At 39.9% G+C, this 242,632-nt stretch overlaps 2 protein-coding genes, 1 long non-coding RNA gene and 1 pseudogene across 9 annotated transcripts; 3 read left to right on the forward strand and 1 right to left on the reverse strand.

Annotated features, from left to right (window-relative positions):
- Nucleotides 1–18,637: 18,637 nt before the first annotated feature.
- Nucleotides 18,638–21,352, forward strand: LOC136306722 (uncharacterized). Its single transcript, XR_010725664.1, has 3 exons — nucleotides 18,638–18,679; nucleotides 19,858–19,905; nucleotides 21,326–21,352. It is a non-coding gene; the product is annotated as an uncharacterized lncRNA (long non-coding RNA).
- A 29,435-nt stretch (nucleotides 21,353–50,787) lies between these two features.
- Nucleotides 50,788–53,468, forward strand: LOC136306628 (melanoma inhibitory activity protein 2-like; annotated as a pseudogene).
- A 17,255-nt stretch (nucleotides 53,469–70,723) lies between these two features.
- On the reverse strand, nucleotides 70,724–151,886 carry USO1 (USO1 vesicle transport factor). Of its 4 annotated transcripts, none has more exons than XM_066232906.1 (25): nucleotides 151,633–151,886; nucleotides 134,046–134,132; nucleotides 133,895–133,959; nucleotides 130,221–130,297; nucleotides 115,146–115,246; nucleotides 114,685–114,787; nucleotides 114,478–114,533; nucleotides 110,278–110,398; nucleotides 103,488–103,666; nucleotides 98,468–98,608; nucleotides 96,559–96,647; nucleotides 96,041–96,195; nucleotides 95,409–95,620; nucleotides 93,958–93,978; nucleotides 86,939–87,049; nucleotides 86,216–86,334; nucleotides 85,904–86,085; nucleotides 85,250–85,371; nucleotides 81,187–81,325; nucleotides 79,624–79,787; nucleotides 75,940–76,020; nucleotides 75,311–75,409; nucleotides 73,449–73,556; nucleotides 72,274–72,489; nucleotides 70,724–71,738 (listed from the first exon to the last, which is right to left on the reverse strand). In XM_066232906.1, exons 1-25 carry the CDS (start codon nucleotides 151,696–151,698, stop codon nucleotides 71,649–71,651), a joined length of 2,904 nt encoding a protein of 967 aa, XP_066089003.1. In that variant the 5' UTR covers nucleotides 151,699–151,886; the 3' UTR covers nucleotides 70,724–71,648. The 4 variants fall into 4 exon arrangements, with proteins under 4 accessions (XP_066089003.1, XP_066089002.1, XP_066089005.1 ...); XM_066232905.1 differs by having other exon boundaries at nucleotides 151,621–151,886; XM_066232908.1 differs by lacking the exon at nucleotides 93,958–93,978 and having other exon boundaries at nucleotides 151,621–151,886.
- Nucleotides 151,887–152,013: 127 nt separating this feature from the next.
- G3BP2 (G3BP stress granule assembly factor 2) lies at nucleotides 152,014–235,944 on the forward strand. 4 transcript variants are annotated; one of them, XM_066232911.1, is made up of 12 exons: nucleotides 152,014–152,230; nucleotides 219,318–219,436; nucleotides 223,442–223,523; nucleotides 224,302–224,475; nucleotides 224,812–224,902; nucleotides 225,913–226,015; nucleotides 226,506–226,683; nucleotides 227,691–227,789; nucleotides 231,742–231,844; nucleotides 233,064–233,192; nucleotides 233,717–233,835; nucleotides 234,125–235,944. In XM_066232911.1, the coding sequence occupies exons 2-12, from the start codon at nucleotides 219,342–219,344 to the stop codon at nucleotides 234,395–234,397; spliced, it is 1,446 nt and encodes a 481-aa protein (XP_066089008.1). In that variant the 5' UTR covers nucleotides 152,014–152,230; nucleotides 219,318–219,341; the 3' UTR covers nucleotides 234,398–235,944. The 4 variants fall into 4 exon arrangements, with proteins under 4 accessions (XP_066089008.1, XP_066089007.1, XP_066089010.1 ...); XM_066232910.1 differs by lacking the exon at nucleotides 152,014–152,230 and adding an exon at nucleotides 207,254–207,487; XM_066232912.1 differs by lacking the exon at nucleotides 152,014–152,230 and adding an exon at nucleotides 217,964–218,026.
- The last annotated feature ends 6,688 nt before the right edge of the window (nucleotides 235,945–242,632 follow it).

The raw sequence follows: 242,632 nt of genomic DNA on the forward strand, positions 1-242,632 counted from the left end.
ATACTAATAGTCATGAAAGTCTTTCTGTTTTGGGATTTTTGATGTAAATTAGTATTTGTGTGTGTGTGTTTGTGTGTGTGTGTGTGTGTGTGTGTATTTTAAACAATTACTGCTGCTGCTGGATATAGAACTCACATACAGGCATAACTAGGGTCCCGTGAATCTCTTAAGAGCTAATGCTTTAAATTTGAATGTTTATTTCTGTAGAACTCAAAACCTCCCTTTGTCAATATTTTAACGATTAAAAGAAAGACATAAACTTAAAAATTTTTTTTTCATTGATTTGAGAGGAAGGAAGAGAGAGGGAAAGAGAGAGAGAGAAAAAAAAAGCATCAACTCATTGTTCCACTTAGTTCCATTTAGTAGTGCACTCATTGATCGCTTCCTACACATCGAACCCTTGACCTCAGTGCGCCAGACAATGCTCTATAAGCTGCCAACACCAGTCATAAACTTTTTACTCTCTGCGTTTGTATCTTGAAATATTTCTGAGAGACTAGTAAGATTTATAAGGGACTTTAGACATTAAGTACAACCTCAAAACCACTCCCCTTGCGGGTATCTGCTGAAATGCTCCAGGGAGAAAGAACATCACTACTTCTAAGACAGCCTAATTATGATTTGGGAGAGTTCCATGTGTTAGGAAGTGTCCCTTTTTATCAAGCATCAGCCTGGTATGAGAATCTGGAGTCAGGGATTTGGGTTTCAATTCCGGCTCTGGGATCTGGGAGATGTCTGAGCGATGGCAGCCACACTGAACCCCCTGTACCCCTGCCCTTCAGGATGCAGGGAGAAGCCTCGGTTACCTACACGGGTGTGCTAAGATTCTGGGGACTAATTAACACTAAAACAAAGACAGAACTGTTTTAACATAGCTCTCATCTTAAACTAAATGATACAGAGATAAATTTATTCTTTATTGATCATATTTTGCCCCAGATGAAGATAATTTTAGGCATGTATTTTTAATAAATAGATTAAATTCATTATTATATTTAATTTAATTTTAATTTAAGCTGTTTCAAGTGTACTCAGTCAGTTTCTTTCTTTTTTAAAAATTACATCTATTTTATTTTCAGGCATCTTATAGCAAATGAAATTGATTTTTCAGTTACAGTACTGTGTGGGGATGTTTTGTTTTAAAATAAAAGGGCCCAGACTTTGAGAAACATCATCCTTGCAGATTAAGTCCAAACCTTATGATGTCACCTGTGCCCATCTCTACAGTTTCAAATCTGAGCTGCTTGCCAAACCCTTTCTAGACACTTGGATCTTTCTATGGTCCCCCAATTATACCATACCTTTCACACTCTGGTTCCCTGTCCTCCAATTACCCTCCTCCTGTTTGGGTTGCTTTTATTCTTATGACTCAGCTCAGATGCCTTCTCCTCTGTGAAACCTTTCCTGACCCATCCGCTCCTCACTTCCATCCCTCGGCCACCAGCTTGCCTTGGGATCCTTCCAGAGAACCTGACGGCAGTGATTGGCTTCCGTGCCAGTCTCCCCCACCAGTCTGTGAGCTCCCTAATGATGGGCGGATGGCAGGTCTCATGTCTTTCGCTGTTGTCTCTTAAACTGGCCACACACACGTTTGGCACTCCATAAAAATCACTGGAGTATGATGAATAGCCAATGAATATTAATAAGGGTAAAAAGTATCCTTGTTCCCAAGTTGGAATCTACCACCAGGTTACAAATTCAGTATAAAATATCTCTAGAAAGATTAATGGTAAGAAAAAAACTGTATCACACAGAATCCAACCTAGGCGTGGCAACAAAAAGTTCTTTTCTTTTTTTAACAGAAAGATTTTTTTTTAAAAAGAAGCAGAACAAAGATTTTTAATTGAGTGATAATATTCTAGAGTGGTGAGCAGGTGAGAAATAAGCACCTTCATGCATTATTGAGTGGTAAACTGGTACAAAAAATGCTCATTTTCTTTAACCCTATAATTCCACTTTTAGATGACTCTCTTCAGAAAAATTCTCAAGAGTGCAAAACTCCCATGAACAATGATGTTCTTGGCAGAATTGTTTGTAATAGAAAACAAACAAACAAAAAACAAAAAAAGAATCTACTCTGAAGACCACGGATGAGGGGTGGGATAAATAAATTATGACCTCCCCTAATTCTATGAAATAATATGTACATATTAAAAAGAATAATTTTCCATTAGCTGTGCTTAGTGTACATATGGGATTTGCACTTTCTCTTTACATGGTGCATCAGGAAGGTTTTGAGTGAAATTTTGGAAACAAATCTAATTTTCAAGGCTATTATTCAGTATCTTTTGAGGGTTTTCTTATGATTATAAGATAGTTTTGTAATTAAGAACACAATAAAATGCATATTTAAAAACCAAACTACAATTTGATTACCCTTTTAAAAATGGCCACTACACCCTGGCAAGCTGCTCAGTGGGTTAAGAGCATTGTCTCAAAACGACAAGGTTGTGGGTTTGATCCCCAGTCAGGGCACACATGGGAAGCAACCAAAGAATGAACAACTGAGTAGAACAACAAATGAATGGTTCCCCTCCCCCGCTCTTCTCTCCCTCTCTCTGTCTCTCAAAAAATCAATAAATATCAATATTAATAGCTTGGATGGTTGGAGCGTCATCCTGGAGTGTGGAGGTTGTAGGTTCGATTCCTCTGTCAGGACACATACAGGAGCAGCTCAATGTTCCTGTCTGTCTCTTTCTCAAAAAAAAGGGGGCCATTACACTTCAAGACATTATTTTTTGTAGAGCCACTAGGTGTCACTCTGAGCAAATGATCTGTGGAATAACTAGCTGCTAGAAAATGCTGATTTTCCTCTTACCAGCCAGCTAGAAAAAACGACATTATCTGGAAAGGAGGAGCAGCCCAGACGCAGAGAGGTGGAGGCGGCATGTCTGAGGGGGCAGCAAAGGGATCCTCCAGCAGAAGCCTGGCGCATATGGCCAAACTCAAGCTCTTTGATTCTGAGCCCTCTATTCATGTGTGTTAGCAGTCTAGCCTTGACAATTGCTTTTGTTTCTAAAATCTCTATTTTCTCACAAAACCTTTCTAGCATCTAGGAAGGATTTTGAAAAAAAGAAAGAAAGAAAGAAAGAAAGAAAGAAAGAAAGAAAGAAAGAAAGAAAGAAAAGAAAAAAAGAAAGAAAGAAAGAAAAAATAATCCAACCCAAATCTAATCAAGTTTCTGGATCTACCCAACTAAATGATAGGCACCAGAGGGCCCAGAGGAATGTGTTAAATGTCAGTAAGCATTTGTAATCAGCAAAATTTAGACCAGAGATTCTACAGAACAAATGACCTGGTTTCTTCAACAAGTAAATTACAAGCAGACAAAAAAAGATAAAGAAGAAATCTACAGGTTAAAAGAGGCTTAAGAGCCATATCAAGCAACTGCAATGTATAGAAATTATTTAGATCCCTAATTAAAGAAATGATTTTTTTTAAAGACCATCAGAGGCCCTGGCCAGTGGGTTCAGTGGATAGAGCATCAGCCAGGTGTATGGATGTCCTGGGTTTATCCCCTGTCAGGGCACACAGGAGAAGCAGCCATCTGCTTCTTCTCTCCCTCTCCCCCTTCTCTCCCACTTCGCCTCCTAGAGCTGAGGAGCCACTGAGCCATTTCACCTGCAGGTGTTGTAAAGTACCAAAGGCTATAAAATTAATATTAATATTTTAGGAGGCTTGGAGAACATTTTATTAATTTGGGTTAAGGTGTGCAGAGAAATTGTGAGAAATAGTCTCTGTGCTGTGTGATTGGCATAGTCAGGATGGCCCTTGGCATTGTATTGTAAATGCAAGGGGAGGAAAACATGGATTCCCAGACATTCCACCACACCTGTGGGGAAAAGGGTGAATGGCTATCCAGGTACAGGGAGAGAAAAGCCAAAATAAACCTTTTCTTATAGCAATGAGCCATTTGCAGGCATTTGTCCCCACCGAAACTATCTCTCCTATGTAAATGCGTGTGTGACTCTGGACAGAGAGATAGCAGATAAACACTAGATAATATAGGAATGCCTTTAATATGTAAAGAGACATCTTTCTACCATTGTGTTGGCTTGTAAATTTGTTTTCTCCAAAATGATGTATGGTTTGCAAATTGAATGTGGTCCTATCATGTTAAAGGACATATGACTATAACCAATAGCGGTAAGGGGCTCCTAATTGCAATTTTTGCTTCTGTACTTCCCACTTACAAAACTATAAAAACTAAGTAGAACAAAGGGCGGCGCGCTCTCCGTCAGATTTCTGTTGGAGTTCCCGCCGCTTGGCCAAGCTAGACAATAAAGCTTTAATGTGTAAACGACGGACCTTGCTCCTGTCTTCCATATTTCGGGTCCCTCCGAATTTGGATTAACAGAGCCAGTGGCTCGACTGGTTCGAGTGTGACTCTGGGCACTGAGGATAGCTGCATTGGAGCACATCAGCTTCAGGTGCTAAAATTAGCTTGGTCTTCAGCATTGGCCCTAGACAGGGTTGCCAGGTGTATCCCAGTCAGGGCACATGTGGAAGTCTGCCTCACTATCTCCCCTCCTCTCACCTAAAAAAAAAAAAAAAAAGAAGAAGAAGACCATCAGAGACATGTGATTATTGACTGGATATTTGATAATATTAAGGAATTATTCTCAATTTTTAAGGTATGATAACGATATTGAAGTTATTTTGTTTTTAAGTCCTTAGAGAAAAACTGAAACATCACTGGGATTTGTTCCAAAATAAAGGCTGTGTGTGGGGGTATGGATTCTATTACACTGGCCCTAAATTGATCATTGTTGAAAGTGGGTGATGATTACAGAAGGGTTAATTATACTATTCTCTTTACAGTTTCGGTTTCAATTTTTTAAATAATAAGCATTGTTTAAAATTAGATGTTGGTGATAAGGTGGGAGGAGTAACTGACATACTTGACAAAGCAAACAATCAAACTTCCTCAGGCACGACTGGAGCCAGATGAGAACCACTGCAGTCTTTAAACTTCTGAGTGGGCAAGAATTAAAAAAAAACACAGTTCATGCATTCGTTTTTTGGAATTTGGTAGTGGGGGAGAAATCACCTACCATAACCTCATTAAGCCTCAGTGTCCTCATCTGTAAAATGTCCATCACACACCATATTTTCAAGGGAGTCATGAGACCTAAGTGGGAGAAGCATGTAAGAGAGTATTTTGAACACTACCGAAGTGCTAATAGTTGTTTATGTGATAACACTTGTTTATTTATTCACACATAGTCAGAGTCTCTAGGTGTGGTTCTTGGAACAGGGGTTTTGTTAAAAGATTCACAAGATATTGATTCCGCTGTATAGCCAGGGTTGACAACCATTTGTCAAATTGATCTTTATTCAATGAGTAGTTCTGAGCAATCATTAAGAAGACAGTGTCTTGGTTGATGTAGTTCTCAAGCAACTTTTAATGACCAGAGGCACACTGTAGGTGTTTGCCCCTTAGAAGCATAGGCCTTGTCCAGCTGTCCACCCATTGTGGCCATTTGGCCACGTATGACCCCCCAGTTGCTGACACAGGAAGAGTTAGGCAATTTCAGATATTTCTTGTGGAATTTTCCCTTGTGTTTTCCTTCCTTGTGGGAGGTTTATCTTTTCTGATTATAAAAGGTTTTGAGTTTGGTAAATTTCCCAGTTTCAGATAGGAGCCAGAGAGACAGGTTGGAGTTCCTGAGTCATGGTGCAAGCCAGACCTTCCGGAGTGTGTACCCCTGAGTCACGCTGAGCCCTGAAACCATGGGATTTGAGGCAGTAATCCTGCCACACCATTATACCCAGAGGAATTCTCTGGCAATAACTTCCTGTTTGAGCTTCCTGTCTGTTCCTGAAGGTTCTGTAAAAAAAGAAATAGGATCAGTTGAACTTCTTAAGAAAGGAAAAAACATCTGGGCTAAGAGAGTCACGTTTCTGGAGAGATACACTAAAACAGCGCTGTGAAAGGGGCGCTCAGCTTCTCCACATCTCTTCAGGAGATGCATGAGCTGTGTCAGGCCGTGGAAATAAAGGTGTCCTTGCAGTGGGACCTCATTTAGTTCTTCCCTCTACATAGCTAGGCTTCTTTCTTCCTCAACACACGTGCTCAAATGCAAGCACCTGGATAGGCTCTTTCTGGGTCCAGCAGAAGTCAGCGCCAGGAAAACATGTGCCGTATTTCCCCATGCGTAAGACACACCATTTTCTGAAAAATTTGGGTGTGTCTTATATACAGTGGATGTAGATTTTTTTATTTGCATTTCCTGCTTTTCTGTGCTTGTTTTTGTGTTCATTGTTGAAGACAGTGATTCATCATCAGACACAGATGAGGATAAGCTAATGGATGGGAGTTTTGACAGTGATGAGGAGTTGTGTGAATTTTATGATGAATAAAACTTGAGTTCAATAATTTTATTGAACTCAATAAAGTTAATACATTATTTTTCAAAATTTGGGCCCCAAAATTAAGGTGCATCTTACACATGGGAGAGTCTTATACATGGGGAAATATGGTACTCTGGAATCAGAGATGCCAAGTGACATCACAGCTTCGCCCCCACCTGACACACAATCTTGAGTGAAGCACTGAAACGTTTCCCTGTTTGTAAAGTGGGGTTCATGATTGTTTCTACTTCAGAAGATTGCTGGGAGGATTAAATAAGATAAAACTTAAGTGAGATAAAAAAAATGCTTAGCACAGAGTCTGCCACATGGTAAACTATGATTACCTTTGCTACAAGGTCTGCAGCCAGAAGCCCCCTCGACCGGTGCTCCTTGAGCACCGTGCATGTAAATCACCTGGAGACCTCGTCTAAAAGCCCATTCAGGCTGCAGAGTTTCTGTCTGAGAAGATGAAAAAGTTCTGGAGATGGACTGATGAGGTTGCATGTTGGGAAAACAGCTGTGTTAGGCTTGCCCGATTGTGCTTTGCTTGATTAGTGCACGAGCACGTGGCAGTGCCACGTGTATATAGACGATGTAAGGTTATGTATGGCTGTTTGCCCTCAGGGCGGATGGCTTTTTTTTTTTTTTTTTTTTTTTTCAGATGGCTTATTGTGGATTGCCTACCAGCAACTGTGAGGGGCCATTTTGCTGTTCACTTGCCTGAGAAGTGGTTTCCCCTGCCTATTTGCTCATCCACCATTGGGAGACTCTATTAAATGGAATGTTCCAACACTTTCTGGCTCTGAAGTTTCCTTACCGTCTGCCTAAGTCCAATGTGATCTGCCTGGCCTCGGCCACCGGCATTATGTCGTACAACAATGTGAATGTACTTGATGCCACTGAATTGTACATTTAAAAATGGGTAACCTGACCTGTGGTGGCGCAGTGGATAAAGCGTCAACCTGGAAATGCTGAGGTCGCCGGTTCGAAACCCTGGGCTTACCTGGTCAAGGCACATATGGGAGTTGATGCTTCCTGTTTCTCCTCTCTCTCTCTCTCTCTCTCTCTCTCTCTCTCTCTCTCTCCTCTAAAATGAATAAATAAAAAAAAATTTTTTTTAAATGGGTAAAATGGCAAATTTTGTTATGGACATTTTATCACAATGATTCTGTTTTATTTTGTTTTTAAAAAGCACATTCTGCCTGACCTGTGGTGGCGCAGTGGGTAAAGCGTCAACCTGGAACACTGAGGTTGCTGGTTCGAAACACTGGGCTTGCCTGGTCAAGGCACATATGGGGGTTGATGCTTCCTGCTCCTCTTGCCTTCTCTCACTCACTCTCTCTTTCTCCTCTCTAAAATGAATAAATAAAAAAATATTAAAAAAAAAAAAAAAAAGCACATTCAGTAGTATTTTTAGCAAACTGTTAGATGAGCCTGATGATACTGGTTTGAAGACCACACTTGGAATAGCAAGGCCATGAACCACCACCATCAAGTTCATATTTTACTTTACAGTTGGCACAAGGCATTTCTATGCCCCTGGGGTCTGTGCCCCCTCAGGAGCAGCACGTGGTACCGTAACTAGAACAAACACAATTGTCGCACACCTGCACATACCGTGTCTTGGGTAGTTGACAGGTAGGTAGTTTACAGGGCCGTCTCTCTATAAGCAAATAGGACCTTACCTGAGCGCTTCTTTGCTATTTTTGTTTTGACTGCTTTTTTTTAGGCCAATCTCTCAAGCAAATACTTCCCACATCAGCTTAGGCTGTGCCTTCCGCAATCATCCTCATGGTTCTGGCTGGAGATGAGCCCCCAGCCTCACTAGGGAGCATTTGCTTCGCCCATTGGATGCTGCCCTTCCTCCCAGCCTGGTCGGGAACATTTCAAACATCTCCTCTGTATTTACGTTTTTACCAACAGGACCCATGGAAACTGCTCTGTCGTGTGTGTTGGGTGTGGGACACGACAGCGTTTGTTGGAATTCTAGCCTCTGCTTAGTTGTCACTGCTGCCTATGGACAAGTGAGAACAGAGCTGGGAGCTCCCAATTGCACGCGTGAGCTGCACAGTGAACAGCACCCCAAACCACAGCTCTCCACATGTGTCCGATGTAAGCTAGTGAGAAACTGTTCTTCCCAGAGCGCTGCACTTACGGCCCTTATTGGTGTAAGGTATTTTTCCCCGCCGAGAAGGAAGGAAGGGGCCAGAGCCACCAAGTGTGGAATAACAAAAGGCTTTATTGAGTAGAGAGCGCGCATCCCGCCCGGCAAGGTTCCCTGGCCCCGAAGAAAGCTGGAGGAGATGGAGGCCAGGGAAGTCGCAAGGATTAAACCGCGTGGGAGATATTTAAAGGGTCCCTCTAGGGAAGTCGGACTAATATGACGTGGTGAAATCTCACTGGCTGGCAGATGGTCGCTTTTTGCCAAAGGGTTCCTGTGAAGCCTCTTTTGGCGCACTTGGTTGTGGGAAGTCCTAGCCAAAATTCGCGGGTCTGACCTTTCCCATTATCCACCGACCTTACAATTGGTGCACTTGCCAACAGCTGATGCCTGTTCTAGAAGTTCATGCAAGTTTAAACTTTGGACTGCCATTATTGTACATCTTTCCTGGGAGTATTCTGCAGTAATCCTGTGGTAACTGTCCATTTCCCAAGTCACTGGGAACAGGTACAAGGTCACTCACTGGTCCATCCTTAACTCTACTCAAGAGTTTAAAAAAAAAAGTCCCAACAGCTTTTCAGAAGGAACCTTATTGCTGAGGTCAAGGGGCCTGCTGCGGGCCCCTCCAATAGTGGGATATCCCAGAAGCCACGAGCAGCAGGAATTCCCAGGGGTCTTGAGTCTCAAAAGGAAGTAGGCAGAACAGGCATCCCAGGGTTCAAGTCCGTAGGACAGGGGTTCTCCACATTAGAATCATCTGGTGAAGTGAATGTCTTCAAAAATACTGATGCCCGGATCCATCCTAGATGAATTGAATTGAAATGTCTGGGGGTGGGACCAGGGCATCAACAATTATTTTTAAAAAGTAAGTCTAGTGTGTTTGAAAACTTGTACATTAGAGGGTTTCTGTTTTATTTTGGTTTTACCTTAACCAGAACAAAAAGTATAGTTGGAGACAAGGAGGCCGGAGCTATGATCATCACAAAACGAAGGGCTCCAAGGTTTTTATAACAAAACATGAATGCTTATGTCTGAACTAAGCAGCAGTTTTAACCACCGAAATCATACTGCAAGTGTGTTTACCCCAAGAATGAGGATAATTGGCTCTTGGTGAGGGCACAGAAGCCACGGCCACCTTGGGAGCCCCTGGGCTGCTGCCATGTCCCTGGGGGGCAGGAGCTGGAGGGAAGGGAAGTCTGGTGTGTGTCATTCACAAAAATGCTCACCAGATACCCACTGGATGTATTAAATTTTAAAATGAAAAGAGTTTTAACTATAAAAGAGAATTTCAAAAATTATCTCTACCTGAGCGGTGTTTGGAATGAACTATTCCATGAAATAGACAGCAAACATAATAGGATTTAGCAAAGAGATGACACACTTACCAAACTCACTTACAAAGAATTAAAATCTTACTTTTGTATTTCCTGCTCACTTGTCACACTCACACTCCCTTCTACCAGGAGAAATATTTGTTTAAATATCCTTTAGAAAAATGAGATCTCTAAAGACAGTAAGTTTTACCTACATGACTTAACATTCTTTAAATCCATTAAGGAGCATGGATTTAAAGATATATTCTAAGCAGGGTTGAAAAAACTTGTACAAATACCAGCTTTTTAAAAAATGCTGAATCAGACGCTGGTTGGTTAGCTCAGCCAGTTAAGAGCATTGGACCGAAATGGCAAGATTGAGTGATTGATCCCTCGTCATGGCACACATGGGAAGCAACCAAAGAATGCATGACTAAATGGAACAACAAATAAATGCTTCCCTTCCCCCTCTCCTCTCTCTCCTTTGCTCTCTCTGTCTCTCTAAAAAATCAATAAATATTAAGCTCTGGCAGATAGCTCTGTTAGTAGTGGTCCCCAACCCCCGGACTGCGGACCGGCACTGGTCCGCAGAGAAAGAATAAATAACTTACATTATTTCCATTTTATTTATATTTAAGTCTGAACGATGTTTTATTTTTAAAAAATGACCAGATTCCCTCTGTTACATCCGTCTAAGACTCACTCTTGACGCTTGTCTCGGTCACGTGATACATTTATCCGTCCCACCCTAAAGGCCGGTCCATGAAAATATTTTCTGACATTAAACTGGTCTGTGGCCCAAAAAAGGTTGAGGACCACTGGTTAGAGCATCATTCTGGAGCATGGAGGTTGTTGGTTCGATTCTCTGGTCAGGGCACACACAGTAAGCAGTTTGATGTTCCTGTCTCTCTCTCCCTATCTCAAAAAAAATAAAAATAAAAATAAAAATAATTTTTTTAAATTGCCAAATCATAATGACCTGGGATGGGGTTTCAGAACTTGCAGATGGTGACTTTATCCTATTGCTGCTATAACAAATAAACCAATGTGAATTTATTATCTTACCAGTCTGCAGGTTCAAACTCCAACACAGGTCTTGGCTAAAACCAAGGTCCCGGCAGACTACCTTCCACAGAGGCTCCAGGGGAGAATCCGTGGCCTTGCCTTTCTAGCTTCTGGAGGCCACCCCTAGTCCTCCACTCACGGTCTCTCTCCCCTCTTGATAGCCAGCAACGGCAGGTGTGCTCACATCACTTCCCTCAGACCTCCTCTTCTGCCTCCCTCCTCTGCTTTTAAGGGTCTTTGTCATTACACTGAGCCCATTTGGGTAATGCAGGATAATCTTAAGGTCTCAAGGCCCTTAATTTAACCATATCTGTGAAGTCCCTTTTGCCATGTAAAGTAACATATTCACAGGTTCTAGGAATTAGGGCCTGGCCATCTTGGGGGAGGGCCACTATTCTGCCCCAGACAGATAGTTAAAGCTCCCCAGATAAATCTGAGGCAGCCTGTCCATGCACTGTCACTTGGGAACCACTGCTGGCTGTCAACGGCTCTCTCCGACCTGTATCTCTCATTCCCAGTCTAGATTTCCTTCTAATGAAGTTCTCATGGTTCTGTCCCTATCTGTGTTGTCATTCCTCCCCCCACCCTCCACTTCAGTGGAGAGTAAGACCCCCAGATAATTTTCATTTATTCAATTTATTATAGTTATTGAGTGTCTCTGTTTTTCACTTTTCTCATTTTACTTGGGTCTATTTAATACAACTATTAACTAGTATATTTCTTATAGTCTTGGTCAATAAACGTCAGTAGTCTCTATGTGAACCTAAAAAGTTTATCAATTTTTAAAAATAACTTTTTTACTTGGTTTTTCATTGAAAGAAACTAACTCTCGCTAACTCAAGTGTAAGGAAGAATTTCTTATAAAGGTAGAGCAATAAGAGTGGAACTGAAGAGCAGAAATGTCTGGCATCGTTTATCTTAGAGTTGGGAAGATGGGGGAAACTTTCAGGAACCAAAGTCATCCTTGGAATATCAGCAGTAGTCATTCTTGGAATATCAAAATCATCCTTGGAATATCAGTCTCTTGAATATTACTCAGCAAATGATCTTCGCTTTTGGGATAAACACAGTCCTTTAAAACCCACTAAACACATTGAAATTACTGACATACCTTAATTTTTTTTTCATGAAGGTAATATATAGGGTAAAAATTTTAACAATAAGAAAAGGTATAAAATAAAAAAAGGTCCCTATTCTTCTAGAAAGAAACCACTGTTAATCTTTCAGGACCTGTTTCAAGATACACATAAGTATATCAGTATCTATCTTTCTTTTTTTTTTTTTTTTTTGAGAGGAGAGGGAGAGAGAAGGTGGGGAGGAGCTGGAAAGCATCAACTCCCATATGTGCCTTGACCAGGCAAGCCCAGGGTTTCGAACCGGCGACCTCAGCATTTCCAGGTCGATGCTTTATCCACTGCGCCACCACAGGTCAGGCAGTATCTATCTTTCTTAAAAGCACATGTGTATCTATATGACTTGTTCTTTACTTTTTTTCACCAAACACTATGTTTTGGTGATTTTTTTTAATATTTATATTTCATTCTATTTTTAATAACTTGTTTATATTTCATTATATGGATCATCATCATTTATTTAACTAGTCCTCAACTGATGAACATTTAGATGACCAAACTTTTTGCACTTATAAATAATAATTCAATAAACATCCCTGTCCATATTTTTTCTCCCTTGCATTGGCAAGGTAAATTCCTAGAAATGGAATAGCTGAGTCAAAGTGTATGTGTATTTTAAATGTCAATTTGCCATCATTTTGTATTTTTTCTTTTGTAAATTGCTTACTCACATTATTAGTCTATTTTTCTATGGAGTCATTTTTTTAAAGGAAAGATAAAGTAAACTTTGAATATATATATGTGGATTGGTATATATTTATATTAAAGGATAAAACTATGAAAGGATACACACCTCTGTATCTGGAAGGGATGTTTGGAAATGCAGAGATATTAAATAGTTTTTGTATGTAGCTTGTTCTGTTCTAAAAAGAGGAATAGAGATCTTTGAGCCATTCTTTCTTTTTTAATTTAATTTTTTTATTTTTTTACAGGAACAGAGAGTCAGAGAGAGGAATAGACAGGGACAGAGAGACAGGAACGGAGAGATGAGAAGCATCAATCATCAGTTTTTTGTTGCGAGACTTGAGTTGTTCATTGATTGTTTTCTCATATGTGCCTTGACCATGGGCCTTCAGCAGACTGAGTAACCCCTTGCTCGAGCCAGCGACCTTGGGTCCAAGGTGAGCTTTGCTCAAACCAGATAAGCCTACACTCAAGCTGGTGACCTCGGGGTCTCGAACTTGGGTCCTCTGCATCCCAGTCTGATGCTCTATCCCCTGCACCACCTCCCGGTCAGGCTATGGAGTCATTAATTTTAAGAGCTCTTTCTATATGAAGAAAATTAATCATTTGACATATAAGTTGAGATTCCCATCCCCCACTTTCAACTTTTTTTTTTTTACTTTATTAACTATTAAATGATCTCTTCCCTAAGGGAGAAGTGAGAACTTGAATATTTTTGCTCACCTGTCCTGGTTTCAGGATCATCCAACTAGCCAGGATTCCCAGAACATCATGTATATGCAGACGTTTCTGCCACTTCCTGCCTCATCATCCTTCATAAGAATGAACCATTTGTGGTTCCATGAATCCACCGTATTGTTTCTCACTTCTGTGTTTTTGCTCATATTAACCTCTTTTGCCTGGAATGTCTTTTCTGTCCTTCCCATTAATCCCGGGTAAATACTGCTTATCACTTATGATTCAGTGGAGTCGTCTTCCCCTCCAAGAAGCCTTCTTCTGAGCTAGCTTTTCCTTTTCTGTATCCCACTGCACCCTGCGCCCACCTATATCATTGCACCGACCACACTGTGTTTTCATTATTTATGAATCTGTCATTTGTGTTAGCCTTATTTCACAATGGGAAGGAAATATATCTTATCTATCATTTCGTATTCCCAGGCTCATAAGAAACTTTTTTTTTAAAGGAAGGAGGGTAGGAAAGAAAGGAAGGTAAGAAGGAAGAAAGAAAGTCAAGCCTAGGCAAGCCCCCTGCGCCACGCCCTTGTTAGGGTCTCTACCTTCTGTTTCCGCACCTCTATGGCTTATCCTTCTCTTACAGGAAAGGCATTTGAAAGTTATCACCTTATGTCCTCACATCGTCCTCTGAAAGGTTCTAGGACTGTGCAATACAAAGAAAGAATTTGTCCTTCAATCCTTACTTCTCTTTTTTAAAACCTCATATTACAGCATTTACTAAAGTATTCCTTTAGCGCATAATTTGGAGCAGACATTATATTATTTATTATATTCTCTACTCTTCTATAGCATTTAACAATTTTGAAGTCACTTGCATATAAATTTTAGTTGACCTTCACACAACCCTAAGAGGTAACTAGAAAAGGTGCTAGAAACCCCATTTCATAAATGGAGAAACTGGGGCTCAGAGAAATTTTATTAATTGCTATAGGTCACATAACTATTTACCTGTGGAGCCAGGACTGAAACCCAGTCCTTCTGACTCTAAATCTAGTGCTAGTGCTTCATTTTGCCTCTTCATAGCCAAGTAAAAGTTTGATTTTGGTTATATGACTATTTTAATAATGTATATCAACATGTCAATACAATTACATTTGTATCTATTACATACTTAAAACTCGGGGAATGACCCAATATAAGAATAGGTTCTGTTTGTTCTTTATGTGCAGGAGCAACTAATTCCTTCTTGTCTAAGATCTACATATTTCTTTACAGTAAGAATCTTGCCAGGTGGGAAAAATGTGGAGCTGAATAGCAGGCAAGATAGTTAGTTGTTCCTTCTTTGGTCTGCCATATTTCATCACACCCTTTTTTTCTTCTCTCACTCTCACCTTTCAGCCAGTAAACTATTAAGCATCTATTAAAGTTAGTGTTCACAAAGAGTATGTACTTACATAGTTGCCATGTTACATAAAAAAGAGAGGCAAGACTTCATTAAGATTTTAGCTACATAAATAATATGCTAAAGAAAAGATTAGAAGGAAATGCATCAAAAAGTTACTAGAAGCCATCCTTAGTGTTAGGGTCATGAGTGGTTCTTATTTTTTGTGTATACATCATTTGGAATTGTGTACCTTAAAGGGTACAGTGGCTCACTATATTCAGATCATCATCACTACCTAATTCCAGAACGTTTTCGCCACCCCAAAAAAGAAACTTTCTATATTCATTAGCAGTCACTCCTATTTTCCCCTCTCTCCAGCTCCTGGCAACTATTAATCCACTTTTTGTATCTATGGATTTGCCTATTGCTGATATCTCATGTAAATGAAATACAATATGTGGCCATTTGTGTCTGGTTCCTTTTATCCTTTGTGTGACGTTTACAAAGTGGCTCCATGTTATAGCACTTCTTTTTGTTGCTGAATAGTATCCCACTGTGTGGATATACCACATTTTGTTTACCCACTCAGCGGTTGATGGAGATTTGAATTGTTTCTACTTTTTGTCTAATATGAATAATGCCTCTATACACTCTTTCACCAGTTTTTATGTAGATATATTTTTCAGTTATTTTTCATATACATCAGAGTGAAATTACTGAATTGTAATTTTTCTTAAATGGTTCGAATTTACCAAGGGGCATGTGTTAGTTTATAAGATGAAATAAATTTTATTTAAGAATTAAATACACTTCTTTTTTTAAGAGAATGTAGATTAGCAATATAGACCAACTTCTTGACCTAGTTATACTTAGTAACTTCAAGAAAACCAACCTTTGTGCCAGTTTCATCAGGTATGCATCCAGTGAGTGGCTCATAACACCATCTAAACCCGCTCAGAATCTAGCAAAGACAGAAAACACATCAAAGAACTGAGTACTCTATATCTCCCTTAATGGATTTTTCCAAGTGTTGACAGAGCAAAAATTCAACCATCCAAGATCTTTTTAAGTTACATTGATGATATACCTGTCTTTCTGAGAGGATAGAGAGAGTCTCCTCATGGCTGGTTGTCCTAACAAACTAGTCAGGACTCCCATTCCTGCCCCCTGCTTTGGTCTGCTTCCTCTCTGCTAAGGCCGTAACCAGACATTTTCTCTTTTGCTCAAACCTCTCTTCCCACTTAACTATCCAAGTCTCGGTGTCCTCTAATGCAGTGGTCCCCAACCTTTTTTGGGCCACGGACCGATTTAATGTCAGAAAATATTTTCACAGACCGGCCTTTAGGGTGGGACGGATAAATATATGATGTGACTAAGACAAGCATCAAGAGTGAGTCTTAGACGGATGTAACAGAAGGAATCTGGTCATTTTTTAAAAATAAAACATCATTCAGACTTAAATATAAATAAAACAGAAATAATGTAAGCTATCTATTCTTTCTCTGAGGACCAGTACCAAATGGCCCACGAACCAGTACCAGTCTGCAGCCTGAGGGTTGGGGACCAATGGATTAATCAGATCCTTGTTGCTCAAATGCCCCCGTACTATGTTTTGTTCTATTTAAACATGTTTCTCTGCACACTGGGGGCTGACTCTCAGGCTACTGTACTCTCCCTTTATTCAGATCAAAATGCTGTTTTCCCACCGAATGAGATAGGGGGAACAAGACTTCCTCTGGAAATGCATGATTCATAAATTTCAAGGGGATTATTTTTAAGTCTTTTAGGTTGAAATCCTTGAGGTGTAGATCCTAGCCAGACTATGAATTCATTATGGTACTTTTCTAGTTGTTGCAAATATTTGTCCTCATTGCTCATTAGCAAAACCCTAGAATCTCCTGAAAGAATTATTCATGTCTCATGAATAACCACAAAAATGTGTTATGATGAAAGACAAGGGTCTTAGCTCCACAAAGAATGAGGTGTTGATAGGAAATCCCTGTCTCATCCCTATGTAAATCAGGGTGACCCAAACCCACTTTTTTAATGTGTTGATATTACACGTCATTAATATCTACATACATAAATACCTTTTAATTATCCAGATCATTTGGAAACAAGACTTCAAAGGAAATCTTAATCATACTGAACATTTTACTCTTTCTGGCATACAAGGTAATATCCTTCTAATTATAAATTATATTATCTTGTAAAAGACATGGGCAACTAGAAAGGTTGCAAATGAAAGAATTTACTTTAATATAGTGACTACCTTTTTAGTTTGCTTTTATAGTCACAGTGTATGTTTTAATTTGATTCTTTATTGTTTTATATGCTCACATGTATTTTTATTTTAAATTGTTACTATGATGTTTTCTCTGGGTTATATTAGGGCTTTAAAATAGTTAATGACTGAAAAATTATAGAAAAAGAAGAGTGACAAAAACTCCACATAAATGGAATTTGAAAAGGTTTCTGCAAATGTACGTCCTTGTCTCCTCCGTATTTTTAACAATGTCAGGAAAAATGAGGGGAACATCAGCACTTATAAGAGATGACCATGAAAGATACAGGCCTTCCTGAGAGGCAATATTTACATAAACTTGGTCTATCATTCTTTTGAAGTCTCTCTTCCCATTTCAAATATTGTTTAACCTTGACAATGGGGTTTTAATCAGCTATTGGCAATTTGGTTCAGAATATGTCCTCTTAAGGTATTTGGCAGATCTAAGATACTGGACATGTGTTGTTATTTTCTGTGTTGATTTGTTTTAATATTACATTTATAGCTCTCTTTGTAAAAGTATTTCAAATGAAAGAATATTTATAATAAAGTTATCATAAATGATACATCTTACAAAAATGAATCAATTAGCCAAACCGATAGTGGTGCAGTGGATAGAGCATCGACTTAGGATGCTGAAGTCCCAGGTTTGAAACCCTGAGGTCATCAGCTTGAGCAGTGGGATCATGAGTGATCCCATGGTCACTAGCTTGAGTCCAAAGTTACTGACTTGAGCAAGGGGTCACTGGTTTAGCTGGAGTCCCCTGGTAAAGGCATGATTGAGAAGAAATCAATGAACAACTAAAGTGCCGCAATTATGAGTTGATGCTTCTCATCTCTCCCTTCCTGTCTGTCTGTCTTTCTCACAAAAAGAAAAAGAAATAGTACTTATATTTATCTTTAGAATGCCTCATCTCTCTTCCCTCAAAACAACAAAAATGACATTTTATATAACATTTAAAAGGTATATTAAAACTAGAATTTTTCTTGTTTCCATGAAAAAAAAAATGACCGAAATAAAATAAAAGTCAGCATAATACAATAGGAAACAGAAAACTATGTACCTATGAGAATTTACTGATATATCAAATAAATAATTTACATCATAATAGAGGTGTGTAAATAGAAAAAAATACCCACTTCTAAATGGCTATTATACTAATCATATCTACCTATCAAACTCATTGTAAGAATCAAATAAAATAATAAATTTTTTAAAGCTGTGTTTTTATAAACAGTTAATAGAATATAGACCAATATTCTTTATAATTTACTGAGAAAGTATTTCTAATAGGCATTAAATGTTTTATACTGCACTTGAATATGAGTGTGTGTGTATGAGAGAGATGTACATCCTGAATTAAGGCACACACCATTTTAAAGAATTTGCATTATAATCGATATTATAATTTGTTATGTCTATATACCCTTTGGTTCCCAACAGCATGACCTTCACCCATGCTCCCTAGTAACATGCCTAACCCAGTGTCACACTACATAAGTAGGAAAGGGCTCCATATTTTCTAAGTTAAGAAATAATACTTTCTTTTTACTTGTAGACAGAGTGAAAAGATGAAAGCGGTGCTTCTGATCACTTTCCTTTTGGTCACAGCTCACTCTACACCAGTAAGTAACCTCTTGATGTCTACTTCTACAAATCAGCCTTGGTCCATGCATTCTGAACTTTAAGTTATACTCGATCCTCAAATAAAATCTTTCCTTGGAATCTACTATAATCGGCAAAGTTTCGTTGGAGCTGAAAACAGCTCTTCTAACCTGTCTTAAAAGATGCTATTAGAAAAGCAAGAGATATAGTGGGAAAGTTCTCTTAGCCTCAGAACAAGCCTATGGTTCTCATCCTTGGTTGCACTTTGGAATTGCTTGGGAAACTTTAAAAAGTCCTGATATCAGGGTCCCACCACACAAAATCTGACTTAACTGGCCTGGGCTGTGACCCAGGCATCACGACTTTTTTTTTCTTTTCTTTTCTTTTTTTTTGTATTTTTCTGAAGCTGGAAACGGGGAGAGACAGACAGACTCCCACATGCGCCCGACCGGGATCCACCCGGCACGCCCACCAGGGGTGACGCTCTGCCCATCAGGGGGCAATGCTCTGCCGCAACCAGAGCCACTCCAGCACCTGGGGCAGAGGCCAAGGAGCCATCCCCAGCGCCTGGGCCATCTTTGCTCCAATGGAGCCCCGGCTGCGGGAGGGGAAGAGAGAGACAGAGAGGAAGGAGGGGGGAGGGTGGAGAAGCAAATGAGCGCCTCTCCTATGTGCCCTGGCCGGGAATCGAACCCGGGTCCCCCGCACGCCAGGCCGACGCTCCACCGCCTAGCCAACCGGCCAGGGCCGGCATCAGGACTTTTATAAGCTCTCCAGGCAGCCAAGGCTGAGCATCACTGTGGGGGCATTCAGGGGAGCGGTGACCACTCTGGAGAAGCCCTTGATAAACTCTAAGACAGGCAGTAGCCTGGGGGTAGTAGGTTAAGGAAGACTACAGTTCAAGTTGTTATTGTGAACAGAGAAGAGAGTGAATAGGCTGAGAGAACTACCTGAGATATACTTCTGGTATTAAAAAGGATTAGTGACTGGTGTTAACAAATGTAAGTTCATTCATTCATTTTATAAACCAATTTTTCTTGAATATCTATCTATAAGAGATGGACAACCACACTAGTGGACAGGATTACACAGATGACAAAACACAGCTCCTGCCTTCAAGGAATGCAGTGTCTACATTTCCTAATTCATTTCTCTTATGTACTGTCGATTTCCATAATCTGTCTCTAAATTTTCACAGGTACGTCAATTTCATTCTGGAATTCGATCTCATTTCTTAATCTGTAAGGTAATTGTTCCCCTTTTATTAAAAAAGCATAAATTAAGAATGTTTGCTGTCTTCTAGAAAGATCTGATTGAGGGAGAAAATATTCGACATTTTCAAGAAGTAATATTTTCAGAAACAAAGTATAATGATAAGACTCACTCTGAGGTAGAAACTAAAAATCTAAGGTAGAAAGCATAGGAAATAGTGTGGCTGGCACGGCTAGGATTCTGTAGGCAGTCCCTACAGTTGGGAGAATCATCTCCAGAGGAGCAGACCCTCTCCAGGCCTGTGGAAGTGAGCAGCACCAGCCCTGAGTTACCTCTTGTTTGGGTGAACAGCAAGTTCTCAATAGACAACCAGTTTAGATACTTCTCTTGTGCAAGTAAACGGGAAAACATAAGTCATGAAATTTCTTTTACAAGTTTAGCATAATTTGACTTAGATACAGAAGCCAATTAACTAGAACCCAGAACTCACCAGAATATTTTGGTTTTTGCAACTTAATATTTTGTCTTTACATTTTAGAGTCCATTGATGAATGATCCCATGTAGACTATTAATTTATCACATTGTAAACTTGTTAAATATACCTATTATAATAGTTAAAACTCCTCATAAAAAGTTCTGTGTAGCCTGACCTGTGGTGGTGCAGTGGATAAAGCATCAACCTGGAAATGCTGAGGTCGCCGGTTCAAAACCCTGGGCTTGCCTGGTCAAGGCACATATGGGAGTTGATGCTTCCAGCTCCTCCCACCCTTCTCTCTCTCTGTCTCTCCTCTCTTTCTCTCTCTCTCTCTCTCTCTCTCTCTCTCTCTCTCTCTCTCTGTCTCTCCCTCTCCTCTGTAAAATGAATAAATAAATAATTAAAAAAAAAAGTTCTGTGTATTAATTTCTTTTAGAAGACATTATCACAACTGACAAATTTCTACTTCTTTATCCAAGCAAGCTCTGAGAAAATTTTATACTTGTTTCCAGTAATTGTCTTTAGCATAGATTTTGATCTATAGATTGTAGCCTCCTGGAATATTGCTTGCTGCTTTGCATCTTCCTAAAGGTGGTTGGGGTATCTTTGCAAGCTCGGGTTTCTGCTTAGAAAGATTGCCAAAGCACACAACTCTCTGCTCCCCACCTTGGTTCTCAACAGAAAGGCAGAGATAAATCACTCTGTTTCCAGGGCTTTTGGTTGTTTTTCCACCGAAGTTACTATCTGGGAAATTATTGTATCTGGGAAAGTATTCCTCTCAGCTAACTCCTGACTCCCTTCTCTTCAATCTAATTGCCCAATTCACTTTACAACAAACTTCTTTACTAATAACAGATCTTAAAGCAATTTTTGCAAGTTTGTCTTTGAATATCTTATTTTCTTCAGAACATTTAAAAATGTGTTTGAAACAAAGTTTCCTAATTATCAAATGTCGTGTAACTGTTTTTATTTTTCTAGCATCACTTTCAGAGGTTAATTGAATTCTTCAACGCCTGTGTAAGTTTTTTATTCTTGATTTTTCTATCATTAACAAGACTTGAAAGAGGAGTGAGGGTTCAGGAATATAGGGGAAGATATTGGAGATGTGAGAGTTTTATTTGAGTTTTATTATTATTATACTGGCTACTTTTGCCTTTTATATGTTTTTAGAAAAAATTTAAATCATTATTTATGAATTACAAATATTTCACAGACTAATAAAATTGCTAAAAATGGAAAAGCAAGAACTTGTGACTCTGAAATGTTTCAATTTCTTTTCTTTTTTAGCAAGAGAGACAGAAAGAGAGAAGGACAGATAGGAACAGACAGGAAGGGAGAGAAATGAGAATCATCAATTCTTCATGTGGCACCTTAGTTGTTCATTGATTGCTTTCTCATATGTGCCTTGATTGGGTGGGTTCCAGCCGAGCCAGTGATCCATTGCTCAAGCCAGCGACTTTGGGCTCAAATCAGCGACCATGGGGTCATGTCTATGATCTCACACTTGGACCAGTGACCTCGTGCTCAAGCTAGTGAGCTTGTGCTCATGCTGGTGACCTCAGGGTTTTGAACCCGGCTCCTCTGTGTTCCAGGCTGATGTTCTATATACTGCACCACCGCCTAGTCAGGCCAATTTCTTGAAGACAGTTATTAACCAATAGTCCCCTTAAATTTTTTTTTTTTAAACAGTCTTTTTTTTAATTTTTATTTATTTATTCATTTTAGAGAGGAGAGGGAGAGACAGAGAGAGAGAGGAGAGACAGAGAGAGAGAAGGGGGGAGGAGCTGGAAGCATCAACTCCCATATGTGCCTTGACCGGGCAAGCCCAGGGTTTTGAACCGGCAACCTCAGCATTTCCAGGTTGACGCTTTATCCACTGCGCCACCACAGGTCAGGCCAGTCCCCTTAAATTTCAATTATGTGTTTCCTAATAAAAATATCTGAGAAGGAACTTTTATAAAGGAAAAAAATCTATTTTAAATTTACTTTTTACTTTGAAAATATCTCTAAAATTATTTTTTTAATTTCTGTTTTTCAGAAGTTATTGTAATGTGTAGTTGCTCTATTTATCTTCGTTGAGAATCACAGTGCTCCTTGAATTTTTCATCATTTTTGAAAATTTTCAATGATCTGATTAAAGATTATGTCTATTTTCCTTTTGTGTTCTTATTAAACTACAAATTCACTCACAATCAACTTTTACATTGATTCTCATAATTCTTACGTGCTTTTTTCTATTTTCCATCCTTTTTTCTCTGCTTCAGTCTATCTTCTGTGTACTAATTCTATCTCGAGTTGTATTCAATCTGCTGTTAAACTGATCTATTCAATTCTTAATTTCAGTTATTATATTTTTCAGCTCAAAGGTGTCCATTTGATGCCAAAGTCATTATCTATCTTAATTTCTTGAGCCTTTTAAGCATAGTTCTTTTTTTTTTTTTTTTTCATTTTTTCATTTTTCTGAAGCTGAAAACAGGGAGAGACAGTCAGACTCCCGCATGCGCCCGACCGGGATCCACCCGGCATGCCCACCAGGGGCCACACTCTGCCCACCAGGGGGCGATGCTCTGCCCATCCTGGGCGTCGCCATGTTGCGACCAGAGCCACTCCAGCGCCTGAGGCAGAGGCCACAGAGCCATCCCCAGCGCCTGGGCCATCTTTGCTCCAATGGAGCCTTGGCTGCGGGAGGGGAAGAGAGAGACAGAGAGGAAAGCGCAGCGGAGGGGTGGAGAAGCAAATGGGCGCTTCTCCTGTGTGCCCTGGCCGGGAATCGAACCCGGGTCCTCCGCACGCTAGGCCGATGCTCTACCGCTGAGCCAACCGGCCAGGGCAGCATAGTTCTTTTAAAGTTAGTGTCTGATAGGTCCATTTTGTGCATTTTGTGAATCTCTTGAGCATCTGCTTTTATTATCTCCTTTTTCCTTTTATTTTTCAGTTGAGTCTTATTTCCCTATCCTTATACCTTTGGTTCTCCCCCTGCCCCCCCTTTTTTTTTAGCTTGGTTATTTTTGATTGAATGGTGAACATCGTTTTTGAAAACTATAGAGACAACTTAAGTTCTAGATAAAATTGTTTTCCTCTAGAGAGGATTTATTCTGGTTTCTCATGAGCATGTAGGGTGTGAGCAAAACATTCACAGACCACCTTAACTCAATCAGAGACTGAGATGATTAGAACAAGTTACCCTGGTTCATTCTTATCCCAGGCTGAGGTCCTTTGGATTCCAACCATAAGCCTGGTTATTTTCCAGGTCTCCTTTTTCTCTGGGAGCACCTGAACTTGGACTTTTACACCCCAGCCCTATGAATTTGCCTAGAGCTCTTCTTAGCTTCTCAACCTTTTAGCCACTATTTTTGGAATTGCCAACTGCCTTGAGAAAAGTGGTCACATGCTTCCCTGGGAGGCTTGCCTCTTTGCAATCTTCAGTCCTTAAAGCCACACTTTTCTGCCTACCAGGTGGTGGCACAGTACGTAGAGTGTCAACCTGGGATGGCTGAGGACCCAGGTTCAAAGCCCAGAGGTCACGGTCTTGAGCGCGGGCTCATCAAGCTTGATCATAGGGTTGCTGGCTTGAGTGTGGGATCATCAACGTGACCCCATGGTTTCTGGCTTGAACCCAAAGGTCATTGGCTTGAAGCCCAAGGTCACTGGTTTGAGCAAGGAGTCATTGGCTCAGCTGGAACCACCCCACCCATCAAGGCACATGTGAGAAAGCAATCAATGAACAACTAAAGTGCTGCAACAAGTTGATGCTTCTCATCTGTCTCCCTTCCTATCTGTCTGTCCCTGTCTCTCTCTCTCACTAAAAGAAAAGCCTCACTTTTCTTGGAACTCTATTACCTTCAAACAGGTGCTGTAAAAGAATTTTTTTTTTCTTGTCCAATTCTTTTAGTTCTTGTCAGGAGGACTGGCTGGAACAATAAGGTTGGAAGGAGAAAACTTGATTATATTTTTAAAGATCAAGTAAAAACATTTGAATTTTTTTTAATTTTTTTTATTTGTTTATTCATTTTAGAGAGGAGAGAGATTTAGAGTGAGAGAGAGAGAGAAAGGGGGGAAGAGCAGGAAGCATCAACTCCCATATGTGCCTTGACCAGGCAAGCCCAGGGTTTCGAACCGGTGACCTCAGCATTCCAGGTCAACGCTTTATCCACTGCGCCACCACAGGTCAGGCAAAAAACATTTGAAATTTTATTGATTAACTATCATGCACTTACAAAGAGGTAGAGAAAGTTGGTAAGAAGTCAATAAAAATTTGTAAAGAGCCCTGGCCGGTTGGCTCAGCGGTAGAGCGTCGGCCTAGCGTGCGGAGGACCCGGGTTCGATTCCCGGCCAGGGCACACAGGAGAAGCGCCCATTTGCTTCTCCACCCCTCCGCCGCGCTTTCCTCTCTGTCTCTCTCTTCCCCTCCCGCAGCCAAGGCTCCATTGGAGCAAAGATGGCCCGGGCGCTGGGGATGGCTCTGTGGCCTCTGCCCCAGGCGCTAGAGTGGCTCTGGTCGCAACATGGCGACGCCCAGGATGGGCAGATTATCGCCCCCTGGTGGGCAGAGCGTCGCCCCTGGTGGGCGTGCCGGGTGGATCCCGGTCGGGCGCATGCGGGAGTCTGTCTGACTGTCTCTCCCCATTTCCAGCTTCAGAAAAAATGAAAAAGAAAAAAAAAAAAAAAAAAAAAAAAAAAAAAAAAATTTGTAAAGAATATGGTATTCATGGAAAATTCTTTCCTTTCTACCTATTTACACTTAAAAAGTATTTCTGCAAACAATAATAGCTATGTTATATTTATGTATTGACTATCAATGCATTTTTGTCTTGAATTTTGTTCTCAGAGATATGCACCAATGAACAGAAGAACTACCATGATACCTATGACACCATTTTCACCAAAAATAGTCAGCACTCCTTTGATCCCTACCCCACCAGCCCCTCCTACCACCAACCAACGGGGAGATTCATGATTCTTGTGGAACTTCACAGCCAGATGCATCTTCTTCCTTTAGGCACTCATACCACAGCTGACGATCAAAGATAGTGCCTCACTGCTCCTCATATCACAGCGCGCCCTTTCAATATCCTGAATAAAATGACAATGTTTACTGAAAGTGTTTGTATCGCCGTATTATTTCCAAGTAGAATGTGATTTTCTCTCATTATTAACACTTTAAAAAAGGATCAGGAAGATAAGCAAAGTAATCTAGGAAACAGGGTCTTCTGAGGGAGGCGGGGAAGCGTATGTCTCGAAAGAAAGAAGAAAAGAAAGAGAGAGAGAGAGAGAAAGAAAGAAAGAAAGAAAGAAAGAAAGAAAGAAAGAAAGAAAGAAAGAAAGAAAGAAAGAAAGAAAGAAAGAAAGAAAGAAAGAAAGAAAGAAAGAAAGAGAAAAAACAATATTGGGGAAGGGCACATAGCTTGCAGTCTCTGCCAAACGTGGGGAGGTGGTGGGTGACAGGAAGATTCTGTGCCCAGCCTACATTTAAACCCTACAAGAGACTCCTGGGATGTTTCCAGAAAGTGAAGTGGGTGTTCTGACCCTTTTAATTAGGACAGAAATTGATGAAGCCCTGGATTCTAAAGGACCACACCTAGAAGTCAAAGGGAATGGAGTTTGTGTAGGAGAGAAAAAGGAGCTTAAAGGCCATAGAATCAAATCACCTGGGAGCTTGTTAGACTAGCAGACAAAATCAGGCTCCATTCTAGGCCTATAAAAGTGTTAAATGCATCTAAACAAGATCCCCAGTGATTCTCACAACATCTAGACATCTGCTTCATATATAGCCATCTGCCTGAATACCTCGGGCAACAAGAACTCACTCTGTGCAAGATAGCCCATTCCATAATCCTTCTTTGGGTAGCTTTGTTATTGGAAAAGTATTCTCTGTATGGAATTAAAATTTAATCATACTCTAACTCTTTGGCATCACATTGAATAAATAAATGCACTAAAATTTCCTTTTGTCATATTTTGGGGTTTTTTTGTTTATTCATTTTTATTAGAGAGAGAGGAGGGGGAGAGAGAGAGAGAAAGAGAGAACAGGGAGAGGAGCTGGAAGCATCAACTCCCATATGTGCCTTGACCAGGCAAGCCCAGGGTTTGGAACCAGCGACCTCAGCATTTCCAGGTCGACGCTTTATCCACTGCGCCACCACAGGTCAGGCTTTTTGTCATATTTTGGAGGTAAAGTGGTAAGTTTTTTCCTAATCCATCTATCCAGATGTACAAAGCAAAAAGAACAAGAAAGATTTTACAGATGTTACTCATTCTCCATCTCTATAAATATGTGTTTTGTTTTTCAGAATAGAGAATGGTAATCTTTGCACCTCTTAGTTAAGAACAATGATTATATATCGCTTCTCAGCCTTTTGGCTAAGATCAAGTGAAGAACAATGATTACAATCTATTACTCCTTTCTGTTTCTCTGTGGTGGAAGAATCACTACATGTTGTTCATATGGAATTTTGGCTTCATTTGAAAACCCAAAGCTCTCCTCTTTGTTTTTTTTTTAAGCGAGTAACAGAGAGGCAGACAGAGAGAGGGACAGACAGACAGGAAGGGCGACAGATGAGAAGCATCAACTAATAGTTTCAGTACCTTAGTTGTTCATTGGCTGTGCCCTGACCAGAGGGCTCCAGCCAAACCAGTGATCCTTTGCTCGAGCTGGATGAACCTGCGCTCAAGTTGGCAGGTTCGGGGTTTTGAACATGGGTCCTCAGCATCCCAGCCTGACGCTCTATCCACTGTGCCACCATCTGCTCAGGCCCAAAGCTCTCTTCTTATAACTAGTTTCTAAAGGACCACACCTAGAAGTCAAAGGGAATGAAGTTTGTGTAGGAGAGAAAAAGGAGCTTAAAGGCCATAGAATCAAATCACCTGGGAGCTTGTTAGAAAAGCAGACAAAATCAGGCTCCATTCTAGGCCTATAAAAGTGTTAAATGCATCTAAACAAGATCCCCAGTGATTCTCACAACATCTAGACATCTGCTTCATATATAGCCATCTGCCTGAATACCTCTGGCAACAAGAACCCACTCTGTGCAAGACAGCCCATTCCATAATCCTTCTTTGGGTAGCTTTGTTATTGGAAAAGTATTCTCTGTATGGAATTAAAATTTAATCATACTCTAACTCTTTGGCATCACATTGAATAAATTTAATTTGTCTTCTCAATGATAACCTTCAAAGCCCCGGGTTTTGAACCGATGACCTCAGCGTGCCACCACAGGTCACGCTGTTTCTCTATGCCAGGGGTCTCAAACTCGCGGCCGTGCAGCCCGCCCACCAATTTTGTGCGGCCCACAGACTAATCAAACTTTGTGGATTAATCTGCGGGCCGCACAAAATTGGTGGGCGGGCCGCATGCGGCCCGCGGGCCGTGAGTTTGAGACCCCTGCTCTATGCTAAACTCTTCGTTGTTTCACTGTTCCCAGCTTTAATGAATGTACTCTCAAAATCACCTGGCCTTATGTTGTGAAATTTTTCCTGCACAAAGAACCCACACACTAACAGCTGGCCCTCGACAGACTCGAAGGGTTAGGCTCCCTTTCCAGTAACACTATATCTATTCATATGATCTAGTACTATAACTACCTTTCCACATATTGCTGAGAATAGTTGATATGCTCTGTCCCTGTCCCGTGGACTGAAGAACTGGACCTGACACTTCCCTCTGTTATCACTTACCCGACTAGACTCCGCTCAGCATACTCACACACAGAGATATTTTTGATCTAGATTCTATCATTCGATATATTTGAGTTCAATAGTCCAATATATGGTCTTAACTTTCTCTGTTCATTCATCTACCCATTCAACAGATAACTTTCATGTATCTTTTTGGTTCTAGGCACTAAGGAAACAGGAGAGTACAGAGCCTGGGCCTCTGTCCTCCTGGCTTCTCACTGCTGCTTTGAAGCAGTATTTGCTACACCTGGGAGGCTGCTCTGAAAAATAATAAAATAGATCTGAATGTACAGCAGATACCTTAGGAGCTAGGGATTACATTTTCATGACCAAAGCACTGAGAACAAATAGAGTACTTAGTACAACAAATATTTCCATGGCTAATAAGGGATACAGTTCTGTTCATCCTCACAGCTGGGGCCTGGAGGGAAATGCGCCCCAGACTTCCCAGCCCTGGCTGCACTTTAAAATCAGCTGGGACCTTTTAAAAAGTATACCCCTAGCCCCATCCCAGACCAACTGAATTGAAATTTCTGCTGTGTGGGGGGGGGACCGACCAGAGCATCAGCATTTTAAAAATGCCTGGGTCGGCCTGCCTGACCAGGTGGTAGCTCAATAGATAGAGTGTTGTCCTGGGATGCTAAGGTCCCAGGTTTGAAATCCCGAGGTTGCCAGCTTGAACATGGGCTTACTGGCTTTTGTGCAGAGTCATCAGCTTGCGTGTGGGATCATAGACATGACCCCATGGTCGCTGGCTTGAGCCCAAGGTCGCTGGCTTGAGCCCAAGGTCGCTGGATTGAGCAGGAGGTCACTGGCTTGAGCAGGTCACTGGTTCAGCTGGAAGCCCACCCAGTCAAGGTACATATGAGAAGCAATCATTGAACAACGAAGGTGCTGCAACTATGAGTTGATGCTTCTCATCTCTCTCCCTTCCTGTCTGTCTGTTTTTCTCTCTAAATAAATAAATAAATAAATAAAAAGCAAGCTTGGTCTGTTCAAATGAGCAGCCAGGTTTGAGAATAGCTGCCCTACAGGAATTCTTGGAAGTTCGGCCCTGGGCCCTCCTTACTGCCGCAGAGCCTGGCCAGGCCAACAGAAATCGCTGAGCACAGCTGCGTGAGAGGTTTCCTGGCTGTGGGGGTTGGGGGTAAGCAACCATTATAAGACTCGCTGACAGTTACAGCCCACTGCAGCTCCAGGTGTTGGAGTGTGCTGGGAAGTCTGCTAAGGTAGGGCTGGCTACAGGTTGCCTCAGCTTCCTCTGCTAGCCAAGTACTTCTCACACATCTGTGCGGGATAACAGGTTTGCTCCCGAGGAAGCTCTGTTGAAAGGACTTGCAGAAAGTAAGTGTACACTTGCTGGTACACTTCTATGTACCCACCATGGGTAACATTGGAGCTTTGTGTTTTCCTGGCATTTGTTGGAAGGAACACAGGAAATGAAAAACAAGTGCTGTTTACCTCCTGAAGTGGAAGAATTTTTACAATTAACATCATCCAGATTTTAAACGCTGACAAATAAAATACTGTCTGAGACAAAGGCCAGCACAGAAGAAGATGTGAGCCTGATGAGGCAGTTGTGCAGTGGATAGAGCATTGGCCTGGGATGCAGAGGACCCAGGTTCAAAACCCCGAGTTTGCAGGCTTGAGTGCAGGCTCATCAGGCTTGAGTGTGGGCTCACCAGCTTGAGTGTGAGGTCATAGACATGACCCTATGGTTGCTGGCTTGAGCCCAAAGGTTGTTGGCTTGAAGCCCAAGATCACTAACTTGTGCAAGGGGTCACTCGCTCTGCTATAGCCCCCTGGTCAAGGCATGTATGAGAAAGCAATCAATGAACAAGTAAGGTACCACAACAAAGAATTGATGCTTCTCATCTCTCTTCCTTCCTGTATATCTGTCCCTCCCTCTGTCACTCTCTCTCGCAAAAAACAAACAAACAACAGCAAAAAACCAACAACAATAAGATGTTGACATGATATAGCTTAAGTTCATTTAATTGGAATTTGCTGTCTGCCTTCTGTGTTTTTCTGACAGTTCTAAGTTCTGACTCAGTTGCCCTGGCCGGGTGCCTCAGTCGGTCAGAGCATCATCCTGACACGCCAAGGTTGGGGCTTGATCCCTGGTCAGGGTACATACAAGAGTCAACCAATAAATATTTATAAATAAGTAGAACAATAAATCGATGTTTCTCTTCCTGTCTCCCTTTTTCTTTCTAAATATCAATCAATAAATAAAATTAAAAAAATAAAACTGATACAAAATTTCAAATGTTACATGTCTATAGTATTTGGTTCTGTTTGTCTGAGAGAAATAGGGAAATGCCTATTTCTCTGTTGGTAGGAATTCACGAATATGTAGACCAGTGGTAGTCAACCTGGTCCCTACCGCCCACTAGTGGGCATTCCAGCTTTCATGGTGGCGGTAGCGGAGCAACCAAAGTATAAATAAAACGATAAATTTAACTATAGTAAGTTGTTTTATAAAGATTTATTCTGCCAAACTTAGCGAAAATCTGACATAAAATACTTGGTAAGTAATTATTATTATATGCTTTAACTTGCTGTAACTGTGCTTTATAAATTTTATAAAGTAAAGTTACTTCCGTACTTTATAAATCACCATTACTGTGGAACCAGTGGGCGGTTAGAAAATTTTACTACTAACAGAGATACAAAAGTGGGCGGTAGGTATAAAAAGGTTGACTACCCCTGATGTAGACGAAGGCGCTGGTCTCACCTACCTGCTGAAATAAGTACCTCTGTGTAATTATGTGCCGGGGAGGGGTGTGTGGTTGGCTGCAAAGCCAGGAGTAAGCAATTCTCCCAAAACCAAATCCTGAAAACAGACTGTTGTTCCCATCTGACATCATATTCTGTAAGGCCTCCTGTCTAGAAAACACACAAAACCACAGAATTCTTTACCAGGGGCATTTTGTAGGGTTCAGAGAATGCCTTGTTGCTCCCTTATGGAATCTCCTGCTTGTCTTACAGCACTCCAGCGGCAGCGGGTAAGTCTCAAAGGGTCTGGAGGGAAATGCCTACTTTCTGATTTATTGGTTGATTCAGGGTTTAGTGAACCTTCGGACATCAGATGGAGCTGGAGTTATTTCTGGTGGATGTGGCCACGTGAGATGGTCACTAGAGTAGAAGGTTGTTTGTATCCTGCTGATGGGCAACAGACCCACTGGATAGAAAAAGATTTTAGGGTTTTTGTATTTTGAAATTTCATACCTTTAATGAGTTCTATAATGTACATAATACATATATAGTAGAACATGCTGAAAACAGATAAATGATAAGTAAATAATATATAGAAGGGGTACATGTTCAATGTTGTTTATTGATGATAAACATGGTAACAACAATAACAACAAGCAAACGGAGCCCGTGGTGTGGAGGTCTGCGAGGTGGCGATCCTGCGGATGAGCTGAGGTTTCCAGGCCACCCTCTCTCGAGGTCGGCGATCCTGCGGACGAGCTGAGGTTCCCAGGCCACCCTCTCTCGAGGTCGGCGATCCTGCGGACGAGCTGAGGTTCCCAGGCCACCCTCTCTCGAGGTCGGCGATCCTGCGGACGAGCTGAGGTTTCCAGGCCACCCTCTCTCGAGGTCGGCGATCCTGCGGACGAGCTGAGGTTTCCAGGCCACCCTCTCTCGAGGTCGGCGATCCTGCGGACGAGCTGAGGTTTCCAGGCCACCCTCTCTCGAGATCGCGGATGAGCTGAGGTTTCCAGGCCACCCTCTCTCGCAGTCTCCCCGAGCAGCTCCAGTGAAGGGAAGCAGCAGCGACAGGCAGCAACGCTGGTGGCTGGGAAAGTCTTTCCTTTTATTTCTTTGTTATTTTGCACTTGAAATGATGAGGCTGTAATCATAATATATGTCTTCCTTCTGCTGGACCTCTGAAGGAGTGCGTGGTTGAATAGAAGAGCTATAGTAAGGACAAAAACAACCCCACGCCTATGAGATGTGTTTAAAAATTAGATCTCTCAGGTAAAGGGACAGATTACGCACATTGTACGCTGTGTCTTTTCTAAAGTCATTCAGCCAAGTTAAAAAAAAAAATTAACGTTGCAGGTAATTTAAACATGTACTGGTTCCTTATTTAAACATTTACTGGTTATTAAAACCTATTTTGTAGCTCCGTGAAGATCAAATGAGGTAGTGTACTGCCTTGCCCATAATGGGGGCTAAGTAAGGATTAGTTTTATTGTCATTATCCTATTATTATTCTTTCAAAATTATATTATGATGACATAGCTCCCCGCTTGACCTAACTTTCTTAAGGTGGTTCTCTACATAGATAGCAGTTATTTGGGACCCTGGGAAATTTGTCTTCTTTGACCTGCTCTCCAGGTAGGCCTGATTTCACTTCCCATTGTCTCTGACCAAATTTGGGTGTTTAATTTTCCTCTACTATGGAGCATTCTTACTGAGCATGTCCCTGGTGATGTGGCTGTGCTGGCCAGGTTGCTTCTCCATCAGAGAAGGCCGGGATAACTAGCAGATCTGACAAGCCTTCATTTTCAAAGATAATACCTTTCTTCTTTTTGTCCCTGCCACTTCTCATGGTGCTCAATAAATGTTTATTGAATTGAATTTAATATCATGAAAGGCAGTAATTTAATTCAAAAGAATGACTTCTTAAAGGTAAAATATCAGACAATATCACAGGGAGGGATGGAGAGGAAATCTATGAAGTTTACTATTCTTCAGACAATACTATGGAGTATCAGTTTAATCTGTCACATAAAGTGTGTCTAGGCGCTGGCTGGTTTGATTAATTGGTTAGAGCGTCGTCCTGATACACCAAGGTTGCAGGTTTGATCCCTGGTCAAGGCACATACAGGAGTCAACCAATGAATGCATAAATAAGTGGAACAGCATATCTATGTTTCTCTCTCTCCCCCTCCTTTCCTCTGTCTCCAAAATCAATAAATAAATTTTTAAAAAAGTTTTAGGTCTATCTAGCTGTCCTCCTTCTTCAATATAGGCGTCTGAGTGGTAGGCAGGGAAAGGCCCAGCATTGGGAGTGGGGGAGCTCTGGACAGGAATATGCCAGAGCCCCCGCCGCACTTCCAGAAGGAGCACCTCTTTCATTGGTGGTCAGTGAGAGGAGCATAGATCCCATTGAAATACTGGTCAGTTTGTTGATTTAAATTTACTTGTTCTTGGCCCTGGCCAGTTGGCTCAGCGGTAGAGCGTCGGCCTGGTGTGCGGGGGACCCGGGTTCGATTCCCGGCCAGGGCACATAGGAGAAGCGCTCATTTGCTTCTCCACCCCCCTCCCTTCCTTCCTCTCTGTCTCTCTCTTCCCCTCCCGCAGCCAAGGCTCCATTGGAGCAAAGATGGCCCGGGCGCTGGGGATGGCTCCTTGGCCTCTGCCCCAGGCGCTAGTGTGGCTCTGGTCACGGCTGAGCGACGCCCGGGAGGGGCAGACCATCGCCCCCTGGTGGGCAGAGCTTCGCCCCTGGTGGGCGTGCCGGGCGGGTCCCGGTCGGGCACATGCGGGAGTCTGTCTGACTGTCTCTCCCCGTTTTCAGCTTCAGAAAAATACAAAAAAAAAAAAAAAATTACTTGTTTTTTATTTTAAATAGTGTATTTGTTCCCGTTTTGTTTTTTTTACTTTAAAATAAGATATGTGCTGTGCTCTCTTCAGCAGCACATATACTAAAATAAGATATGTGCAGTATGCATAGGGGTTTGTTCATAGCTTTTTTATAGTCCGGCCCTCCAACAGTCTGAGGGACAGTGAACTGGCCCCCTGTGTAAAAAGTTTGGGGACCCTTGCTCTAGACCTCATGGGAAAATGAAAGTAGACGATGTCATTGTACATGACAGGAAGTCAGCTCTCAGGGGCAGAGGTGTCCTGAAGCCTGAAACTGTACCCCGTACAGAACTAAGGGGCCTGAAGCTCAGCTCTTAGGGGACAGGACAGTGGGCCACCTGTGTCTTAGCTTGGGCTCCTACAACAAAATCCCACGGACTGGGCATCTGTTTCTAGAAAAGCACTGTGTAAATGGTAAAGTATCCACACGTGACCATTATACTGTCTAACCCCAAAGGGCCATGGAGGAAACAGGCCTGGGGAACTGGGGCACTTGGAAAGAATCAACTGGAGTCAGACAGACATTCAAAGCCCGATTCTACCACCTACTTGGGGAAGTTATTAACCTTTCTAAACCTTGACTCCCTCATCTATAAAATAGGCACAAACTACCCACCTGATGTACTCACTGCAAGGATCGAATGAAATAATGTGCTTAAAGCACTCTACACAGGACTATGGAAAGTTCTCAATAAAGGGTTTGGGGTGATGGGTAGGCAGGAAATAGTGCAGGGACAAAATTTTCCTTCTGCCTATCATAAAGTCCCCAGCAGGGACGCTGTAAATTAGACTGGTAACAGATTAACAGGAGAAAAGCAAACAAAGGTTTATGGATTCTCTCAGCAAATAGGAGTAACCACTGTAAGGACTATAGCAGTGGATGCAGAAATCTACTCCTTTATTTAACCTTTTAAAATAGACTATGAGGTAGGTCCTTGACAGCTAGCCCTTTGTTGTTGTTTTTTCTTTTTTTCTTTTTTTTTTCCTTTTTTTTTCATTTTTCCGAAGCTGGAAACGGGGAGGCAGTCAGACAGACTCCCGCATGCGCCCGACCGGGATCCACCTGGCATGCCCACCAGGGGGCAATGTTCTGCCCCTCTGGGGCGTCGCTCTGTTGCAACCAGAGCCATTCCAGCACCTGAGGCAGAGGCCACAGAGCCATCCCCAGCGCCCGGGCCATCTTTGCTCCAATGGAGCCTCGGCTGCAGGAGGGGAAGAGAGAGACAGAGAGGAAGAAGAGGGGGAGGGGTGGAGAAGCAAATGGGCGCTTCTCCTGTGTGCCCTGGCCGGGAATCGAACCCTGGACTCCTGCATGCCAGGCCGACGCTCTACCACTGAGCCAACCAGCCAGGGCCTGTTTTATTTTTCTTTATATGTATTTTGTGCCCAACTCAGAGCATGACAGTAGCAATAAAAGCTAAAAACAGCCTGACCAGGCAGTGGCATAGTGGATAGAGCATTGGACTGGGATGCCAAAGACCCAGGTTTGAGATCCCGAGGTCGCCAGCTTGAGCACGGGCTCATCTGGTTTGAACAAAAGCTCACCAGCTTGGACCCAAGGTCGCTGGCTCGAGCAAGGGGTTACTCAGTCTGCTGAGGCCCACGGTCAAGGCACATATGAGAAAGCAATCAATGAACAACTAAGGTGTTGCAATGCGCAACGAAAAACTAATGATTGATGCTTCTCATCTCTCTGTTTCTGTCTGTCTGTCCCTGTCTATCTCTCTCTGTGACTCTCTCTCTGTCTCTGTAAAAATAATAATAATAATAATAATAAATTTTAAAAAAGAGAAAAAAAGCTAAAAACATGGAGGGCTACCTGTGTTCTGTGCACTATTTTAAATGCTTCATACATACTACCTCAGTCAATTTCATAATCTTTCATAATGAAGATAAGTGGTTATGAAATATTACCCCCATTTTCTAGATGAGGAAAATGAGGCACACAAAGGTTAAATAATTTGCCCCAGGTCACACAGCGAGCAAGTGGCAACATCAGGATTTCAAACTCAGCCTGCTCTAGAAACCTCTGCTCCCTGCTGCTTCCATGTACGCGGTTGGTGTGAAATAAGTGAAGAGTGAATGACCAAGGCATCATGGACGTAGATACATACACGTCTATTTATATGAATAAAATAAAAACTGTCACCTGTGCTTTCAGCACCTCAGCATGGCCCGGTGTGTGAGTCTGCTGGTCTTTCTCCACGGAGCGCTAGCGTTTCAGACGGTGAGTAACGCCGCTGCCCTCCCACTTCTTGCCTTGCAGGGCTTCTAGATTGATCGAGAAGAACAGTCATGTGCTGCTGGGCCTACTGGACAAGCAGAGTCCTGATACAGTGCTCTGGAGATAAGATTAACTATGTCAATCTTCCATTCTTGCCCTTTTTTATAGCCATTCTCTTTTTCAATATAGGATCTAAATTCATTTTTGGTGAAATGAGGCTGACTAAAAGTTACTTAGGAGTCAGTAAATTTTCAGAAATAATATTTCTTTAACTTCCTGACTACTTCTTCTAAGGCAGGGAGAGAGGGAGTCTAAATTGGATAAGGGGACCCTTCTGCTCAATAATATCTTCACAGCACATTCTTCCTAGGAGAATATTTAGGTTGAAGTGTTTGTTTTAGGATGCAGCTAGAAGAGCTGTATGGTCAAGGCATCGAGAGAGATTGAAGAGGAGGTTAGAGAGCTGAATAACTGACTCAGAGGCTTCCACCCACCGCTGTTCTCTCTGCCTGTGAGATCTTTCCCTTCTACCCCTCCCCCACAGCAGCGCTCCTCCTCTCCCAACAACCTGTTAGTATCTGGTCATCCCCGAGAGTGCAATTTAAGCAGCACTTGCGTGACCCTCTTCCCCACCCTCACCTGAACTCAGACCATCCCAGATATGCTCATGCCGCCTCCTGCGGTTCTGTGTGGCACTTCTAACAGTCCTGAGTAATTCATGATGTGGTCAGTTGTTTGATGTGTGTGTTTCTTATTAGAATGGAAGTCCTTAAGGACAGGGACTCTGCCTTATTCAATACTATGACCTCAGTGCCTGGCGCAAGGTAGGTGCTCAATGCATGTGTGAGGCATGAATGTTGCATGAACTTCAACAATAGTGTGCAAGGGACTTTGTGAGCAAGAGTGAACCTCTTCTGCCTCTGTCTGCCTGAATGGAACCTCTCCCAGAAGCACTGGCTTTCTAAGGCCAGTGAGCATGGCCGGTAGGGAGCATCTTCTGAAACCAGAAGAACTGGGTGAAGTTCCCACGACAGCACTCACTAGGTCTGTGTCACCTCAGGCAAGCCTCCAAGTCTCATGATTTCTAAAATGAGATAATCTCTTATGAGAATCAAATGTGCTAATAAACATGAAAGTACTTTGTGCACTTGAAGGCACCTTACCAGTGTTGCTGCTTAGGGGAGTTCTGAGTGGCATAGTCAAGGCCCACTCAAAGACTGAAACTTCCAGTGTAGAAATTCAGGTACCTTGCAAGCAGATAAGTAAGAATTGAGTGATAACAAAGAGTCTTCTCAACGTGCCCAAATCACACTGAATTGGTGGCCTGTCTCAAAGAAAACATCCTAAGAACAAAGACACCGTAAGAAAAAATTGTGGAAGATTGCAATTCAGTGATGCTCTGGCTGGTGCAATTATACCCGTTATCTCCTTTGTCTTTGACAAGTTTAGAGCTCTGGAGAGATAGAAGTTAGCTTGTACAAAGGTGATGGTACAGTAATAAAATTCTGTGCATAGAAATGCAGACTATCTGGTAGGGGGCAATCAATTATCACCTTGTGGATATGACAGTTTTGTACTATTTATAATTTCATTTGGACAGTCTATACCTGAATATAAATGTGTGGTACTTTGAGTTTTCTTTCTAAACGATTGTAACATCTTGCCAGTTCCCTCAATAATTAATGAGTTAAATACAATCCTTGACACTTATTCCCTTTATGTTTGTATAGAAACACAATTTTGTTCTCTTTTGAAGAGTATCCTTCAATGTCACAGAGTGAATAAAGCACAGATGACTCTCCTCTTTCTGCTAGATAAGGAAATAAGGGTTCTGCGGTGAAACTGGGCAGCTCAGCACCTCCTAGTTCACGGGTTCACTCACTCACTGAGCCCTCGCTCTTCATTCTAGTCATCGTGGGAAGAATTGGCAGGAAGCGCTTTGGGGGCACCACATAGGGTCTGAGGACATGGTGAGGGCCAGAGCTATCTGACGTGCTCCCGGCCATTCTCTCCACCTCTGTCAGAGTCACCACACCCCTCTGGGGCTCTATATGGCTCTTCCACACCCACATGTACACTTGGCATAAAATTTTAAGCAGACCTTCCAAAAGTCCATGGACTTCTAAGATTCAGGACTGCTGCCCTATGGAAAGGCCAACTGCTGTCCACTTCCCTACAGGTGAAACATGGGGAAAATCTGGTCATGTCCACACCTCTCTCTCTGTCACAAGTGACCAGCCAGGCACTCTCTTCCTAGCCTCCAGCCAGCTTTCTGAGTGGCCACACAAAGTCAGCTTCTTTGCTGTCTCTAAATGTCAAAAGTGGGGGATCTTAGAGTAGCCTGGCAGGTTGAGATTTTGCATGAGATGTTTCTCATTCAGATTTGTGAGGAAGAGTAAGGGAGGGAGGGAAAAACAAGAGAGACAGCAGTGTGGATGAGACTTAGGTTGATTTATCTTCCTTATGATGCTGGGATATCACAGCAATGCCAATATATTAACTACTGATACCTTCCCCCACTCCTGGAATCCCAATAACCTGAAAAAGAGCAGTTTTCAATGTAACTTGTAATTAAAATATCTTTCCAATTTCTAGTTCTTCACACAAACCACCTGCCATATCTATATCCTTTTGTCATTTATATATAACGAGCATTTTGTCTTTATTATGTAAAAGATAAATTATATACAGTGTGTCCGTAAAGTCATGGTGCACTTTTGACTGGTCACAGGAAAGCAACAAAAGATAATAGAAATGTGAAATCTGCACCAAATAAAAGGAAAACCTTTTACTGTAGGATGATGTGGCAGCATGTGCGCATGCGCAGATGATGACATAACACCGTGTATACAACGGAGCAGCCCACGGCCATGCCAGTTGAGATGTGGACAGTACAGAGGAAAGTTCAGTGTGTTCTGTGGCTCGCTAAATTCAAATTCGTGACCAAAGTGCAACGTGAATATCGGCGCGTTTATAACAAAGCGCCACCACATAGGAATAACATTACTTGGTAGGATAAGCAGTTGAAGGAAACTGGCAGTTTGGTGGAGAAACCCCATTCTGGTAGGCCATCAGTCAGTGACGAGTCTGTAGAGGCTATATGGGATAGCTACCTAAGGAGCCCTAAAAAATCTGTGCGTGAGTCCACATCGAACTGCACTGAATAGGTATAAAACTGGGAGAGTTTTCCTTTTATTTGGTGCAGATTTCACATTTCTATCATCTTTTGTTGCTTTCCTGTGGCCGGTCAAAAGTGCACCATGACTTTACTGTATATAGTATGCATGTCCTGTGCCATTTTCTTTCACTAAATTTTTTTCCCCCATTGATTTGAGAGAGGAGGGGGTAGGGAAGGGAGAGCTAGAGATAAAAGCATCCACTCGTTGGTTCACTTGTGCACTCATTGGTTGCCTGTCCTACGTGCCCTGCCTGGGATTGAACCTATGACCTCAGTGCACCGGGATGTCGCTCTATACACTAGCAACCCAGCCACTATAACTGAAATTATAAATGCTACACAGTGCCATAGATTAAAAGAGAATAAGATATCATTCTAAATAGTTACAATTTTTCAAGTTACATATTTCCTCTAGGAAAAAGAGCTGTAGTTAATAGTGTGCTTTCTGCTTGATTGTGGTTCCGCTTCATTTTCTTCTCCCCCACGTACACCGACATATACTTTTCCGCTTTTAAATTGCTTCTAGGCGCCACTATATCCTTAGAAAAACAGCTTTTTGGATCTTGATTGCCTGTGGTTGAAGCTGGAACTCCTCAGTGAAAATACAGTGACAGCCTCATAGAATATTAGTGTCAGAAAGGAACTTGGAAATAATCTTTTCAATCTTTCTGCTAACAAGGATTCTTTTTTTTTTTTTTTTTTTTTGCCTTTTAGCTGCAATCAACTGTCCCTCACCCAGAAGCTTGATGTTTTAAGAATCTTGTCTACCAACTGCATTTTGCATCTAATTAATTCATTCATTTTCTTCACTCTTTGTAATCCAATAATCTTTTACTAAACATAGTTCAGTTAGGTTACTGGGACTGGTCTTAAAAGATTCATCAATTATGTCTCACAAATATCTATGTCAATCCATAGCCAGAGCTTCCGATTGTTAGCAGACCAAATACCCACACACAGAACACAGAACAAAATCCCTCTTCCCCTCCTTCCTCCCACTGTCACAAACCAAAACTCTGTTTGATTTTGACCTTCAGCTTAGGATCACTTAGAGAAGGGGCAAATAAACTTAACCCTGAACATCTTCTTGGGGCTGCCACGGTGTTGCAGTACATAGATTGTGTTTACAGAGACCCTAAATGATCAATAAAATGCAAATTGTGTTTAGTACACTGTAGTTAAGATAGCCTGGAACTGTGCAACACTTACAGATATCAATATTTCCAAACAATTAAAAAAATATCTAAGTATCAGGGCAGATAAGAGTCTGTAATCTAAATGAATAATTTATGATCACTTTACTTCCTAAGTGCAGAGACAGACTATAAAAAACTGAAATTTATTGGAGTGACACTGGTTAATAGGGTCATATAGGATTCAAGTGCACATTTCTATGATACATGATCTGTATATTGCATTGTGTGCCCACCACCCATCACCTTCCATCCCCATATATTTGGTCCCTTTTCATCCTTCACTACTCCCTTACCCCCTTCCCTCTGGTAACCACCATACTGTTGCCTGTATGTATAAGTTTCAGTTTTATATCTCACATATAAATGAGATCAGACAGTTCTCAGCTTTTTCTGACTGACATTTTGCTTAGCATAATATCCTCAAGGTCCATTCAAGCTGTGGCAAATGGCAGTATTTCATCTTTCCTTATGGCTGAGTGGTATTCCATAGTATATATCTACCATATCATCTTTGTTCAACCCTCTATTGAAAAATAGTTTGGATGTCCACACATCTTTGCCACCATGAATAATGCTGCATTAAATATAGGGGTTCAGCCTGACCTGTGGTGGCACAGTGGATAAAGCGTCGACCTAGAAATGCTGAGGTCTCCGGTTCGAAACCCTGAGCTTGCCAGGTCAAGGCACATATGGGAGTTGATGCTTTCAGCTCCTCCCCCCCTTCTCTCTCTCTGTCTCTCTGTCTCTTTTCTCTCTCTCTCTCTATCTCTCCCTCTCCTCTCTAAAATGAATAAATTAAAAATATATATATAGGGGTTCAAATATCTTTGTGAATAAAAGTTTTCAAGTGTTTTAGGTCGATACCCAATGAGGGGATTGCTGGGTCATATGGTAACTCTATTCTTAATATTTTGAGGAATCACCGTTCTGAGACGGCTGTTTTTATACCTTACTTTGAAAGCATGGATAGAGTATTCCAACCCTTGTTTTTGGAAAGGAAGCAACAGACTGAAAGTAATTGGGGTTCTCAGACAACTTCATTCTTCTTTTATAGAAAGGGGTGCTTGGTTTGTCGGATGAGAGCAGTGACAGCAGTCCTGGGTACAGAAAAAGCTACTACTTACTTCAGCTGTTGGTAAGTCAATAGCATATTGCCTTTCCTGAAAAAGTAAATCCCGTGAATTGGGATTTCTCAACAGTGGCACTATTACTTTTGGGGCTGGATACTTCTTTGTCATTGGGTTGTCCTGCACATTGTAAGATATTTAGTAACATCCCTAAACTGTCCCCTATACAGGCCCTAAATGCCACATAGGATAACCAATAATGTCTTTAGATATTGCCAAAAGCCCCCTGGGGTGTATTGCTCTTGGTTTGGAAGACTTACTTTAGATAATTTATAAAATAAGTCCATATTTGAATGGTAGAAACTCAGTACAGTAGTCATATCTGAAGAACCAGTAAAATTTGAGTGTGTCTGAATTCTTCCAACCCTTGAGTACTGAACCCAAATAGAAATGTTTTGGATTTGGTGGAAAAAAAATTTTTTTTTCATAAGAGATACCACTGTCATACTGGAAGAGTTCAATATTAAAAGTTAAAAGAATTGAAACTAACCACTTGAATTATAATACCATCCTAAATAAAAATCCTAAGACTAAAATAGCACCCACCACCCACAAAAAAGTCAGTCATTTAGGGCTTAATGACTGGTATCTAGGTTCTAATTCCTGCCTCAAGAGCTCAGTGGTCCCTCAGCACAGCTTGTAAGATGTGGGCTCAAAAAAAGCTCTGACTTTACTCATACTTGCTTGTGGCCCTTAACTAGTCTAGCAAGCATGTGACCTATGACGATAAATAGGTCAACAGAGACAAGAAGAATATAAAACTACTAGGCCAAGCTGATTGGTCTTGGGGTATGTGTAAAAAGATTTTTTGTTGTTGAAAATGTCCCAGCATTGTGTCACATTGATAATTAAAGGGGAAAATAAAACAAAAGGACTGGAACTATCTAGCCCATCTCATTTGTTTAGCCAAAGCACCAGCATGGAAAGGACTCAGGTGGAGTGTGGCAGTGACCAGTACACGGCAGGGTCTAGGGAGACTTCAGGACCTTTGTGCTTGGCTACACTGATACGGACCCATCTCCATGGCTTGTTTCCCTGTGCTCTTAAGTTTGCATCTGAGGGGACAGATGCCATTCAAAATGTAGGCAAATCAAGCAAAAGTGAAACCAGTCTTCTGGTTCAGCCCAACTTCAACCACACCTACCTGTTGCATTTCACCCCAGCCGTAGGACCCACCTTATTTTATCTTCTGTAGGTGTTACATGTGCATGGTCCCCACACACACCCAGACCCCCACACCCTCCCCAAGTGCTGTCGGATCAGAACTGTCAGTTAGCATGGTGCCTCCTGTGTACTCTAGCAGGAAGCGCTTTCTCTGACTTGGTCTCTGTCCTTTTACTTACAGCCGCTTCAGAGATTGAAAGGGAAACCAGAGAATGCCTTGGACGTAAAGGCAGCCGCCCTGCTAGCTATGCGGACTTCCAGTGTTTTTGGAGTGCCCGATAGAATTAGACCCACTGTCAACACAGTGGCAGGCTTCCCGCTCTGGCCAGCGCCTGTCATTCCTAGACAAAGCCCATCCACTCCGACTCCTCCCGTCTGGGGCAGCACAGCTCTGAGAGGCCCTATCCTCACACTCTCCACCCAGTCCAAGATACTGGAGAATAATGGGGAGACTTCTGCACCTGGGAACCCGGGGACCCACGTCGGCATGTCAGCCAGGTCTTCCCAGACACATCAAGTTCTGACTACTGCAGGCGTCCCCACAAAGGGGGTACATCACGTCACCGCCCTCCCCGTCTCACCCACTACTAAGCAGCCCCGAGGAGACGTGTAAGCTGGAGCGCTTAGTGCCCTGTTCTCTTGGGAGGAGGCCCGGACCCACACTGCCAGCCCTGGTCTATCCCCCCTGGTAATGCATCCTGTGAACCTGACTGTTTTTATTGTGGGATTCACCGCAGTCACCAACTCCCCTAGGAATGAAATTCATCCATAAAGAAGCTTCACAGACCCAGGAAGGGGATATTGGCACGTGCCCATCAACTTTGAGGCGATTTCTCACTGTTACCTAAAAATAAAACAGCCTGACTTCTAGATTGTTTCTGAACTGTCTTCAGATTTTTTAAAAAGCCAATTTTAGGCAAAATTGGGAAGCCATAGGAATCTGCCAACTGTTGCCTTATCTTGTCTGTTTATTTTTGTATTTTCTTCCTGCCCTAGGGATTGGAATCTACTATTCTCACATTGTTTCTACCGAATCTGGAGAGATTCTGATGTTGGTCATATACACTTTGAATTCCTACAGTGCCCCAGACTATTGCACTAATCCTGATGTCATTCATTGGTTTCCATCACCTGAGCTGTGGACTCCGCAGTGACAGAGGTCACCCTGACTGAAACAAATAGAATAATTCTCAACTGGAAAATTCTTAAAGGAAAAATTTTGCTCAAAAAGGACTTTTTTTTTAGCAGAAAAAAATTTAAATACACCAATTTCATCAGTGTTAAATCAAACAGATTGTCCTCCAAGTGGAAATAACTCATTGATAAAGTTATAATCAGAGAGCGAAGAGCTGATACTCAGAAGGGTGAGCACAGAGGCGGATTAAGGTCAGTTGAGGCCCGAGATGCAGAAGAAAATATTGAGCATCTTACATTATAATAAGTGTAAAGTTTGGCTTTTGCAGGGCCTTTCAAAAGGTGGGGCCCGGGGCCAAGAGTTTGCTTAAAGGCTTTTAATCACTGTAAAAAAAATAGAGGACTAGATGAAGAAGATGGGGCACATATACACCATGGTATATTATTCAGCTAGGAGAAATGGTGACATTGGATCACTTATAGCGGAATGGTGGAGTCTTGGTAGCATTGTGCGGGGTGAAATAAGCGAATCAGAAAAAAAAACAGGAACTGCAGGATTCCATACATTAGTGGGACATAAAAGCGAGACTGAGAGGCATGAACAGGAGTGTGGTGGCTATGGGGGGTGGGGGGAGGGAAGGAGGGAGAGGGAGAGGGGAGGGGGAGGGGTATAGAGAGAACTGGATGGAGGGTGGCAGAGGACGATCTCTCTTTGGGTGATGGGTATGCAACATAACTAAATGACAAGATAACCTGGAAATGTTTTCTTTGAATGTATGTACCCTGATTTATTGATGTCACCCCATTAAAATAAAAATTTATTTATATATAATAAAAAATAAAAAAAAAAAAAAAAAGGTGGGGCCCGGGGCATGCTCCCGGTGTGCCTGCCGTTAAATCCGCCTCAGGGTGAGCAGGTTAGAAACTAAAACTACAGCCAACTAGACAGACAACTGTTATTAAAAAGCTTCAGCAACTATTCAATTTGATATGCAATGACTGACAGGGACTCACTCAAAGATTTTAACGGAGTCTTGTGTGCAATAAATGAAACAAAGAAGTTAGAGCTGACTCAAGAGGAAGAGGTTTAGCTAACAATAAAAAGGATGTTAATCTACCCTTAAAATTAAAACTACTCTGGGCCCTGACTGGGTAGCTCAGGTGGTTAGAGCATCATCCCGATAGGCCAGTTGGAACCCTGGTCAGGGCACATACGAGAACGAACCAATGAATGCATGAGTAAGTGGAACAACAAATTGACGTTTCTCTCTCTCTCTCTCTCTCTCTCTCTCTCTCTCTCCTTTCTTTCTTAAAAAGAGTATCAATCAAATTAAAACCACAAAACAAACCTATTCTGCTTAGACAAGGTTGAAAGGACAAAGTGTATGACTGGATAGAAACCTGTCTATGAACTGGCTGCACAAATCTTAACAGTAAGAGAAACAAGAATAAGGTTAGCCAAGGAACAGCGTGAACCGAGGAACGAAATTAAACCTGAAGGGAAGGGGGGAGGGAGCTATTGGGAGGGGGCAAAGAAGATGTTGAGGGGAATAGGGGGGGATGCAATCTGGGCAACACTAGAATCTATGTAAACACAACAAATTAAATTAAAAAAAAAGAATAAGGCTAAGAACAGCAAAAATTAAGGATTTGGTTATTCAAGCTTAACTTATGATCTGGCAGCATTTTGTGGGCTTAGAGCAGTGGTGTGCTAGCTAGTGTTCAACAAGTTCTTTGGGAAATATAAAATCCTGATTTGTAGTTTTTACTATGATATCACTAAACACAGAGTTGGGAAGTGCAGCGGCTCACTATTATATAGAGTTTCCCCCGCACAGATAGATATAATGGACATAAATATTCTTAAGAACACAGATAGTAAGATAAATTAAAATTAGAAAGTGTTGTGTTTAATATCATTTATTTAACTGTAATTTTATGTAATTTAGTTATTTATAATGGTCATGTTTAGAAACCAGCCCCCAGAATCCCTAAAAGATTAGCAGTCAGCTCCAGCCCACCAGTAAGCACGAAGATGAAATCAGAAGACAGAGGCACACACAGGAATGTGCAGCAAGCATGGGTGTATTGTAGTTCTAGACATAGCACGGAAACATTAAGAAAAGTTGTAAAATAAAAGGAGAAATAGAAATCACGGTGATTACAGTTGTTAAGTACCACAGGGACTTTTCCACACTGCACTGCATGTGGGAAAGCATGAATGTTTATAAAGAATCCAGAAGGAAAACGTAAAAGGAAATTCTCAGGCAGACGGGCTGTCTTCACCAGAGCACGCGCTGGAATGGGATGGTACCTGGGAGGTAAGGGAGAGAAAGGGCAGCTGGGCAAACAGCAGCCCTGGAGGTTTCACGGGGCCCTTTCCTGGTTGGAATGACCCTTAGTCCTTCAGAGACTTAAACATCACAAAAACTCCTGCAGTGAGACAGGAAACTTAGAAATGCAAGTTAATCCATTTGCTCTATAAACTTGCTGACTTTCCAGGGCTATCTTAGAAAAGATTTTTAAAATCAAAGTAAAAAAACTGGGGAAACAATTACTTTTACTTGTTTTCTGCAACCTTCTACTCTGAAAAAGGGGTTAGCATTCAACAGGGATCAGAATGTCAGAATGTGCCTCCCAAAACATGCCCCTTTGCTGTGAGGATTATGCTGAGCTGAAGGCAACTGAGCATCAACAGCTACAGAGAGTTCTCTGCCTTCCCCTTACCTGCCTGAAGGCAGGGCATAGCTTCCCCTTTGAGAAGCTGTTCCCACACTGCACTGCGCCAAGAAGAGAAGAGCGCCCCTGTCACCAGGGACCCAGAGTTGACAGAGAGGTGAGTTTGCATACACAGACTTAACTGAAGTAACCCTTATCTTTCATTCATTCTTCCATAAATTTCCCAGTCACTTCACACTTTACTGTCTTTTGAACCCTAAGTCCCTTTTTCTTTAAGATGGTATATAAACCCCAACCTTAGTCTAGTCACTTTGTTTCATTTTTCTGTGAATGTCTGTGCACATAAAAAAATTAATAAATTTGTAGTCCTTTCTTTCTGTTAATCTGTCTTTTGTCAGTTAAATTCACAGACCAGATTCACTGAGCCTAAGAGGGAGAGGAGTTTTCCTTCTGGACACATTAAGGGTAGGTAGGTAGCTCAGTGGCTTTTCAAAGTTGCCTAAAGGCTTTACTGTGCTTTCTTGATGGCAGATGCACATCCCATCACTGGTACCCATTCTTTTCCATGGCAGACATCACTAATTGAGCAAGATACTGTTTTCCACTGAGCAAAAAGTGATCTCACGATCTCAACCCAGTATACCAAGTTGTCTACAAGGTGAAACCTGACAGCCAATTCTGGCTGAGGCAAGTTATCAAGAAAAACTTGAATAAATGAAGATCTACAAAAAAATAAAATTTGAACAAAAATTTCATGTGGTTATAAGAAATACAAAGAAATAATCTAACCTACTAGTACAGAAAGTAACCAGCTGCTTCAAGTCAAATGTATGGCTGCAGTGACTTCAAAACCAAAAGCTACTGTTGCACTAATTGCAAAAAAATGTATTTGATATTCAAGGGCTTGGAAATGTTCCTAATGGTTATGTTATCTCCATTAAAGGCAGTTGGATGAGCAGGCCAGGAGGCTTAGCGTCAGAGCTTGTGCCCAACAGGAAACATTCATATTTCAAGCCTTAAAAATAACCGTCATTGAGAAATAGTCAATAGATCATTGGTGAGGCTAATGCAGTAATACAGGGATTGGCAAAAGTGGGTTTACAGTTGTGAGTACGCAAAACAGATTTTATTCTTGTATATTATTAGTAATTATTATATTAATTTCCATACCAACAACTGTGAACCTGGCTTTGCCCACCCTGTAAATGCTGAATAGCTAAGCCTTCCCCATCTGTAACTCCTCAATAACAGGTATAGAGTTCAGTGTGAAGACATTTATAACACAATGATCTTCAAAGGCCATTCAATATTCTGATATCCTTCTGAAAATGAATTTAACTCTATTCATGTAGACTTATTCTTCCTTCAAAATTTGATTGTATTTTAATCTAATCGGTTTGGGCAATTTAAATTATACATGTAGGAAGGATAGAAAATAGAGACCAAAGCCCATGCCTGACCTGTGGTGGTGCACTGGGTGAGGTGTCAATTGGAATGCTGAGGTCTCCAGTTCAAAACTGCGGGCTTGATGGGTCAACAAGACACATACAAGAAGCAGCTACTAGGTGTTGATGTTTCCTGCTCTTCCCACCCCCTTTCTCTCTCTCCTCTCTCTAAAATAAATAAATAAAATCTTTAATAAAAGAGAGAGAGAAGCAACTACTATGAGACCAAAGCTCAAAACTATCAAGGTTTTAAAAAATGTCATGAATGATAATCAAAGTTGCCTGAGATCTCACTTGTTATGTAATATAGTAAAACTTTCAAAGACAGTGGCTGTCAATGGATCTATTTCCATTAAAAGAGGTCCTGCAAATCACATCTAAGAATGCTTTCAAAACAATTTGAACAAAAGAAAACTTTTTTAAAAAAGGAAAGAGATATATAAATTATCATAGGATACTGCTAGGCATTATCACAGTAACATAAAGCAAATGTAAGGAAGAGTGAAGAAAAAGCATGGACAGCTCAACTCAGCAGAGCATTCATTCTTAAAAGAAGAGAAAATAAATGTGCCTTTGCCCAAATAAAATGTAAATATAGTGAAGCAATCAAACCAAAAATCCTTGGTTTTGTAGTGAAACCATGGTCCCAAACTCTGTGCTTTAAGGGTGCATCATTATAAATAAATCCTCTCTTAAGTAACACCTCGGTTTTCGTTGACTTCCGTTATCGAAATTTTTGGTTTTTGTCGATTTTCCGCGAAAACATTGTCTCGGTTTTCATTGGTGGCCTGATTTTGTTGGTGTGCCCACGTGACCTCGCTGCTAATGTTGCTAAAACAAAGGTGTTCTCCTGCTCAGTGTGGGGTTGTTTCTCATTGTGTGAGCATCTCCCTGTGCGTCTAGCCAAACAATCCATTGCTTGCCAGTGTTTTTGTGCTCTTTTTAAATTGATTGCAAGTACTAATACAGTAATTGGATTGACATTGATTCATATGGAAATAATTGCCTTGGTTTTCATCGGTTTTGGATTTCGCCAATTGTTTTGAGACAGATTACCTATGAAAACCGAGGCATCACTGTATAGCAGTGGTCCCCAACCCCAGGCCGTGGACCGGTAGAAACGTCAGAATAACAAATTTAAATACAGCCTGAATAATGAGGACATGCTCGTTTCTCCTTTAACTTAGCCCAATAAATATCGTATGTTCGACAATTATATTTAAAAATATCACAGTTTTTACGCCAGTCACATAATTTTATTTTGTGCATTTATCCGTCCCACCCTAAAGGCCAGTCTGTGAAAATATTTTCTGACATTAAACCGGTCTGTGGCCCAAAAAAGATTGGGGACCACTGCTGTATAGGACAGAAAGGCTTATAAAATGTCGAAGTCCTACCACATCGTTTGAAAATGACTTTTCTATAAAGCGTCGACCTGGAAATGATGAGGTTGCCAATTCGAAACCCTGGGCTTGCCTGGTCAAGGCACATATGGGAGTTGATGCTTCCAGCTCCTCCCCCCTTCTCTCTCTCTCTCTCTGTCTCTCCTCTCTCTCTCTCTCTCTGTCTCTCCTCTCTCTCTCTCTCTCTGTCTCTCCCTCTCCTCTCTAAAATGAATTTAAAAAAAGTTAAAAAAAAGAAAATGACTTTTCTAAAAGCAATAGTTCTCACCCAAATGGTTTATTGTACTTAATGTGCACATGTGTGCACACATACACTTGCTGGAGAGAAATCTTAAATATTCAATGTTAGGCTCATCCAAAGGAGGGATTCACAAGGCCTTATGAGGTTTACAAGAAGTTTATTTATGCATCTGCAAAAAGAAGGGCTGAGGCCCTAGTGGCATCAGCAGAGAGCTCCAGGAAGGGGTGTCTGATATAGGGATTGCTGCAGGCACTTGCTGAGGTGAGGTCTGGTGCACCTAGATAGACATGCCCAGATTAGCATATCCTGGTTGTGGCCTTGGTCACAGACTGTCTCCCTTTCCCCAACCCGCAGGCCCCTCCGGAAGGACTTGTCCAAGGCTGCTTCCCAGAAACTTTCCAAGGTGAGAGGGGTTGCTTAAGGGGTGGAGGAGGTGGGGTGAGGGAGATGCTTAATGGGGAAGCTGCCCCAGTGGGGGGTGAGGGCAATTTGAGTTTAAAGGGGCCTTGAGTTTAAAGAAGCCCGTGCCTGTGTGTCCTGCCCGAATTTTTATTTTATTATTATTACTTTTTTTTGAGAGAGAGAGAGACAGACAGACAGACAGAAACATCAAGCTGCTCCCGTATGATTCCTAACGGGGGAACTGAACCCGCTACCTCCACACTCTGGGACATTTTTTGCCTCTTTCTCTCAAAATAATAATAATAATAATAATAATAATAATAATAACAACGACAACAACAAACATTCGGGCAGGACACATAGGCGCGGGCCCTGCAGGCCATTTTCTAACTGGCATAAAGGCTGCTGCGGGTTTTCCTGGACCGGCGGGGTCCCCGGGCACAACGCTGTCGGCGCTCCCGTGGGTTCCTACAGGCTCCGGCGGGGCTGCGGGAGGAAAGCGCCGCGGGCTGGGGGGGTCCGGAGCCGGGGAGGCGCCGGCTCAACCGCCCGGCTGCGCCCAGGGCCCCAAGCCTCACTGCCCCAGCCGCCACCGATGGAGGTTGGGGGACAAAGCCCTGTCGTCGGTGCTGAGCGGCCGGCACCACCGCGCAGAGCCTGAGGCCAAACCCTACTTCCACAGCCCCAGAGGCGCGGCTTCGCCAGGTGGAACGCCCGCCCCTTGAAGAGCCGGGCAGGGGACGCGCCTACGGGCCCCGGGAAAGGGGTGGGGGCGGGGGCGGGGCGGGGACATTGACCCCGCCCCGGCGAGCCCCGCCCCCGCCTCTCAGCTGCGGCTAGGCCAAAAGCAAACCAAGGGGTTGGGCACCCAGCAACCTGCCCCGCAGTGGTTAGGTCCTGTTGCTCTTGAGATCTAGGGTTCTGGGCCGGAACTTGCCTGTTCTCTGCCCTTGATTGTGGCCCAGGCAGACCATGGCCGCGCCTGTGTCCCCAAGGCGTATTGGTGCGGTACAGGAACCCAGGAGTGCCCCTCAGCCATCCTGGGCTAGTCCAGGGAAAGCTATGTAGGGTTGTGGCAGCACTGCCTTGAGGACCTTATGAGAAAAGGTCCTACCTAATCCCTATGGTTTTCCATGAGAATTGCTGGTGTGTGCATCTGTTGTTGGATTTTTTGCTGTTTTCTTTTGTGTGTGTGTGTGTGTAAAAGTTTTTTATCGATTAGAAGCTGATTTTTGTGGAAGAACAAAAAGCTTGCTGTAGAACTTTCTACACTAATCAAAGAAAAATGTAAACTACTTGAAAAATTTAGCCTCGTACAGAAAGAATATGAAAGCTGAGGAGTATTAAAGGGTTCCAGCTTTGAGAAGGAGTCCTACAGAAGCTTCTTTTTGGAGCAGTCTGTGAAAAGCTGGAGAGTTCCAAATCTGAATTTGAGGATGAAATGCTCTTTTTAGAAAAACAGGTAAAGGAAGAGAAATCTGAACATTCTGAATAAGATGAATTGATGGTAGATATTTTTTTAAAAGTATGCAGTCTATAGAAGATGAATCAAAATCATTCAAACCACAAGTAGCTGAAGCCAAAACTACCTTCAAAATATGTCGAATGAATGGAAAACAACTTAAGATAGCTTGAGTGAAAATTCCCAACTTCAGGAAAGACAGAAACAGCTTTTACAAGAAGCAGAATAATGGAAAGAACAAGTGAACTTTAGCCGAAAATAACAGTTGAAGATTTCAAAGTATATGCAAAACAAGTTCTATGTGATAAAGAAAATCAGATCAAGTTGCTGGCTGAATATTTGCTAAAGATGCAAGATTGGGCTGCTTTGCTTGGAGAAGAGGTAATGGATGATAACTTGCAGATGAAGAGTGATTCAGAAAATGGTGCACTCTTAGATAATCAAACAAAAAGAACTTTAAAGAAGCTGATTTATGCTGCTAAGTTAAAGGCTTCTTTTAAAACCCTGGAAGGAGAAAGAGACCAATATATACTCAAGTAACTGAAGTAGATAAAACAAAGGAAGAGCTGTACAGTGTACTAAAAATCTCAAGAATGCTCTGGCTGCATAGCTCAGTTGGATAGAGTGTCCCAGATTCGCCAAGGTTGCAGGTTCCATCCTGGGTCAGGGCACATAGAAGAATCACCCCATGAGTGCATAAATGAGTGGAACAACAAATTAATGTCTCTCTCTCTCTCACTCTCTCTCTTTCTCTCCCTCCCTCTCCCCCTCTCTCCCTTCTTCTCTTTCTAAAATCAATAAATTGAAAAAAAAATAATCTTCAGACTGAATAAGCATCTCTACAGTCAGAAAATGAACATCCTGAAAACGAGAATCAAAAGCTTCAGCACAAAGTTAAAGTAATGTCTGAACTGTATCAAGAAAATGAAATGATAATTCACAGGAAATTAACAGTTGAAGAAAATTGCCAGTTATAGAAAGAAGGAAAACAGTCTAAAGCAGATGAAAAGATCAGCCATGCAGCAGAAGTGCTAGAGACCTATAAGTGAGCCAAAGATCTTGAGTAATTGGAGAGAACCATAGATTGTTATCAAGAGCATATTATTTTATTTCCCATGAGAAACAAAGAATATGACAATTGGTTGGTAGCATGGATGGCTAAAAGAAAACTCAATGATTTAAAGAGAGAAACTTCTTACCTTAGACAAAAATTAACTGCAACAGAGTTTAAATTTGAACTTTTAGAAAAAGATCCTTATGCACTTGGTGTTCCAGATACAGCATTTGGCAGAGACTGTTTCCCATATGGTCCCTTACCATTGGGTTGACTTTCATCTGAAAAAAGAGCTTTTCTTTTCTCTGTAAAGGGTCCACTCACACTCTCGCCTTTGTTTCCAGGGGGAAGAGGGAGAGGCTCAAAAGGCGCAGGGAATCCTCAGGACCATGGGATTACTAATGAAAGAGGAGAATCAAATCAAACTGGGATATGTTCACTGATTCTCACAGGGCACCTTCTCATACCGGATCCCTTTCAACTTCATTGGAACAGGATCATTGGATGATGATTTCCCCCATTAAGACAAACATCCTCAAAGGCTAGACAGATTTTATTCTAATACTGGTAGACTGTCTGGACCAGCAGAACAAAGAAGTGTTAATATACCATCACCAGATAAAGTAGATGGGCCAAAGTCTATGGAAATGGAATCCAGTAGAAATGACAGTGAAGATGTGCTGGATAATTTAAATGTGCCAGTGTCTCTCTCCCCACCAAGAGTGAGAAAACTGCTCCTGGCTTTGTTCCTCCAATCAAAGGTCCGTTTTTTCCAATGGATGCAAGGGGCCCATACACGAGCAGAGGTCCACCTTTTCCTTCACCCCCAGGAAGCAGGTGTTAAGCTTTCTGTGATTACGTTCCTCCACGGGACTTTCCTGGTCCATCACCTCCTTCATCTGCAAAGAAAAACGGCTGTTGGCAGAGAGCCTTTTCTCATTCTCTTGCCTCAAGAGCTGGATTCTTTCCTCTGCCTTCACCCCACAGCCTGAAAGTAGAAGTGAGTTCCCATCACTGTTGACTCTGACTTCAAGTGAATCTACTACTAAATCAACAACCAGAACCACAAGAAACTTGACATATTTTTGGTCTTTTTTCAAAAGTCATTTTGATTTCTCTTATTTTCAGATCAAGTAATGGCTGTTACTTAAGTGATTGTACTTACACTCAGTTTGGAGCTAGATGGAATTACATTCTCAGAATAGTATTTTGTAAATAAAGATGATTTATATATGAAAAAATAAATTCAGGGAGTGCTTAAGTGTATGAAATGGCATTTTAGCCCATAGAAAAAAATTTTAACTTGGGAAAGGTCACGTTAGTGGACAACAAACAAAAATGAACCATATAGACCTATATTATTTCTTAACTAAGATGGGAAATTATTTATTTTCATATTAACAAAGAGTAAATATCTAACCAGAGAAGTATACTCATGATCAAAACAGATTTATCATGATTAAGCAGTTGGTGGATGAGAAAAATTTTTGTCCGTTACCATATATTGCACAAAATGCCATGTTAATTGGCTCTTTATAAAGGTCATTCATTCTTTTGAACATTGTAGAAGACAAGGCAATTGGAAGGAAACTTCCTTTGCATAATTAATATTCTGTATAAGTTGTACAGAAAACCAAGCAATTATAGGCACTTGGATTTTGCAGTGAAGACATGGTTGTCCCCTGGCCTTTTCTTAAGGGCTCAGCATTATAACCCCAATTATAGCTGGGAGAAATCACCCCAGTCCATTCTACATGATGATTTGTGAAGCCTGGCCTTCTCAAAGGGATGTTTAGTTTCAGGCTTCAAAATTAATCCCATCAGATTATTTGGTCACTATCCCTAAAACTGTTAAAGTTGTAATAACTCAAAGCAGATAACAAGATTTTTGAAATCATAGGACACAAGTTCTCAGATTTTTAATTTGATTATGAACAAGTAAATAGAATTCATTTCTCCAGTCAATATTTATGGAATTTCTACTATATGCCAAGCTTTGATCTGGGCACTGAGAGCCAATGATGGGCAAGACACGAGTTCTGCCCTCAGAGCACTTAGTTCACTCTTGTAGGAACAAAGACACAAAATAACAAACGTGTGATTAGTGTTACGAAAGGAACAAAGCAGTATGAGAGGATGGAGGCTGTTGGGGTGTTGGGTGACAGCGCTGTCTCCTCAGCCCTATCTCATTCCCACACACTAGTCTCTGCTTTCTCCCACTCTGCAGGGGGAACTTCCTCCGCCTCTCCGTCCCACAGCCCGTGAAGAGGGTTACTCCTCTACTGCACATCTTCCTGATTTAAGAAGCTGAAAAAGAAACATATACAAATTCTTGGACGGAGAAATTGGACCATTTTGGATCAGGGGATGCAACCCCTAGTGCAATCAACTATAGGCAAGACAGAGACATTTAGAAAAGGAAAAATAAAGTTTACTTACAGAGAGTACAAGGGAACAGACTTCCCAAATTAAAACAAAAAGCATGTATTTTTTTTAAAAAAGGAACTCAAGTTACCAAGACTGTGACAGTTCCATTAGTCTGCTTATGGTGGGAAAACAGGAACTTTCCCACATGTTATGTTTCATAAAGGTCATGATGTGTCTCTAGATACCCACATAGCAAAAATCAGGGATAAAATTGTTTTAGTTAGTGAGTCCAGGTTTAGAGGAAATAGTCAAGCCTTCGTTATTTTGGAGATCAGAACCAGTCGGATTGACTTCAGTCTTTTTGGTTTATCTCCGGCTGCAGAGCTTTGCTTGTTCTCGATGTGATGTGGAAGTCCTCAGTCACAGGAAGCAGGGCCAGCTACAGACATAGCAGCCAGGGACCCTCTTCACCTAAAGGAGGTGTTGAAGGGAGTCTCTCCGAACTGAATAGATTTTCAAAAGAAATTGTTTACTGCTGCCTAGACATGCTAAACCTGATTAAGCTTAATTATATAGCCATTATTAAGTTTTCACACTTGACCAGTGCATTATATAAAGCACTTTTATGCCTATCTACACATTCAATCCTCAAAGCCCTGTGAGAAAAGAATACAAGTTAAAACTTACTAAGCACTTCCTATATGTTCCCTCCAGTTATTGGTCACATCCCAAGAGCCATCCACTGTTCTAACACATTCACATGTATTACCTATTCATTCATTTAAGTCTCATAATGTTCCTATGAACATAATGTGTGATTATTATCCTTATTTTACAGGTAATAAGATCAAGGCACGCAGAGGGTTAGTCATTTGCCCCAAGTCACACAGCTGGAAAGTGGAGCAGTTGGAATCTGATCCCAAGTAGTCCAGCTCTGGAGTCCATGTCCTATAGGCCTCACTAGAAATGAGTGTTATTCCAATTTAAAGATGACAAAATAGTCAGTACACGGAGATTAAGTGACTTGCACAAGGTCATAACAGAATGTGAAGCTGAAATTTTAAATCAAGTCTTTTGACTTCAAGCCAAGTTTCTTTCAGTTATAATAGCAGCAGTAACAACAGTTAACTATATAAGGCTTCCTTTATGCCATGCACTGTTCTAAACACTTTACATATGCTAACTAGTCTAATCTGCACCACTATGGCATGGGTACAGTTATTATTCCTATTATACAGAGGAAGAAATTGAGGCACTGTAGTTAAATCACTTGCCCGGGGGCACACAGCTGGAAAAGGGCAGAGTCTGGATTCAGACTCGGGCAGTTTATCTCCAGAATCTAGACTCCTCACTAGGACTTCACACTTCTTTCGTGTGCTCTACAACCATCCTCTCAGTAGGTTCAGCAAGGGGAAAGAGGGAAGGCAAAGACACCAGTGCTGACTGGTTATACTGTGATAGATCATGCAATTGCTAAAATATTGATATTTATCGCCCTTCTCACTCAGGCCTGTCCTTATGGGACAATTATACTTCGCATTAGCTTGCCCATGACTTGCTTTGGCCATTGAAATGTGAATGGAAGTGATGTCATTTCTAAGCAGTTCTAAGAGTCGCTGGGAAGCTCTACCATCTTTTCCCTTCGCCACGAGACCTGCCTGAACTAGACAGAGGTTGCTTCTTCAGTACTGCTCCTGGAATACAGTTTTGGAGCAGAGCACAGCTGGCATGCTGAGGATATAAACATGACCAAGAAGTACCCCGTGGATGTTGTAAGCTATTGAAATTTGGGAGTCATTTGTTTCCATAACATAACTCAGTCTAGGAAGACTTACATTTTAAAAATTGTTTCACTCTTCACAAAAACCCTATTAGGTAGGTAGATATAATTAGTTCCAGAAAGAAACTGAAATTCAGTTTCAATAATTTTCTCAGTGGTATGAACTCAATATTCTAATTTTCCCAAATTTATATATTGAAGCCCTACCCACAAATGTGATGGTTTTTGGAGGTGGGGTGGGCTTTGAAAAGTAATTAGGGTTAGATGCAGTTATGAGGGTGGGGCCCATGATGGGATTAGTGCTGTATAAGAGATACCAGAGAGCTTTTCTCTCTCTCTCTCTCTCTCTCTCTCTCTATATATATATATATATATATATATACACACACACACACACACACACACACATACAGCAAGAAGAAGTCATTATAAGCACACAAGATGTCAGCAGTCTACAAACCAAGAGAAAAAGCCTTAGAAGGAAATCTACCTTTCTAGCACCTTGATCTTTGACTTCCTAACTTCCAGAATTGAGAAATAAAATTCTGTTTTTTAAGTCATCCAGTCTATGGTTTTTTTTTTTTATTTTTTTGGTTGTCTGAGCTGACTGAAATTCTCAGAAATTTAGATATGTAGGAGCAAGGGTTTGGACTTAGGTGTGCCTACTCTACTACTTCAAGTATCACAACTATTTGCTCATCTATATTAAATGTTCATATAGGGTAAATGGGAAGTTGACATCAGTGCTCACCAGCTGTGGAACAAAATGTTTCTAATGAACTTAGTCTGCAAGTGAATCACTACTTGCTAAGAAAAAAAATCAATGGGTTAAGTAGCTGCTTAGAAAGACACTGATGTAATGTAATAAATTTTGTACCAACTGTCTGATATTGGTAATTTGATAGCACTTTATACATGGCAGGCAATTACAAAAATAAATTAACTGCATATTATTTCATGGAACATAGCATTCAAAATATTTTTAAGGCCCTGGTCAATTAGTTCAGTGATAGAGCATCAGCCCCACATGTGGAAGTCCTGGGTTCAATTCCCAGTTAGGGCACACAAGAGAAGTGACCATCTGCTTCTCCAACCCTTCCCCTTTTCTCTCTCTATTTCTCTCCCCCAGTCATGGCTTGATTGGTTCGATTGATTCAAGTGCATTGGCTCCAGGCACTGAGGATGGCTCTGTGGAGCCTCCACCTCAGGTGCTAAAAATAGCTTGGTTTGCCTGAGCTGTGGTGGTGCAGTGGATAAAGCGTCAACCTGGAAATGCTGAGGTCGCCGGTTCGAAACCCTGGGCTTGCCTGGTCAAGGCACATATGAGAGTTGATGCTTCCAGCTCCTCCCCCCCTTCTCTCTCTCTCTGTCTCTCTTTCTCCCTCTCCTCTCTAAAATGAAAAAAAAAAAATAGCTTGGTTTGCGAGCATGGCCCCAGATGGGCAGAGCATTTGCCCCAGACGAGGGTTTCCAGGTAGATCTCAGTCGGGGAGTATGTGGGAGTCTATCTCTCCTTCTTTCACTTGAAAAAGAAGAAAAAAAAAATTTAAACCATAAAGACGTGAAATAAGAAAACAATATTAGAAAATGGGAAGATTGAGTTTGGAGACATATCTGGTCTGTCATATTCATATCTTAATATGAAATAGTCAACTTTTAAATAGGACTTTTTGACCAGCCCTTCTGTCACAGTAAGCAGCTAGAGACCTGAGGGAATGTTCTGTTTTAACCTGTGTGTATGTGTTATATATATATATGCACAACAGAGGCAACTGATTGCCTTCCCAGTGTCCTTTCCCTGCCAGACCCTTGCCTCAGTCTTTCCTTCTTCTTAACATAATCTTAATTTTGTTCAAGTATTGCCCACCCCCACTAAGCTGTGTGCTTTAAGAGGAGCTGCCAGGAAATGAGTCTGTGAGCCAGTTCTGGCCATGAGACAGGAAGATACAAATTGAGTTAATGGTTCTTTCTTTTCTTTTTTTTAAGATTTTTATTTTTTTCATTTTAGAGAGAGGGAGAGAAAGAGAGAGAGAAACAGAAGTGGGAGAGGAGCAGAAAGCATTAACTCCCATATGTGCCTTGACTGGGCAAGCCCAGGGTTTCGAATCAGCGACCTTAGAATTCCAGGTTGCTGCTTTATCCACTGTGCCACCACAGGCCAGGCCGAGGTAAGGGTTTCAATGCCAATCCTGCCTTAAATGCCATTCTGCCCACATTGTCAGTAGTTACAGGTTTGATTATCAACTGAACGCATACGATACAATAGACGTTATTCTAATGCTTCATTTATTAATCTTACAGAGGGATCCAAGGCAGGAATACTGCGTGTCCACGTTCATCACGTTATCGGGAGGCTCAGGGGATACCCATGTATACCAGCTTCTTGGCTCCTGTGACCCACCGGGTCATGAACAGCTGCTGAGGAAGATCGGGGTGCGTGGGATTCTCACCAGCGTCTATCTGGGAGCCAGCTTACAGCTCTCTGTGCAGGTGCAGTTCCGCAGATGGGGGATCTCACAGCGGACAGGCAGATAGCTTCCAGCACAAAGCATTCCTCTCTAGCTTCACTGTTGCCAAGGAAACAGTGCTGTGAGAAGGCAGGAGGCCCAAGGTCACCTTCCCAGAGAGGTGTAAATCTGGAGATCCAGGCCTGGTGTTACTCCTTTTTCATAGGAAAAAAAAAAGAAGAAAAAAAAAGAGCAAGCCAGAGGCTTTAAAGAAAGATTTCCAGGTTCTTAAGAAGGGAAACAGAAGATAAAGCCTTGTTCCCTCAGACATTTTAGTGTCTAAAGTGGATGCTTGGACTACATCTTTCTGGTGCATTTACTTTCCCAAGCTCTGCTGCACGATATCTCCTTTCCCAATTTCTCTCCTTTCCTCAAACCTCTTCCCCAGTTCTTACTGTCAATTGATCTCTTGCTTCTTACTCACCTGAGAAAATAAAAGCAATGAGAGAACTACTGCATTTTCTCACCACCACATGCCAAATGATTTCCTTTCCTACCATATTCTCCACCCCCTCCCTTACTATGGGCATATTGTCCGCCCTCCACTCTAAGGCCACACCCTCCACCTATGCTAAATTTAGCTGCTATGTCCACTAATCTATTCAAGGCATCATTTCAGCAACTGTAAACCCTCCTCTTTTCTGTCTGATTATCCACCAGCATGTAGCCGTTAGTATTTTCTGTTATGAAATCTCTCACTCGACCCCACACCCTACTCCAGCTATGCCCTACTCTCTACTTCCCATTACAGCAACAGGTCTCAAAGGACTTTTCCATATCTGTTGTCTCCAATTATTCTAGTCTTCTTTTTCTGAATTGAGTTTTCAATTACTTGAAACCCAAGTTATCTTAAATATTATAATTTCATAAACTAAACATTTTTTTCCCTATTGAATACTGGTTGTTATTATGACTCAAGACCATTAAACTAGGAGCAAGAGTGTTTCAATATGAGAAACCCTGCACCAGAACACCAGCATATTGGAATTGGAATACCTTTCTAATATGACCTGATTAAAGAAATGCTCTTATCTAAATGCAAATAAGGAAGTTACTTCTTTGAATTTAATATCTGCATATCCTTTGCATAACTGATTTACTTGTTCTAATCTGGAATGATATTAGAGGCTATAATTCAAGACAAATGAAAACATAATCTTTGTGCCTGACCAGGCGATGGCGCAGTGGATAGAACGTCGGACTGGGACGAGGAGGACCCAGGTTAGAAACCCCGAGGTCCCTGGCTTGAGCGTGGGCTCATCTGGCTTGAGTGCGGGCTCACCAGCTTGAGCATGGGGGTTGCTGGCTTGAGTGTGGGATCATAGACATGACCCCATGGTCGCTGGCTTAAAGCCCAAGATTGCTGGCTTGAATCTAAGGTCGCTGGCTTGAGCAAGGGGTCACTTGCTCTGCTGTGGCACCCCTACCATCCAGTCAAGGCACATATGAGAAGGCATTCAATGAATAACTAAAGTGCTGCAATGAAGAATTGATGCTTCTCATCTCTCTCTCTTCCTGTCTGTCTGTCTCTCTCTCTGTCTCTGTCAAAAAAGAAACAAAAAAAATATCTTTGCAATCCAAGTATGTGCTTTGTCGTTACTTTGAACACTAAATGCTTTTTAAGTATTTATCAATAAGAAAAATATTAATTATACAAGATTAGAAAGTTTGAGTTATTTGTGGTGTATTAAATGAGATAGTTTAAAATGAGGTTTGCCCTGGCTGGTTGGCTCAGCTGTAGAGCATTGAGCCGGCATGTGAAGTCTTGGGTTTGATTCCCGGCCAGGGCACACAGGAGAAGCACCCATCTGCTTCTCCACCCTTCCCCCTCTACTTCCTCTCTGTCTCTCTCTTCCCCTCCCGCAGCCAAGGCTCCATTGGAGCAAAGTTGGCCCGGGCGCTGGGGATGGCTCTGTGGCCTCTGCCTCAGGCGCTAGAATGGCTCCGGTTGCATCAGAGCAACGGCCCAGATGGACAGAGCATCGCCCCCTGGTGGGCATGCCGGGTGGATCCCAGTTGGGCGCATGTGTGAGTCTGTCTGTTTTCCTCCCCGCTTCTCACTTCAGAAAAAAAAAAAAATGAGGTTCAACATACTATTATCTTTATTATATATCTTTTTATATACATTTATTATATATCTAATAGCTGCTTTAATTCATAAACAATATCAACTGCATAGTGTTATTTCTCTTAAAAAATAAACTTGAAATTTTATGATGTTTCCTATGTACGAGAATATTGAACTGTGGCAATAACTTGCTGAGGTTAGTAGGGCAAAAACAATTCTTCCATTTTTTTAAACAGATGTGAAAAGTAATGTGCTTATGATAAATTTGGGTTATGTAAAAGATCCTAAAAGGCTGCAGCAATGCACGTGAACCTCACAAGTTTAAATTTAAACAGATATAGAAGATCCAAAGAACACAGAATGGCTTCACAATAGCACTTGTAGAAAACAAGCAAGACAATGAATCGGCAATGTTATTTTGTCTCCTAAAAAGACACTAAAATTTTAGACTGAATTGAAAACATGATTTTTGTGCGTGGCCAACACTTACTGAGCGCTATACCTGCCTTGCTTTGCATGAGGGAAGCAGCTGTCACATGCGAAAAGTACTCAGAACATGGAGATGATTGTTCTTTCCCCTCACTTTGGGCACCAAGTTATATAGAGTTTGTCTGGGAACCCATGAGCGAACACAGGGAAGATTACCTGGCGAGCAGACTTAGGAGATACAGGTTTGCTGTTTAAGACTGCAGGACCCTACAGACTCAAACCATAGTCAATGAACAGAACCATAGGAAAACAGATTGTATCCTAATATATAGGCAGAAATTTGTAATGGTAAAAATTACCAAAATTGGAAAGACATGAGAAAGGAAGGGAACTAAGTACTATGTATCATACATAACATGTGTATGAGTTATTTATTGCTACATAAATTATCCCAGAACTCAGTGGCTTAAAACAGTACACACTGATATCCCAGTGTCCACGGGGCAGGGATCCAGGCTCAGCTTTGCTGAGCTCTCTGCCTCAAGGGTCTATCACGAGGCTGCAATCAAAGGCTGCAGTCATCTCGGGGTTCAACTAGGGCAGGAACCGCTTCCAAGATCACTTATTTGCTGGGCAGGACTGAGTTCTTTCTGGACGGTTGGACTGAGGCCCCCAGTTCCTAGATGGCTTTTGTGTGAAGGCTGCATGGAGGTGACCAGGTGTTCCTCTTTCCACCAGAGCAAGTACTTGAGAAGACCCCAGAAAGAATATCAGCGACATGAAAGAAAATGGACAGCTATGAGAACTTTTTTGGATCAAAACTAAAATTGAAAGATAGGTACTGAGAATGACTCCAAGATTTCTTTTTATTTTTGTGAGAGAGTAGGGGAGATACAGAGTACCACATGAGCCCTGACCAGGACCCACCTGGCAACCACCATCTGGGGCTAATGCTCTGCCCATTTGGGGCCTCTCACAATGAGCTATTTTTAGCACCTGATGCAGAGACTTGGAGCCATCCTCAGCACCCGGGCCAAGATACTTGAATCAATCGAGCCATGGCTGCGGGAGAGGAAGAGAGATGAAGTTGGGGGTGGGGTGGGGGAGTGGGTAGAGAAGCAGATGGGCGCTTCTCCTGTGTGCCCTGACTGGGAATCAAACCCAGGATATCCACACACTGGGTCAATGCTCTACCACCAAATCAACCTGACAAGGCCCAAGATTTCTTATTTGTACAATTGGATAAGAGGATGGTGCCAATTCACCTGAGATAAGCATACAAGAGGACCAGGGTTAGGGAGGGGAGGAACTTGAATTGGGTTTTTTTGTTTGTTTGTTTGTTTGTTTTACAGGGACAGAGAGAGAAAGTCAGAGAGAGGAGAGGGATAGATAGGGACAGACAGGAACGGAGAGAGATGAGAAGCATCAATCATCAGTTTCTCATTGCGACACCTTAGTTGTTCATTGATTGCTTTCTCATATGTGCCTTGACCAAGGGCCTTCAGCAGACCGAGTGACCCCTTGCTCGAACTAGTGACATTGGTTCCAAGCTGGTGAGCTTTTTTTGCTCAAGCCAGATGAGCTCGCGCTCAAGTTGATGACCTCAGGGTCTCGAACCTGGGTCCCGCATCCCAGTCCGATGCTCTATCCACTGCGCCACCGCCTGGTCAGGCTGAATTGGGTTTTTAACATGTATTGAAGTGCCTTTGTGATACCAATTGGTAGAAAATGAAGTGAATATGAAGCTCAGAGAACTGGCTTGGACATATAAATCCGTGATACTAATGTCTAGGTTGTGGTTCAATGTGACAGTCTGACCTATTTGTCCATTTGCAAGGATCTCAGCCTAGAATTAAATAAGGTGGAATTTAATACAAATATTTGCTGTTAAGCTTACTTTTGCCTTCCAATTGCACCACCCATACACATTTCAAAACCATCTGACAGCCTGACTAGGTGGTGGTGCAGTGGATAGAGCGTTGGACTGGGAAGCAGAAGGACCCAGGTTCGAGATTCCGAAGTTGCCAGCTTGAGTGCGGGCTCATCTGGTTTGAGCAAAGCTCACCAGCTTGGACCCAAGGTCACTGGCTCAAGCAAGGGGTTACTCGGTCTGCTGTAGACCCACGGTCAAGGCACAGATGAGAAAGCAATCGATGAACAACTAAGGTGTCACAACAAAAAACTGATGATTGATGCTTCTCATCTCTCTCCGTTCCTGTCTGTCTGTCCCTATCTGTCCCTCTCTCTGACTCTGTAAAATATAAATAAAATCAATAAAATCTTTAAAAAAACCCTATCTGACAGATTAAGAATTAGGGTTCAAAAATAGGATGTGGCATCCCATGATCTCCACCTCCTCTCATGTCTTTGTGTTCTTCCTTCCCAAGTGTAGGCAGGACCTGACTTGCTTTTTACCCAATTGAATATGGCAAAGTCATGCATGTCATTTTTGTGATTATATTACTTTATATGAGACTCAGTCTGGCAGGCTGACTGGGCTCAAGATTCCCTTTACTGGCTTGATGAAGTTAAGTGATCCTGCTGAGGGAGCCCATCTGGCAAGGAAGTAAGGGTGACACTAGATGCTGAGGCCAGGCTTCCGCCACCTGCCAGCAAGAGACGGAACCCGTCAGTTCCACAGCTATAAGGAAATGATTCTACCAACACCCTGGGTAAGCTTTGGAAGCTGATTTGACTCCAGTTGAGCCTGCAGATGGACACATCACCTGGCTTGAACACATAATATAGTGTACCAGTGATGTGTTGTGAAATTGTGCGCCTGAAACTGGTTTAATTTCGTTAACCAGTGTCACCTCAATAAATTCAGTAAAAAGGAAAATACATGACTTCATGTAACATTTGCTGAACTTCTCATATAATTGGGCTGGTCAGATGAATTGTTTCTTGGGGACCGGAAATTGATTCTAGGTGAGCTTACATATGTGAAAGACCGGGAATCAAGGTGTGCAGAGGGTGAGAATGAAAAAACAAAGCAAAAAACATCACCTGGCTGATACCTTAATTGCAGGCTTGTGACAAGAGCAGAGAGCCTGGCTAAGCTGTTCCCTGACTCCTGACCCACAACTGTGATGTAATAAATGTGTGTTGTTTTAAGACTCTAAATTTGAGGTAATTTTTAAGGCAATATAAAAACCTAAGTAAAATTTAAGCTTTTATTTATCTCATTAAAATTTTTTTTTCTAATTTTATATATTTATTTTTTAAGTGAGAGTAAGGGAGATACAGAGACAGACTCCCACATGTGCCCTAATCTGGATCCTCCTGGCAACCCCCATCTGGGGCAGATGCTGTGCCCCCGTGGCCATGCTCCCAACTGGGCTATTTTTAACACCTGAGGCAGAGGCTCCATGGAGCATCATTAGCGCCTGGGGCCAAGGCAAACCAGTTGAGTCATGGCTATGGGAGGGGATGAGAGAGAGAGAGAGAGAGGGAGGGAGAGAGAGAGAGAGAGAGAGAGAAGGGAGAAGGGAGAAGAAGTAGATGGACACCTCCCCTGTGTGCTGACTGGGAATCAAACCCAGGACATCTACATGCCAGGCTGATGCTTTACCACTGAACCAACCAGCCAGGGCCAGCCAGCTCATCTTTTTTTAAAAAATATGCTAACCGCCTGACCAGGCGGTGGCGCAGTGGATAGAGCGTCGTTGGACTGGAACGTGAAGAACCCAGGTTTGAGACCCCGAGGTTGCCGGCTTGAGCGTGGGCTCATCTGGTTTGAGCACAGCTCACCAGCTTGGACCCAAGGTCACTGGCTTGAGCAAGGGGTCACTCGGTCTGCTGTAGCCCCCCGGTCAAGGCACATATGAGAAAGCAATCAATGAACAACTAAAGTGCCACAATGAAGAATTGATGCTTCTCATCTCTCTCCCTTCCTGTCTGTCCCTATCTGTCCCTCTCTCTGTCTCTGTCACCAAAAAAAAAAAAAAAAAAAGCTAACCTTTTTGTGTTGCAAGAGTTGCCAACTTTTCTTCTTACATAGGCTTTATTTATACAACCTCATTTTGGATCAAGAGCAAGTTTTTGTACAGGGGTATAAGGAGCATGAAATGTCACAGAGAGGTGAGAAACTTGAGGGCCACAAAACAGCAAGCTTTATTACTATGGATATCCCACTAAGAGAATACATTAACAGTATTTAGGTAAATCTAGAATTAAAAGACAGAGCTGGAAAAAAAACTAGCAAACCAGGTATTAGAGGCCCATGTGTTTACATTCTTTTTTTTTTTATTTATTTTTATTTATTTATTTATTTTTTTATTTTTTCTGAAGCTGGAAACAGGGAGAGACAGTCAGACAGACTCTTTCATGTGCCCGACCGGAATCCACCCGGCATGCCCACCAGGGGCGACGCTCTGCCCACCAGGGGGCGATGCTCTGCCCATCCTGGGCGTCGCCATGTTGCAACCAGAGCCACTCTAGCGCCTGGGGCAGAGGCCACAGAGCCATCCCCAGCGCCCGGGCCATCTTTGCTCCAATGGAGCCTTGGCTGCAGGAGGGGAAGAGAGAGACAGAGAGGAAAGTGCGGCAGAGGGGTGGAGAAGCAAATGGGCGCTTCTCCTGTGTGCCCTGGCTGGGAATCGAACCCGGGTCCTCCGCACGCTAGGCCGACGCTCTACCGCTGAGCCAACCGGCCAGGGCTGTTTACATTCTTATAGGTGGAAAAATATAATTACAAAATGGTCTCATGTTTTTGTAATGAGCAAAACCAAAAGTAATGTATAATTGTAGCAAGGTCAATGTATACAGCTTTTTGAAACTAAAACAACTATTCACAATTGCTTACCGTGGATATGGAAAAAAACTTGTCTAGACAAAATGAGTTAATATGCAGGAAGGGAAACCGCATTTTAAAATAGGTATGTGTCACACCTTAATGTTTTCCCTTTGGCTTTTCATTTTGAAAGGTTATAGAAAATCTTAAAAGTTTCTGAGTTGTAGACATAAAAAATTGCATGAATAACTTCTCTTTAGAGTTTGTACCAAAGCTGCAAAGCCACTAATCCACAAAATGGGCAATTTGATAAAATAACTGGCATTGAAAAACATATCAAATGATATGTAATTGTAAACAACATTTTCTTCAAATACTTATCTTCTATTTGGTTAGCAGGGTAGATTTCTGAAAAAGCAGGTTTCATTAGATTCACTAGTAAAGAACTCATCTGCATCAACAGAATGTTTCAAGTTTTGAAAAAAATTAAGTTTTCATTTTCCAAAACTGCAGTAGCAAACTATTCAAAGCTCATTGCTTTCTGTTGTCCACTTAATTCCAAGGCTCACATTTGCTCTGGTTATTTCACTGTCCCATTAATATTACTTAAGATTCCTTTCCCACCACAAACAGCTGAGTCGCCCAAAGGCTCTGTCCTCGGCGGGCTTCTCTGCACACTCACTCCCTGCTGGATGGACTTAATACCATCTATATACTATTTTTTCCAGCCCCAAGGATCTCCAAACTTCTAGAATACAGCTGCCTGCTGAACATATCCGTGTGCATAAATATATCTACTGGGTTTCAGATTTAGCAAGCCTAAAAACACAACTCTAGATCACCATCCCAAAGCTGCTCCCGTCTTCACCTCAGCAAAATGGTACCAGCTTTCCCCAGGAGTTACTCTCTCTCTATATTTTTTTTCCCATTAATTAAGAGAGGAAGAGAAAGATTTGAGCCAGAGGTGAGAGGGGAATGGGGAAGGGAGAGAGAAGCATCAACTCATTGTTCCATTTTGTTCTATCTAGTTGTGTTCTCAGATTGCCTTTTTTTTTTTTTTTTTTTTTTACAGAGACAGAGAGAGAGTCAGAGAGAGGGACAGATAGGAACAGACAGGAACAAAGAGAGATGAGAAGCATCAGTCATTAGTTTTTCGTTGTGACACCTTAGTTGTTCATTGATTGTTTTCTCATATGTGCCTTGACTGTGGGGCTACAGCAGACTGAGTAACCCCTTGCTTGAGCCAGCAACCTTGGGTCCAAGCTGGTGAGCTTTTGCTCAAACCAGATGAGCCCACGCTCAAGCTGATGACCTCGGGGTCTCGAACCTGGGTCCTCTGCATCCCAGTCCGACACTCTATCCACTGTGCCACCACCTGGTCAGGCATTGATTGCTTCTTGTATGTGCCCTGACCAGGGATTGAGCCAGCAACCTCAGTGTGACAGGACTTGACACTTTATCACTGATCAACCCAGCCAAGACTCCAGGAGGGTGTTGTTGTTTTTTTGGGGTTTTTTTGTGATACAGAGACAGAGAGAGGAACAGATAGGAACAGACAGGAAGGGAGAGAGATGAAAAGCATCCAATCTTAGTGTTCATTGATTGCTTTCTCATGCGCCTTGACTGTGGTGAGGGGCTACAGCAGAGTGAGTGACCCCTTGCTCAAGCCAGCGATCTTGGGCTCAAGCCAGCGATCATGGGGTCATGTTTGTGATCACATGCTCAAGCTGGCAACCTTGGGGTTTCGAACCTGGGTCCTCTGTGTCCCAGTCTGATGCCCTATCCACTGCGCCACTGCCTGGTCAGGCCCAGGACTTGCTCCCCTACTCCCCAGACACATGTGCATCATCAAGTCCTCAGCTGTACCTGTAAAGTCTATCCCAAATCCCATCACTTTACAGAAACCTCTACCAGGGGGTCTCAAACTCGCGGCCCGCGGGCCGCATGCGGCCCGCCCACCAATTTTGTGCGGCCGCAGACTGGCCCACAGATTAATCCATGAAGTTTGATTAGTCTGCGGGCCGCACAAAACTGGTGGGCGGGCCGCACGGCCGCGAGTTTGAGACCCCTGCATAGCCTCTCACCTGACTTTCTTTCTTAGCTTTCTCCCAGGACCAGAAATTTTCAACCTATTTCATTTCATGGCACACATAAACTAATTACTAAAAATCTTCAGCACATGAAAAATATATTTTCTGCTAGGCTGTCACAAACAAAAATTAGGAATAATTCTGATTCATACTGGATGGCTAGTGTGTTGGCTGTCATTTTTTTTTTTTTTGACGATCTAAGAGGAGAGGTTAGTGCCTCTGACTAGTTAAATCGGATCTAATCACTCCCCTGGCTTCCAATCAAACAGGGGAGGCAGAGACAGACTCCCGCATGCACCCTGACTGGGATCCACCCGGCAAGCCCACTAGGGGCCCTTGCTCTGCTGTAACTGGAGCCATTTTTTAGCATCTGAGGTGGAGGCCATGGAGCCATACCCCAGAGCTCAGGCCAACTCTTTCTAATTGAGCTATGGCTGCAGGAGGGGAGGAGAAGCCGAGAGAGGGGAGGAGAAGCCAAGAAAGAGAGAGAGAGAGAGAGAGAGAGAGAGAGAGGAAGAAAGAAGCGAGATGGAGAGGGTTGGAGAAGCCGATGGGCGCTTCTCCTGTGTGCCCTGGTCGGGAATTAAACCTGGGACTTCCACATGGCAGGCCAACACTCTACCACTGAGCCAATCGGCTAGGACCTGACTTATTCTTATCTTATTTCACTGCTATATCCCCAGTGTCCACAGCAGTACCCAGCACATTTATACACTCAGTATTCATGGGATGAACTAACTTTTCTGTTACAGTACAGATGAGCATTATGAGGCCCTTACCTAGCTGCAATAAAACTTCTAAACTTAAGGGTTTTTTTTTAATCAGCATAATTTCAGATTAGTAACCTTTGAAGCATGAGCTGTTATTTTACCTTTTATAGTAACTCTGTGGTGATGATTCTAGAGGTGCTAGAGGTGTACTACTCTTGAATAAAACTTCAAATCATAAAGATGTTTTATGCTTGACGATGACTGCTTCACTCTTGTAGCTCTCAAAATACATGGAAAACAGCCTTTAATGAGAGGGCAGGCAAATGGGCAGAAGAGACATGCAAAAGCAAAGTGAGGGTTGAGAAAAGACAGGTGATGATGAAGTGGATAGTGTCGACCTGGGATGCTGAGGTTCTAGGTTCAAAACCCCAAGGTTGCCAGCTTCAGTGTGGGGTCAGTGGCTTAAGTAAGGAAGGGGTCATTGGCTCAGCTGGAGCCCTCCGATAAAGGCACATATGAGAAACAATCAATGAACAACTAAGGTGCCACAAGTTGATGCTTCTTATCTCTCTCCCTTCCTGTATCTCTCTCTCACACACATTAAAAAAAGTAAGAAGCAGGATGTATGCCATGACATACATCCCAAGGACTTGGGATGGTTCTAAAACATACTTGAAGGGAGATAAAGCTAGAGCAGCAGAGCACAAAGGGCCTTAGTCCATCTGGCTGACGACTCTAATAAACAGCAGGCAACTGCAACTCCTTCCCAAGTGCATTTTAGAGCTTCCTGTGGTGTATAGGAAGGATGGGAGGGTGCTGCAGAGGGGCAGCCACCAGACTGGAGACACAGTCCAGTTCGGGAGCCTCCCTAGCAAACCGGGCATAAAACTAAGGCTGTGGTTAGAAAGACGTTCCTTTGGGCTCCCAGCTGGACAGTACAACTTTGACGACTACTCCGGTCTTCTTTACTCCAGGCCAGCCCGAGTGGCTGAGCTTTGGCAAACTATCACTGATTTTGCAGATGTTTCTTTCTGAAGATCACTGGTACCCTACTATCTGTGGAAGTCTCATTCTTACTCTTGACCCATTTTTCTTTATCCTTATAATATTAACCAGAAATGAAGCCATTAACCAGCTGTTTATTATGTGGTGTCAACTTTAGCAAGACATCACATGATGTCTTGAGCTGGTCCAGTACAGTCAGGTGGTTCTCTGATGACAAGGGCCTCAGGATGCTGGTGGCAGCGGTGGAGGGGACAGGGCGTGGTGCTGCTTCCACAGGGCTCTGTAACACTTAGCCATCTCCTTTGTCCAGACATGTAGAGACTTCTCTTTCAGAGTTTGTGTCCCTCAGCAGACTGCTCAAATGATCCCTGAAGCCAGGCAGCAGATGATATCTATTGTTCTCCAACTTTTGCTGTCTTGCCTTTAAGTAAACCTACCTGTTCAAAGGAAAATCGCTGCAAAGAACTTCAATGCTCAATTTTGAAGCATCTAAACGCTTCTTCAACCTCTTCTGCTTCTGCTCCAATTAGCCCCCGCCAACCTCATGGAACCCTAGACATCAGTTCTGAATCAGACTGCTTTTAACACTCAGATACAGTAATGCACTTTTAGTAAGAGAAGAATTCCACTTCCACTTGCCTTATCTTTTATTAAGAATAAAATACTTCTCTCAAGATCTAAAGAAAGGAAATCATGACAAGGGATTAAGTGAACATAATATCTATTTTTATTATGAAAACATTTTGACACATTGCTTCATTTGTTTCTTAAAAATCTATTATCTGACTTAAACCTATTCAGCAAAAATGCCAATAAATTATGTAAATCATAGTTTGGGTCTTTTTTAAAACTAGGAACATAATCAAAGAACAATACTAAATCTGAGCTGAGTGGTTAACTTGTAATTTGCTTGAACTTTTAACTTAAAACCAAAACCAATCACATGCGATTACACAGTTGCAAAAGTTTCTCAGAAACGCTCTCCCTACCACTGTCAGCCTCCTGCAGTGCTGAGGTACAGAATGCAGCCCTATCAGGTGTCAAGGCACTCATTCTAAACAGTCCTGTCCTGCTCATCTCAGCAGTAGCACTGGATGGAGGGCTGATAATACATATTACGCCCCCCTTGCTGCCCCATGCTATCTGCCTTTAAGTAACTTCATTTCTTTAAAAAGAAATCATTAGCTAAGAACTCCAATACTGAATTTAGAAACAATTATTCCAATATACATTAAATCAAATATGTTAGTACTTAAAGCCACAAATTCTGAAGAGTGAAAATAATAGACAAATACAGAACCTACGTAAACAACCAATAAACTAAGGCAAATAGCACTGCCACCACATGCCTTAAAATGATTATATTTTTGGTGTCTGAAGCTTTTAAAAATTATATTTTGGGACAGTTCAGATGACTTTCAATAAAAGATGTGTGTTCTGCATTAAGTTAGAGTTCTCAGGGTTTTCAACATGGGTGGCATTGTTTAAAAAATACATCAAAAATTTTATCAGTGAACATTTTCCACTTGGTTTAAATTTTTTTTTCATTGGAGGCAAACCAAAGCACTGTCCTAAGACTCCATGTTCAAAGTTACAATATGATCTCTCTCCTTCTTAGAGATTTTAAAGCTAGACATCACCCTGGCCCCTGTCATGATCTTCATCTTCATCATCCTCATCATCTTGGTCTACAGATTCAAGTTCATCCTCTTCTTCATCCTACAGGGGAAATACACATTTAACATTATGAAGATTGTTCTCTTCACCTACAACACATAGTGATATATCTATAGATAAATTCTTTATTCCAGTAATTACACTAGATGACATGCTATCTGAGTTCCTTGATCTAATGCTCAAGGCTCGCTGTCATTTTTAATATGAGATAAGATACACAGGTTAACTTGCTGACAGATGGCTATAACTCTCACCTGAACCAAACATGGCAATACAGAACGGCACATTTGGGTGGCGAGTTTTGTTATCATAGGAGCAATCAAATCAATTAACTTTCTGGGCTCAAAGCCCAATAAAGCACAGTTAACGAATGCTGGAGACTGTGCCTAATCTGTGTTTTAGTCAATTTGGTGAACACCGTGTAAGCAGTGTAGACGATACCTAATTCATGTACCCAACATATGTACGCCTGTAATACAGATATATATAGGCACATTTCCATGGCACAGTATAATTAAAAAAAATACATTAGAAAGAAATACGATATATATCATTTTTGAAAACATTTCAATCTTACTGAATGGCCAAGTTCCTTGAGTTTATTCTTTAATGACAGTATTTTCTGATCCTGGTCAGCCAACAGCACCAAGAGATCATCTTGTTCTTTTTTAGAATCTGTAATGTTCACCTCAAGCTGGTTTTTCTCATTTTGTAAAATGACAATGGTACTGTTAGATGAGTCCAGCTGCTCTTTAATAGTAGTTCTTTCCTCAGACAGAGCTTTAATTTCATTCTAGGAAAAGAAAGGTTGAGAATCACTAATCTAAAATTAGTCTTCACTCTCCTAAGGTTTTCAACAAGTAGGTTCTTTCTGTGACAAATCCCTGTTCTTATCCAGTTTAAGGGTACGGGTTGGGAGGACAGGATGTATAAACATGCATACATTTACCCAGTAACATGAGAATTTATGTTAGGCTACACATCAAAGATAGTTATCGTGAAAAATAAAGCTTAATATCCAAATAATAGTTTTAATCAGTTACTCCTCAAAAAGCCCTAAAAGATATATACAATTTCAGGTAATCAGAGGAATAAATAAAGATACAAAATATTTTCTAAAAGAAGCCTAGTTAGCATCAGAATTAGAACTCAAGTTTTTTTAAAAAAACTTTCATCCCAAATTCGTCATAAAGTTAAATGAGGGAAAAATAGCTTCACATAAAATCAATGGCTTAAAAATAATTTGACCACAATCCAAAAGGCATAATCACATATTATCTTCCTTTTTCCATTTTTCCCTTCAGGCCTTTTATTTTTATTACTAGTACCTCATTCCTTTTCATGTTGTTTATTCTGATTTCTCTATCACACAAAAAGCTGGCAGGACTTAATGTGCCTGTGTCCCTTTGCCTTCTGAGAAGCCCACATGTGGCTTGTATTAGTCAGACTTGTATTCCTGATTCTTATTGCAATTAGATTGATAGGAAAACTATTTTCAATGACTTTTACTTTCAAAGTACATTCTAATACACTCTTATTTAACATTCTGATACATTTGAAATGGCATGGAAAAAACTTCTTCATTTGTGCCACCTTGAGTAACAGAATAGAAAGGTTATAAGATAATATTATATATACCCCATTAGCTTTCTTCGTAAATCTAGGAATTTGAGAAATTAAATGAAATAAATTCTAATTCCATGAAGTTCATTTATATAATATGCAATAAGTAAAAGTTTCACCAAAACTAACTTTTAATTCTTTAGTCTCTTGTAATAATGCTGACAGTCTTCCTTCTAAATCAGTAGTTTTTGCAGCTAGTACAGTTTCACTCTCTCCTGGTACAGGAACTGATTGTGCCTGAAAATAAAAATTAGGAAAAAAAAGTTTACCTTTCAAGTTACGCTCAATATACCCTGGCCGGGTAGCTCAACTGATTAGTGTTGCCCTGATAAGCCAAGATTGAGGGTTTGATTCCTGGTCAGGGCACATACAAGAGTCAACCAATGAATACATAAATAAGTGGAACAAAAACTGATCATTCTCTCTCTCAAATCAATCAATAAAAAAATTTAAAAAATAGTTATGATTAATATGAAATCCCAAAGGCAATTTTATTTTCTTGCTATTTTGGAATTTTATTTCCAGTAACAGAAAATCTAACTCCTTACGTATTTACACGAGTGAAGTGCTCTCCCTCTAAAAGAGTTGTCGTCACTACAGTATGTGATAAGAGTGGGGGGCATCCAACCTCATCAGAGGATGAGGAGGCCAGGCTAAGCTGCCTTAGGTCAGACCAGGAGAGCAATCACGGAGACGACTCTAACATCGCTATCACATAGCATTTAATAAGCAGAGAATCTTTTTCAAAGCCTTCCCTCATAAAATTTCTGTAAGTTTAATTGACTCTATCATATTAGAGAGACAGGTGAGGACACTGAGCTGAATGCCATTAACTGGTGAAAAGCAAGTGTTTTCTCAAGTGCTAGTGGAATTGTTCTTCAATTGGCTTTTCAGCCTTTCTATACCTTTTTTCTACAAAACACTGGGAAGTAAGGTGCTGATGTAACAAATATCTAAGTGTACAGGGTGTCAGGATTGGTAGAGGCTGGAAGAGTGCTGAGGTACAGTCAGATAAAGCCTAAATTGCCTTGAAGAGACTCTTGGAAGAAATATGGTCGTTAAGGGCAATTCTGGTCAGGGCTCAGAAAGAAAAAAGGAGAGTTGTAGAGAAAGCTCCCATGGTCTTAGAGAAAATGAAGAGCATCCTGAACAGAACGTTGGTACAAATGTGGATGTTAAAGGTGGTTTTGGCTGAGGTCTCAGATGGAAATGAGGAAACTAGAGGAAAGGTGATTCTTGTCATAAAGTGGCAAAGAACTTGGCTGGATTGAGTTCCAGTGTTTCATGGAAAGCAGAACCAGTGATAAACTTGGATATTTTGCTCAAGAGATTTCTAAGCAAAGTGTTAGAGGTGGGGCCTGGTTTCGCCTGGCTGCTTACAGTAAAATGTGGGAGCAGAGAGATACACTGAAGAAGGAATTGTTAAGTGAAAGGGAATCACAATTTGAAGATTTAGAAAATTCTCAGCCTATCTCTACTCTATTGCAACGAATGACAAGGCATGTTCTGTGAAACATCAAGAACCATCCAGGGTGGGGCTGGACAACCATTTGTAAAGAGGCTGCTTGCGTGGTCGCGACCCAATCAACCACCTCAGCAGAGGCTGGAACTGAGATGTGGTTATCCAGGGAGGATCCAGAGCAGCCTTCTCATCTGACGCTTGGACCCCTGTGAATTGCACGGGTTGTCAACAAAGTTTTTGACAATTTGATACCAGCAGTAAACCTGCTAACTGGGACTGAATGATACGGAGATAGGACAATATACAAAATACCAGCAAAATGAACTAGTAACTGATTAAAGTCACCTGGTGATTCTGACTACCTTATGGCTGCCACCATGGACAAGAAGCTGATAGTACTAAAACTCTGGCTCGTGAGTAACCTAAAGGGAAGGTACTTTTTTGACAAATTTGCTTCTTTTCCACAGTGGCTGAGAACATCTCAATTCTGTGTTTTCTACTTTTAAGGAGAAAAAAAAAATTAACTTACAAATGCTTCCATTTTCTGTACCAGCTCCTGCTTTTCTGTCTGTAGTTTGGTGATCTCCACAGATTGTGACTTTAACTGAGACTTTAATGTTGCCAGTTCCTAAGAGAGAAGAAACAGTTGAGTTGTAACATTAAATGGCATTAACTTAATCAAGAATTGTCTATTTACAGGATATACACACTAGTTTATCTGGTTTTTTTTTCAATTCTAAAAACAACATTTTTCTGGATGGAAAGGTTTAAATATTCAATACACGTAACCAAGCAATTATCATAGTCAATAGTGTATAAATATTAACCATAAGGTTTTATATCTTCATATTTTCAGCTTACAAACATATTTATATTTGCCTTCATTGTTAGTTCACTGATAATCTACAATTAATCAGAATGAGATGCTGAGATCTGTCATAAAGAACATTAAAAATAAAAAAACAAACACAAAACACAATATAAAGCAAATACCATTACCGTATAATTAAAACAGCTTCTGGATTTTCAAATGGCTGTCGTCACTACCAATTTTGGCTTACACCTAACAAAGTAGTTCTAGATTAATGAAACTGAAAGGTGGTTACTCTTACAATTAAAACAAGTTAAAACAGAACCTGAATCAAGCTGGAAAATTACCTGTTTTAATTCTGCAACTTGTTCAGAATCTCTAGCTGAAGCTGTTGTTTCATTTGTGTCTGGGGATGTTTGGGAAGATTTCTATAAATAGCACAGAAATAAACTATGAAATAAATTTAGTTTAAAGAGATAGAAAAAAAAAACCAGAACAGAACTGTACACATACATATAAGCTATGTCGTATACATGTTTACCAAAAAATTTCATTCCATTTTTGTTTTTGTGACTGGTTATTAAGATTATATGTTTCAAGTAAAGATTTCTATAAACATGATCTGTGTACTACACTGTGTGCCCACCACCCAATGTCAAATCCTCTTCCATCATCATATATTTGGCTTCCTTTACTAACCCTCCAAACCCTTTTCTCTTGTAACCACCATACTGTAGTCTGCGTTTATGGGTTTCAGTTTTATAACCCACATGAGTGAAATCATATGGTTCTTAGTTTTTCCTAACTTATTTTGCTTAGCATAATATTTTCAAAGTCCATCCATGTTGTCACAAATGGCAGTATTTCATCTTTTCTTATGGCTTGTGGTACATTATATACATGTACCACATCTTCATTATCTAATCCTCTATTGAAGGACACTATTTACACTTGGCCACTATGAATAGTGCTGCAGTGAACACAGGGGTGCATATATCTTTGCAAATAAATGTTTTCAAGTTTTTCTGGTAGATACACAGAAGAGAGATTGCTGGGGCATATGTAACTCTATTCCTAATTTTTGGGGAACCACCATACTGTTTTCCATAGTGGCTGTACCAGTTTACATTCCTACCAGCAGTGAATGAGGGTTGTTTTTTTCTCCACAGCCTCCAGCACTTGTTACTGCTTGTCTTGTTGATAATAGCTAATCTAACAGGTGTGCAGTGGCATCTCATTGTAGTTTTGATTTGCATTTCCTTAACAGCTAGTGAAGTTGAGCATTTTTTCCATATATGTGTTGGCCACTTGTATGTCTTCTTGAGAAAAGTGTCTGTTCAGGTCCCCTGTCCATTTTCAAATTAGACTGTTTGTTTGTGCTGAGTTGTATGAGTTCTTTATATATTTTGGATATTAACCCCTTGTTGGAGCTATTGTTGGCAAACATCTTCTCTCTTTTGGGTGGTTCCTTTTTGTTTTGTTGCTGGTTTCTTTTTGCTGTGCAGAAACTGTTTAGTTTGACATTGACCTATTCATTTATTTTTGCCTTTACTTCCTTTGCCTTTGGGGTCAAATTTATAAAATCTCCCCTAAGACCAAAGTCCATGAGTTTAGTACCTATGTTTCCTTCTATGTAATTTATTGTTTCAGATCTTATATTTAGGTCTTTAATCCATTTTGAACTAATTTTCATACATGGGGATGAACTGTGTTCAGGTTTCATTCTTTGTCATTGGCTTTCCAATTTACCCAGCACCATTTATTGAAAAGGCTTTCTTTTTTCCATTGTATGATTTTGGTTCCCTGTTAAAAAATTATTTGCCCACATACATGTCAGTTTATTTCTGGTCTCTCAGTTCTGTTCAATTTGTTTGTATGTCTGTTTTTATGCCAATACCATGTTGTTTTGATTATTGTAGCTCTGTAGTATAACTTGAACTCTGGTAGTGTGACACTTCTGGCTTTGTTCTTTTTTCTCATGATGTTTTGGCTATTCAGGGACTTTTGTGGTTCCATACAAATCTGATTTTTTTGTTCTAGTTCTTTAAAAATAACATTGGAATTTTGATGGAAATTGCATTAAATCTGTATATTGCTTTGGATAATATGAACATTTTAACTGTGTTGATTCTTCCAATTCATGAACATGGGATATCTTTCCATTTCATTGTGTCTTTTCCAATTTCTTTTAATAATGCTTTATAGTTTTCAGTATATAGGTCCTTCATATCCATTGTTAAGTTTACGCCTAAGTATTTTATTCTTTTGGTTACAACTGCAAGCCAAATTTATTTTTCTGAAATTTTATTGTTAGTATATAGGAATGCAGTGGATTTTTTGTACATTGATTTTGTATCCTGCAACTTTACTGTATTTGTTTACTTCTTCATTACCAATTTCGATGTCTTTTATTTCTTTCTCTCGCTTGACTGCTCTGGCTGGGACTTCCAGAACTTTGTTGAATGAGAGAGTGAACATCCTTGTTTTGTTTCTGATTATAGCGGAAAAGCTTTCAGGTTTTTTACCACTGAGCATATTAGCTGAGTGTTTGTCATATATGGCCTTTATTATGTTGAGATGCTTTCCTTCTATACCCATTTTATTGAGTGTTTGAATCATAAATGGGTGTTGTGTCTTATCAAATGCTCTTTCTGCATCTATTGATTAGATCATATTAATTTTTATACTTTATTAATGTGGGTTATTGTGTTGATCAATTTGTATGTTGAACCATCTTTGTGCCCTGGAATGAATCCCACTTGATCATGATATATTTTTAAAAATATATTGTTATATTCAATCTGATAGTCTTTTGTTTAGGATTTTTGCAACTGTATTCATCAGAGATATTGGTCTATAGTTTTTTTGTGTGTGTTATCCTTATCAAATTTTGGTATCGCCCTGGCTGGTTGGCTCAGCGGTAGAGCGTCGGCCTAGCGTGCGGAGGACCTGGGTTCGATTCCCGGCCAGGGCACACAGGAGAAGCGCACATTTGCTTCTCCACCCCTCCACCGTGCTTTTCTCTCTGTCTCTCTCTTCCCCTCCCGCAGCCAAGGCTCCATTGGAGCAAAGATGGCCTGGGCGCTGGGGATGGCTCTGTGGCCTCTGCCCCAGGCGCTAGAGTGGCTCTGGTCGCAACATGGTGAGGCCCAGGATGGGCAGAGCATCGCCCCCTGGTGGGCAGAGCGTCGCCCCTGGTGGGCGTGCCGGGTGGATCCCGGTCGGGCTCATGCGGGGAGTCTGTCTGACTGTCTCTCCCTGTTTCCAGCTTCAGAAAAATGAAAAAAAAAAAAAAAAATTTTGGTATCAGGGTTATGTTAGCCTCATAAAATATTTTAGGAAGTATTGCTTCATGTTCAGTTTTTTGGAAGAGTTTGAGAAAGACAGATATCAAATCTCCTTTGAATGTTTCATAGAATTAACTTGTGAGGCAATCTGGTTCTGAACTTTTTATTTTTGGGGAGATTTTTATGGTCGTTTCAATTTCCTCATTGTTGAACAGTTGATTTAGATTTTCTAGTTTTTCATGGTTCAATTTTAGGAAGGTTGAACAGTTTTAGGAACTTATCCACTTCTTCTAGGTTACTGAATTTGGTGACACATACCAATATTTTAAGTTTGATAACATTTCAAGATAGCATATATTGACTACAAATTTTCTATATACTTATACCAAATAATTCATTAAATCTAAGCATTTATCTGGGTCATATAGAGAAATAACATAAAATCAAGTATTTTTTTTAACGATTTCCATGTATTAAAAGAGCTTTTACATAGAGTACCTCATTTAATGCTCACAACAATGAAATAGATATTACCATCACCATTTTATAAATCAGGAAATAAGTTTAAAGAGATTAAGTGCTTAAATTTAATTAGCTGGGAAGTAGTGAAACTTCAGACAGTCTGACACAGCTCTTATTTTAAAATCTTAATATGATATTTTGGCTTAAGAGATCAAGAAAAATAAGCAGGATAACAAGAATTATTCTTAACTTCTTATTTGAAAATTTTTAACATTTACTTACCAAATTTTCTATCAAAGAGTCCTTTTCGGCCAGTTGGCTTCGTAAAAGGTCCTGATTACTTTTTAGTTCTTCTATCTCTTCTCGCAACCTACCGATTTCTTCTGGTTGAATGCCATTCATTTGAGCCCCATTACTGTGAGAACCTTGATGCTGATTGTCTTTTCCTGTTAGGCACAAAATGGGAAAAGCTAGCATAAACTCAAAAATTTTCATTTTTTGAATTAGAAGTTTCAAATACAAATATTTAATTTGCTTAATTTAATTACTTTGGCAGCACTTTTATAAGCACATTTCATCTTTGCAAAATAGTGTACTGATAAAAATGGTGAACTGATGACATTTTCAGGGTGGGGTAAAACAGCACAGTCTTATTAATGCTAAGCTGCATGATGGTGATCTAAAATAACGAATTAGAGTGATTTCAACCCCAATTCTGTCAATATAAGAGAAAATAAAATCCCTTATAAATCTCCCCTAAGGAATAGCTCTCTATATGGACTAAAATGAATTACTGTTGTAAAGAAAGTAAAAAATATTTTTTCTCAAAATTTTAAGTCACTTTGATACAAATAAAACTATATTTTTAAGTAGCTAGCTTTCCAATCATAAGCACTATGGGATGATATAATTTATAAGAATTTGAGCTCTTACTACACTGCTCACAAAAATAAGGGATATTTGTAGCTTCATATTCATTTTGAAATATTTTTGTGAGCAGCATATTATGTGACAGGCACTGAACTAGAATTTTACTAATATTATTTCATTTAATTCCCAGGTGACATGGATACTATATTGGCTAAACTTTGTAGATGAGGAAATGGAAAGGTTAGATCAGTCACTCTCAACTGGCTATACGTAAGGATCACTCAGGGAGGAGCTTGTAATAATTACCTAGTACCCACTTGACAAGTATTGGTGCTATTAAAAAAAATCTCAGGAGATTCTTTTTTTTTTTTTTTAATCTCAGGAGATTCTAATGTGCAGACAAGTTGAAAAATCAGTGGATCAGGCCTGACCAGGCAGTGGCGCAGTGGATAGAGTCAGACAGGGACACAGAGGACCCAGGTTCAAAATCCTGAGGTCGCTGGCTTGAGCATGGGCTCATCCGGCTTGAGCACAGGGCTTGCCAGCTTGAGTGTGGGATCATAGACGTGACTACATGGTCGCTGGCTTGAGCCCAAAGGTCTCTGGCTTGAGCAAGGGGTCACTCACTCTGCTGGAATCCCCCCCCATCAAGGCACATATGAGAAAGCAATCAATGAACAACTAAGGTGCTGCAACGAAGAATTCATGCTTCTCATCTCTCTCTCTTTCTGTCTGCCTGTCCCTATCTGTCCCTCTCACTGTCTGTCACAAAAAAAAAAAAAAAAAAAGAAAGAAAATCAGTGGATCAGATAATCAAACAGGGTAGCAAGAAGATTGAACTTCAAAATCTGATTATACATTTGTTACAGTGATTAGTTTAAGATTTAAGATTAGAGAAAGACTAGTTTTACAAGAATAATCTGGCTTTGTCCAGCTCTTGGGGACATTGTAACAGTGATGGCCAGCTACACTTACCCAGCTGTACTTTAAGAAGATTATACTGATCCTTGTGTTGCTGAATCTGAGATGCCTGCTGTGTGACTGCAGTTTGGAGCTGTTCGTTTTGACATTTTAATGTAGAAATCTGCTGCTTTAATTCCTCAAGTTGTAGATCCTGTGAAACAAAACGTAATTCAAGTCTTGTAAATTCATACCAAGTAGCATTAAGAAGATGAACAAATTAAAAATTAAAGATTACTGCCTGACCAGGCAGTGATGTAATAGAGCATTGGGCCTGGAACACTGAGGACCCAGGTTCAAAACCCTGAGGTCAACAACTTGAGCACAGGGTCACCAGCTTGAGTGTGGGATCATAGACATGACCCCAGCATTGCTGACACGAGCCCAAAGGTCACTGGCTTGAAGCCTAAGGTCACTGATTTGAAGCCTAAGGTCGCTGCCTTGAGACCAAGGTAGCTGGCTTGAGCAAGGGGTCACTGGCTTGGCTGGAACCCCCCAGTCAGGCACATAAGAGAAAGCAATCAATGAACAACTAAGGTGCCACAACTATGAGTTGATGCTTCTCATCTCTCTCCATTCCTGTCTGCCTGTCCATGTCTATCCCCCGCCCCCACAACCTCACACACACACAAATAAATCAGAGATTACTTTGGGTCAGGAAGCTAAAGTACTCAATATTGCCAAAATCATTCAATAATTAGGCAGTATATCAATATATGTACCAAGGTCAATTAACATGCAGCAGACCTAAGATTTTAAGTAAAACCCCACTAACAAGTACTATGGTACATCCTCCAACCTAACTGTGATTATTGGAAGTGGCGAAAATCAATTTGAAAAACTCCATTTTATGGTCCATCCAACAATTTAAGAAATTTATACTAAACTATTCAAGAAAGGTGGTATATAAATGTATACATATGCATCTGTATAACTTTTAACATTAAAAGACAATCATGTAACAGAAAATTAAGAAGACTGAAAAGAGAGCTTCCAACTCTTGCCACCCTAATAATATAACTAGTTGGAATTTGAACTATTTCTTTACATTCTAATTTTTCCAATACAAGTTCTTAAACTTGTCATAATCAGTCCATATATCATTTTGTAATCTTTAATTTTGTTACTATTCAATTATAATTTCCCCACATTACTAATATAGTTTCACAATCGCAATTTTTAATACTCACTGAATATCTAATCAGTAGAGGCAACATAATTTATATTTAAAAGCAACACTGAGTTGCTTTCCACTTTCTTAAATAAATGGCAATATTATTACAATATTAAAATATTATTACAATAAATATGTTATACATGTACAATTGTCCTGAATTTTGGAGAATTTCCTTAGGATGAATTCTCAAATGTCAAAGTATATATAAATATTTTCTAGCTCTCTGTACATACCGCCTCATTGTCAAATAGCATTTTAAATGATAAGATTATTTAAAAATAGCATTTCTAAAGAACAGTCATTTTAGTAATTTTGTCAAATCACTCTTTTCCTCTTCAAAATCAACTGTATTTATCAGCTCTAAGTGTAGCTATAACATCATATTCCACGTATTTATTTTCTAGTTCTCTTAAGACACTGCATTTTACCATCTGGAAATGATTCCATATTTGTACTAAATTATAGATGAAAAATCCTAGTAACCATGGGTAGTAGTTTAATCAAATTTGGATCATTCAAAGCTGATTCTAATTTAATGATTTGCTTAAAAACTGAAATGCTCAGGCTGAATGCTAAATATTTTTATTCTTTTATTTATTTATTTTTTATTTTTTTTATTTTTCTGAAGCCGGAAATGGGGAAAGACAGTCAGACAGACTCCCGCATGCGCCCGACCAGGATCCACCCGGCACGCCCACCAGGGGCAACGCTCTGCCCACCAGGCGGCGATGCTCTGCCCATCTGGGGTGTCGCTCTGCCGCGACCAGAGTCACTCTAGCGCCTGAGGTAGAGGCCAAGGAGCCATCCCCAGCGCCCGGGCCATCTCTGCTCCAATGGAGCCCTGGCTGCGGGAGGGGAAGAGAGAGACAAGAGAGGAAGGAGAGGGGGAGGGGTGGAGAAGCAAATGGGCACCTCTCCTATGTGCCCTGGCCGGGAATCAAACCCAGGTCCCACGCACACCAGGCCGACGCTCTACCGCTGAGCCAACCGGCCAGGGCCTATTTTTATTCTTTTTTACAATTTCAACCTCAACAGTATCTATGGGGAAGAAAAGAACACAAAGGCAGTTTTCACTTACAGGGCTCCACGCAACCTCTTCCTAGCCACCTGCCCAAGGCTGTGCACAATCAGCAGGGGGTGGAAGGTTGCTCAGATAGGCTGCTTTTATGACACTGGAATTTTAACATCAACAATCTCATTTTCCAGATAATACTACTGCAGTTTCTAGGATTCCAATCAAGGTACCACAATGAGAAATTAAATAAAGAGAAAAAAACTAAGAAACATTTATTTTCCTTTTTTAAGTGATAGGAAGGGAGATAGAGAGACCTGCATGTGCCCTGACCAGGATCCACCTGGCACCCCCTCCCCCCATTTTGGGCTGATGCTCAAATCAATCAAGCTATCCTCAGTGCCTAAGGCTGATGCTCAGACCAACCAAGCTATCCTCAGTGCCTGGGACTGATGCTCAAATCAACCGAGCTATCCTTAGTGCCTAAGGCTGATGCTCAGACCAACCAAGCTATCCTCAGTGCCTGGGACTGATACTCAAATCAACCGAGCTATTCTCAGTGCCTAAGGCTGATACTCAGACCAACCAAGCTATCCTCAGTGCCTGGGACTGCCGCTCCAACCAACTGAGCCACCAGCTGTGGGAGGGGAAGAGGGAGAGAAGTGGGAGAGAAGCAGATGGTGGCTTCTCATGTGCGCCCTCACCAGGAATCATGCCCGGACAGGCCTATGCTCTATACACTGTGCCAGCCGACCAGTGCCTTAAGAAACATTTTAAAGGAACTTAATGGAAGGTTTAAGGTGCTCAATATAATACAAAATAGTATCCTGTAAAGAAAATGTCAATTGATGATTTTGAAAATGTAGGTACAACTTAATTCATAATTATCCACTCCAATAAATCAACCCCCTTTCTTATTCTAACTCAATATTAGATATTCAGTTATGTAAGGCAGTGATCTAAGTATTATATATTTGATCATTTCTGTTCCCTCTCACCTGCATCCAATCATTACCAAGTCCTATCACTTTTATTTTCTTTAGTTTCCACATTTTTTAGGTCACCTCTGTATCACAAAGTATGAGCTTTACAATCCCAGTAACACATGTATCTGTGTGCTGTTACACCAGTCTGAGTGATCCTGGACAAGGTTAAATTCTCTGTCTCAGATTCCTCATGTATTCTAACTGAAGATGTTCACTACTATACATTGTAGGGATGATGTGAACATTAAATGAGATAGTGTTTAAAATGTGTTTAGTGATCACCTAGAACACACCAAAAAACCCAAACTGGCAGCCATTATCATTACTGTCATCACCAGTGCTCCAATTTCCTCTCCCAGTTCACCACAACTACCTCCTTCCTGGGCTCCCTCCCTCTAGCCTGGCCTCTCAAACTTCTTAATATAGCCACCAACCGTTCTACGTATCACATTTTATTTTAAACATTTCAAATACTATTTTAATGCTTCTCCTTTTGCTCTCTCCTTTTGCTAGCTTCCTACTGGTCATTCTTTCATGTATTGTTTTCTATGTTTTCTCCAAGCCTTTAGTCCTACTTAGCTCAATTAGGTGTCTTTCCATGCTGCTACAGTTTTGATTACCTCTATCCCTAGACTTAATATGTTATAATCCATTTATACGTTTGTCTCCCCATGAGACTGTGATACAGAAACATGTTTGATTCCTGCCTTTATCCAAAACATCCTGCATAATGCTTAACACATATGAAGCTCTCAGTTTGTTGACTATTCAGATACTTCTGGATTATTTAGGAAAATAGTAAGTTACTTTCTGGATCCTCTTGCCTTTGAAATGCCAGGAAAAATTCTTCCCTAAAGTTGGAAAGTATCAGTTATAAAGTGCATACAATGTATCAGCACATACTTGCTCTCGAATCACATTTTTGTAGTGAGTCACAATACTGTCATGCTGTTCTAATGTTTTCTTCTCCTCTTCTTCTTTTTTATCTTCTTCACTGGACTTATAAATAGCCTTAGTTATCGCACCTATAAAAGACAACTTATTTAAAATTTATTTTATTTTAAACATTTCAAATACTATTTTAATAAGACTTAGTCAGTAAAAACACATGGCTTAACTTGCATGAGAGATAAATAATCTTTCCAATCTTATTCAAGCCCAAAAGTTCTTTTTTTTTTTTTTTTAATATTTTACCCATTTTTAAAATTTTTTTATTTATTTATTCATTTTAGAAAGGAGAGAGAGGGAAAGAGAGAGAGGAGAGAGACAGAGAGAGAAGGGACGGAGGAGCAGGAAGCATCAACTCCCCTTTGTGCCTTGACCAGGCAAGCCCAGGGTTTCGAACCGGCGACCTCAGCATTTCCAGGTCGACGCTTTATCCACTGCGCCACCACAGGTCAGGCCCCAAAAGTTCTTTAATGGGCTACTAGCATCAAGAGCTAGGGGAAAACTCTATTTTTAGATTTATTATAAAATTGGCATTTGTCCAGAACATACATATACAATATAATCATAGGTACTTTCTAATGAATACCAATATAAACATTTTTATCTTACCTTCAAGTTCTTTTACAAGCTTTGTAAACTCATGATCAAATATCATGTATTCTGGACTGGGGAAGTTGGGCTGGGGTTTTTGAGATGCTCTGGAATACAACTCATGCTTGCTAATAAATCCTAGTTTCTCTATGAAATTCTCTTTGCCAATCCTCTTCTCTATCAGTTGTTTTAGTTTCTCTCTACAGAGATAAGCATATTGAGATGCTTTAAAAAAGTCAAAACAAAACATAAAAACTTTGGCAGAAAAAAATTTTATCATTTTCTCTTGATAACATTATCATTTCAGCCCTGTATTTTCCCCTTACTTACTTCATGTAATTCTCAAGTGAGTTATCATTAAAATAAATCGAAATGCCCAGCAGAAGGGCACATAAGCCTTGGACCAACTGTTCTTCCTCTCCAAGATTTTCTGCAATTTGTCCCGTAAGCTGAAATCTTTGTTAAGGAGACTATTTGAAGTACTTTATTTTATAAAGTGAACTTGATACGTATTTCATATAAGAGTTTCTATAAGAAATTCTATATACAGTCCTAGCAAGTATAACACAAAGAATGGTATGGTATACACACAGCTTAAGCAAGCACCAATACCATCATAACAGTTGTTTTTTTTACAGAGACTGAGAGAGAGTCAGAGAGAGGGATAGATAGGGACAGACAGACAGGAATGGAGAGAGATGAGAAGCATCAATCATCCGTTTTTCGTTGCGACACCTTAGTTGTTCACTGATTGCTTTCTCATATGTGCCTTGACCGTGGGCCTTCAGCAGACCGAGTAATCCCTTGCTCAAGCTAGCGACCTTGGGTCCAAGCTGGCGACCTCGGGGTCTCAAACTTCTGTCCTCCGTATCCCAGTCTGACACTCTATCCACTGCGCCACCGCCTGGTCAGGCACCACCATAACAGTTTAAAAAGTTAAAACACATGAAAAAAATTCAAATATTTGGAACACAGAGCTACCTCTAACAGAGAGGAAGAAATAAAAAAATAATAAATACTTACACGTATCTTACTACAATATATAAAGGATACAAATGGAACATTGGCTGAATTGTGAAGAAAATGTGTTACTGCAATGGGACAGTTACTTAGCCAGGTACACAGCAATATTAGTAATCCAACTCTTGTCTGTATTTTGCTTCCCTGAAATAGATAAGTTGGCAGAAATTTCATTTGTTTTTTTTTTAATTTAAATTTGCCCTATGATCCCTCCCTGTTTGCATAAAATGATATTTAACATCTTATAAAAGATGAGTCAGGAACCCAGACTAAAATACTGAACAAGAGTGCATTCTTGTGTCCTCTTATGGGCTGTACTTCCCAAAATGAACAGTAAAGAAGCAATCAGAATTGATTCATGTTCATCAGTATATACTGGGTTATGTAAAATCCCAGTGTGCTAAGGAAGAAGTGTATGATGTAGATGCTTAAAAAAATATATCAATCCTAAATCACTTTACACAAAAATATTAATTTGTCAGGCAAATTTGTTTCAATTAAAATTTTAAAAATAATTTTCCAATAAAGAAACAAATTCTACCTCATTCAAAAAACATTGAGAAAAATGCAAAGAAATAATCTGTTGAATTATTTAATTTCCATTAGAGAATATAGTCCCTAATAGGAAACTAAACAAACCATGTTACAAATTCACTGACAACATGCCAGATGAGAAACCACAAACATAATGAAGTGGAAAAAGATTTAAGTTAGCTAAGTGCCCCAAATCCTCACTACCCTATGGCCAACTACATTAAACAATACTGAACACTAACCAGCATGCCCATCAAAATTAGTTTCCTAAAATTTGATACAACACATTTATACCTCCTTTGTGAGATACTGTAAGCTGATAATACTGTCACAGCCCATATTATATTATATAACCTATATTTTTTAAGATAAACAAAACTTGTTTGAAACAGTATAATGAACATTAGCATAGTTATACATCACTTTGGGAGTAATTTCAGAAAATATCCAAAATAAAATTATTCAAAGATCTTGAGAGGAATGAATTTAACCATCACTGTGTTTTGAAAAATTTCTAGCACCTAGACTGTTCCAGTTTAACAAATCTTGATGTCAACAGCTTGCCTTTCTATAATTAATCATTTTCAAATACATTTACTATTTAAACAAATTCGATTAGACCTCTTTGAATGATTTGCCAAGTAAGCATTAATAAGCATGAATTTAGTTTTAACATAATGTATTATTTTTCCTTGCTTCAATGTCATTACTGTTTCTACGATATGTCTTGTTACCCAAGTAAATCAAAAAGTTAAAATATATACATTTGTTGTCAATTGACTATGTGCCCTAGAGAATTTACAACTAATTACAGGGGGTCCTCAGGTTATTACAGTCTTGATATATTACAGTCTCAAAACTTACAGTTTTGAGTTTACGATGCTTACTCCCATAAAAACTTTAAAAAATTGAGATGTGTTTCGGCTTACGCTGTGTCATATTTACGGACTACACGGGCGAACTAGTTTGGCTGCGCGTGGCGGAAGAGTGCGCAGTAACATGGCTATGAGTGAGGGAGGTGGCTCCCCCCCCCCCCATGCTTGCTACGCCATTTTAGACTGCTAAAAGTGCAAGTGTTCCACTTGTGTTACTTTGGTGACTTTTGGCCCTTATCATGGCTCCTATATTTATTTCCTTTTCTTTTTTCTGTGGCTTAGTTGTGTTTTTATGTTCTAGATTATGATTTACAACTGTTAGGATAGGTAAGTGAGTTAGGTTACGGTGTGTTTCAACTTACACCAAAATTCGGGTTATATCACTGTCATAGGAACAGAACTGTTTTGTAACCCAAGTACCCCCTGTACTCAAGTCATAAATGCAAATGTTTCCTTGATTTCTCCTGGTTATATATAAAAAGTTTATTATTACTTGGAATGGCATTTATAGATGTCAAATTTGCCTACATTATATATACAAGGCATCCTATGAAATCACTGGCTGATGTCTGAGTAAACAAATGTGGGATTCGATTCAAATTTGAATCTTCTAGAAGTATGCGCTTAGGGGTCTAACCGAAGGATAAGTGCAAAGGGAAACATGACTGGTTAGAATGAGATAGAAGAGAGAATGGAACATTTCCTTTAATACAGGAACAGAAGAATATAAAGTACAAGAGAATAAGCCTAATGAAAGCTGTATAACAGCCGGACCTGTGGCGGGTGCAGTAGATAAAGCATCGGCCTGAAATGCTGAGGTTGCTGGTTTGAAACCACGGGCTTGCCTAGTCATGGCACATATGAGAAGCAACTACAAGTTGATGCTTCCTATTCTTCCTCAACCCCCCCCCTTTTTTTTTTTTTTCATTTTTCTGAAGCTGGAAACAGGGAGAGACAGTCAGACAGACTCCCGCATGCGCCCGACCGGGATCCACCCGGCACGCCCACCATGGGGCGACGCTCTGCCCATCCTGGGCATCGCCATGTTGCGACCAGAGCCACTCTAGCGCCTGAGGCAGAGGCCACAGAGCCATCCCCAGCGCCTGGGCCATCTTTGCTCCAATGAAGCCTTGGCTGCGGGAGGGGAAGAGAGAGACAGAGAGGAAAGCGTGGCGGAGGGGTGGAGAAGCAAATGGGCGCTTCTCCTGTGTGCCCTGGCCAGGAATCGAACCTGGGTCCTCCGCACGCTAGGCCGACGCTCTACCGCTGAGCCAACCGGCCAGGGCCTCAACCCCTTCTAAAATAAAACTTTTAAAAAGGTATGTATGAAAACCTAAATGAGGAAAATTGAAAAACATCCCAAAAGAGCACAAAAGAAGACATAAATTAATGGAAAGAAAACATGTTTAGATAGAAAAACTCAAGACCATGAATATATTAATTCTATATTAATTTATAAAATTAATAAAAAATTAAAATTGTGACCCAAATAAAAATACCAAATAATTATTTTTTCTCTGGCACTAAACAACCCAGTTCTCAAGTTCATATAGAAACATAAACAAGCGAGAATAACTAGAGAAACTGTAAAAAATAAAAAGGAGCAATCAGGTGATACTAATTCATGAATATAATCAGCATCAATCATCAGAGGGTTACAGATGGACTTAAAAAATATTGAGACAATTAGAGAGCTATCTAAAAGATTTGAAGATCCATATCTAATTTATTGAGGAAAATGGAACAAAGATTTAAATGCAAAAAATTAAACCATAAGTTATAAGATGGAAATATGAAAAAATTCCTTAAAATCTTGAAGTGGGAAAGGCCTTTTTAAGTATGACATAAAATGTAGAGATAGTAAAAGTGATACAAAAAAAAAAAATCCAGAACAAAACTCCAAATTCAAAAGACAAATCACATCTCAGGAAAACTGTATTTGTAAGTTATCACAAATAAGGGTTCACTTACTTAATAAAATGAGTTCCTATAAACCAGCGGTTCTCAACCTGTGGGTCGCGACCCTGGCGGGGGTCGAACGACCAAAACACAGGGGTCGCCTAAAGCCATCAGAAAATACATATTTATTATACAATACATTTTTAAATAAAATATGTATTTCGGAAAATACATATTTATTATACAATACGTTTTTAAATAAAATATGTATTTCAGAAAATACATATTTATTATACAATACGTTTTTAAATAAAATATGTATTTCCGATGGCTTTAGGCGACCCCTGTGTTTTGGTCGTTCGACCCCCGCCAGGGTCGCAACCCACAGGTTGAGAACCGCTGCTATAAACAATAAATGATTAACAATCCAATGGAAAAATGGGTAGATGAAATATAAAAAAGATTTGACAAAAAAAACTTCTACTTGTGTACAAACATACAGAAATCAATTCAACCTTTCAATAAGAGAAATGCAACTTAGAACTTAATGACATAACATTTTTCACCGCTTGTCATATTGGCAAAAATACAAGTCTGACTGTGGGGAAACAGATAATCTAGTGCACTGCAGTCTTATTTCACTTAGCTAATGAAAGTGTAAAATGGCACTAAGAGATAAAAAAACAATCACCACCAAGGTGCAGGATAGTGGATGTGCATAAAAAGCACTTGAAAAGAATAGAAGAAATGTCCTTTTCCTGGCAAATCATTTGAATAATGAGAGGTGGGGAACTAGGACAGGGGTGGGGCCAAGACTTCTTACTGTAAACCTTTTCATATCATTTTAATTACTAAACCATGTATTACTCATTTCAAAAGGACATACACATATTTTTAAAGGACTGAAGTGTTTTGTCTAGTTTTTTAAGAAAGAGAGATAGACAGGAAGGGAAAGAATGAGAATCATCAACTCATAGTTGTGTCATTTTAGTTTTTCACTGATTGCTAATTCTCATAAATTCCTTGATGGAGGAGTGGCCAGCTGAGCCAGTGGCCTCTTGCTAAAGCCACCAGTGACCCCGTGCTCAAGCTGGATGAGCCCGCTTTCAAGCCAGTGACTTTGGGGTTTTGAATCTGGGTCCTCACCATTCCAGGTTGACACTCTTTCCACTGTGCCATCATCAGTCAGGCGAAAAAACTGAAGTTTTAGTTTTAAGTGGCAGTAAGGTATTAGTGAAAAGGACATTTGGTTGGGAATTGGAAGAACCAAATCTTCTACTGTCCTATCTTGTACCTGTTCAATATGCTATGTGGGCCCCAATTTTCTCATTGGATTAAATGATCTCACTAAGAGGATACCAGGATTTATAGCGATTCTAAAACTCAACAGCCATAAAACCTTACTTTTCTTCCACATCCTTAAATAAGGCTAATAGTTAATACCTATCTCATAGAGTTGTGGAGAGGATTAAACACACGGAAAAGACTTAAAACAGTGCATGGAACACAGTAACAGCTCCTCAAATGCTATAAAATATTATCACCCTTTCTAGCTCTGCAATTCTATGGCTCTCTACCTATAAGCATATTAAAAGCAGAACTAATACTCCAAATTTAAAATAGATGCCAAAATAAAGTTTTAACTGAGAAAATAAAAAATAATATTAATTGCTGGGATAGTTTTTTTTCTTTACCTCCATGAAATAAATACAGGCAGTCCTGCTTTGTGGAGTTAATAGAAACCCATGCATATTGAAAACATGCAAAGTAAAGACTATGTAATAATGCTATTATGTGCAGACTACATTATTCTGATGTTCATCAAACCATGACATAAAATAGAGAAAAATGGGAGATAATTAAATGTCCAAAACTAAGGAGATGGTTACCTAACCTATGGTGTATCTATTTGGTGAAGTATTATACAATCACATAAAGTGATGTTGACTTAGTGTTCAACATGACAAATGCCTGTAAGAAAAAATGCAGAACATAAAGTGGAGTAATGTATGATCACTGCTCTATAATTAACAGTACAAAAAAAATTTTACCATTAGTTATCTTTGGGTAGAATGAAGAATATTATTTTCTTTCCACTATTTCCCAAAATGAAAAGAAAAATTAACCATTAATGAGTACAAAAATATTAAAGTATTTGTCCAGTGTATCACTATAAAATGTTAAAAATAAGATCAACATAAAAAAATCCTATTCAAGCCGCTCTATTCCTTCAAAATAAAATCAGAAATTGGGCATTAAAAGCTATCATAACCTTCTGTGTCATTGCTCTCTGATCATCTGATTGATTCTTTACAAGATAAACACCTAGAACAGCTAAAAGCCACATCACACTCTCTGACTAAAACTATTCATTTTATTTATGTTTACATATTTGTCTATTTGTTTAAGTCAAGGAAAAGTATATATCTCTTCCTAGGCCCCTATAGTGTATGAACGATTGAAGATACCTGGAAAAACAAATGGATGCTGAAATTTTAATTTCAGAGCATCCTGAGGGTTTAGTTACTAGAAATCACAAATTTTATTGAATGGAAGAAAACTACAAATTAAATAAGTGAAGCTGAATTATCTTTACATAAGCTATTGTTTCTCCTATTATAGTTTCAAAATAAAAGTATCTCTTATTTCTATTTTGTGGATTTCAAATTTAGTATTTTTTCATACTTTATAAAACACGAGAAGCCAACATTTTAATCTTCTAGTGTTAAAGTATTAAAATGGGATTCTAGAGTATTATGATGAGATTCACTTTCTAGTGGTAGCCTCTGGGGATAGAGAATAGGAAAGGGACTTGATGGCACTTTCTAGTTCAATGAATATGTTATACATTGTGTTCTGGGTGGTGGTTACAGAGATACATTCAATCACCAAAAATCATCAGATTGAACACTAAGGTCTGCATTTTACTGTGTGTAAATTATACATATAGGATACTCCCCTCCCTTCTTAAATGACTGACATGTATAATTATAAAATTCTGGAGGCCAAATATATCTGTGTGAGTCACTTACATGTGTTAATCATGCTCATACACAAAGCTACAACTCCTAACAGAATCTCAGTTATTATTACCCACACCAAAACTGAACACATGCCCAAATATGGACTTTAAGGTACACTCCTTTTTATAAACACTCCAAAAAACAAAACAATCCAATCTAACAAATAACATTCCCCTCACCCCACACACGTACCCCAATGGTAGTTACAGTATATAGGTTAGATCCAAAATAACCCATATCTTTAATTTAAAATCTTTCAAATTACAAAATTATACTTACTATTGTACATTTTCAAAATCTTGATTAATATAAAAACATCACATTCTTTCATATACTAATTAACTAAAGGCAAAAATCTTAATCTTAAATTTTACTAACTTTGAAATGGTTTTAAGGGAAATGAAGCAAGCTTGGGTGAAAAAAACACAAAACACCACCGAAAAGCCCAAACCAAAGAATTCCTTAAAGTGTAAGCATACTCCCAGAGGAAGCACAGCATAGCTTCAGACTGTTATTCCCACAGTTCTGAGAAAAACCACTACAATGTCCCAAGGAGAAAAACTGGAGATCCACTATGACAGAGGTCAACTTACTGGCACATAGAAGTGTGAGTAGAATAAACTTCAAACAAGCAGTTAAAAAAAACCAATCAGCAAACCCAAGACAAAGAGAAGCCTTGTTGTAAGAGGAAAACGCCTGCGTTTACACAAGTGATACATACCCGTCTGTCGATCTTATCACCCTGCAAATTATACATTAAAAATTATTCATAAATATGACTGCTTCAGAAAAATTTAAATCTAGAAAAATTCCTCACATACAGTCTACAAACTCTAGCCAATAATTTGGGACAGGACAGTTCTAATCTTTTACTACACAACAATGCATATATATTAGAGGAGAAAGAATCGTTTTATAGCACTTTGATTACTAAGAATAGGCAGACACCACTATCTTGAGTATTTATTGTGCATTAATTATGATTACAGTGTTAGAGGAAAGTCTGCAGTGATGGTGGTTAGAAGCTAATTACTGTTTGGTTTAAGAAAAGCTGTTTTCAACAAACATCAATATGAAAATGCCAAGTATTCAGTAAGTAAAAATGTGAATATTTTTGTATAGTTTTTTAAAGAACACTAAGAGATAAATGAGAAATAAAAGATATATGGATACTTTATCTAAAGCCATACCACCCTGAAAAGATTAACTTTAATTGAAGTAACCCAATTTTAAATAATAAAGGGAGTTTTCAGATCTCTTTTCATTTAGTTAAGTTTAAAGCTTTCATTTATCACTTCCTATGAATGGCAGTGATATTTCTTTAAAGCTAAGAATAAAATAATTCCAAAAATGTAGCAAATTTATAAGTGGAGGAGGACACAGAGCATTATCATGGGGAGGGGGTCAGACAATTCCAGTGGATATAGCAATTTAGACTTAGCCACATTCTTACTTCCCCCGAGTGACTCTGAAATTGATGCCTTTTATGCTGTTGCTAAAACATGAACTTAAATTGTTCAACGGCAAGGCTGCCTCATAAGGGCAAATCATCTAACAGTCAGTGATATTCCTAAATGCTTTAGCATCCATACATCCAGACTATTGTTCTTACCAGTAACCTAAATGAATGCAAATATTTTTAGTTATGCTTTTCTCTGTCTTACTAGGTAAATTATATGCCTTTGAGAGCTCACAAACACAAAGGGGTATACAGTTTAACTATATAAGCAATCGACTGGTATTCTTTGTTTTCTGAGAGGAAGATCAATTACTCTGGAATTTGAAAAGGGAAGGCCACAGCTATGAACCACTTTATTCTATTTCCTCTCTTAAAATAACCTAAATTAAGCTACTGAGCAGAGAGAGAGAGAATGACATGCAAGAACACTGTGGATGATTTAAAAAGAAAAAAACAATAAACACCTCTGCCTAGAATATGTATTTCCATAAGGATGCAGACCTTGTTAACTATTTGGCAAAACTATTCTTGTAAAAATATGTATGGCTTTTTCTCCACAAAAAGGAGAAAAAGGAGCTAGTAAGCAGGTAATCCTTGCCTCTTTCCTTTTTTATCTGCATCTACTAAGAACACTGTTAAATTTTTATATCACTGGATTCAAAATGTATAGCAAACCTTTTCCCACCATTAGAGAGGTTCACTGGCTACTTTACCTGTGAAAGGATGTTGGTGCACTGTTGCAATAAAGACACTGGAGGGTTTCCAATACTTGTAGCCAGTTGAACCCTGAGCAGCTGTTCTTTCTGGATGGCATTTTCTTGCAAAGCATGGGCAAGGGCCACAGCAGCACACCAGTTTGAAAGTGAATCAGTAGAAAACAAACCTCCGCATAATAACTGACCAGCCGAGACTGAATTACCTGTTGCTACAAAGATGGTAGGCAGATGAATTAATAACAGAAAAATTTATGTTATCCACACAGAGAAAAAGAATATAAAATGCTATCTAAAAATCTGCTGATTAGTAGTATTAAGTAACATTTTTCAAAGTCTGCTTTTTAAAACAAAATGAAAGATGCCAAAAACGACCTTGGAAGAAAAGCAGCAGAATAAAGAAACAGAACACTTTAGGCATCGTTGATAATGGTAATATTTCAGAATATTTTAATCTTAATTAAACACTACATTTCTAAAGCAAATTCAAGGACATGTCATATTTTAAATTTTTACTACATCCAGGGTCTTCTTTTTTCTTTTTATTTAATCATTTATGACCTATTTTACCATTAAAAGCTGCAAATACAATTATTTACTTTTTAAACAGGAATTAGAACTAAATCATTTACCATCAATGGTGGAAGGTAGAAGTGTTGACACAATTTCTCCTTGTCCTTTTTGGTTTTTATATAAGAAACACTGGAAGCAGTAGAGAACAGCACAGCGCAATACAAATGGCTGCCTTTCATTAACCATAGACATGAGAAGTACTACAATTGCCGGTCTGTTCATTTAAAAAGAAAAGAAGAAAAAGAAACATTGCAACCCAAGTGCACAAATCAACATTTTGTTGACTGAAAAGACCATAACCAGAACACCAGCAAGTTAAGTATTTCCATCTCCATTTCACAGAAAGGGCAACGCAGCTTAGCTTTGCTTACAGCACACTGCCAGGAAGGGGAGGAAGGGACACGTAAGCCCAAATACATACGTGCCAAAGACACTAACTTCTAAATACCAACATATTTACCTGGTCAGGTAATTTCTAGTGTCAAAACACAACTGAACTTAATAAGATGTACATGTGAGATACCCCAAAATAACTCTTTACTTCCTCAGTAGAATCTCAATATTTCCCTTTTCGTACCTTGGAGGGTTTGAAGGTGCATTTACAGAAGCAAAGTAGTCTTGGTTTACTTGGCAGCCTCGAATAACTTCTGATACTGTATTAATGGTCTATTAAATGGGAAAAACAATTTCGAGAAAGTAAGTTAAGGAAGGAAGCCTGTTTTCAAAAGAAGAAACTGTTAACTCTCTGCATTTGGCTTTTCAATGCCAAATTTCAGACACCAAAAAAAAATGAGTGACCTCATATAATTTTGTAATATTTTCTTGAGATAACATTTAAAAAAAATTAAGTGTAGGCCTCTAATTAAAAATTAACACTTGACCATACAATTTAAAATCTCAAAAAACAAATATTAACATCCTTGAGAGAATTTATTTCTACAGAACAAAAAAGGATGCTGTAAAATAAAATCAGAAAACAAATTTAAAAGGTAACAAAGATTTAATTTAGGAATGAAGTTGAAAAACCTCTAAGAAAGTAGAATAAAAAAACAAACTGGGTCCAGAAAGTCCAATAACCTATCCATAGAGTTGCAAATATAGAAGAGAAAAAAGGAAAGTATCAAGAAATACAAAAAACATCCTCAAAACTGAAAGAAATATATCTCCAGCTTCCAAGAGTCGGTACAGTGAGTGTCCTTTCAAATAATTGGAGGAAAAAAGATCTGTAGAAGAGTACATCATCAGTAAAGTTCAGAAATAAAGATTCCAAAAGTTTGAGAGAGAAAGAGCAGGTTATATAAAAAGAATTAAGATTTAAAATGGCTTCAGACTTCAGCAACTCTGAATTAATGTTCTTAACGTTGAGTGTTAGTAATTCCCAACTCTGAATTTTATACCTAGCCAAGCTTTAAATTAATTCTGAAGGCAGAGGAATAACTGAGAGCTAAAAACACATTCTCTAGCTATTTACCCCTTTTCAGGAAGTTCAGTAAAATAAGATAATAAAACGAGGGGGAGGGAAAAGGACATGGACTCTGTAACTAAAGAATCCAAGTCCAGGGAGAGGTCAGAGACAATCCTAGGGGGAGAGGTGAACGTCCAGGACAAGAGCTGTGCGACAGAAGCAGAGAATGACCAGTCACACTGGAGCAGGATGACGGAAGGCGTCCCAAAAAAGGTCTGGGATGGGAAATGGTATGTTAAGCATATCACAATATTAATACACATAGAAACACAGAAAATCACTACAATGAAAAAAAGGACACTATTATAACACAGACAAAAAAAAGTAATATTAAAAAAAGACATAGGTCTCTCTGTCTGGCTTAACAGGGAACAGTATTAATATATTTGTAAAACTATAAACCAGAGTATTAATTTAAATTTAAATTACTGAGTGACAGGAGGAAGTCAAGTGGGAGGGTTATACAGGGTAGTGGGACTGAATGTAGGAAGGAGTGAGGCTGAAGACATCTGTTTTTGTTATAAAACTTTTATTACAAGTACTTTTAATGTGCATGTGTTAATTTGAGAAAAGTAAAAAGATAATTTAAATATACCAAACATTTCTTTTCTTCAAATTAACTACTATTTCTTAAAAGGCAAGAAATAGAAATTGCCATATGTCAGGAAAAAGAATTTACTTTTCTATGAATAAGACTACTTAAGATTTAAGTTTTGACTAAGTCATATTGTTCTCAAAATTAAAAACATAAATCATATTGTTCACGTCTGCTGAAAAGAATAAAATTAATGAGAAATCTTTGATGCTTTAACATTATTTATATATTAAACTTGAGGAATGAGTCTACCTTTCAGAATTGACACTGTTATCATTATGCTTATTATATTTTAGTAGGATCAATAAGAAATTTAATATAAAAAGTTAACTTTTCTGGTTTTTCCTTCAGCTAATATAAAATTCTTTCTAATGATCCCCTGGATTTAAACTGCCACAGTGCTGTCCCCATCTTTGTTCAGTTTACCTCAGTCAGGATATCAGCAGGAACGCCAGTGGCCATTAGGATGGTGCAGAGCTGCTGCAGTAAGCCACACTGGAACATGGCTTTCTGGCAGCTACTGGTAGCACCAGGGGGGTTGGTGGGAGATACCAGGACACGAACAAGCTGCAAAAGAAAGACAAAAATTGTCTTTTAAAGATCAAAAAGACTTTCAAAAAGTGTTGAGGCAACTTTGACTTAGAGGAGTAAAAAATCTATGAAAGATTCCTTCACCGGCTCAGCCAGAGCTGGCTGCTCTTCCTTTCTGTCCTCATGGCAATATTCTGTTATAGAGTATACTACATTATGCTGTGTGCTTAAGTTTGTCTCCTTTACGTGACTGTGAACTCCTGGAGTAGAAACTACCTGTCATTTTTGTATCCCAAGTGACAAGCAGAGTTCTGTAACCTAGTGCATATTCAACAAATGAATGAATGAATGAATAAGTAACAAGGTGATAATCTACCAAAGTAAGGTTTCTTAGTGAAGTAAGAATGAACAGCCTAATTATACAGCAGATCTGAAAATACAATGGGCCAAGGTGTGATAAATTCCTCTTAAATTGGAAAGATTTAAAGAAAGGAGAAAACTAACAAATGGAGAACATGGTAGGAGATTCATGCATTAGGCAAGGGGTTGGCTGTATTGCTTGTTAATGCTAATTAAGTCCCCAATTCTGATCTTTTTTTTTTTTTTTTTTTTTTTCTTTTTTTTTTTTTTTTTCATTTTTCTGAAGCTGGAAACAGGGAGAGACAGTCAGACAGACTCCCGCATGCGCCCGACCGGGATCCACCCGGCACGCCCACCATGGGGCGAGGCTCTGCCCACCAGGGGGCGATGCTCTGCCCATCCTGGGCGTCGCCATGTTGCGACTAGAGCCACTCTAGCGCCTGAGGCAGAGGCCACAGAGCCATCCCCAGCGCCCGGGCCATCTTTGCTCCAGTGGAGCCTTGGCTGCGGGAGGGGAAGAGAGAGACAGAGAGGAAAGTGCGGCGGAGGGGTGGAGAAGCAAATGGGCGCTTCTCCTGTGTGCCCTGGCCGGGAATCGAACCCGGGTCCTCCGCACGCTAGGCCGATGCTCTACCGCTGAGCCAACCGGCCAGGGCCCCCAATTCTGATCTTATGATTAGTCTGAACTTAAATATAAATATGAAATTTCAGAAACATGTAAAATGTCATCCCAAACAAATGCTCAGCAGTTAAATCTTCAAAATAATTATATGATATATATTGCATTTTAAAACGTTATATATATATATATAATATTATACATCAAGATCAAATGGGATATTTATAATAATTATTATATAAATTAATAAATTGCTGTCACTAAAGAGAGGCTGTAGGATTATACATTGGTTCCTGACCTTGGGTCTTTCTTAAGATTTCTGTGTATTTTTTTGTTGTTCTATTTTTTTAATTTATTCATTTTTAGAGAGTGGTGGGATTGAGAGAAAGAGAGAGAGACAAAGAGAGAGATAAAGGGGGAGGAGCAGGAAGCATCAACTTCCATATATGCCTTAACCGGGTAAGCCAGAGGTTTCAAACCTGAGACCTCAGCGTTCCAGGTCGATGCTTTACCCACTGCACCACAACTGGTCAGGCTGCTGTTGTTCTATTTTAAACTTATTCTTCTCCTATCCCTACTTAAAAAAAAATTTTTTTTAAAGCAAACACCAAGCTATTATTTCTCCCACAAATATTTCTTTATGTATCTATGATATAGATTTTAAAACAGTCATAAAGCCATTATTACATCTAACAAAATCAGTATTTTTTATTATAACCTAAGTGCAGTTGGATATCTTTACTAATGAAGTAAATACAGAAAAAAAGTTAATTATCAAATCTCTAGATGACAGAGAAGTAGGAAGAATGTTTGAAAAAAGAGGAAGTACTTATAAGAAAGCAGATTTTGATTCTTTGTGTGGATTAAGTTTTTAATAATTAAAACTACCCAACAGTGAAAAAAATGCTCTCTTAAGGTAATGAGCTTTCTGAGAGTCACTGGCAGCATCTATCCAAAAAAAGCACAGAACAGATTCCTGTAAGGACAGGAGGCAGAACTAGACAGTAAACTATTATTAAAAAAAAAAATTAAATGTTTTATGACTAAAAAGCTTTTCAAAAAGATGTTTCCCCAATATGCAAAATCTGAATGAAATATCCTTAATCAGATCAATTTCAATTTTTACTGGCTTGGAATTCAATCATAATTTTAACCACAATGATGAATAATTCCAGTTAGGGTGTATCTATCTAAATAGGATAATTTATGACGCATTTTCATTTGCTGCATAACAGAACTTCAAATGCAATCAATCCTGAATATAGCTATAAAGAAAGAACATTCTTATGTATTAAAAAGCAGAAGATACCTGTGGCCTGTGAAGTCATGAGTGAGTCCATCAACTACTCAATCTCTGAGGTGGAGAATATAGTATTGAATTAAATTCAGTTTATTTTGAAGTTTGTTCTTTATGATTAATATCTAGCTGGTTTATATACTTAAAAAGTTTAATTTATTGAGTTTTGAGAGAGAGAGAGAAAGATTGATTTGTTGTTCCATTTATTACACATTTAATTCACTGGCTGATTCTTGCATGTGCCCTGACCGGGATTGAGGCTGAAACCTTGGCCTATCGGGACAATGCTCTAACTGAGCTACTCGGCCAGGGCTTTAGTTTACTCACTTTTTAAAAGTAAAGGATGCTTAACCAACTTACTACATAGCTAGAATATTGTATTTTTCTGTTTACATACAACACTTTATGCTAAAATTTTTCTTGGTTTTATATATATGTTACTATTATTTATTTTTAAAGAGAAAGGCAGGGAGAGTGACAGAGAGACAAGAACATCGAGCTGTTCCTACAAGTGCCCTGACCAGGGATCAAATTGGCAACCTCTGTGCTTCGGGACAATGCTACAACCAACCAAGCCATCCATCCAGGGCTTAATTTTTATTCATTCATTGTTGAGAGACAGACAGAGAAAGAGAGAGGAGTGGAGAAAGGAAGCCCTCATCTATCGTTCCACACAGTCATGCATTCACTGGTTGCTTCCCATGTATGCCATGACCAGGATCAAACCTGCAACCTTATTTTGGGATGATGCTCTAACCGACTGAGCTACCCAGCCAGGACAGTATATACTAGTTTATACTAACTATACTTTTTAAACAGTGACATTGTATTAAAAAATAATCCTTTTAAAAAAAATTTATGGCCCTGGACGGTTGGCTCAGTGGACAGGGCGTGGGCCTGGTGTGCAGACCATTCTGGGTTCAATTCCCAGTCAAGACACACATGAGAAGTGACCATCTGCTTCTCTCCCCTACCTGTACCCCTTTTCTCTCTCTTTCTCTCACGTAGCCAGTGGCTTGACTGATTCCAGTGTTGGCCTGGGCACTGAGAATAGCCCACCTGATTCAAGCATTGGCCCAAGACAGGGCTTGCTGGGTGAACCCTGCTTGGGGCTCATGCAGGAGTCTATCTCCTCTCACTTAAAACAAAAAACTGTTGATTTTTAGAGAGAGAGAGAGAGAGATAGAAACATAGTTCTGTTAATGTAAGTGTCCTGACCAGAAATTGAACCCACAACTTTTGTACAACAGGACGATGCTCTAACCAACTGAGTCATCTAGCCAGAGCTCAAAATAATTCTTTACATAGTATACTAAACTATAAAACATGAATAGACTCCTCAAGCAGTTTAAATTTTCACTGTTTGACAGGAAATATATAAGTTTTTTGCACATAATCAGATCCCTTCACTCTTTCTAATCATATTTTGAAAATTACTTTTCTATAGGAATTTCCCTTATCAAGAAAGCAGTGTTGAATAAAAGTATCAAGCTTACCTTTTGGGATGTTATTTCTAAAATAAAAAAAAACGAATAAAGTCTTGAAATGTGTAATACTGACATGTGAAAATAGAAATGAAGTTGAGAGTATAAATAGAAAGATTCTGCCCATGTTCTCCTGCAAAATATTTCCTAACAGTGTTTAGGCATATTCTAAGTAGGGTAACTATACCATTTATTATGCAAATTGGGACACTTCAAGTGAAGGAGGACACTATGAGTAATTATAAAATGAATATTGTCCTGGCAAACTGGGGCATATGATGACTCTAAATATCAATCAAACCTATGTAGGCAACTCCAGGCATGCAACAATTTTCAGATTCTAGTTACTAGAGAGATTAACAATCTATTCAATAGTTCTGTGGAACACAGCTTCAGAGATGCAGGCATGCTCAGAGAAATGCGAAGACCTGTCAGAATCACCAGAGCCAGTAAGTTAGAAGGCTGGTCTAAACTTAAGTGTTTGGAGTAGGGGAATTCAATAAAGGAATAAATAAGTAAAATGCCTCAAAGAACTTCATAATTTTTTCTGATGCAGAAATAATCTGGGCTCTTATTGTCTGCACTTTTACTATCTATCACCATAAATCTTAAATAAAATGACAGGTGATGTGTCAATTTAACTTGCATTGGACTTAAAACTCAGACTATCAATATTTGGGGGGAGGGACATTATCATTTAGTGCCTAGCTCTCAGTAAATGTTTACTGAATGAAGGTATTTGTTAATCTTAATATTCTGAATATTAAAATTTATACCGGAGCCTTAATAGAAAAAAGCACATTTAAAAAATTCAAATCAACACCATAACAGACTATCATCTGTTATAAAACTCATCAGGAAACTTGTGTTTGGATTTGCTTTAAAATAATCCTGCTGGGCAAGAGAAGGGAATAAAAAATGAAACAAAATTGCCTGATATAATAATTATTGAAGCTGAGTGGTGTGTTTATGTATGTGTAGAAGGGTGAGGTAGTTCTTGATTTCTGGAGTATAACTGGAAATTTCCATAGAAAAGAAAAAAAATTTTAAAGTCCACCTGAAACCTTCTGAATTTATTGAACACGAGCAGTTGACTTTTCCTTGAAAGGATTACTGTCAAAATTCTTAACACATTTATGTCTAAGTTCAGTATACCTGTAGCATTAGGTGCAGGTTTGTTACTTTCTGTGCAGACCAGCCAGAATTTTCATCTCCAACCTCAAACCAAGGTTTCATACGTTGAATATATGAGCCTTCTTTAAAAAAATTTTGATTGGAATTGTTGTTTTTTAACAAGTTTTGAAGCAAAATCAGACAATCTTCCACTACTATACCTGAGGAAAGAATGTAAAATGGAAGCATTAAGGCTTATAAAACCTGAAGGAAAAATCAATCTCTAAACATTAAAAAAAGAAAGAAAAATCTCCGTGGTCAACATCTCTTTCAGCATGGCAAGGCGGACAGCTTGCCCTGGCTGGTGACAGCTACAGTCTGTGTGCTCTTTCTCAGGTCCTCCAGTGATCCTGTATGTCTATGTTCAACTACGCACATTTGAGTTACCTAGATGATTCATATTATTTTCTTCAAATCCCAGATTAAACACAATTTCCTCAGAAATAATTATCAAAACCCAGTAACTAGGTTAGTTAGCACCACTAGCTACATGCTTTCACATTAGCCTACTCCTTTTATTACGATGCAGTATGTGTCTTCTCCACTAGCTTATAATTCATGAAGACAGGAATCTGTGAATACCCTACGATAGTGGTTGGCAAACTCATTAGTCACCAGAGCCAAATATCAACAGAACAATGATTGAAGTTTCTTCTGAGAGCCAAATTTTTTCAACTTAAACTATATAGGAAGTGCATTCCTTATCGAGGTAGCGCCCGCACTGTGTCCCTACGAGGACAGTGACCTACTCCGTATCTTTAGCAGAGCCAGAGACAAGATATCAGCTGTTCACCTAGTATGCCAGTATTAAATTTTTGTTGAATGAATTAATCATACCTTAATTTTTAAGAAGCACTTGACATTGTTGTCTCCATCTCCTCCTTGAAATCTCCTCTTCCCTTGGTTTCTAAAACACTCTGTCCTGTTTTCCTTAGGGATCTCTGGGCATTCCTCAGGCTCCCTTCCTATCATTCATGGTTCTGTTCTCCATTTCCAGATGTTAGTTGACTGTCATAAAGTATGTAACCTTTCAGATGGGCTTATTTCACTTAGTAATATGCATTTAAGGTTCCTTCATGTCTTTTCATGGCTTTTTATTATGGAATAATATTATACAGTATGAATGTACCATAATTGGTTTATCCATTCCCCTACTGAGGGATATTTTGGTTGCTTCCAAATTTTGGCAATGATGAATAAAAGCTGCTATAAACATGTACGTGTATGATTTTGTGTGAACATAAGTTTTCCACTCATTTGGGTAAATACCAAGGAGTGGGACTGTTGGGTCGAATGGTAAGAATATGTTTAGCTTGGAAAGAAACTGCCAAACTGTCTTCCAATGTGATTGGGTCATTCTGCATCCCCACCAGCAATGAATGAGTTTCTGTAGTCCCATATCCTTGCCTGATTTTTTTGTTGTCAGTATTCTGGATTTCTGCCATCTTAGTAAGTGACATCTTATTGTTTTATTATTTTATTTATTTATTTATTTATTTCTGAAGTTGGAAACGGGGAGGCAGTCAGACAGACTCCCGCATGCGCCCGACTGGGATCCACCCGGCACGCCCACCACGGGGCGATGCTCTGCCCATCTGGGGTGTTGTTGCTCTGTTGCAACCAGAGCCATTCTAGCGCCTGAGGCAGAGGCCAACTTTGCTCCAATGGCATTTTGGCTGTGGGAGGGGAAGAAAGAGACAGAGAAGAAGGCGAGGGGGAGGGGTGGAGAAGCAGATAGGCGCTTCTCCTGTGTGCCCTGGCCGGGAATCGAACCCGGGACTCCTGCACACCAGGCCAACGCTCTACCACTGAGCCATCTGGCCAGGGCCGACATATTATTGCGTTAATGTGCATTCTCCTAATGGCATATAATTTTGAGCATCTCTTTATATGCTATTTGCTGCCTATCTCTCTTCTTTGGTAATATATCTGTTTACTTTTGCCCATTTTTTAATTGGGTTATTTGTTTACTGTTGAATTTTAAGAGTTCATTGTACAATATATTTTGAATATAAGTCCTTTTTCAGATATGTCTTTTAAAAATATTTCCTTTTAGTCTGTGGCTTATTTTTTATTCTCTTAACTGTGTTTTGCAGAGAACATTTTCAATTTGAATAAAGTCCCACTCATAATTTTTCTTTTTCATAGATCATGCATTTGGTATAGTACTTAAGAATAAATTACTTTCATTCACAAATGTATCCTATTTGTGTACTGCTTATTAATTAGCTATTATGTAAACTACCAAAATATAAGTATGACAACAGAGCTATTTTTATAATAATTAAGTTTGGGGCAAAACTCAGTGAAAGTCATTAAAAATGATGGTTGTTATGTTTGAGTAATGCAAGTCTAGAATGGAAGTATAAAATCTATAAAGAACCTGCACTCCATTTTAAAGAAATCAAAATGGAAATTCTACATGATATATTCTAGGTGTGATATATGCAAGAGAGATTATGAAAAATGCCAATCAGCAGACCCACATTAAAAAAAAAGTTCTAGCTCTAACTCAAAAGATGAGTACAAAAATGCATATTAAAAATTACTATATTTAACTTAAAATGTTTAAGGTGCACACTTTACTCTTAAAGAATCTTGAATTTAACCAGTCCTGATCTCTCCAGGTTGGAGGCTTCCTTACCTCATGTTGCTGGACCATGTGACTGATCCTCCCCTCATGAAGAGAAACCACTATATCTGCCTCTTATGTAGGACCATTAATCTCCATTAAATAAGATCTGCCATTAGGACCATCTGAAGGCTCTGGAGGAAACAGAACACCAAAGCCCTCACTATAACTGGCAGGCCTTCCTTCCAGTGTGCAAAATGAATTCTAGACTTGAGGGCCAGGACCAGTTATAAGGAGCCACTGAAACATGTCTCAGCAAACCTGAGGACTAGGTAATTCCACCTCGCCTTAAAATCCAGTTTTCCTCTGAAAATATGCACCTTTCAGATCATCTGCCCTCTCCCATCTTCTCATCTTAGATTGCTTTGGGCTTCTTCTTCCCAGTTAATCTCCTTTCAAACTCTTTCATGATGTTATCTCAAGCTCCCAAATATTGGTTCAAACCTACTACAGCCTCAATTACTTCATGAAATGCTCCTGTTCTTTAAAGAATCTGCCTTACCCTGTAATGTTAAGTGAAGGCAATTTGTGTTCTGTGTCACGTATCTTAAGAGTTGGGATGTAGAATCCATGATCCTCCCAGCACCATGTACTTTCTAGAGATCTTAGTTCTTTATTCTCCTACAAAAATCTCCTGTTCCCTTGAGGCTCAAGCCCTCTGGCTGTCCCATCTCTTATAATTATAACAAAACTGGTGGTCACTACTCTTTCTTCCCTGAAAACATCACGGCATCTTGCTCAAAGTCTTCTTTCTCCAAATTGCTGTCACTCTTGATTTCAATTTCAGTGACAACCTATCTAATACCTAGACCTCTCAGCTCCCTGGTGTCATCTTCCTTACTTCTTTTTCAGGTATTATGTACCACTGACTGTTCATCCTCTCTCCTTTATCTCCCCCTTCTCTCCTTGTTCATGTTGATCGGAATTGCTCCATTTTAAAGAAAAAGCTCCCATAGATTAAAGGAGAAAAATAATCTGATAATCCCCATAGATGTAGAAAAAAATAATAAAATTTGAGATTCATTCATGATAAAAACACTTAACAAAAAAAAAAATCACACCATGGTAAAGCATCAACATTCTCATTCAAGTCAAGAACATTCAACACTGTAAAGATTCTAATTAGTGCAATAAAATGAAAAGAATTCTTACATTTGAATTGAAAAGGAAGAAAAAAATTACTTTTATTTGTAGAAAACATGATTATCTACACAAAAAGCCCATTAGAACTAATAGTTTAATAAGGTGATTGGATATAAAATCAATATACAAAAATCAAGTAGTAACCACCAATTTGAGAATGTAATAGAAAAACATTCCATTCAAGTGGTAAGAAAAGATGTCTAAGAAGTAATCTAATATAAAAGATACCTGACTCTTTCACTCAAAATAATAAAACGACTAAAAGACACAAAACTGAATAAATTAATAGATATACCAAGGTTTATGAATGGAAAAGTCAATACAGGAAAGATGACAATTCTCCTTAGTCTAGAAATTCAATATATTTCCAATAAAAATTTCAACAGACACTTGACTAGTAAAAAAGTTTCATTCAGTGGAAGGACAAAAAGGAAAAGGCATGTTAAGATAATTCTGAAAAGAGCCAGTATTGGAGATTTTTTACTCTATTTTAATAGATAGGAAATTATTATGAGGCTTCAGTAATTAAGAGTGTTGTTTTAGTACAGAACTAGATAAATAGACTAATGGAGAGAACTCAGACCTTCACACATATGAAAAAATTTTTTTCTTTTTCTTTTTCCAAGTGAAAGAAAGAGACAGATTTCCACATGTGCCCCAACCAGGATCCACCCAGCAACCCCAATCTGGGGCTGATGCTCTGCCCATCTGGGACCATGCTTGCAACTGAGCTATTTTTAGTGCCCGAGGAAGAGGCTCCACAAATCCACCCTCAGTGCCAGGGGCAAGTGTGCTCAAACCAAATAAGCCATGGCTGCGGGAGAGGAAGAGAAAAAGAGAAAAAGAGGAGGGGAGGGGTGGAAAAGCAGATGGGTTGCCTTGCCTGTGAGCCCTGACCAGGAATCAAATCCAGGACTTTCACATGCCAGGTTGACACTCTACCACTGAGCCAACCAGCCAGGGCCACATATGAAAATTTAATTACAAACCTAATACCATTGTTCAAATGCAAAATCCATATTAATTAAATGTAAAAGATAAAATTTTAAAGTCTTTAGGAAAGAAAATGATGGAAATTCTCTTTACAACCTTAAGTTAGAAATAAATGTCTTAAAACAAAAACATCAACTATAAAAAGTGATTATATTGAAATTTTAGAATTTAACAGAAACACTACAGACTAGAAGATGTATAATCAATAAAGGATTAGTATCCAGAATACATAAAGAACTTCTAGTAACTAACCAGAAAAGGAAAAATGGTCATATTAAAATGGGCAAGAAGGTAATTCAGAGGTGTAAAAGAAAAACAAGTAAAAAAAAAACAGATGGTAAATATACCCAAGAAAATATGCTTAATTTCATTAGTTTAAGAAATAAAATAAAGTCTCAATGTGATATAATCCCACATCTATCAAATTTGCAAGCAAAACTCGGCAAGGATATGAAAAAATAGAAACTTGGAAACATTGCTGATGGATACAGAGATTGATAAAACCATTTAAAAAGCCATGTGGCGATACTGGTAAAGGAAAAGAAAGTGTAATTCTATTTGTAGGTACAGTACTCCCTCGTCTGTCACGGGAGTTATAAAGCTTACTGGACGGGTGTTAAACTTTCTGTGGTAATCATTTCACAGTATATGTAAATCAAATCATTATGCTGTAGACCTTAAACCAGTGGTTCTCAAAGTGTGCACCAGGGCACACTGGTGTGCCCTAAAAAATTTCCAGGTGCACCCTATGGTATTCCAGAGAAATATGTGCCTGCTGGGGACCAAAAAACCAACAGGGTTTTTGGAGTTTAGATTTCTGGGGGACAGAGGTGTGGGGAATTGGCTATAAGCTGACAGTCTGCTCAACCCCCCACCTCACTTGCCTGATTAGGTTGCAAAAGCTGTTAAGCTGTGGTGCTGGATTGTTTACACTACCCCCCCCCCATGTTCCCAGGAAAGACTGGAGGCAAGTTTCTTCTATCCTTTGTTTGGTGTAAAGTTAAGATGATATATATGGTGGGGCTTTCTGCACTCAACACAAGATTAAAAAGAGAGGAATTCTTCAATGTATTGACAAGGAAATGAGTTTGCCTTTCAAATATATGCCCAAACATTGAAGAAATCCCTAGGACACATCAGGCTCATGTTTCTCATAAACACAAGAATGAAAAACTTAACAAATCTGCACCGGGACCTGCCAAATTTACTAAATCTTACTAAGAATGTATCTGTATATATAAAAAGATAACTTTTTTGTCATTTTTTAAATTTTTTAACCTTTTAAAAATGAATTCTAAAAAGCATAACTCAAAAAATGTAACATAAAAATGTTTTTTAATGTCAGAATAAATTTAATTTTGTTGTATTTATTTCATTTAATTACCATAAAAGGATGCTTGGACTTTATTTTTTTTCTTTAACACTTGACTTAATTATTATAACATATTTCTCAGAAATTTTTCTATAGTGCACCTACAATTATTTGTAGGATTTTAAATGCACCCCGACTTCAAAAAGTTTGAGAACCACTGCCTTAAACTAATACAGTGCTGTATGTCAACTATATATCAATATAATGCCTCAATGAACTATTTATTAGTAAATTAAATATAGGCAAAGAGAAAACTATTGAAATAGAAAAAAAGTCAGAAATAATCTAGAATAAAGCCTAGAAAAACAATACAGAAGAAAAAGTAAGATGATAGATGAGAGTTAAATCAAATGACACAAAATTGAATCAATTTAGAAAAAGAAAATGTGGCAGAGTGGTATCTGAAGAGCTACAGCCAAGATTTTCCAGAAATGATGACAGACATCAGCCTAGATACCAGAAGCCTAACAAATATTAAACAGAACAAACAACAAGAAATCAATACTCAACACACCATGGTGAACGAAAGAATATAAAGAGCCCTCATTTATCTCTCCAAGTGTATTCTGTAGAAGTTAACAATTTAGTGAGTACAGAAGGAATCTCTTCAAATCAATCTTTTTATACCATACCTCCATCACTGTTGCCCTCCTCTGTAATAATATCTAGTAGTCTCTCAAAAGCATTTTCGAAAGCAACAATTTTCTGGATTGCTCCATTGCTTCTTGTCAGTGCCTGTAGCAGTAAGACACCCTGATGGAGAAGAAAGATAATGTTTAAAGTGGAGCACAATTTTTATACAACATTTTAAAATTACTTTTAAAAAAATCTGCAATTTTAGAAGTGGTAATTTCAAATGTCCAACTCCTTTAATTTATAGATAAGGAAAACAAGGATAGAGAAAGTGAGCCATTTGCCTCTGTAAGGTTAACCTCAAAGGGAAAAGCCTAGACTAGGATCCATGTCTGCCAATTCCTAATTCAGTTCTCTTTACACCATACAACAGAAATGTACAACAATTTTTGCATATTCATCAATCATTATACAATACTCATGGAGTTTAAGAGTTGAGCACTACTATATCTATCTCAGGAATGCCTCTGCACATGCTTCACAATACTAATTACATAAAATCATGAATCAATATAATCTATAAACATCATCATATTCTAGCAGAGAAAGTTCAAATAATCATAAAATTTCCAAAACACAATTCTTAGTTGATAGGGAAAAAATGAGAATTCACACCTCATGAATGGCATATCCAGCATGAGAAAATTCACAGTAGTTTTGGGTTTTGACTTTTAGCTTTCCTCAGCTCCTGTTATTCTGGATTTTGTTGACATATTCTGCAAACTATTATCATCCAAGAAAAACTCACTGATACCCATTTCTGCTTCTTTCACAAACAACAAATATTTTATGAGTCCCTAAAAGCCCAACAATACAATGATGTTCAAAGACATAAATATTTTATGAAAAAAGCAATATTATTCAAAGGGAAAAACATAGCAAATAGGTAGTTCCGAAGTCCTAAGGAGGTAAAGTAGCTGTTGGCTCTCAGTACTGGTCAGATAAGTAGTCGTATAGACAAACAGCCCATGGCCTCTTCGGGCTTGTTCTACTCACTTTCCTGTCAAGTCTCAACCTTAAGATGAGAAAGGCAGAAGTGATTCTTTTTAGATGTAAAATTCTCCTTTTTAATGCTACCAACTTTGTTTAACTGCTAACCAAGAGAGAAAGGAATGCAGTAAAAAGCATACTGAGGCTCTGAGTTAAGATAAAGTGGGTTTTAAAAATGGTTGTTCTACTTACTAGTTGTGCTGAGGTTGCAGGTTCAAAACCCTAGGCTTGCCCAGTCAAGGCACATACAACAAGCAATCACTGAACAACTAAAGTGAAGAAACTATGAGATGATACTTCTTGCTCCCCACACCCCGCACCTCTCTATAAAATCAGTAACTAAAACCTTAAAAAGAAACATAGATATCTGGAGAGGTAAGCAAGTATAAAGTACTTTCTGGCTGGGAGTACATTTCTCAATCTTGAAAAAAATTTTAATTTTCATTTAGACAAGCTCATGGAGCAGAGGAAAAATAAATCAAAATCACAAGCATTCACAGTGTAGAAAGGAAATCTAATAGAAAACTCTCCATCTAGTAAGTTGGTACTTCAAAGGGTGAGAATACCTGTGATAAATGACAACTAACTTTCTAAACAGAGATCAAAAATCAATGTTTTAAATATAAAACAAACTGGGGCTAAAAATCTTTACTAATATGCTCACAGAGAGGGTCATGAGTGTTGACAATTGTCATTGAGTACACTTAGAAAGTTGATAAAAAAAAAAGAAAGAAGGAAAAGAAAAAAGAATTTTTAAAGAAGGCTAAAGAAAAGACACAGAAGAGGGAAAAAAAAGTAGTATATTGTTCCAGGGAGTCACAGAATGACAGTAATAACTGCCAGAGGTTTCAGTTCATTACCTCTGGCTGCTGGTGTCAATTGTGCTATATTATGACTTACATAACATTATATAATGTAATGTATATAACATTATATAATACTACAGTGAATATTCACAAAAATATTCAAATAAATAGGTTCACTGAAATCAAAGAAAAGATGAACGTAAAACATGTAAAAACCAAGACCTTGAATGCTACCACAAAAATGTAAATTAATCCCTAATCTAAACTTAATGAAAAACAACATAAGCATGGTTAGGAGCAGATAAAACAAAGAGTAGAGAGTTAAAGGAAATGGTATATTTTAAGAGCCAGGATAATGCAGTTACATGAAACAATAAAATTATATTTGAAAATGAAAATAAATGGTAATGATACTAATAGCAATCCAGAAAGACTTTATTAAATGGTTTGCATGGTATTATCTTATTTAAACTGAAGGCCAAGAGAAGAGCAGGAAAATAAATTCAGGTTTAAGATTATACAGTAATACTTTAGTCAAGAAAAGATACTCAAAATTCCTACTATATAGGTATTTATTTGAGAAAGTTAATTCTTTAAAAAAAGGATTAAAAACTAAACCGTGTCGCCTGATCAGGCAGTGGCACAGTGGATAGAGCTTCGGACTGGGATGTGGAGGACCCAGGTTTGAAACTCCTAGGTCTCAGGCTTGAATGCAGGCTCCTCTGGTTTGAGCAAGGCTTGCTACCTTGAGCCCAAGGTCGCTGGCTTGAGCAAGGGGTCACAGACATGACCTCACAGTCACTGGCTTAAGCCCAAAGGTTGCTGGCTTGAGCCTAAGGTAGCTGGCTTGAGCAAGGGGTCACTCACTTGGCTGTAGCACCCTGGTCAAGGCACATATGAGAAAGTAATCAATGAACAACTAAGGTGCTGCAATGGAGAACTGATGCTCCTCATCTCTCTCCCTTCCTGTCTGTCCCTATCCGTTCCTCTCTCTGTCTCTGTCTAAATAAACAAACAAACAAACAAACAAACAAACAAAAACACAGAAACCAAAATAGGAAACAGATTTAAAAATAAAATAAAATAAACCATGTCTTCATGAATTACATTACTATGTTCTTTCATCATTTATGATACTGTGTTGACATACAAACCACAAAATTTTAAATACAAAGCTTAAAAACTGTCTTATGGACTGGAAGTCAAGAGCATTTCAGTTTTCCTCTGCTTTGCCACTAACCAGTTGTGAGACTAAGATCAATCCAGGTGATATTTACTAGCATTTAGGATGAGAAAGGCACGGGGGTAGGGACTACAAATAGAAAGATGAGTAAGACATCGCTAACAAAGATGTCACTTGGTTTCTGTGAGCTTTGGGCATCTCAGTGTAAATCTGGAGACTGAATTAGTTTGATTTGATCTCCTAGCTCTAGAATTTAATTTAATTTTTTGGTTTTTATATTTTGTATTTTTCTGAAGTGAGAAGCAGGGAGGCAGAGAGACAGACTCCTGCATGTGCCCGACTGGGATCCACCTGGCATGCCCACCAGGGAGTGATGCTCTGCCCATCTGGGCCGCTGCTCCATTGCAACTGGAGCCATTCTAGCGCCTGGGCCAACTTTGCTCCAATGGAGCCTTGGCTGCAGGAGGGGAAGAGAGAGACAGAGAGTAAGGAGAGGAGGGAAGGGGGAGAAGCAGGTGGGCGCTTCTCCTGTGTACCCTGGCTGGGAATCGAACCCAAGACTTCCACACGCTGGGCTGACGCTGAGTCAACCGGCCAGGGCCTAGAATTTAATTTTAAAAAGATTTTTCCAATTGCTGTCTAAAGTATTACAGTTTAATCAAGTTGTAGATAGTAACAGAGGAAAATGTTCAAATAACAAAAAAAAACCCATATCAATACAAAGTATTCAACTTATATGCAAATATTAAAATAAATGAGACTAGAAAACAACTCCAGAGCAAATCATGCTCTCTAGTTAAACAGAGATTACAAGGAAAATCCATTGAAATACATATGCAAACAAATGAAGGTGAAGATTCCAGATGCAATGCTGTAAGTTTACACAGTTTAATGTGCAAACTTTACACTCTGGGGATGTTTCCTCTACCTTTCTGGAGGTCAACTTTTAGAAGAGAATGGAAGAAACTCTAAACTTGTGGAAGGCATAAATTTGAATAGCAAAATCATCTACTTAAGTCAAAATACTGGGTAGGCAGAAAACAAAGAAATAATGTAGTATTGTATATAACTTAAAAATGTCTAAAAGATTGGTATTACTTCAGTTTTCCAAATCTACCTTCTTGTGACTCTGAATAAGGGTCAACAGATGTTTCATTTGCAAAGAGAGGAAAATTTTCGAGCTGCATATTCTTAGGTTTTGTTCCCCCAACTGAACTTACATCATTACGTATAACCTCCCTGGAATCCGCTAGTAAGTCCATCAATCTTGAAACACCTAGAACACACAATCATGTAAAAATACTGGCAGTTAAATACAAACAGCAATTCAAATTATAAACTATTCATTAGCACATCATTTCAGTCCCCCTTTTTAGGAATGATTTTCACTTTTAAATCAAAATGATATAAGGAAAATGATCACTTACCCATGGGACTGACTAAAATAATTTGCTGCACCTGTGGCCCTAGGTGTTTTAAAAGAGAAGTAAGTAGCTTCACACCAGGCCAGCGGACATGGAAATCAAACTCCTGTAATATAAGAATTTAAAATATTTAACATCTGTAATTTACATTAAGAAAACATTTTTCAACTCATTAGTGGTACCAAAAACGGGAAACAAAAATTTAGCAAACTTAATAAAAAGAGTTAATATAAATTGACCACACTTATTCACTGTTACTAAGTAAATAAAACAGTATTTTGTCAAATTGAAAATAAGCTGACAGCATTTTAACAGATTATACAGTTCTTAAAATATGCATGTGAATCTCTTGCAATGATACAAATTTCACTGTCTTAAAAAGGTATGTATATGATGCTTCATTCAAAAGAGTAAAAAAAAAAAAGTTTATTAAGATGATATAAAGTAGCAGGCTCTTTATTTACCTCCAATAAAGATAACAGGAGAGTGACATTTTCTTGCTGCTTAATGAAAATTTCTGTAAACTGACTTCCCAAATCCTCACTCTGTCTTGCGGAATTTTCTTCTGTAATATTCAAAGATAAAGCACTTCAATATGATGCTATGTTATGTTAAAGTTTCCTCTTTTTTCTGAGGTAGCTAAGCAGAAATGATAATTTCCTTGGAACAGTGTGGCTGGTAGTGATATCACACACAATCATGCTGAAAAAACATATTTGTGAAATAATTTTCAATGCCATTAAATAAATTTTTATTCTTTTTATATTATTAAATTTACTGAGGTAACATTAATTATATAAACTTTAGAATACATCTGTATACTCTATTGTGTGCCTACCAACTGAATTCTAGTCTTCTATCACCATGTAACTGACCCCTCTCATCTTCTTTCTCTTTCTCCCTCGTCCTCTCTGGTAAGCATTATTCAGTTGTCTACATTTATGAATTTGTTTTGTTCATTTACTGCTTTTTATTTTATATCCCATATATGAGTGAAATGGTAGGGTTCTTGTACTCGTCCATTTGACTTTTTTTTTTTTTTTTTTTTCATTTTTCTGAAGCTGGAAACAGGGAGAGACAGTCTGACAGACTCCCGCATGCGCCCGACCGGGATCCACCCGGCACGCCCACCAGGGGCGACGCTCTGCCCACCAGGGGGCGATGCTCTGCCCATCCTGGGCGTCGCCATGTTGCGACCAGAGCCACTCTAGCGCCTGAGGCAGAGGCCACAGAGCCATCCCCAGCGCCCGGGCCATCTTTGCTCCAATGGAGCCTTGGCTGCGGGAGGGGAAGAGAGAGACAGAGAGGAAAGCGCGGCGGAGGGGTGGAGAAGCAAATGGGTGCTTCTCCTGTGTGCCCTGGCCGGGAATCAAACCCGGGTCCTCCGCACGCTAGGCCGACGCTCTACCGCTGAGCCAACCAGCCAGGGCCCATTTGACTTATTTTATTTAGCATAATACTCTCAAGATTCATCCATGTTGCTGCAAATGGCAATGTTTTAAATTTTTATTCTTTAAATATTTAAAAATGATGAACAAAAGATACTTCTCAAGGATATTTTTAGGTTAAACTTCTAATTAGGGTACAAGGTAACTTACTGGGGTAATAGAAATATTCTGTCTCTAACGTGATAGTGGTTACCCTACTGTATACATTTGCCCAAACACACAGGACTATCAAACCTCAAGAAGTAAATTTAAATGTATGTAAATTATAGCTCAAAACCTCCTGCCCAAAAAACACTATTGAATATACAGTCCTTACTGATGGTGTTACTGCAACAATTTGATTATAAAATTAACCAGTTATTTGTAGATTCTTCAGTATCTTTTTTAAAAAAGTTAATGTATATAAACTGCTCATAGACATTAGGGGTTATTTCAAAATGAATATGAAGCAATAAAATATCCCCTAATGTTTGTGAGCAGTGTACCTTATAACGTTATTTGGCAATAAAATCAGAACTTTACTTCTATTTTCTCATTTATTCTTTAAAGGATTTTATATCTGTCTTTAAAACATAAGTCTTTAGATGATGCTATTTGTTGTTTCAGTGTACTTTGTCAAAAAATATAAATGATCACTAAAAATTAATGAAGCAACAACTGCAAAAGCAATTATCATTTAAAATCTGCGTATGCTCTAAACACAATTTAGAGATGGCAAATATACTATTCACCATTCCCTAACCCATGCCAGACACAGCCAGTTGATCACCGCATCTGTGGCACATCAGAATCCTGTTCCACAAGTCTCTCCAGGCAGTGGCTCTAAACCAATGAAGCTGGCAGTTGAGATCAAACCTATTTATTATCCCTCAAACAGTTCTTTTTAAAATGTGAGATTTTAATATTAATATACCTTAGAAATAAAAAAAACCCAGCAGATGACAAGAAAAGAAAAGCAATCCAACAGTGAGTGATAACTGGATCTAATTATTTGTAGAGGAAAGAGAAACAACAAGAGACCACAAATAGAAAGAAAATGTTTCCCAATATTAAGCATCCAAATATGCTGGGTTTATCCTTCAGAAACTAAAAAAATATTTCTCTTATCTCATATCGATAAAAGAATTCTCTGTTTCAGAATCCTTTCTTTTTTTCTTTTTGTATTTTTCCGAAGTTAGAAGCGGGGAGGCAGTCAGACAGACTCCCACATGAGCCCAACAGGGATCCACGGGGCATGCCCGCCAGGGGGTGATGCTCTGCCCATTTGGGATATTGCTCCGTTGTGGCTGGATCCATTCTAGCGCCTGAGGTGGAGGCCACGGAGCGGTCCTCAGCGCCCAGGCCAACTTTGCTCCAATGGAGCCTTGGCTGCGGGAGGGGAAGAGAGTGATAGAGAGAAAGGAGAGGGGAAAGGGTGGAGATGGGTGCTTCTCCTGTGTGCCTTGAGAATTGAACCCAGGATTTCCACATGCCAGGCTGACGCTCTACCTCTGAGCCAACTGGCCAGGGCCCATTGTTTCTGAATCTTAAAACTACATTACTTAAAACAAAAATTTAAAAGAATTACTCTGGCAGCTTGCTGAGCATAGAATGTCTGAGAACAAGGGAAAAAGGGAGATAGAATAGGGGGCAAAAATCAAGGTTAAGAGGGTTTAGACTATAAAGGTCCTAATTTTATAAAAATGGAACAGGATTTGCTGACATATTGGATAGAGGGTATGAGAAAACAAAAACAAAAATAAATAAGGGTGATTTCAAAATTTTGGTTTGAGAAACTGGAAGTATGGAGTTGCTATTTACTGAGACAGTAAACCCTGCTGGGGAAGCACTTCAAGAGCATAGAAAAAATAAGTTTAGTTTTGGTGTTAAGCTTGAGACCTTATAAAAATCTGAGAAGAGAAATCAAGTAAGTAGTTGGATAAATACAAGTGTAATAGTAAACAGAAATGATTCTTAGAGTCACAAGACAGGATGATAAAGGGCATCTATAACTTACAGCGAACATCACACTTAATGGTGAAAGACTGAATGCTTTCCACTTAAGATCAGGAAAGCGGCAAGGATATCCGCTTTTACCACTTCTCGTCAACAGTGTACTGGAATCTTAGTGCCACTGGCAAGGTAAAGAAATAAGTCTTGCAAATTGAAAAAGGAAGAAGTAAAACTCTCTTAATTTCCAGGTGACATGTTTGCCCATGTAGAAAATTCTACAGAATCTACAATAAAGCTATTGGAACTAATAAGAGAGTTTAGCAAAGTTATGGGGAATAAAAGGTCAATATACAAAATTAATTGCATTTTTATATACTGGCAATGAACAATTAAGAGGCTGAAATATAATAAAAATACCACTTGAAACAGCACTAAAAAGTATTAGACTTAGGGATATATTTGATTAAAGATCTAGATGACCTATACTTTAAAAACTCCAAAATGCTGCTGAGAAAAAATAAGACCTAAATAAATATATATACCCTAGGTACAATATTGGTAAGACATTAGTTTTCCTTAATTCAATCTACAGAGTCAACAGAACCCCAAACAAAATCTCAAGTCTGTATTGTTAAACAGAAACTGACAAATTGTTTCTAAAATTGACATGGGAATGCAAAGAACCTAAAAGAACCAAAATGATTTTGAAAAAGAACAAAGGGCTGAAAAAACTGGAGGTCTTAACACTACACGATTTCCGAGTTTATTATAAAGCTACAGTAATTAAGACAGTGTCACATAAGCAAAAGTACAGAAATATAGACCAACAGAATAGAAAGTCCAGAAACATATCCATTAGCTCAAAATGGATCACAGACCTAACTGTAAAAGTAGAAGTGGACCACAGCTCTAACCTTAAGAATTAAAACTATGAAGAACGGAATAGAGGCAGAGGCGGGATCAAAGGGACCAGAGGGAAAGAGGACAGAGGGAAAGGGGATGAGAGGATGACATCAGAGAAGGGAAAGAGATTGGTGAAATTATATACACATAACACAGCGTTATAGAGAGCAGAAAAGCAAATCCTGGAGGGAAGGGGGGAGGGCATGGTGGGGAGGAGGGCAAAGGGGGTTTTGAGGGGAACATGGGGGGGATGCATTTGAGGACACTAGAATCTATGTAAACACAGTAAGTTAAAATCAATAAAAAAAATTAAAACTATAAAAACTACAAAAAAAAATTAAAACTATAAAAACGACAAAAAAATCATAGGGAAAAATCTAGTGATTTTCGTTTTGGCAAAGATTTCATAAATAGGAAACAAAAAGCCTATATTACAAAAGAAAAATATTGATAAGCTGCACTTAATCTAAACTTAAAATTTTTGCTCTTCAAAATACAATGTCAGGAAAATAAAAAGGCAAATCACAGAAAGAGTGAAAATATTCTTGTGAAATATATATATACACATATCTCAAAGGACTTGAATCTAGAATATATAAACAACTCTTACAATTGAAGTATAAGACAAACAACCTAATAAAAAAGACAAAAGCTTTGAATGAACACTTCACCAAAGAAGAAAGATAGCTTGACAAGGCGGTGGCACAGTGGATACAGCATCGGACTGGGACACAGAGGACCCAGGTTCAAAACCCGGAGGTTGTCAGCTTGAGCATGAGCTCATCTGCTCTGAGCAAGGCTCACCAGCTTGAGCCCATGGTCGTTGGCTTGAGCAAGGGGTCACTTGGTCTGCTGTAGTCCCTGCCCCCCCCCCCACCGGTTAAGACACATATGAGAAAGCAATCAATGAACAACTAGGATACAGCAATGAAGAACTGATGCTTCTCATCTCATCTCCCTTCCTGTCTGTCCCTATCTGTCCCTCTCTCTGTCACAAAAAAAGGAAGAAAGATATATAAGTAGATGGCAAATAAGCACATGGAAATTTGTTTAATATTAATCATCATGAAAATAAAAATTAAGGCCCTGGCTGACTGGCTCAGTGGTAGTGCATCGGCCCAGCATGTGAATGTCCCGAGTTCAATTCCCAGTCAGGGTACACAGGCACACAGGAGAGGTGACCATCTGCTTCTCTACTCCTCCCCACTTCTCTCTCCCTCTCTCTCATCCCCTCTTGCAGCCATGGCTCGATTGGTTCGAGCTCATTGGTCTGCGTACTGAGGATGGCTCCATGGAGCCTCTGCCTCAGGCCCTAAAAATAAACTCATTTGCAAGCATGGCCCCAGATGGAGGTTGCTGGGTGGATCCTGGTTGGGGCACATGTGGGAGTCTGTCTCTATCTCCCCTCTCCTCACTTGAAAAATAAAAAAAGAAAAGAAAAATTAAAATGACCATGAGATACTATTTCATACCCCTGAGAAGAGCTAAAATTTAAAGACTGACCTTTATCATACACTACCAGTGGGAATGTAAAATGGTACAACTACTTTGAAAAATGGTTTGGTATTTTCTTATAGAGTTAAACACACACCTACTATTATCACATAGCCATTCTATTTCTAAGCATTTACACAAGAGAAATGAAAATATATGTTTACCCAAAGACTTGTACATGAGTGTTTATAGAAGCTTTACTTGAAACAGTTAAAACCTGGAAACAATCCAAATGCCTACAAGAGGGGAATTGATTAACAAATTGTTGTATATTCATACAACAGAATACTACTCAATGATAAAAAAGAATGAACTATTGATATACAACGTGGATAAAAATAAAAATAATTATGCTGAATAAAGCCAGACACTACCTGCCCCAAAAAAGCCCCAAAGAGAGTATATACTGTATAATCTTGTTTATATAAAATTCTAGAGCCTGATCAGGTGGTGGTACAGCAGACAGAGTATTACCCTGGGATACTGAGGACCCAGGTTTGAAATCCTGAGGTTGCCGGCTTGAGCATGGGTTTGCCTGCTTGAGCATGGCATCACAGACATGACCCTATGGTTGTTGGCTTGAGCAAAGGGTCATTGGCTCAGCCGGAGGCCCCCCCCCCCCATCAAGGCACATATGAGAAAGCAATCAATGAATAACTAAGGTGCTGCAACAAAGAATTGATGCTTTTCATCTCTCCCTTCCTTGTTGTCTCTCCCTCTTTCTTCTCTCTCTCTAAAAAAAATAAAATTCTAGAAAAATGCAAAGTAATCTACAGTCATATAAGCAGGTCTGTGATTGAATGGGGACTAGAAGAAGGGGTGAAAAGTTACAATTTTTTAAGTACAAGGGAACTTTTAAATATCTATTATTTTGGTTGTAGTGCTAATGGTTTCATGGGTTTATAAATATGTCAAAAGTCATAAAATTGCACATGCATATATTTTTTATTTCAATTATACTTCAATAAAGCTATGGGGTGGTAGACATCCAACTGGAGATATCAAGTAAGAATTTGAATATACAGTTATGAACTTTAGTAGAGGTCTAAATTGGATATATACATTTGAAAGTGACAAGCATATGAATTATATTTGAATTCACAAGCCTAGATGAGATAACCAAATGAAAGAATGGAGGAGAAAGAATTTCCCTGGGACATTCTAATGTGAAGAGGTTGGGAAATGAGAAAGTAAACAACAAGGAGACAAAGATATAGTTGCTCCGTGAGACAAAAAAAATCAGGGTACTGTGGAGACCGAGAAACAAACGAAGGTAGTGTTTCAAGGAGAAAGGAAAGATTAACTATCAAATAAACTGACAGGTCAAGTATTACCACTGAACCTAGTGTAGTCAATAAATGAAGGAGCATCCTTAACACAGGTAGAAGAAATTTCTGTGTATAGAATGGCTAGGGTGTGTAGCAGTCAAATACTTTCCTGAGAGACAATACAGCCTATATAATGAGAGAAGATCAAAGAGGTTTTTAAGTCAGACCAATAAACCGTTATTCAACGCCTTTAATAGCCTCACTGCTTTGGACAGATAGCCTAACTATGGCAAGTGTTGGTTTCCTATTTGTAAAACGGGGACAATGTCTTTCACACAGGGTTTTCTTTGAGGATTCAAAATAAGTAAAATGTCTAACATTGTGCTAAGGCAAATAATAAGGCTCAATAAATAGTAATATCTTAATCAACATTGTTATCATCATTCCTAGGACAGGATTTCTTAACCATGGCCCTGTTGACATTAATATTGTTGTGGGAGGGTCTCTATGCATTTCAGGATGTTTAGCAGCATCGCTGGCCTTTACCCACAAAATGCCAGTTGCATTCCCTTACTTCCCCTCAGCTGTGACAACCAAAAATGTGTCCAGACATAGCTAAATGCCCTCTAGGTGGTGGAAGAGGCCCAAATGCCCTCAGTTGAGAACCACAATCCTAAGATTTAAGAAATAGCTATATATGTATGTATATGCATTATCAAGTTTTAAAATTAAAGAGAACAATCTTCTTTTGATGATTCAGAAAAAAATCTCACTTTCCTGTAAAGTTACCATTAATGACTCTTATCACCAAGATGCAAAAGATGTAAAAAAAAACGTATAGCCTATGATATTACGAAAAACACAACTGTCTGTAAAAAAGTCCTGACATTGATTTATCTCTTTTTCATTAAAGTTACATGCAACCTATCAAGAAAAGTAGTTATTTGAGTTTATGACTGTTTGGGTACTAAATAAAAATAAATTTGCTGCAAATATTTTTAAAAATATTAGTAAACTATTCATTTTCACCCTTCAAGTTTGATGTCTTAGATTAGTGGTGCCTTTGAGTAATTGTTGAGGGAAGCAGTCACTATTTCCACTTCAGAAGAAAACAGGTAGAGGAGGGGAATGATGAGATGAAAGATATACACTTAAAAGCAATCATCATGTTCCTGGCACAATCACTGGTAGATTAATGGTATTAAGTTAAGGTGGCAGAGGTTTGATGCTATAAGGGCCTAATATTAATCATAAGGAAGTCTAATATTCAAACATAACTAAAGTGGACTCAGGGGACGGTCTCTGTCATGGGTCCACATAAAGGATGTCCTGTTGTTCCCCTGAAAGTAAAAATTTGTACAGTAAATTGTGATTTTCAAAGTCAAAGGTGAATTTATCAGTGGAACTAAGAAAAAAGTAAAACCAGGTAAGTAGCAAGAACTACACACACTTCCCATTTTATTTAAAAGGTGATGTGATGATGAAAAGGACGATTATAAAAAAACTAGAAAAGATATAGGAATCTGGGAGCTTATAAACTTTTTGAGAATCTGCCTCTTTGGAATTAGCTATGAATAGGAGCCCTGATTCTCATGAAATGGTAAACGTTATGTATCCAATATTCACAAGATTCAGTAGGCTAATAAGTCTATTTTGTTTTAAGTCACCCAGAAAGCTAACAAACAATGGGTATGTGTGAGATGGCACCAGGAACAAATATCTAGCCAAATTCTAATGAAATCGTATAGATAAAAAATTGTATAAAAAGTGGTCTAGATCTACGGGGAACACATATCAAGTGAATAGCTCTCCAAATATATGCATGAGAAATCTATCTATGTAACTCACTGTCTTCCCTTCCCCTTAGCATTATCTTTTTTTTTTTTTTTTACATGGACAGAGAGAGTCAGAGAGAGGGATAGACAGGGACAGACAGACAGGAACAAGAGAGATGAGAAGCATCAATCATCAGTTTTTTTGCTGTGACACCTTAGTTGTTCATTGATTGCATTCTCATATGTGCCTTGACCATGGGCCTTCAGCAGATCGAGTAACCTCTTGCTCAAGCCAGTGACCTTGGGTTCAAGCTGGTGAGCTTTTGCTCAAACCAGATGAGCCTGCGCTCAAGCTAGCGACCTCGAGGTCTCGAACCTGGGTCCTCTGCATCCCAGTCCGATGCTCTATCCACTGAGCCACCGCCTGGTAAGGTAGCATTATCTTCTTGAAGTTAAGATCACAGCAATGTGATGGCCCAACGTAGATACTTTGTAGGGCTACCTTCCATTAACATACAATCATATCTGTTGCATGAGACAACACTTGCATATATAATTAATAAAATAATGCTTCTGAAATATAAGCTATGATATAATTATTTTTATTTGAGGCTGTGAATATAGTAGAGAATATAAACTCAGCTCTGGGGCGGGACAGTAATGTACGTGAGGGAAGCAAGCAGGTATAAGACATCGGGTCATGGAGAGAAGATGCCCCGGCTAAGGGAAGCATCAGTGACTCAGCTCTGGCTGACGGCTGCCACATGGGAATGCAGGCCCAGGTGTCATCAGTCTTCAGATTTTTTAAAAAAGAGAAGTCTAAAATCCAAAACCTGATGTGAAAGCTTCCAATCTGTAATACTTGCAACTTGCTTAAATTATTTTAAATACTAAGTAGGTCAAACAATTCTGCTTATAAGACAGACAATGCCTGTGGGCCAAAAGACTGTGGCCTCCAGAGAAAAGCTAAAAATAAAAGTCACTGCATTTAGGAGAATATTAAAACTTGTAAACTAGGCTAAAAGGGAAATAAAAAAAGTCATATGCAGATTTGACGAATTCTTCCTATGAAATGTTTTTTTAAATGCTGAAATATTTACGTGGATAAATACAAACAACTGAAGTGGGGGTTTAAGCCTTTGTTAGTATTTCATAAAATGCAGTGTAGTGAGGCATGTAAATATGTGACTGAGGAAGGCAAGCGCCTGCGCACACACATGTACTGGGATTAAACACAGAGGAAGAGGTTTCTTCATATCAGGGTTCTCAGCACTTCTGATATTTATGTAAATTCTGTGACAGAGATATAGTATGTTTTATTAACTATGAATGCTTTTTAATACAAAGTATTTTGGGACATGTGGTACACTTTGAGGAATGCGTGTTCACCCAAGAAAAAGTTTAATTCATGTTTGCATTGAGCACAAACTATTGATTTAGCAAGAAGCGGAGTTAACATACTTGACTTATTCTGTAACTATACTGTATAAAATATTGTAGTTTAAAAGTATATAACTAAGACCTATGTTTTGAAATGGACTAGTAAAATATAATCCTATTCCAAGGATCTATGGTTCCTTCTGGTTTAATATTGTCAATTTTAAAAAGTTGTTAGTGACATGAACTCTACTTCCTGTAACTATAAGACAGCATTTCTGAACTTTAATGTAGAGTCTCACAAAAGTGAGCTAAGCATTTAAAGTAACATACAAAGCTATTCTGGTGTAGCAGTAAATTAAGCTACAACTACTATAAACTATATCAATGATATCTAAAAGTTGTAAACCAAACTTAGACCCGTGAAAAATTTTATTTTTATCTCTTTTACATGTAACCAAAGATTTGCGACAAGTAAATCATTCTCTGTCATTCAATATATACTTTTAAGTGAGAGATACACACAGAGAGAGAGAGAGACAGACAGACAGATAGACAGGAAGGGAGAGAGATGAGAAGCATCAACTCTTTCATGAGGCACCTTAGTTGTTCATTGAATGCTTTCTCATATGTGCCTTGACTGGGGGAGCTACAGCTGAACCAGTGACCCTTTGCTCAAGCCAGCGACAATAGGGTCATGTCTGTGATGCCACCTCAAGCCGATGACCCTGTGCTCAAGCTGGATGAGCCTGTGCTCAAGTTGGCGACCTCGGGGTTTCCAATCTGGGTCCTCTGCATCCCTGGGCAACATTCTATCCACTGCACCATTACATGGTCAGGCTCAATACTCTTTAAAACTCCTAAAACTAGGCCTACTTTTAGATCCTATTTTTTATATACTATATGCTATACTTACTATAACCTATAAAAGTGAAGGACCTTTATTGTAAGATAATGAAAAATAAAATGGTCCTGGCCACTTTGCTCAGTGGTAGAGTGTTGGCCCGGCATGTGGATGTCCCGGGTTCAATTCCTGGTCAGGGCATGTAGAAGAAGCAACCATCTGCCTATCTACCCCTCCCGCTACCCTCTCTCTCTTCTTCTCCTGAAGCCATGGCTCAGTTGGAGAAAGTTGGCCTCAGGTGCTGAAGATGGCTCCATTGCCTCACCTCAGGCACTAAAATAGCTCGCTTGCAGAGCAATGGAGCAACAGTCCCAGATGGGAAGAGAGAGCATCACCTGGTAGAGGGCTTGCCAGGTGGATCCTAGTCAGGCACATGCAGGAGTCTATCTGCCTCTCTGATTCTCACTTAAGAAAAATAAAATGAAGTAAAAAGAAAGAAAAAAAAATTAAACAAGAACTAAATGGCCCTTTGTTACTACAGTGAAAATAAACCCAAGACAGGTATACAGAATTAAAGAGTGCTTTTAAAAAAGTTCTTATATATCCCCTAAAACATTTCAAGCCTATTTATATGATTGGCTTTTAACTAAATATGTATAAATATATATACAAATTTTTTTTCAAGCATATTTACAGTTGTATATTTTCCAGAGGTATAAACAATATTCAAAAATATTTGTGAACTTTCTTTTTGGAATTCCACTCCATTCTTGTTCATAACCCATATTATGCAGGACAAAACTATTTTATAGAAAGAGATATTTTAATAATATGATAGTAGTCCTAACACACAGTGAGGGAATATCAAGTATATTCTTTTACACTGTGGTTAATTAACCAAATATACCTATATTAAAAAATTTTTTTGTCTGTATCCTCTATAAACTAGTTATGTAAATTATGAGGTTTAATAAATAATCCAGTTAGAAAAAAATGGTCTCGGTTTATTAAATTAGAAATCTATGGAATAAAAAAAAGGGAAAAAATAAATAACGTATCCAAAAAAATAGTGTTATCCTACTTAGTAAATGATACCATATAGGGTACATTGTCTCTGGGTTTCTGGTTTTAGAGAACAGAAAAATACCAACTGCCTCAAGGCTGCTACGAGGATCAAATAAGATAATGGACATAAAAGCACTGTAAATTTCAATGTCTTATACAAGTACACTGAAACAATAATAGAAACAACAACTACTGATCTGTACTACCCAACAGGGAACAACTTATTGTCACAAGAGTCAAGGCATAATTCTTTGCTCTGGTATTTTCTGCTTTCAAACAAGGGGTTCAAATGTCACAAAAGGTAATGCTATACACCTTAATGTTAGTTTTCTTTTTTGTTAGAAATAGGCAACTTTGCTATGTACCATTTTAAACCTCCTTTAATAAGAAAATTCCCTTCCTTATTTTAAAAAGTTAAGGATCTCAGAAAAAATGGTAAAACAAAATCAATTAAAACTTGGTAATTTAAATTATGAGTTAAAGAAATATCAATGTTAAAAATAAATGGAACTTGAGATAAATCACCAAAAAAAAAAAAAAAAAAAGACAGACAACATTGGTGAGTTCGATGAATTAATATAAAAAATGTCAGTAACCAGACATTATTGTACATGCATTATTTTAAAGGGACAATATCAATATTTAAGTATTCTCTGTATTAAAATACTTTCCAGTTCTTATTGAATATATATATACATATTTAAATATTATTTTTATTTTTAAATAAATAGCCTCAAAATTTTCCAGGAAGTACACAAAACATAATTCAAATAAATTGTCCTACCAGAGAAATAGCTTTAATTGTTAAAAAATGTATCAGACTATTTTGTTTCCAGTCAAGACAGATTTAGCGTCATAAAATAAAAAATAGCAATATAAGATTATTAGATATTCCTTTTTTAGATATTCCTTTTTAATTAAAAAGTTCTTATATAGTAAAACAAGTCTTAATTTACCATCACTTGACAGTGTCCTTTTATATTACCAGAAATTACACCTAAAAGCATGATGCATATGTAAATGCAATTTTTTACCTTCAACATCATCTGAAAAAGTAAACAAAAATAAATAAAAAGTGGATGATAAAGAAAATAGTTTCTTATGCAGTAGAATTCACAATAAAATAAATAAGAGCTTAAGAAGGTCAAATAAACAACATAATCTGACAGAAAAAATTCATATTCATTTTACTCAAATAGCAAAAAAGATACAGCATATGCTACATATTCAGGATGATGACACAGATTATTCAATGAATTAAAGGGTTATAAAATATCTTCAAATTAAAGAATTCTAAAATGAAGTTCAGTATGCCAGGTAAGAATTACCTTTTGATTAAAGTTTAAGTTCCCATTTTAATCTTCCCTAAAAAAAGTGATTCCAGTACTGTTTCTCCACAGAATTGTTTATCTTGTTTTAGCCTCAGGATCATTTTTAGATGTTGAATTAAAAATAAGGAGCCCAAATATATAGAGAAACAAAAAAATTGGACTCTGAACATGATTATACTTTAAATTTTTTAACAAAGGAAAATCACCTAAAAATTACTGCTGCTACATGATTTTTTAAAACAGAAAAATCACCCATTATAAAGTAGAAAGGAAATAAATTTCTAATCTAATACAGTGAAGAGTCTTTTAACATATTATAACAAGTATGTTGCACTCCATTTTCTTAGAGAAATAACTAGACAAAATAAGTATCTTTTTCTTCAAAGCATAATCTTGATGTATTGTATTTAAGTAGTAATGTGACTGGCAGCTTCCTTTCCCATGGATGCCAAATTATATTTACTAAAGATTTTTTACCCCTGAGAAATTAATAAAGTTAGCTGTAAGCTAGATATCACAAAGACATAAAAATGTTTAAAAAAAGGATATTTAAGTCTTAGAAATTTAAACTATACAACACAACTCAGTTTTAGATGTTCCCATTACTCATACTCTGAAGTTACTATCTACATATTTTTCTGCTTTTATTTTTTAAAAATTGCAAACTCAGTATCATCTACATTTCTTTGAATTTACTCAGAATTTTGAAAGATCCTATTATTTCAGTGTAAATTAGACTTATAAAATGCACGCATCATGTCCATCTTTCTGATTGCCTAGATCCTGGCTGGCAAATTGTGGCTTGTGAGCCACTTGCGGCTCTTTGGCCCCTTGAGTGTGGCTCTTCCACAAAATACCACGTGTGGGCACTACCTCGATAAGGAATGTACCTACCTAGATAGCTTAAGCTTAAAAAATTTGGCTCTCAAAAAAAAAATTTCTATCGTTGTACTGTTGATATTTGGCTCTGTTGACTAATGAGTTCGCTGACCACTGGCCTAGAATAATGGAAAAACCCACTATGTTTTACTGCAACAACCAACATAGGAATGCAATCTTCAAAAGCATTGTGAAATGTTATTCAATATATGCTTTTTACAAACTATAAACAGAATGTATACAGATTCCCAGTCAATTCACATAGTGACAATAAAATAAATTAAGCAAATGACAGACTACTTTAAGTATGCAAGAAACTCGAAGAAAAATGGAAAGGAAGTATGAAAGAAATGTGTGGATTTCAAACTGATTCATATTATGTCACCAAACAAATTAAACGTAAAAAAATTTTTCTAGGCCCTGGCCGGTTGGCTCAGTGGTAGAGCAGAGGCCTGGCGTGCGGAAGTCCCGGGTTCGATTCCTGGCCAGGGCACACAGGAGAAGCGCCCATCTACTTCTCCACCCCCCCTCCTCTCCTTCCTCTCTGTCTCCCTCTTCCCCTCCCGCAGCTAAGGCTCCACTGGAGCAAAGATGGCCCGGGCACTGAGGATGGCTCCATGGCCTCTGCCTCAGGTACTAGAGTGGCTCTGGTTGCAACAGTGACGCCCCAGATGGGCAGAGCATCGCCCCCTGGTGGGCATGCCGAGTGGATCCCAGTCGGGTGCATGCAGGAGTCTGTCTGACTGCCACCCTGTTTCCAGCTTCAGAAAAATACAAAAAAAAAAAAAAAAATCTAAATTTAACAAATTATTGCTCTTTATAAATTAACATGAGTCCTATGTTAAAAGCTTAGTATTTATTAGGATAAAACCCTTTATACTGCTAACCAGATAACATATAAATAAAATAGTTTGATTTTTAATCAATAGCCAAAAATGATTATTTAATCTAGAAATTACCAATATTCATATTGTTTAACTAAAACCAAATACAAAGAGAGGGAAAAATATTTTTAAAAAGAGAAGAATCTAATTTTATCTCCAAATTCCATACAAGGCAATCATTTTAAAGATACTTTCCTGGAACTAAGCACATGTCTTTCTTTTACTGACAAAAAACACACAAATAAATAAATCTGTAAAATAAACTCAATTTTTAAAACCATCAAAATTGGTACAATTCAGTTAATTATATATACAAAAAACACAGTAAAAGAAACTTACCTACTTCTTCTTCTTCATCATTAGATATTATGTTATATAGTGTATCCAAAGCATAACCTATTATTTCTGAATCCGAACTGAAAGAAAGAAATGATTACATTTATACACTGCTAGAGTGTGAATTGTTATGACCATTTTTAGACAGTTATTTAGCAAGATTGTATAAATTATTAATTTTATTTCTAAAATTTTATTCTAAGAAAATATCAGAGTACAGTTGACAAGGTGGTGGCACAGTGGATAGTGTCAACCTGTGACACTGAGGACCCAGGTTAGAAACCCTGAGGTCTCCAGCTTGAGCAAGGCTCATCCAGCTTGAGTGCAGGCTCACCAGCTTGAGTGCAGTTCGTTGACTTGAGCAAGGGATCACTGGCTGGGTTGGAGTCCCCTGGTCAAGGCACATATGACAAGCAATCAACGAACTAAAGTGCTGAAACTACAAGAAGATTCTCATCTCTCTCCCTTCCTTTTTCTTTCTTGCAAAAAACAAAACAACCCATCTCCAAAACTCAAATAAGTGAAAAGACATTCTGAGTTCAGAAGATGTAAGATTGTTAAGATGGTAATATATCCTGGCTTGATTTACATATTTACATATCCCTATAAAAATCCTAGCTGTCATTTGTGCAGAAATTGACCAGCTGACCATAAAATATGTATTGGAATGCAAGGGACCCAGAATAGCTAAAACAAACTTGAAAAAGAAAAAGTTGAAGAATTTGAATTTCCCAACTTCAAAACTTACTACAAAATTACAATAAAATATTACAATAAAAAAATAGTTTGCCTGACCAGGCGGTGGCACAGTGGATAGAGTGTCGGACTGAGACCCAGGTTCGAGAACTCGAGGTCGCCAGCTTGAGTGCGGGCTCATCTGGTTTGAGCAAAAAGCTCAGCAGGTTGCTGGCTTGAGCAAGGGGTTACTCGGTCTGCTGAAGGCCCGCGGTCAAGGCACATATGAGAAAGCAATCAGTAACAACTAAGGTCTCGCAACGAAAAACTGATGATTGATGCTTCGCATCTCTCTCCGTTCCTGTCTGTCTGTCCCTGTCTATCCCTCTCTCTGACTCTCTCTGTCCCTGTAAAAGAAAAAAAGAAAAGAAAAAAAATAGTTCAATAGAACAGAGACTCTAAAAAATAAGGTCTAAATTTTATTTCAAATGATTTTTGGCAAAGATGTAAAGATCATTCAATGGGGGATGAATGGTGCTGGGACAACTGCATATCTCCATGCCAAATAATGAAGTTAGACTCCACAACAACTTCAAGTTAACTCAAAATGGATATAGGACCTAAATATAAGGAGCTAAAGCTGTAAAAAGAAGAAAACAGGTATAAATCTTCAAAACCTGGAATTAGGCAATCATTTCTTAGAAAAGGGTCTAAGTGCTATGAACAATCAGCTGGGCAATGTTGAAAGAATTGAAAAAGAGGCTATCAGGTTAGACAGGCAGTACTGAAATCTTTAAAAAGCTTTTATGCTTTGCTTTGAGGAATTTGGATTCCACAGTGCACTGGGCTGGTGAAATGCATTAAACAGGTGAGTGGTAGAAGATTAACATTTCAGATGGCTAATTCTTACAATATCTAGGATGAATGAAAGGTTAAAGAGATCAGAAGCAAAGAATACCATTTGAAGGTGGTGCTGGTTTTAAACTATTTCCAAAAATTATTTGATTTACCTCTTTTGTAGAATTGAGGTAATCTGCTATGTAGCAAAAGATAATGAATACAGAGGCTATGAAAATGATTTAAGTGATTGTTACTGAGAGCTAGAACTAAGGCCAAAATAGGAAAATAAGAGAAATTCACGAATTCTGCTGTGTTTTTGCCTAGATGGGTATAATGGGTTAAGAAAATGGATGAGTTCAGAACAAATCCTCCAGTTTCTTTCTTGAATGTTAGATGTTATCAACTGGAATGAACTTGGGTCAAAAGGCAGTTGAAAGGGATGTAAGGGGTAGAAAGAAGAAAGGCAATTACTTATACATATATATACATAGAGAGAGAGAGGTGGGGGAGAACATCAACTTGCTTGCATTCATTGTTATTTCTTCTATGTGCCCTGACCAGGGGTTGAATCCGCAACCTTAGCCTAATAGGATGACACTCTAACCAATTGGGCTACCTGGCCAGGGTAATAAATTAAATTTTGAACATTTTGAGTTTGAAATACTTGTGAGAGATCTCTTTTCTTTTAGGTGAGATAGTGAGGCAGATTCCCGGCATGTGCCCTACCAGGATCCTGGCAAACCCATCTGGGACTATGCTGGAATACCGAGCTATTTTTAGTGCCTAAGGCTGATGGCTCCAACAGAGCTATCCTCAGTGCCCAGGGCCACACGAACCAATAGAGCCACTGGCTATGGGACAGGAAGTGGGAGAGAAGGGGTAGCTCTAGAGGGGAGAAGCAGATGGTCACTTTTCCTGTGTGTCCTGACTGGGAACTGACTCTGGGATGTTGATACACCGGGCCCATGCTCTATCCACTGAGCCCCAAGCCAGGGCCAAAAGAGACTCTTGATATGGTAGAAATGTCCACTTAGCAGCTAAAGCTTATAAGATATATTTAACTAGCAGTAAGACTTGAAAGGTATCTATGCACAGTTATTAATTAAAACCAAAGATGCAGATATAATATCTTAAAGAGAAATTGAAAAAGCTAAACATAGGCTGAGTAATCTTTCTGTTAAGACATGTTCAGATTTAGCATTTTTTTAAATTTTTTTTTATTTTCATTTTTCTGAAGCTGGAAACAGGGAGAGACAGACTCCCGCATGCGCCCGACCGGGATCCACCCGGCACGCCCACCAGGGGCGACGCTCTGCCCACCAGGGGGCGATGCTCTGCCCATCCTGGGCGTCGCCATGTTGCGACCAGAGCCACTCTAGCGCCTGAGGCAGAGGCCACAGAGCCATCCCCAGCGCCCGGGCCATCTTTGCTCCAATGGAGCCTTGGCTGCAGGAGGGGAAGAGAGAGACAAAGAGGAAAGCGCGGCGGAGGGGTGGAGAAGCAAATGGGCGCTTCTCCTGTGTGCCCTGGCCGGGAATCGAACCCGGGTCCTCCGCACGCTAGGCCGACGCTCTACTGCTGAGCCAACCAGCCAGGGCAAGACATGTTCAGATTTAACACCACTTTAATAACATAGTTTATTTCTCCAACTAAAGCAAATCTGGATACCAATATAGATATATTATTATATATATAACTATATATATACACCTATATATATTACTATATATAACTATATATATATACCTATATATAACTCTACATATATACACCAATACGTATTATATATATATAACTGATATACCAATATATATATATTATCCATAAAAGAAAAACATAACATATATATGATAGAATAGTACATTATAGTATATCTAAGTGAATATCAAAACATCCATTTGACCATTCAAAACCAAGATCTTAATCCTTTAACTAGCAGTTAGTTACTTCATTGTTATATAAGGAAAAATTTTCAACCCGAGAGTTGTTTATCCTAATACTTATTTATTAGCACAGTGGTTTGCAAATATTTACTGAACTGACAACTTAAAGTAAAACCTTAATAGCTTTAACATGTTCATCATTACTTCAAAAGAGATTCTAAAACAAATTAATTAAAATTTCAAGAAAAATTAGAGAGAAAAATCATTGGAGAGACTTACCGATCTGTTTGCAAAACACGGATAAGATGTTCCATAGCTTGACTACCCACTTCCAAGCGATATTTCTGCACACACACACACACATCAAAAAAATGTTAAAAAACCTAATACCCAACTTAATAAACTTAATGACTAATAAAGTGTTACAGACCTTAGATAATGATTTCAGAGCACGGACAGCATTTCTTCGATCATCCAGTAAAGTAGATGAAGCTACTCTGTCACAAAGCTTTTGAATCTGTCATGGAAAAATGAAATAACATTAACAGAATAGAAAGAACAAGAAACATGAAGTTTCCCCAAATTTATACCATCTAATTTTGGAAAACAACAACCAATGGGATGTTATAAAAATAGTCTTTCACAAACCTAAGTAACTATTTAGATAATACATATTATAATCTTATTACAGAGACCAAACGTTTTTCACAGGGACTTAAAAAATAAAAGTGGTAGAGGAGAAGTCAAATACAATGTCACATAGATTGAGAAATTAAGAGAAATCATTAGTTGAATCCGAGTTTCCTAAACACTCCTATTATGACTGTTGAACCAAGAGGGATGTATAATCCATCTGGATTATGGTAGAAGATGGGAAGTTATTTAAAAAATTTTTAAACAATAATTGTTGAATAATAACCTCATCCAATATTTGAACAAAAAGGGGCAGAACTGTATGTAAAAATTTTAAATTTTTGAGTATCCTTTATCTACAAGGATGAAAGATTTCTATTATAAAAACTTTAGGCCCTGGCTGGTTGGGTCAGTGGTAGAGCGTCGGCTGAGTGGAAGTCTTGGGTTTCATTCCCGGTCAGGGCACACAGGAGAAACAACCATCTCCTTCTCCACCCCTCCCCTTACCTCCCATCTCTCTTTCTCTTTTTCCCTTCCATAGCCATGGCTCAAATGGTTCCAACAAAGTGGACCTGGGTGCTAAGGATGGCTCTATGGCCTCACCTCAGGCACTAAAATAGCTCAGTTGCTGAGCAATGGAGCAGTGGCCCAGACAGGCAGAGCACTGCCTCGTAGGGGGCTTGCCGGTGGACTCCAGTTGGGGCGCATGTGGCAGTCTGTCTCTGCCTCCCTACCTCTCACTTAATAATAATTTTTTAAAAAGCTTTTTTAAACTGAATTTTAAAATGAACCTTAAAGCATTATTTACAATAGAAAAAGACTGGAAACAACCATCTAGCAAGAAAAAACACTATATATCCACACCATAAATTACAGTACATTCTTTGGTAGAATACTATGCAGCTACTCAAAAGAATGAACTGTACTGACATGAAAGTACAATGACTTAATAAATAATGAAAGAAAAAGCAAATTGTAAAACTATATGTAAATTGAGCCTACTCTAGGCTCAATTTGTTTGGAAGCAAAAGTACCAAACTCTGTGGGTATGTAAACTTTCATTAAAAAAGAATTTAGAAACTTAATACTATAAAACTTATAAAAGGAAGCACAGTAGAAAATCTTCATGACCTTTAATTAGACAAAATTTCTCAAGTATATATTAAGAGCACAATCCATAAAAGAAAAACATAATAAATTGGTCTTCTTCTGCTCTTCAAAAAAATACTGTTAAGAGAATGAAAAGATAAGCCACAGACTGGATGAAAATATTTGGAAAACATCTGATAAAGAACAGTTTTTAAAAGCACTATACTCTCAGGTCCTTTATAGTGCTAACAATCAGTTACTATTTTATTGTTATTCACTCTTTAAAGACAGTTCTTATTTAGATTCTATAAATAAGAACTTGGCATATCACTCAAACTTTTGGACCCTATGTATCTGAGTTGTATTTAAATACATAGTGTTTGCCAAATTATGTTCTGCAGACTTCTAGTGTCCCAGAAGATATTAATAGATATCCTATGATCACAGAACCACTGGGAAACACCAAGTTATACAAAATTAAATAGGTTTCTGCACTGCAGGGTTTCTAAGTCTTTACTATGCTGATCTGCATTCCTTCATATGGCAGATACAGTACGATAAGCAAGCCTAGCTCTATTTTTGATCTTATTCATTTTAACTGCTCACATTGAGCAATTATTCCTGGCTTAAATTGTATTTACTTTCATAATAATTATATTGAGTTTCCAAAATGGAAATAATACAACTTTCTCTTTATTAAATAACTGGTTATATTCCCCACTATAATTTTTTTTAATCATTAGAAAAACTACATAATTATCTTTTTAAACATGAACCTCATTAGTCAGCTTAAAAATTTCTTGGGCCAGCCTGACCTGTGGTGGTGCAGTGGATACAGCGTCAACCTGGAATGCTGAGGTCACTGGTTCGAAACCCTGGGCTTGCCTGGTCAAGGCACATAAAGCAACTACTGTAAGTTGATGCTCCTCCTCCCCACCCCTCCTCTCTCTAAAATCAATAAATAAAATCTTTTTTAGGCCAAAAACAGTTTTCCTAATAAGCATGATTGTAATTTCCTTTATTTGGGTCTTGTACCAAGACCCAAATTAAATTTTTCTCTAGGTAGTTTTAGCTGATATTATGGCTGAAAAATCTTTTGTAGGCATTTTTCCTTTTCCCCAACCCTAGACCTCAAGCACAGACTGGTTTCAGATCTACGAACTCCATCTGGGGTTTGCATCTTCCTTGCACTCCTTAGTCCTAGTACCAGGCAGGGCTTGAACTGCAGCCTCAGCCCCATCTTTGACTGATATATATATATATATATATATATATATATATATATATATATATATAATATATATATATATATAAATTATGTCAAAATATGAACTTCTATGTTTGGAAGCTCCTTGATCATTCTTTGCTGAATGTGAAAATGTGAAAGCTATGTGATGGTGGTGGAGATAGTGTTAAGAATAATGGAGGGAGATGAATATAACCCTTGAGTTTAGGGTTTTGGTTTGTTTTTATTTTCAGTCATTTATTTTGTGTTCTAACATGCTAACATACCAGCATTGATAGGTTTTTTAAAGCTTTGAGATATACACAAAGAGAGTAATCTCCATTATGAGGATAAATAAAATAGCAGTTTACTTTTACCTAACAGACTCACACAATTAAAATGAAAACTGATTACTCACGGGGGTGGGAGTGACTGAATGAAACACAGGGGTCTTCACGGGTGCTGGCTATCTGGGAATGTTCACACTGAGGTTTAGAAAAATGACGTGTACTTTTCTATACACTTCAATAAAATTTTTGAAATAGAATGAGCCAGGAAAGACAAAGATATAAATTAGTGAGTTTGCTTATATTCTCTCAAAGGGAAGGCAACCTAAAAATGTGGCATTTGGGCAAAACTATCATATTATAACTTTAAATGTTCATACTCTTTCAGCCAGGCCCTACTTCTAGAAATTTATCCTTTAAAAATATGCCACAGGTCCTGACCGGTTGGCTCAGCAGTAGAGCACTGGCCTGGCATATGGAAGTCCCAGGTTCAATTCCCAGTCAGGGCATACAGGAGAAGTGCCCATCTGCTTTTCCACCCCTCCCCCTCTCCTTCCTCTCTGTCTCTCTCTTCCCCTCCTGCAGCCAAGGCTCCATTGGAGCAAAGTTGGCCCGGGCGTTGAGGATGGCTCCATGGCCTCTGCCCCAGGTGCTAGAGTGGCTCTAGTTGTGATGGAACAGCAGCCCAGATGAGCAGAGCATTGCCCCCTAGCGGGCATGCCAGCTGGATCCCAGTAGGGCGCATGCGGGAGCCTGTCTCTGCCTCCCCACTTCTCACTTCAGAAAAATAAAAAAAATAATAAATAAAAATATGCCACAACTAAACAATATTATATATAAGAATGTTCTTGTAGCACTATTTTTAACAGCTAAAAAGAAAGTCCACTTTCTAGCCTATAAGGATATAACAAGAAGTCTGCTATACGAAAGAGGGTCCTGACTTGTACTGGCACCCCAATTTCAGTTTTCTAGCCTCCAGCACTGTGAGCAATAAATTTTTGCTGTTTACTTATTTACTCTTTTAAAAAGAAAATGTAAAGGTTAATTTATCAGAGAACAAGGAACTAACACATGGTACACACACAGGGTGGGGCAAAGGTAGTTTTACAGTTGTTCGCATAGAAAATAATGAAATCATTAATAAACAATAATACAAGAATAAACTCCATTTTGTGTACTCGCAACTGTAAACCTACTATTGCCTCAACCTGTATATTATGCAGCTGATCAAGTTCAATGAAGCAGATCCACATATCCTAACAAAAGATGTTCAAGATATATAATAGTAACTGAAAAAACAAACAAACCCCAAACTACAAATAGTATGCTTAACACGAGCTCATTTGGGTTTAAAACTGTATTAATAACAAACCAGTTGAATATATATTGAAAAAATTAAGACTGTACCATCTCTTGGTGGGTTGCTGGAAATATTCATTTTCTACATCTGATTTTTGAATTTTAATAATAAACAGGTATTACATTTATAAGCAGAAAAAAGCAGTAATGGAATAAAGTGAAATGATTTGTTTTATTGGAATTTCTAAAATATTTTCATGACTGCCTAAATTCATCTTTTAAAGATGCTTTTTTACTCTAATGATCAAAATAGTATGAAATCAGCTCTTAATTGATAAAAATAAACTACCATAATAAAAATATCCTCAATTGGATCCCTGCTGCCTGTAGGATAAAGCACACATTGTTAAGATTAGGTTACACATGTACATTTGTTCTTGTGCTAACCAAAATAAAGATATGGTCTGTGGCCACAGGAGCCTGCACAGGCAAACAGCTGTAAGTGTTGAGTAAAGCAGGAGCACAAAAGAAAAAGCAGTCAATTTTATATGAAAACAAAATTGTTATAGACTGAATATCTTTATTCCCTGCAAACATACATGAGGGTGGAACCTTCATAAGTGAGATGAGTGCCCTTATAAAAGAGGCCTTAGAGAGCTCTGTTACCCCTTTCGCATGTGAGAACACAGTGAGAAAATGGCTGTGTTATGACCCAGGAAGCAAGCCCTCAGCACACTGTGAATCTGCCTGTGCCCTGATATTGTACATCCCAGCCTCCAGAACTGTAAGAAATAAATTGTTGTTTAAGCCACCAGTCTATGGTATTTTTGATATAGCAGGCTGAAATATTGTTTAAGAATGAAATATTAAGGATGCCACTCAGGTAAATTAAAGGATGGGCCCTGGCTGGTTTGCTCAGTGGGTAGAGCATCAGCCCAACGTGCAGACATCCTGGGTTCAATCCCCGGTCAAGGCACACATGAGAAGCGACCATCTGCTTCTCCTCCCTTCCCTCTCCCTCTCTCACAGCCAGGGGCTTGCCTCAGGCATCCGCCCCAGATGGGGGTTGCCAGGTGGTGGATCCTGGTTGGGGCACATGCAGGAGTCTGTCTCTCTATCTCCTCCCTCCTCTCACTTAAGAAAAAGAAAAGAAAAATGAAAAGATGAGTATTCATGATGAAGGAATTCCAGGCACAGAAAATGATTTCTTACTTTATAATTGTCTACATATATTTTAATGTAGAAGGTGGCATTTCATAGAATAAGAAAAGTGGTTTAATTTGTGTGGGTTTTTTTTTTTGTTTTTTTGGTGACAGAGAGAGGGACAGATAGAGACAGACAGGAAGGGAGAGAGATGAGAAGCATCAATTCTTTGTTGTGGCTCCTTAGTTGTTCATGGATTGCTTTCTCATTTGTACCTTGATGGGGGGTGGGGGGACTACAGCAGAGCGAATGACCCCTTGCTCAAGCCAGCGACCCTGCTCTCAAGCTGGTGAGCCCATGATCAAGCCGGATGAGCCTGCGCTCAAGCCAGTGACTTTAGGGTTTTGAACGCGGGTCCTCCACTCCCAGTTTGACGCTCTATCCACTGCGCCACCACCTGGTCAGGTTAATTTGTATTTTTAGATGTGTACACATCTATTAATCAAAAGAATAATTTTTACACACACATGCATATATATATACTTGTTCTATTAAAACAATACACCAAAGAAGATTTTCTAAAATATGAGCATTTCCTTTTTAAATAATTTTAAACACTTGTTATTTCTGGGAATGATGACTGATCTAAAATAATGTAAGGAAAAATAAGAAAATATAAACTCTTTTCTAAATGAGTCAAAGTATATGCTTCAATAGGTTCTGATTAATAAGCAAATTATAAGTTTTTTTAAGGTAATTACATAATGTGCCTTAAATATCTAGACAGTGACTATATTCTGACCAATGAGCTGCCTTTACCTTCCAGGTAATGTTCTTAAAAGGAAGCTATTTGTTCTTTATTCCTCTGTCTCATTCCCTCAGCCTGGAACTTGAACCTGGTTCCACGAGGTACCTTTAACAATTCACGTATGGGCAGCATCCTAGGGATGGCAGAACAACATAAAAAGCAGCACGTAGGCCCTAGACCACCCTGAGAAGCAGAGCCACCCTACCCTCAAGATGGCCTTCTAGTTCACCTTTTAGTGGAGAAAGGCAAACTTTTGTTTTGGTTAGACCTCTGTTTTCTGGCCCGTTCTAGCAGCTGATCCAATACCTAATAAACTAATTTTTCAGAAGAAGAAAGTAGGTTCAGAAATAAGCAATGAACCCCAAAACACATTGCCTGTTTGGTGGCACAGTTCAGTCTCACTGAACTTCAGATACACCACTCCAAAGCCCACACTTTTTCTGCTATCCTACACTGCCTCCCTTGCAGAGAAATGTTAGACTGACCTGCTGCAAATTACAGGGACTGCAAGATTTTTTTTGTAAGTAGGGGAACACTGTGTTTAATAATTTTTATGTCAACATTTCAAAATCTAAAGATTTCATATAAGAATTCAGATTTCCACCTTTTCTTAAAAACAAAAATCAGCTTGATAACTAATGACAGCTAATAGTGTAGTTCATACAATTTAAGAAGTCATCAATTATAAGATCCACCATTTTAATTTACATTCAAGAGCAAACCTGTATCTCCAATTATAATTACAAGATGTAACCTGATGTTAGAGATGTTTAAATGCTAATGTGCATCTCAGAACTGTTAAAATCTATATTATATAGTACTTATTATGTGCCAGCTGTGTTCTAAAGTACTTTATATTTTTAATTCTATTAATCTTCACAAAAAACCTGTGTGATGAACACGATTACTATCCACATTTTAGATCTGAGGAAACAGAGTCACAGAGGATAACTTGTCAAAGTTTACAAAATTAGTAAGTGGTGGGATGGCATTAAAAGTGCTTAATCACTCGGTTAAATTAGATCTCTGGGCCTACGGCGGGAACAGCTGGCGGGAGCTGAGCACTAGCTACACTCTCAGGTCCGGATGCAGGCTCCAGTTTCGTCCCAGACCTATATTCTCTTCTCTAATCCAACCTACGTCATTGAACAGTGATGTTACCCAACTGACACTGTTAGGATTTGGATTTGTGACTCTTGCGTTAAGCAACAGAATACTCTATGATACCAAAAAGCAGTTTCAAAGAGAAAAAATTTGAGTAAAATTTGGTCCAGAGTTAGTCTTATACCCAGAAAGGTATAAGGAAAAACTCAAGAAGATGGCAGTTCTTGAATTACTGTATTTTTCGCTCCATAAGACGCACCTGACCATAAGACACACCTAAGGTTTTAAGGAGGAAAATAAGAAAAAATATATTCTGAACCACATGGTATGTTAAAGCTGCATGGACTTGCTGGGTGCTCTGGGTCAGGCTTGCTCACAAGGCTGTAACTGAAGGGCTGGTTCAGGCTCTGGTCTCATCACAAGGCTTGACCAGGGAAAGGTCTACTTCTAAGTTCAGTCGTGAAGTTGTTGGCAAGATCCAGCTCCTTGTGTACTGTTGGGTTGAGAGCCTTCACTCCTTGCTTCTCTGGCTGGAGGCCTCTCTCAGTTCCTTGCCATATGGGTCTCTCCAGAGGCAGCTTAGATCATTCCAGCTTGTTTAACTAGAGTGGGTGTTAGAGGGTGAGATGGGGACCCGAGACAGAAGCCACAGCTTTGTTTTAATAGCTTTATTGAGTTAAAATTCACATAACATAAAATTGCTCATGTGACACCTTCAATTCGGTGGTTTTTATAGTCACAAAGCTGTACAACCTGTACTGCCATATTTTAATAAAATACTACATTTTTCTCTCCATAAGATGCATGAGCATTTTCCCTTCCACTTTTGGGGGGGAAAAGTACGTCTTATGGTGCAAAAAGTACGGTAATTCATATTAAGCTAAATAGGTATAAATTGCTCTAAGAGATAAAGAAACTGCTGAATTAGATGTGGAACCTTTTATAAAGGTGCTTTTATAGTCTAATGAAAAACAGTGTAGTGTAAATAACAAAAATAACCCAAAACAAGTATTTTAAATAATTTGTAATAAAGTAGGTCTATGTTTTAACGTGCAAAGTTCTCTAAGATATGTCAATCAACAAAAAAGATAAGCTTTAGAAAACCATAAACAGTGTATCATATATAAAAAGGAGATAAACATGCTCATACAAATATATAATTCCATATTGCATAAATGCATGATTTTGCATAAATGTCTGAAAGGATTTATACCCAACTAAGAATAGTGGTTATTTCTGAAAAGAGACCTGAAAATGGAGATGGTAGTCAAAGACTTAAACTTTACTACTTGCCACTTTGTATAATTTTAAAAAGTGAAAAGGCTTATTAATAAAATAACACCTGCCTGACCTGTGGTGGAGCAGTGGATAAAGCGTCAACCTGGAAACGCTGAGGTTGCCGGTTCAAAACCCTGGGCGTGCCTGGTCAAGGCATATATGGGAGTTGATGCTTTCTGCTCCTCCCTCCTTCTCTCTCTCTCTCTCTCTCTCTCTCTCTCTCTCTCTCTCCCCTCTCTATAATGAAATAAAATCTTTAAAAAAAATAAAAATAAAAAAATAAAATAACACCTATAACATCACACAGTGAACGCAGGCGATTATGTATCAAAACTCGTTTTCAGTAATTGCCATGTGAGATTCACAATTCCACTTGCAAGAAAAACATGAAAAGGACAAAATAATCTCACTAATAACTGGTAAATTATAATTCATAATCAAAATTACAACCTAATAACCTGACTTTAATGTTTGTTTTGCTACCTAATTGTGCCTCTTATTTTTTATTCAGTCATACACAAAGGATACCAAAACAGAAGCAAAACCACTGAAAAATAAAAAGAAAATAAAGAAGGTGCCATAAAACTAGGATGCTGAAGGAACATTTAAAATTTAACGGCAGTGACATAATGTAGTTTGCAGTATTTTCTTACAATTCCTAATATAAATTATATAGTGTTTTAGTATTCAGTAACTACTTAACAGATATATAAAATGAAGGGCAGAGATTTCAATTTAAGAAATCTAGTTTAAAAAAAAAAGAAATCTGCCTGACCAGGCGGTGGCGCAGTGGATAGAGCATCGGACTGGGATGCGGAGGACCCAGGTTCGAGACCCCAGGGTCACCAGCTTGAGCATGGGCTTATCTGGCTTGAGCAAAAGGCTCACCAGCTTGGACCCAAGGTCGCTGGCCCCAGCAAGGGGTTACTCGGTCTGCTGAAGGCCTGTGGTCAAGGCACATATGGGAAAGCAATCAATGAACAACTAAGGTGTCGCAATGATGATTGATGCTTCTCATCTCTCTCCATTCGTGTCTGTCCCTGTCTATCCCTCTCTCTGACTCTGTCTCTGTAAAAAAAAAAAAAAAAAAAAAAAAAAAAAAAGAAGAAATCTAAGCCCTAATAGCAAATTATTTGCCGATATAAATTTGTCTTCATGAAGCTTAACACATACCTTCCTTGGAGAGAATTTTCCCACACATGACTGGTTCTTATAGGACTAAAATAATTCATGTTAACAAAGTCAATTCACTTATGTTCTTTAAATGGAATAAAAAAATTACTGTTTTAGGACATAAGAAATTTAATTTGTTTTAAAGTGAACTTTATAACTGAGATTTTACAAAAAAAGAAAAGCCAGCCCTATCTTCAGATGACCTAAATTATTATGATTAAAATTAGGTGGGGCCTGACCAGGCGGTGGTGCAGTGGATAGAGCATTGGACTGGGATGCTGAGGACCCAGGTTCGAGACCCCGAGGTCGCCAGCTTGAGCACGGGCTCATCTGGTTTGAGCAAAAAGCTCACCAGCTTGAACCCAGGGTCACTGGCTTAAGCAAGGGGTTACTCCGTCTACTGAAGGCCTGCAGTCAAGGCACATATGAGAAAGCAATCAATGAACAACTAAGGTGTCGCAATGCAGAACAAAAAAAAACTAATGATTGATGCTTCTCATCTCTCCATTCCTGTCTGTCTGTCCCTGTCTATCCCTCTCTCTGACTCTCTGTCTCTGTAAAAAATTTAAAAAAAAATTTAAGTGGGAACATTACAAAGCCAAACACCAACCTCTCTGAAGATAAACCCAATGAATCTAATATAATCTATTTCCATTACAATTACCAATAAGTCAATCTAAGTAATATGCTGCTTCATTTATTTGTCATGCTTTCTCTATGAAATAAATGATGCTAGGCCCTGGCCGGTTGGCTCAGCAGTAGAGCATCGGCCTGGCGTGCAGGAAGGAGTCCCGGGTTCGATTCCCGGCCAGGGCACACAGGAGAAGCGCCCATCTGCTTCTCCACCCCTCCCCCTCTCCTTCCTCTCTGTCTCTCTCTTCCCCTCCCGCAGCCGAGGCTCCATTGGAGCAAAGATGGACCGGGCGCTGGGGATGGCTCTGTGGCCTCTGCCTCAGGCACTAGAATGGCTCTGGAGGCAACAGAGCGATGCCCCAGAGGGGCAGAACATCGCCCCCTGGTGGGCATGCCGAGTGGATCCCAGTCGGGCGCATGCGGGAGTCTGTCTGACTGCCTCCCTGTTTCCAGCTTCGGAAAAATGAAAAAAATAAAAATAAAAATAAAAAAAAGAAAAAAAAAGAAATAAATGATGCTTTCTAAAAGGCTATCCTTAAGCAAGGCACCTCAAAGAATCATTGTCTACCAAAGAACCTATCACAAATGCTAGCATTTCAAAGTCTAACACTACAAATTAGTAGTCTAACACTAGTAATCTAACACTAATAGTTTTCAAATTAAAGATAACTTTTTTTTTTTTAGCCAAAGAGACAGAAAGAAGGAGAGAGATGAGAAGCACCAATTCTCTATTGCAGCACCTTAGTTGTTCACCGATTCCCTTCTCATATGTGCCTTGACTGGGGGACTCAAGCTGAGCCAGTGACCCCTTGCTCAAGCCAGTGACCTTGGGCTCAAGCCAACGACCATGGGGTCATATTTATGATCCCATGCTCAAGTCAGTGACCCTGTGCTCAAGCCGGTGACCTTGGGGTCTTGAACCAGTGTCTTCAGCATCCTAGGCTGACGCTCCATCCGCTGCATCATCGCCTGTTCGGGCTAAAGATAACTTTTTATACAAAAAATGTTTGAAATTTCTGCCTCGGATGTAAAAAATAAGCATGCCTTTTGTCTTATTTCCACAACAGACAACAAATAAAACAGAATAAATAATAGGAGGTAAATATATAAAAAGAGAGAATTGGTATTTGCTATCAACAAATTATGTAAGAAATTCTTCTATTTTCTCCTAAAAGATAATCAGATTCAAGAGTGATTACAACTGTTTCTCAAATCATAAAGCATCAGGACTTATTTTATCTTTTACATACTAAAAGGGAAATACTTCATGAACTCTATAACACTGATAATTAAGGACTTCTAAAATGTAGCACTCCCTTAAAAGTATATCCTGTAGGCCAATTTTTCCCTAAGTATGTTCCTCAGAACATTCGACCCACAAGCTTTCCTGGAGGAAAAAAAGGGGCCTGGTCAAATAAATTTGGCAAACACAACTTATACGTTATATCTCCATCCTGAAAATATCTGAAAACATAACACAGTGCTTACTTAATGAATCTTGTATAGACCCTTGCTGGCTAGCACAGTGGATGGAGTGTTGGCCTGAAATTTGGACCTATCGGGTTTGATTCCTGGTCAGGGCACACTAGAGAAGCAACATTTATTTCTCTCCCCCTTCTGCAGCTAGTGGCTCAATTGGTTTAAGCATTAGCCCCAGGCACTGAGGATAGCTAGGATGGTCCATGCATCAGCCTCAGGTGTTAAAAATAGCTCAGTTGATTCAAGCATCAAGTCCAGGCAGGGGTTGCCAGGTGGATCCCAGTTGGTTGGGGCGCATGAGAGGGTCTGTCTCACGATCTCCACACCTCTCAAAAAAAATCTTGTATAAATATTAGGGTTTTTTTGTTTCATTTTTGATCATCACATAGCACACTTCTTTGGTAATAAAATTTCTTCAAGTACTTCTACTTACTTTCTTTGGAACATACTTTGGTAATACTAGGGTATGTAAAATTTAAATATTAGTTTTTTAGAATCACCATAAGTAATCTAATTAACTTTTTAAGAAGCTATGTAGTTTTTAATAGCCACTACTTAAAAAAAAACAAAAGCCTGACCTGTGGTGGCACAGTGGATAGAGCATCTACTCCGAGGTCGCCAGTTTGAAATTCTGACACATACCAGAAGAAATCAGTGGACAATTAAAGTGAAGCAACTATGATCTCAATCCCTCTCTCTTCTCTCTCTAAAATCAATAAATAAAATCTTTAAAAATATATATAGAGGCCCTGGCCAGTTGGCTCAGCGGTAGAGCGTCAGCCTGGCGTGCGGGGGACCCGGGTTTGATTCCCGGCCAGGGCACATAGGAGAAGCGCCCATTTGCTTCTCCACCCCCCCCTCCTTCCTCTCTGTCTCTCTCTTCCCCTCCCGCAGCCAAGGCTCCATTGGAGCAAAGATGGCCCGGGCGCTGGGGATGGCTCCTTGGCCTCTGCCCCAGGCACTGGAGTGGCTCTGGTCGTGGCAGAGCGACGCCCTGGAGTGGCAGGGCATCGCCCCCTGGTGGGCAGAGCGTGGCCCCTGGTGGGCGTGCCGGGTGGATCCCGGTCGGGCGCATGCGGGAATCTGTCTGTCTCTCCCCGTTTCCAGCTTCAGGGGGATAAAAAAATATATATACACACACACACACACACACACACACACACACATATCTTTGGTTGGCTATAGAAGTGATCAAACACAAATCATTATTCTCTGAGATTTACTGCAAGAGAGCCAAGAGAGAAAACAAATACTAGTATGACACTGATCTGGTTATTAATGTAGAATATGAAACACTAACCCAAACAAAAGTTTTGGCCAGACTACACATTTATAGCAACATGGTCTAAAATGCGCTTGACCTAACCAAAACTATGTCTAAAATTAAGTGCACAATTTTTAATAAAAGAAAGTACAGCTGTGTTTATATTGTTAGCACTTTTGCTTTTTAAGCCAGCTGATCAAAGTTTGATCTAAAAAGAAGTATGTTAAGAGTATGCTAACTATTGCCTGCCTGGTGGTGGTGCAGTGACTAGAGAGTGGACCTGGGACTCTGAGGACCCAAGTTAGAAACACCAAGGTCACCAGCTTGAGTGCAGGCTCTCCTGCTTCAATGTGGGGTCACCAGCTTAAGCCCAAAGGTCACTGGCTTGAGAAAGGGGTCACTGGCTTGGCTGGAGTGCCCCCCGCCCCCATCAAAGCACATATGAGAAGCAATCAATGAACTACTAAGGTGCTGCAACTACACATTGATGCTTCTCATCTCCCTCCCTTCCTGTTGGTCTGTCTCTCAAAAAAAAAAACAAAACTCTGCTAACTCTGCATATTTTTATGGACTTGAGTCAACTTTCTTTTTTTTTTATTTTTTTTTTTTTTATTTTTTTATTTACTTTTTTAGATTTTATTTATTCATTTTTATTAGAGAGAGAGGGGAGAGAGAGAGAGGGAGAGATAGAGAGAGAACAGGGGGAGGAGCAGGAAGCATCAACTCCCATATGTGCCTTGACCAGGCAAGCCCAGGGTTTTTTTGAACCGGCGACCTCAGCATTCCAGGTCGACGCTTTATCCACTGCGCCACCACAGGTCAGGCCAAGTCAACTTTCCTGCCTTGGGAAAAAACAAAAACAAAGCTCCGTAGTTAACACGTGTCTTGGGATTTTCAATCAATTAGTTTTTAAAAAGAAGGCAGATGGGAAATTAAGCCTGTTCAAGCATTAAAACAAAAAGAGAGAGTAACATTTCCACTATAATTAGTGTTTATCTGTACCCAGCAGAGTTTGTCAAGGCTTAGGAGACTTCAATAATCAGAAATCAGTGCCTTTCTCTACCTAAAGTGAAAAAAAGAAATAAAATTTACAAGTTTTGGCCTCTAAAATGTGAAGAATTTAATGTGGATGAAATTCCAGAATAAAATATAAAATATCCAGAACTTTATAGAATTATTGACTATCATGATACAATTCTACAACTGTATCTCTGAAGAACATTTTAATGCAGGTCCAAAGTTACTCTTAACTGAGAGTATGAAAAACTAGGTACTATACAATCAATAATATAACTCTTATAAATTTAGAAGATGCTTAAGTTTAATAAGAAATAGCAGGAGGCAGTCTAACACAGTAAATCTGAAAAATCACTTAAATAAAAAGTTGGACATAATGGACTTAAACTGTTCCAGAACTTTTTGATTCCTACCGTCTTTTAAAAATACTGTTTTAAAACCTAATAATTTGTAAGCTACAATGATTACAGAACTGTGATTTCTTTCACATAATACTATAATTCATTCATTTAACAAATATTTAAGTTCTACTTCTACAGGAAAAAAAGATTAAAGTACATTTGAAACCTGCCCAAAAGACACTTATGAGTCTAGAATGAGATATATATATGGTAGAAAACACAATCTAGTTAAAAAGTGAAGACTGCTCAGAGGGAAAGGAGATTGTCTCCCATTTGGTGAAGGAAAGTAAAGACTACAGATTATAGAATATGCATTGATGACAGATTTAAGGGCAGGTAGACTTTAGACCAAAAAAAAAAAAAAAATGGTTTTGCACTGGAAAAAGACGAGAAAAAAAATGAGAACTGGAAAGTTGCAATGAAGATAATTTAATTTTGATGAAATAAAAAACTATTTATTTCTACAAAATACTAAATAATAATATAGAAATGAAATGTCCCAAGCTCTGGAAACTTAACTATCCAGGCCAGATCAAATCACCAATTAAAACGTCTAATATTGTTCCACACAGTCTGATGCGCTATATATAAATACTTCTAAATTAGCGAGCCATGACCCCTTATACCTGATGGAATGAGATGGTGAAACAAATTTCATTTACGCTGTAGCTCAGAGTAAATGATTACTTCTCTTCCAAAGACAAATTACTTTCTCAATTTTGAGTCTACATGCTCTAAGTTAGGCAATAACAAGAACTCTCGTTTTCCTTTCAGTTTATAAATACAGCATACACTCAAGTGATACTCAAGCTTCATTTTGAAATCATATGATATAAAAAGTTATGTTTTTCCATGCACCATGGCAAGATCAAAGTGTTCTAGTCTCAGTCTGCAATACTGTGCAAGTTGTTTTAGTGCTCTATGCTTCAGTTTCCTAACTTGTGAACTGACAGGGTTCAACATGCATGAGCTACAGAGGGCCTTCCAGCTTTAAAATCCTACACTCAGTTGTACACCATCTTCCAACTACAACAACAATAAAAGAGAGTATTCTTTTCTTAAAAACATGTAATATGCGGAGGACCCGGGTTCGATTCCCGGCCAGGGCACACAGGAGAAGCGCCCATTTGCTTCTCCACCCCTCCGTCGCGCTTTCCTCTCTGTCTCTCTCTTCCCCTCCCGCAGCCAAGGCTCCATTGGAGCAAAGATGGCCCGGGCGCTGGGGATGGCTCTGTGGCCTCTGCCTCAGGCGCTAGAGTGGCTCTGGTCGCAACATGGCGACGCCCAGGATGGGCAGAGCATCGCCCCCTGGTGGGCAGAGCGTCGCCCCATGGTGGGCGTGCCGGGTGGATCCCGGTCGGGGGCATGCGGGAGTCTGTCTGACTGTCTCTCCCTGTTTCCAGCTTCAGAAAAATGAAAAAAAAAAAAAAAAAAAACCGTAATAAAAATTATTCTTTATTGAGCACATACTAAGTGTCAGGCTCTATTTCTTATTTCACTTAATTTTCATTCCACCTGTAAGAGCAGGCATTTTCCTTCTTTTACTCATAGTGTATTAGCCATCTTTTATCTGTTCAATCCAATTAGGGGATGAAGGCAACGATTCAAATCAAGGTCTAACTCCAGAGCAAGTTCTAGTAAACCACATTTTAAAACCTGGTGACCAAAAACAAAAATGTCAGACAGGGAAAAAAATAGTACAAAAGCTGAAGAGATGGGATGTGACCATGGGAATCTGGAGAGAGCATGGTTTTCTGATAGGACAGCTCAGTTGCCTTGTAGCCAGTGGGAACCAACAAGAGAACCAAATATCAGTTCTGTGTGTGTGTTAAATCTCCTGATTTTCAAATGAAGGAAAACAGATTCACCAGCTTTTGACTTCTGCTTTAAACAGTTCTAACCCAGGTCCGTGAGATTACTTTTAATATTACATAAATTTCCAAAATTCCCGGTAAATTATAAAATATGGACACCAGCAATAAAGCCTAGACTCTTAAGTAAAGCGAACCTTGGTTGAACCCTGGCTCTATTACTAGTATTGTGTTCTTGGTCAACCTACCTCACCTCTCTCAGTCACATTTTTTTTTTTTTTTTTTTGCATTTGTAAAGTGAGAATGCTATCACCTATCTTGCAGGTTAAGGAAGAAGGTGGACTTAAAGAGCTCAGCACAGTATCTAGTACAAGGTAAGAGCTTGACAATAAAAGTTATAATCACCCTTCAGGATCCTAGTAACATAGAACATGGTATCTATGTTCATAGACATCCCAGTTATGTGTATAAATACTACTCAAACAGTGTCTTTAAAATGTCATACTTTGTCAATTTTCTGTAGACCTAAAATAAAACGTTTATTTTAAAAAAAAAACACGTCATACACACTCATTTCTAATAGACACTAACCAAAATTAACAAAGTATCGTAAACCTAAAATCGAACTACCAGGTTGTTTTTAGGGGCTAACAATTTTTCTAAAGTGACGCCGAAAATTACGTTCCAACGAATTCAGACTTCAGAATGGGGTGAGTGGAAGGGAAAGTAAGGGATTTGTTCCTAAAGCTGTTTGAACGTGAAAGATCCGTACGACATCAAAATACTTCTCAAACGGCATATATTTTTTGCGTGAGCTCGAAAAACGAGATCCGAACTCTTCACACCTAGCAGAAGACCTTTCTCCAGTTGATGAGACAGAAGCAGGTGGCTTTGTGCCCTAAACTATCTTTTTATTATTAGCCACATGCTCTCGTCAACAGCTGGGTTTTAAACCCAATTCCAGACGGCGAGAGACGGAACAGGAGTTCACGCGCCTCTGGGCCAGTAGAGACACCCGTGAAAGGGAAGGTGGGAAGGGCCCGCGGCCTCGAGGGGCGTGGGAGACTGGTCAGGCCACCTCTGCCCTGGATCGAGCCTTTCCCAGGCGGTAACATCCACGGACCACCCTACTCGCCGGGCCTGCGGAGCTTCGGGACGCGGCTGCGGTCAGCAGGGCCGAGCCGCCGCGGTGGGGGCTGTGCTGGGGTCGCCAGGGAATAATTGGAGGGTTTCAGAAGAGCACGGAAGGCAAAGGGGAAGGCGGCATGTGGACCCACCGTGGGGCGCGGAAAGTGATCTCCGGGCCCCCTGAGTACTCCGTCCCCGTTCCTGCCCGGACCCTTCGCAAGCCCCGGACCCACCGCTCCTCTCACCGTCTCGGCTTCGGTGTGCTGGGGTCCGGCACTCTGACCCCCCATTACCCCTCGGAGGAAATTCATCTTGCCGATCGGCCGCCGGCTCTATCGGCCCTTTCCAGACAGAAAAGATAACTTCCCTTGCCCTCCACAGGGCCTGGTCCCCAAGTCGACACTCTGTACTCCGCGGCCGCCGCCACAGCCGCCTCCTACTCGGCGGCCGCTCCAGCCCCCTGAGCCCGGAAACACCAGCATTCGAGATGCGCATGCGTGGAGACGTGGCATTACGTGGCGGCTCGAAGGGCGAAGGCAAAGGGGGAAAGTAGAGGAGAGGAGGTCCATAGCCAGGGTCCGCCCAAGCGCCGCCCACTACGCAGGCACCGCCTCCTCCGCAGGGACACACCTCCTACACAGCCCCTCGCGGGTCGCTTAGGCTGGCCCCCCACACCCACGTGGTCGAATCCCGGCCCTGCAGGCTGGAAAGAATTCGAATACGTACGTGTTTTGGCTTGCAGGGTGTTCGGTAGACGCCGAGCGGGACTTCCTGCAACCTATTAAATCTGAGGTCTTATTTTGTTGAGTCGAAAGTGAAATTTTCCTTCGGCCGACTTGACAGGTAAGGAATCCTGGCCTCTGGGAGGGTTCATTTGGTTTCGCAGTACGAGCTTTGTGGCTTTCTGATCCCCGTAAATTGTATTTTTTACAGGGCTTTGTTTGGTGGTAAAAAGGGTGCTAGAGCCCCCTCACTCCACTGCCACGGGAGGGCGCATTTCTCAGCTCTTGCTCTTCAAACCCGCTAAAAGAAATTCCTAGATCTAAAAACCAGGTACACCGCTATTTTCAAGGGGTGTGAGGAGGAAACCAATCGAACTCTGCATTTAGCTTACTAGAGAAAATACATTGATCCATACAGCCAGTTTGGCAGCTAATAGCATAATGTTTTGTTATTAACTCTCAACTCTTGCATTTCAGTGTTTTATTTTTTTGTTTTTCTTTAGCATGAAAAATATCATTTTTTTCAAATCGATATGCCTTGTTCCTTTCAAAATGAGCTTGCTAGACCCACCGCTAGCAAGCGGAGTAGTCTTGTAGATTTATTGAGCCTAAAAAGCGCAGGTTCTAGTTAGCCAACCGGTTCATACACCTCTCCATTTGGATGCCCCACAGGTTTCAGATTCCCCAGCCTCCCTTAAAGAAAAAAAAGAAAAATCAATGTGCTTCCTGTGCCCTGCCACGATCAATAGTACCACTAGCCAAGTAATAACGTGACCAATCATCCTTCTTTAGAGAGGACAGTCCTTTTGTAAGTTCCGTCCTCCCTCGAGAAGTGTCATCCTACATGTCCTCCTTTTTGATATTGGAAGACGAATCTGTAAATGTCCATATTTGATAGATGCAGAGTCGATCCATTGCGTGTGATGTGATGTATTTGTATCTAAATGAATACTTTTTTCTTACAATTATTAAAAATTATAAAATATTACAAATATTTTTATTATGCATTTATCATATTATAGTGTATTGTTGCAATGAATAAAATGTTTCTTTTATTTACGATATTGTTTTCTTCCATTTATTTTTGTCCTTTTCATTGGAAAAAAATTGGTCACCTTACAAATAATTACTAAGCTAGGAGGAGGACGCTGGGAAGATTCTTCACCTTTGTATTTCACCCCACATGTCTAAGAGTCAAGTTCTATCATGTCTATTTATAGAATACAGTATTTCTCAAATAGGTCCTCTGTTCTCCATCCTCTTTGCCTCTAAGATAGTTTATGTTGTCATCATTTTTCACCAAGATTATGGCAAAAGCTTCCTAACTAGTTTGTCATTATTCAAGCCCTGACTTACCTTCATTAGCAATGACAAAATATCTGTCTGTGACAGTTCTCATTAAAAATCTTCCAGTGTTTGTGCATTCTCTTCATAATAAAATCTAAACTCCTTAGCTTGGTATACAGGTATGTTATGTTCTGGCTCCTGCCAATATTTACAACCCCTGCCTTCTCCACATACTCTGGGGATATGCCCTTCCCCTTCCTCCTCTTAATCAAGGAAACTCCTGCTAGTTCCTTAAGACTGAACTCTGGCATCTTCTGAAAGCTCTCCCTGAAATCCAAATGACTTGCAGTTGCTAATATATGGTAAACTCTCAATAAATGCTTGTTAAGCCAAAATGTTAAGGACAGGATTATGTTATTTATTTTATGTATCTCTATGGCTTAGTACTATCTCGTAAGAGGTGATATTGCTAGATTAATGAAAACATTCAAGGATATATGAATATTATGCTGCATAGGAGGGTCCTTTTTTCATCTGTAAAGTAGAATTACAGATAACACATATCTCAGAGGCTATGGTGAAAGTTTCTTTCCTAGTGTCAAGTTTTTAAGTCTGAGTTACTTGGATGATGCTACTGCCAAAAATACTGTGCACTAAGCATTGTCCCCTGCTTTAAGACTGGACACTTGACATTTTGCATCAGACATTTTCCATGGAGCATTATGTTGCAACCTAAAAAAAGTAACCAATAAATGCTTAGCTTTTTTATTACCAAGTAATATGTGCAAAGAACTCCACCCAGCCCCTAAGCCTCACCCCTCCCTGAGCCTCTTTTCACCCCCTCCTTGGGCCCCACTGGACTCCATCATCAGGGATAAAGCTCTAATGTGGAAGTGGGGCCCATTCGATGTCTACTACATATTTATATATTATTTGGTAATGAAAAGCAGTGCCTTGCCTGGCCTGTGGTGGTGCAGTGGGTAAAGCACCGACCTGGAACGCTGAGGTTGCCGGTTTGAAACCCTGGGCTTGCCCGGTCAAGGAAGCAGTGAACAGCTAGAATGAAGCAACTACTTGTCACCTCTCTTCTCTCTGTAAAATCAATAAATAAAATCTTTAAAAAAAAGAAAAAGCAGTGCCTTGAGATTTTAGCAAAATTGTTTAAAGGCACTGGCCTTTTCAAAATGCCCGGCTTTGTTTTAAATTTTGGTGAGTATAGTAGGTCACTATGTGTTTTCCCTTCATTTGACTTGTTTTCTTCCCTAACCAGCATCCACTGGGTAGGAAGGACTGTGGGCAGGAGGGATGGACAGTTGGGTGCAGAGGAGATGAGGGTGGTACCCCAAGACGTCTTCTCCTTTCAGTCTTGCCTTTCTCCTGATGTCTGGGAAAGGGTAGAGCTGCCTTTAATCGGCAGTCCCCAGGTTACAACGAGATAGGTTCTGTAGGTTTGTTCTTAAGTTGAATTTGAATGTAAATTGGAACAGGTACATCTACCTATTAAATACAACTTAGATATTTGTCTTAACATAGCACTTATTTTTACCTTTCTCTGCATATAAATACTTAAACATTTTCAAACCTACAGAACCTATCTTGTTCATAACCCAGGGATTGCCTGTATTTCTAGCTCAAATGTAGGCAGAGAAGGTACAGTGACTAATTCGTCCCTCATTTGGGGTCTGAAAAGGAAGCAGAGGCATTATCACTACAGAACAGCCATGAAATGGACTCCTTATTTAAGAAAGTGTTACTTACATGTGAATATACTTCCGTTGATTTTATAGAGAAAAGTCAGGGGCCATGTCCTTTTCTTATTTGTACTTTTTAATCATCTAGTATAATTCCTTTATCATGATAGATGCTCAAGAAGCATTTCTTAGATAAAGGAAGAGAAAACGTGAAAAAATTGTTATTGCCTGACTTATGCCATAATACTTCTAACTTCCATAAATCTAAACACTCAGGATAAAAATGCCATGAATTACTAAAATGCACATAATTCAAATTTTTATTAATTTTTTTTTTTTTTTTAGAGAGGAGAGAGAGAGAGAGAGAGAGAGAGAGAGAGAAAGAGAGTGAGAAGGGGAAGGGAGGAGCAGGAAGCATCAACTCCCATATGTGCCTTGACCAGGCAAGCCCAGGGTTTTGAACCGGCGACCTCAGCGTTCCAGGTCGACGCTTTATCCACTGCGCCACCACAGGCCAGGCATAATTCAAATTTTTAAGTTGGGTAAGTAAAAATGATTTTTCTTTTCCTAAACCAAACCTGACAACAGAGCAACTAACAAAAGTCAATTGGTTTGAAATTTAGTTTTAAAGTTATTTCCTTACAGTCCCCTAGTTCAGTGGCTCTCTTCAGTGGCCCACTTTCTCCATCCTTTCTTACTTTCTAGTGGCAAACTCAGCAGTAACTGGCAAGATTTCATTCTTTTTTATGGCTGAATCACATTCCATTGTATATATGCACCACTTCTTTGTCCATTTATTTGTTGATGGACACTTAGGTTGCTTCATATCTTGGCTATTGTAAATAATGCTGTGATGAAGATATGGATGGGTATATCTTTTCGAAGTAGTGATTTGGGTTTCTTCAGTTAAATAACCAGAAATTGAATTGTTGGGTCCTTCTTTGTCTTTTGTTATAGGTTTTTCTTTATGTGTGTGTTTTTTTCCCCAATAGCAGTAAAAGGCTTTTTATTCCACATTCAGCAATATAATTTTTCCAAAAACCTAGCCGGCCTCTTTGCTCTGATTGCAATTTGTTCCATGTGCTAGTAGCCACACTCAAAGTTTATCTTAGGTATAATTCTCAGCCCGATTTATTTTGTTTATAGCCTGTGTGTAAAGTCTATTTTGTCTGATACAAGTATTGTTACCTCAGATTTGTTTTTCTTTGTTTCATTTTCATGAAGTATCTTTTTTCATCTTTTTACTTTCAGTCTGTCTGTGTCTTTCAATCTGTAGTCTTTTGTAAACAGCCACATACAAGTACTTATTTATTTTTTTTATTTATTCATTTTAGAGAGGGGGAGAGAGAGGGGGGGGAGAGAGAGAAAGAGGGGAAGAACAGAAAGTATCAACTCCCATATATGCCTTGACCAGACAAGTAAGTGCAGGATTTTGAACCGGCAACTTCAGTGTTCCCAGGTCGACGCTTTATCCACTGCGCCACCAGAGGTCAGGCCATATACAAGTTTTTAAAGGCTAGTTACTGGAAAATCGGTGTCCAAAAATATTGTTGATACAATTATGCATTACCACCTGACCAGGCGGTGGTGCAGTGGATAGAGCGTCGGACTGGGATGTGGAGGACCCAGGTTCGAGACCCTGAGGTCGCCAGTTTGAGCGCGGGCTCATCTGGTTTGAGCAAGGCTCACCAGCTTGGACCCAAGGTCGCTGGCTCAGGCAAGGGATCACTTGGTCTGCTGTATAGCCCCCTAGTCAAGGCACATATGAGAAAGCAATCAATGAACAACTAAGGAGCCACAACAAAGAATTGATGTTTCTCATCTCTCTCCCTTCCTGTCTGACCCTCTCTCTGACTCTGTCTCTGTCACAAACAAACAAAACAACAACAAAAACAATTATGCATTACCAAACAACATAGTAAATTAACCAAACAACACAGTAATACACAGTAAAATAAACTGATAATGATGAAGCAGCAATTGAAATTCATAACTAATTAATAACAATATCTAACACATATTTGTGCTCCTTATATGCCAGCCTCTATTTATTCAAAGTACATTACATAAAATAATTTACTTTATTCTCATGACAACCTTATGAGGTAGATAGTGTTTATCAGTCCCATTTTACAGATGGAGAAACAGGCACCCAGAGTAACCTGGCCATTGTCATACAGCTAGGAAGTGGCAGAGCTGGCACATAAACTGGCAGTCTGGCTCCAAAGCCTCTACTTCTATGTACTTTGCTATCTGACCTCTAGACTCAAAACAATGACCTTACACTAAATGGTCTGTCTACAAGTTCTTACATAATCTGGCCCCTCTGTTGTCTCTGTGACCTCATCTGCTACATTCCCTCTCCTCCAGCAACCCTGGCTTCCCTATGTTCCTGAAGCTTGCTCCTGCCTCATGGCCTTTGCTCTTGTTCTTTTCTATATTTTGAATACTTGCTACTCTCCTCACATGGACGACTGGATCACTCCTTCACCTTACGTCACTCAGATGTTACTTAGGTCTTTCCTGACTGTCCAAAATTGCAGTCTCCCCATCCTCCTCCCTCTGCTCTGCTTATTCTTTGTAGCACTTATCAGTCTGAAACATTATTCTTCCATATATTATATATTATTTTTCCACATTTCATCAGATCTAAGACAATATCAACTGTACCTCAGAAAGGAAAAAAAACCCTGCCAGGTTATAAGAAGCCATCTATCAACAGACGCAGCTACATTTTATTAAATATGAAAAAATGTTCATTGAAATATTAATGGAATATAGTATATATCTTACATCTTTATCTTATTGTCTCCTTTTCCACCATTACCAGAATATAAACCCACAACGGCAGGGATTTTAGCTCTTTTGTAAATTGCTTTATCCTCAGTGCTTACCACAGTATCTGGAACATAGTAAGCATTTGGTAACTCTTTCGTGAAGAAATGAATTCCTCCAATGAGGAAATTCCCACTCTGGGCTGTGTGCATAGGAAGAGAAATTCTGCAATGTTGCTAAGCATTGCATGTCCTCCAGACTTCTCACACTGAGTTTGAATCAGCTCCTCAGAAAATTTTATTACCTAAGTTTAGTTTATAAATATTTTGTTGGTCTTTACTGATCAACTTAGTAATTAACATTTAGTCATCTATAAAGATAAATGGCTGGGGAAGAAAGGACATCTTTTTAGAATCAGATTGCCACTCATTGGGAGAGCCATCTCAGCCTGCCAGTGGGCAGCTCACCTTGGTCTGCGATTCATTACACTTATTCAGTGGTTCTTTTCTCTTACTCCTCCTCCTTTTTAAGATGGGTAATACATTCATGTGGTTAAAATAAAAAGTACAAAAGAGGCCTGACCAGGTGGTGGCTCAGTGGATAGAGCGTCGGACTGGGATGCGGAAGGACCCAGGTTCGAGACCCCGAGGTCGCCAGCTTGAGCGCGGGCTCATCAGGCTTGAGCAAAAAGCTCACCAGCTTGGACCCAAGGTCGCTGGCTCCAGCAAGGGGTTACTCAGTCTGCTGAAGGCCCGCCGTCAAGGCACATATGAGAAAGCAATCAATGAACAACTAAGAAGTCGCAACGTGCAACGAAAAACTAATGATTGATGCTTCTCATCTCTCTCCATTCCTGTCTGTCTGTCTCTGTCTATCTCTGCCTCTGTAAAAAAAAAAAAGTACAAAAGAGTATATAGCAAAAAATCTCTGCTATTCCTTGGCACCTAGGCAATTAATGTAAACAAGTCTTGTTTATCCTTCCAGATATGCAGATATGTATATATAATCTCTTTTTTTTTTAATAAATTTTTATTTTTTATTTATTCATTTTTAGAGAGGAGAGAGAGAGAGACATTAAGGGAGAGAGAGGAGAGAGAGACAGAGAGAGAGAAGGGGGGAGGAGCTGGAAGCATCAACTCCCATATGTGCCTTGACCAGGCAAGCCCAGGGTCTCGAACCGGCGACCTCAGCATTTCCAGGTCAACGCCCTATCCACTGCGCCACCACAGGTCAGGCTATAATTTCTTTTTAAAATAAATAAATGTAGCACATTGAACATAGAGTTTACACCTTACTTTCCCCCATTTAATGTATCTTGGAAATTGTTCCATACAGAAAGAGGTATTTCTTATCCTTTCTTAATATGTTCCAGGAAGTGCTTTTCAAAATATTTTTTAAAGCCCTAGATGTTCCTTGGGAGAGGAAGGTGTAAGAAAGAGGGTTTTGCCCCCTCCCCCAATCCTGCTCCATTTGGTTGATGCCGTTTGTTTATACTTCCTATTTCATTTGAAAAGATTCAGAAGCTAAAATTTTAGACAGCTGTGTCTCTTAGGAAATAAGAAATATGACCAAGGCAAGGACTTAGAAAAGGCAAGTCAGTCAGTCTCACATGTTGTAAAGTGCAGGGTTCAGTTTCCTGCTCTTACGTGTTTTGAAAGGCAAAATAATAGTACCTTCCTCATATGGTTGTTGTCAGGATTTATTACATGACAACTTTAATGTGTTTAGTACCTTAGTACATGAAACATACTAAGTACACACTAACAGTGAGAGTGGAGACCCAGATCGTCTTTGGTGTGTTTCATCAATATCTTAACTGCATATTTAAAATTGTTACCCTGTAATGGTAATCAATTCAAACTTCATTGACTCATGTTACTGAAAAGTCTGTTACTTCAGATACGGCTGAATCTGGGGCATCAGGACAATCTGCCCAAGACCTGGTTTTTTGCTGTTTCTGGACTCTGTTCTTTTTATTGTTTTCTTTTTTTTTTTTCAGGCTCCATATAAGGTTAAGATAGCTGTCAGTATCTGCAGTTTTATAATCTCCCAGGTCCAAGTTCCTCAAGAAAGACTCCAAACCTCTATCCCTAGAGTCCCAACAAAAGTCTCCTTCTGACTTATTGGATCTGATTAAGTGATTTGCCCATGTGTTGGGCCAATTCCTGTAGTCCAGTGTATGAAATGCTCCAGTTGGCCATGATTCACATGCCCACCGCTAAAGCAAGCAGTGGGAATCCTCCCCTATCTCAAAGCATATGGCATAAGAGCAGGGGAACAGGGACTTTCTCCAAAGAAAAGCTGGAATACTGGGCCAGCAAAGTGTTTATCAGGATAGAAAAACAATAGATGCTAGCTATATCCCCTAATGGACTTGACTGCTGGCCAATTTTTTGAAAAATATTTTTCCAGCCATGCTACTAGCATATTGCTAGCATCAGTTCTGTTGCTCTGCAAAAGGTTCAAAAGATCATATTGCATTATTTAATAGGAGTACTTACGTCGTATTTATATATGCAAGCAAAGCTGTATCTATAATACATTTTTTTGTAATGAAAGTACAGTCCAGTTGTGTTTCCACTCTTAAGAAAATACGATACACAGAATTGCTTACTTATGAATCACCTATATTAGGAAATCCTATTTTCAGTTTCAAAGGACTTTTTATAAAACTACTTATTGAGGGACAGATTCATCAGATCCAGGCCTTGGCACGGGTGCACCCTTTGGAGAATTCGACCATCCGTGCTCCACACCCACTCTCGTCCTCCTGCTCCTCAGCTCGCTGAACAGGCAGGTCCTGAATAGCCAGTATGGGATTGAAGTTTTTACTGTCCCGTTCCACAGCTAGACCAAGGCCTTTGAAGTTCACATGACTGGCCGATGCCAAGATTCCATGGAAGCTTAAGATGATTTACTGTGGAGTCTTCGCCACTTTCATGATCCCAGAGCAAGTTGTAGCTGATCTATCTTATTTGCCTGAGTCTGAGGCCCAAGTGAATACATGTGGGGAGGTGGGGTGGCAGGGGACTCTGTACGCTGTCTCTTGAGATCAAGGTAGATTGGTCCTCTTGGCCAGCAGAATGGTAGCAGACCTGGACCAGAACTTTCAAAGCCAGCCCACACCTCCGAGTTCCCGCGCTCCCCAATTCCGGCTCTTTAGTGAAGTTGACTATACTGTGCCAAAGGCCTGTCATCGTGAGTACACTTCACAGATAACTGGGAGAGCTCGGTAACTTGTAGATATTAGGTCGAGTGTCCAGAGCTGAGATTGATTGGCAGGTGGCTTGAGGAAAGATGAGGGAGTTGAGTGTGGATGTAATTGTCTCCCAGCAGCTCAGGAGTCCGTAGCAACAAATGTAAGATGACCAGACCGTGAGCACAGAGAGGCAAAGCACTTCCCTTTGGCCTGACTGTGCCCTGAGGCTGCCTTGCCCTGGGCCTCGCAAGCACCACACTCGCTGTGGGTCCTGTAAAGAGCTAGAAAAGCTGCAGCTTGCTCTCCCCACTGCTCTTTCTCCCCTCCAATACCCACACACACACATGGTTTTCAGGGCAGGGCCACCATCCGTGAGGCCCAGAGTAACCCAGTCCGAAGCCCTAAAATCGCTCCTTCTCTCTCCCAGGTATGTGAATGTGACTCCTAAATAGTTCAGTATCCCAGGTCTCAATAGGTCTTGCCACGGCCAGACTCCTTTTTGGGAAGATGCTGCCATTTAGGTCTGGTTCTCATGCCTGGATCAGAACAAAATGACTATATTGGTACTAATTTCATGGTATAATATTAAGATCCTTTTTTTCTTAAGCTCAAAATTCGTACCATTTAAAACAAATCAGTAATACTACATATTAAACACATTTCTTAAAAATTTTTTTACCATTGATTTGAGAGAGAGAAGCATCAACTTGTTGTTCTGCTTAGTTGTTCCATTTCGTTGTGCACTCATTGGTTGCTTCTTGTACACGCCCTGACTGGGGATCAAACTTGCACCATCGGTGCACTGGGACAGCGCTCTATCCACGGAGCCACCCGGTCAGGGCCTACACATTTTATTTTAATAGGAATTAGCTATTCTACATCTGCTGTGTCCTTTAACTTCAGAAGAGTTGCACGTCTGACGGTTTTGATCTGGCCCAGATTCAGTGCTTTCCTGTACCTTTAGCTCTTCTGCCTGGAACTTCTTAGAACCTTGGCCCTTGGGAAGCTGCTCAGCTCTGGCCAGAGTTTGGGGGTCCCTGTTTTTTATTTTCCCTGCCAATCTGGGAAGGATGGGCTTTCGTGTTGGCTAACTCCTGTCTTCCCCAGCAGTATGATCCACATTGTTCATAGAGAGCCTTTCAAACCGGATCCTTGCTTAGCCCCGCCCCTTTTTTTGGAGATGGGGGAAGTAGATGAAGAGAAGTAGATGGAGTTGCAGGAGCTGATAAAGAGAAGGTTTAGGATTTCTATGAAGAAAAGAACAGGGAGAGGAGAGGGTGGCAAGAGAGATCTAAGAAATGGAATGAAACTGCTGACTAATATCTGCAGTTCTCAAGTATTACCTCCATGTTAATACAGGCTTTTTTTTTCTTTCAGTACTTAAAAATAGTTCCTTGTAGCAGAATACTGAAAACAGATGTGCTTGGTTTCTTGAACTACTGATTCAGCAAACATTTGAGTCTTGGTCCTCTGTGCCAGGCTCTGCTCTAGGTACTCTCCCATGTGTTCTGCAGCACTAGAAACTTCTATTCCTGTTGCATAGAGAGAAGCCTGGGCTTCTGCAAGGCATTGAACAGAAAGACATGTTTTGTTTGCAAACCTAGACAGACTTGAGTCTTCATTCTAATCCTGCCACTTTTGGACCCTGGGGTGTCGGTTGTGATTACCATGCTTGCAACAGAAAACCAGGGTGTCTTAAACAAATTAGGATGTAGGCACTGCAGGCCTGATACAGAGGCTCTAAGATGCCAGCTGGGATCTAAGCTGGAATCTCTCTGCTCAACCTTCCTTGGATTGAGGCTTTCATCTTTGCAGTAAAAGCTGGCTGCTTTATCTCCAGCATTGCACCCTTATTCTAGAAAGAAAGGGGGGCGGGGAGGAAAGAAGGGCAAAGGTGAAGGGCAAAAGTTATCTATCAACCAATACCCATCCCCTACTCTTTTATTTTGAACTAATTTCAGAATTGCAGAAAGGTTGCAGAACTTGTACAAAGAATTCTCATATATGCTTTATCCAGATTCCTCAAATGTTTCATCCAATTACTTAATCGTTTTTTTCTTTAAATATATACATATCCCCCCCTGAACCACCTGAGGAAGAATTTATATGCCTGATCTCCCTTTTAACCCTCAAATACTTGTGTTTTATTTCTAACAACAAAAATATCTTCTTAAATAACATAGTGCAATGATTAAACCCAGGAAATTAACACTGAAAACATTGCAATTAGCTCATCTACAGGCCTTAATCAAATTTTGCCAGTAATCCCACTAATTTCCTTTTTGGGAAGAAAATTTCTTTTCTGGATGAGTATCAAATCCAGGATTACACACATTGCATTTATTTGTTTGTTTGTTTATTTATTTATTTTGTGACAGAGATGGAGAGAAATAGACAGAAGGACAGACAGAAGGGAGAGAGATGAGAAGCATCAATTTTTCATTGAAGCTCCGTAGTTTTGTTAGTTGTTCATTGATTGCATTCTCCTATGTGCCTTGACTGGGGGGCTACAGCAGAGTGAGTGACCCCTTGCTCAAGTCAGCAACCTTTTGGCTCAAGCCAGCGACCATGGGGTCATGTCTATGATCCCACGCTGAGCTGGCCCGCGCTCAGGCCAGCGACCTCAGGGTTTCAAACTTCGGTCATCTGTGTCCCGGCCTGATGCTCTATCTACTGCGCCACCCCCTGGTCAGGCACACATTGCTTTTAGATGTTAATGGAGTCTCTTCAGTCACGTTTAATCTGGAACAGTTCCTTTCTCTTTCTTTGTCTTCCATGGTTTTGATATTTTGGAGAGGACAAGATGGGTCAGTCATTTTGTGGAGTGCTCCTCAACTGGGGTTTGCCTGAGCTCGTTTGTGATTTGATTCATATTTTGCATCTTTACATCTTTGGTAGGAATAGCACAGAGGTGCTGTGTGTCACAGTGCATCATGTCAGGAGGTACATAGCATCTCTTTGTAAAAAAAAAAAGAAGATATTAATTATGATCATTTGTTTAAGGTGCAATCTGCCAAACTTCTCCACTGTACAGTTTGTAAGTATTAAGTAGTATTTGGGGAACATGCTTTAACACTGATAAGTATCCTGTTTCTCACTGACCTTTCACCCTCCTGTTTCAGCATCCATTAATATTCTTGCCTGAACCGTTGGTATTTGTCAGTCTGCCTTTTGTATAAAAAGCTTTCCAGGAAGCTCCATCTTTCGACTTCTACCTATTTTGTTAAGAATTGTGTCCAGCCTTAGCTTCAAGAGTGCTTTGCAAATGCATTATTCTCTTGTTTTGTTTGGGTATGGGCATACTGCTATCCCCAATAAAATTGGGGTCTCTAAGCAAAGAGGGGAAAATAAACTGGGTAAGCAACTTGCTAACCTAATAGTATCATTATAAAGATTAAATTAAATGTTTGTAAAACATCTACCAAGGAGCTTGGAACATAGTTGATACTTAAATGTATCCATCCATAGCCTGTGGGACCAGGGTTTTGTTTATTTCTTTTGTTTTTTTGATCACTTCTGGTCACATAGTCAATGACACGACAGGTCTATAAACCTTAGTCTAGTCACTACACCATAGCTTCCTTTGCAGGTTTTAGAAATTCTATATATTCTCTTAAATCTTTTGGCACCTTTTCAACTGTACAACTAAAACTCCCTCTATACTGTGATAACAAACACATCAGTTTGTGGAATGATCCTATTGACTAGATAAAGACAGCATTCTTTCTATCCATTTGTCTATCATCTATCTATACTGATTCAGATTTCTTTATATTTGGGCATGTTCTCCACACAGCCCAAGGCAGTTCTTTTTGGGCAGTGGCTTTTTATTTCCTCTAAGAATCATGATAGAAAGATTTGGGATGGGAAAATGGTCAGAGAATGACGGTGTTTGCTCAGCCTTATAAATTAACACAACCGCATGTTTTACTGATTATTTGCAGTTTTAAAAACATTTAACAGAGAGAGAGAGAGAGTGAGAGAGAGTGAGGGGGGGGGGAATTATAAAAATCTTTTGTTTCCTGCCAACAATAGGATTTGGAATTTTTAAATTCCCTTGTCACCGAATCAATACGAAAGAACATGAAATTTTAATATCTATCTATGGGCAATAAAATCTCATTTCATTTAACTGAGAATTTTACTGTAAATAGCATAGATTAATATCATCAGTATATGACAGAAATTAAAATGATGTTAGGTTATTGAGTTGCACCCTTGAAACCTGTACCTCAGTGAATTCTGTAAAAATGATGGCAGAAAAGTGATAAATCAGGATATAAAATTATATATACCAAATGATCATTGCTAAGATTAAAATATATGCATAGAACAAAGACTAGAAGGAAATGTAGTAAGGTATGAATTTGGGGTGGTCATGTTTAGGTGGAAGAATCTGGGTAATGTTTTCTTCTTTCAACTGTTTCATAATTGACACTAGATAACTTTTTAAAACAAACATGCCTTTAAAAAAATAATCATGGTTTGACCTGTGGGTGCAGTGGAAAGCATTGACCTGAAACACTGAGGTCGCGTGTTTGAAACCCTGGGCTTGCCGGGTCAAGAAGCAACTACCAGTTGATGTTTTCTGTTCCTACGCCCCCACCCTGCCTTTCTCTTTCTCTCTAAAATCAATAAATAAAATCTATTTTGTCTTACCAGGAGGTGGTGCAGTGGATAGAGTGTTAGCCTGGGATGCTAAGGACCCAGTTCGAAACCCCAAGGTCACTGGCTTGAGAGTGAGTTCATAGACATAACTGCAAGGTCGCTGGCTTAAGTAAGGGGTCCCTGGCTTGGCTAGAGCGCCCCGGTCACATATGAGAAAGCAATCAATGAACAGCTAAGGTGCTGCAACTCTGAGTTGATGCTTCTCATCTCTGTCCCAGTCTCTCTTTCTCTCTCTCTCTCTCTCTCTCTCTCTCTCAAATAAACAAACAAATAAATAAATAAACTCTTTAAAAAAATCCTAAGTAATAAACTTAGAAAAGATAAAAAATAGAAATAGTTTTGGAAGAGAAGCATCTGGAGCTCTGACAAAATTATTAGTGTGTTTGGGAGGAGAGGCCCAAAGGGCTCTGTATTGCTTGCATCTGATGCCTGAGCCTGAATTTCATTTCGTTACTTCAGTACCAGCTATTTTGTTCCCTACTTTTCATTCTTTCTTTATTTCTTTTCTCTTGTCTTTTTATTGTAAGGTAGGTGAAGAGATTATTTATACCAAAGAGACAGTTTGATATTACAAAAAGAACATTACACTTTAGCCAGACATCTTGGATTTCAATCTTGCTATCATTATATAGTTATTCAACAGACATTAATTGAATAGCTACTATGCCATGCACTGTCTTAGACATTGGAGATTCAGCAATGTTTATAAACAGACTAACTGCCCTTGCTGGATAGCTTGGTTGGTTGGAGATCATCCTGGAGCACAGAGGTTGCCGGTTCGATCCCAGGTTGGGGCACAATGGATTGATGTTCCTGTCTCTCTCTCCCTTCCTCTCTCTAAAGTCAATAAAATAAACATTAAAAAATGAAAAATAAATAAACACAGACAAACTGCATTTGTAAAACTTAGTAGTGCGAGAAGACAGTGTGATTTAGGAGGTCCTAGAAAGTCTCTTGGATGAAAAATTGTTTGTTGAACCAGATAGTTACAATACATAAAATTATTCCAGCTTTCTGGATCAAAAGTTGGCCCAGGTGCTGAGAATGGCCCCATGGCTTTTGCCTCAGGCGCTAGAATGGCTCCGATGGTAGCAATGGAGCAACGCCCCAGAGGAACCAAGCATTGCCCCTCAGTGGGCATGCCAGGTGGATCCCGGTCGGGCACATGCGGGAGTCTGTCTCTCTGCTTACCTGCTTCTCACTTCGGAAAAATTAAAAAAAAAAATGATGGTTCACTATCTGTCAAAGATCTCTGTTTCTCTAAAAATAAAAACTTAAAATACATAGATGCTGAGGTATCGTTATTTCTACTTGTATGTCCATATCCTACATCCACTCTCTGATTCACCCTTTACCTTAACCACAGTAGTACCTCTATTTCTTTTTATTCTGAAATTACATTACTTAAGGTTATGAAGTTCTGTGAGAGTATAGGACTCCTCCTGTTTAAAGAAACAGAAAGTCTTACAAATAACTCAGGAAAAGAAGGGTATATTGTAAGGATATAGGGGAATCTTTAAGGAAATCTTCAGGAACTACAGCTCGGCCTCATGAGACCTAAGTCAACATGCAGATACTGTGTGTGTGTGTGTGTGTGTGTGTGTCTGTGTCAGGTTTCATAGTCTTTTGTCTTTGCTTTTTCAGTGAGTCTATTCCATTCTTTTGCTTCTCTCTGTGACCTGCTTTCTCTGTTGCTTACAGCCTCTCTGCTGTCAATCTTGCAAGTGGCTTTGGCTTGTCACTGGCTAGACCCCAGTCCAAACTCAGTATAACCTCACAGCTCAGCTCCCTGTAACTGACTCAGGATGACTCCAGGAATCTGATTGGCTCAGCTGAGGTCATGTGTCTATTCTAGTTCAGTTAGTAGCTGTGCTTAATAAATGTTGCATCATTATTATTGCCTGTGTTCTCCTTTATGTTGGCTTACAGAGTGTAAGAGGGGTGTAAGGACAAGAGATTTGGTGAATCCTGTTGTGAAGACCCTTTGGAATATTTTATTTTATGTGAGTGTGATGGCAATTGGTATTATTTAATAACACCAATTACTGCCAACCATTTTTTGTGCTAAGTACTTTCCATGTATCATCTTCATGAACTCTCTCAACCTTCCTACCTTGATTCTTGTTATGTAAGAGGAAACTATCGAAGGAGAGTGGTTAAGTAACTTACCAAGGTCACAAAGCCCACTGACCGGGATTTGATCTGGGATTTCTCAGAGCATGTGCCCGCTTCTGCTTTTCATACCAGTCCATAGTCATGTCATTGGCTGCTGCTGACAACTGCCATAGATCCCCCTGGTATTTACTTCCCCTGGCTTAGCTGTCCCACTTTGGAGAAGTAGTTAATTTGTGAGACAATGAACCCCAACCGATGGGTTACAGAGGTTCACCCAGTAACAATATTTCCCAATTGCTTCCAGTCTGTGACAAAGCTGTGATCCTGCCAGAACATATGGACACAAGGAGAGGTTGCCCTCTTGGTTTCTTATGTTGAACCATCCACCCTCCATCAACAAGTGGCCCAAACACACTACACTTTGCCATGTACGTATATAAGCTATCATTAATGTTCAATAATAGCTTAGTGCTTAGCACCTGGCACAGTACCTGCTCGTGTATTGGAATGTTCCCACTACATAAAATTTTTTTTGTTTCTCATTAAACCTAACTAGACAACTTGAGCTTATATTCTCTTATAGAATTGAAGCCAGCTGCCATCAGAGCTGTTCTCGTATTACCCAAGTGTCTTTGTCCATTTGAGCCACTATGACAGAATAACAAAGAATGGGTGGCTGAGACACAACAGAAATTTATTTATTTCTAACAATTCTAGAGCTGGAGGCCTATGATCAAGACGCAAGCAGATTCCCTGTTTGGTGAAGACCCAATGCTGTCTTCTTGCCATGTCCTCATATAGCAGAAAGGACAGAAGTTTCTTGGGCCTCTTTTATAAGGACACTAATCCCATTTGGAGCCCCTGTGACCTAATAACCTCCCAAAGGCTCCCCCTAAAGTACTATTATAATGGTTGTTAGGATTTTTTTTAATTGATTGATTCTAGAGAGAGAGAAACACTGATTTGTTGTTCCACCCATTTATGCATTCATGGGTTGGTTCTTGTATGTGCCCCGACTGGGGATTGAACCTGCAATCTTGAGGTATCAGGACGATTCTCTAACCAACTGAGCTCACTGGCCAGGGGGACACAATTATTCAGACTTGCACCAATTTAGAGTTGAAAGTGAATTGATGAAGTTAAAAGTACGTAATCATAATTAACAGGTTAGCAACACTTGGAATAGATAAATCTGTTAAAAAAATAAAACTTAAAAAAATAAATAAATAAAACTTTTTAAATAATAATGAACCATTAGAAGACGATCCCAGTGGAGAGGATCACCTGGATCATAATATCATTCTATTCTCCAAGATGTACCTTCTTAGGTCTCTCCCAAATTACTGCTGTCCCCGGCATGTTGGCCTCTAGGGAGCACTGTTTCCTCTCCAATGCTGTGCACCACTCACTAGTGGCTGTCAATCAAGTCTACAGCTGAGGGTAACTCAAGTTGGGTTTGAGATACCACAGGGAAATAAACACAGACTGAGAGTGATGTGAATCTAGATAATGTTGTTTATAAAGAGAATTTATTGAGTCTCAGCTTGCAGCTCCCTGAGGGTCTTGTCTTCCAAACTTTTGGATTATAGAGGCAGTTGGACCCTCTTTACTCCCAACATCCAGTAATCATTTAACAGGCTTGGTACTAGAGGCTGGGGTAGAACAAAACACAAGGTCCCTTCTCAGAGCCAAGCCCCGTCAGGGAGAAGGGTAGTTGCCTAGATTGCTCAAGACCAGGCCACGAGGCAGGGCAAGGAGAAGTCCTGACAGCCTTCCTTAGTCCTCCTCTCAGTGCCTAGTCTTCTGGTTTAAAATTTAGGATATTTCCCTTCAGACAACACCTATCCCCCAACAGGGAGTAGCCATTTCAGTACATAGCACATTCCTGTCTCATTCTGTCTGTTCACACACTCAATAATAGAGGGTCCATTTCCTACATATACATTTGAATTTACTATGAAATAAATTTCTATTTTATATATATATTGGACAAAAGCAGATACTAATAGTAACCAACTTTAGAAAACCAATTAGGTAATTCATTGAGTTAGGACTGTGTTTACATTTTTATTCTCAAGATTCAATACTTAATATTGAATAATAGATTCTACGTTCATTAAATCCTGTTTTGCTTTGAATAAATTAGAAAATTAAAATTGACTTTAATTTTATAAAATTTATATTTGACAAGAATAAGGCCCAATCATCAATTTTCTAAATTGATTTGTTAAACCATAGGATTATAATTATGTTAACCAATAATGATCCTTTGTAGAAGAAATGTGAATGGCACCCTCATTCATCAATTTTATAGTTGTCTTAAATGTAATAGGTATTATCTTGGGTCCATTCCTTCATCTGGTTGTGAATGTGTGGGGCTGCAGGGTCACATGTCATGCATCTACCTGTCTTTTATTAGGCTCTTCTTCCTGTAAGGTATTTTTCCCTGCCGAGAAAGAAGGAAGGGGCCGGAGCCACGAAGTGTGGAATAGTAAAGACTATGAGTACAGAGCGCTTCCCGGATGATGTTCCCTGGTCCAGGGTACATGGGCCAAGGAAGTTGCATGGGATAAGCCACGTGGGGGATATTTAAAGGGTCTGTAGGATGGGCGAGCTAATATGACACGAGCTAAAATCTCACTGGCTGACGGACAGTCACTCTTTTCCCAAGGACTCCTGGGAAGTTTTTTTGGGGCGCGCTTGGTTGTGGGCAGCTCTAGCCAATGTTCCTGGGTCTGAGTTCCTCATGTGACCGTCCCCATTGTTGACCACCCTACATTCCGACCTTTTGTGTTAATTAGGGGCGCCGCTTATTCATCTGGCTACTTCCTGCTGATTAGGGGCGTTGTGGGGAGGGAGAGATAGAAAGTGGTGGCTTTGAGGGGAGTCGAGAGGAACATCTGTTAGACTGTGACTGGAGAAACTTTGTGGATGCGGTCCTGTAAGGATTAAAAAAAAAAAGAGTAATAGGGGGATTTGCAGGGTCCAGCCTTTTGGTGAGCCGGAGATGGGTAGGGGCCAGTGGTTCCGACTGCCAATGGTCCTGCATGGAGGCAAGCTTGAGGCAAAACTGTGTGCCAGGAGTGGCGTACGAAGGGGAAAAACTGCATGTCAGGAGTGGTGTGCAAAGAGGAAAGGAAGGGGTCCCAGCCACTCCCATAACTGAGACCTGTGAGGAAACTAGAGGTCCAGAGTGTGATGGCAAAACAGAGAAGGTAGAATGTCCGTGTCCACAAGAAATGAGATGGATTTACCCGTTCCTGCAGCATTACTCTGGTGTTTGGTGAGGCTGATGGGGGTCTCCGAGTCCAGGCCGTGTCAGTCGTCCATGATGTCTAGGAGTTCGAACGATGGGTCATCTGGCTAGCTTGGCCTCCCATCTGAATGGCTCGTCCTCCACGTAGAGACGCTGAGGATGAGCCTGCTGCCCAAAGGGGCAATTGTTCAGCCAGTGACCAGGCTGCTTGCAGTCAGGGTAAGGCTCAGTGGGCAGCTGTGGGCAGGGGCCCTGCCAGGACCAGTGACCTTCCTTGCCACACTTAAAGCAAGCTGCTGACGGGAGCAGCTTGTCCTCTTTGTGGCTTGGACTTGGGTTTGGCACTTCCTGTGCTTTGCCCCTGTTGCTCTGCGGGCCTCAGGGCTGCCACAAGAGCCTGGGTTTGGAGTGTTACCTTCTGCTGCATGCAGGCCTGGCGAGTAGCCTTGGCCTTTTTCTACTAGCCATGACCATTGAAAACTTTAAATGCCGTGTTCACAGGTCCCAGATAGAGGTTTGGGGGTTGAGAATAACAGGAGGTGGGCTCCTGGGGAGCCCAGCACCCAGATCCGCAGGAAATGCTGGAGCCAGAGGCAGTACAAGGCCAGGCCTTCCTGCAAGAAGACCAGGGTTGGGCCGTGGGTCAGGAGAACTGCAAACCAGCATAAGAGCCAATGGCAGGCTGAGAATGGCCTGTCAGAGGAGGGGCTTAAGAACACAGTAGAGAAGGGAGGGGGCCCTGGGCAGCAGGGGAGGAGAAAGAGAGACTGGTATTTGCAGGTGAATGAGAAACAGGGTTCTGCAAAGGGAGGGGAGGGGGCTCTTGGAGGGAAGAGACCTGAGAGAAAGAGAGACCAGAGAGGGGTCCCGAGAGAGGGATGCCCCCGGGGGTCAGGCAGGAGGGGGAGAGAGTTGGGAGTCGGTGAAGGAGGAAAGATTAGGAGCGGAGGGTTTAGGTGAGGTTTCTCTGGCTGGAAAGGGGCCTGCGTGGAGTAGCAGGCGGCACAGAGATTAGGATGGGAGCGTGAATAACTAGATGCCCTGAATGTAAGGGATCTCCAACCAGTTCCCAGTTCTTTTGGCGATAGTTAAATTGGTGAGGGTGTTAAAAACCGATAGTCCCTTCAGGAGGCTACCTGGTTCAATTATCCAGTGGGTTCTGTGGCCTGGTCACAGCGGAGAAGAAGAACTGTTTATTCTTCTTTAGGGAGGGGGAGATTTCAGATAAGGCAACTCCAGGAGTGTTTTTGGATTAGGTTTAGATTCCTGGCCTCTATAGCCATTCTCAGTTCTCGGAATGGTCAGAGTTGTGAATTGGTGTCCCACAACTCGATCTCTGGCCACCAGAGGAATAGGGAAAGTGGATGTGCTCGGACGTCTCCATGGGCACACACGCACTCAAAACAGAAAGAGGTCCCTGACGCAGCTGTGGTTTTGGACAGGGAGTCTCTGCGGAAAGAACTGAAGGGAGGCCGGAGGCAGGGGACTTACTGCTCCGTGTGCCAAAGTGGGTGGAAAGTCGGAGGTCCTGGTTCTTTCTCGGAGGGGAAGGGGAGAGGAGTGGTCCTTGCGGACTTCTGACTCCTCTCGGGTTTTGGCACCAAATGTAAGGTATTTTTCCCCTCCAAGAAAGAAGGAAGGGGCCAGAGCCATGAAGTGTGGAATAGTAAAGGTTTTATTGAGTAGAGAGCACTTCCCAGACAATGTTCCCTGGTCCAGGGGACATGGGCCAGGGAAGTTGCATGGGATGAACCGCTTGGCAGATATTTAAAGGGTCTGTAGGATGGGCGAGCTAATATGACGTGGCAAAATCTCACTGGCTGACGGACAGTCGCTCTTTTCCCAAGGACTCCTGGGAAGCTTTTTTTGGTGCGCTTGGTTGTGGGCAGCTCTAGCCAGAGTTCCTGGGTCTGAGTTCCTCACATGACCTTCTCCATTGCTGACCACCCTACACTTCCATCAAACACATTTCCACTTATGTACTTGGTTATTTAGGTTTTTATATTTCTCTTTGGCTATTAAGGTTGTTAGCTTTCAGTTCCCATTGCTATGCAGAATAGTCCTTTGCACTCTAAATTGCAACTTGTGATCTAATGTGGACCTTTAGTAGTGGCCAACTTTTATTGAGCATTTACTGTGTTCCAGATATTGCTCTAAGGACTTTGCATATATTAACTAATATATCCCATATTATCTCATAAGTACCCTGTAGGATAGGCAATGTAGGGTATGTACATTCTGTGGTCATTTCAGTCAAGTCACTCAGCTAGCAAGAGGCAGAGAGCTTTGGATTCACACCCAGTCTGGCTCTAGAGTCTGCAACACTATACAAGATTATACACTACTGCCTTACTCTCCAGGTTTCTTAGAATAGCTGAAGTTCAAGAGTAAGTAGGATCTTAGTACTTTGCAAAGGACTCACATGTGAATTATATCTTGTTACATATATAACCTCTTTGAGAATGTTTCCTCGCCTGTAAGATGGAAATAATACTAGAACTGACCGGATAGGACTGTTGTGAGGATTAAATAAGTGAGTAGTGGTGTATGTGTATTTTTGTATATGCCTGAACTACCTCTCATCTCTGTGTGTGTGTTGGGGGGTACATATAAAACCTTAAACAGTGCCTGGGATCTAGCAAATGCTCATTATTCTAAGCACTATTCCTGTATTCAATAAATGATAGCTAATATTACTATTATCAATGAGTTTTGACAGCAAAATTTTCTGGTATCTAATGGTCTGCAGATATTAAGAAACTTTTATACTTATTCCTTCTTCATAGCCCTCTTTTACAGAGCTTGTTCATTTCTACCCCCTCTTTTTTAAGGACCCTATTAGTTAAGCCTAATCCAGAGGGACTGGACATGTTGAAGACACGAACAAAATCCGTCAGTTACACATCAAAGCTTTATTGTCTAGCTTGGCCAAGCGGCGGGAACTCTAACAGAAATCTGAAGGAGAGTGCGCCGGCCCTTTGTTTTACCTAGTTTTTATAGTTTTGTAAGTGGGAAGTACAGAAGCAAAAATTGCAATTAGGTGCCCTTTACCACTATTGGTTATAGTCATATGTCCTTTAACATGATAGGACCATGTTCAATTTGCAAGCCATACATCATTTTGGAGAAAACAAAATTTATAAGTCAACACAATGGTAGAAAGATGTCTCTTTAAATATTAAAAGGCATTCCTATATTTTCTAATGTTTATCTGCCATCTCTCTGTCCAGAGTCACACGTATTAACCACATGCATTTACATAGGAAAGGTAGTTTCGGTGGGGACAAATGCCCGCAAATGGCTTATTACTATAAGAAAAGGTTTATTTTGGCTTTTCTCATCCTGCACCTGGCTAGCCATTCACCCCTTTCCCCGCAGGTGTGGTGGAATGTCTGGGAATCCATGTTTTCCTTCCCTTTGCATTTACAATACAATGCCAAGGGCCATCCTGGTTTTATGCCAATCACACAGTACAGAGATTATTTTCAAAAGTTCTCTGCACACTTTAACCCAAATTAATAAAATGTTCTTCAAGCCTCTTAAAATATGAATATTGATTCTGTAGCTTTTGGTACTTTACAACACCTGCGGGTGAGGTGGCGCAGTGGCTCCTCACTGTTGATGCTCACTTAGGAGCCCAAGTGGCTGTGGAACCATCCCAGGGTCCCAGGGCTTTCACTCCCTAGCCTGCAGGCCTCCTCCGCCCCTCCCCCCTTCCCTTTCTTCACAGCTTGCCTTCCTGCCCTCTACCCTTTCTCAGGGGACCCTTCTCCAGCAGGCTTAGTGCCAGGTGGACTGCGCTTTCCCAACCAGGCTGTCCGGACCTGCACAGGCCCTTTGTTTTTCAAATAATCTTTGTAGCTAATTACCACAGGGAAACAGACCAGAGACCCTCTGCAAGAAAATGCGTAAGGAAGTACCTGGGTGACTTACTTTGGCTTTGGTCTATAATCCCTGACTTCGGTTGAAACGGTAGCATGGAATCCTCAGTCACCTCTGCCTCTGTGTGTATACTTTGGAGAGTAAAAGCAGTTTACGTTAGGCTTCTGCTTCTTGCTTTCTCTGTTTGGGTCTTTACCTCCTAGGTAGCCCGAAGGTGCAACCCAGGCTCTAGTGCCTGCCTGACCCACCCCCGCCATTAGACACTTTGCATCTCTGAGGAACTCCAGGTGGGACCTCAGGCACTTAAATGTACAGGAGACAGCCTCCCTGGAGATGATCCCCTCTGGGCGTTTCCAGCCCAAGTTTGGTTCTGGGTTTAGGAGATCTCTGGGCAGGGCTAAAAGTAAAAAAAAAATCAAAAAACTAAAAATTTATAGAAAAATTATACAGGGCTTTGCATTTTTGCCTACGATCCAAAATTTATGAGAGGAATTTACTCTTGGATGGACAACAGACATTGCCATAAAATGAAATTACATTTAGATTAAAATTACCTGTTCATTAAAGTCATAATAAGAAAATGGAATGATTTTGGGGACATCTTATAAATCAAATGATTTGCAGAAGAAGGAATAAGTTATGAATGAAAGGTAAGTTATTATGTCAGCTGCTGTAGAAATGAAAGATGCTCCTCCTCCCCCTCCCCCTTTGTTCTCACTGTAGACTGTGATCTTTATTTTAAATTTATTTTTACAGGGACAGAGAGAGAGTCAAGAGAGAGGGATAGACAGGAACGGAAAGATGAGAAGCATCAATCCTTAGTTTTTTGTTGCATATTGCGACACCTTAGTTGTTCATTAATTGCTTTCTAATATGTGCCTTGACCGCAGGCCTTCAGCAGACAGAGTAACCCTTTGCTCAAGCCAGCGACCTTGGGTCCAAGCTGGTGAGCTTTTGCTCAAACCAGATGAGCCTGCGCTCAAGCTGATGACCTCAGGGTCTCGAACCTGGGTCTTTGGCATTCCAGCCCGATGCTCTATCCACTGCGCCACCACCTGATCAGGCTAGACTGAGATCTTTTTAAGAACAAACCTCATCTGGTTTCTTTCTTGGCTGACATAGCTCAGTGCCGCCCTACAGTGCTCAGGATAAAATTGAAACTATTTGATTTACAACAGACTTCAAAATTTGCCTGGTCTCTCTGGCCCCTGCCCAGCTCCTCTGCTCTTTCCCTGCTGCCCTTTTAAAGTCTAGCTTCACTAACTGGCTTTCATCTCCTAAATGTTCTTACTTTCATGGGTTTACCCTCCATCTGGACCACCTCCCACCCACAAAATTGGCTCTTACTTATTCTTCACTTTTTAATTCAGAATACATCTCCCCTGTCCACCAGAATTGGGTGCTTCCATATCCCTCTGCCATAGATTTTATCCCACTGTGTTCATCTTGTCTGTTTGCTAACCTGTGTACCCAAATAAACAGACCTGTCTTATGGAGGCCAAGAGCCCTGTTTCACAGGCCTACTACACAGTTTAGTATTTGGCCTTATATACACTAGTAAGTAGTGTTGAATGAAAGGATGGGGCAGGGGTTGGGAGACCAGTGGAAGTTACATAATTGGTAAGTGCTGTGGATGGGAGGACTGCGGGGGGGAGTGTGGTGGAACCTGCTGCCTCATGCTGTAAAGCCAGTAGCTGCGGCCACCATCACAGCCGCCTGGCCTGTGCAGGTTCAAATTTGATTCGGACAGATGGTAATGGAACAACGGAGCCAAGAACTGGTGGGCCATTAGCTTTAATCCTAGCTTCTACCCGGCAAGCAAGAAATACACACAGTGGGAAAACACTTCCCTTTCTATTCAGGGCTCCCAAAGCCATAGACTTATCCGAGTTTCCTAGAATCAAAGTTTCTATCTCACCAGCTTTATTCACCTCTGTTCCCTATCTCCTTTTCTCTGCACAAACTGGCTTCTCCTTCAGCATTCTACCATCTTGGCTGCTTCTCCTCTCCTCCACGTGGCCTTTCTCTGCTCTCCTTCAGCATGGGCTCCTCTACCCCATTTTATAGTATAGAAATCAAAACCTTTAATCCAATATACAAACAGGGAAGTCTCTGATACAAAGTCACTTATCTGAGGCATAAATGGGATTCCTCATAAGAGTGCACCACCCCCTATCATGCAACAGTCAAAGGTGTGGGGGAAAGCTTAGTCTTAAAACTAAGCCTTAGGCTATAATGACCCTGCCTGCTTACAGCATGTCTCCCACACCCAATGCAAACTATAAGTGAGCAAATATATACATCATACTTACAAACTTATTTGACCAACTCATGCCATGTCACCTTGTCAGGCCACTGAGTGCTGTCAGAGCCTGGTCCTCATAATTGGTCTGTGAACTACTTGAAACCCTGGGAAACCAGGTCCTCTGTTAACCCAACCTTGCACCACCCTCCTTTGCTTATTTGCTAATTTGTAACAAGAAATGTTAACTGTGGGAGGAAGAGACTCTAGTCAGCACTTTCTCTCCCCACAGGAAGTTCCAGGGAAGCCAGATTACAATCATAAGGTTGCATGTAGGAGGGAGCCTTGTTCCTTCATTCAGTATGCATTTATTTATTGATTGCCTACTGGATGTTGGAAAAAAAATAATGTGATGTTTTAAGACTGCCTTCAGCTGAGGAAGTTTAGGAGGCTGGGCTCCTCCCTGCTATGGAAACTATAACAGGGTTCCCTGGACCCTGGATAATGCAGGAATTGCCCAAAGATGTCTGTTGGGCAGATAAAGTTATTTTTTCTCACCCTTATTGTTAAAGATGGCCGCTGCCCTCACATGATAGAGCTAGTTGCCCTTGTTGCTTGGGAAGGGGTGTGGTTATGCTAATGTGTGCTGGGGGAGGGCTTTTGCACCAAAAGGTTTTAAAAGCAGGAACTAGGAGGCCATTTTGGGGAGAGTGGCCACGTTCTTGTAGAGAGAAGGAAACCATGCTATAGAAAGAGAGAGAGAGGCCACGTGGAGGGGAGGAGACAGCCAAAATGGCAGAATGGTGAGGTGGGAGCCTTAGATCTAGGACAATTCGGATGAGTCAGCAGCTTTGGGAGCCTTGAATGGAAATGGAAGTGTTTCCCACTGTGTGTATTTTTTTGCCTGCCCTGTGCGAGCTAGGATTAAAGGAAAATGGACCATTAGTTTTTGGCTCAATTGTTTCTTTCCTTTTTTTTTTTTTTGTATTTTTCTGAAGCTAGAAACCAGGAGGCAGTCTCCCACATGCACCCGACCGGGATCCACCGGGCATGCCCACCAGGGGGCGATGCTCTGCCCATCCGGGGCCTTGCTCTGTTGCGACCAGATCCACTCTAGCACCTGAGGCAGAGGCCACGGAGCCATCCCCAGCGCCCGGGCCATCTTTGCTCCAATGGAGCCTTAGCTGTGGGAGGGGAAGAGAGAGACAGAGAGGAAGGAGAGGGGGAGGGGTGGAGAAGCAGATGGGTGCTTCTCCTGTGTGCCCTGGCCGGGAATCGAACCCGGGACTCCTGTACGCCAGGCCGACGCTCTACCACTGAGCCAACTGGTCAGGGCCTCAATTGTTTCTTTATGATCGATTGGAATCAAACCCGAACCTGGCCCTGGCCGGTTGGTTCAGCGGTAGAGCGTCGGCCTAGCGTGCGGAGGACCCGGGTTCGATTCCCGGCCAGGGCACATAGGAGAAGCGCCCATCTGCTTCTCCACCCCTCCGCCGCGCCTTCCTCTCTGTCTTTCTCTTCCCCTCCCGCAGCCAAGGCTCCATTGGAGCAAAGATGGCCCGGGCGCTGGGGATGGCTCTGTGGCCTCTCCCTCAGGCGCTAGAGTGGCTCTGGTCGCCAACATGGCGACGCCCTGGTGGGCAGAGCGTTGCCCCTGGTGGGCGTGCCGGGTGGATCCCGGTCGGCGCATGCGGGAGTCTGTCTGACTGTCTCTCCCTGTTTCCAGCTTCAGAAAAATGCAAAAAAAAAAAAAAAACCCGAATCTGCGTTGGCCAGGCAGCTTTGATGGTGGCCACGAATACTGGCCATACAATATCTTAGGCTGCCTTTTTTATTTTTTAAAGATTTTATTTATTTATTTTACACAGAGAGGAGAGAGAGCAAGAAGTATCACCTCATAGTTGTTTCACTTTAGTTGTTCACTGATTGCTTAAGTGCCTTGATCGGCAAGCCTAAGACTTTGAACCTGCGACTTTAGCATTCCAGGTCGACATTTTATCCACCATGCCCCTACATGGTGGATGGAAGGGGAGGAAGTGAGAGGGCATTTATGGGGTGAAAACAATGAGGTTTTAGAATGACAAGGGCAGGACCGCTTTTTTTTTTTTAATCCTTTCAAGTTTGACCAGCTGACCTTCTCTGACTCCTTCTGTAGATGTCTTACATGTTCAGCCTGGTTATGGTCCAGGTTTACCTCATGGAAGCATTTGGAAGCCTTTTCTGGGTCACTTGACATATCTTTGCTATGTCTGATTCCAATCTTATTTCCAAATTCCAGCGTGAGTGGTGTGGGCAGGGGCAGCCAAGGGCAGTAATTACCTTTCTGGTAGCTTCCAAATATAGTATTGCTAATACAACCATGCATGCTCTCATTGCAGCACAGCATGAAGCTTAAAAATGCAGCATTGGCAAAGAAGTATTGGCAATATATAAGGTTGTAGGAAAGAAAAACTTTTCCTCTGCTCTTTTGTTCAATTGTTGGTGTGCTTTGAATTAACCTGACAAAAGACAGATTTGCAAATGAGAAGACAGAACTTAATGATGTATTTTTATGAATGTTTGTACAGAAGTATTCAAAGGGGCAGTTAGAATTTGGGGTTTACATACCATCTGATGGGGGGAGGGGATAGGAAGAAGGGCACTTACAGGAAAACAAAAGATTAATTAACAAGGGAAGGGGAGGGAGTGAGAGGGCATCTATGGGGTGAAAACAGTGAGGTTTTGGAATGACAAACAGGCCCTTAAGAGTATAGAAGATAGTGACAACATCTCTTTTGTTGTGATGTGGAGACTTCAACATCTCTGATGATAAGACTCAATCTTCCCCAGTTAATTTATGACAATTGGATTCTTTTGAGAGTTTTATTATTTTTTTGAGGCTAGGCTTTCCAGCAGATAAGAGATTTTAAAACCTCAAGTGTCGTCTGCTCAAAATAATTTAAATGAAATAATGGAATATTCTGGACCCCTTCGTTGTCTGTCTTTATATTTTAGATCAGTGGTAGTCACCCTGGCCCCTACCGCCCACTAGTGGGCGTTCCAGCTTTCATGGTGGGCGGTAGTGGAGCAACCAAAGTATAAATAAAAAGATAGATTTAACTACAATAAGTTGTTTTATAAAGATTTATTCTGCCAAACTTAGCAAAAATCCGACATAAAGTACTTGGTAAGTAATTATTATTATATGCTTTAAGTTGTAACTCTGCTTTATAAATTTTATAAAGTAAAGTTACTTCCCTACTTTATACATCACCATTACTGTGGAACCCGTGGGCAGTTAGAAAATTTTACTACTAACAGAGATACAAAAGTGGGTGGTAGGTATAAAAAGGTTGACTACCCCTGTTTTAGAGTATGCTGGTGGATGAAAATTTTTTCCCAAAATTATAGCACTATTTGTATTTGAGCCCAAAATGTTGAAACAAGAATATAAAACAAGTTTAAACAAACAGTGACTAGGATATTATTTACTGAATCCAGATGAGACTCTTGTTCCAAGTGTAAAATATTGCTCACTCAGCGATTTCTTTTTAACCAGTTAAGTGGGAGAAGAAAAATACCTTAATTAATCTAAGTTGTTTAAAATAATTAGTGCAATTTTATTTAATCTTTTCCCATTTAAGAGTAGTGTTAATAAACTCTAGTAGTATATTTTCAGCACCTGGAAACTGATGCAGTAGCCATCTGTACGGCCAGCAGCTGCAGCCATCATGGCCGGGCACAGACAGCTTCACGTTAGATTCGGGCAGATGGTAAAGAAACAGGCAAAGAATGATGGGCTATGCCTTTATTAAAGTCTCGCACCGGCCAGTGAGCAAACACACAGGTGTTGGGCAAATGAGTTTGTAAAATATGACTTTTGAGTTTGCTCACTTTTATTGTTAAAAAGGTGCAACCCACATCAATGGCACTGCCTGGTAAAACTGCTAATTACCTTCCTGCTTGGGAAGGAGCTTTGTTATGCTAATGTTGTTGGAGGAGGGGTCTTTGTGGGCCCAGGGAGTTTCTTAGAAGGGGGAAGAAGAAGAAGAAGAAGAAGGAGAAGGAAAAGAAGAAGAAAAGAAGAAGAAGACTACGATGGGGAGGGGGAGGAGGAGGAGGAGGGGTGGGGGAAAAGGACAGGGAGGGGAAGGAGGGCAGGAGGAGGAGGAGGAAGAAGAGAAGGAGGAGAGGAGCCAAGATGGAAGGGAAGGAGAGAGAAGCCAATTTTGCAGAGTAAGAAGCCATGTTGGCAGATGGGGAACCAGAGATGACTTAGACTGGTGGGGGCCTTTGATTCTAGGAAAACCCAGAGAAGATTCTCCTGGCTGTGGAACCAGAGAATGTGTGAGTGAGTTTTGGTGCCCTTTGTGTTTTTACTTGCTGGCTGGTTGTGAGGCTAGAATAAAGGAATGGCCCACCATGTTTTGGCTCCACTGTTTCTTTACTGTCTGCCCGAATTTAATGTGAACCTGCATGTGAATGGCCACGATGGCGGTGGCCCCTGGCCTTACAACAAGGAAAACACTTCCCTCTGCATTCATTCAGAGCTCACAAAGCCCTGACACATTCTCTGGTTTCATAACCAGGAGAATCTTCTCCGGTTTCTCCTAGAATCAAAGGCCCCACCAGTCTCAACAGAGCTCACAAAAGCCCCTCACCTCTGGTTCCCCATCTGCATATCTTCTCCCCTCTGCCAACATGGCTTCTTCTTCAGTACCCTGCATTCTCTCTGCTCTCACTCTGCAAACATGGCTTCTCGTTGCCTCTTCTCCTCCTTCTCTTTTTTTCAAAACTTTCTGGTGGCAAAACCTCTCCTCCAGCAAACATTAGCAAAACAATGGCCCTTCCCAAGCAGGAAGGTAATTTGCAATTTCACAGACCACATATACTTGGTGCTGCCCAGCCCCCAATGCAAACTGTAAGCAAGCAAACATAAAAATCATATTTTACAGGCCTGACCTGTGGTGGCGCAGAGGATAAAGCGTCGACCTGGAAATGCTGAGGTCGCCGGTTCGAAACCCTGGGCTTGCCTGGTCAAGGCACATATGGGAGTTGATGCTTCCTGCTCCTCCCCCCTTCTCTCTCTCTCCTTTCTAAAATGAATAAAAAAAAAATCATATTTTACAAACTTATTTGACCAACACCATCAAAAGAAAAAGGAAAAAACCAGGGATGTAGGCTTAGCAGCCTTAACTCCTGAAACGTTAGAGGTGGTAAATTATGGCTGGAGGTAGAGAAATTACTTAGGTCCATTAGAGAGTAAATTTCAGTACCTACACAATAGTGCAGTGGGCCTTATCACTGTGGGAAGTAGGACACGGAATAAATTTCTTTGGTGTCTTGTTGGGTTGACAGAATAACTGCATCTCTTTAGAACCTAGAAGTTGAAAGACTAAATGAGACATTATTATTTTTTTTTGACAGAGACAGAGTCAGAGAGGGACAAACAGACATGAAGGAGAGAGATGAGAAGTATCAGCTGTTTGTTGCAGCATCTTAGTTGTTCGTTGATTGCTTGTTCATTGATTGCTTTCTCATGTGCCTTGACAGAGTGGGGGTGGGGCTGCAGCAGAGCGAGTGATCCTTTGCTTAAGCCAGCAACCCTTGGGCTCAAGTCATTGACCATAGGATCATGACTGTGATCCCACGCTGAAGCCAGTGACCCTGTACTCAAGCTGGTGAGCCTGCACTCAAGCCGGTGACCTCAGGGTTTCAAACCTGGGTCCTTTGCTTCGCAGTCCGACACTTTATCCACTGTGCCACTGCCTGGTCAGGCCTACATGAGACTTTCTAGAATATTGGTGCCGGGTTAGAGAACTTTGACCTGAGCTGGGAAGTGCTAAGTTGAGAGACTACAGGGTTGAGAAGATAAGCTGTTCTAAAAATAATATGCTTTCTGAGCAGTTGTCATTAATATACTATATGCTTTCCATACATCTTTTAATTTAATTCTTAGAACAAGTCAATGGAGTACTGGTACTATTTCAACTTTACAAAAGAAGCAGCAAATTATGTAATTACTCTTTTAGTGATGGACATGAAAGTTATTTTCTGGCTTTTTTTTTTCCCCTAAGCTGCATTAAACATTCATATGTTCCTAAGTACTTGTGGTTTTATTTATGTTGATTTCCTTGCATATTTTAATATATAACTTTTCCATATTTGCTATGATTATAACCAGAAAAAATACATATGAAAACCTAGAAGGAAATAAAGTGCTAGTAGTATTGGTATTGGCGGTGTAATTATGGCTGAAATATTTTGCTTCCTGTTTTCTACATTTTTGTATTGACTAGGCATTACTTAAAATGAAAATAACAAATATATGAATAAGTGATATGGTATAGATCATAGTAAAGTAGCTTCATAGCTTAGAAACATTCATGGACTCTTTCCTAAAATCAATAACGACAGGAGAAAACATCTCAATGTAAGACATGAAACAGATAAAATAATAATAGTTTCAAAAATCAATATTTTATGTGGTAGCACATTAACTAATTGGAATAAAATCTTGTCAACATTTTGTAAAACATGTAAACAAGACCAATATTACAAGAGGCTGGCTGCCTGACCAGGCGGTGGCGCAATGAATAGAGTGTCGGACTGGGATGCAGAGGACCCAGGTTCGAGACCCTGAGATCACCATCTTGAGTGTGGGCTCATCCGGTTTGAGCAAAGCTCACTAGCTTGGACCCAAGGTCGCTGGCTCGGGCAAGGGGTTACTTGGTCTGCTGAAGGCCTGTGGTCAAGGCACATGTGAGAAAGCAATCAATGAACAACTAAGGTGTCGCAACAAAAAACTGATGATTGATGCTTCTCATCTCTCTCCGTTCCTGTTTGTCCCTTTCTATCCCTCTCTCTGACTCTCTCTCTGTCTCTGTAAAAACAAACAAACAAACAAACAAACAAAAATCAAGAGGCTGGCTGAGTTGTCCAGTTTATAGTAGGGGATGAGAGAGCCAGGCTGAAGAAGTGACTAGGAAGGTCATAGCTTTTAGTCTCAGCTGCAAACTGGTCTGGGGTTTTGCATAAGCTGCCCAACTTCTCTGAGGCTCAGTTTCCTCTTCTGTAAGTGGAATTAATGATCTCCACTGTGCAGATCTGTGCTGAGAATGGATTAACAGCCAACTGAGTGGGTTCAAAAAGGGTAGAAGAATTAGAGCAAGTAAGTATAGACAGCTCTTGAGTCTTACTCTAAGGAGAAGCAGAGAAATGGCGTTGTCACTAGTGGAGAATATGGTAGGGGAAATTTGTTACTTTTTGTTTTTAATTGATTTTAGAGAGAGAGAAAGGGAGAGAGAATCATTGATTTCTTGTTCCATTTATTTATGCATTCATTGGTTGATTCCTGTATGTGCCTTACTGGGGATTGAACCTACAACTTTAGCATATGGGGACAAATTCTAATCAACTGGGCTACCTGCCCAGGGCAGTTTGTTACTGTTTTGCTTGTTTGTTTGTTTGTGGGTTTTTTTTCACAGAGACAGAGAGTCAGAGAGAGGGACAGACATACAGGAACGGAGAGATGAGAAGCATCAATCATTAGTTTTTTGTTGCACATTGCAACAACTTAGTTGTTCATTGATTGCTTTCTCATATGTGCCTTCACTGCAGGCCTTCAGCAGACCCAGTAACCCCTTGCTGGAGCCAGGGGCCTTGGGTCCAAGCTGGTGGACTTTTGCTCAAACCAGATGAGCCCGTGCTCAAGCTGGCGACCTCGGGGTCTCGAACCTGGGTCCTCGGCATGCCAGTTCGACGCTCTATCCACTGCGCCACCGCCTGGTCAGGCAGTTTGTTACTGTTTTAAAGCACGTTTATATACTGATATTACTGATCCAGTGGAGACAGAAAATTTGGTGATGATGGTGAACTTCAGGTGTGAAGTTCTTGAATAGGTGAGGGGAGGGTTGGGCTTAGTTAGGTAGGAGTACAATATACGGGAAGTGACAGGTGGGGCAGAGGAGAGGTTGGGAGCAGAGGCTGGCACAGGTAGAGGTAGGGGTGTTTGAAAGTTGTCTTGATTACTCTTAACTCTGCTGTGGGGTTAAGTCTCCCCCCCTTCAGCAAATAGCGCAAGCCAAGAGAATGCATTGGGAAGGCAAATGGGTAGAAGCTGTAGGGAAACGAGGAGAGCAGAGAAGCGATGACTTACTTATCTGAGAGTAAACTGATAGGAAATGTTGCATAATTGAGATGGTGGTGGTGGAGGTAGAGTCGCTGGAAGTCAGCAGGCAAGAATTTAAAGTGAGATCAGATGGCATTATTTTGTGTTTTCCTTCAGACACAGTGACTGGGCTGAAGTCAAGGTGTCAGCAGGGCTGCTTCCTTCTGGAGGCTCCAGGGAGAATCATTTTCCTTGCCTATGCCAGTTTCTACAGGCCACCTGCATTTCTTGGCTTATGGTCCCTTATTCCTTCTTCAAAGCCAGCAACACAGCCTTGTTGAATGTCCTTCACTGCTTTCTTTGTCACGTCGCTTTCTCTCTCTAACCCTTTTGCGTCCCTCTCATGAAGGCCCTTGTGATTTCTTTGGGTCTGCCTAAATCATCCGGGATAATCTCCCCATCCCCAAATCCTTCATCACATCTGCAAAATCCCCTTTGCTGTGTAAAGTAACAGTATTCACACATGTGCAAAGTAGGACATGGACATCCTTGGGGGGCATTATTCTGTCTCCCATAATTAGTGAAGTAGAATATGTTTTCATATGATTATTAGCTTTTAGTATTTCTTCTCCCATGAATGGCCCTTTTGTGACATTTTTTTCTATTATCTGTTATAATTCATTTGTAAGAACTCTTTCTCTTTTAAGGATACAGACCCTAACAGCGCAGCATTTTGTGTATTTCCTCCAGTTTATTGCTTGCCTATCGATTTTGTTTATATCATCTAACTTATGAAAGTATATTGCTTTTTAAAACTGTATGTAGTGGAAAATGTCAAACGAATAAAAATAGAGACTTAGTATGTTAAATCTCCAGATGTGAATCATTATCGATTTAAGGCTAATCTTATTTTATGTATATACCCTTATCCGCTTCTCCTAAATTATTTATTATTTTGAAGCAAATCCCCAGACTCATATCATTTCATCCATAAATATTTCAGCAAAATACAGTAATTTAAGGAAATTTAGAGTATTCTGGCCAAGACTAGACAGAAGCTGCCTGTTAGGTGTGTCCTACAAGGCTGCTGATGGCTCACCCACCCGCAGAAGTATCATGCCGAGGGGGGTCTCTCATGGCACTGAATTTGCCACCTTGGGGAAGGGGTGCTGCATTCAAAGTGAAAGTGCTCTGTTACCCTCTTCAATGCATCTATTCTTGGATATCTTTTGTTGCTCCAACCAGGTGCTGGGACTTCTCTGCTGGATTCTGACTCCCACAAAGGTATTCTCATGGGATGCGTCCATTGCACACAGATTCCACCTCGTGGGAGGAAAACACCCAGAGAGATTCAACAGTAGAATGAAGGACACATTTTGGTATTTTGAGTTTCGCATATCTAAAACTTTCTCAGCCACCTGCAAGAAGCTGCATGAATCCGTAGAAATAGAATGTGATAGAGTACAGGTAGATTTAATCAACATCTCTCTGGATGGAGTGGCTAAGAAAAGACGAAGCCATCACAGGATAGAGAAAAAAGGGTCTGACACAAGGACCACACTCACAGATGCCGAAGAGTTGAAGTGTGTACGTCAGGTTGCTGAGTTCACCTTTGCTGCCCCCTCTTCTAAATTAAATCTAAGCCTCAGCAAGATGTCTAATAAACTTATTCACATTAATGTATAACTGACTAATTGCAGATGAAAGTAGAGATATTAGCATTTTAAAAGATATAAAGGCCTTCCACTAAACCATAAGAAAAAAAAGGAAAATTTAAATCATGAAATTAGTTTCTGTAAGGGTTCTGGTTTTGGTGCCATGCACCAAAAAGCCCAATTCTCTTGTTTTCAAAGGGGATGAAAATAAAGCCCGAAAATAAGTTTTTGCACCTTTTTATGAAGGCATGTTTCCTTTTTTTTTTAACTTAAAAAAAATTAGGTATGAGCATTTTCTGACTGCTTAAACAAGTACTTTTGAGCACCCACCATGTGAAAAATGCTGTGAATTCAGCTTCATGTTACCCTTGAACAGAGAACTGTATAAAAGGATTACAGTTATAAAATTAGCAGGCTGCCCATTGGTGTCCACACTCCTGATTTAGTCCTCTTTCCATGATGACACTGACGACAGGGAACAACTGCTAGACGGCTGGCAATTGTCTGCCATGGCTGTATCATTTGCACATTTCAGTGTTGCTGTTTTTTTGCCAAGGCCACTGGGCACTGAGAAGTAAAAACAAATACGCAAAATGGCAGGAAAGACCAGATCCCCTTCTTCATAGTCAGCCTGCTGTTGGTGACTCCTGTGCTTGAAGGGCTGAGCCCACAGTCCTCTTGTTGAATGCAGCCCACCCCGCGTGGACTGTTGGCAACCACAGATGCAGTTAGGGAAGCATTGGCTTCCGCTTTGAAAAAGAAGAAATATAGCAAGTATATGCAGTTGTTACTTAAGACCAGGTAAGAAAAGGTGATCCAGGTGATGTCTTAGATTTCTGGAGATGAAAGGGAAAGGCAGGCCAGGAGTTCAGTGTGTGCTAGTCAGAGCCTAGCAACTCCACAGCCAAAACAAACACCACTTACTACCATCAATACCAGTGGATTTGTTTGGTACCCTCTAACTTCTGAGTCTTAACCCCTTGCAATCTGGTTTCTATTGCTTTCTGTGGAGCTCTTCTGAAGGTTACCCACCAGAGCCTGGACATTATTTCAGGCTCTGTCCTGTGTGCCCTCTCTTCAGTAAGTGACTGTTAACAGCCCTCTTACTTGAACTTCTTGCTCACTCAGCTTCTGTGATGTTAAATGCTTCTGTTCTACTCAGGTTTTTCTGTATGAATCTTGGACCACTGTGGTAGTTGCTTTTTAATCCCTTCATCCCTTAAATGTGGCTTCTCTGTAGGCTTTGATAGTCACCTGTGCTTTCTCTCAGAATTCCTCGGCTTTAATTCTCTCTCTCTTTTTTAAAATTTATTTATTTATTTATTTTTTACAGGGACAGAGAGAGAGAGTCAGAGAAAGGGATAGATAGGGACAGACAGACAGGAACGGAGAGAGATGAGAAGCATCAATCATCAGTTTTTCATTGGACACCTTAGTTGTTCATTGATTGCTTTCTAATATGTGCCTTGATTGCGGGCTTTCAGCAGACTGAGTAATCCCTTGCTTGAGCCAGCGACCTTGGGTCCAAGCTGGTGAGCTTTTTGCTTAAGTTTGATGAGCCCGTGCTCAAGCTGGCGACCTTGGAGTCTCAAACCTGGGTCCTCTACATCCCAGTCTGACGCTCTATCCACTGCGCCACTGCCTGGTCAGGCGGCTTTAATTCTCTTGCTACCAAATTTCTGTTTTAAGCCTGACTTCTTTCCTGAGCTCGCAGCCCATGTTTCTGCCTAATTTCTGAAGATAACCAGGTTGACCTTTGCTCACCTCAGACTTCCTAGGCCATCTCTTGCCTTGAACTTGAGGCCCTGGACACCAGTACACATCACCTGCAGGCCTGGACTGTTATGGAATAGAAAGAGTTCATTCATCCGGCCCTCACAGAGCCAAACACTAAACATGGGAGAACTGCAGTGGGGAAATACCAGCTATTTTATTATTTTTTACAGAGACAGAGAGAGTCAGAGAGAGGGATAGATAGGGACAGACAGACAGGAATGGAGAGAGATGAGAAGCATCAATCATCAGTTTTTTGTTGCAACACCTTAGTGGTTCATTGATTGCTTTCTCATATGTGCCTTGACGGAAGGCTACAGCAGACCAAGTGACCCCTTGCTCGAGCCAGCAACCTTGGGTGCAAGCTGGTGAGTTTTGCTCAAACCAGATGAGCCCGCGCTCAAGCTGGTGACCTCGGGGTCTTGAACCTGGGTCCTCCGCATCCCATTCCAACGCTCTATCCACTGCGCCACCGCCTGGTCAGGCTTCTTCCGGTTTTGAGGACAGTTCTGAGGTCTTTTCCAGCATTCCTCTGTCCAGTCTTATAGGAAAGTAGCCAGGGAGTTGCTCTTTGGGGTCAGGAGCTGAAACACAACTTAAGTCAAGATGTTATCTTTATCCTGCCAGAGGTCCAGATCATGTGACCATTAGTCATGTTTGGCTAGTCTTCCACTGCCTAGGTCTCTGAGGAGTCAGAGCAAGGGATTGGGGAAGAGAGAGAGAGAGAGAGAATCTTAGAATTGAATCTGATTGCTAAAGCTCAGGCAGGCCTGAATTGAGCCTGTGGCACCTGACAGTGACTACAGTCACCCAGCCTTCCTTCCTGGGGATCTGAATGCTGTTTATCGTTTCTTCCCAAGAATTTCACTCCCTCTTGGTTTGAAACCTGTTTTGCTGAGGCTCTAAACTCTGTTCCTTCCCAGACAGTCAAACCCCATTTTGGTTTTCTCAGCCCCACTAGTGCTATGTCTCAACCTTCACTGGCAGAATATTCTGGGTGCTGTGCCTTGAGCCATAGGGCCATTCTCCTAGACATTCACTAGACATTGACCATTACTCCTTCTTAAAGTCCTGCCTTCTTCTGTGTCCTGCTGCCCCAACTTCCTTCCTGCCTCTGTTACGTCATGCTCAAAATTATGGAAAATCCCTCCAACTGTTACTTCTGAACATGATGCCTCCTCACACTTGAGCTCCTCCTGCCTTCTGGTGCCATCTTAAAGCCTTCTGGAACTTGGTTGGCTATAGAGACACACTTACCTCTAAAGTAGGCTTTTTAAAAATTTATTTATTTATTTATTTATTTATTTATTTATTTATTTATTTATTTATTGTATTTTTCTGAAGTTGGAAACGGGGAGACAGTCAGACAGACTCCCGCATGTGCCTGACCGGGATCCACCCGGCACGCCCACCAGGGGGCGATGCTTTGCCCATCTGGGGCGTAGCTCTGTTGCAACCAGAGCCATTCTAGCGCCTGAGGCAGAGGCCACAGAGCCATCCCCAGTGCCCGGGCCAACTTAGCTCCAATGGAGCCCTGGCTGCAGGAGGGGAAGAGAGATACAGAGAGGAAGGAGAGAGGGAGGGGTGGAGAAGCAGATGGGCGCTTCTCCTGTGTGCCCTGGCTGGGAATTGAACCCAGGACTCCTGCACGCCAGGCCGACGCTCTACCACTGAGCCAACCAGCCAGGGCCTAAAGTAGGCTTTTGAAAATGAATTTTATTAGCATTGTTTTCTCTTTATTATTCTCAACTATTTATCATGTGAAAGATTGGAGGGCCTAGCTTTGCTAGTGTCCCATAAAGTCAGGTAAGCACTCTTTGGACATATGTGCTAGTTAAAGTTGTACCTAAATATTTTTAAGCACTCACCTTGGTCATGTTGCTACCTGGGAAAATGCCTTCAGGTACCTTGCACCCCAGACCATAGTCCACATTTATTGGGGCGCTATTGAGGCCTTTCACAGTTACTTCTGTCATATTTTTTACAAGCTTTATTGAAATAGAATTGACATAGAACATTGTGTAAGTTTAAAGGGTACAGTGTGAGGATTTGATATAATTCTTTAGTATTCTTAATATGAGACTTTTTCCTTTTTTTCCTCCTCTTTATCCTCTCTCTCTCTCTGCCTTCAATTCTAATTTGTTCATTGACTAAATAAGTATTGGATACTAGAGAGGCAGGCCAGTAAGTGAAGATGTGAAGCAGGTCATGTTAGAAACTACAGAAAACTGGAGAGAGGATGCCCTGGGCTCAGCGAGTAGTAGTTATTGATGCCCATGGTTTCCATGTGGAGTTGGAGTTCAGTGTTGTCAAATCCTCATCTTTTTGTAAGAGAAGCTGGAATCTAGTTTGATATAAAATCTCCCAATTCCATATGTTAGCAAGTCACTTAACACCTTTTAAGTACTGTGAGGGCTAAGCGGGACAGCTGTGGCCTGCATCTGGCTTGCAGGCTTTCAGTTTGCGACCTCTGTTCTCCAGAAACCTCGTGCCCCCTGACACCTTGTGCTTTCACAGCCCTTTTTTGTTCTGCGTGTCCCATTATCTGGACTGCCTGACCTCCGTTCTCTGCACTGATCCAAATCCTAACTCCTACTTGATCTTTAAGATCCAACTCAAAGTTCTGCTGTGTAGCATGCATTCCTGACTTTTCAATAGCGACACAGAGGAAGTCAGGAAGGCAAAATCAGACATGGGTTGACAGGTGGTCTCGATATCAGCTCCTGGGAGGTCAGCCAAGGCAGGAATCAGATTCCCACTCTGCAAGTGCAGGGAAAAAGGAGCCAGAGGGCAAGAGGCTTAGCGACTTGGATTAAGGAATCTGAGCAAGTAGGAGGCACAGGACACCAAAGATCAGAATGGAATTTGTAATAGTCGCAAGACAACAGCTTTTTAAAAAATATATAATTCTCTAGTTTTTGAAGGGAAAGAAAAAAGGAAGAGTAACTAACATATATTTTAAGCTTCTGTGTGGTAAGTATGTCTCAAAAGTCATACTTGAAGTTCAGAGAGATCAAATAGCTCATTCATGTCACATAGCTAATAAGTGTCAGAGTGAGAATTTAGATTTTTAATTTGTGTGTGTGTGTGGGGGGGGGTCTCTGGGGAGCTTTTAAAAATGTGGATACCAAGATGGCACCCCATACTGCTGAAATAGATTCTCTAGGGGTGATGAGTCAAAAACATCATTAATTTTCAAAGTTCCACAGGTGATATCAGTGTGCAGCCAAGGTTGAGAACCATTGTGTCCTTATAATATTGATTCCTGCTGAGCATTGCTCACAGAGAGAAGAAAGCAGAAGTAATAAACAGGCAGAGGTCAGGAAGGCCAGTGAACTCCAGTAGTGTCCTTTGAATTAGTTTTCTTCACATGGAAATGGACATCTCTGCTCATTCCACAACCAGATACCCAGCCTGGGAGTCTAGGGAATAAATAGGGACCAGTCAGAGCAATAAAGAGTATATAATAACAGTTCTCCAAATGTTAGTTTTTACTATATTCACAGAGTTGTACTACCATCACCACAGTAAATTTTAAAACATTTTTATCACCTCAAAAAGAAACTCTGTGTCCTTCGGCTATCAATTGTCAACTGTCAACCCTAAGCAACCATTGATTGATGTTCCTTCTCTAGATTCTCTGTTGTAGACCCAAATTTTGGTTTTTAACTCAGTGCTTCATTGATGAAGGACCAGTGATGATTTTTATTTATTTTTTACTTTTTATTGAAACATGACCTATGTACCCTCCCCCCCCCAAAAAAAAAAACCCCTGACATCATAAGTATAAAACTTAGGAGAATTTTACAAACTGAACTCACCAGGGAACCAGCACCTAGATCAAGAAACCAAAGCTTATCAGCATCTCAGATGCTTGCCTTGTATCCCCTTCTTCAAGAGTAACCGCTCTTCTGCATTCTATAAGCGTAGATAAAGTTTTGCCTTCATATGAATTTTGTACCAATGGAACTATACAATATGTCCTTTTTTTCTATCTGACTTCTTTTACTTAATGTTTGTGAGACTCTTTGGTGTTATTGCCTGTAGATAATCTTTTGATTTCCTTCAGAGTAAATTTATTGGAAAGGTTTATTGAGATAAAGGTTATTAGATCTAGATATATAAATATAGATTAGAGAGCAAGAGAGAAACAGTGATTTGTTGTTCCACTTATTTATGCATTTATTGGTTGGTTCTTGTATGTGCCTAGGCTAGGGATCGAACCTACAACCTTGGCATATTGGGACGGTGCTCTAACCAACTGACCTACCTGGCCAGGGCCGAGACTCTAAAACGTTCTTTAGGTGATTTACTGAATAAACCAGCTCCCTTGCTCAGTATGAAAATAACCCATTCTTGAAGGATTTGGGAATTTAAATTCAGGACATGAACGTTATTGAGGGCAAATGATAGCATTTTGGTCTTGCAGAGCTCCTTGGATAAGGTATTAAACTTGAACTGAATAAATTTGAACATTTATAAACATTTAACAAGCATAAGAGATTGAATTTCTTTTAGGTCTTTCTTCCTGAGATCTTTTTATTTTGGCATGTTTTTGGGAACGGCTTATGCCTTTTCCTCCTATTTAAAATTTTTTTCTCATTCACATCTGGTATCCAATATTGCAGACCAACCTCTTTCTTTACCTAGGAATATTAAGTATAAGACCAAACATGTTTCTAGGGTGAAGTAGTGTTTTTATACCTACAGTGTTAGAAAGTGCTACATAATTTAGTCCTAGTTTCCTTAGTACTTTCTTGTTTCCCTGCACACTCAACTCAAAACAAGCTAGTGGAATGCTTGCTACACATATCAGAGTACTTTGCATAGACATTTGTTCTCTGTGGAATTTCTTTTCATCAACCAACAAAGGTTTGCTTTTCAGAACAGAGCATAAGGAAGGTTTTCATGAACGAGGCCTTTCCTAATGTATTTGAATATTCAGGTGGCTTGAGGTGGGGTGCAGGTGTTGTACTGTGCTCTTTCCCTAACGTAAGGCTCATTGAACAGCTAGGGTATGAGGTCAGTGTCTTGGTTTGAAGCTAACCAGATTAGAGTCATTGAAAACAGAGGTTCGGAGAAGTTTAAAACAGCAAATAAAATTACCAGTAAATATGTTTCCTTCACTAGGTACTTCTTCCTTGTCTCCATAAAATTAGCAATGATGTTTCATCTTCAGACCAGAAAGCTCCAAAAAGGATCCCTAAGTAGTCAGGTGGAAACCAATCACTTCGACAGGTTTCTAAAACAGTTCCATCTTCCTCTGAGCTTCCCTTAAGATCCCACATTTGAAACCCTGCATTGCCTGGTCAAGGCGCATACAACAAGCAATCAATGAACAACTAAAGTGAAACAACTATGAACTGATATTTCACGTCCCACTCCCTCTCTGTAAAATCCAAAATAAAACAAAACAACGACAACAAAAGCAATATATTTTCTCACTTTGCAGAAAAAAATAGACAGGAAATGCAGAGTTTGTTCATGGAAATCAAGCCCAGCTTTTCCAAGATACGATATGTCTTGCCATCTTTGCTCATCCCAGAAATAGGTGCTCTGTGTTGAAAGTGCTTGCACAGATATTTTTTCTAGGATTTATATGCAGTGGGAAAGCTTGAAGAAAATTTTTCTGTAAATGCCATTGACCCTGACACCCACCTCTGCCCCTCCCGTTCTGAGATAGGCCTGGCTTTGAACTTGTGGTAATACCACATTGCTTGTCACCGCTGCTGTACCTCGGCTCTTGCTGGTTCTTCTGCCTGGGACAACTGTTGCCAACCATTGCACTGACTTCACTGGCTCATTCTTACTTCACCTGCAGGACTCAGCTCAGATGTCATCTCCTCTGGGAATTCTGAACCTCTAGTTTGATTAATTGCCCCTTCTCTCTGTTCTCAATATGCCCTGTGCAAATCTGTTTTAAACTATTTTGTTACAGTGATAGTAAAATTCTTCTTTGCATGTGCCTTTCCCATTTGCATATACACTCTCAAAAAGCAAATTATTAATAAAACTTATTAATTATGTGACCATCCTTTTATTTTTCTTTTAAACATCTTAATATTAGCCCATTTCCAAACTGTAGGTTTAGTTAATAATCCTTAATGGAAAACATGGCAGCTTTGTTATAAATGCACACCATCATTATTTTGTCTACTACTAAACAGAAGCAGTTTAGATTAAGATTCCATCTAACTTTAAGGGTTCTTCCGCACTCTGTTGAACTGAGAAAATATGGACTGGAATACTCATTTGAAAAAAATGGTCTCGTTCTCTGCTTTTGCTGTTTTTGTATGTGTACTGTACTTCTCTTTCTTTCTCTATTAATAATCCTTTTTTGTTCTCTGTTACACTAGATTTTCTTCATATTTCCAAAGGGCAGGTCCTTATTTATAATGTTTACTGTCACTTTATAGAGTTGGGTTTCCAAGACTACCTTGAAGGAAGCCATTTATTTCCCCTTCAGAACCATGTCTGAAAGCCATGTACCTATCACATTTATATGATGCTTTATGGGTCAGGCCCTGTGCTAAGAACTGTGTGTAAGATAGTTCTATAAGGTAGGAACTGTAATTGTACCTTTTTGTTGATGAGGAAACTGTCTCAGATAACTTAATAATGTGCCTAGCATCTTCCAAGTTTTAAATGCAGAACTGGGATTAAGAACCAAACTACCACTCTGGCTGGTTGGCTCAGCGGTAGAGCGTCGGCCTAGCGAGCGGAGGACCCGGGTTCGATTCCCGGCCAGGGCACACAGGAGAAGCGCCCATTTGCTTCTCCACCCCTCCGCCGCGCTTTCCTCTCTGTCTCTCTCTTCCCCTCCCGCAGCCAAGGCTCCATTGGAGCAGAGATGGCCCGGGCGCTGGGGATGGCTCTGTGGCCTCTGCCTCAGGCGCTAGAGTGGCTCTGGTCGCAATATGGCGACGCCCAGGATGGGCAGAGCATCGCCCCCTGGTGGGCAGAGCGTCGCCCCTGGTGGGCGTGCTGGGTGGATCCCGGTCGGGCGCATGCGGGAGTCTGTCTGACGACTGTCTCTCCCCGTTTCCAGCTTCAGAAAAATGAAAAAATGAAAAAAAAAAAAAAAAAAAAAAAAGAACCAAACTACCACTCTGGCTGGTTGGCTCAGCGGTAGAGCCTCGCCTGGGTGTGTGGAAGTCCCAGGTTCGATTCCCAGCCAGGGCACACAGGAGAAGCGCCCACCTACTTCTCCACCCTTCTACCTCTCCTTTATCTCTCTCTCTCTCTCTCTCTCTCTCTCTCTCTCTCCCTCCCACAGCCAAGGCTCCATTGGAGCAAAGTTGGCCCGGGAGCTGAGGATGGCTCCATGGCCTCCGCCTCAGGTGCTAGAATGGCTCTGATTGCAGCAGAGCAACGCCCCTGATAGGCTGAGCATCACCCCCTGATGGGCATGCCAGGTGGATCCCAGTAGGGCATATGCGGGAGTCTGTCTGCCTCCCCCAACCCTGCTTCTCACTTCGGAAAATACAAAAAAAAAAAAAAAAAAAAAGAACCAAACTACCACATTCTAGAACCTGTGATTTAAATCTTTTCAAATTGTTTACTTTGAAATAAAAATAAGTATAAAGTAATAGGAAATTGCAAAGAAAAGGATGGGGAGGTCTTATGTAACCTGTACCCCATATCACCCAATTTGGCATCCTCCATAACCATAGTACAATATCGAAACCAGGAAAAAGTTCTGCATCCATAGTTACGGTAAACATCCATAGTTATGGTTATTGATTAGCACAGAATTTAGTTAAATATGATTTTCTTTTTCAAGAGAGAGTGATAGACAGGAAGGGAGAGAGATGAGAGGCATCGACTCGTAGTTGCAACACTTTAGTTGTTTACTGATTGCTTCTCATATGTGCCTTGACCAGGGGGCTCCGACTGAGGCAGTGACCTCTTGCTCAAGCCAGCAACTTTGGGCTCAAGCCAGCGACCATGGGATCATGTGGATGATCCCATGCTCAAGCTGGTGACCCCTTGTTCAAGCTGGTGAGCCTGTGCTCAAGCCAGATGAAGCTGTACTCAAGCCAGGGACCTGGGGGTTTTGAACCTGGGACTTCAGCGTCCCAGGTCAATGCTCTATCTACTGCATCATCACTGGTCAGGCTTAGTTAAATATGAATTTTGAATGAAAATAGCATTTTTATTTATTAATTATTATTATTTTTAGTGAGAGAGAGAGAGAGCATGCACGCCAGACAAAAACAGGAAGGGAGAGAAATGAAAAGCATCAACTTGTAGTTGTGGCACCTTAGTTGTTCATTGATTGCTTTCTCATATGTGCCTTGACCAGGGGGGCCAGTGACCTTGGGCTTTAAGCCAGTGACCCTTAGGCTCAAGCCAGCAATCTTGGGATCATGTCAATGATCTCATGCTCAACTCATGCTCAAGCTAGTGACCTCAGGGTTTTGAACCTGGGACCTCAGTGACCCAGGTTGATCGTCTACCCACTGTGCCATCACAGGTCAGGCGAAACTAGCATTTTTACTATAAAGCCTTTATTTTACTAAACAACTCATTATTGCCATGATATATACATTGGGGAAGAATGTGGTTAGATCACTGGTTCTTAACCTTTCAGGACACAGATGCATTTTAGAAGGCAATGAAATATGGACCTTTCAACAAAAGCATATATACACACACATATACAAAATATTCATGGTTTCATAAACATTTTCTATCTTCACCCCCCACCCCACCCCCAAAAGTGCATAGACAACAGGTTAACAACTTCTGGGTTAGAGCAATATTTAAAGAAATGCATTTACTTAAAGCTGGAAACTCTTCAGCAATTCTTATTAGTGTTTTTGTTGTTGTTTTCTAACTCTGCTTATAGAAAAGCCCTGAAACCCTCGTGTTACTTTTCTTTTTAATTGGGAGCGAGAGGTGGACAGAAGAGAAGAAGCATTCATTTGCTGTTCCACTTAGTTGTGCATTCATTGGTTTATGCCCTGATTGGGAATCCAACTCGCAACCTTAGTGTTTTGGGATGACGCTCTGACTGAGCTAACTGGCCAGGGTCATATTACTCTTTTTCTTAAAGGGCTGAAAGTTTTTCAGATTTTCTACAACCCTTGATTGATTGCAGAAAAAAAAAAAGTACTGCTTGCAATATTATTCCCCATATGATCACATTTTATCTGTGACTGCTTTTTTTGTGCAGAAAAGGTGTTTGGTCAGTAGTTTTCAGATGTCTTTCCTTTTTCAGGTCACCACCAAGAACTTGGGTAATGTGGGGTCATGGGTCTGATAATTTGGGGATTAGGCCTGGGATCTCGGAAGCCCATTTAGTGTGCAAATGTAACTGAGAGCACCTGTCGGTTTGGGGCTAGTTACCAGGAGCCAGGCAATGTGTTTCCACAGCTAGGGCTCACCCTGAGAGGGTGAGTCAACAAGGAACAGCCCTGGCCGGTTGGCTCAGCGGTAGAGCGTCGGCCTAGCGTGCGGAGGACCCGGGTTCGATTCCCGGCCAGGGCACATAGGAGAAGCGCCCATTTGCTTCTCCACCCCTCCGCCGCGCCTTCCTCTCTGTCTCTCTCTTCCCCTCTCGCAGCCAAGGCTCCATTGGAGCAAAAATGGCCCGGGCGCTGGGGTTGGCTCTGTGGCCTCTGCCTCAGACGCTAGAGTGGCTCTGGTCGCAACATGGCGACGCCCAGGATGGGCAGAGCATCGCCCCCTGGTGGGCAGAGCGTCGCCCCCTGGTGGGCGTGCCGGGTGGATCCCGGTCGGGCGCATGCGGGAGTCTGTCTGACTGTCTCTCCCTGTTTCCAGCTTCAGAAAAATGCAAAAAACAAAACAAAACAAAAAAAAAACAAACAAACAAGGAACAAGTCACAGTAGCAAACTGGAAGGACAAGGGTAAAGATATTAAAAACAAAAACAAATACAGTCTTATGATCTAATCAAAAGGGTGGTATGAATCTTGATTCTGAGGAAGATTCTTGCCTTAGTTGTAAATTTCTTCTTTGCTTCCTGCTGATGTAAAGCTCAGTGAAATATTCTGCTGCCATGCAGCCAGAATCCAGAATTAGCTAGCCTAGAAGAACCTACAAAGAATGGTTATACCTGGAAACATAGGGGTGGAAGTAAGGGCTGATGTTGACACTTTCCATGAGGCATTGGCTGTGTGTTCTGTTCCCAAACTGACCATAATGCTTTCACTTTAAAAATCTTATTTATTTGTTTGTTTGTTTATTTTATTTATTTTAGTGAGAGTGAGAGACAGATCATGGGGTCATGTCTACAATCCCACGCTCATATTTGTGACCCCGCTGTCAAGCTGGTGAGCCAGCGCTCAAGCCGGCAACCTCGGGGCTTTGAACCTTGGTCTTCAGCATCCCAGGTTGACGCTTGATCCACTTGCCACCACTAGTCAGGCTGCTTTCACTTTTTTATGATGGTCTATTTCCAATTAGCAATTTCACAACTGTTCTACTATTTCTTTTTTCTTTCTTTCTTTCTTTTTTTTTTTTGTATTTTTCTGTAGTTGGAAACGGGGAGGCAGTCAGACAGACTCCCGCAAGCCGGATCCACCTGGCATGCCCACCAGGGGGCGATGCTCTGCCCATCTGGGGTGTTGCTCTGCTGCAACCAGAGCCATTCTAGCGCCTGAAGGGGAGGCCATAGAGCCATCCTCAGCGCCTGGGCCAACTTTGCTCCAATGGAGCCTTGGCTGCGGGAGTGGAAAAGAGAGATAGAGAGGAAGGAGAGGGGGAGGGGTGGAGAAGCAGATGGGCACTTCTCCTGTGTGCCCTGGCCGGGAATTGAACCTGGGACTCCTGCACGCCAGGCCGACGCTCTACCACTGAGCCAACCGGCCAGGGCTGTTCTACTATTTCTGAGTTTTCTGTCTGCTGATAAGTGCCTTACATTTTGCACTAGGTTGGTCTTTTACAACCCTTAATAGTTTTTTACCCTGGTTGATAAAAGAGACTAGTGAAACAAATTTGCTTTCAAAGGCACTATATATTTTTTTGCTTTTCCTTCTGAATTTGACTAAGACAAAGACTTACGCCATGGATTCTCTGTGCTGTCATACCGAGTGTGTATATATTTGACCCAAGAGGAGAATGGAGAGTAGAAGGATGGAGTGTAGATCTGGGTCAGCATCTGTTCCTGACTTTCTGTAGCACTCCTGATGTTGAAGGTCTGCCTCAGTTCTGTAACAGCAATTAGACCTGTATACTTGTTATACCCAAAACTGTGATAAAAACTGTACATAATTCTCCCAGCATCCATAAAGTTGGCTCTTGATCCCTGAGGAAATTAAAGGTCAAAGAAGTGAACTAACCAGTGTCACAAAATTAATGAAGAAAATGAGACTTGATTCCATGCATTTTGAACTCCAATATTTAAGTGGAGAATTTGCTCCTCAGCTCTGGCTTCTCTACCTCCCCCACCCCCTCCCCTCCACATGAGGAAATGTGGCTCAGGGACACTGGTTGACACTAACTTACTTCTTCTGAGACTGTTTAGTGACCCTCCAGGTGCCATTTTACAGAGGGAGATATACCTTTCCAATATAGAGAATTTCTGCTGACCAGGACCTCCTCCTCTGGGTCAGAGGGCTTGGTGAGCATTAAATCAAAGAGGAGAGAATTGAATAACCTAATGGCATCTCATATCCAGACTGTAAGGCTTGAAGAATTCAATACTCTCTGCAGCCCAGTAATGGCTAGAATATTTGTGTCTGCCAAATTTAGTCTACCCTGGACAGTGCAAGATAAACAGTGGTGAGGTTTTGCCTCTTTCCAAAGTTGTAATTTTTTGGACTCCAGGCAACTCAGGGCAGATGGATCCTCTTTTATTTACATTACCTTTAGTTGTTACACTTTCCAGGATTACTGTATCTCTTAGATCACTTGGCCTGAGGTGATTTGAACAGTCATCATAGCTTTGTGAGCATTGGATAGAATTCATAAAAATTTATAAGTAATCAGGATGAATTACATTTGTAATCTCATATCCTATTTGGGTGTTGATTTTTTTTTATGAGATTTTTGTCTCTAAATTCAGAAAAGAAACATGACCTCCTTAACATTTGCAAACTTGATTCTCTCAAACTCTGGTAGATTTAGAATCTACTCTACTTGAACACGTTAATAGATTGATCAAAACAAGCTGCATAGACCCTGAGGTCTCTGGTGTGAGCACAGGCTTGCCAGCTTAAACACGGGGTTGCAAGCTTGAGCACAACACCAACATGATCCTGGGGTCACTGGCTTGAGCCCAAAGGCAGCTGGCTTAAAGCCCAAGGTCGCTGGCTTGAGTCCAAGTAAAAATAAAAAGTTTAAATTTAAAAATCCAAACTATTTAGACATTCTCAATCAACTCTAAACACTAACTGAATCAAAGAGGAAATCGAAACTACACTTCCAAACTATTAGACTATAAAAATAGTGAATAAAACCTATGGGATATGACCTAAGCTATAGGCAAGGGGAAGTTGCAGTTTTCAAACTATTACTCTTTATTGAGAAAGCACACAAATAAACAAATCATATGTTGTACTAGAAGACAGCAAAAACATAAAAAATACTAGAACCCCCAAGAACCTCCCTCTGTGCACTTATAATGGTTAGGCAGCCAAGTTATGGAGTAGCTTAGGAAGCACTTTCAGTGTGCCAGTATCAGATGCTGGATCAGAGAGACAAATGAGTTCTTTTCTTGTGGAACTTACAGGGGGTGTGTATATGTGGGTGGGTGGGGAATATCAGGTATTAAATTTAAAATTTAATAATTTTCTTTCTTTTTTTTTTTGTACTTTTCTGAAGCTGGAAACGGGGAGAGACAGTCAGACTCCCGCATGCGCCCGACTGGGATCCACCCGGCACGCCCACTAGGGGCGATGCTCTGCCCACCAGGGGGCGATGCTCTGCCCCTCGGGGGGTCGCTCTGCCGCGACCAGAGCCATTCTAGCGCCTGGGGCAGAGGCCAAGGAGCCATCCCCAGCCCCCAGGCCATCTTTGCTCCAATGGAGCCTTGGCTGCGGGAGGGGAAGAGAGAGACAGAGAGGAAGGAGGGGGTGGGGGTGGAGAAGCAAATGGGCGCTTCCCCTATGTGCCCTGGCGGGGAATCGAACCCGGGTCCCCCACATGCCAGGCCGATGCTCTACCGCTGAGCCAACCGGCCAGGGCCTAAAATTTAATAATTTTCAATCAGTTTTATGAAGAAGAACAAAGTGCTATTCTTTATCCCTGGCATAAGTGTCCTCTATTGTCATTGTCTTCCTTCTATCTTTCTCTGACTCTCCCTCTTTTTTTTTGAGACAGAGGGACAGACAGGAGCAGCCAGGAAGGGAGAGAGATGAGAATCATCAATTTGTCATTGCGGCTCCTTAGTTGTCATTGATTGCTTGCTCGTATGTGCCTTGACAAGGGGGCTGCAGCCGAACCAGTGACCCCTTGCTCAAACCAGCATCCTTGGGCTTCAGGCCAGCACTATTTGGGCTCAAGGCAGTGACCAAGGGTTTATCTCTATGATCCCACATTCAAGCCGGCAACCGTGTGCTCAAGCTGTTGAGCCTGCACTCAAGCCAGTGACCTCGTCTCCCTCTTTTTTAAAAAATTAAATTTATTAAGGTAACATTAGTTAATAATATTGTATAAATTTCATGTGTACAACTTTATAATACAGCATCTGTATCCTTCTATTGTGTGTCCTGTTCCCTTGTTTTTGACTAACTTGACCCTCTTCATTCGCCTCTGCACCTTTCTCCTCTGGTTTCCACAATTCTGTTGTGTATATGAGTTTTTTGTTTGTTTGGTTGGGTTTTTATCCCACACATGAGTAAAATCATATGGTTCTTGTCCTTTACTTTTTATTTTTATTTATTTATTTCGTTTTTTTTTTAAGTGAGAAGCTGGGAGACAGAGAGACAAACTCCTGCATGAGCCCGACCTGGATCCACCCAGCATGCCCACCAGGGGCATGCTTTGTCCATCTGGGGTGTTGCTCCATTACAACCAACCAGAGCCATTCTAGCACCTGAGGTGGAGGCCATGGAGCTGTCCTCAGCACCCAGGCCAACTTGGTTCCAGTGGAGCGTTGGCTGTGGGAGGGGAAGAGATAGCGAGAAAGAAGAGGGGGAGGAGTGGAGAAGCAGATGGGCGCTTTTCCTGTGTGCCCTGGCTGGGAATCGAACCCAGAATTTCCACATGCCAAGCAAGCTGAGGCTCTACTGCTGAACCAACCAGCTAGGCTAGGGCCTTGTTCTTTTCTTACTTATTTCACTTAACATAATAGTCTCAAGATCCATCCATGTTGTCACAAATAGCAAAACTTTATCTTTTTTGTCTGAGTAGTATTACATTGTATATATGTATAACTTTGCCTTTATCCAATCATGGAAAGACACTTGTGTTGTTTCCATGTTTTGGCTATTGTAAATTATGCTATAATGAACATATGGATACATATATCTTTATCAATTTTAAAGATACATATATCTTTAAAAATTTTAAGTGTTTTCAAAATTTTCAGGTAGATACACAGGAAAGCAATTGCTGGGTCATATGGCAGCTCTATTTTTAATTTTTTGAGGACACTCCATAATGCTTTCCATAGTGGCTGCATGAATTTACATTCCCATCAGCCATGTAAGAGGATTCCCTTTTCCCCACATCTTCTCCAACATTTGTTTTGTTATTTGCCCTATTGTGGCTTTGATTTGCATTTTCCTTGTAGCTAGTGATGTTGAGCATTTTTTCATATGTCTATTGGCCATATATATGTTTTCCTTGGAAAAGTATCTATTCAGGTCCACTGCCCATTTTTTAATCAGATTTATTTTGTTGTTGAGTTATCTCAGTTCTTTATAAATTTTGGATATTAGTTCCTTATCCAAGGTATTGTTTACAAATATCTTCTCCCATTTGGTTGGGTTTTTATTTTGTTTTGTTCTCCCTGTCTTTTTGATTTTCTCTCTTTTCCCTCTTGCTCTCTTTATCCCTCACTCTCCCAATTTCCTGAAGACATGTTTCAGGTTTTTTCCCCCTCATCCTGAGTCTGCTTGATGTATTGATACTCAATGGTGGCTACTGAATGAATGAATCTAGGAGTTTTAATTAAAGTATCCTATAAGCTATTATTAAGTAGACACACTGCTAGACAAACCCATAGATTATTACTGTTTGACTTCTACATATATATATATATATATCTAGAAGAGAAACTAAGAACTGTATAATATATATAGAATATAAAATAACCACAAAATACAATTCAGACAAGTTAGTTGACTACTTAAGTAGTAATAGATTAATTGAAATTCTAAGAAGTGTGGTTTGTGCGAGGGAAAATCATACCTAACTTACCTTTAGAATGATTGAGCTGCTTCAGTATGAGTACTTGGGGAAATCAGTAGATACAGTTTACTTTGATTTTTCACAGACTTTTAATAGAGGTTCACATCCAAGGCCCACTTGGGGTTGGGAATATGACCGGAGTGTCAAAGGAAGAGCTGAGATATATAAGTGAAAAAGTGGTAAGAAAAGTGGTGAAAGTAATAGGTAAGGTCTAGATCCAGTAGGCCTTGATAGGCCATGGTAAGGACTTGGGATTTTGTGTGTGTGTTTCCTTTGGGAGGTTTTTATTATTATTATTATTATTCAGTGGGAGGAGGGGAGGCAGAGACAGACTCTTGTATATGCCCCTACCAGGATCCACCCGTAAGGGGGCCATGCTCTGCCGAGCTGGGGCATTGCTCTGTTGCTCAGCAACCAAACTCTTTTTAGCACCTGAAGCAGAGGGCATGGAGCCATCCTCAGCATCCGGGGCTAACTCTTTCCAGTGGAGCCATGGCTGCAGGAGGAGAAAAGAGAGAGAGAAGCAAGAGAACGGAGGGCTAGAGAAGTGATGGGTACTTCTGTGTGCCCTGACTGGGAAGCAAACCTGGGATATCTACACACTGGGCCGATGGTCTACCACTGAGCCAACCGGCCAGGGCTGCTTTTGGGAGGTTTTGAGAATGTTGTCTTATTTATAGTCTGGTGCTGAGAACAGACTAAAGTAGAATAAGAGTGGAAACATGACCTTCTAGGCTTCTGCAGTAGGTGATGGTGGCCTGGACTCAGTAATAGAAGTAACAGTAATGAGAAGTGTTTAATCCAGAATAAATGTAGGAAGGTAGAGGGAACAGAAATATACTAGTGATTGGCTGTATGAGAAAGAGTCAAAGATTACTTAAAAGGTTTTTGGCTTGAGCCACTGAATGAATACTATTTATATGGGTCTCCATGCCTTATAGTCTACCATAGGAGGGGCTATTTCATGGAGGTTATCCTTGAAGGTCAGGGACATTAGTTATGAGGCTACTGTAGTTAGTCATTCTGGAAAGAAGAAAGAGGCCTGAGTCTGTGTAAAGGCTACAGGTATGGAGAGGCATTTATAGGGCAAAGACTTGAGAGACATTTAGGGAGTAAAAAAATCAACACTTAGGAAAACAGTTTAGGGTTGTTTGTTTTTTTACCAAAATAGAAGCTAGCTGAATCTTCCCAATAAGTCTACTTATACCTTAGAGAAGGGGTTGCCTGAGGGCTGCTTTTGTATAGCTCTAGAGCTAAGTTAAGACTATTTCTTACATTTTTAAAAGAATAGAAAGAAGGGTGAGGGTAAGATGTGTGACAGAGACCATTTGTAGCCCTCAGAACCTAAAATATTTACTATCTGGTCCTTCACAGCACACCTTTGCCAGTCTCTGCTATAGATCAGTGGTTTTTAAAATGTGGTTTAACTGCTGCTAGGAAAGCAGCAGCAACAATAGAGGCACTTGGAAACTTGTTAGAAGTGCAGATTTTCAGGCCTCAATACGACTTGCTGAATTAGAGACCCTGGTAGTAGAGCCCCACAATATATATTTTAACCTTCTCTAGATGGTGCTGATGCATGTTAATTTCTGAGAACCAAGGTATCCTGTGCGCTAGGGTATTCGGTGAAGAATTAACAATATGGTCCATAAAAGCCTAAAACTGGAAACCACAGAAGGTCACTCAGCAGTAAAGGAGATAAGTTGTGGCAATTAATACAATGAAAGTATTCTATAGCTTGTGGTTAAGGATATGGAGTGTGAAAGCAGACTGAGAGTGTCTGAATCCCAGATCTACCAGGTAGTAGCTGTGTGACCTTGGGCAAACTTCTTGACTTCTTTAAGCCTTGATTTTCTCATCTGTAAAATGGGCATAAAATAGTTAACTACTTTATGGGATTCTTGTGAGGCTTAAACAGTTATGTAATCAGAGGAGTGTCTGGTACATAGTATTGAAGAGCAGTCTGCATATTATGATGCCTAAAGGAAAAACTTGTCAAAGTTCATTTCATAGAAATAATGGTCTGCCTATAAAATAACAAAATGATTAAGCAACCTAAGGTAAAAACTATGTCGATTTTGGAGGTTCATATGTGGCATTGCCTCTTTAAACCTCAGTTTTCGCATGTAAAAGATACTAAAATTGCTCTCTAGGATTGTGAAGAAAATTGATGGAATGCATATGCCGGTATTATGTTTGGTACATGGGCATTTCATAAATTTCCTAATTGCCCTTTTCATTTCTTCCACGATTCCCTCGCCCTGCCTTCCAAAATTCTTCTGCTGTCATGATACTCTCTGAGAAACTGCCAGCACTAAGGTGCAAAGTGGCTTCCTTGACCATAAGGAGATTTGGCTTTTTCCACAAGTCAAGGTCAGGAGAGTCAGTATCTAATGTTTTCCCCGGGGGCCAAATCTGCCTAGATCTAGGACAGGGCTGTAATTCTGATATCTCCTGGGATTTCAGCCTTTTAGCTCTCTTGGTATGTAAAATGCTTAGTATGTATTCAGGAACAGCTAAATCCGAACTGGCACACAAAGAAATATATTTTCACCTCAGCAGAGGCCACATCATATTTTTTCTATATCTCAGGGTCTAGCATCCAGTAGGCATAAAATTATGTATATATAAATTTTATATAATATATATTGCTGAGAGCAGTTAGGGTGAATCTGATACCGATGTAGTTTCAAACCTCCATTTCCTAGGATGGGTTACTAAACAGTATAAGTGAGTTTAGGGTGCAAACAGCTGAAACCACTGGCTGCATTGTATGCTCACCTGGAGCAGCAAACAACCTGCAGACAAGTAGAAAATAACTAAATTCCCTCCCTCTTAACATTACTAATCAAAAAGGACCAGAAATATCAGTCTCCAAAAATAGCGCAAAAGAGCGCTGCAAGGGAACCGGCTCCTGTTCTGGCGCGATCTCTAAGGGCGGCGAGGCCAGAGCCATCAGGCAGGAGAAAGGCAGCCATCCTCCTTGTGACGTCAAATCACCGGACTCTGTACCGGCTTTAGGCCGGTTCCGGTTCCTCGGCTTTCCGGGCGCGAGAGGACGTGAGCGCGGCGGCCGTCTGCGCGTGCTCCGCAGAGGGACGCGAGGAGGCTGGGTCCAGCTCGCGAAGGAGATGGCGTGATTGGCTGGAGCCGTGCTGGGGGTTCCCCAGCCCCTTCGGCAGGGGTAAAACAATAAGAGGGGGCGGCGGCAAAGGGGGCGGGACGTCCGTGTTCCTGGTGGCTTGCGGCAGCGCCTGTCGCCGGGGAAGTGCTGGCGGCGAGGAGCGAGCTCGCGGGTCTCGAGCCTCCGAGGACTGACGTTTGTCCGAGGGCGGGACGGCGAGCGAGGAGAACCGCTGCAGCCGGTTCTCTGAGACTGTCCTGCTGACCTCCGCGCGACGGACCCGCCGCCGCTGCTGGCTGGAGGTGTGCGAGGGGGCCGGGGAGGGAGGTCGGAGCGGTGGTCGGAAGGGGACGTGCCCTTCGCGCGGCGGCTCGAGGCGGCCGTCCAGAGCGTGCGCCCCGGCGCCGGAGGGCTGGTGGCGGGGGGACATTGTTCCTGCCTGCCGCTGCCGGCGCTGCCGTGTGCGCGGTGAGGCGCCGAGCGCTGCCGCTCAGGTGCGGCTGGGAGGCCGCGTGGGGCGGGAGGCGGCCGGCGGCGCCGCGCGGCGGAGGGCTCGGAGGGCACAGGTGGAGCCGGGCTGTCGGGGATGAGGCAGCGAGCTGGGGAGGGGACGCGGTGGCGCCCGGAGGCGCGCGGCCGGGGGCCGGGGGCGGCCGGGGGGGCGGGGGCTTCCCCGAGAGGCTGATTCAGGGGGGCGCCCGCCGGCCTCTCCTGCTGCCCCTTTGCGGCTCGCGCTCCAGGTTCCACGCGCGCGGGGAGCAGTCGCCGCCCTGCCCGTGGGGGAGGGGGAGGCTGTGACGGCGGCGGCAGCCAGCGACGCAGATGCGAAAGTCGAGGCCTCCGGGCACCATTTCTGTTCGCGGAAACAGAAACCGGGGCTGGAGGCGCCGCTGCGGTGCCCCCCCCGGCCTGGTTCCCGCGGGCTTGGACCCCTTCGGGCCGCCCTGCGTGCCCGGAGCCCGGGCGCAGCCACGGCCCCGTGCCCTTTTTTTGTGAACGGTCCTCGGAACAGGAAAGATGTATGAGTGCTTTGGGGAATGCATTTCTTTCTCGTAACCCATTTTGTTTGGGGGCGGGAAGGGTAGTCAAGCGAGGAACCTGAGCTTCCTTAGAGAGCCGAATCTGTTAGTCGAATCTAGTCGAATTTTACCTGCATCTCTAAAAGCGGATTTCTTAAGATGGCTCTGTGCCGCTTTGGAGCGAATATTGATTTGCATCTATAATTTCCCATATAACTATTTTTTTCTCCTTCAAGGTCTAAGTCATTTAAAAAATGTTCTGGAGGGGTGGTGTCTTTGCTATCTTAAAATAAAAAAACAAAACACGTGCACCGAAGGTACAACAGCAAAGTTGTCCCCCCCCCCCCCCCCCCCCCCCACCCATGATGTGATATTAACGGGTTAAAATACAGGTTTTAGGTTCAGGGCTCCACATCCTGTGTTAGTCTTTCAGATGCTAGTATTGCAGTACCTGGTTCCGTGAACCATTAACTGCCATTAGGAAGCCCTGATGCTAGAGGGAAGAAGATGAGAATTCCTGTCCAGCTCCATATTTGGCCGTTAATATAGCCTTAGGCATATGAGCAAAGTTTCTAAGCAAACGCTTGGCCCTTTTGGTATCCAGTGGTCCTTTTGATGTCTAAAATTCCTGGTCTTAAATAAAAAGATAGTATGATTAGTTTGAACTTCTTAAAACTGAATTGTGTTTCTTTGTTGATAAGTATTTTTGTTTTCTTAAATTTTTAGAACTAAGTCATATGATTTAATCTTCAAATGCTGTTTAATTCTGCAAGGTTATCAGGAATTGTAGGTAGGATAAGGAACTAAAAAGTATTCCTTATTAAGAGCTGTTCAGATTTCAAACACTTGAGGTTGAAATATTAGTTAATAGTGAACAGGTATTAAGAGTGGAGAGAACCAGAATTGGCCTGGGGTGGATGAGATAAAAAGTAGATCCAAGAAGAATTGAGTGTTCATTTTGCAAGCAGTTGAGCACTTGAATTGCCAACAGACAGCCCTTGAGTTTGAATAGATGGGCACTGTTGGTAGCCCGAAATATTCATTATCTCTACATATTTTACTTATGAGAGATCAAAAGTGAAAATTTCTGTAGCAGTGACTGAAAATCTATAAATACTAATAGTGCCTTTAGATTGCTAACAGCTTTCTTATCCTGCAGAAGTATTGCCATTGATTATCCATTATCAGGTTTGAGAATTCTTTTCCCAGTTTGCTTTAAATAAGACTTTTCCAAATAATTTATGCCAGAGAGGGTAAAGGAGTGGAGAACAACTACTTTTCAAGTCTGATTTTGTTAGGTACAAACTGAAGGGTTGTCTATGAACTTTTTAATTCAGTAGAATTTAATTGACAAACATGACCTAGTTACTCTCAACCAGTGGACACTTGTTTAAGACTGATAGGGTGGCGCTGGCCAGGTAGCTCAGTTGGTTAGAGCATTATCACGAAATGCTAAGGTTGTTGTGGGTTTAATCCCCAGTGAGGGCACATAAAGAAGCAACCCTTGCATTCGGAAATAAGTGGGACAACAAATTGTTTCTTTCTCTCTCCCCTTCTCTAAAATCAATCCCCTCACCCACCCACCCCCACCCCCCCAAAAAAAAAGAAAAAAGAAAAAGAAGAAGAGCTGATTGGGGAAATTGGTTCTTCTCCCAGAACTCTGGACTGGCTCACAAGCAATAGTATCAGTTTCTTGTCTGCTGTGTCTCTGCTTATTATTGTTTAGTTTCTATGTATATTTTATCCCGTTTTGATACACCTTTGTAGTATGTTGGGGGGAAATTGTTTCTTCTCCCAGAACTCTAGACTGGCTCTTAAGTAATAGTATCAGTTTCTTGTCTGCTGTGTCTCTGCTTATTATTGTTTTGTTTCTATGTATTTTACCCTGTTTTGACACACTTTTGTAGTATGTTGGGACGGCTTTTGGATTTCCTATTTTGTTACTGTCTCCTGCTTTTTAGCTTCTACCAACAATATCAAGCTAGGGTTTTAAACCTTTCACACTTGGGGACTGGTGACCTAACTGGCTGGAAACGGAAGCATGCAGTGAATCAAGTTTTATCTTACCATGCATAACAGTACAACATTGTACAAGCTGGTGCTTGATTTCTGAGCTTCACATGTATGATGCATTGAAGACTACGTCAGTTTGTCCAAATGCATTTTGTCTATTGTGCATGATTTATAAACAAATGCTCTGTATAGTGCAAAAGGTTGGAACAAGCCTACAAGTTCCAAAAATATCTTAAGACAACCTCAGTAGTATTTTCATTGATGATATAGGTCGATACGTGGCAATTACCCTGAGCATAAGCAAATGAGACTAATATCATTGGGTCTGTAATCTTCATAAAAGATAAAGGTGTTATAACTCTTAACCAGACTGGCTGAAATTTCTGGTGGACTGGCACCTGTCCTCAGAGTAGTGGTTGAAAAACACTGGGTTAAGTAAACAGTTTGACTTGAACATTTTCTTGTGTCTTTGGCTTTTCTTCCAAAGCATTTGTTTTTAACCAGCCGGTGTAATTAAAACATCACCAGAGACAGGAGACCTGGTTTCATATTTTCTCTCTTGTAACTGTTACGGGGGACCTTGAACCTTCTTCCTTTTCTTAGGCTTTCTAAACATCAGTTTCCTTTTCTGTAAATGAAGCTGATGTCCTGAAATAAAGAAACATGTAAGTTTGTTAAACTTGATAGCATAATATAAAGACATGCTTTTATTTTTGTATTTTTATGCTTTTATTTATTTTTTTATTCTTTGGACAGCATTTTCTCTCTTCATACTTAGTCATTTTGAATAGTTTCTGTACTTCAAAACTTGCCTTTTACCTTTGGGTTCTAAAAAAGAAAGGGTTTAGTCCACAACTATCTTTTATTTCTACCACTGGTGTTTGGATCTTGATTGTATTGCTGTCATTTTTTGATCTGCCACAGCAAATTAAAGGTCTTTGCTCTAAAGAGAGATAGTAGGTACATTGCTGTTTGATAGGTAAAGTCATTTTAAACAAAGACCATATGGAATTTCAGAAGGTTCTAGTTTTAATTTGGGGTTGGCTATATTGAGAATGGCTACAATCCATGGTTCAGGAGAAAGGCCCTGGGCCTGACTTACGAGCTCAGAATGCGAAGCTCTAGAGGGGCAAGGGACTAAGCGGAGATAGACTGTCTTAGCGTAGACAGAGCCTCTGGTAACAGCCCCCCCCCCAAAGGAACTGTCTTATTAGTAGAGATATTCTTTTCTTTTTCTAAATTAGAAGATAAAGTACAGTACATATAACTTTACAGTGCTGAAAAAAATTATTTTGTAGGTTTCTTTTCCTATTTTTCTAAATGTCATTTTCTTTTGTTTTTTGGGGGGTCTTTTTTAACTTTGTTTTTTTAATGATGACATGGTGTCTTTTTTTGTAAGAGGCAGACAAGGACAGACAGGAAAGGAGAGAGATGAGAAGCATCAACATGTAGTTGTGGCACTTTAGTTGTTCATTGATTGCTTATCATATGTGCCTTGACTAGGGCACTCCAGCAGAGCCAGCTGCCTTGGGCTCAAGCCAGCAACCCTACACTCAAGCTCAGGATTTCAAACCTGCCACCTCAGCATCCCAGATGGAGATCGCTCCGTCCACTGGGCCACTGCCTGATTAGGCTAGTGTCTCAACCTCTTAGCAGGGTTTAATTTGGCCATTTTCAAAAGGCATTAAAATAGTTACCAAAATGTGACATGAATTTTCATGATTTCCATAATTTGCAGTGAGTGAATTTTTTACCCCCTCTTAGAGCTACTTGATCAAATAGGTGGTGGTCATGATACTCCAGATCCTCAGAGAGTGAATTTTTGTGCATTTTGATGTTTATATATAGTGATGGTGGTTGTAGCCAGGTGTTTGATGTTATCAATTATAATTAGATTTTATGGTTACATGTAGATCTAGCTATTTTATCACTTTATTGGATAATGGACAAGTTTTTTTTTTTAATAAAAATGGGGGTGTCATTTGAGATCTCTGAGATTAAAGAGAATTGATGGATACAAAATTACTTTTTTATTAAAATTGGCTCTTATAATTTACTTTAGTAGGTCTAAAAAATTAATTTTATTGTCTTGTCCAACTGCATACATTGTCATAACATTATTGAAATCAGACCTTAGTTACAAATTTTATGCTGTTTTTCAATGTATTTTTTTTCCTAATGACTGCACATGAACTGTTGCTTCATGATTGGGGTTTTTAGTTTATTACACTTTTGTTTCTAAGACCATTAATATCAGGTTATCTTAAAAAATAGTATATCAGGGAAGCACAACAATTGTTTTTTTTTAAATTATCCCTTAGAAACATTAAAGTTGGCGATTGTACCTTACAGTCTAGACAGTAAGTTTTTCTTTACACTCTTTTTCTATGTTGTTGCTTATTTTGAAAAAGCTTAGTTTATTTATTTATTTATTCATTTTAGAGAGGAGAGGGAGAGACAGAGAGAGAGAGGAAAGACAGAGAGAAGGGGGGAGGAGCTGGAAGCATCAACTCCCATATGTGCCCTGACCAGGCAAGCCCAGGGTTTCGAACCGGCAACCTCAGCATTTCTAGGTCAATGCTTTATCCACTGCGCCACCACAGGTCAGGCTATTGTTGTTGCTTATTTTGAATTCTACATGGTATGTTCCTACCATAATTTAGTAAACCATTTCCCTCTTTTTTTTCTTTTTTTTTGTATTTTTCCGAAGTTGGAAACGGGGAGGCAGTCAGACAGACTCCCGCATGTGCCCGACCAGGATCCACCTGGCATGCCCACCAGGGGACGATGCTCTGCCCATCTTGGGGCTTCGCTCTGCCACAATCAGAGCCATTCTAGCGCCTGAGGCAGAGGCCACAGAGCCATCCTCAGTGCCCGGGCAAACTTTGCTCCAGTGGAGCCTTGGTTGCAGGAAGGGAAGACAGAGACAGAGAGGAAGGAGAGGGGGAGGGGTGGAGAAGCAGATGGGCGCCTCTCCTGTGTGCCCTGGCCGGGAATCGAACCCGGGACTCCTGCATGCCAGGCCGACGCTCTACCACTGAGCCAACCGGCCAGGGCCCATTTCCCTCTTGATGGGCATTTAGACTGATTTTTTTTCTTTTGTGTCAGTGGAAATTCTTGAATATACATCTTTGTGTATATATTTCTTTGTGATATGCTTTGAAGTGTTATTACTGTGTATGTCTTCATTTTTATTTTATTAAAACAAATTACATCTCCAAAAGGTTTTAAACACTTTAATTCCACCAACAGTGTCTTCTTGTTTTCCCACATTTTTAACAGTACTGAATATCATCAGTCATTTAAATTTTTGTTAATCCTAGTAAGTAGAAGATGGCAACTTGGAATAAATTGCCTTTTTTGAACCATTGAATAGTGTCAATTACAGGGTAATGTGTTTCTCTTACAAATGCTTGGTATATGGTGAGTTCTCTATAAATGGTTGTGAAATGTTTGACATAAAACATAATTGCATTGCTAAATGTTAATAATTGAGGAATAATTTACAAACAGTAAAAACCACTCTTTTTATGTTCAGTTTTATGACTTCGGACAGTTGTGAAACCACCACCACAGTCAAGATATAAGATATTTCCATCATTTTTGAAGTTCCCTCCTGCTCTATTGTATTTGTTTCCATTCGGCCTCCCTCCCAGATCTGATTTAGCCCTATAATTTTATATTTTACAGAATGTACTATCAATAGAATTATGTAGGATTTACTTCTATAGCTTTGAATAATGTTTTTGAAACTTACCTGTGTTGTTGCATTAGTTAATAGGTTTTAAGTTTTTTTTTTATTGCTAAGCGGTATTCACTTATATGGACTTGCACCACAACTCTTGATTTGTTCACTTGGCTAATGGTCATTTTGTTGTTTCCAGTTTTTGAATGTTTGTTAATAAAGATGCCCTAAACAACACTTAGGTCTTTAGACATGTGCTTCATTTCTCTTGGGTAAATGTGTAGGAGTCGAGTTGCTGGGAGATACGGGGTATGTTTAAATTTATAAGAAACTGCCGTACTGTTTTCTTAAGTGACATTTTTTTTAATTTCCATTCTCTCTTCCTGTCCTTATAAACTGTATTTTTCAATTTTTATGTTAGTCATTGTTATAGGTGTTTAGTGGTATTATTGCCTCATCGTAAAATCTAAAAGCGCGTTATAAGGAGGTGGTCAACAGTGGTAATACAGACAAGTATAGGACTGAGGAAAGGTCATTGGATTTTTGAGAAGAATTACGACTTTCTAGAGAACGTCATTCAAGAGAAAGCTCAGATTATAGTATTTGAGAATGGAATAGAGAAGAGGAAGACTAAGACAGATGCACATTTAGTAATTTAGGGCAGAATTTATTAATAAAATGCCCTGACAAAGACCCAGAGTACTTCGGTAATTCACAGGAAAGACAATTACATTCTCTTGGGCACACAGGAAAGATTTTTCAGGGCACAGTATGTTAGCTGGACCCAAATGTGAATATATAGGATTTCAGTCATTAGACAGAAAGGTATGGAATGAGTATTCAAGTAGGAATTGTCAAACGTGCTAGTTCTTAATAGACTTGTAGAATCCTGGCATTGGAGCAGCCTTAGTTAACTTTGTTAGACACATGACTATTTTTACAGTATTTCTGCTGAATTGTTTAGTTAGTCTGTGGAATAAATACCTGTATTGACTGGCTATGCATGAAGTAACTCTTTCAGGTTCCTTTTTTCTCTCTCTTAAATTTTATTCATTTTTTAGAGAGGTGGTGGGGAGAGTGAGAGAGAGAAGGGTGGAGGGAGGAGCAGGAAGCATCAGCTCCCATAATGTGCCTTGACCAGGCAAGCCCCGGGTTTCAAACCGGCAACCTCAGTGTTACAGGTCTACACTTTATCCACTGTGCCACCACAGGTCAGGCTCAGGTTATTCTTTCATTTCTAAATTTATATAGAACCTAAACTAAATCTACCTTTTTGTAATTTCCATTTACTATTCAACCAGTATTTAACTTCTACAAAGTAAAATGGAACTGTCAGCTCATTTTTGACATTACATCTATACCAGCTATGGTTGGTTGCTTTGGGGGCAGCCCCATTCTATTCTTGTAATTTGCTGACTTAAAAAGTAAACACAAACCTAAGTATTTAACTAAAGCTAAAGATTTAGTCATGGAAGGAATAGAAGGTGATAATTTTGGTTGATACCAGGTTTTTTTTAAAGTTTTTATTTTGAAATTCAGGAAATCTGAGCATATTGTAAATACTGATATAAAGCTATGTGACTTTCTTTTCTATCTTATTTGTGTGTGTGTGGTTTTTCCTTTCTCTCCTCCACTTCCCTCTCTGGGTTATAGATATTAAGAGATTTAGACAATTGACATAGACAGTTTCCCTGAAGATGAGCTTCAGGAATTAGTCTGGGCAAATGGAAAAGAAACTTTTTTTTTTAAGGAATGAATAAAAATATTGATTAAGGTACACAGGGATTTTAAGTAGGATGGACAGAATTGGTGAGTAAAATGTTCTCTTAAGGCTAAAACTTTGTAAATAGTGGATATAGTACTGGTAATATCTGGAAGAATAAATAGGATCGATAGCTTTTAATTGACAAGGAAACGAATATATTTTATGTTGTGCATCTTAGTCTGACAGCATTCTAATGGAGCTTACTACATGGAATTTTGCTTTCTCTAAAAAAATATTAGATGATAATTGCTCTTTGAAGGTGCTAGAGGCTGACAGCCTTCTAAAGATTTTGTTTTTACTGTCTTGGCTGTCTTTATTGAACTGCGTAGTCTTGCAGACCTGACCAGAGATCACGTCTCAATTTGTAAATTAGGAAATTGACATCCAAAAAGATAATGACCTTTTGTTCTATGGTAATTTGGCTTTTTTCCTTTAAGCCTTCTTATTACACTTGCTGTGCATGAATGATAAACACTGACTTTATAGATTTACACAGTTTACAGAGTCTCAGACTACGTTGTTTGGTGGTTTATCTATAATTTATCCCTAATGCTTCTTTGATGCATTCTTTATTTATTGAACTGTTAATTTCCCTAATCTAGGGGAGAAAATGGAAGCTGGAAGAGATGGCAGTTGCTCTCATAGAACATATAAATCAGTGTGTCTAACAAATAGTCAAGTTGTGCCCCCCCAAACCTTTACTTTCTGCATGATTTCCATCAATCAATTATATTTTTGCTCTCTAAATTATGGTAAAGAAGTAACTGAACTGTAAGTTATATTTGTCAGTACAATATAATTAATTTAAATACCATTCTATGAGTGACATCTTTATTTCATTTTCTCATCCCTGTGGGAGCTCTTGCATCTTGAAAAAGAGGTTCCGCATAGCCTCTTATGTATAGCTATTTGTTAGGCTTTTCTTATTTACTATTTCAGGTTATTTCCTTTATTGAATAATAATCAAGTAAAAGTTGCCTCCACTGCCTTTCCCCTTGCCTAGCTCTACTCTAACTTGATGATGACATGATCATGATATTTTAGTGACTTTCTAGTTGGTGGGTAATTTGAAGCCCCTCTTGAAGTTTGAAACAATTACTTTTGGCGGGGGGTGACTCTGGTTGAACACTACAATAACTTTTTAGTGTATTTTCACTCTTTCTTTGATATAGGTAGGTACATTCAGTACCTTTTTTTTGTATTTTTCTGAATTGAGGAGCAGAACAGGGAGACAGAGAGACAGACTCCCACATGTGCCAGACCAGGATCCACGCGGCATGCCCACTAGAGGGCGATGCTCTGCCCATCTGGGGTGTTGCTCCGCTGCAACTGGAGCCATTCTAGTGCCTGAGGCGGAGGCCATGGAGCCATCCTCAGCACCCTGGCCAACTTTGCTCCAGTGTAGCCTTGGCTGCAGGAGGGGAAGAGAGACAGAGAGAAAGTAGAGGGGAAAGGGTGGAGAAGCAAATGGATGCTTCTCCTGTGTGCCCTGGTGGGGAATTGAACCCGGTACTTCCACACACCAGGCCAGCATTCTACCACTGAACTAGCTGGCCAGGGCTACTTTGGTTATATGTGAGAAAAATGGTAGGTGAATATGCACATTATAAATGAGATGGGGGATTTAGGATGAGCAACTAGTGTCACTGTACAAAATCTGGAAATTAAGAGGAGAATGAGGGAAAAGTGAGACTCCCAAAGCCCAGAAACAGTCCCTAATGACATTTCCAACTTTAACCATTTAACAAAACTGTTTTATACATTTTTTTTTTTTTGAGAGACGGGAGGTGGGAGAGAGCCTGAGAAGCACCAACCCGTAGTTTCTTTCACTTCAGTTGTGCACTGAGAAGCAAAGCCAGTGACCATGGGCTTTTCATGCCAGCGACCTTTGTGTTCAAGCTGGTGAGCTTTGGGATCTTGTGAACAATTCCCTACTCTAGCCAGTGACCCCTCACTGTTGAGCCTGTGCTTATAGCCAGTGACCTTGGGGCTTTAAACCAGTGACCCCAGCATTCTTGGTCCATGCATTATTTACTATGCCACCATTGGTCGGGCTGTACATATTTTTTTATTCAAAGGTTAAGTTAGTATCTTCCTGTGTCTTACTATTATTTTTAACATCATTTGTTACAGTAATAAAGTATGTGTAAGTCTTACTGCTCTTCACCCTTTCTCATCATCCCAAATAAAAATACTGTTTTATTTAGCTTTGTTATTTTAAATTTAGCAAATGAGAGTCCTTTTATGCCTTATCTTTCTCTTTTATCTCTTTGGCCTGCTTTGTGGCCTGCTTTAGGGGCCTCTTGCTACTCCCCTTCCCCATATCCTGCCACTGGAAGCATGAATTAACTTTTTGAAAGTAAGTGAAGCATTATAAAAAAAATTTAAATATTTTGGGGATTTTTATAGACAGAGTTTGGGAACAGTTCCGAAAGAGAAAACAGGGAAGCTGAAAGAGCATTATGTGAAAACTGAATTGGGAGTCACTAGAACTGTATAGAACTAGTCTTACCTGTAGGCTCCTATGATTGGTATCTGATTTTTATTGAAAACGGCATCAAACTTGTATGATATCTGTGGGCTCTATTAGGCTTTAATTCTTTGTTTAAAGAAAATCTGCATTGAAATTTGTCAGACAGAAATTTAAATTTCATCCTGATTTGTGCAATAGATACACTGTGATTTATTTAATTATTTATTGATATTTTTTAAGTGTAATAAAGGATGCTTTCATGTATATATGTTTTAACAAGTAATATTCAAATCCCCACACACACACCCTATTCTCTAATGCCTAAGGTTATAAATTTGATTGTTCTGGGGCTGTAAACATACAAGTCATTTACTTGAAATGATCAGAGATTGTGTTCTAATTTTATTTTGTACTTGTGTTGTGTTTTTTGACGTTATCTTGAGATTTCAGCTTTAAAGTAATTTTAGAATAGCATTTAACACATTCTGCTCTCTGTTTGCTTATTTATATCCCGTAACATACTGTAAACTTCTTGAGGGCTTAGAGCCTTATCTTTTTCCCCAGTGTATTTATTTCATTTACTATAAACAGTGCATGGCTTAGTTAGATGCTTAATTTATGGGAGGAAAAAAAGATTGGAAAGACTTAACACCAAATGTAAAAAAGAATTATCTTTGAATACTGAGATTATTGCTGGTTTTTTCATAGTAATCATTTTGAAAACAGTGAAATAAATTCCTAGAAGGAGAAAAAAATAAGACACAAGTCAGTAAGTGTAATCTCCCAGTCCTGCTCTTTGCCTACTGCCTAGTTTTCAAAAATGCATTAAAAAATACAGGAGGTAATTAATGGTCCACAAAGGAAAAAAGGTCCTATGAATGGAAAGACTTGGTTGTGGTACCCTTACTGTTTGAGGTGGCACCAAGCTCTCTTGGGAATACGAACAGTGCTGCTTCCCTCCTTTTGAGGGATGGTGGAGACGAAATAGAAGAGATGCATATGTTAGAGGTTATCAGTAGTTGGTGGGAATTTATTCTTTTGCCATTGTAAACTACTTTTTAAAATAAGTGGTATTAATATTCTGTATTACCACTTGTATGGCTCAGAAAATTTATTTCATGGAAATTTTTATAGATGACTTTTTTAATACTTACTACTCTTGTGTTTACTCCCTTAGCATTTGACATTGTGCAGCAAAGAAATGGTTATGGAGAAGCCCAGTCCGCTGCTTGTAGGGCGGGAGTTTGTGAGGCAATATTATACTTTGCTGAATAAAGCTCCAGAATATTTACACAGGTAAATTTTAAATGTGTTATTTTAGTATTTTTTATTTAGTTTAATTTTCTTGAATATGACTTTACATATTGTCTTTTCTGTCTCGTGTCTAGACAGCATCTTTGTAAACTGGATCTAATATTTTAACCATCTGATGGCTAAAACTAGTATTTTTCAAGTTTTTTTATGAAATCTACAGTAAGAAAAAGCATTTCATATAATGTGACACATTTACACACACTGATGCTTGGGCTTGACAACTAATGAGTTCAAATCTGCAATTTGTAATCATGGGCTTAAGTCATCTTTTTATTTTTATTTATTTTTTTTACTTTTTATTTTATTATTATTATTTTTTTCATTTTTCTGAAGCTGGAAACAGGGAGAGACAATCAGACAGACTCCCGCATGCGCCCGACCGGGATCCACCCGGCACGCCCACCAGGGGGTGACGCTCTGCCCACCAGGGGGCGATGCTCTGCCCATCCTGGGCGTCGCCATGTTGCGACCCTCCTGGGTGTCGCCATATTGCGACCAGAGCCACTCTAGCGCTTGGGGCAGAGGCCACAGAGCCATCCCCAGCGCCCGGGCCATCTTTTGCTCCAATGGAGCCTTGGCTGCGGGAGGGGAAGAGAGAGACAGAGAGGAAGGCGTGGCGGAGGGGTGGAGAAGCAAATGGGCGCTTCTCCTATGTGCCCTGGCCGGGAATCGAACCCGGGTCCTCCGCACGCTAGGCCGACGCTCTACCGCTGAGCCAACCGGCCAGGGCTTAAGTCATCTTTTTAAAGTGCTCTATAACAACCTTAGGAAAGGAGTTAATTAAATGAGGTTTCTTGTGAAAATTTCTTGATCGATCTACAAAATACAGTGTGTCCTTAAAGTCATGGTGCACTTTTGACCGGTCACAAGAAAGCAACAAGACGATAGAAATGTGAAATCTGCACCAAATAAAAGGAAAACCCCTCCCAGTTTCTGTAGGATGATGTGCGCATGCGCAGATGATGACGTAACACTGTGTATACAGCGGAGCAGCCCACGGCCATGCCATTCGAGATGTGCACGGTACAGAGGAAAGTTCAGTGTGTTCTGTGGCTCACTAAATTTGAATCCGTGTCCAAAGTGCAACATGAATATCGGCACGTTTATAACAAAGCACCACCACATAGGAATAACATTACTTGGTGAGATAAGCAGTTGAAGGAAACTGGCAGTTTGGTGGAGAAACCCCATTCTAGCAGGCCATCGGTCAGTGACGAGTCTGTAGAGGCTATACAGGATAGCTACCTAAGGAGCCCTAAAAAATCTGTGCGTGAGCCCACATCGAACTGCACTGAATAGGTATGAAACTGGGAGAGTTTTCCTTTTATTTGGTGCAGATTTCACATTTCTATCATCTTTTGTTGCTTTCCTGTGACCGGTCAAAAGTGCACCATGACTTTACAGACACACTGTAGTATTCCTTGGTAAAACATCAATAAAAGCCTTGTTTACTATTTTGATAAGAGTTGGGAGTTGTAAACTTATTTTTCCAGAGATTAAAATGAAATTGACTTATATTGTGTAGTATTTATGGTTTTTGTTCTTTCTGGTACATTTTAGTAGGTGGAAGATAAGTGAGACTTTTGTAAGTATTAGGTTTTTTCAAATATTTGTGTAGAACACTCTAGTCAAGTGAGTTAAGGATAAATATATAAACTATGGGTCCTACTGTATTTTTATAAAAGTACAAGCCTTCATGTTAACAGTGTATGTGAGGGAGTTTTGGGGGAGGAGAATATAATTAATAGGGCCTTTCATTATTTGAAATTTGTCTTTTAACAATGTGTAGGTATTAGCATTTTTAGTCTTTTCTTTTAACAAAGAACTTTTTTTGTAATGACAGAAAAGTAAAATTTTAAAACTATTAGACTTTCAACCATCATTTCAAATAACAGAACAAACTTCTTCTGGTTTTTATACTTATGTTACCAGTTTCCTAATAATGAAAATTTGGTTGGTAATTTTCCTCTTGTTAACACTAATGAATATCCTTACACATGCATTTTTGTGCAACTTTAGGATAAGTTTCTAAGAGTCAAATTACTAAATCTAAGGCTTTTCTTATACACACTTAGAGCCAAATTGTCCTACAGTAAAATAATAGCAGTTTATGTGCTTGCTAGTTTTACATGAGAGGAAATAGTACGGTGTAAACTTTAAAATATGGGTAACAGTTAAAAGCATAGACACTGGAATCAGACTGGGTTCACGTCTTAGCTTCCCCACTTGAAAGATATGCGATCTTAGGTCAGTTAATTTAACTTTTTCTGAACCTCAGTTTGCTCATTTAGATAACAGTACTTACTTCATGAGGTTGTTGTTAGGGTTAAATTAATATGTGTAATGCGCTGAGCATTACTTACTTGGCATAGAGGAAGTCTTAACATGTTTTATTATGATAGAATATGAGTTCTCTTTATTAAAATAACAGCTTTGCATATTTGATAACCTTAATTTAGGAAGATGTTCTAATTGCTTTTTAGGTAATGCCAGAGAAGCATCATGTACTTAAGAGCAATATAAAAATATTCATGAGAAATTGGATGTTGAAATAATATAGACTTTTTACATAGTCTATGAATTATTTCAGCTATTTTAAATCTAAAATTATTTCATCTAAGCCTTTGCAAGGTTTAGTAATCATTTGGAACCAGAGTAGAATGTTAAACAGCGTCTGATTCCCAAACAGATCTAGATAACTGAGTTTTTGTATCTAAAGGGATAAAAAGGGGATTAATTACTATAACATCAGTATGTAGGATGTATTATGGATATCTCATTTTTCCACTTAACAAAAAATAGATGTGAGCCCTGGCCAGATAGCTCAGATGGTTAGAGCATCATTCTGATATTGAAAGGTTGTGGGTTCAGTCCCCTGACAGGGCACATACAGGAACAGATTGATGTTTCTGTCTGTCTGTCTCTCTCTAAAAATCAGTAAGTTAAAAAGGCCTGACCAGGCGGTGACACAGTGGATAAAGTGTCATCCTGGGCCGCTGAGGTCCCAATTTTGAAACTACAAGGTTGCCAGCTTGAGCGCAGGCTCACTGGCCTGGGTGTGGGATCATAGACATGAGCCCATGGTTGCTGGCTTGAAGCCCAAGGTCGCTGGTTTGAGCAGCGAGTCACTGGCTTGGCTGTAGCACTCCAGTCAAGGCATGTATGAGAAAGCAATCAATGAACAACTAAGGTGCTGCAACTATCCATTGATGCTTCTCATCTCTCCCTTCCTGTCTGTGTGTCCCTGACCCCCCCCCAATGCTAAAAAATAAAAATAAATTAGAATTTTAAAAAAAAATAGATGTGATAGGCCCTGGCCGATTGGCTCAGTGGTAGAGTGTCGGCCTGGTGTGCAGGAGTCCCGGGCTCGATTCCCGGCCAGGGCACACAGGAGAAGCGTCCATCTGCTTCTCCACAACTCCCCCTCTCCTTCCTCTCTGTCTCTCTCTTCTCCCGCAGCTGAGGCTCCATTGGAGCAAAGTTGGCCCGGACACTGAGGATGGCTCTATGGCCTCTGCCTCGCACTAGAATGGCTCTGGTCGCAACAGAGTGACACCCCAGATGGGCAGAGCATCGCCCCCTGGTGGGCGTGCCGGGTGGATCCCGATTGGGCGCATGCGGGAATCTGTCTGACTGCCTCTCTGTTTCTGGCTTCGGAAAAATACAAAAAAAAATTATATATAAAAAAATAGATGTGATAAGTATTAGATTAAAATAATGATTTGCATGTATGGTATATTCATTGTACTAGGCATGCTAAGAATTTTATGTTATTACTTACTTAATCCCTACCAAAATCCTATGGGATGTAGTCACTATTCTGTTTTATAACCAAGGAAAATGGACTTAAAGACCATAAATGTGCTTAAAATAACACAGCTAATGAATGAGGGAGCTGGACCTGGAAATTAGATTTGACACCAGAACTCTACTGCCTCTGAGACTTCTCTTGACAGTCAAATATTAAGTATTGTTAATGGTTTACAGGTTTTATGGCAGGAATTCTTCCTATGTTCATGGTGGAGTAGATGCTAGTGGAAAGCCCCAGGAGGCTGTTTATGGCCAAAATGTAAGTATTAATTTCATATACATTTTAGATTTGTGTGTGTGTGTTAAAGTATAGAGATTTAAAGAATAGCCTTCTTATACCCATGAATATCTTAAATGTGATCATTAGTTCTTACTAGAATTTATGTTATAATTGTTGATTATGCTGTGAGTTCTTACAAACATCCATTTTGTATGAAACGGTATTACATTGGGGTGGATACAAAGGAGAGGATAGGATTATTATGTCCTTCGTGCATTTTATACATGAAACAGTTGAGACATTGTGTTAAGTTTATACAAATGTGGACTAAACCTTACTTTATGCACAGAACTATATATGCTTCTTATGATTTTGTAGAGGATGGGATGTGGGATTTCAGCTAGACTCTAAATTGTAGAATTTGGCCTTAACAAACAAGAGGATATTGAAAATGTAAGAAATGGCCTCAGCAAACATGCAGTTAAAGTAAAATTAAAAGTGAGGTTAAGAGTAGTCAACACTTTGTGTGTAAATCACTAAATACCTAATACAGAATAGTGGGAGAAAGCTGTAGAAAGCCTATACTACTGCATAGTAAGAGATAGTCGTCATGACTTCTTGTGTATAGAGTTGACATGTTGAAAATGGTGGTTTTTAGAAATATCAGTCTGGCACATAATATGATGGAGTGGATTTAAGTGCCCAGAAAGATGAAATATTCTGCAAATTGTGAAAAAGAAATCAGTGAAGTTCTGTTGTAATATTGTATAGGTAATGATGTGTATCACAAGAGTTTGTATTTCTTTCTTCAATAAAGGATATACACCACAAAGTATTATCTCTGAACTTCAGTGAATGTCATACTAAAATTCGTCATGTGGATGCTCATGCAACCTTGAGTGATGGAGTAGTTGTCCAGGTCATGGGTTTGCTGTCTAACAGTGGACAGCCAGAGAGGAAGTTTATGCAAACCTTTGTTCTGGCTCCTGAAGTAAGTTTTTCTTTATGTGCTTTAATTTAACTCTTATTATTTGCCTGACATATTGAAAGCATTTCTTCTTAGCAGTTTGGATATACATGTAGCTTTTTTGAGAAATTTGTACTGGACCTGTTGATGTAATTTATTTGAGCTTTGGTGTGTGTGAACACCCTTTGACTAGAGATACAGTCAGATACTGATACTAACATGTACATAGATGATTAAGATTACAGAAATAATACAAAGGGTATATTTATGTTTAATGTTACATATGCCGTGTAATTTGTTCTTTTTTGTTATGACACCTTTATGGGTCCTTACAGCATATTTGGATGTTGTTTTCTATAGGGATCTGTTCCAAATAAGTTTTACGTTCACAATGACATGTTTCGTTATGAGGATGAAGTATTTGGTGATTCGGAACCAGAACTTGATGAAGGTGAGGCTTTCAAGATACAGTGGGTTTTTTTATTACTCTTTAAGGTGTATGAAACTTACAGAAATTTTCCTAAAATTTTTTTTTAAGTTTTATTTTTTTACTGAGAAAAAGATAGGGAGGGAGAGATAAGAAGCAGCAACTTGTAGTTATAGCATTTTAGTTGTTCATTGATTGCTTTCTCAGTTGTGCCTTGACAGGAGTGAGGGACACACCTCCGGCAAAGCCAGTGAGTGGCTCCTTGCTCAAGCCAGTGATTTTGGGCTTCAAGCCAGTTACCGTGGGGTCATGTCTATGATACCACGGTTAAGCAAGCAACCTTGTGCTCTAGCTGGTGAGCCCACGTGGAAGCCAGCAACCTTGGGGTTTTGAACCCGATGCCTCGGTGTCTCGGGTCAACGTTCTATCCATTGTGCCACCACCAGTCAGGCAAAAATCCCATTTTTCCTTTTGCTTTTTGTTGTCAACAATTTAAGTGTTTACTGTATGAAATTATAAAGAAGTGTCTCACATAGAAAGTGAAAAACATTCTTAAATTTAGAGAACTAAGAGCTTGGTGCCTATTACAGAATTTTGTTAGATCCTGTACTTACCAATACCATTATTTTAAAAATGGTATTATGTTGGCTCAAAGCTGCTTTTGTTTGTTTTACTTAATATCTTTGTTGGCTGTCAAGTTTTTTAGCTGTTATAATTATTTAATTGATCTTTCATTAACATACATCAGTTGTTGTTTTTTATTATTGTTTTATTTGTTCTGTTGAATAGATGTGACAAAGGAATTATTATGGCTTTATCATTTATTTTCTACCCTTTTCTTACTAATAGATTTAAAAAAGAAATAGAGTAAATATCAAACTTCATCTTCAGTTTTTTAAGGAAATAGAGAATATTGCAAATGAACGATTTTGTATGAAATATGCCATTTTTTTATTGCCATGTCAAAGATTATATTAAATTGTGTGTTAAGCCCCTTGAAAAAATGATGTGGTGTATTACGTATGTATTGTCAGAGTCAGAAGATGAAGTAGAAGAGGAACAAGAAGAAAGGCAGCCATCTCCAGAGCCTGTGCAAGAACATGCTAACAGCGGATACTATGAAGCTCACCCTGTGACGTAAGAGGGGTGTCTACGGGATAAATTTGATCTAAACTATAATAGAGTTGTCATGTGTTTTTTTCCCTAGAATTATTATTAGAAGTAAATTTTTGATAAAGCTACATATCAGGACTGTTATTTGAGTACTTTGCAAGAAATTTGGAAATAATTGTTTTATTTTATTAAAAAAATTGAACAGTTTAGCCCAAAACAGTGATGATCGCTTACTATTAATGCAGTGTGTTTACGACAACACAGAAAGTGAGCATTTATTTTACTTTTATAAACATGGGATTTATTTATAGTTAGTACTAAAGTAAATGTTTTTAGTAATCCAGTTTTAAACATTGGGGTTGAAGAAGTGTTATTTGGGGGTAAGATTACCTTCTTTCTGCCTTTCAGTTCTGATTGGACTTTTGTCCATTAGATTAAAGAAATATTGAATTTTATATTATTTGAATTGATCGTTTCACTCATACTGAAAAGGGAATAAAATATTTTATTGTAGTAATGGCATAGAAGAGCCTTTGGAAGAATCCTCTCATGAACCTGAACCTGAGCCAGAGTCTGAAACAAAGACTGAAGAGCTGAAACCTCCAGTAGAAGAGAAAAGCTTAGAAGAATTAGAGAAGTCTACTTCTCCTCCTCCTGCCGAACCTGTTTCTCTGCCACAAGAACCACCAAAGGTTAGATCAAGGGAGCTCTTTAATCTATAACATCACACATTTATATTTGATTCCATTAATTAAGCATGACCTTTGTTCTATTATGTTAAATTGTTTAATATAGTAAACTATACTTTTTTATGTATGTGAAAGAAGCTGTGGGGGGGTGTTTTTTATTTGTTTGTTTGTTTGTTTTTTGGTAATCCCAAGAAAATCTTACTGTATTTCTCCCCTCCAAAAAATTACTCCTCATAGTGAAGTTTAACCTTTGTCTCTATGCAATGTTTAGTACCTTACATGAAATTATTCAGGTACCATGTATAAAGCTGAAAGTTGTTCTTCCATTCTGTATTAAGTCCTCTACACATGGATGCAGGGAGTCATGCAATTTCCCAACCTAAACAAGTTGGCTTATTATTAAAAGAAGAGATATTTGTTATTTCTGGTTTAAATGGGAATTTCTTATTACATTAATTAAACTATCTTGAAAAGAAGAGTGACACCCATAATATATCATTTAAACCTTTCTATACATCTTTTATCTTTCTGTAAAAGTGGAAGGTTAAAGTATATTTGGGTAGTGAGAGAAGATACCTTGTTCAATTTGTGAATGTTTGTTAAAGTTTCCAGCTAGTACTTGCTTCTTTTCCTATCCTTCCCCTCTGCCCTTAATACCATCACACACCCTATTTTTTTCTAAAAGGGGAAAGAAATTGGTTCTATTAGGCTCTTATTTTTCTATCATTTGTTAGCAGTTTTGTACCACTTGCTCATCTACTTAGGACATATAGGAACTTCCTTGTGGATTTATTTAGCTGTTCAGAAAACAACATCAAATAATCTTGTATAGTGAGATTTTGAAAGCCGGCACATACACTGGCATGTGTGTGTGTGCCTTTCTTTTAGGAGTCTTCCAATATAGAGCAATAGTTTAGAAGTGAAAAGAAAGTATATATTTGGAAGTTTCCCTATAGTAATGTTGGTGGTTTTCCATGATTAGTAGTCTAGGTTTGTTGCATTTCCTGCAGGCTTTCTCCTGGGCTTCAGTGACCAGTAAAAACCTGCCTCCTAGTGGTACTGTTTCTTCCTCTGGAATTCCACCCCATGTTAAAGCACCAGTCTCACAGGTAACCGATCTGTGAACACATTGGATTGTATCCTTGTTACATTGCCAATTGCTTATATTTTTTTAATAATTTTTTTAAATGAGTCAATCAGAAATTATGGATTAACTATACAAAAAAATTTGTATTAAATGTCAGTGCACCCACTTTAAATGCCAAATCTCCATTCATCATCTACATAGGTGGTATTTGGGGTTTGGGTGTGTGAAATGCAGATTAAGTTGGTTTTACATATATATATTATACTGTCATTTATAAAAGGCTTCTTAAAATAACTTTAAAAGTTCCTTTTTAAAAGGTTTTAAATTTTATTTAGCAAACAGTTTTAGGAAGAAATTTGGGAAGACACCAAGTAGTGTTTCATTATAAAGAAATCACTGTTTTAAAAACATAGAATACTTTTAAAAATATACTGCCTGAGCTCTTAATCTATAAATGATTCACACTGTTTAATTGAAGCCTGTACCAACTTATGACTGTAGTGTTCACCTTAACTGATCATTCCAATATTCTACTTTTTGTCTGTTTGTCATCATACCCATTTCAGAGCTTTCAAAACATTGAAAATAAGACAGTGGCTACTATACTTACTAGGTATACTTTAGAATTAACTAAATTTAAATTAAGTTTATAGGCACAGTTTAAAAGAGTGTCCAATTCTTTTACTTACATTTTGAGTTAAACTGCATTCTGTTAGAAAATTTACATTGGTTAGTGCACATACAATTGTTTATTTGTATACAACTCTTAATATGCTCTAAACAGTGAAACTTTGAGGTTTCAAAAGTAGCTAGTAATTAAATGAGACAATCTTTCTGGTGTTGGTACTCATAATCAGGTACCTAGTAGAATACATGGTCTCATAATAACCTGTTTGGTTTTTTTTTCAGTCAGATATTCAGGAAGTGTTGTAGTTATCTCAGATCACAAAGTTCCTCTTAAAGATAATTAATTTACCAAGTATTGATTGTGCTTTTCAACCCATCTGAAGACCTAATAAGTGACTTCTGGATGTGCTTTGAAATGCTTGATTTTTTTCATATTTGCATTTGGAATCCTTTGGATTGTTACTTTATTTCAAAGAGGCCACATTTTTTTTTAATGTACTAGTTAAAAGTTAAAATAGCTAATGTTTATTATACCAGGCATTGCCAAAGCACTTTAGATTTATTCTTAACTAATCCTCATAACTACTTCAAGAGGATAGATTATTTTTCCTGTTTTCCGCTTAATTGAGGCCTAGATTACCTCACGTAAGGTCAGATAGGTATATAAATATATAGTAGGGCTGGGCTTGAATTCATGGGGTTGGACACCATGGACACCAGAGTCCACATTGTGACTCATGCAAACCTATATTGGTTTCTTTAACCTCTTGGAAGGGAAAGTACGTATTTACATTTAAGAATAATAGTGCTATATTTAAATTACATTTCATTATATCCTAGCCTCTTGCCCAGTAAAAATTTTTTTTTTAATTTTTGAAGTTTTTGAATTATAGGAGACTAGATTGTATTCCTCAATCTGTAGTCTTATTAAAACATAATTTTTAAATGTTTATAATTTAAACTTTTAAAGAAATTTCTGTTCTCTTTAGACTTAATTTAGAATGGAGTCATGATTTTCCCACTTCATTTAATAAACCCTTCAATTTTATTTTGTTACTTTGGTATAGTGTTCATTTCCTTAACAGTTTTAGCATAGATTGTTAATAAAATGAGAATTTAGGGTATTGGTGGGCATTAATTTAGCAGTAGGTAAGTTAATTACATGGTAAAAAAGATTTTGTCTGGAAGTTGATTATTTCATCTAAATAGCTTATGTTAGGTTGAAGGATGTGTTTATTAGTTGTAGTTTTTTATCTGCTGTTACTGACTTGATTTGATGGTTTCATTTTTTCTCACATTCTGTTTGACTTTCATTTGTGGGATTTGTCATACTTTCTGATTATGTGGAAATAATTTTAAGGCCCTAAAATAATATGTGGCATTTTATCTTGTTAGAGTAAGTAGTTTTAATCATGAAATTGAGCCTGAAGAATTATAAGTGTACAGCTGGCTTAGTTAACATATATTATTTAAAGGCTTTTGTTAGATTTTTTGTTCCTATTTTTCTTTCATTGGCATTATCAGATACATACTAAAAAGTTGCTACATCAATGAATGAATTATTTATAAGATGTTGAAAATTACTTAAATTTGCTTTTACTTTGAAGTCCTTAATGAACTTTTCTATTTTGTTACTTGTGGTTTTGTTTTCGAAATCTGTTTTGAAAACAGTATAATTAGTCAGGGTACCTCTGGAGTACATCTATTCTGTAATTCTGTTTTACAGTCATATTCAAGTTAAGTTGTACTTTTAGGTCCCTGTAAGTTGAAATTTTTAAATAATTGCCTTTTTTAGGCATCATAACATGGATCATATTATAGTGTTAAATTCCAACTATAGATAGCAGTGGTCTTAGGGCTGTTACTTAGGTTCCCTTATGAATTAATTTTTAAGTGAATCAATAGTTACTAAACATCTACGTCTAATAACACTGTTTTGATTCTTTGGGTGGTGTAGAAATAATGATATGGTTCTTATAGAAAGAAGTACATAACCTAAAAAACTGGACAGAGTTAAAATTTTTTAATTAGCGAAATTGTAGAACCTGGAAAACAACTTCATCTTGTTGGAGGAAATGTGAATCTACATGGAAGAAAATAGAGTTTGGGAAGAGTCAGGCAAATTAAAAACTGTTAGGATAGGAGTGAGTTATAGCCATTAAAGTCTTTTTGGAAGGAAGCATAATTTTTAGTATCAAAATTTGTCCTTGCAAATTATAAACCTTCAGTTACATAAATGATGAAAGAGTTTGAGCCACTGCCTGGAGTGAGGTCCTTAGAGGTGATTAGCTGTAAAGACAGCACTGAAATTACTAGCTCTCTGACTTGAGGACACATTCTTCATATCCTGCTGAGTGTTTTCAGCATCCTTTGAAGGTGCATATATGATATTTTGTCTCTTCCTTGGACCACAAATATTTGGGTCGTAGATAACCTGAAGACATTGGGAATACTGAAAATGCCATTGCATTAAAGAAAAGGTAATAGATGTGGATGTTACTTTTGCTTTTAAAAGCTCCTTTAATTATATGTGTTTAATTCAGCAGTTAGCAGAAACTTTTGGAAGGCATATTAAAATATCTAATTATCCCCCCAATACCCACTCTTATTATCCCCCAAGAAACAGTTAAGGAAAATTGTTTGGATCAGTCTTTAAAGAAATGCACACCTTTCCCATAAGCAAGAACAGTATAAACTTAAAGAACTTTGCTGACTGTTTGAGATACTCTACACGTTTTTATCTTGTTTTCTTGTGTACATTGTGACTTAAAAGTAATATTTTTAAGCGCTAGAGTAAGTTAAGTTATATGTTTTGAACTATCAAAATATTGATTTTTCAAGATTTATCTGTGGGGTGGGGTTTAGAGGGTATTGCTGAGCAGTTAACGTTTGAAGGCAGCAAGCTAGGTAATTAGTGTCACATATTGTCTTCCTAAGATAAAGATGGCTTTTTATTTTGTATATGTATTTACATGGAGTGGCTGGCTCATCTTGCATTTTGTGGTTTTTGTAGGGATACCTTTTATGCTGTCTCAGTGTGGATATAACTTTATTTTTTAAATGTGGTTGTAAAAAACAGCTTATTGTGAGTTCTATAGCCTTGAATGGGAAAACAAAAACTACCCTACAGTCCTAGATTGGTACAGAATATCTTTATAAATATTTATTTTCCATGTACATAGGACACTACGTTAAAAACATTCTAAACTTAAAATTACCATAATATAATGCCTCTTAGTGACTTTTGGTAGTTGCTTTAGTTGGTTTTTCTCTTGTGTACTGTGTTTCTTTATAATATTTTTGTTTCCCTTGTATTTTATAATGTGTTTTTTTCCCTTGCATTCTAGCCACGAGTTGAAGCTAAACCAGAAGTTCAGTCTCAGCCACCTCGTGTGCGTGAACAACGACCTAGAGAACGACCTGGTTTCCCCCCTAGAGGACCAAGGCCAGGTAAGTCAGTCCCTCCTCTGTAGCCTTTAGATTTTAGTGTTCAGTACTTGAAAGTTGGAAAAGGCTGAACTTTAAAACTATGTGTTTTATACCCAAATTCTTTTATTTTCAAAATATTTTAAGGTTTAAGTAACCTGCTAAAATTTAGTCTGGCTTAAAACAGCTAACTTTAGGGGAGGATTAGATGTCATACCATAGAGACATGTATTTAGAAGGTGTAAAATAATTTTGAGACAGGTATTTAATTATTGTCACTGGTTCTAAGAATTCAAAACTGAGCTGCCAATAGCCTCCTCTTAGCACTTTGTTATCTCTTCACAGATAAACCTTAAGTACACCCTGATTCTTCTTTTAATTGTCTTAGGTTTTAAGCAAGTTGTCATAATTTTTTACTTGTTTCTTGTTTCCATTGTTAGCTAATATATATAGCACCTCTATTTGAATGATAAGTATGTTTATATTACTTTTGGGAGGAGGTGGGAGATAGTATATATCAAATTTAGAATATGTAAGTTTCTCCATAAAAGTAGAATAGAAGTGATGTGTTACTAAACCATAAGTCAGGGGAGCTAGGATTTGTCCTAGCTTTGCCACTGAGAGTTTATGATCTTAATTGAGAGTCCCTTCAATTATAACCTCTCTTATGCCGTTCAGTTATTACATAAATTTTTCTTGTGTAATGCTCTTCTTATATGCCTGTGTTCCTTGTGTTATTGGGAGGAGCAAATTAGATTTATTTATGTGTGTTGTCTATAGGAGTACTATAACATGTATATATGGCTATATACATGAAACATGATTAAATTTACTGATTTGGCTGTAGTTTCATACATCCAAATATTTAAGTAATTTGTGTTATTCAAAATACTAAACAAATATAAATCACTATCTGAAACCTATTTGCTCCTGGGTGATGGCAAGAGTTTGATTAGGGAGGAATACTTGTACTACTAACATTTGACTTTCATATAATCAGGTGAGTTGATCTAGAAGAAGGGACTCTATCTCAGTATAGTCAATACCCTCACTTTATACTTTAGTGTCACATTATTTTCTAATTAAACCACTAATAAAAGGCATTTCCACCTCTGTTCAAGGAACTTATTGCCTTTAAACTAAACCAAGAATATTGATATGAAGTGATTTTTATAGTCATTGCTTTTCATTAATTTTTATAAGACATAGTGAATTTTTATATCTGCTCTGTTCCTTTTCTCAGGCAGAGGAGATATCGAACAGAATGAATCTGACAACCGAAGAATAATTCGCTATCCAGACAGTCATCAACTTTTTGTTGGTAACTTGCCACATGATATTGATGAAAATGAACTGAAAGAGTTCTTCATGAGTAAGTGGTTTCTTTTGTTTTATCTTAGAATTAAGCAGGAGAACAGAGCTTTTTTCATAGTATAATTAGAATTTTAAAAAATATTTCTTTATTATACTTTGTATGTCTGTAGGTACTAGTCACTTATCATAATGGGATAGAAGGCTATATCATGTTTCTCAGTGATTCTCTAGAGGTTAGAAGAAAGAGCTGGATGAATCAGTCTTAAATTTGGAGATGGGATTCATTTGGCAAACAGAAGTCAGAAATAGAAAACATCATTGTCTCTAATAGGTAACTTTCCTTTGAAAGGTCTAATAAAGATGCTGAAGGATAACAAAAACAAGCCATCCAGCTGCTTGTTGACATCTTAGGTGAACCATCTGTATGAGTGACTATGTACCGTAGTTGTAGTTGGATGTAGCCACTTGCAACTTTCATTTTGAGTTGGATCAAGGAGAAAAAGGTTACTCGTTCTGAACAATTGAGTCAACACAGTATTCTGTTAAAATATTTAACCCATGATGTAATGTATATTTTCACAGGTTTTGGAAACGTTGTGGAACTTCGCATCAATACCAAGGGTGTTGGGGGAAAGCTTCCAAATTTTGGTTTTGTGGTTTTTGATGACTCTGAACCAGTTCAGAGAATCTTAATTGCAAAAGTAAGTGATTTTAAAGGGCATAATTCAAGATTATATTATTCCTGTTGTATATAACATTGATCTGGTGCATTTTTAAACCATAAAGAATCTTTTTGTAAAGGTAAATCTAAAAATAGTTTACTGTGAAATGGTATTTATGCAAAGAAGAAAGATTTGTTAGTAGTTTTAAAATCTGAGGTATGGATCAATTTAAATTTGTTTCTTAGAATTTTCTTATTTACATATGCAAACTAGTATTTTACTATTGCTGTCTAACCTGCCCATGTAAATTTTTATTTCCCCCTTAAAGCCAATTATGTTTCGAGGGGAAGTGCGTTTAAATGTGGAAGAGAAAAAAACCAGAGCAGCAAGAGAACGAGAAACCCGAGGTGGTGGTGATGACCGCAGGGATATTAGGCGCAATGATCGAGGCCCTGGAGGTCCACGTGGAATAGTGGGTGGTGGAATGATGCGTGACCGGGATGGAAGAGGACCTCCTCCAAGAGGTGGCATGGCACAGAAACTGGGCTCTGGAAGAGGAGCCGGGCAGATGGAAGGCCGCTTCACAGGACAGCGTCGCTGAAGCCCCGCTGTTGGCACAGTCTTGGCAGTGGTACATTATTCATCGTGTTTGCATTCTTGTTAATTTTTTTGGCTTTGGAATGTGACACAGCCTTTTTGATCATTTCTTTGATGTGAAAAGCATCTTTTGGTTATGCGTTAAATTGAGGTGGACATATATTTCCCCAATTTCACAACAGGATTCATATTGTTAATTTATAAATCTAGACTTGGAGAATTAAGGACTGAGGAATGACCATAACTTAAACTGTCTACAACAAAATGAACTTTTTTAAAGGACATGCCCAACTGAATTCAGGTCCTTTGAGTCAAAAAAAATCCTCTGCTGCACATTTTGTTTAAGTGTTACTGTTTCTGCCTATTAATGTTGGAAACAAATAGTGCAATTGGAGAATCTTGCCTTTTTCCTTGGCTCCCCCCAAAATACAAACCAACAGAAACTTGTTATGCACTCATCAAAATGCACTAATGGGTACTCTGAACTCGTTAACATTGACATCTGCAACGGGAGGCAACAGGGGGGAATCGCATCCTTTTTTCCAGTAGAGAATAGTTTGTGAAATGATGAGGGCATTTTACCTGCTTGCTGTGACCAGCGTGTGTAAACATAAACCTTAACAAGACTACAAGTGTATTCCAGAAGGAAATCATTTAGTTTGAACTAAAGAACAAAAATCAGAACTTCAAAATGCTATGGTCTTGAATACTAGACCAGATTTAGTAGCTCCATATCTAAGATTTTTCTACCTGCCCCTCTTCAGTACAGGGATGGCTGGCTGCTCAACACACTCCTCCTCCCCTTTTTCCTTTCTTTAAGCTGTGTACAGTGAAAATTGTCTTTACTGTATTTTTGTTCTCTGGTAATGTAATAAGCATGATGGTGCCTTCTATTAATACATCATTCCAGTCTTGCTGGTAATTTTGTACAGTATAGTGTGTGAATTGCTGTGCTGCAAAGCCAAACAGCTGCAATATGTTGAAAAATCATTGAAGTGTTTAAAAATTGCAGTATCTTTAAAATTAGTAAAATTGACTAGTATATTATTTACCTTGTTATTTAGTTAACAACTTTGTGTTCTCTGTGGGAGGGAATCTTGTGTGTTTGGGAGGGAGGGGGAAGGAGGAAGTCGGTTATTTGAGTAAGTCTCTTGTTGACTTTTCTCTTAGCATGAATGTGAACGTTGAAGCAGATCAATTGAGAGGTGCTTGGAAAAGTCAATCACCTTGATGTACATTTTTAGTGACGTTTTAAAAGCAGTCAGATTCCATAAATGGCAAGTAAACCTGATGTGTGGATACTGCAATTTTCAGAGAAAAGAACAGCAGCTTTTAAATGTTTGCATTTTCTATTTGGGGGGCAGGGAACTGTCATTCATTTTGCACAATTCTTGAACTGATGTCAGCATCCTAGTGGCTCTGAATTTAAGTCTAGGATGACATCTTTTATTTTTACATGACTCTCTTAAACAATTCTGTGAGCAAAGTTTGTAGCTGCTGGATTACTGTCTGTCTTTATAGCAAGTTCCAATAAACCGCAAGTATGGCAAAGGTTATTCAATTTTATGCTTGAAGCATTCGGTACATACCAGTTTCTGATGTTTCAAGCTAGGAGTGGGATAAATAAGTGTGACCACTTAAAGCTGCTTGTTAACATGGAAGACTTCTCCATTCTATCTTGGTAAAAATAAAAATGCACTTGACATAGTAGCAAACTGGTTTTGAATTACTAAAATCAGTTTGCTATTTAGTAAATTAGTAAATGATGCACATATTTTGTTTTTCATGTATTGGGCAATATAAGTAGAATTAAATCTGTCCCTTTTTTTCCTTTGAATGAGGTCTTCCATGTTTGAGAAAAAGTCTTGCACTATTGCATATATTTTGGGGGTACAGATATCTAATAGTTTCCATTGGGGGGGCTTAAGGATTTTTCTTTTTTCTGTTTAAAACACTTTTTACACTTTCTGATGTATAGTACTTGAAGTTCTTACCAGAAAATTAATTTTGAGTTTTGAAGTTTTTATTCAAACTACTTTTAAATGAGTGGTTTATTGTCAGTGTTTTTTTTATAGCATATTTTTTCTTTACTCTTTTATTTCTTCCTTCCCATTTTATATAGATAAAATTTCTAATCCAGGATATTGCCCTGCCACTCATGAAAACTGTTCTGGCACCAAAAGTAATGGCAGATGTTAAGTGTAATAGGAAATTAGAGCGAAGAGCCATTTAGCTTCAGTCTTTACATACCATGAATAAAAAACATTGTAACATCACATGGAGAAGTTTACATGGTGATTGTTCACCTGCAGTACTGTGGACTTTTAACATTTTGTCCCCTTTTCAATGAACCAGAGTAAAAATATTCATCTGCCATTACTGTTATTGGCTGAGTTTTTTTGTTTTGTTTTTTTGATGGTAATACTCTATCCTTATGACACTATTGCAACCAAATTGGCTTTACCATCTTGGCTTTAGTAGGCATAGAAGACAATGGATTACCATCTTTATTGCTGTAATGTGTTAAGCATTATATGCTAGTAGAATCTAGTTTGTTTCAGGTGGAAAGTATTCTTTGAGTTTCCATTTTGAATGTGTTTGGACTAAACAAACAATAAACTACTGATGTCTGCAGCATTTATCTATGTCCCTAATTTAATCTATAGATTTGTGTTTCCAAAATATTTTCTCCAATTGCATTTCACATATCCTAAGTAAAAATAAGGAATTGTTCTAAAACTAGACTGCTTATTATTTGTGAAATTTGATGTATAAAAGTAAAACATTTAAGTAAGACTTGAACATCGTTAAAAGATCTATCCTAATTCAGTTGAATAGCTGGTTTACAAGTTAGAGAATGTTAGAACAGTAGTAATAAGTAGAAAAACAATGATCTAAAGCAGACAACGAAACATTTATTTAAAAAAGAAAAGTCTTGGATTTTCTTAAGGATTGCTACCTCGCATCTCAGAAGGACAGGAGAAAAGGGATGGGAAGATTGAGGCTATTTGAAGTTATGGACATGACCCAATTCAGAAACAAATTTGTCAGGCTCTAAAAGAATGTTAAAAGAGAAATAATCACTTAATCATACTTATGAATATATACTTTAAAAAATGAGGCCCTAGCCTGACCTGTGGTGGCGCAGTGGATAGGGGATCGACCTGGAACGCTGAGGTCGCTGGTTCAAAACCCTGGGCTTGCCTGGTCAGGGCACATATGGGAGTTGATGCTTCCTGCTCCTCCTCCCTTCTCTCTCTGTCTCTTCCCTAAAATAAATAAAATCTTTAAAAAATGAGGCCCTAAAGCATATGTAATTTCAGAATTTGAGACTTTCTTCAATAAAGGGGATGGTATAATTGAGTTCTTCCTGATATATTTGATGATTTTTTTTTTTAATTTATTAATTTGAGAGAGAGAGAGACAGGAACGTAGATCTGTTCCTGAATGTGCCCTGACCCGGGATCGAACCAGCATCCTCTGTGCTTCAGGTTGATGTTCTAGCCAACCGAGCTATCCGGCCAAGGCCAATGAAGATTTCTTAAATCAGACTTTGCAAATTTGTATTGGAGAGAAGCCAGGATAACCATTATTTTAAAATATTTTTAAAGAAGACTTAAGATTTTTATAAATGTATATTAAACTCACTTTTAATTTTGATTATAATATAATGACTTATCTAACTTAGTAGCTGTGGAAAAACATTTTTTAGAAGGGGTGACATGTATCTTCCATGCCATTACTATCGAAACAATCAAAATTGAAGGAGCAAATTATCGTTTGATTGGGAAATTTATATGAAACAACATATTTGACTATTTTAGCCACATAAGATGCTTTATTTCATTGTGCCATATAATACAGTGTTTGTAGCAAGTGAAGGAAAATTTAGTGGACAGGTGTTCGTATTTTTCCTTTAAATTAGGAAAACTTCATCATAATTTATATTTTAACTACAGATGAATAAAGACCCTTGACCTTTCTTTTCATTCTGTGTTCATAAGTATTTTCCTACTTATTTAGTAGTTGATTGTTTTGATCCATTTGAAACCAGAGTTCTAAATTATTTTAAATTATTGGATAAGTGGACATTTATTACATCATGAAAGAAATTTCCCATTGTGATAGTTTTTATTTGATCATCATTGTTTAAAATCATTTGTACCATTGATCTTATGTTTAATATGTTTCAGAATTATAGGAAATAGTTTTTAGCATTACCAAATATTGGACAAAATACCGTCAATTCAGGGTTAGAATTAAACATTCAGAATTAAACATTCACAGAAAGATTGCTGTCCTTCTATTTATTACCAGAGGAACTGAGTTCTTTGTCCTTGATTTTTTGAGAGTTTTGACAAAGCTGGCTACCTACCTGAAATGTTATTTTTGTGACATTATTTAACTGTTTCTGTTTACTTTACTTGCTCTTATCTTCCCATAACAACAAAACCCCCCACCCCACCTTTCTGTACTCAATGTCTTCTTTCCCCACAGACTTTTCTGGATGGTTTTATTTAGGCCAAGACTATCTCACTTCAATATATTGTCCATTCAGTAGATTCCATACAATATAAATGGTTAAGAGGAGGGCTTTGGAAAAACCTGGGCTTAAATGACAACTACATCATTCAGTGGTTAAACTTTTTCTTTGATTGCATTTTCTCATTTGTAAAATAAGGTGGGTGATTGTGATGATTTAATGTATTAATACATATATAAAGAACCTAAAAAAGTGGAGTGGGCCTTTAGCAAATATAAGTTGTTACTGTTTCTCATTCCGTTGCATTTCTACAGAATACCTATATTGGGTTTCATACACGTCTTTTAAAAAAAATTCTTTTTCTCACATCCCCTTTTGAGGTCCTAGATAGTTTGAAATTTGGAAGTCGAAAATAATGTTTTTCTAAGTGACCTACCTAATGTATATCTAACTCTCCGATGGACATCTCTATTTTTCTGACCTATCTAACCTAGAAATGTTTGAAATCTCATCTGTTCTCAGTATTTTTGTCTTCCCCCTTTCCATTTCTCAGGCTGGAAGAAAACTTGTTCATGCTATTGTGATTAATTCCCACTGGTTCATCCAATTCTTGGAAGCTATTGAGCTTCTAAGTGCCAGCCACTGTTCTGGGTACTGTTGGTAAATGATAAGGTTAAGTACCCTCAGGCTAAGAGACTAACTCTTAAGGAGAGAGTGAATGGGTGCATAATTAAGAAGGTAGCTAGGGAGCAGAACAATAAGGTCCTTGTTGGCCTTAATTAAGCAGGTTGGTCTTTATCCTTTTAGCAATGGGAGGCTGAAGGTTTTGTCAAGTGGAGGGAGGGAAGTAGTTAAGGTAATTTTATTTTGAATTATCTGGCTACAGAGTAAACTTGAAGATCAGTATTGAATTGAGTAAATCAGGTAAAAGGATGCCACAACATTTCAGTCAATAGCTATGATACTAGAGTTATCATGGTTGCTTGTGTTAGAATGGTGATGTTAAAAATCTAAGCAAAACACAGATGATTGAAAGATTGAACTCCCACTGTCTAACCCAGTGGTAGTCAACCTGGTCCCTACCGCCCATTAGTAAGCATTCCAGCTTTTATGGCGGGCGGTAGCGGAGCAACCAAAGTATAAATAAAAAGTAGATTTAACGGCCCTGGCCGATTGGCTCAGTGGTAGAGCCTCGGCCTGGCGTGCAGAAGTCCCGGGTTCGATTCCCGGCCAGGGCACACAGGAGAGGCGCCCATCTGCTTCTCCACCCCTCCCCCTCTCCTTCCCCTCCCGCAGTGAGGTTCCATTGGAGCAAAGATGGCCCGGGCGCTGGGGATGGCTTCTTGGCCTCTGCCCCAGGCGCTGAAGTGGCTCTGGTCGCAAAAGAGCAACGCCCCGGAGGGGCACAGCGTCGCCCCCTGGTGGGCGTGCCGGGTGGATCCTGGTAGGGCACATGCGGGAGTCTGTCTCTCCCTGTTTCCAGCTTCAGAAAAATACACACACAAAAAAAGTAGATTTAACTATAGTAAGTTGTTTTATAAATATTTATTCTGCCAAACTTAGCGAAAATCCAACATTAAGTACTTGGTAAGTAATTATTATTATATGCTTTAACTTGTAACTCTGCTTTATAAATTTTATAAAGGAAAGTTACTTCCCTACTTTATAAATCAACATTTACTGTGGAACCGGTGAGCAGTTAGAAAATGTTAACTACTAACAGAGATACAAAAGTGGGCGGTAGGTATAAAAAGGTTGACTAACCCTGGTCTAACCCATAGGGGGTCCGTATAAATACCTTAGCGTGCACGTGTGTGTGTGTGTGTTTCATTATACTATTAAACATTGTCTTAATGAAGGCAAACCATTTATCTTTATTGATTTTTGAGTACTTTTGTGTGTCAAGCATTGTTCCTGATGTTGAACATATATGAATGAATTAGAAGTCCATTAGTCTCTCTGAGCTTATTTACTTTATAATGGAGATAAGTATAGTAGTTGTAAATGCAATGGAGAGTATTAAGATAATACAAAGCAACCGAGTGGCAGAATGTGTAGATCATAATGACTTGGAAACTTGGTGAAGTAGTAGGTGTTCTTCTATCATTCTAGAGTAGACATGAAACTGGGGAGCAGTGCAGTCAGAAGAACCAATTAACCTAAAGCCTATAAAATAGGAAAAGCTTGGAAGGTAATGATAAGAGGCTGGGGTAGGTGGAGTTTGGTCAAGGGATGGCAAAATGGTAAGAGCTGGGTTAGGAGAGATCAGTACTACATCATGTAATCTGCCAGGGTAAGGAGTTAATTTGGATTTTTTTGTAATAGGAAACCATTAAAAGAAAATTAAGGATAGCTGGGTTAAAAATGAAAGCAGGAAAATGGATAGTTTCAGACTTACGACTGTTGGAGTAGTTTAAGACTTACATGAGAGTGGGGAAATAGTAGGTTTAGCTTGTTTTTTGGCAGTTGAGTATAGGAATTTGAGAATGACTCAAGTTCCAGATAGCATAAAGATAGAAATCAATGAAAAGCACATATTTCTACTTGAAAATAGTGTAGCCAGTAAAATAGTTACCTTTTATTTTTTTGTGACAGAGAGGGACAGACAGGAAGGGAGAGAAATGAGAAGCATCAACTCTTCGTTGTGGCACCTTAGTTCATTGACTGCTTTTCTCATATGTGCCTTGACCAAGGGACTACAGCTGAGTGAGAGACCCCTTGCTCAAGCCAGTGACCATAGGGTCACGTCCATGATCCCGCGCTCAAGCTGGTGACCTTGGGGTTTTGAACCTAGTTCCTCTGTCCCAGTTCAACACTGTCCACTGTGCTACTGCCTAGTCAGGCTAAAATAGTTATCATTACACTTGTTTTTATCTCTAAAATGAGTTTTTTACAATATTTAAGAATATACTATGAATCACTGTTGGTAGCTTTACATTTTATTTAAAATTTAGGCAAGCTAAGTATAGTTATCTAGTTTTATTGCCAAAGAAGACTGAAGTTCAGGAAAGTTATTGTGTCAAACTGGTATGAATTGATTTGAAATACTGGATTAGCCAGAAATGTTGATCTGCTTTAAAGATGCTATTTAATTTTAGAAAAGGGGTTTTAAACATCAGAAATTTAAACTTCAAATGCAATGCATTTTTATCCTGGCTTTATTTTAGAAAATTTTAAAATTATAACTTCCAGCATTAAAGGCCTAAAATTAAGGATCCCTGAATCAGGAACTGCGTTCAGGAAGCACAGCGTTGAGTAGTGAGACAGTAGCGGCTTGAAACAGAAGTCAAAGGAGCTGTCAAATACTGTGAGTCTCAGAGAGAGGGGTATCATTTTACATATGTTATATCTTTTAATCTGCTAACCCTAAATTTGTTTTTTTGTTTGTTTATATAGAGGTGAACTAAGGCTTAGATAAAAACCAAAACTGCCTGGCATATGGTGATGAGAATAGTGACTTGGGCATAGAAAACAGATGTGAACAGTATTTTAGTGAATGGTGACATCAGAAGTGACTCAGTGATGCTTAAAGCAAGCACTTAACAAATATGTGTTAAGTGACAAAGATTAGTATGGCAGCTAGTGAATATTTATTAGCATCTAATATGAACTAGAAAGAAACCTTACTAGATGATGGCTGGCTATACAGCGGGTACAGCCTACTCTCAGGAAACTTGGTTTTTGTTTTTTGGTGGTTGGTTTTTTTTTTTTACAACAGATAGGTAAATATCAATTCTGATTAGCCCTGGACACAAC

This window comes from Saccopteryx bilineata, chromosome 5, assembly GCF_036850765.1.
Source record: "Saccopteryx bilineata isolate mSacBil1 chromosome 5, mSacBil1_pri_phased_curated, whole genome shotgun sequence".
In the NCBI taxonomy this organism is placed as follows: domain Eukaryota; kingdom Metazoa; phylum Chordata; class Mammalia; order Chiroptera; family Emballonuridae; genus Saccopteryx; species Saccopteryx bilineata.

Coding starts and splice junctions, on each gene's coding strand:
- USO1 (XM_066232905.1), bottom strand. CDS start 151,698: ATGAATTTCCTCCGAGGGGTAATGGGGGGTCAGAGTGCCGGACCCCAG. Junction 110,399..114,477: donor GGGAGGTTATACGTAATGAT/GTAAGTTCAGTT, acceptor CTTCTCCATCAG/GGTGTCTTACTGCTACAGGC. Junction 71,739..72,273: donor TCAAGGAACTTGGCCATTCA/GTAAGATTGAAA, acceptor TTTCCCCTGTAG/GATGAAGAAGAGGATGAACT.
- G3BP2 (XM_066232911.1), top strand. CDS start 219,342: ATGGTTATGGAGAAGCCCAGTCCGCTGCTTGTAGGGCGGGAGTTTGTG. Junction 219,437..223,441: donor GCTCCAGAATATTTACACAG/GTAAATTTTAAA, acceptor AATGGTTTACAG/GTTTTATGGCAGGAATTCTT. Junction 224,903..225,912: donor GGAACCAGAACTTGATGAAG/GTGAGGCTTTCA, acceptor ATGTATTGTCAG/AGTCAGAAGATGAAGTAGAA.